The 288,358-nt window shown below is 43.8% G+C and overlaps 1 non-coding gene across 1 annotated transcript; it reads right to left on the bottom strand.

Moving 5' to 3' along the window:
• Positions 1 to 285,446: 285,446 nt before the first annotated feature.
• Trnat-ugu (transfer RNA threonine (anticodon UGU)) lies at positions 285,447 to 285,521 on the bottom strand. Its single transcript has one exon. It is a non-coding gene; the product is annotated as a tRNA-Thr (tRNA).
• Between the last annotated feature and the right edge of the window lie 2,837 nt (positions 285,522 to 288,358).

The following is a 288,358-nucleotide window of genomic DNA, read 5'->3' as shown; positions in this document are numbered from 1 at the left end:
TGATAAGTACGTAAATCTCAAATTAAGTGGTTAAATTTTAAAAAGAACAGACAGTTCTCGTGTTGCTCAATTGGGTTGTTGTGCTCAAACTGAAAGATCATTCACTTTAATGCCAAAAACTCAAAGCACCAACTATAGTGTTAAATTGTCAGGGAACCGGCAATTGTTGTGTTGTTCAATGTGCTTGTTAATTTTAAAGTGAAATTATCTTTACTCTTGTTAATTACGTAATAGCGATTAAGGAAAATTGCCCTATTAAACTGTGGTTCAAACTGGCTAGTGATGGAGCTTGAATAATCGCATTGTGCCATATATTTGGACTGCTCTGGGAAAAATTTCAAGGAGGGCTAGAGCCCGAAGTTTAAGTCGTTTACAGTCCGTATCTAAAAATTTGATCAAAAATGTTCAAATATGTGTTAAATCTTATGGGACTTAACTGCTAAGGTCATCAGTCCCTAAGCTTACACACTACTTAACCTAAATTACCCTAAGGACAAACACACACACCCATGCCCGAGGGAGGACTCGAACTTCCGCCGGAACCAGCTTAAAAATTTGTGTCGTAGTTTGTCTTGGTTCAGTACTGGTCATGCGTCTCGTGATTTTAAAAGGGTTGGATCCCAGGTTATTTTGGAAAACTTGCTAAATTTGAGATTTAAATTTTAGGTCGTTACAAATTGTCTTTAAACTTCCTATGCTTTGCTGAAGGGGATAGAGCCCATGTTTTGTAGCCCACATACTTTGCTCAGTTAAATAATAAATTTTTAACGGTTTACTGCATAGGGGTATGCAACCATTGCAGTGTATACTTATTATCTAGTCTCGAACACTAATGGCTGTTGCTTTTGTCTTAGCTTGAAGATAATACAGAGGGCGGCCCCTTCACAAATCTGAAGCTGCACCCACTGGCTTTAGGTCAATATCTCATAGCATTTCGTTATTTCTATTTTTTATCTGTGTGGCTAGTGCCTCGAAGTAATTAAAGAAATCTTGCTAGTTTTGTTAAGAACCATCTAAGTGACTTAGTGCCCCAATAAGTAATTTCAACTGTTTTTTTTTTTCAGTAAAGCAAATCATGATTTGGAATCATGATATGAGTAAGCCTATTGAATGTATGTTCCTTAAATGATGTTAATAAATGTTTTGTAAATCTATCGTCAGTGGTTTTCCACTCAAGGTTCACTGCATCCAAGCTATCCCACTCTAAAGATTTTAAAAGGGCCTTACCTTCGACAATTTCGACCCCATCTCACTCCCCTTCTTCCAACAACACCCATAATACTCATTAACAAGAAAAGAGGTTAGTTTGGTGCTACAACGGGCTCCTCACTTTTCGTTCAGAGCTACATGAAATCATGCAGCTGTAGAAAGTTTCCAGCTTCGTCCCGTCTGCTTTAGCGGAGAGGCAGCGTACGTTCGGAACCAGAGAGCAACTCGCTTGTCCGGAAAGCGCGCGTCCCACCGACCGAATACTCCTTTATTTTCCTTCCGCACCGCAGGGGGAATATATATAACGGATACTTTAGTCGTAAATTTTGTTGGCCGATGGGCGTTGTATAAAATAATGCTTTTGCCGGCGCTCTGCCACTTCATGCATCCCCTGCCGACGAGTCGGGCCTTTTTCATTCTTCCCGCCGGCGGTCAGACTGCAAGTTCGCACACAGCCGGCCGTAAATAACGAAGCCTGCGAGACGCGGAGGAAATACGGCGCCGGAGCTCCTCAAAAATCCCAGGGACGACGAGGAACAGCGGCGGCCGGCTGCCTGTCCCACGAAGACGCCGGAAGCAGCACGGTGTCTGCGAGGAGACAGTAGGATGTGGGGTGCTTTTCGGACGACAGAAAATGTAGTTTGAAAAGGTATCGTTCAAACGACGAGGCGAGTGCTCAGGAATAAGCGGGGTGGACAAATTAAAAGTAGCCTGAAAAATATTTCACGCACGCCTGTCTAAAAGTGCATGAATTACCTAGTGCAAAGCAATTGAGGGACTACTTTTTCGATTCCCCGTACTGTCTCTCACAGCGAAGCATCACTTTGAAATTTGGCTCAAAGGTGCAAAAATGTGGTGCCCTGCGACGTCACCCTCTGGCTCGGGGGCGTTTCAATCAGAAAGGTGTCGACACATGGGAAAAAAGGCTTCGAAGTTCATATGAGGTGACAAGTGGGTTAATGATGTCAACTCGGCACCACATTTCACCATAAATCTGTCCAGCGCCATCATGGTCGCCGCGCCCCATCTTACGCAAATATCAGCCCTTTTGACACTGTTGACACCAGACGACTCACCCCATCATTGAGGTTATCGTGGCTCAGAAACCTAACTGAACATGATCACACCCCTTTGGAGCGCAATGTGACGTCAATCTTTTGCTCTGTTGGACGGGATGGAACTACTAGGGCCTATTCCCAACCATTCGGCATAATTTGAACGCGATACGGAGCAGCAAAGGGTGTTTAGGCTGGTTTAGCCATCCTATTTCGCATCCTCCTACTACGCATCCTCGCGTGGCGTGATCATGGTGACACTGACACGTATGGGAATGAAACGGAAAAATATCGCTCTAAGACTTCCCACTTCAAAAACGCTTTCAGCGCCATCCGCCCGCATTTATTGAGCACCTTAGGAATTCTGTTGTAATGACACAATCTGCGATGAAGTTCTAGGCTCTTGTAGATAGGCAACCACTTGGACACCACTCCAATTCTGTATGCCTGGAAGCAAATTAACAAATGCAAGGCCAGCAGCATAGCATGTGTGCCTGCTGAATTGGACCAACAGCACAGGTTGTCTCCTCGCAGGTACTTTTTTAAAGGTGTTGCGCAAATGTGCGTGGGTGACATTGGGTGAGTTACCGACCTGGGAGGTCTTAGTAGAAACATTTGCCGCTTTATTCACGCATCTGTCAATGTCGCATCCCCTATTATCTCTTCACAGATGGAGCGAAATAGGAAGGCTGAAAAGCCGTAAGCACCCTTTCCTGTTTCGTAATCTAATTCAGATTTCGTTGAATGGTTTTGAACGGTCCACAGTGGTGCCACGCTGTTTAAAAGAGAAAAAGCTGGGGTCACATTCTACTCCAAACGGGTGCGATCACGTCCATTGGTGTTTCTGGTGAACCATGTCCTTAGAGAATGTTTGATTGTCTGACGGATGGCAGTAGGCCAAGAGAATGCTGAGAACGCTGACCTTTTGCTCATTGCAGAACAAACTGTCGTTTTCGACCGAGAAATCTGTGGGAATCCACACCACAAGGAAAAATGGCTCAAATGGCTCTGAGCACTATGGGACTTAACATCCATGGTCATCAGTCCCCTAGAACTTAGAACTACTTAAACCTAACTAACCTAAGGACATCACACAACACCCAGTCATCACGAGGCAGAGAAAATCCCTGACCCCGCCGGGAATCGAACCCGGAAACCCGGGCGTGGGAAGCGAGAACACTACCGCACGACCACGAGCTGCGAACCACAAGGAAAAGAATGATGCCATTGACACCGGCTATTCCATCCCCTGAGGCCATTTCGTGTCGATTCTCAGCGTTGTTGCGTCTAAAACTTTTTGTGGAAACCGCTTGATTTCAGCACTGCGTGTAGCGCTTCTGACTTCTAGCGTGCAGGCGTCAGAAGAAGAGATGACATGTGGGTAATAGGCAATGCGAAGATATTCCAGTCGTCTGACGCATCCATTGTGGAGTTATCCAGACTTTGCGTGGAAGTTGATGCCAACATGGCATCATTAACCCACCACACACAACACGTAGGTTCTGAGCACTGGTCTTTCTTTCACATCTTGCTGTCTGGTGCGCCACCGAGGCTAAGAGTGACGGCACAGGGTCCCACGCTATTGCACTACTACATGGGAACGTTGTAGGCAAATGTAGGGAAATTTCAAACTTTTGTATCACAAGCTGAGACGACTACCTAGCTTCTAAAAAGTATAGCCTTTAATTTTGTTGCGCAATGTGGTTCCCAGACCAGTGTTAAACTGCTCTGCAACACTTAAGGACGAGAAACAAACATCAAAAAAAGTTTTTCATCACCTCGGTTTCGAAAGTTCCGGAAGCCGTACAGAAAATTGGAATAGAGATCAACATAAACATCATTTCCATCCTTTTTATTGCTCATGAAAACCACACTCTGCATATTGTACCACCAAGCAGCGAGTCATTTAGAGGTGGTGGTCCAGATTGCTGTATACACCGGTACCCCTAATCCCCAGAAGCACATCCTTTTGTATTGATGCATGCATGTATTCGTCGTGGCTAGTATCCACAAATTCATCAAGGCACTGTCGGTCCAGATTGTCTCACTCCTCAATAGCGGTTCGACGTAGATCCCTCAGAGTGGTTGGCGGGTCACGTCGTCCATAATCAGCCCTTTTCAACCTAACCCAGGCATGTTCGTTTCAAGTCTGGAGAACATGAAACTTCCTGGCAGATTAAAACTGTGTGCCGGATCGAGACTCTAACTCGGGACCTTTGCCTTTCGCGGGAAAGTGCTCTACCAACTCAGCTACCCAAGCACGACTCACGCCTCGTCCTCACAGCTTTACTTCTGCCAGTACCTCGTCTCCTACCTTCCAAACTTTACAGAAGCTCTCCTGCTAACCTTGCTGTGAGGAGGGGGGAAGGGGGTGAGTCGTGCTTGGGTAGCTCAGTTGGTAGAGCACTTGCCCGCGAAAGGCAAAGGTCCCGAGTTCGAGTCTCGGTCCGGCACACCGTTTTTTTTTATTCTGCTAGGAAGTTTCACATCAGCGCACACTCCGCTGCAGAGTGAAAATCTCATTCTGGAGAACATGCTGGCCACTCTAGTCGTGTGATGTATTTATCCTGAAGGAAGTCATTCACAAGATATGCACGATGGGGGCGCGAATTGTCGTCTATGAAGACGAATGCCTCCCCAAAATGCTGCCGATATGGTTGCACTACCTGTCGGAGGATGCCATTCACGTATCGTCCATTCGTTACGGCGCCTTCCGTGACTACCACGTCGTTGGTCGGCCCCACATACAATATCCACAGTCAGCGTCTGTCTTCAGGAATTCTGGAAACAGGGGTGATGCAAAACTTTTTTTTCCTGTGTGTAGATAAAGTAATACAACATGTTAACTACTAAGTGGAAATGAATGAAACTGCGCAATCGTATTGTCAGAGGTCTCCCCGTCGCGCACAGAAAATTGGGTCGTCATGGCGTGAAGTTTGCTTGAATAAGGCGCAAAATATCGCTGACCCCACGACACCACTTGAAGGGACGGGAATTGTGTGTGAATCAACTAGCGGTTGCGGCACTTTTCCTACAGTTCTACGTAACACTGATTATACGTGACAGTCCGATTTCACATCGCTGCTTTGTTTTTACAATTATTTACCTACGTTTCTAAACATATTACTACTTGTACTTCCATCTTTCTCTTCAAGAAATGGCTTGCAGTCATTACATATCGGTTACATAATATTTGTAAATGGTTTTGTAAGTACACGATTACCTCATATTCCCAGTTTTCTCAGACTGCAAAATAAACTACGTGACGTAAAATTTGAAGCACCCAGACAGAAAGGAGGAAAACAAGGTGGGTTGAGAAAGTGTATGATGTTATTTGAAAACGAGTCAAACTGACAAAGAACTTTGCAATATGAGACCACTTGTTACTACGACGTTGCACTCCCCCTAGCTCACTGATCTCCTTTTTGTCGCCTGATGTGTGCTTGTGTTTTCGTGTAGCATTTGTAAACTTTTCGACTTCTACACATATAATTTCTGCATAATGCACTACAGCTTCAGTATCTGCGCAAGCGCGACAACGCCGCTACACTACGCTGATGGCGCAGGGACTTTACGAGCCAGCGATACCTCGATAATAACCAGGGAACAGCACCCCTTGAGAGGGAATTAAACTCGCCGTCCGAGCCAACTACAGGAAACATAGAGTCCGAAATCACGTAGCGACGTGCTCCGAAGTAAACTCAGCACACGGTTGGCGCGGCGGTTAAGGACTGAGCACTCGGGAACAGCACTCACAAAGGACAGATCCCCAGCCGTGGGATCGACTTTTTGAAACCATCTATACGGTGATGATGGTGATGCTGGTTAAGATCCCAGGTATCACCGTTTGCAGCCATTCACCCTGCTGGACCGTCGTTTGCGAGTAATCGACGAGAAAACAAATTCAGAATTTGCATTCAGTAATGTTTAATAAGTAGATTTGTGTGCGGTGGTTACGTGTTCAAATCGGCAGAGTACCGCCTTCACATCCGAAAGCTATTTGGAATATATTGTTAATTTTTCAGTTGCGGAATTTTATGGCAAGTAGAATTCTATATACAGTGGTCAAAAGATATATTGTATACTGCTTTCAACGGAGAAATAACACAGTAACCATTCGCAAATATTTTTTAACACACTGACCTAGGTTTCAACACCTCTAAGGATGTAATTTCTTAGACTTTCCCGGCGATTTGATGACATCTCGTGGCAATCGGGTTTTCTCCCGGATATCAGCGTCTTTCAAACACGATATTTCGACGTCATTACTTGACATCTTCATCAGGTGTTCCCTGAGAGTCTCAGGGAACACCTGATGAAGACGTCAAGTAATGATGTCGAAATATCGTGTTTGGAAGACGCTGATATCCGGGAGAAAACCCGGTTGCCACGAGATATCACCTCTAAGGATGTTCTTATCACAATGAAATTTTAACGACCGCAAAGTTACAGTGCGACCAAGCAGTAGTCAAAGTTACGAGCAGACATGCTCAAGAGAAACACTAAAAATTAAAAATATTCCCTCCTTTGGTACGCATACCTTGTGATGAACAACAACAGACTGTACCGTGCAAAACGCTGAGAGTTCAAAGCTTGGTAGGTGATTTGAAATAATTTTTCTTTTTAAATCTTTATTGAACTGTCTTTGATCATTATTTTTTCAGTTAATTAGTAAATATAATTTTATATTTCAATTAATTTGTTACGCCACTTTAATCATCATACCAACATCTTCGTTTGCCCTCTACTGAAGGTTGAGCAGATTTCTCGGACGCCCTGTGCAAACCTTCTCTGCGAGTCTGTGAAATAAGTGTCTCTACACACTAACTGAAGGACATTAGAAGTAAAACCGTTGAGCCGTTGAAAAATTGCTGTTTTGAAGAGCGTGCCGCAGCGCATGGTGTAAAGCAGTCGCCCTCCGTTTTTGGCGGTGGCGCCGCTGTGGCAATCGCAGCTTTGGTGTCTCCCTCTAGTGGGGAAAGGTTGCCTGGTCACGTGCATTTAAGGGGCGCTATGAACTCGGCGAGATCCCCCTCCCTGATGATGCCATCCTCTCCATCTACCCCTCCTATCAGCTTTGATCCTCCCTCTCCCATCCCTGCGGTTCCTTAGGGCACCCTCTCCCCTTCTCTGCCTCCTCCCTTCCTCTTCCCCCCCAGGCTTCCCCTATCCCTATACCCTCTTTCCTCCCCCTCCCATTTCCACTGCCACTGACATCTGCACTCTCCCCTCTCCCTCCTCCCCCACCTTTTCCTCTTTTGGTAGGTCCCCGGACTCGCACACGTCACGTGAACATTCGCGCGCCGGAGATCATCGCCATCGGTTCTGTGTGTGTGTGTCGTCATGTTAGTGCTTCAGTGTTTTCGCCGCCCACGCTCCATCGTTCGCATGTGTCATCTCAATTATCAGTGTTCGTGTACAGTGCTGACAGTTTCTTCTTTTTCTACACCTGTGAACAGCTTCGTGTTTTTTTGCTCATGTGTCTAGTGGTTTTTGTCCACTGTTATGTTTTGTGTTCCTACGTCTTCCTTGATTCTCTTTGTACTGTCTGTGGTCGAAGAGCGGCGTACTGTTGCTGTTGCCGGCCCACCTTGTTATGTAAGGTGTTAAAATATCAATAATGAAAAAAAAACCTCAGCGAGAGATGGTCTGTCAGTCTCGGGCAGTCTGGTCAGTTGGTCAGATGGTCAATCGGTCAGTCTGAGGGTTGGTGCAGTGAGGCGACAGAGTCAGTCAGAAAGCAGACACTCACATGTTAGTCTGTTGGCTGTAAGTCTCAGTCGCTGTTGGGTTGTGGACTAAATCGGATTCGTCGTTACTCCACAGTTGGACGGGTTGGCAGGCAGCAGCAGGCAGGTCCGCACGGTGCAGGTAAGCGCCGGGACCATGGTCGATGCAGATGGAAGGCCATTGGTTGATCGGTCGGCTGGTCGTCGAATGGCGACAAGTGGTCTGCTGAACATGGACACTAGTATCAGTCGGGAAGAGTTGGCAGCCAGCAACCGTCGGGTCCATATGGTGTTAGTATTCACTGGGACCGCTGTCGGCGAAAGTGGGCTGCTGTTGGTCATTTCCTCAGCTGGTCTTAGTCGACGATGTCTTTGATCCGCAGGATGAACACCGAGTCAGGTTGTGGTTGGACCTTGTTCGTTCGTTGGAACTGAGCAACGATGTAGTCTTCACAGCGCGAAGCCAGGCTGGGGCTTTTGGAGGCAGGCAGGCGCTGTTGCATGTGGAGGCGCTAGCTGTGAGAGCGACTCTTTGCTTTTCTTCGAAGCAGGATCCTCAAGTTGAGTAGTTAGTGACTTCTTTTAAAATCTCGACTGTTACGATTTGTTCGTTATTTGTGGATTGTTGTTTCCTCAGCAGTCCACACGTGTGATAATGAGTGGTGGGTGTTGCTGTCTAGAACCCACAGCCTTCTTCCGTAGTGATTTGACAGTTGTGACTTGTGTTTTCTGTATTCTTTTAAACTTCTCTTGAGTGGTGTTTGATGCCTTGATCTTGGTCAGGCCGAGTTAGAAAGTATAGGTATCTTGGTTTACTCGACATCGGCCGATATTCTCTGTTGTTTGTGTAGTTGGATCTGACAGTTGGAAATCGGTCGGATTGTTGGTCGGGGTCCTAATATGTCTGTCGTACGGAGCTGTCTCTGTCATGTTTGTCGGATTCGGTGTTAACGAATTTATTGCTTAAAGGTCAAATTCTTGAAATATGTTTTTATCTTGCCTATCATCTAGCGAGGTGGTATGTGTGTAATGTAGAGCCTGTTGTGCATTTTATGTAAGTCTGCATCTTATGGGTTTTATTTAAATACTCATTTTAGTGTATAAAGTGGCCACCCTTCCACCCTAAGAGTTCTTTAAAAACAAGTTGCACCTTCGGTAATAAATAATTTGAGGGTTGTACCATTTCCATTCATCTTACAGGGTGCATAGTTTACATGTTTGTCTGAGTTGTTAAAAATTTGTTGTTTAAAGTAATCTGGTGTGTTGCAGATTTGGACCAGTGTACTCTTTCAGAGGTTGTTGTGAGCGGTCATGACTACGGCCATGTTGAAAGGGAGCAGGCAAGCTTCTCAGCTCGAAGGCTCCTACTGTTAATATTGTTCTTTGCCTCTAAATAAAACTGTAACTTGATATTTCGAGGGTGCTTTTCTGCTTATAATTTTAAATCTGTTTTGAAAAGGCTTTTAGGAATAAAATTCACATTTGTTAAATTGTGACTTGATATTTCGAGTGTACTTTTCTGCTTATAATTTTAAATCTGTTTTGAAAAAGCTTTTAGAAATAAATTCACATTTGTTAAAAGTAATTTTCCAACAGTTACTTCCTGGCAACTACTTCCACGCTCACCTAGTGTCATTAAATGTGTCAATGTTCTTGATGAATCGCCAGTAAATAAAGTAAATTCTTTAAGAAAAGATTTTGAAAGTTTAAATTCACGGTTCAACCGTGGCCGAGGAAGTCATGGAGCTCTTCATCGGATATGATGCGAGATGCCAATAATCAAACACTGTGCGACTTGCAGGCAGGAGGACTCACACTATTAGCCTTTTGTACGCGGGCTGTGCTCCTCATTTCGCTGCTGCGGTGGTCTGCTCGCTGTTCATCCACGGGTTCCCGCCGGCCGGCCCACCCAGCAGGGCACGACGTTTCGGCCTCGCTCCAGATAGGCATCTACAGACGCCCGCCGTGACTTACGGCTCCGGCACGTGGTCTGATGAATATTCATTCCCCACCGGCTGGCCGCCTCACACCGATACATCACACAGGTGACGTCCGCCGGTCATGTCCGCCTGCGAGAGAATCGTGCCGAAGCTAACAGGCACCCGGTGAAGGTCAGACGCAAGCAATCCCCCAGGCAGCACTCTCGTCGAAAGAAGCTTGAGATGCAACGGCCCGTCAACATCGTGATTGTCAGTGACGGAACACCGTCCCAGCTTCACGTGGGCAGTTAGTGAATAAATTTTATATAAATGTTTACGATTTTTTGACAACTGCCCCTTAAGTGTTTGAAAGAGGGTTTATACACTGACGCAAAAACTACCCCAACAACAAAAAATAACGTGGACTAATGAAATTTCAGGAATACATTTGTCTAGATAACGTACTTAAATGAGTAACATTGCGTGATCACAGGTTAGTGCAAGCGCGAGATAAGTCATTGCAAATGTGAAATTCTGGTGCATTAATAACTGCTGTAACCGCCAGAACGTTGAATGCAGGCATGTAGACATGAATGCATTGTATTGTACATTCCCGGATGTCAGTTTGTGGGATGGAGTTCCACGCCTGTTGCACTTGCTCGGTCAATACAATGACAATTAATGCTATATGTGGATGACGCTGGAGTTGTCGTCCATATATGCTCGACTGGAGACAGATCTAGTGATTACGTAGGACATGCCAACGTGACGATATTCACTAGAGCACGTTGGGTTACAATAACGGTATGTGGGCGAGTGCCATCCTGTTGGAAAACACACCCTGGAATGCTGTTAATGGCAAGACAACAAGTCGAATCACCAGACTGACGTAAAAATATCCAGTCATGGTGTGTGGGATGACCACGAGAGGGCTCCTGAAGTTATGTGAAATCGCACTCCAAACTATAACTTCAGGTGTAGGTCCAGCTTGTCTAGCAGGCAACAGGTTGTTGGCAGGCAGCCCTCAACTGACCTCATTCTAACCAACGCGCGGCCACTACTAGCCCCCAGGTGAAACCAGCTTTCATCTGAAAACACAACAGATCTACAGCCTGCCCTCCAGCGAGTTCTCATATTAGACCACTGAAGTTGTAAGTGGTGTTGGTGTGGGGTCAGTGGAATGCATGATACTGGGCGTCTGGCTCGAAGCTGTTTTTGATGTAACCTATTTGTCACAGTTCGTTGTGTCACTGTGGTGCCAACTGCCACTCAGATTGCTTCTCCAGATGGAGTACAATGCGGCAGAGCTCCACACCGAACACGATGGTCGGCTTTCTCGGCAGTGCCACATGGCTGTCCGGAGCCCGGTCATCTTGCAGTCTCACTTTCTCCTGACCATCTCTGCCAACAATCACGTGTATATCCCTGCCAAGTCTTTCTGTAATATCGCAGAAGGAACATCCAGCTTCTCGTAGTCCTGCAACACGACCTCGTTCAGATTGAGTGAGGAGTTGATAATGGTGTCTTTGTTGCATTAAAGACATTCTTGATTAACATCAACTGACCACGTCCAAAGTCCGGGGTAACTAACGCTTATGACAGTTGCCCCGTGCTTTTAAAGCAAACCTTATGCGCATCCTCGTAATGACGTTGCTAGCGCCACTATTACGCGACGGGTGAGAAATGTGAATAGACATAATCTTTCAGATGTAGAAACACACCTACCAACTTTATGTTGCACAACTCCTTCTTGCTGTTGCGATATTCTTCCCCCCACTGTGTAGTTCCACTTTCAGACTATCTCTCTCCCTTTGCACTCGAAACGCACAGGGGAAAAACGAATCCTAAATCTTTCCGTGAATGTTCTGGTTTCTCCTAGTCTATCACGTTGGTAATATTTCGCTCTTTAGGGAAGTTAGAGAATCTGAAACGCAAAATGCAAAGGCACAATCTAGATGTAGTAGGGGTCAGTGAGGCGAAATGGAAAGAAGACGACTCTTAGCACTATGGGACTTTACAGCTGAGGTCATCAGTCTCATAGACATAGAACTACTTAAACCTAACTAACCTAGGGAAATCACACACATCCATGGCCGAGGCAGGTTTCGAACCTGAGACCATAGCAGCCGCGCGGTTCCGGTCTGAAGCGCCTATAACCGCTCGGCCACAACGTCTGGCTCAACAGTAGCACAAAATGGTATAACGGGAGTAGGGTTCGTTATGAAGAGGAAGATAGGGTAGAGAGTGTGTTACTGTGAACAGTTCAGTGATACAGTTGTTCTTATCAGAATCGACAGCAAATCAACACCGACAACGATTGTTCAGGTATACGTGTCGACATCCCAAGCTGAAGCTTAATAGATAGTGAAAGAATATGAGGACATTGAAAGGGTAATACAGTACGTAAAAAGAGATGAGAATCTAATAGTGACGGAGGATTGGAATGCAGTTGTAGGGGAAGGAGTAGAAGGAAAGGTTACAGGAGGATATGGGCTTGGGACAAGGAGTGAGAGAGGAGAAAGACTGAGTTCTGTAAAAAATTGCAGCTAGTAATAGCTAATGCTATGTTCAAGAATCACAAGAGAAGGAGATATACTTGCAAAAGGGCGGGTGATACTGGAAGATTTCAGTTAGATTACATCATGGTCATGCATAGTTTCCAAAATCAAACACTGGACTGTAAGGCGTAACCAGGAACAGATATAGACTCAGATCACAATATGGTACTGATGAAGAGTAGGCTGAAGTTCAAGAAATTGGTCAGGAAGAATCAATACGCAAAGAAGTGGGATATGGAAGTATTAAGGACTGACTAGATACGCTTGAAGTTATCTAAGGCTATAGATACAGCAATAAGAAAGGGCTCACTAGGCAGAATAGTTGAAGAAGAATGGACATCTCTGAAAAGGCAATCACAGAAGCTGGAACGAGAAACGTAGGGGCAAAGAAGGTAACGGCGAACAAACCATGATTAACAGAAGAAATACTTCAGTTGATCGATGAAAGAAGGAAGTACGAAAATGATCAGGAAAATTCAGGAATACAGAAATACAAGTCGCTAAGGACTGAAATAAATAGAAAGTGCAGGGGGAGCTAAGAAGAAATGGCTGCATGAAAAATGTGAAGAAATGAAAAAAGAAATGACTGTTGGAAAGACAGACTCGTCATACAGGAATGTCTAAACAGTCTTCAGTGAAATTAAAAGCAAGACTCGTAACATTAAGACAGCAACGGGAATGCAGCTGTTAAATTCAGAGGAGAGAGCGGGCATGTGGAAAGGGTACACTGAAGGCGTCTGCAAGAATGAAGATTTGGTTGATGTGATAGAAGAAGAAACGGGAGTCGATTTAGAAGTGCTAAGGGAAGCAGTATTATAATCAGAATTTAAGAGAGCTTTGGAGGTCCTAGGATGAAATTGGAGGACCTAAGATGGAATAAGGCAGAAAGGTAGATAACATTCCATCAGAATTTCTAAAATAATTGGGGGGAGTGGCAACAAAACGATTATTCACGTTAGTATACAGAAAGTATGAGTTTGGCGACATACCATCTGACTTTCGGAAAAACATTATCCACATAATTCCGAAAACTGCGAGAGCTGACAAGTGCGAGAACTATCGCACCATCACCTTACCAGCTCATGCATCCAACCTGCTGACAAGTTTAATACACAGAAGAAGGGAAAAGAAAATTGAGAAACTGTCGGACGACGATCAGTTTGGCTTTAGGAAAGACAAAGGCGTCAGGAGGCAATTCTGACGTTGCGGTTGCTAATGGAAGCAAGACTAAACGAAATCAAGACACGATCACAGGACTCGCCTACCTGGAAAGGGTTTTCGACAGTGTAAAATGCTGCAAGATGTTCGAAATTCTGAGAAAAATAGGGGTAAGGTATAGGGTGAGACGGGTGATATACAATATGTACAAGAGCCAAGAGCGAATAATAAGAGTGGACGACCAAGAACGAAGTGCTCGGATTAAAAGGGTGTAAGACAAGGACGTAGTTATCGGTGGCGCAGTGGTTAGCACACTGGACTCGCATTCGGGAGGACGACGGTTCAATCCCGTCTCCAATCATCCTGATTTAGGTTTTCCGTGATTTCCCTAAATCGTTTCAGGCAAATGCCGGGATGGTTCCTTTGAAAGGGCACGGCCGATTTCCTTCCCCACCCTTCCGTAACCCGAACTTGCGCTCCGTCTCTAATGACCTCGTTGTCGACGGGACGTTAAACAACACTAACCCTAACCTAACCGTAGTTATCGGCCCTACTGTTCAGTCTTAACAACGAAGAAGCAATGATGGAAATAGAAAAAAAATTCAGGAGTGGAATTAAAACTGAAAGTGAACGGATATTCGCTGATGACACTGCTATATTGAGTGAAAGTGAAGTACTGAATTGTGCGAACAGTCCAATGAGTACAGAATATGGAATGATATTAAATCAAAGAATGACGAAAGTCATGAAAAGTAGCAGAAATGAGAACAGCGAGAAAATTAACATCAGGATTGATGGTCATAAAGTAAATGAAGTTAAGGAATTCTACTACGTACGCAACAAAATAACCACTGAGAAACTTAGCAAGGACGACATCAAAAACAGAAGGCACTGGCCAAATAGACATTCTTGTCCAAGAGATGTCTACTAGCATCGAACATAGGCCTTAATTTGAGGAACTAATATTTCAGAATGTACATTTGGAGCACAGCGTTGTATGGTAGTGAAAAATGGTCTGTAGGAAAACCGGAACAGAAGAGAATCGAAGCATTTGAGATGTGGTGCTACAGACGAATGTTGAAAATTAGGTGGACTGATAAGGTAAGGAATGAGGAGGTTCTACGCAGAATCGGAGATGAAAGGAGTCGGCCCCTGTGGCGAGTGGACCTAGGCGCTTCAGTCCGGAGCCACGCGACTGCTACGGTCGCAGGTTCGAATCCTGCCTCGGGTTAGGTTTAAGCCATTCTAAGTTCTAGGGGACTGACGACCTCAGATGTTAAGTCTCATAGTGCTAGGAGCCATTTGAACCATTTAAGAGGAAAGGAATATGTGGAAAACGCCCACAAGGAGAAGGGACAGGATGATAGAACATTTCTTAGGACATCAGGGAATGCATAGAATACTAGAGGGAACTGTAGAGGGAAAAAGCTGTAGAGGAAGACAGATTGGAATACATCTGAACCGTGATTTATTTTCAAAGAATATTCTTAAGAATTTATTTTATTTACTAGCGATTCATCAAGAACATTAACACATTTAATCACACTATGTAAGCATGGAAGTAATTGCCAGGGAGTAACTGATGACATTATAACCAAATTACTTTTAACAAATGGGAATTTTATTCACTTTAATAGTTCCTAAAAGCATTTTTTAAAGAAACAGATTTAAAATTATAATTAGAAAGCACCCTCTAAATGTGAAAGTTACAATTTATTCACAGGCAGAAAGAAACTAGTTTTGACTGTATGACCTTTTGGGCATAGAACCCTGCCACTCCCTTTTGACACGGCCGTAGTTGCGACCGCTCACAACAGCCTCTGAAAGACTACACTGGTGCACATCTGCAACACACCAGATAAGTTTAAACTAACAATTTACAAAAGCACACAAACTATACACCCCCTCCCCCCCTCCATAGAAGGGATGGAAATGGTACAAAACACTAACAATTAAAATATTAACCTTGCCACCGAAGGTGCAACTTGATTTAACTTCTAAGAAAAGTCTTACGGTGAAAGGGTAGCAACTTTATATACTAAATTTATCATTTAAATAAAAGCCCATGAAATGCAATCTTATATAAAATTCTGCAAGGTTGGTCAAACAATAGTTAAGATGCTCTACAGTACACAGATACCGCCTCTCAAGATCATAGGCAATATTATCAAAGTTTCCAAAGATCAAAACATATTTCAGGTATTAGGCCGTTAAACTCCAAGCAATAAATTCGTTAACACACCAAATCCGACAAACATGACAGAGGCAGCTACTAAAGTACGGTAGATTGATAGGGAGATTACCGAACAACCCGAACCGCAGGTTGCTCTAAACCGCCCCTACTCCACAGCCGGCTGGAGTGGCCGTGCGGTTCTAGGCGCTACAGTCTGTAGCCGAGCGACCGCTATGGTCGCAGGTTCGAACCCTGCCTCGGGCATGGATGTGTGTGATGTCCTTAGGTTAGTTACGTTTAATTATATCTAAGTTCTAGGCGACTGATGACCTCACAAGTTAAGTCGCATAGTGCTCAGAGCCATTTGAACCTACTCCACAAGGGGAAAACGGACCACCCAATTTATAAACAACCACCTTCCCGTGGGTGGGAAAACAGAGAAGAATGATGGGACGACCCCAAAGCAAAACGGCTGGTGATCTCACCAAGAAAACAAGCAGAATTTAACAAGAGTAAATCAAACAAGATATCACCAATCACTTAACTTCTAATAAACCCCCAAATCGCTCTCACGAACCATCCGCTGCCAGCCGCTTCAACGGACGCAGGAAGGCGCGCCGATCTCCCGTCTCACGGCGTCGCAGCACGCACCGGCCAGACTGATGTGGGTTGACTCCTGTTGCTCTCGTGTCGACCGCGAAGTCACTACCCCTCTCTATACCCCGCTGCCCACTGGACTCACGTGACGGCCTCACATGCGCCGACGCTCAAGACAGACAAGTCATCTAGTGTCTCAGTGCGGGACCGACCAACAGATCGATCCAACCGCCAATGACCATTGCCTGAGCAAACTCGAGCAGACTGGCGGCCTAACGCGCAGACTCTGATGCAGGAACTAAGCCCCGACCGGGCGACCACTCGCTGAGTTCTCTTACTGGCGGAGTGGAAAGACTCTTATTTTGCCGGCCTTAAAGGTTGATCCGAACGGCAGGCATACCAGCACTCCGAACGACAGACAGAGACTAACTGCCTAACAAATGCGGACGAGAGACTAGCAAGCTGGGGACGAGAGTCAGACCCAGACTGACCGACCGGCGAGCTCATTTCGCCCCTTAAATGCACGTGAACAGGCAACCTTTCCCCTTTCCCACCAGAGGGAGACACCAGAGCTGTGATTGAGACAGCGGCGGCACTGCAACAAACGGAGGGCGACTGCTTCACACTACGCGCTGCGGCGCGCTCTTCAAAACAGCAATTTTTTTACCACGGCTCAACATCCAGCAAATAACTGAGGATGTGGGTTGCAAATGCATCTGTGAGAGGAAGAGGTCGGCACAGGGGAAGAATTCGTGGCGTTTGTCACCCCAACTCGCTGATGGTATTCGTTACAACCTCTCTCATATTTCGTGAAATTTTACCGTGTGCTCCATCAAGCTGGTCTGGTAATTATCCACAGAGGAGTAGAGCAGAAGAGGACGGACAAGTATAACGTAGGCAGTCTCAGTAATAGATTTGTTCTGCCAATGTAGGGCAAAGCTTCTTTCCCACAACGTTTTTTCTCCTATTTGTTTTTAACTGTAGTTTCTAGTTAATAACTTGAATCGACAACCTGCGAGTTTGTGTCATTTGTCGTGTAACAGGTATGAAACCGATGTCTATGCAGTAAGACACTTTTCACGTCTTGCATATATCTTGTTTAAGTGATATTGTAATGAGTTTTTTTCTTGTGATGACTTCGCTAAACGGTCAGCGACACCATTGTTTTCAATGTCAGGGATGCCCAGACTGTCTCGTAAATCGTTTACACAGATTAAGAACAGCGGAGGATCTACAACGCTTACTCGGGAACTGCAGATATAACTTTGCTGACACTAGATGACTTCCGTCATCTGCTACGACCTCCCTGACAGGAAACCAGCAATAAGCCGATATGCCATAGGTACAAAATGTGATTAGGAGCCGTCTGTCAGAAACTTTGTCAATAGCCATCTTGAAAAAAATCGCTCCAAGCAAATGCCGCCATGGTTCTTTCGAAAGGTTGGGCTGATTTTCTTCCCCATTCTTCAAAAAATCCTAATCTGTGTTCCGTCTCAGCTAAACCCCGATGTAGACAGGACGTAAGGCCCCAGTCTTCCTTTTTTCCTTCTTCCTTCTGAAAATCTAGAAGTATGAAACGATCTTGAAATATGAACCCGGTAGCACTTATTATTTCGTGTCAGTAAAGAACCAGTTGTCTTTCACAAGAACGACTTTTTCTGGATCGATACTGATAAGGGTCTATAATTCAGTGTGTTGTTTCTCTTTCCTTGGTGCTATATCGACGTGTGTATCTTTCCAGTCCTTAGGTGCAGATCTGTAGTAGATTACTGAAAGTTCATGGCTTACAGATGACGCGTTACTATAAAAAAACAATACAGCGCGTAACATTACCGACATGCAACTGCTATGCACACTTAATTTCACACTCACAAGCCCAGCAAAGAATCGGCTGTGTCAAACACTTTAAAGTTTAGTGTGGGACGACACGTGGAAAATTATTTCAGATGATTCATCTACAGAATCTTGTACAGAGGTAAAATGTTACTACCCTTGTAAATGGTCTCCACTATCTCCGCCTGTGGAGACAGTGATCTGCAACCAGCCTTACGGTGTGTTGCGGAAGGTTGTAAGGTGTGTGCTACATAATAGACTGAGCTAATTCAATGATCAGTTGATTTAAAGCCCTGAATTATTAAACTGTGCTGTAACATATGAACCCGCATGCATCAGAAAACAAATTCGTAACGCTATCTCACCACGAATATTTAATGGAATAATCAGAGAGACACAATCTTCCTTAATATATGAGCAATAGAAATGAATTTTGAATATCTAACTGTTCAAACATGATATAATAAGCAATTTTCCTCTCAAAAGCTATCCAAGAATTCTAAAGTATGTTTGCTTTTGGCTTATAGTCTCAAGAAGCGCAAATGAGGATGTTCACTCGTGTCTTTACTCACTGCATCTCAACTCGAAAGAATATTTAAATATATGCTTTCTTGAAGCATCAAGTTCAGAGCATAACTTCAAAACAAAACTCTTAGTATTGTACATAAAACGCCCCTGGCTGTCATACAGTATATTCCACCATATATGTTTCTAGTTTTGCAAATCATTAAACATTTTACTCAGATGGCAGCAATCCTACAATTAGCTGCCGACTCAGTACCTTCCTGAATCTGAAATCTAACTTTATGCTAAATTTGTGGTAAGATCTTATGGGACAAAACTGCTGAGGTCATCGGTCCCTAATCTTACGCGCTACTTAATCTAACTTCAACTAACTTACTGTAAGGACAACACAAACACCAAAGCCCGAGGGAGGACTCAACCCTCCGACTAGGGGATCTTCACGGACCGTGTCATAACTTTATGCTAAGAAACAGTATTTAACTACTAAGAGTTTGCAGTTTCAGAGTGTATTTAATTTAGTTAATTGTGCCATCTACCTCAGACTATTTACTCGACAAAGTCGTCTGCAACAAGGGTGCACAATAGGGCGGCAGAGTGCCTCCCAAATCAAATAGAATCGAAATTAACAGTATAAATGCCAGAGCAGAACAGACGACGGTCTAGAAATAGAACGACGAATGTCCATGCAAACTAAAGCACCTGGTAGTTTCAAAATCCACGAATGTTTGTCACTGTCTGATGCCCCTAACTGACCTCAAAACATACGAAGTGAGCTAGTGAAAACACAAAGAAAATGCTCAAACATTTTATTTCGGCTAACGAAAGCTGACTATAGCGAAAACATGTAAAGCACTGCAAACACAGCTCACGATTAAAAAGCAAAATCGTAAAATATGAAACTGCAAATGAACAAACACTTTTCAGGTACTACGTGAGAGCCATGCAGTTGTGGGCGGAGGAGTGGCTGGCTGCGAAGGACAATAACATGCAGCAGGTGAAGCCAACTATCTGGCCTTGACGTTGTTCGCACCAGTCATTCTGGCAGGATAACCCACCACCGAATTAGGCACAGTCCCCTAATACATAGCTTCGTACTCCGGCGAGAGTACTACTCAGTCTGTTACGCCTGTGGCGCTCAAATTACTGTACGCCACGTTTCAACTAGTGCATTTTATGCTGTGCTGAGAGGGCAGCAGCAAATTTAAGTAGAGATATGCACTTTATTTTAGCTGATTACGAGGCGAACATGATAAAGCTTTTAAAGTTTTTTATACTGTCTGCGATCCTGCCCAAACTGGAACTTTTAGTGTACTGCGGAATAACTGGCTGGCTTTTTATTCCACAGATCAGCTTTCGTCCACTGTTTTCCTACACTGCGCAGCATAATTAAATGTTCGCGTTTTGGAAACACCATAAAATTCCCAGTGGAGAATTTTTAAATTTGGCTCAAATGTAAGCAACGGTGAGTAAGCAAAGCGCCCTGTGAAGTTAGCCTCGGGCTCGGCGACGGCTCAAACAACAAGTTGTCAACACATGCGAAAAAAGAGGCCATAACACAGAAGTTCACGTGAGGTATACGGTGTGCTTATGACGTCATATTGCCACCAAATTGCAGCAAAATTCTGCCCGACACCACCGTGGGCTTCTCACTCAATGAGAACGTCGTCACATCCACTGTTACCTAAATTTCACCGCTTCTTTCGACGCTTTTGCAACGGAGGTCACAACCGCGATGCCCATTGTAGAATTGATACTGTTATCTTACGAGTGGCAGAGGAAATACATTTCAGACACACTGTCGTTCTGAGTCCACATGAAAAAGGATTAGCGGATGGCATGAAGAAGATCAACGTAGCTACCCCTTATTTTGGAGGGTTCATTTACGCACATTTTGCCCTCGAAAACGACAGTTTTCATAGCGATGTGCAACAGATCGAAATTGTGTCCACATTGAACTTTACCTGACCCTACTGGAGTGTAGGGCGACCGCTAATTTTGTTCTGGTATACAGGGAGTAATCACTAAGGTTTGTTCAAAACCATTCCACGAAATTTAAATGTGATACGAAGTAACAAAGGGCGTTTATGCATTTTCAGCCCTCCTGTTTCGCGCACTCCTGTTACGCGACCAGAGGAGTGTGCAATAGTGAATCGTTAGTGAATAAACAGAAAAGGTTTCCTCTGACACCCTTCTGCTCGGCAACACCCTCGACGTCACTCATCCACCTCTGTTCAGCAAGTTAAAAATGTATTTGTACAGAGCCAGTCGTCTCTTCGATGTCTACGCTCCTGCAGGCAGGCAACCACTGACACGTCGGTGGTATAGTGCCTGCTTGCAGGCGTGCTCTATCAGGGGGATGTCGAACGGATTACTTACCCAGAGGCACATAGTGGTGGAAGAGACGGCAGATTCTACATTCAACCCCCACCCTAACTCTCTCTTGACCACGCCACAGAAGGATGTGTGAAACTGGAGGGCTGAGAAGGATAAACACTTTTTGCTGCTTCATCCCATTCAGATTTCGTCGAACGATTTTGAACAGTCCCTAGTGGTATACGACAGCAAACATTACGATAGTGTTAAACTACAAAGGGTTCATATACCGTCCAATGGGTCTGCAACGCCATGATGTCCTTAGTGAAGAGCTGAATCGTGATGTCACACGGTCATACATGGTTAAGAATGTCGTTCTGTTATACGTCGGACGCAAACTGTCATTTACGACCACAAATTGAGGGTAAATGAACGCCCCAAGAGAAGGGGTAGTTTAATTGACGCCCTTTATGCTATCCCCTTAGGATTTTTCGTGTCAACTGTGGGAGCCGATATTTCTGTAATGTTCCCCTTGGCCGCTCATAAGAAAACAGTGCAACTTCAACGCTGGGTGTAGCGTATCTGATCTCCATCGCACACGCATGACGAATGGGGGTAAAATACAGGTATCGGGCAGTGTGACGATTTTCCCATCGTGTGACACGTTCATGGTGGCGTTGCGCAGAATTGTGACGAAATTTGGCGTCAGTGTAACATCATCAACCCGCCTTACAGCTTTCGTGAACTTCTGAATTGTGATATTCTTTTCGCATCTGTCGACTCCTCGCTGTTTGAAGCTTCGCCGATCCCGTGGGTGACGTCGCAGGGCGCCACGCTTGTGCATCATTAGAGAAGAATTAGGCTCACTTTTAACATATTTTTAAACTTCTACGTCGCAAAAGAAGACAATTACAGGGGTTTCAAAAGTTATTCTTTAATTGATCTCTGCAATATATTTCTAATGTAAGTTTCAGATCTACCATCATAAATGATTGTCGAAGTTTTGCGTGTGTGGGTGTGTGTGTTCGCGCGTGTGGCTATGTGTGTGCTCACAATGGTTTCAGGGCGTACCGCACTTTATTTGAAGTTAAGACTTTACTGATTTGCGACTTTAATACATACTATCCTCATAAAATTTTAATATTAATTCCAAAGACCATGCTATCTTTCGCCCACATCAACATATCATCATTATCACCACATGTCATGTAGCATTCTTCCTGGTATAGTCGCTAGTGGCGAGTGGGAAGAACGACTGACGTTAGACATTCGTATGACCTCTGATTGCATTCATAGTGATCTTTCCTCGAGACCTGTGTAGGAAGACATAATATTGAAACCTGATTGGTATGTAGTCAGAGAACGCACAGGATAAGGTGAACGGCGCTAACGGCCACAGGACAGAAATACCACTGGTGCACTTCATTGATAAGTAAGAGTCAGTTTAATAATTAATCTCAATATGGGAAGAGAGCTGCCATAAACAGTTACTGTGAGTTGCGCAATCGAACACACAACTTTATTTTTCTAAGAACCACTTATTTACACGTTGGCTTAAGGATCACAACTAAACAGTATGGCTCAAGGCATAGTTAAAGAAAAGATGGTCTCGTGGCTGAAGGCCTAAAACCACACAGCAAACACAAAACCTGCTGAAGGCCTGGCATAGAAATCAAAAGCAATTAAAAACAGAAGGTAAAAAGTTTTTCTTAAAAAACATGCAATGGAAACAATAATCGGCTGAAGGCCTTCACTACACGTCTGGAGGACAACTATAATTAAGGCACATTAATAAACAATTTTTAAGCAAGAAAATTTCCTTTTAAACTTACAACAGATCGGCCGTAGGCCACAAACAAATATGAAACAATGGCTGAAGGCCTGAACAACAAGTCAGATAAATAATTTAGAATAAACCCGTTGCTTCTTATTAAAATTTTTCCGTTAAAGAATACACATGGCTGAAAGCTTTATTAAGGGTTTCACGCAAATCCTCGGCTGCAGGCCACACATAACACATGGAACAACTAACGGCTTAGTGCCTGGATTACAAACAATTTCCGTTAGAACAGTTTCTAAGAATAACAATAAAATTTTTCTAAAACAATCAATGCTCAAAATTTTAACACTGCTGAAGGTCTTTATGTAAAATTTATAAACCTGAATTAATACACTCCAAAGGCCTCGCACAGTACTTCAACTAAAATGAAAATCATTATTCAAAACAAACAGAACAAGTGGTGCTCAGAAGTGTTGCAAGGGTCAGCCTGGGAAGGTAGCTCATGCATAAGGTGAGGTGAGATAGGCAGCCATGGGGTGAAGTTAGGTAACCGGATGGCAACCCAAACTAGGGACAACGCAAGTACCGACCAACAATTTAACCAATTCCCTTCCGTCCGACCAGCGGCACAACAATGGAGAATATCGGCCGAGGACGAGAATACAAACAGCACTATGCCTCCAGAAAGTGGCGTCTAAAAACAGCCAGGGGAAACAATAACCACTGTAAACAAAATAGAACCAAACAACTGAAAGGCTGTCGAACTACATGCCATGCTGGACAGCAACAACACGACGAGGAAAAGGCACACTGCCTACAAACAATACCAACGACCAGGGCAGGTAACTTGAGCGTTAACGGCCACAGGACAGAAAATACCGCTGGTGCACTTCATTGATAAGTAACAGTCAGTTTAATAATTAATCGCAATATGGGAAGAGAGCTGCAGGATTTCGCTGACTCCAACACATCATACAATGCTGCTAACCTTAACAGCCAAGGGGGCAACGAAACTGTCGCTCTCGCAGCTAGCGCCTGACGATCCAATAGGACATGCACACCGCCAGCGGCCCCGGCCTTGCCCCGCCCTGTGGAGACTTGCTTGCCACAGTAGTGGTCGAAACCGGTCACCGCAATAAATAAATTGTGATCAATACTGTTTCTGATAGCAAATATCTGTTACATATTGGTCACTGATCTGTCCCATAATGTATTAAAAAGTATTACTCTCGTTCTGCATTTTCTCACTTAATTCGGGAAACTTTTCTTTTAAGTGACTGAAGCCACACCTTTTTTATCCAGAGCTTTTACAAAGTTCTTGATAACGCCCAACTTGATATGAAGCGGAGGCAAATTGATTTTACTGGGCTCAACCAATGGAGTACTGTTCACATTTACGTTTCCAGGAACATATGACTTCCTTATAGGCCATTCCTTGGCTGTATGGTGGTTCTTGGAGTCACGGCTGTCCCGAAGGCACAAAAAGCAGTAGTATTTCGTGAATCCAATCTGCAAACCTGTAAGGAGTGCAACAACTTTTAAATCACAGCAAAGCTGCCATTCATGGTCCTTAAATTTGATTGCCTCTAGAAGCAAAGCCATGGTTTCATAAGTTTCTTTCATGTCTACTGCGTAAGCCAAAGGCACCGATGGAAATGCATTGCCATTATGCAGTAGTACGGCTTTCTAGCTGGTTTTACTGGAGTCAATAAATAGTCGCCACTCATGTGGATTATGTTATTCACCTAGCTGCATCATCATACCATTGACATCTATATATACACACATTTCTGCATATCGAAATATTGAGCGAAGGAAGCATCTCTTGATCTGAAACAGGAAATTTTTGTCCCTGGTGCTAGAAGGTTCCGTTGTTGGAGTCTCGACCTCAAGAGTTCAGCTTCCTGGTTCCAAAGTCTTATATCGCGAACCAAATCGCTTAATTCCTTTTGATTAAAGAGCTCAGGACAAGTGTCATGATGTTGAGGGAAGCACTCTTCTATATGTTCAATACCTTCTGATTCACTTGACATGGTATCTGGTTCCGTAGCTTCCAAGTAACAGACAGGGACAGGCTACACCTCTTCATAGGGCACAGGCAATTGCACTGAAGATACACTACTAGTCAAATGCAGGTGATAAACGGGTATTCATTGGACATATATATTATACTAGAACTGACATGTGATTACTTTTTCACGCAATTTTGGTGCATACATCCTGAGAAATCAGTACGCAGAACAACCACATATGGCTCTAATAACAGCCTTGATTGAGTCAAACAGAGCTTGGATGGCGTGTACAGGTACAGCTGCCCATGCAGCTTCAACACGATACCAGAGTTCATTAAGAGTAGTGACTGGCGTATTGGGACGAGCCAGTTGCTCGGCCACCAATGACCAAATTTTATCAATTTGTGAGAGATATGGAGAATGAGCTGGCCAGGGCAGCAGTCTAACACGTTCTGTATCCAGAAAGGCCCGTACAGGACCTGCAACATGCGGTCGTGCATTATCCAGCTGAAATGTATTGTTTCGCAGGGATCGAATGAAGGGTAGAGCCACGGGTCGTAACACATCTGAAATGAAACGTCCACTGTTCAAAGTGCCGTCAATGCGAACAAGAGTTGACTTAGACGTGTAACCAATGGCACTCCATACCATCACGTCGGGTGATACGCCAGTATGGCGATGACGAATACACGCTTCCAATTTCCCTTCACCGCGGTGTCGCCAAACACGGATATGACCCTCATGATGCTGTAAACAGAATCTGGATTCATCCGCAAAAATGACGTTTTGTCATTGGTTGAGTACAACATCGCAGGCGCGCCTGTCTGTGATGCAGCGTCAAGGGTAACCGCAGCCATGGTCTCCGAGCTGATAGTCCATGCTGCTGCAAACGTAGTCGAACTGTTCGTGCAGATGGTTGTCATTCAAACGTCCCCATCTGTTGACTCAGGGATCGAGACGTGGCTGCACGATTCGTTACAGCCATGCGGATAAGATGCCTGTCATTTCGACTGCTAGTGATACGAGGCCATTGGGATCCAGCACGGCGTTCCGTATTACCCTCCTGAACCCACCGATTCCATATTCTGCTAACAGTCATTGTATATCGACCAACGCGAGCAGCAATGTCACGATACGATAAACCGCAATCGCGATAGGCTACAATCCGACCTTTATCAAAGTCAAAAACGTGATGGTATGCATTTCTCCTCCTTACACGAGGCATGACAACGTTTCACCAGGCAGCGCCGGTCAACTGCTGTTTGTGTATGAGAAATCTGTTGGAAACTTTCCTCATATCAGCACGTTGTAGGTGTCGCCACAGGCGCCAACCTTGTGTGAATGCTCTGAAAAGCTATCATTTGCTTATGACAGCATCTTCTTCCTGTCGGTTAAATTTCACGTCTGTAGCACGTCATCTTTGTGGTGTAGCAATTTTAATGGCCAGTAGTGTAGATAAGATAAGAGAAGGAGACATACCACGTGATTAGTTCATGTATCTGATTTTAAATGTTACAACTAAGAAATACAAATCAAAATGAATAATACAAGCAACGAGACAATCATTACATCTAAGGAATACGCCATCTGGGGAGGCGAGGCTCGAAGTTTAAGTTCCGATGGTTTTCTCCCGCCTATGACACTGGTCATGCACGCAAACGTAGAACATAAGAGCACATATTCAAATGTAGAACTACATCCAGTTATAGTAACACAAACAGTGCAGTGTGTATGCCCTACATAAGCACTTAAGAGAAGTAATAAGTAGTACTAGTTTCTTAGACAGTAGAAAACAGGGTCAGTTATGATATATTTCATTTAGTAATAGCAACAAGAAGCATAATTTATATGTTGTATTTTGTTTAAACGGTAAAAAAATGCTGATCATCTCTTCCCTATCTTTCCATTATTTTCTTTTAAATTACAAACATTTATTATTTTAACACTGCCCTTCCTACAACTAACTTCATTTTGTTTTTAACTCATTACTCTTGTTTTATTGCTCAAAACAAATTTTGCTAGTAATGTGGAACAATGTATCATTACATGTAAAATTGTATTCTGTACTACCTGCTTTTTAAAATATCACCCAGCAGGTCTCATGCCATAAATGAAATAAAAACCTCTCAATGATATTCTGTACAATGAATGTGAAAAAAAAGTGCAGTGGTGGGACGCGAACCCGTAAAGAAAACGTAGCAGCCATGAACGCTAGCAGCTACATAATTCTTTTTCTTTCTTTACCCAACACTAGAGAAAAAATATTTTTCTCTTTCCAGCCGTTGTCTGAAACGAATTGATGTTCATTTTTAGTTCAAAATGGCTCAAATGGCTCTGAGCACTATGGGACTTAACTTCTGAGGTCATCAGTGCCCTATAACATAGAACTACTTAAACCTAACTAACCTAAGGACATCACACATCCATGCCCGAGGCAGGATTCGAACCTACGACCGTAGTGGTCGCTCGGTTCCACACTGAAGCGCCTAGAGCCTCTCGGCAACTCCGGCCGGCTTATTTTTAGTAATTAAAGAGAGAAACAAGACAATGGGGCAACAAAAATGAAAAAAGGCTGTGTAACAGTACTCCTGAAAAGGGGCCATAATAAGAGTACCGCAACAACCGGTTAACTCAACTGATATCTTGACGACGAAGTGCAAGGTTCAACATACTGGTGAATAAGTCGCGATAATGTGGCAGGTGCAAACGCCTCCAGTATGCAGTGACCATATATTTGGGGAAGGCAAGTGGGTCCCTATAGCCCTCTCCGTGTAAAATGTAATGAACAATGTCCCAGCAAACATGCAACTGTATTTGACTTTGCCCTCGGAATGTAGGAGGAGTCTGGACGTAATGGGATATCAGCCCTAAACACAGTCTCAACAGATCGAGATAGAAGCGCTAATTGTTTTTTAAGCCATTGCCAGTTTGCTTCGTGATGATGGCCGGTAAATATTTGTTGTAGCGTATCTATGGCTGAACAGCGACTGCGTTGCTCCGTGACACTAAGCCGAGTGTGAAATAAGCGCTCATTGGCGGATAACAGGTTGTGTACCACATGATACCATGACGATGCTACCACCATTGGTAGAACAGGAGTGCTAAGATGAAACCACACCGTCCTGTAAGATGTTTGCAACGATGCGTGTTCAACAAGCGTCTACACACTGTCCCTCTCCCACGCATTAACAAAATTGTGATAGTGAAATGCAGCCCTCAAACAACTGACAGCAATATAAAATTCACTGATATGTTTTAACTGGAAATTCCCTCGACCAACATCGACAGGCGGGTGAAGGCTGCCGGGCCGCAGGTAGCAAAATAACCGAGACGTGAATGCGTAGATTACGTGACAGATAGACAGCCAGGTGCGCCAGACAAATGTCACAGACGCTTTCCTTTGAATATCGGAAAGTACCAAACCCCAGAGAGAACGCGCACGGCTAGCGTAACCAACTCGAATAGTAATCGTAAAATGCGTTTCTTTCTTAAAAAAAAAAAGAATAGACAGCTGTTTCAGATTCCCAGCTATTGTCACGGGAAGGGCAATCGACTGATAGATGTAATATGCTTTGCACAAGACGTAGGTATCTAGGATCCGAACTTTCTGTAACAAGTTAAGGCAACGCCGCTCATATTCCAGAACTGCTCCTTTTATCTTTTCCTTAACCGACTTCCAATTGAGTGTAGCCATATGAAGTGGAGAACGAGCAATTACGACTCCCAAAGATTTATGTCTGTCGACCACCGGTCGCCCACGAAGTGACAGCATTGTCAGTCCCCCGTAATTTCATGAACGGACAGTTGCCTTCGTTGACACGGACCCCAGGTACGAGGCGAAAAGCATCCAACGTACCCTCGAGCAATGGAATCTCAACGCGACACCGGAGTAACACCACAGACACCACCCGCGTATGAGCGCACCGAGATCGTCTCGACCAAAAATGTCCATCCCCGTAAATAAGCAGCAATCCTCTGAACGAGGGGATCCAGCGACAGAACGGACAACGACTCCGACAGCGGACTCCCCTGAGGAAAACCCTGGGTATGACAGTTGTCCATCACAGGCACCGGACCTTGGATACCAGTAAACAAATTGTAGAAGATCCAGCGCATGTGAATAGTGAACATAACGGCTTCTAATACCTGCAATAGGAAGCCATGACTGACGCGACCGAACGCCTTGTCGAAAACCGAAAATGCCAGAGCACCAATAACAGAAGTCAAGCGGCCAGCGATATGACAGCACGACATTCGGCTACCGGGGACAGAATATTGTGACCAGGAATACAACTTCGATGGTCACCAACAACTTCCTCCAGCAGCGCAGATAACCGACCATTTACCGCCCTCGTCACAGTCTTATAATCAAAATTTAATAAGATAATCGGACGAGGCTTGTCAGGTGCTGCCTGACCAGAACTATTAGGAATTAACACAATTTTGCCAACTTTAAACGATTTGGGCACAAACGCCCTTCTCAACACTTCGCTCAAAAGCAACGTAAAATTGGTACACAGAAAATGCCAAAAAAAGCACTAGAAACTCCTTAGGCAGACCATCCAACCACGACGACTTACGATAAGGCTACCTGAGGATGTCATAGACATCGTTACAATTGAAGAGAGCTTCTAAAAACGCAGCATTATGAGCAGGTGTAAGTCTACCATTCAGAGCTCGAACAAAAACAAATCGGATGCCTTATTGACAGGAATGGGTACCTCATACAGCCCAACACAGAACTGTTGTACAGTATGTCCTTTCTGCCATCACAACATATCCGTCCCCTTATGTGAATGCAGGCTTTCCCAGTGTATACTGCTGTTGAAATCTTCTCGGGCTTCCATCTGTGTAGCCGCACAAAAAATCCGCGACGTTTCGATGAGTGTCATTCTCATCATCTTCTGGCGAAGTGTCTCTGCCTTGAGAGACGTGGCAAACGCACGACGACGACGAGTGTGATGTCGAATCAGATGATACAGAGACGTAAATTCATCCGCCACCACAGAACGTGATTTGGGTTACATCCTTAACCCTTCCATTTGACACTGTTTCAACCTTTACACGCCTGATATCTGCAATCCGTAGCGGATCCTGATAAGCATTTTCATAAAGGTCACGTAAGACATACACTCCTGGAAATGGAAAAAAGAACACATTGACACCGGTGTGTCAGACCCACCATACTTGCTCCGGACACTGCGAGAGGGCTGTACAAGCAATGATCACACGCACGGCACAGCGGACACACCAGGAACCGCGGTGTTGGCCATCGAATGGCGCTAGCTACGCAGCATTTGTGCACCGCCGCCGTCAGTGTCAGCCAGTTTGCCGTGGCATACGGAGCTCCATCGCAGTCTTTAACACTGGTAGCATGCCGCGACAGCGTGGACGTGAACCGTATGTGCAGTTGACGGACTTTGAGCGAGGGCGTATAGTGGGCATGCGGGAGGCCGGGTGGACGTACCGCCGAATTGCTCAACACGTGGGGCGTGAGGTCTCCACAGTACATCGATGTTGTCGCCAGTGGTCGGCGGAAGGTGCACGTGCCCGTCGACCTGGGACCGGACCGCAGCGACGCACGGATGCACGCCAAGACCGTAGGATCCTACGCAGTGCCGTAGGGGACCGCACCGCCACTTCCCAGCAAATTAGGGACACTGTTGCTCCTGGGGTATCGGCGAGGACCATTCGCAACCGTCTCCATGAAGCTGGGCTACGGTCCCGCACACCGTTAGGCCGTCTTCCGCTCACGCCCCAACATCGTGCAGCCCGCCTCCAGTGGTGTCGCGACAGGCGTGAATGGAGGGACGAATGGAGACGTGTCTTCAGCGATGAGAGTCGCTTCTGCCTTAGTGCCAATGATGGTCGTATGCGTGTTTGGCGCCGTGCAGGTGAGCGCCACAATCAGGACTGCATACGACCGAGGCACACAGGGCCAACACCCGGCATCATGGTGTGGGGAGCGATCTCCTACACTGGCCGTACACCACTGGTGATCGTCGAGGGGACACTGAATAGTGCACGGTACATCCAAACCGTCATCGAACCCATCGTTGTACCATTCCTAGACCGGCAAGGGAACTTGCTGTTCCAACAGGACAATGCACGTCCGCATGTATCCCGTGCCACCCAACGTGCTCTAGAAGGTGTAAGTCAACTACCCTGGCCAGCAAGATCTCCGGATCTGTCCCCCATTGAGCATGTTTGGGACTGGATGAAGCGTCGTCTCACGCGGTCTGCACGTCCAGCACGAACGCTGGTCCAACTGAGGCGCCAGGTGGAAATGGCATGGCAAGCCGTTCCACAGGACTACATCCAGCATCTCTACGATCGTCTCCATGGGAGAATAGCAGCCTGCATTGCTGCGAAAGGTGGATATACACTGTACTAGTGCCGACATTGTGCATGCTCTGTTGCCTGTGTCTATGTGCCTGTGGTTCTGTCAGTGTGATCATGTGATGTATCTGACCCCAGGAATGTGTCAATAAAGTTTCCCCTTCCTGGGACAATGAATTCACGGTGTTCTTATTTCAATTTCCTGGAGTGTAGTAGTAAAATTCTTGCGTCGTTCGGAATCTCTGCATTCAACGAATAGCGTATCACCGTTTGTCGTGGCCTCGTCTTTTCCAGTTGAAACGACACCTTTCCGGAGAATGGAGGTGTATCGCGCAGTTGAACGGGCGCCACCGCCCCACACTTCCCGGATAACTTCGTGGAGAAAGGGATCTTCCAAGAGCGCCACATTCAGCATCCAAGGCGATCGAAATAATTTCACGGACTGTCGCGTTTCAGACAGAACTCTTCGCACGAACCTCGAGCACAGGCCATTCAGACAGTTAGTAGAAGATATGGCCCAGTGAGACTGTCGCTTACAGTGTCGACCCAGAAATGGCAGCAAAACGTGCTTGATATTGCGGCCCCACAACAGTGTGACCACCAATCATGGCACATAATACAAGAGCCAATAGACAACAGAGGCTACGCTCTCACTCCACCGCAGTAACCTATTAAAATAAAGTTCCCTCTCCTTCTTCCTTAAGTGACCAATGAAATGGACTATCTTTTTAAAATTATTTTAAAATTAAATATAAGGGATACTGCACAGCTAGAACGCACCAGCAGAACCAGAAGGAGGCTGCTGCAACTGTGGCCGAAACTTTGGTTTTCTACAGCAGTAGTTTTATACAATATGACGCGGTGCCACACCCAGAAAACTTTTATGTCAACAGTGTGACGGTTTCCCTCGTCTCACACGTGGTCGTTACAGCTGGTCGAAATACAATCACGATCAAACGACGCCTCGTCAGTAAACTGTATGATTTGCAGGAAATTTGGTCGATCAATCCAGTACTGGAGCAACCGCTGACACAATCAGACCCTTGGTGGAAAATAAGTAACAAGCATTGCATGGACTCGTTGTGGACCATATTGTTGAAAATTTTGTTCGTGGTGTACTCAGCACACGCTAGTCTCCGCAGCGCCCAATACGACGAGTACTTGTAGTGGGGTCCGCTGCAACACATTCCAGCTCCTCCCCTTCAAAATTGGGTGTGCGAGAGGTCCTCATGTTGCCATCTCCTATGTTCCGTTTTTCCAATGAACCATTCCTCGACCGAGAGAAATAAACACTCGTCGTGACGAATGATGCCTGTTACGAAATCGTTCCCCATACAGCCTTTCAGCAGCGAGAGCATTGAAGCGTACTTCCTCATTACGCAAGGTGAATGTCAGTGAGTTCTGCGAAACTATATCGGTACTGAAACTTCCTGCAATAATAAAACAGTGTGCCGGACCAAGACTCGAACTCGGGACTTTGTCTTTCACGGGCAAGTGCTCTACCAACTGAGCTACGCAAGCACGACTCACTGCCCGTCCTCACAGCTGTAATTCCGTCAGTACCTCGTCTCCTACCTTCCAAACTTTACAGAAGCTCTCCTGCGATCCTTGCGGATCTAGCACTCCTCGAAGAAAGGATATTGCGGAGACATGGCTTAGCCACAGCCTGGGGGTGTTTCTAGAATGAAATTTTCACTCTACAGCGGAGTGTGCGCTGATATGAAACTTTCTGACAGATTAAAACTGTGTGCCGGACCGAGACTCCAACTTGGGACCTTTGCCTTTCGCGGGCAAGTGCTCTACCAACTGAGCTACCCAAGCACGACTCACGCCCCGTCCTCACATCTTTGATTCCGCCAGTAACTCGTCTCCTACCTTCCAAACTGCCCCAGCGTCTTGTACTATACGACTCTGAATAACACTGAGTAATGATTGGGTCTGTTGTTGATTCATGGCACGATCTGTCATGGGACAACGTAAGTACGCTACAAGCCATCTTATAGGCAAGTAAAGTAAACAAAACCTGCATCGTGGCTTCCCAGGAATCAGGCTCATCCTCGTTTCCTTGCAGGAAATAAAGAATTCACACATAAGTAAACAGCACCCAAGTTAGTTGGGGCAGCCGGGGTGGCCGTGCGGTTCTAAGCACTGCAGTCTGGAGCCGAGCGACCGCTACGGTCGCAGGTTCTAATCCTGCCTCGTTCATGGATGTGTGTGATGTTCTTAGGACAGTTAGGTTTAAGTAGTTCTAAGTTCTAGGCAACTGATGATCTCAGAAGTTAAGTCGCATAGTGCTCAGAGCCATTTGAACCATTTGAACCAGGTTAGTTGTAAATAAGCTGGAAATCAGTAGTGCTAGACAAAGTCGTAGAGAAGTTTACTTCCATATATCCTTAAGCTGGCTTCTCCGAAACCAGGTTCCCTTCGTCAAATTGTTCAATGAAGCGTTATGTCCTGGTACATTTTTGCGTGCTCTTACAGGAACACTCTCCCTGTGCTGTGACCACTGCCCAGCGCTGAATCCAATGCCGCCGACTGGCAATGCAGGCATGTCACGCGGTCAGGAAAGTACGTTAGTGGAGCAGACACGACGTGAGGATCATTCTAGCTACAATGTGGGCCGCAAATGGGGAAATACATAGTCGTAAGCGGCTGACACGTGTGGTCTAGCGGAGCAGTAGTACCGCCTCGAGGGCCGAGTGGAAAGGTTTTCAGTTATCTTGTTTGTGTCTTTGTGTGCGTCACATCGTCGTTCGGTTTGTAGTGTTACTTACTGTGTCTAGGTTGGTAACGGCATAGTCCGCTCATAATGTCCACCATGGTTTCCAAGTGTGTTCCAAGAAAATGTACAGTCAACTTAAGTCCCCACACATCCACGCGTCCCGAGCAGCCTGGGTCTTTGGAGATTCATGACTGGCTCGTTGATACAATTCATCTGATCAGATACTTACTGCCTACTTTGAATCTGAAACTTTCTCTTTCTCCTAAAGTTTTTGGGTCCACCACAAGTAGATAGGTTGCTTTTATGTGCCGGCCGGTGTGGCCGAGCGGTTCTAGGCGGTTCAGTCGCACGTTCGAATCCTGCCTCGGGCATGGATGTGTGTGACGTCCTTAGGTTAGTTTGGTTTAAGTAGTTCTAAGTTCTAGGGGACTGATGACCTCAGATGTTAAGTCCCACAGTGCGCAGAGCCATTTGAACTTTTTTTTTTATGTCATGGTTCTCAAGTTCCCTTTAACCATCGTCATGGCTCCATAGGTATGGTGCTTATTGCTAACTCGGAAATGGAATACATCAATGACCGAGTGTTCACTCTCCCGAAGGAAGCTGACGACAGTTTATTTAAGGAAACGTTGCGCCTTTATGATCATGGGAAGGCTACACGATGCGAATGCTGGTCCACTCAACACCTGTTGCAGTGTTATAGCGGAATCCGTTCAGTGGAGCTGGTAGTCAAACGTAACATTCCTCCACATCTAAAGGTCTGCGGTTACCGCATTCACATATCGTGTAGTGGGCAAGTGGGGACATGCTTTCTCTACAATCAAAGGGGCCACCTTAGATCTAATTCCTAGCGGCGAATATTTGTGTTGAAGTCCTCTTTTGAACAACGACGAAAACTGAGGGTTGGCTAATCTCGTTTCTACCGCTCACGGTGTTGGTGCCACGTCTTCCCCATATGTACTCAGAAGCTTTCTGCTTGTCACATTCTTTGGTTTATGTTCATGAATCGCCTACGGCACCGACTGTAGATGCAGTATTGCCTGATAATCGTTGTAAACAATGCGTCCAACGTCAGCATGCAGTGCCTCAGAAAAAGAAGAAACGAAGTTTTCAGAGGCTGGATAGCAAGCCCTCCACCCTCTCACTTGTCAATGGACTTAGCAGTGGGTCTTGACACACAACAATGGCATAATTCATTTGGTCAGCAGATCGAATTTCGTTTCTTGTTGTTAAGGGCCGGCCGCAGTGGCCGAGCGGTTCTAGGCGCTACAGTCTGGAACCGCGTGACCACTACGGTCCCAGGTTCGAATCCTGCCTCGGGCATGGATGTGTGTGATGTCCTTAGGTTAGTAAGGATTAAGTAGTTGTGAGTTCTAGGTGGCTGATGACCTCAGATGTTAAGTCCCATAGTGCTCAGAGCCATTTGACCCATTTTTTGTTGTTAAAGTATACAGGCTTATATGTTCCTTTCTTGTGTCAGCTTATCTGTGATTCCTGTGAGGGGTCCTATTCCTACAAGAAGTACAGTTTACTCGATTTTCTACCCTTAGGCTTTGCCCTGTGTTCAATGTGACTTCCGAAAATGTTCCACAGGGACTGCCTTGTTTTCTACGAAAGGCATTCCCATTGAAGGGATTGAAGTTCTTAATAATGATGGAAAAGGAGGACGTACTTTCCTTCACCAGCCGGCCGTTGTGGGCGAGCGGTTCTAGGCGCTTCAGTCTGGAACCGCGCTGCTGCTACGGTCGCATGTTCGAATCCTGCCTCGTGCATGGATGTGTGTGACGTCGTTAGGTTAGTTAGGTTTAAGTAGTTCTAAGTTCTAGGGGACTGATAATCTTATATGTTAAGTCCCTTAGTGCTTAGAGCCATTTGAACCATTTCCTTCACCTGACCTTGATTCTCCTTTATGCGCCGTCCGGTACCGGAGGCACTTTGGACCGTTTTTGATTTTATAGGCAAGAGGTCGTTTATTTGTTACGGAAAAGTCCGCAGAGTATTTTGATAGGTGGTGTTCTAAACTGTGTGTTACGTCCTATAGATCAGTTTCCCAATTTTAATTTCTGTCGGTAACTGAAAGATTAATTTGTTCCTTGAAACTGCAAGATGTTTGGCTCTGTAAATAGTCGAGTCGTGAAATTTACCTACTCTACTACTGCTCCTGTCAGTAGTGCTGACAGACTTCTACATCCACATCTACATCTACGTGATTACTCTGCTATTCACAATAAAGTGCCTGGCAGAGGGTTCAATGAACCACCTTCATGCTGTCTCTCTACCATTCGACTCTCGAACGGCATGCAGGAAAAACAAGCACTTAAATTTTTCTGTGCGAGCCCTGATTTCTCTTATTTTATCGTGATGATCATTTCTCCCTATGTAGGTGGATGCCAACAGAATGTTTTCGCAATCGGAGGAGAAAACTGGTGATTGAAATTTCATGAGAAGATCCCGTCGCAACGGGAAACGCATTTGTTTTAATGATTGCCACTCCAATTCACATATCATGTCTGTGACATTATCTCCCCTATATCGCGATAATACAAAACGAGCTGTCCTTCTTTGTACTCTTTCGATGTTATCCATCAGTCCCACCTGATGCGGATCCCACACCGCACAGCAGTACTCCTAGGACGGACAAGCGTAGTGTAAGCAGTCTCTTTAGTAGACATGTTGCACCTTCTAAGTGTTCTGCCAATGAATCACAGTCTTTGGTTTGCTCTACCCACAATATTATCTATGTGATTGTTCCAATTTAGGTTATTTGTGATTGTAATCCCTGACTATTTAGTTGAATTTACAGCCGTCAGATTTGTGTGACTTACCGCGTAATCGAAATTTAGCTGATTTCTTTTAGTATTCATGTGAATCACTTCACACTTTTTATTATTCAGGGTCAATTGCCACTTTGTCTGATTGGATGTATGACAGGATTTTGGCTGTGAATGTCATCCTCGCCGGCTTTACAGACCTCTGTGGAGTGACTTTAAGTCACACGCGGTGGAGAACGTAATCTCGGCTGTTTCTTGAGAGGATGTGCACCGCCTCATTTCAGTGTGACGGGCGCAACCACCTCAAAGCTGCATTTCCTCGTCACTGGATTGGAAGGGGAGTGCCTATTCCATGGTCTGCAAAGTTGCCTGAGCGGAATCCCCTGTATTATTTCCTATTGGGATTCCTGATGTCACCTGTGTATGAGACCCCAGTGAATGCTGAGATGGAAGTAGTTGCCAGAATTGTAGCTGCCCGTGATGTGATTCGAAACACACCAGGGGTATTTGCCAGGGTGCGCCATAATCTTGTAAGCCGGGGTCATGCTTCCATTGAGGTTCATTGTCTCAGTGATGGTATTCGCAGTTAACTGTAGCTAAAGTAAATATAAAAGTACACAGTAATGTGTGTCCTATTATCTCCTTAAGCTAGCTTCTCCGACACATTATGTTCCCTGTCTCAAATTGTTCAGTGGAGTACCGCCTACGTCGTGTTAAATTTCTGCACACTCTTACGCCTAGTCGGCGCACACGATTCAGTCTTTGTGAGTCGGGACCGCTGCAGCGGCGGAACGCCCACGGACCTGGAGCAGAGGTCTTTCCGCGCGTCCGTGTTTACACGCGCTGGCAGGCAGGCGCTCTAAACAGCTCTCTCCACTGAGCCGACATCGCCGGCGGCCGCTGTAAACCGAGCTCGCAGCAGAGAGAGACGCAGCCGTCGTGTCCGTCGCCGCCGCAACACGTCATGTGGTAGGCGGAACAAACAGCGCGCGATTTATTATTAACTGCCGAGCGCCTGCGGGCGGTCGCTGGGTGCGCCAGTTCTGTCTGTGTCTGCGGCATCCGGCCGTCGAAAAGATCACAGGTCTGTAGCTGCCAGTCCCGACAATCGATCGCATCCGCTTCCATCAGCGGCAGCGGCCGCAAGTCGATACGATACCTTCAGCGATCAAAATAGCGGGTCCGTACGGTCGCGGCAGACATAAGGAAAACAGCATCAGAACGGACAGGGACGAAAGTAGAATGAGGGGTAAAGTGTGGAAAGTATGTCCAGATCTGACACTTGCTGCCAGATTAAAACTGTGTGCCGGACCGAGACTCGAACTCGGGACCTTTGCCTTTCTCGGGCAAGTGCTCTACCATCTGAGCTACCCAAACTTCACAGAAGACCTCCTGCGATGGTAGAGCACTTGCCCGAGAAAGGCAAAGGTCCCGAGTTCGAGTCTCGGTCCGGCACACAGTTTTAATCTGCCAGGGTTTCATATCAAAAATGGCTCTGAGCACTATGGGACTCAACTGCTGTGGTCATCAGTCCCCTAGAACTTAGAACTACTTAAACCTAACTAACCTAAGGACATCACACACATCCATGCCCGAGACAGGATTCGAACCTGCGACCGTAGCAGTCGCACGGTTCCGGACTGCGCGTCTAGAACCGCAAGACCACCGCGGCCGGCAGGTTTCATATTGAAACGTCCCCTTAGAACATTTATACAGGACTGTGCTTAAACTGACGCACAATATTTTTTTTTTTTTTAGCGCAACGCAATCTGACTTTCAACACACAATATTTTGTTAGCGCAACGCAATCTGACTTTCAATAATCTCTAGAAGAGAATGGCCCTGACTAACATTAAACTATCTCTTTCACAAATCACTTACCTCACAAAAATCTTCGCTGCTCAAGCTACTGCAATACAGCGAGCGCCACTACTGCCAGCTAAATAAAAGATTCAAACTATGGAAGGCACTAACTACTGATAGGGATAGTTAGCAAATGAAAGATATTAATAGAGAACAAACAATGTATTTACCTTGATGTCATGACAAATTACAAAACTCCGCCATCTCTCTCCCCACATCCACCACTGCTGGCGGCTCACCTCCAACTGCCCAGCGCTACGCGCTGTTCACAGCCAGCTGCCTAACACTACAATGGTTGAGTATTACAACAATGCAAAGCAGCCACAGACTGCACACGGCACAGCCGGTGATTTTCATACTGAGGTGGCGTTATCAATAAAAAAACCTAAACAGCCTACTTACATAGCCCCCATGCTCCCCACAAAAAATTTTACAAATTTTGTTGGGCATTGGCCAATACATATTTGTTAAAATTTTTTTTCACAATTACAATAACAAAGAAATCAAATGCACACACTTATTGATACAATGTTGGTCAAAAGCTAAAATTTTCTCACAGTCCATAAAGACAGTCCTGATCATTCATCACATTGCAGTGTTTTTCTCAAAGTCTGAGCAGTAAAAGAAAATGCACACGGAAGTAGTGGATTTCCATGCAGTCTTGAAGAAGTATCGTTGTCCTTCCAACGGAAAGACAGTGCTGACTCTCGACATGCTGACAGGTAATGGGTCACAACAGAGCAAACCCACAGCGGAGTCAGTCGAAGTTTTGAAGACTAGTGGTAGGTAGGTCATCACAGAACAGACCCACTGCAGTCCTAGTAGAGATTACGGTATCGGTGGGCCGCCAGAGGCGCAGACCCACTGCAGTCCTTGTAGAAATAATGGTACTGGTGAGTCAGCAAAGACGCAGACCCACTGTAGTCCTTGTAGAGATGATGGTACTGGTGAGTCAGCAAAGACGCAGACCCACTGTAGTCCTGGTAGAGACGGCCAGCAGCCATCTGTTGCGACTGTGCAGGTGCACAATCACCATCGAAGAGTCTTGCGGATAATGTAGCAAGTCCATAACCACCACTTGTGCACTCACAAAGTTTTTGGAATTGTCCTCAGAACCAGCAATGCTGTTATCCAGTCCCTTGCTGAATTATTAACACACGTGCAAACACTAACAGTCCCTACTTGTCACATATTGTCCATATACTATGACCAACAGAAACGTGTGCAGTGAAATGTAACTTAGAAGTTACTTAATTTGATGAACTGGTGTCTATACAATTATAAATTTACAACATAAGAATACAATTACAAAGGTACAAAATACATCATTAAAGAACATAACAATACAAATAACAGTTGCGGTAATAGGGGCTTTACAAAAGAATAGAAATAAACATATACATCAGTGTTACAAAAATAATGACATAAGTACATACATAAAGATCAGAATAACTTTTGGAACATCAACATCACACATGAGCATTAAAACAGAACAGATAAATGTCTAAACATCTTTACAAAGTAAATAACATAGTATTTGAAAAATTATACAACATAAATCTTATTAGCTAAACACATAAAGACAGGAAAAACACAAATATAAAAGAGTACACAAACACATAGTGAGATAACACAAAAGGAAAGGACAGGGTTCGTTTTCAGTGTAACTTTTGGTACTGCAGTATGTGGGTCATAAAATAATTATTTAATAGATCTGTTGACAGAAAGTGTTCACATTAGCAAATGATTTATTATTTTTTTTTTAAAATAAAACCCATGCTGCAACACAGCTGGAAACTATATATCAAATGAAATAAGCAACTATGAAAGGCAAAGCATAAAAATATCATTCAATAGGCATGTGACATTTCATAAGTTAGAAATTCTCTCAACTCTCGTAAAAAGACGCTTGTCATAATCAGGTGTGCAGATGTAAAAATCTTTCTGTCATTTCATTAGGCATTTCTGTCGCCATATGGCATTTCTCTCAACTAGCACGACAATAGCCGTGAACTGTTGCGATGCTTTCTACAAAGGAGCGACAATAGCTCGGACAATGGCCTGCCCCCTTTTTTTTTCTTTTTTTTTTTTTTATTTTGACTTTCAACACACAATATTTTGTTAGCGCAACGCAATCTGACTTTCAATAATCTCTAGAAGAGAATGGCCCTGACTAACATTAAACTATCTCTTTCACAAATCACTTACCTCACAAAAATCTTCGCTGCTCAAGCTACTGCAATACAGCGAGCGCCACTACTGCCAGCTAAATAAAAGATTCAAACTATGGAAGGCACTAACTACTGATAGGGATAGTTAGCAAATGAAAGATATTAATAGAGAACAAACAATGTATTTACCTTGATATCATGACAAATTACAAAACTCCGCCATCTCTCTCCCCACATCCACCACTGCTGGCGGCTCACCTCCAACTGCCCAGCGCTACGCGCTGTTCACAGCCAGCTGCCTAACACTACAATGGTTGAGTATTACAACAATGCAAAGCAGCCACAGACTGCACACGGCACAGCCGGTGATTTTCATACTGAGGTGGCGTTATCAATAAAAAAACCTAAACAGCCTACTTACAATATCAGCGCAAACTCCGCTGCAGAGTGAAAATCTAATTCTGGAAACATCCCCTAGGCTGTGGCTAAGACATGTCTCCCCAATATCCTTTCTTCCAGGACTGCTAGTTCTGCAAGATTCGCAGGAGACCTTCTGTGAAGTATGAAATGTAGGAGACGGTGTACTGGCGGAAGTAAAGCTGTGAGGACGGGGAGTGAGTTGTGCTAGGGTAGCTCAAGTGGACGCCGGCACTGTAGCTCAGCGTGTTCAGTCAGAGGGTTAGCTACCCTCTGTAATACAAAAAAAAACTGAGTTAATCGATCAACTACGAACTTAAACGGAGGTCTTACGACGTCCGCCCCGAGCAGACGCAACGAACAAAAGCGAACAAAATGAGATTGAAAAAAAAAAAAAAAAGAAAAAACGTGGTACAGCACTTGTCCGCGAAGGCAAAGGTCCCGAGTTCGAGTGTCGGTCCGGCACACAGTTTTAATCTGCCTGGAAGTTTCATATCAGCGCACACTCCGCTACAGAGTGAAAATCTAACTCTGGATACGTCGAAATCTATGTGAAGCCTCATTCGGTAAATCGCAGACAGTGCTGCTGGTTCCACTGGGGGAGTGCACTTCTTATACTTCAATAATGGTTCAAATGGCTCCGAGCACTACGGGACTTAACATCTGAGGTCATCAGTCCCGTAGAACTTAGAACTACATAAACCTAACTAACCTAAGGACATCACACACATCCATGTCCGAGGCAGGATTCGAACCTGCGACCGTAGTGGTCGACCGGTTGCAGACTGTAGCGCCCAGAACCGCTCGGTCACCCCGGCCGGCGCGACCGTAGCAGTCGCACGGTTCCGGACTGAAGCGACTAGAACCGCTCGCCCACAGCGGTCGGCTTCTAATACTTATAGGACTTAGCAGAATAGGCAGGTACACCTCAAAGGTGTACTTTTGATATGTTTAACAGTTTGATTGCCTGTAACTTCATCAGAAGAGCAAAGTAAAAGTTGTGTGGTTTAGGTTATGTAGACACTGTATTCACTTCCTGCATGCGTGGAGCACAATACATTGGTTATTGTCGTTAAAAAAGTCTTCACTCTGCTAATGAGATAAAGATGATATTCTAGACACAGCATAAGTTTTTCATATGCAACGGAGAAAAATAACTTCGTTATCGTTAATGATGATGATGATGATGAGGTCCCGAGGAGCGTGGGGGACGACGTGGGAAACCCGCACCGCCGTACTAGGCAAGGTCCTTGCGGAGGTGGTTTGCCATTACCTTCTTCCGACCGTAATGAGGATGAATGATGATGACACAACACCCAGTCATCTTGAGGCAGGGAAAATGCCTGACCCCGCCGGGAATCGAAACCGGGACGCCGTGCATTTTCGTTAGACACTCTAAATAACAACATTTTCATTATTTTCTTTTGTTTCAATTCGATTGCTTGACTCCAAATTTTGATGAAAACCGTGTTAAATAGGAGGTACAAACTTCATAGACAATACAGCACACACATCAGCAGTTCTCATTGACCTGTCATTAGGAGACTAATGTTAGAGAAGAGAGTACCGCACCAACGTATGGGGAGTCCTCAGACACGTCTACGCTGGTTATCGGGGTTGAAATCAAACCACGATTCATGACTGAAGACAGTTCTACTCCATCCAATAAGATTCCACGCTAAAGACGTATCTGGAAAGGTTCAAATGGTTCAAATGGTTCTGAGCACTATGGGATTTAACTGCTGAGGTCATCAGGACCTTGAACTTAGAACTACTTAAACCTAACTAACCTAAGGACATCACACACATCCATGCCCGAGGCAGGATTCGAACCTGCGACCGCTGTGGTCGCGCGGTTCCAGACTGTAGCGCCTAGAACCGCTCGGCCACTCCGGCCGGCTATCTGGAAAGGCTCAAGACAGGAGTGGGATATCAACCTTACTGTCACCCACCATACAGCCCGACAACCTGGAGTGATAGCCTGGACAGGCATTTCTTTCTATAGCAGAACCCCTTTGGTTGTCATCCTCGGCAACGTTATAGCACAGCGGTATGTCGACGACAATTTACGCCCTGTTCTATCGCTCTTCACACCAAGACAACCTCCGCTTACATTTCAACAAGATAATGCCCGACCGCACGTGGTGAACGATTCTACGCTTATCTCCGTACTTTCCAATCCTATCTTGGCCAGAAAGGCCGTTGAATCTCTCTCCCAATGCGAACGTTTGAAGCATTGTGATCAGGGCTCTCCAACCATGTCGGGATTTTCACATCTAACGCGCCAGTTTGACAGAATTTGGCACATCCCTCAGGAGGACATCCAAAAACTACCAGTCATTCCAAGCCGAATGTGAGCTTGCATAGGCTTTCCTTGCGTGGTAGTGTTCGAGCTATTTGGACCAGACTCCTTAGCACCCGCTTTCTTTCAAATGGTTCAGATGGCTGTGAGCACTGTGGGACTTAACATCTGACGTCATCAGTCCCCTAAAACTTAGAACTACTTAAACCTAACTAACCTAAGGACATTACACACATCCATGCCCGAGGCATCATTCGAACCTGTGATCGTAGCGGTCGCGCGGTTCCAAACTGAAGCGCATAGAACCGCCACTTTCTTTGTGACGGATGGTAAAGGCTCGAGGCGTGGAGGTCAGTGTATGTAGGTTTCCTATACTTTTTTTTGTATATACACTGAAGCAGAGAGTGAAAACTTGTACCAAAGCCGGGAATAGAGCTCGGATCTCTTGCTTACTAGGCAGATGCATTAGCCACTAAGCCACTTTGGCACAGCGGTTCATGCTCCTGCTTGGATTACCCTGGCAAGCCTCCCTCCTCGATCCAAATTCTCACTTCTGCCCAGTTTACTTTAAATTCCCCCTTACACACGAAGAGAATTGCTGAGGCTCTCCATGTTCTGGAATAGCACCTCAGCACCTAGGTGCAGGTACTTATAAAAATGAAATGACACAATTTCAGAGACTTGGGCTCATACAGATATGATTTTGTGTATACAGACGGAAGCAGCGAGTGAAAATTTCTACCAATACCGGGAATCGAACCCGGGTCTCCTGCTCGCTAGGTAGGTGCGTTAGCCACTAAGTGACATTAGCATAGCAGTTCACACAACTGCACGGATTCGATTCCCGGCTTTGCCTCAAATTTTCCTTCATTGCTTCATTCTATATACATAAAATCATACCTACATGACACCAGTAAAGTCTCTGAAATTGTGTCATTTCATCTGTCTTCCTTGTACACTGTAACCCAGCGATCCGTCTTGTCTTCGTTTAACAGACACGTCGGACAAAGGTAATCGGCCCCCTTTTTCAAGCTCCATCATTAATTTTGTGTTATGATGATGGAGTTTAAATGTTCCAGGATCTCTTGAAGCTTTCCCGCTCCACATAGACATACTACAAACGTGTTGTTCTCATGCCTACAAAGATACGTGTGTTTGAACTTCGCGGATACCAGTGCCTTTGCTTGAAAGTGTTCCATGTGTAGGTTCACCACGACAGCCGACAACGGACTGACCATCGCCAAGTAATCGGTTTGTTCATAATATTATTCGTCGAAAAGGAGAAAAGTTGATTTCACAATGTGGCTAAAACGTTCAGTGAAACAATAGTCCTACCTTACTGCGATGGGTTCCAAGGAATCAGAAAGTGGAGAGGGAGACTACATCAAAACTGACCATAATTCTGTATCCCGGAGTCGCAGTTGACGAAGGCGACGTAAAAAGGCGAAGAAATTGCGAATATAGTTTTCGCACTTCCCCACATATTCGCTGAGAACGCGTTTCATGTATTGTGCCAGCTAGTACGCGAGTGCGCCAGTATTACTAACTACGTGCCTTAGAGGAATTCTTTCCTTGTGTACGTAGGAAGGCCACATAGTCGTGTTGGTACTGCTGCTCGTATTCTAAGACCCTTCATTATTTTGCTTTGCAAGCCAGACTCATTGAGAAGGGTCATCTTCTACCAGTTCATTTTTTCATAGAATCGTCATCTATTTGTCTGTATGCAACTTCATTCAAACCATGGAATATCTTCTTATTGTAGTCCACAAGTGACATTAATACGGTAGCGTTGCTGTTGTCAGCTGGCAGGAATACAGTTTCCCTGTTCTCCAGCAGATGTTTAGTGCTACTTGTCAACCCTTGGAGATCTTAGATACTAACGAGGAGAACACAGCAAGTACCATAGCCAGATTTTGCCAGACAGACAGAAGAGGGGCCAAAAGAAGTAAACAGCTGTCTCAGCCCATCCGTAGATACACGATCATTTCAAAAAAAAAAAAGGACAATCAAAGTTTTTGAGGTGCTTTCTATGACTTTTACTGCTCAATATCCTCAGCCGAAATGGCGGCTCAGTGGTTAATGTCACTGCTTCTTAATTTTCCGCCCTCGTTGAAAATCCAATTATTACTTTTATTTTTCTTTTTGATTTATATATCTGTGTCTGTAGAAGATTACTACACGCATGTTTTCCAATGTATATTGATAGAATGTTGTCCTTCTTCGTCTACAAATTTTATGTTGGGTGAATGAACTTAAAAAAGGAAAAGAATCAGAAAGTAATTGGAAATTGTTTTTGATGAAATGCTTGTAGTGTGATTCCTAATCAGTTACAAGCACCAGTTTTCGGAAAAGTGGTCCATTGTGCTTTTCTGTCGCGAAATTATTGCCAATGCGCTAAATATTCACAAGTGTTAAAGACGTTTCTTTTCCAAGTGAGATTCATACTAAGAAATGTCACTGTAGCAAACATGCCCTCACGCGATCGTCGTGATGTTCGCAATATCAGTGTTTAGAATGGTCTTACTATCGGTATCATCCAAGAGAATGCGCCAAAACTTCCTGAAGAATAAATGTATGAATGAAACACAAAAATTGGTGTGACAAGGAAACATCAGGGTATGAGAATTTAAAAAGATTGTAACCCATCAACATACAATACACACATATAATATACACTGAAGAGCCAAAGAAACTGGTACATCTCCCTAATATCTTGTAGGGCACCCGCGAGCCCGCAGAAGTGCCGCAACACGACGTGGGATGAACTCTAATTACGTCTGAAGTAGTGCTGGAGGGAACTGACGCCATGAATCCTGCAGGGCTGTCCATAACTCCATAAGAGATCGATGGAGTAGAAACCTCTTCTGAACAGCCCGTTCCAAGGCATCCCAGATATGCTCAATAACGGTCATCTATGGGGCGTTTGGGGGCCAGGTGAAGTGTTTAAACTCAGAAGAGTGTTCCTGGAGTCACTCTGTAGCAATTCTGGACTTGTGCAGTGTAGCATTGTCCTGCTGGAATTGCCCGTCGGAATGCACAATGGGCGTGAATGGATGCAAGTAATCAGACAGGATGTTTTGACGGATTCTTGATATTCACGGTACACTCGTGAAACGGTCGTATGGGAAAATCTCCACTTCATCGCTACCTCGGAGATAATGTGTCCCATCGCTCGTGCGCCGACTACGGTATAACACCACGTTCAGACTCACTTAAATATTGATAACTTGTCGTTGTTGCAGCAGTAACCGATCTAACAACTGCCCCAGACACTTGTTGTCTTATATAGACGTTGCCGACCGCAGCGCCGTATTCTGCATGTTTACACATCTCTGTATTTGAAAAAAAAATGGTTCAAATGGCTCTGAGCACTATGGGACTCAACTGCTGAGGTCATTAGTCCCCTCGAACTTAGAACTAGTTAAACCTAACTAACCTAAGGACATCACAAACATCCATGCCCGAGGCAGGATTCGAACCTGCGACCGTAGCGGTCTTGCGGTTCCAGACTACAGCGCCTTTAACCGCACGGCCACTTCGGCCGGCTCTGTATTTGAATACGCATGCCTATACTAGTTTCTTTGGCGCTTCAGTGTATAATAAATGTCTGACACTTATTGTGAAATCCAGTTGTAATTCTACAATTAACATAACGCACTTTTATTCCCGGATTTCATAAGAAACATTATTGTAGGAACCTTCTACGGACGTAATTAGATAAATGAAAACAATAAAAATAAAATGTAATAAATAAAAACATTCATAGAGTTTCTAACACGGGGAGCAAAAATACGAAACCACGATTTTAAGCACTGAGTTACCGTTTCATCTGATAACAGTGAGCGTTAGAAGGTGTACAAAGTACTTGGAAACTACCTTGACAATTTCGACCATTGTTTTCTCAGAAACCGTCGAGTATCTACGGATAAGCCAAGACACATATTCGCTTATTTTGACTACCCCTGAACTGAGCAATATTCCTTGGAGGTCGGGTGGACGGATACTTGCCGTGTTCTCCTCTTAGATGCTCAACAGTTTTTGCGGCTAACCTCTTCTGCTACTTCCGGTGGGAGAGAAGCTACGGTGATTTAATCTGCTATTGGTAGCATATCTGGAATCGGTGCGAACTTTAAGGCCTATAGCAACAATCTTCACAGTACGGCTTTCCGCATCTTGTCACGGCTTCATGTGCGAGCGACCGAATTTTGCATTTTAGAATGCAGATTTTTTTCAGCTGCAGGGATTCTGCTTGCAACCATGTTTTATTGTCAATTCATCCCAAAGAATCTGCAAAGAGTTTGCAGACGCGTAAAAATGTAGATGAAGAAGCACTTTCGAAGCGACATCTAGCAAGTGTCGAGGGTCACGAATTCTCTCCCATACTGGGGCCAGGCTTGCACGGTGCGAAATCCTAGTGAAGGTCAACGTATTGAGAAGTTGACCTTCATATTGACGGAGCTTATACAACTTGTGTACGATGTCGAAATCCTTCTTCCCATAGAATGAACTGATGTGTTCTTTCAGGTTTTCTCGGTGTGATAGATTAATGATGGGCATCTGGATGTTCAGACAAGTTGTTTGCGTTTTCTGCACAGTATTTCGACTATCGAACCAGCCGTCTTCTTCAGGGGCTGCGCATTTTTCTGTTATGTGTACTCGCTGTCTGACCCCAGGCAGATTGGAACTACTGTTGGTGTCACGCCACTACTTATAGCCGAGTTTGATTCCCGACATCCACTGCGCCCTATACATGTAATAGCAAAACTCACAGCACCTGAAGAAGATGCGAGGCTCAGTCCTCGAAATATTGTACAAAAAACAACCCGACGGAACAGGCGGAAGCTTACTATTAATTAATCATGCAGAGTAAAACCTGAGAGACCACAATAAAAATGTTGTCCGTATGACTTACTACGGAAATTTGCTCGACAGCTAGAGAAGCAACTAAGAAATATTATCATCAGGAGTGGCTTTAAAATAAATAATTCCTGAAACTGCAGCTTATACTCAAGATCGGTAACAAAGGTAATAAATTACGAAATTCAGGCGTCTGTAAAATACATTGCGATGATTGTAAGAAGTTTTGTATTGGACAGACAGGTAGAAATTTTTAATATTAGGTACAGAGAACATCCGCAGAGCAAGACAGCATTCCGACAACAGTTGACCGAACAAAAGCCTACGAAACCAACATAGTTTAAAAATTGTAACTTGTACACACTGCACAAACGGCCGCCTATTTAATCTTTTGGAATAAACAGAGATCGATAGGAATCAGAAATACCACCCACAAAGCTTCTATGCGAACACAAAAACCTGATAGCGAACGCGTATTTCTCACTATGTGACAGGCTGTAGTTGTTTTTGCATGTTTTAATATTCTCAGTCCACTTGTTTTCTTTCGCTGGCCCTGCATCACCCACGTTTTCCCTGAGAACTTTATGCCTATGTTTCTTCTCGTATTTCGAGATGCTGCTTTCAATTAATATAAGCATTTACCACACACGTCGCAACCACCTATTTCAAAATTAGCATTTATAATTTCAACTAACATTCCACTGTGAACCCATGTTTAATCTCTAGTCCTTTTACATTTACAGTAACTCATCCTATTTTGGTTCGTGTAGAACGTTACACATCGCATCTCAGGCTTTGCAACAGCCCACTCTAAATATCCTTTACGGTAAGCGACACCTAAGGGCCTAGCTCCATTAACTGTTTGTAATGCAGCAGTAAGGCTCTGAGCACTATGGGACTTAACAGCTATGGTCATCAGTCCCCCGCAGCAGTAAGCACAGTGCGCTAGCGACGACTTTAGATCACAAGTCATGCGTTTTTATTATAATCTTATCATGTCTGTATGTTGTGTAATGATCCCAGTCATGACTGTAAATCCTATTTGCCTCTTTATTTAGCTTCATGGAGACAAGTATGTTGTTTGTTGAGTTGTTCTCAGATAATATATATCAGGGCTTTTATACTGTTGTCAACATACACTCCTGGAAATTGAAATAAGAACACCGTGAATTCATTGTCCCAGGAAGGGGAAACTTTATTGACACATTCCTGGGGTCAGATACATCACATGATCACACTGACAGAACCACAGGCACATAGACACAGGCAACAGAGCATGCACAATGTCGGCACTAGTACAGTGTATATCCACCTTTCGCAGCAATGCAGGCTGCAATTCTCCCATGGAGACGATCGTAGAGATGCTGGATGTAGTCCTGTGGAACGGCTTGCCATGCCATTTCCACCTGGCGCCTCAGTCGGACCAGCGTTCGTGCTGGACGTACAGACCGCGTGAGACGACGCTTCATCCAGTCCCAAACATGCTCAATGGGGGACAGATCCGGAGATCTTGCTGGCCAGGGTAGTTGACTTACACCTTCTAGAGCACGTTGGGTGGCACGGGATACATGCGGACGTGCATTGTCCTGTTGGAACAGCAAGTTCCCTTGCCGGTCTAGGAATGGTAGAACGATGGGTTCGATGACGGTTTGGATGTACCGTGCACTATTCAGTGTCCCCTCGACGATCACCAGTGGTGTACGGCCAGTGTAGGAGATCGCTCCCCACACCATGATGCCGGGTGTTGGTGTTGGCCCTGTGTGCCTCGGGCGTATGCAGTCCTGATTGTGGCGCTCACCTGCACGGCGCCAAACACGCATACGACCATCATTGGCACCAAGGCAGAAGCGACTCTCATCGCTGAAGACGACACGTCTCCATTCGTCCCTCCATTCACGCCTGTCGCGACACCACTGGAGGCGGGCTGCATGATGTTGGGGCGTGAGCGGAAGACGGCCTAACGGTGTGCGGGACCGTAGCCCAGCTTCATGGAGACGGTTGCGAATGGTCCTCGCCGATACCCCAGGAGCAACAGTGTCCCTAATTTGCTGGGAAGTGGCGGTGCGGTCCCCTACGGCACTGCGTAGGATCCTACGGTCTTGGCGTGCATCCGTGCGTCGCTGCGGTCCGGTCCCAGGTCGATGGGCACGTGCACCTTCCGCCGACCACTGGCGACAACATCGATGTACTGTGGAGACCTCACGCCCCACGTGTTGAGCAATTCGGCGGTACGTCCACCCGGCCTCCCGCATGCCCACTATACGCCCTCGCTCAAAGTCCGTCAACTGCACATACGGTTCACGTCCACGCTGTCGCGGCATGCTACCAGTGTTAAAGACTGCGATGGAGCTCCGTATGCCACGGCAAACTGGCTGACACTGACGGCGGCGGTGCACAAATGCTGCGCAGCTAGCGCCATTCGACGGCCAACACCGCGGTTCCTGGTGTGTCCGCTGTGCCGTGCGTGTGATCATTGCTTGTACAGCCCTCTCGCAGTGTCCGGAGCAAGTATGGTGGGTCTGACACACCGGTGTCAATGTGTTCTTTTTTCCATTTCCAGGAGTGTATTACAATGCTCATAAATACACACCTTCTTTGTTAGATCAACCTGATGATGGTCGACACCGGTCGTTGACAAAACAAATATTTGCAATCGTAAAATGTGTCGAATTTAACATTTTGTAAGGAAAGCAACAAGTTAATGAAAAATCTTTCGTATCTTTCTTGCTTGTACTCGTTTATTTGCTTACTGAGAATCGACACTACTACTGCTAGTACTGGATGAGACCTCTTATAGCCCTGAAGTGATAGCTATGAAAAGAATCAACAGTTAATTTTCTCAAAGAAATCTCCCTGTGCCCTTGTCCAGCATCTCGCTGACTTACGCACCGACTAATTTACTTCTGCCTATTGGCTTCTGTTTCGGGTTCTTCGGCCGACGTTCATCTAATGATTTTTCTGACGTTTCGCCAGCACGAGTGGCTGGCATTGTCAAAGCTTCACCCTCCATTGCCGGTGGTGAACTGGAGGCGAGCTCGCGGCCGCAGACTATATGTACCTGGCGCGCCAACGTCCGAGGGCTTCTCCGCGGTCATTTCCGGTGCGGTTCTCCTCTTGCTACCTGCGACGGTCGTTCGCTGCAGTACGGGAAGCCAGGATCCGTTTACCTTAAGGCTTTCCTCTTTCTTGTTGAAACTGTTCGCGTGTTTTTGGATTTCTACAGCTTCTCTGAACAAGCGCGTGTGATAGTGCTTCTCTACAGCCAGAACTTCCGTGTCGGCGAATTCTATTACGTGGTCGGTCTCATTCAGTGCGTGCTCTGCCACGGCCGATTTCTCCACCTGCCCCAACCTGCAATGTCGCTTATGCTCTTTGATCCTGGTGTTAATGGATCGTCCAGTCATTCCGACATAAACTTTTCCGCATGTGCAAGGTATACGGTATATTCCCGACATTGCAAGTGGGTCTCTTTTCTCCTTCGCCGATCTAAGACACTCTTTGATCTTCCTTGTCGGTTTGAAAACCGTCTTTACGCCGTGTTTGCGCAATATACGGCCGATTCTGTCCGTCACTCTGGGAATGTATGGCAGAAAGGCCGTACCCGACATTTCTTTTTCTGGTACCTTACTTCGCCGAGTGTTTGGCTCTGTTACACTTCTAATGTAATTTGTGGAGTACCCATTGCTCCTCAGAACAGTTTCCAGGTGTTGCATTTCTCGTTCGAGGTGTTGAGGCTCACATATTCGTCCTGCTCTCGTTACGAGCGTACTAATCATGCCTCATTTCTGGCTCGGGTGGTGGTTTGACAGTTTGTGCAGGTATCGGTCCGTGTGTGTCGGTTTTCGATACACGCTGTGTCCCAGGTTTTCGCCGTCCCTTGTGACCAACACATCTAGAAATGGCAGTTTCTTATCCTTTTCTACTTCCATGGTAAATGTTATGTTGGCATGGAGGCTGTTCAAGTGTCTCAGGAATTCACCGAGCTGTTCTTCACCATGGCTCCACACCACGAAAGTATCATCGACGTACCTGTACCACACCTTAGGTTTGCAAGTCGCCGAGTCCAGTGCCTGTGCTTCGAATTGTTCCATGAAGAAGTTGGCCACCACTGGACTGAGAGGACAACCCATGGCGACGCCTTCCAGCTGTTCGTAGAAATCGCCATTCCACGTGAAATAGCTCGTGGTGAGGCATGCATGGAAGAGCTTTTTGATGTCTTGCGGGAACATGGAACTGATGTGCTCCAGGGCGTCGCTGAGTGGCACTTTCGTAAATAACGAAACAACATCAAAACTGACCAGGATGTCGTTTGGCGCAAGTTTCAGTTTCTTCAGCTTCTCAATGAAATGTCCTGAGTCCTTAATGTATGTGTCGGTCTTTCCCACGTGTGGCTGGAGCAGAGAGGCCAAGTGTTTGGCCAGTTTATACGTTGGTGAGCCAGGAGCGCTAACGATCGGTCTCAGTGGAACGTTGTTCTTATGGATCTTGGGTAATCCATACAGCCGAGGTGGTAGGGCTTCTGTGTTGCGCAGGTTTCTCTGTATGTCCGCCGGCAGAGAGGACGCCTTGATTAATCGATTCGTATTCCGAGTGATACGCTGCGTCGGATCTGCGCTTAGTTTTCGGTACGTCGTCGGATCTAATAGGTCTCGGATCTTTTGCTCATAATCTTCGGTCTTCATTACAACGGTCGCATTCCCCTTATCGGCAGGCAGTACCAATATACTCTTGTCGGCGTTGAGATTCTTAATGGCTTGTACCTCTTCTTTCTTCAGGTTGCAAGCTGTTGGTTTTGCTCGGCGCAGTATCCTGGCTGTTTCAGCGACGTACCGAAAACTAAGCGCAGATCCGACGCAGCGTATCACTCGGAATACGAATCGATTAATCAAGGCGTCCTCTCTGCCGGCGGACATACAGAGAAACCTGCGCAACACAGAAGCCCTACCACCTCGGCTGTATGGATTACCCAAGATCCATAAGAACAACGTTCCACTGAGACCGATCGTTAGCGCTCCTGGCTCACCAACGTATAAACTGGCCAAACACTTGGCCTCTCTGCTCCAGCCACACGTGGGAAAGACCGACACATACATTAAGGACTCAGGACATTTCATTGAGAAGCTGAAGAAACTGAAACTTGCGCCAAACGACATCCTGGTCAGTTTTGATGTTGTCTCGTTATTTACGAAAGTGCCACTCAGCGACGCCCTGGAGCACATCAGTTCCATGTTCCCGCAAGACATCAAAAAGCTCTTCCATGCATGCCTCACCACGAGCTATTTCACGTGGAATGGCGATTTCTACGAACAGCTGGAAGGCGTCGCCATGGGTAGTCCTCTCAGTCCAGTGGTGGCCAACTTCTTCATGGAACAATTCGAAGCACAGGCACTGGACTCGGCGACTTGCAAACCTAAGGTGTGGTACAGGTACGTCGATGATACTTTCGTGGTGTGGAGCCATGGTGAAGAACAGCTCGGTGAATTCCTGAGACACTTGAACAGCCTCCATGCCAACATAACATTTACCATGGAAGTAGAAAAGGATAAGAAACTGCCATTTCTAGATGTGTTGGTCACAAGGGACGGCGAAAACCTGGGACACAGCGTGTATCGAAAACCGACACACACGGACCGATACCTGCACAAACTGTCAAACCACCACCCGAGCCAGAAAAGAGGCATGATTAGTACGCTCGTAACGAGAGCAGGACGAATATGTGAGCCTCAACACCTCGAACGAGAAATGCAACACCTGGAAACTGTTCTGAGGAGCAATGGGTACTCCACAAATTACATTAGAAGTGTAACAGAGCCAAACACTCGGCGAAGTAAGGTACCAGAAAAAGAAATGTCGGGTACGGCCTTTCTGCCATACATTCCCAGAGTGACGGACAGAATCGGCCGTATATTGCGCAAACACGGCGTAAAGACGGTTTTCAAACCGACAAGGAAGATCAAAGAGTGTCTTAGATCGGCGAAGGAGAAAAGAGACCCACTTGCAATGTCGGGAATATACCGTATACCTTGCACATGCGGAAAAGTTTATGTCGGAATGACTGGACGATCCATTAACACCAGGATCAAAGAGCATAAGCGACATTGCAGGTTGGGGCAGGTGGAGAAATCGGCCGTGGCAGAGCACGCACTGAATGAGACCGACCACGTAATAGAATTCGCCGACACGGAAGTTCTGGCTGTAGAGAAGCACTATCACACGCGCTTGTTCAGAGAAGCTGTAGAAATCCAAAAACACGCGAACAGTTTCAACAAGAAAGAGGAAAGCCTTAAGGTAAACGGATCCTGGCTTCCCGTACTGCAGCGAACGACCGTCGCAGGTAGCAAGAGGAGAACCGCACCGGAAATGACCGCGGAGAAGCCCTCGGACGTTGGCGCGCCAGGTACATATAGTCTGCGGCCGCGAGCTCGCCTCCAGTTCACCACCGGCAATGGAGGGTGAAGCTTTGACAATGCCAGCCACTCGTGCTGGCGAAACGTCAGAAAAATCATTAGATGAACGTCGGCCGAAGAACCCGAAACAGAAGCCAATAGGCAGTTTGTCAACAAGTGGTCACGAAAGCCTTAACAATTTTGTAATTTACTTCTGTGTACCAGGTAGGTGCAATAGTACATACCGAGAGTTGAATTAATTACAAAAAAGACGAAATCGTGACCATGGAAAAAGGCAGTCTAATGATTACAGCACTATGAAGGGGGTATGAGTAAGCAAAACAATCTTCGGTGAAATTATAAGCACGGGTGGTAACACTAAGAGTGCAATAGGAAGTCTACTGTTAAACGCAGAGGAGAGAGTAGATAGATGTAAAGAGTACACTGAACGTATCTAGGTGGGGGAGGACTTGTCTGTAGATGTGATAGAAGAATAAATGAGGCCGATAGGGAAGAGGCAAGAGACCCTGTATTAGAATCGGAACTGAAAAGAGCTTTCGAAGACCCGACATCAAATAATGCAGAAAGGATGGATAACATTGCGTAGGAATACCTAAAATGAATAGGAAACACGGCAGCAAAACGAACATTCACGATGGTGCATAGAATGTATGAGACTGGCGATGTACCATCAGAGTTCCGGAGATTGCAACAACAGATAAGTGCGAGAATTATCACACAATCAGCTTAATAGCTCATGCATACAAGTTCGTGACAAGAATAATATACAGAAGAATGGGAAAGGAAAGTTGAGGATGTGTTAGGCCGTCCGCGCTTCAGTCAGGAACCAAGCGGCTGCTGCGGTCGCTGGTTCGAATCGCGCCTCGGGCATGGATGTGTGTGATGTCCTTAGGTTAGTTAGGTTTAAGTAGATCTATGGGACTGATGACCTCAGATGTTAAGTCCCATAGTGCTTAGAGATATTTAAACCATTTGAGGACCTGTTAGATGTTGATCAGTTTGGTTTTAGTACGGCCCCGGTAGCTGAGTGGTCAGCGTGACAGAATGTCAATCCTAAGGTCCTGGGTTCAATTCCCGGCTGGGTCGGAGATTTTCTCCGCTCAGGGACTGGGTGTTGTCTTGTCCTAATCATCATCATTTCATCCCCATCGACGCGCGGGTCGGCGAAGTGGCGTCAACTCGAAAGACCTGCACCAGGCGAACGGTCTACCCGACGGGATGCCCTAGCCACACGACATTTCATTTCATTTCAGTTTGGTTTTAGGGAAGATAAAAGACACTAGGGTGGCAATTCTGACGTTACTGTTGACAATGGAAGCAAAGTGATGGAAAATGAAGACAGTTCATAGGATTTGTGGACCCGAAAAAAGCGTTAGACAATGTAAACTGGTGCAAGATGTTCGAAATGCTGAGGAAAATTTGGGTAAGCTATAGGGATATAGATAATATATAAGATGTACAAGAACCAAGATGGAACAGTGGGAGTGGAAGAATAAGAACGGAGAGCTCGGATTAAAAAGAATGTTAGACAGGGATCTAGTCTTTCACCCCATCAGTTATGTCTCTAGATCGAAGAAGCAATGACTGAAATAAAAGTAAGTTTCAAGAATTGGATTAATAATTAGGGTGAAAGGATATCAGTGAAAAGATTCGCTGATGACATTGCCGTTCTCAGTGAAAGTTAAGAATTACAAGATATGCTGAACAGAATGAACAGTGTAATGAGTACAGAGTGAGAGTAAATCGAAGAAATACGAAAGTAATGAGAAGTAGCAGAAATGTGAGCAGTGAGAAACTCAACATCGGGTTTGGAAATCACGAAGTAGATGTAGTTTGAGCCGTGGTTGGCTCTTGTTATCCGTTGGATTAAACCTTGATTGCTGTTCTGAGTTTAGTTATCGCGATTATGCTGTTATATTCTCTCTCCGCGAGTGGCAGCAGCATTCTGTATCGATATTCGTCCTTATACTATCTTTGGCCTGGCGCTTATAGATTCCGGCTGTGCTGTGTGCGAGCAGTTGGTCGGTTGGCGTGGAGAGCGAGGAAATCTCCGCGGCGCGTAGTTTGGCGCGGTCGGAGTGTGTGGTGCTGTTCCCATTGCTACGAGATCCGTGGCTCACCGAATTTTGACTTAATCTCCCAGCAAGTCACGACTGTTCACATTGTGTCGTTTGGATTTCGCTGTCGTCTGTTGGGACATTCCCGCGAGAAACAACATGTGTTTTCGAGTTGGCAAATTTTAGCTACCCTGCGGTGGAGTTTAACTGTACCTGGCTGTTTTAAATTGAAGTGCACCAGCAGAATCTTCTGCCTTGTGGCCGTTAACGTTCCGGTTACCCGTCCTGACCGTTGACGTAAATTCAGGCAGTGTATTTTCCTCATCGTATTGTCGCTGTCCAACACGGTGTGTAGTTTGACAGCTCAATGTATAATTGGTTGTGGGCGCCAATACCTTCTACGTTGTTCCATTGAACTCCCTGTTGTGTGCTGGTCAGGTGGGTCCGTTGACTGTCTGTCGGTTGGGTTGTCGTCAGATCGAGAATGTTTGGGCCGACTGCCTGCCTCACCTAAGTGAGCGTTAATGTTTGAATTCCAGGCCGACCCTCGAAAACTTCGGAGCTCCGTTGGGTGTACTGCCTTTTCTTATTTGTCCTTGTTGTTTGTATTTGTATGGCTTCTAGCCGATTTTTTGATTAAGGTTGTTTTGCCCTTAAGGCGTAAGATTGTTTGGGCCTTCAGCCCAATTCAAGGAACTGTTTTAAGGTAAGGCCTTTGGACTTTTTAAAATTTTAATTTTGTTTCAGTCTTAAGTGGTGGGCCATCAGTCGATTTTTAAATTAAAGTTGTTTTGCTCTTAAGGTGTGGAATTGTTTGGGCCTTCGGCCTGATTGAAAGAACTGATTTAAGATAAGGCTTTCTGCTTTATAAATTTCTGATTTTGGTTTGAGTCTTAAGTTATTAGCTTTGAGCCGTAAAAGATTGTATGGCGCATTCAGCTGCTAATTAAGTTCCAAAAATTAATGCTGTGTCTTTGAACATTTTCTTGGCTCTTGTAATGTTCAGTCAAATAAATAAAGTTGTATGTTCGAGTGTAACTGACAGCCCCTTATTTTGGCCCCTTTCCACAGTTTAAACTACATTTCATGCGGGTTTAGCGGGGCGTCTCACAGTTAAGGAATTATGCTACCAGGGCAACAAAATAACCCATGATAGATGGAGGAAGGACGACGTCAGAAGCAGACTAGCACTGACAAAAAAGGCATTCCTGGCTAAGAGAAATCTGCTAGAATGAGACATAGCCCTTAATGTGGGGAAGAAAATTCTGAGAATGTACGTCTGAAGCACGACATTGTATGGCAGTGAACATGGACTGCCGGGGAAATCTAGAGCAGAAGAAAGTCGAAATATTTGAGAAGAATTTTGAAAGTTAGGTAGACTAGTAAGGTAAAAAATGAGGAAGTTATTCGGAAAATAGTCGAGGGGTGGAATATATGTAAAACACTGACAAGGAAAAGGGGCAGAATGATAGCACATCTGTTGGACGTCAAGGGATAACTTGCATGGTGCTTGATGGAGTTGCAGAGGGACGAGGAAGTTGGCACAGAAGAGAAATTTCTGGTTGGCCCCATCAAAGCAATCATAACTCTGATGATGACAGAAAAGGCAGCAACCACAATTTCATATCAGTCGTATTGAGATGAACGTGGAGTTTCCAATAAACAGAAAAAATCAGTAACGACAATTTAATATCAGAATATACTGAGATGAACATAACACAGTGGTGTTTCCAATCACAAGGTAAGCATGCACATGGGTGAAATTAAAGCCATATAAATGTGTAACCACGTGTTACCAAAATGAAAGTGTCACTAACTGTTACCTTGATTGTAATTGAGCCGTGGCGGCTCTTATCGCTGTTGTGGGTGATTACACTCAGCACATGAGGCCTACCTGGTCTTTGTTTAGCTGTGATTGTTCCTTCGCGTTTCCACATCATGGTCATGCACCAAATGTCGACTTAGGCAGCTTTCGAAGGTTATAAATGTTCCTGATGGATCTCTTATTCAACGACCAGTCCACGTTCGAAGTCACTTACGCCCTCCTGACCTACACATTCAACTATTACTGCTTCTCTACTGACAACTCAATGTCCCCTACGTCCGCTTATGTTTGCGTGACCGCCTATCGTGGCATCTATTGGTCAACTGTGCATTACAGACTCGTGTCCGGATCTATGCTATTAGACAGTGTATCATCGTCGTCGCCACATGGTCAGAATAGTATCCATATCGACTTCAATTTCTAAAGTGCATTATCAGATATACTACTGGCCATTAAAATTGCTACGCCAAGAAGAAATGCAGATGATAAACGGGTATTCATTGGACAAATATATTATCCTAGAACTGACATGTGATTACATTTCCACGCAAATTGGGTGCATAGATCCTGAGAAATCAGTACCCAGAACAACCACCTCTGGCCGTAATAACGGCCTTGATACGCCTGGGCATTGAGTCAAACACAGCTTGGATGGCGTGTACAGGTACAGCTGCCCATGCTGCTTGGACACGATACCACAGTTCATCAAGAGTAGTGACTGGAGTACTGTGACGAGGCAGTTGCTCAGCCACCATTGACCAGTCGTTTTCAGTTGGTGAGAGACCTGGAGATTGTGCTGTCCAGGGCAGCAGTCGAACATTTTCTGTATCCAGAAAGGCCCGTACAGGACCTGCAACATGCGGTAGTGCGTTATCCTGCTGAAAGGTAGGGTTTCGCAGAGATCGAATGAAGGGTAGAGCCACGGGTCGTAGCACATCTGAAATGTAACATCCACTGTTTAAAGTGCCATCAATGCGAACAGGAGGTGACCGAGACGTGTAACCAATGGCACCCCACACCATCACGCCGGGTGATACGCCAGTATGGCGATGACGAATACACGCTACCAATGTGCGTTCACCGCGATGTCGCCAACAACGGATGCGACCATCATTATGCTGTAAACAGAACCTGGATGCATCCGAAAAAATGAAGTTTTTTCATTCGTGCACCCAGGTTCGTCGTTCAGTACACCATCGCAGGTGCTACCGACTGTGATGCAGCGTCAAGGGTAACCGCAGCCGTGGTCACAGAGCTGATAGTCCATGCTGCTGCAAACGTCGTCGAACTGTTCGTGCAGATGGTTTTTGTCTTGCGAACGTCCCCATCTGTTGACTCAGGGGTCGAGACGTGGCTGCACGATCCGTTATAGCCATGCGGATATGATACCTGTCAAATCGACTGCTAGTGATACGAGGCCACTGGGATTCAGCACGGCGTTCCGTATTACCCTCCTGAGCCCACCGATTCCATATTCTGCTAACAGTCATTGGATCTCAACCAACGCAAGCAGCAATGTCGTGATACGATAAACTGCAATCGCGATAGGCTACAATCCGACCTTTACCAAAGTCGGAAACGTGATGGTACGCATTTCTCCTCCTTACACGAGGCATCACTATAACTTTTCACCAGGCAAAGCCGGTCAACTGCTGTTTGTGTATGAGAAATCTGTTGGAAACTTTCCTCATGTCAGCACGTTGTAGGTGTGGCCAGTGGGGCCAACCTTGTGTGAACGCTCTGAAAAGCTAATCAGTTGCATATCACAGCATCTTCTTCCTGTCGGTTAAATGTCGCGTCTGTAGCACGTCATCTTCGTGGTGTAGCAATTTTAATGGCCTGTATTGTACAAAGGTAATCCGCTTCCTAGGTGATAAACCACCAGTGAAGATTACAGAGCGACGCCACGCTTTCCTTCCGCAATATATCGAATTCTGCACTGCGCTGCACTGACTCCCGTCGTTCGACCGTAGAGCGGCAGAATGGTACGGCGCAGGGAAGGCGGCGGATGGAACCGTGACGCCCTCTGGCCGCTATCACACTGGCAGGTTGTTTTCAGGGTTTTGCGGGGCGGCTTTTAGCCCCTCAGACAAATCCAGCCGCTCTGCAGCGAAGCCAGCGGCCGCCGCGTCTCTTCTCCTTTTAACCTCGTCGTTTCTTCCTTTGCTCTCTCCAGCACAGGTAGTCATCCGCCCGCAGCCAGGAGAGCGTATGTGCATGTGTGTGTGACCCGCCGAGGGCTTTGCGAGAGTTTTCAAGAGCGTGTAGTCAGTCGGTGGAGGTAAGCCTCCGGGATGAGTGCAGCGGCTCGCTGTTAAGGCCGCGACCTGTGTGTGTGTGTGTGTGTGTGTGTGTGTGTGTGTGTACGTTGTGAAAGAGGGGGCGGAGGAAGGGCACGGAGACAGGACAGAGACCTGCGGAATCTCGCCACCGGGCTCTTGAGGAGATCCTCCAGAAATACCAGTTACACGTCCGGTCTGCTCCTTACCTGCTGCCTGCTGACCTTTGAGGCGGGCGCAGCCGCGGCGTAACTGTGCGAGATTCCGCTGTCCTACTGCGAGGTGAGCTCGCGCGCTGCTCGGACAGTAACCACCTGCCTTCCCCGCTGACTAAGCTCGTTGTCCGCGTCTTGGCAGCTGTTTTGTCTTGATTTATTGCTCGCCAGATGGCGAGGCCGTTGTCTCCTCTCGTTTTACGTACGGCACTCTGCTTCTCGGATTCTCCGAAACTCTTGGTTTACCTTCTTGTTGAGAAACCTTTGCTGGCCGTTGACATCCGTGAGGGTGGGGCCCTGGTGTTGTGAAATAGGAAAATTATTAAAAGAGAATGTTAAGTCGTAGTAAATAGGTAGAATAAGGCGAGGCCCTGAAATGTGGCAAGTCCACTTCAGAATTCAACCCTGTAAAGGCGGGGCCGTGCTCGAAACTAGTGCTTCCGAATCTTTTAAGTGAAAACTCTTAAACTTTCTTAAATAAACTAAATATTAGGGTGGGTCAAATGAAAACCTTAAATTTGTAAAAACAAATCGAATTGTCGCGCCGTTATCCTGTAAGTTGGTAAGCGTCCTACAAACAGAGTGCAGAATGGCCTGTAGGTGGCAGCATAGTACAGATGTACACATACCGTCGCAGTATCAGATGGCCGCCCCATTGCGACTTGCACCAAGAAAGAACGGCGTCATGTTATTCGATTTTTTTGCGTATTGAAGGTGTGAAACCTATTAAAATTCATCGACGAATGAATTTTCAGTACGGCGATGCATCTTTGCCACAGCAGCAAGTCTACGAATGGCGTAGGAAGTTCGCAAATGGCGTGACTTTAGTGGAAGATGCTCCTGATCCAGGTCAGGCACATCGAGTTGTCACTCCGTAGAACATTGGAGCAGTTGGAGCCATAGTGAAGGAAAACCGCCGAGTGACACTGAATGACATTGCAGCATGTTTACAGATTAGTCATGGGTCAGCACACCACATTCTGCATGACGTGCTCCAGTTTCTAAAAGTGTCTCCAAGATGAGTGCCACGGCGGGTGACTCCTGAAATGAAAGAACGACGTGTTGATGCTTGTGAAGAGCTTCTTCGGCACTTTGAACGAGAATGTGATGGCTTCCTTGCAAGAATCGTTACTGGGGACGAAACCTGGCTTCACTTCTACCAACCGGAAACGAAGAGAGTGAGCAAGGAATTGCGCCGTTACTCATCACCAAAACCAGAGGAGTTTCGAACAGAACCATCAGCAGGGAAGGTTATGCTGACTGTCTTTTAGGAAGGAAAAGGCGTCATTTTGGAGCATTACATGCCTAGAGGGACCAGTGTCACCAGTGCATCATACACAGATCTCCTAAAAAATCATCAGCGGCCTGCAATCAAATCAAAGCGATGTGGATTGCTGTCAGCAGGTGTCCTTTTGCAACATGACAATGCTAGGCCCCACACTGCCCGTACAACAGTTGCAACAATCACAGACCTGCATTTTGAGTGTCTTCCTCGTCCACCACACTCACCAAAACTTGCCCCAAGTGATTTCCATATGTTTTGACCACTCAAAGACGCAATAGGAGGAAAGAAGTTCAGTTCTCATGAAGAGGTACGTCATGTGGTGCATGAGTGGTTGCGCGGGCTACCAAAAGAATTTTTTTCTAAAGGGATTTATACACTTTGTAAGCGTTAGAAGACTTGCATTTAGCGTGGGGGAGATTATGTTGAAAAGTGATGCAGCTTTGTACCACTTCTGCACAATAAATAATATTTAAAAAATATTTAAGGTTTTCATTTGACTCACTCTCGTATTATTAACATGCTACTTCTTTAGTCTTCACGTCTACATACTTGCAGCCCTCTGTCTTTAGATGTCTCCGGATGTTAGCGTGTAACATAGCCATATGTGATGTAACTATGTCGGCGCATGAGAAAAGGCGTGCTGTAATCGATTTTCGCATTCAAAGCGTTCGTTCACACATGGAGCACCCTCACGTTCAGCATAACTGTGTCAGACCAGACACGAACTCTGCGCGACATCTGCAACAATCCGACACCTTGGCTTCGGTTTCATCGATCGCGCTCTACACGGTCCCGAATTAGCTCCATCCGGGTTTCGTCTGTTTACAAAACTTAGAGAACAATTTCGAGGACTTCATTTTGATAGTGATGAAGCGGTAAAATCAGAGGCGAGGTTGTGGTTCCATCAAAAATGTAAAGCGCCCTACAGTGACTGTATCAACAAACTGGTCTTTCGTAGGGTGAAACGTGTTCGTTGCCGGGATGACTATGTCGAGATATAAATATGTAGATATGGAGACTAAAGATCTAGAATGTTAACAGCGTTTCTTTTATTTAAAAAACCTTATGGGTTTTCACATAAAAAATTTGGAGGGATTACTTTTCAGCATGCTTGTCTAATTACTGTATTTATGCTATGACATACAGATGCGGGATAAAACAATGGGAACTCAACGGACACAATAAATTACCATGCCTGATACGGTGTAGGAAACCAGTTGGTATTTCAAGTAGCTTCCACTGCTCTCGGAATGGAAAAATACAAGTCCTGTATAATTTTCAAGCGAACGTTACACCACTCCTTCTGCAAAATATCGGCAAGTTCAGGGAGCAACGACTGAAGTGCATAGCCACCCTCACACTTCTCCCCAATGTAGACTACAAAAGTCCCATAATACTGAGATTAGATGAATGTGGTGCCCAGTACCAGTCTAGATATTGCAAGCTGTATGAACAGGCTCCCTTTCACCTCGGAAAACAGCACCACCATTGTGAAACAAACATGGTACCACAAAGCTGATGTGAGCAGCCAAAATGGCCACATAATCTTTGGTACAATGCGACCTTGCTGAGTAACTGTAGAACCCTTTGAATACCGCGATATGGTTGTCTATATCATCACGGGACCCCCGCCATGTTTTACTCTTGGGACATGGACAGAAGTTGGAAACAGTGTCCGAGAAGGTCATCCAACCAAATGACTTTCTTCTATGGCTCCACAGTTGAGATTTCATGGCCTCTGCACATATTTTCCTGTGTGGTTTTAGAATTCCACTTTACCCTGCAATTCTGTACTTATCGAGCTCCCTTCTCCTTGTTTTGGTACTGACACGTTTCGCGAATGCAACATTCGGTCCGGCAGTGGTATTTTCAGCGGTCATCCTTTTATTTTTCGTCACAATCCTCTTCAGCGACCGTCTGTCATGGCCAATCAGCACAAGCATTTTCGTCTGTGTTGTGGCAGAGTGGATGATGTTTTGCGGTATGAGTTTGAGATGGGCAAACTCGTTCATTCTTGGGAACTAGTAAACTGGTGATCGTTCTTTTTTGGGAACCATTCATTTTTACTCGTTCAACGTTCATTTGGGCATGGTATATGGTTCTTACAAAAATTGAAAATTAGTAGCGTAGGTAAAAAGATGGAAGCCGCCTAGAGGGGGTACTTGCCTCCCCCCTGGAGTACAGAGCTTTTATTCATTACAGAATTCTCATACACTTGTAGAAGTAATTTTCGTGATTCTGCAAAACCTCTCATTTTGCCAGCTCTAGCTTTATGTGGCTAATCGCAGTGAAATACGAGTAATATAAGGTGGCGCTCGAAAAACCGGTTCCGGGTACAGACTGCTCGCCAATTACGCACGATTTGTTGACCGCTCCTAGCAGAATAGAAAAACATGTAATAATTAGGCAGTAAAGATATAAAAAATAAGCTAATGAAAGAAACACCTTCGAATGAGGATTGGTGGGTGATAGTGAGCAGTCTAGAACTCGGGGCCGATTTTTCGTGCGCCACCCTGTACCACTGTAGAAGTTATCGTATTCTCTTTGCAGAATGTGACACCAGACAGTCGATTATGAAGCGCGGGCTCCATTCGCTTGTAAGAAGGTCTGCCTTCGTAACAATGAACATGCTGTTTTACCTTGGATAAAAAAAAGACGGAAAATGGTCACTCCTGTGCCCAGTGCCGACTTCCATTGCATGTGTAATAACAAAAAAAACTTGCCTTTTTATATCTTCTGCTGAATGAGATTTTCACTCTGCAGCGGAGTGTGCGCTGATATGAAACTTCCTGGCAGATTAAAACTGTGTGCCGGACCGAGACTCGAACTCGGGACCTTTGCTTTTCGCGGGCAAGTGCTCTACCATCTGAGCTACCCAAGCACGACTCACAGCAAGGTTCGCACGAGAGCTTCTGTAAAGTTTGGAAGGTAGGAGGCGAGGTACTGGCAGAAATAAAGCTGTGAGGACGGGGCGTGAGTCGTGCTTGGGTAGCTCAGATGGCTTCGGTCAGAGAGCCGGTTGGCCTCTGTAATAAAAAACTGAGTGGAAGGATCAGCCGCCGAACTTGAACGGGATGTCTTGCGACGTCCGCAACGACCAAACACAACGACCAATAACGAGCCAAATGAAAAAAAAGAAAAAAAATGGTTGAGCTCTTGCCCTGGAAAGACAAAGGTCCCGAGTTCGAGTCTCGGTCCGTAACACAGTTTTAATCTGCCAGGAAGTTTCATATCTTCTACTGTTTATCGAAATAGTGAACTGCACTGATGTTAACCTTGCCCTTCTGTTAACTGGAAAGATCTATGTATTACATACCACGTAATTTGATGTAATTTACGTAATTATAAAATACGTTTTAATTACCGGTCGTGGACGCTGAACGGGATACGAAAAGAACCAGAAGTCCAGAGTTCAAAAAAGGTTTGAAACAGACCTAGAATGGGCGTGCGCTGCGAACGAAACGAACATCAATTGGATACTGAACTAACTAGGAGCAGTCGGCAGTGGAAGTGCGGCGAATGGCCAAGCGAAGAACCCGAGTCCAGCCGAGGGAGACCGAGACCGTGACAGACGGAAACAGGACCGATGCTGGAACGAGACCGGCCGAATTGCGATTGCGGAAACGACACCGACCGTTCCCGTTCCCGGGTACTATAAGTAGAAAGCCGCGACCGAAGTGAACTATGAAAGATCGTTCCTTAGAATCTGTTACTCGGTCCTTTCGTTCATCTTGGTGAACCGTTCCTTTGGACCCGTTAGTACGCGAACGACCCATCTCCAGTATGAGTATTCGATACGATGTTGCTTGAGACACCAAACACTTCGACTGCCTCAATGACGAAAGCACGCGTCATTACTTCTTCGATATAGATATAACAGTGGGGACGAATGACTACAAACTATCTTCCCACGTTTAAATTCACATAGATCGAATTTAATGGCCTCTCAACAACTCGGAAAACTGTTCTGTCCACGACCAACATTTGCAACGTATTGATGAAGTTGCACGGTTGCCGTTTGTGGTCAGACAAGGTTTTTCCTTACAGAAAATGTTCATTAATGAAACACTGAAATTACAAAATTTGGCTTTTTCCGATAATTCTTGGTGGGTCTTTATCCCTTTCACTGTTCCAGACGTAAATATACGCTAATCGTTTCAGTGCAGTATTACCTAGTTTGTGTGCGGCCGTTTTCGCGTTACCGAATAAAATGACGCGACGTTACCGTCCGCTTACAGACGATGAGCTGCTGTGTATTCTAAACTAAAGTGACGACGAGGACATCATCATGCCCAATCCAGCTGATTATGGGTGGACAGATAATGACGACGACGAGCTGGCAGATAAATCTGTCACCATAAATATAAAAAATATTTGTGAACCATCAAACGTTGAAACAGTAAATGCAGATCCAGATTTTGATGTTATTGTCTGTTCTTTCTCCGATTCCGAAGAAGAGCCTCAGCGTATGTCTGAAAAATCTCCTAAGAGACACAAAACAGTTCATTTTAGATGGAAAGCTCTGATTAGGACCCTAAAGTGTATAATTTCGATAACAGTGGTTCCGGTTGCAAAATTGTGAATTTAGATGATTTAGGTACTATATAAGACTGCTTACAAGTTTTTTTTAGCCAGTAAATTTTGAGCTGCATAGCTGAGCAATGTAATTTATGTTATGAACACCTTTGCAATGATGCCAGTGAAAAATCAAGACTGCGATGTTGGAAAAACATGAACGGTGAGGAAGTTTACTGTTTCCTTGCTGTAAATTTTCTGATGGCTCAAGTGAGAAAAAATGAAATAAACAGTTATTGGACCAATGATCAGTTACTGCCTACTCCAATGTTTGCGCAAATCATGCCGAGAGATAGATATCTTCTGTTACTTACAATGTTACATTTTGCTGATAACAGTAAGGACCCTGGAGATGACAAAATCTGGAAATTACGTTGAATTGTGGATCACTTAAGAAAAGTATTTCCAGGTGCTTTCTATCCTTTTAAAAATTTGTGCATTGATGAAAGTTTAGCTTCCTTCAAAGGTCGTGTCTTCTTCAAGCAGTACATTCCTTCCAAACGCCACAGATTTGGTGTAAAATTTTTTGTGTTATGTGATTGGGAAACTGGTTATATTCTTGACTTTATTATTTATGTGGGTGCAGCAACAGACGTAGAAAAAGAAACTAACTTTGGTGTAAATGTTGGAATACCTGAAAGCATTGTTCTCACTTTACTTGAACGGTACCTTGGTAAAGGTCAGACGTTATATGTTGATAATTGGTACACTAACCCAACGTTATTATCTTATTTGCATGACAGAGTGACTAATGCCTCTGGAACTGTGAGAACAAACCGCAAAGGCATGCCTGCTTTATCAAAAAAACTTAAAAAAGGCGAGATCGAGTTTATGTCAACAGATAAACTTCTTGCTCTGAAGTGGCCGGACAAGCGGGAAGTGAGGATGCTTTCAACTCTTCATACAAGCGAAATTACAGCTACTGACAAAATTGATAGAACCACGAATGAACCAAAAACAAAACCAGCTTGCATCGTAAGCTACACTGAAAATATGGGAGCCGTTGACAGGAGCGACATGATGCTAAGGTCAGTAGAAGTGTACGAAAAACTGTAAAATGGTATAAAAAAGTATTTTTTCATTTGATAGATCTGTCTGTGCTCAATGAGCATGCATTATATAAAACGCAAACGGGACAAAATATTTCAGTATCTGATTTTCAACAGAAACTTATCAAGGAGATCCTAGAGATTCACCACCAACCGCAAACAGAGGGACGTCGTGGAAGGAGATCGGCTGATGGTGACAATTCCTCACGCCTAACCGAGCGCCACTTTATCCTAGGAACTTCAAAGAAGAAGGCCGCCCAGAGAAGGTGTATTGTATGTGCAAAACCATAAACGAAGTGACACAAGGTACATTTATGTAAACTGTAATGTGCCTTTATGTTTGAATTTTTGTTTCGAGAGATATCAGACTTTGAAGTATTACTAATGTAATATGTTTTCTATTGTTTTCTCCTAATGAAGTACCTTTTTTGAACAAAATAAAACTTTCTGAACAAAGATTAAAAAAAAGGAAACGATTTACACCGACAATACTGGATTTTGCCTCTCATTTTTATCTCAATAATAACGGTAGACTGCTACAGTCGCATATATACGCACCGGGTGAAAGTAACGCGCACAGGGCGGGAGCCGATGAGAGGAAATGCGCAGTGAGAGGGTTATATATCCAAGTGCGTGCCAAAGCTCCCTTGCAATAAAGCAGAGCCATTATTTGTACCTATTTCAGAACATTCACACAATGGTTAAACTATACATTCTCTCTGCCGAATTTGTTTGGTTTGGTTTTACTTTTTCCTGTTACATTAATACCTAAAATATATTAGCTTCATATTTTAACGTTTTGTAATTTCTGTCCTACACCCTTATTTAAAATGGCGTCGCACTCAAAACTGTGTTAAGTGGGCAGCTTGCATTCAAAGAGTACAGATGCTGTGTTAGTCAGTCTGCGCCCAGTAGTCATTGTGTAAGCTCCTGAGTCAGTCACAGTGCTCATACAGTCAGTTCACATGTCTAAATGTTTAGTTACGATTATCATTGTTAGGGTCACATGTATGTTTCGCGACCTCTTGTTTGCTTGTAAATGGCCACTTGTTAATTTTCGTTGCGGTACGTAGCGTCTGTATGACCTGCTGACTTGTATTTTAACATCCGAGTTACTACGTGAAATCGGCTCGTCTTGTATGTAAGGACCATAAGTGTGAATGAAATGAAAGGTAAACTAGGCAGTGTTGAGTAGAGTAATTCAATTAATGTTCAAAGCACCCAGTAATTACTCGAATGGTAGGAGTATCAGAAAATCTACGAGGCTGATGAGACATCCAAAACTGGTTGTCAAGTTTACAACCTACAAAGAACGAGCCCTGCTATATGTTTATAGCGCTTTAGCAAACTGTTGGAATACCCATCGTAAGGTTGCTGGATAGCCTCTCTGATACCACCTTCGATTAATAAGCGATAACCACAATCTCTTCTGGCTTACAACGGTCTTTTACTGTGCTAACTGCGCTAACTTACCACGCACCATAACGTGATGGCATATCCGTCACAGAAAGTAATAAGCGTTCGCTTGAAGAAGCGATTTCTAATATACATCTTTCATCGAAGATCTTTGAGAGTATTTTAATTCTGTCCTTGCAACCACAACAAAATGCGTGTTTCTGTCACCAAATGCGTTTTGTTTTACCGTTGTCTGTAATGAAAGACATTTGCAATATGACTAGCTTTCTCCAGCGAAGACACAATTAAAATACTCTCAATAATTGTAAAGCAACTATGGACAATATGGTCACAGAAGTGAAGAATTTATTGAAGATGAAGAACTGCGTTGCTGACATTGTAAGAACAAGTATAAGTAGAAGAGTTTGGCTTGAACATGACCCTAGCATGGACACTGGACGAACAATTAAAAAGGTATTTGAATGGAGACCAAGTGGTAGAATACAAAGAGGAAGGTCGGAAAAGCGATGGACAGAAGATGTAGAAGAAGACATAAAATCTCTCAGGGGATGGTGGAGAACTGTGCTGGAGAGGGCAGAATGGAGGAAACTTGTTGGAGGCGAAGACCCATGCAGTGCTGTAAAACCTCCTAGGAGGGGAAGAAGAAGAAGAAGAAAATGATTTACATTGTATTTAGATCACTACGAATGACGATTATCAGCAAAAGAAATATAAACACGTAAAATAGAAAATAAGTCTTTCCCTTACAACGGAGTGGCTGCTGTTTTCAAGCTACCTTGCAGGTTAAAACTCAACTCCTGACCGGGCCTTGAACCCCGAACCCTGGTTATCGTTGCCCATCCACTTACCAACATTTTTTTCAAAAAAGACTGAATTTATTCAAATACTGGGATTACAGTTTTTTACATAGACTTAAAATATAGTATTTAATAAGATTTTTAAATTTAAAAACTTTTATCTTTTCCCTCGTTGAAGATGTAGTTCATAAATGCACGTTAACGTTCTTGTCTTGTAAGATAGAAAAGGCTTGACTTCCAGATGCAGTTGCTTCTTGCTGCTGATATCGTTCATACTAGCTGATAGCAAACTCGCGAACTTAAATTTTATCCATTTCCACAGAGCGGTCATTTGGTAGCAGCCTATTGTTCTGCTTATGGCAATGTCACCAATTCTACAGTCTGTCAGTTCGAATGGCTAGCCGGTTTTATTACGTGGCGTCACAGAGTTCTCGGGATTAAAACGTTTATAAACATACACGATGCTAATCGCAGCATTGAATTTACGGCTGTCTCCAAATTCTACGACTCAGTTTTTTAGTGTAGATCTTCGTGTTTCCTCTGATTTGGCAGGATGTCCTTTTTCTATAGGTTTCTTTTTTCCTTGTTGTCGTGTACAATCTTCCGGTTGGAGTCTTCTTTAAAACACATGGTGCTGTGTGGAAGGCACGGATTAGATTTTAGGGTGTCCTACTGTCGCTTATACTTGCTATTGTGATACCCCACGCAGCCTCTAGTGAATGTGATCGATTTCCTCGAGATCTCTGTGCATTTATGAAATTTTTTACTAGAGGGGCTGAACATTTTGTCTCACAGTTTGTTAAATCTAGATCACCTTTGTCATGTTGTTTCGCCAGGAGATCCCTAGCTACCTGAAAACAATATACCTTTGGAAATTAAACAGTCTATGTGATTTTTTATTTTTGTGATATACTTTCTATCGATAGGAACGATTTGTGCAACATACAACATCTTGGATAGGGCTAGCTTATTTCCACATTCAGTCCTTTGAATGATGTTTAATTTTCTTTTACGTTTCGGTATCTGGGCACGTTTTACTTTTTTAGCATTCCTTTGAAACTGACGTCACATAATTCGTTTATCATTTGCTTACTTTCACAGTCGGTGAAGGGGTGATGTGGCATAGAATGTGCACTTCCATTTAGCCTCAAACGCTGTTATTCACCGTTGTTCACCGCCGTGTCTGCTCCGTCTTTATACATTAAGGGTCCATTCTTTCTGAGCTGTCCACATACGAGACATGACGTGGTCTCACAGGGGGGCTGCTGATATCACTCTCCCACATTCCAAAATTCAGACAAGCTCTCCTGCACTCCTTGTAGGACTAAGATTCAACGTTCAAGTAGCGCTCCGGCACGCAGCTTCAATCTATCAGTAGGTTCAGAAAAGCGCGCGAGATGCTACACAGCGAATGATTCATTTTGAAAGTAATCCCTTAGGCCGTGGCTCAGGAGAACGCATTCTCCCAGGAACACTAGTCCCGCAAGCTATGCAGGAGAGCTTCTGCGACTTCGCCACTCTTGATTACACTTACCGTTCTTATAGACGCACAACTGATACGATGAAAGAAAAGATCAGAATCAAGAAAAATAAGTGGCCAAATAATGTAGTACAATTGAAAGTGAAACAAAAGGAGAAATCAGAAAGGCAAAAAAAAATTTGGAACTAAATAAAGAAATGATATGCGAGCCACCCACGAACTGCAAGCAGAAAGTGAAAGTACATAGTGTCCCTGTTACTGTGCCAGAAAGTCGATCAAATCTTGAAGGCAACCACAGGTAGGAAGCAGTTCTAAGAAGAAACCAAGATCACGTTTTTAAAGGTCAACGGGAGAAGCCAAAAGCAAATTATGTCCTGGAGGTAAATCTTAAAGTCAGAGCACGGTTATACAGAAATGAATATACAGTGTGTTCAATTTATCTGAAGACACTGAAAGATTTCGAATACTACACATCAGATCCAAAAAACTTACGGTTAAAATTTGACCCCGCAACCTACCCCATGCGTGAGGGCAAGGAGCCAGGTTTGAAATCTGCGGAAAAAATATGAGAGTTTTGTCTGAAGCACTTTTTTTGTTTCGAGACACATGGCGCTGTAGTCGGAAAAATCAAAATGAATAGAAAATGCTGTGTTTCAAAATGCTATCCAATGACACTTTATTTAACCTCCTACCTCCGCAGCGCCAGGATGGCACAGGCAATTATTTCATAATTTCTAATGGGGAACCCCATTCTCAATGTTGTTTTCCTCCAACATAACCAAAAGAGGACTGCTAGACACACCACTGTGGTTGTGCAGCGAACTACGGCGAACAAGCAGTGCAGTGCTATTAAAAGTTATGAAATAACTGCCTGTCTTACCCTCCCGCCGTGGAGGTGCGGGGCTATTTCAAGTTTCATTGAGTAGCATTTTGAGGCATACGATTTTCTTCTGCCGGTTTTCATTTTCCCGATTACAGTTCCATCCTTCGGGTAATGAAAATAATGTCTCAGACAAAACTTATGTATTTTCCGTGTAGACTCAGAATCTCCAATAAAAAGGATTACAAAGTTCCCCCTTCGTCCCAACCCCCACACACAGTGTGGGGTGGGGTGGGGAGTTCAGTTAGATGTCATTGGATGTCTCCTTCCGAGGCGAACAAATTTTAATTACAATTTTCTTTGGATCTGATGTGTTGTTTTCGAGATGTTTCAATGTCTTCAGAGAATCTGAAGACCCTGTATCATGAATTCCAGTTAACCAAAAGCTGTAACTCCCACGACTGTTGGCACCTTAAAAAGTACTGTAAGGGAAACAAACCAATAAGTTCCTTCAGTGGAGAATATAATCTGAAAAACTGCCGTAAAAATAGCAAGCGAGCTCCAGTGTGCATGCCATGCGCGAAAAGGAAGAAATCATGCAGCCAACGAGGTAAAGGCTGTGCAACGTACCCAACGTTCTTGGACAGGAAAATTCAAAGAACGGAATACAGATTCTGACCCTTGGAGTTATCTGCTGATGAGCATCACAGGAAGCCGCAAACTAAATACAAAGGCAACTAATTTCAGGTCGACAGTCGAAGAAGATGAAACACTGTCCAGGAAGAAAATTATAAACTCTTGTCCACTGATAGAACAGATTAGAAAACTACCTGTTGTCTTTGTAAGAAACGGAAACCTTCGCCGGAAAAAAGTGAGATGCAGCAAGAGCCAAAAGATTCCCATCCAATGTGAAGGGTAGAACGAGAATACACATATCGACACAAGCCAGAAACGTGACTGTCCACGTAGACAAGGGCGTTGATGAGATACTAGACACCGAGAAAAATACAGAAAAGGAGTGGAGTTTCTAGAAGTGGATAAACAGAAAGTAAAACAAGAAAAGGACAGTATGTGAACCGTAAATTTACTTTCAAAATCTTTTCATAAATAATTAATTTATTTACTAGCGATTCATCAAGAACATTAACACATTTAATCACACTAGGTGAGCGTGGAAGTAGATGCCAGGAAGCAACTCATGGAAAATGAAATTACTTTTAACAAATGTGAATTTTATTCCTAAAAGCTTTTCTGAAAACAGATTTAAAATTATAAGCAGAAAGCACCCTCGAAATATCAAGTTACAATTTTATTTAGAGGCAGAAAGAACAATGTTAACAGTGTGAGCCTTCGGGCTGAGAAACTTGCCTGCTCCCTTTCAACACGGCCGTAGTCATGACCGCTCACAACAACCTCTGAAAGAGTACACTGGTGCAACACACCAGATTACTTTAAACTAAAAAAATTTTAACAACTCACACGTACACGTAAACTGTGCACCCCGTAAGAGGGATGGAAATGGTACAACACTCAAATTATTTGCCGCCGAAAGTGCAATTGTTTTAAAAGACCATTAAGGTGGAAGGGTGGCAACCTTATAACGTAAAACGACTATTTAAATAAAACTCATAAAATGCAGACTTACATAAAATGTACAACATGCTCTACATGACAAGAAGAATGGTGGGACGACCACAAAACAAAGTGGCTCGTGACCTCACCAAGAAAACAAGTAGAATTTAACAAGTAAATGAAACATCTCCAATCACTTCTAATAAACTGCGATTTCTGGCGAAGACCTAGCGCAGCACCCCCAACGCTCTCCCGAACCGTACGCTTCCAGTCGCTTCAACGGACGCAGGAAGGCACACCAATCTCCCATCTCACGGCGTCGCAGCTCGCCCCGGCCAGCCCGATGTCGTGGTTCCACTCCTGTTGCTCTCATGTCAACCGCGAAGCCACTACCTCTTTCTATACGGCGCTGCCCACTGGACTCAAGTAGGAACCTCACATGCGCCGACGCTCAAGGCGGACAAGTCATCTCGTGTCTCAGTGTGCGACCGACCAACCGACCGTTCCAACCGCCCATTACAGTTGCCCGAGCAACTCGAGCAGACTGGCGGCCTAACGCGCAGATTCAGATGCAGGAACTCAGCCCCGACCGGGCGACCAGTAGTTTCGTTCTGTTACTGGCGGAGTTGCAAGACTCTCACTTTCAGGCTTTAAAGTTTGATCCAAACGACATACATACTAGCACTCCGACGACAGACAGACACTGACTGCCGCACAAATGCAAACGAGACTGACCTAGCCTCACTCCGACTGACCCCTGCCGAGTTTTTTTTTTCTTTATTGTGATTTTAAAGCCTGTGGAACAGGTAGGCTGGCAGCAGCACAATACGCCGCTCTTCAGCCGAAGAGAGTACAATGATATAAACAGAGAAGATACATCACTTGGAAAAACGGCGGGAAAAAACAGTAGACACATGAACATAAAAAAACATGAAGCCGTTCACACTCGATGATAATCCACACTACGAATTGTTGACATGACGCACAAACACTGAAGAAGACGATGGCACTGGTGAACGATGGAGTGTGACGGTGAACACTGAACACTAAACATGACGGCACACACGAGACACTGATGGCGGTGATCTCCGGCGCGGGAATGTCCACTTAGCGTGTGCGTGTCTGGGGACCTGCCAAGAGGGGAACAGGGATGAGGTGGGGGAGAGGGGAGAAAAAGGATGCCAATGGCTGAGGAGATGGGTGCAGGAGGAGAGGGACAGGGGAGGGGAATCCCGGGGGAGGAGGGGGGAGAAATGGAGGAGGGAGGGACCCTGTCGAGCTGATGGCGCCCCTTAAATGCTCGTCAACAGGCAACCTTTCCGCTTTCCCACCAGAGGGAAATACCAAAGCTACGATTACCACAGCGGTGCCACCGCCAGAAACGGAGGGCGACTGCTTCACACAACGCGCTGCGGCGCACTCTTCAAAACAGGAATTTTTTACCACGGCTCAGTATGCCTACCTAAAGACGTGGGAGACTTCAAGAAGAACATATTTTCAAATTGGGAAAAGGGTGAAATCACTTTGCATGACAGGACGGGAAACCTCATAGTAAATGGACATGGGCGTTTGGCGTCGTTGGCCTGGAGGACCCTTACGGGGCGGGTCCGGCCAACTTGGTGCAGGTCTTATTACATTCGACGCCGGAGGGGGATGAAATGATGACGAAGACATCACAGCACCCAGTCCCTGAGCGGAGAAAACCCCGACCCAGCCAGGAATGCAACAGGGCCCATAGGAGGGCAATCCATCACACTGAACACTCAGCTATCGGGGCGGACAACGTCACAGTAACGGAGTGTGATAGCAGGCAACAGCTAACAGAGGAAACGAAAACAGGAAATTTTTTGGAAATGACGGTAAGGTCTTATGGGACCAAACTACTGAGGTCATCGGTCCCTAAGCTTACACACTACTTAATTTAACTTAAACTAACTAACAGACAACATACACACCCATGCCTGAGGGAGGACTCCAAACTCCGCTGGGAGGAGCACCACGGACTGTGACAAGGCGCCACAGACCGCTCGGCTACACCGCGCGCCGAAATGAAAATACACAGATCACAAGAGAAGCTACAGATGGCCGCAGGAATTACGGAGAGGATGTGAACAGTGATGGACGTGGCATGAGAAATGCAAGAAGATTATTTCCGGACATGCTACCTGTTTATGTAATGTGTGAAAACGCAAGGAGACTAGTTAAATTGGGGGATAGGCGTAGGTTAACCATAGCAACGAGACACTCTTTTAGGCATACAAATGCAAAAGCTGTACCATATCACGGAGGAAGCTGATAATATTCAGCTCAGTGTCAACAACTTGTCTACAAATACAGAGGAACTACAGTCTCCACTTTACGTCATCGTGAAGAGGATGCAGAGGACACTTGATACTGAACATCTATACAACTCGTTAGTGATGAAACATGGACAAATCACAAATAAGAATGGTCCAATAGCTGTGTGCTCGTTAGTTTCCCCTAACAATCACATACAATTAACTCGCACCCCAACGGCATTTGGACGAAGACACATGATTAAAATCGGCCAGACAAATGCGATGCGCAGTGCTATGGTAATGCAAGAACTCAAGAAAGTACTATAGGAGATTGACATACACATACTATGTATACAAGAGCCATTTTCCAGAAACAAGGCATTACTCACAAGCCAGCTGCAGAACAGACTACAATATTAGGTCATCATCAAATGACCGCCATTGTCATGCCAATTAAAGATATGGTTCAAATGGCTCTGAGCACTATGGGACTTAACAGCTATGGTCATCAGTCCCCTAGAACTTAGAACTACTTAAACCTAACTAACCTAAGGACATCACACAACACCCAGTCATCACGAGGCAGAGAAAATCCCTGACCCGGCCGGGAATCAAACCCGGGAACCCGGGCGTGGGAAGCGAGAACGCTACGGCACGACCACGAGTGCGGACAATTAAAGATATAAGAGAGAAAGAGGTACATCAACTGTTGACGAAGATGCTGTGACAATAGAAATAACGACTGCCTTAGGAAAACTTTATATAAATAATCAATATTTTCAGTAGATAGGAGATACAAACACATGTAGAAAGGTTGAAAACAGGAGTAATATTGGGTCGAATCGATAGACACGCTTTCGTAATGGACGCAAATCAACTTTATGGTATAGCTGAGTAATTGATGAAAGACAACTCTGCCTTCAGGACGCTATGCAAGAACTTGGCCTCCGTGTCATGAACAGGCCTCTCAGTCTGCCTACTATCCAAAATCGCGCAGGTGCTGCAAGAACTATAACCATCGCAAATTTGAAAGTCAGTGAGCAGATTGCAAACTGAAAGATTTGTGATGAACTTACAACAAGTGACCTTTATCTCATTTATTTCACAATTACAGACGAAGACAGTGACTCTGCAAAATCTCCCGTGTGTTTCTAAATCGTTGCCCTAACCCAGAAAGTTAATCAAAAGCCAGACACCCCTTTAAGACCTAAGCTGAAATGCTGTACACAAACGGATTAGTTAATGTGAGGAATTGTATGGCCTAGCTGTGGATCTACATCTACATCTACGTTTATACTCCGCAAGCCACCCAACGGTGTGTGGCAGAGGGCACTTTACGTGTCACTGTCATTACCTCCCTTTTCTGTTCCAGTCGCGTATGGTTCGCGGGAAGAACGACTGTCTGAAAGCCTCCGTACGCGCTCGAATCTCTCTAATTTTACATTCGTGACCTCCTCGGGAGGTATAAGTAGGGGGAAGCAATATATTCAATACCTCATCCAGAAACGCACCCTCTCGAAACCTGGCGAGCAAGCTACACCGCGATGCAGAGCGCCTCTCTTGCAGAGTCTGCCACTTGAGTTTGCTAAACATCTCCGTAACGCTATCACGGTTACCAAATAACCCTGTGACGAAACGCGCCGCTCTTCTTTGGATCTTCTCTACCTCCTCCGTCAACCCGATCTGGTACGGATCCCACACTGATGAGCAATACTCAAGTATAGGTCGAACGAGTGTTTTGTAAGTCACCTCCTTTGTTGATGGACTACATTTTCTAAGGACTCTCCCAATGAATCTCAAACTGGTACCCACCTTACCAACAATTAATTTTAAATGGTCATTGCACTTCAAATCGTTCCGCACGCATACTCCCAGATATTTTACAGAAGTAACTGCTACCAGTGTGTGTTCCGCTATCATACAATCATAAAATAAAGGATCCTTCTTTCTATGTATTCGCAATACATTACATTTGTCTATGTTAAGGGTCAGTTGCCACTCCCTGCACCAAGTGCCTATCCCCTGCAGATTTTCCTGCATTTTGCTACAATTTTCTAATGCTGCAACTTCTCTGTATACTACAGAATCATCCGCGAAAAGCCGCATGGAACTTCCGACACTATCTACTAGGTCATTTATATATATTGTGAAAATCAATGGTCCCATAACACTCCCCTGTGGCACGCCAGAGGATACTTTAACGTCTGTAGACGTCTCTCAATTGATAACAACATGCTGTGTTCTGTTTCGAAGTGCACTGACTTTCTTTACTGTTGTTAGAATCCTGAATCGTGTCGGTAGTTCTTCAAGTGATAACTATAACAGATGTAGGCACGTTTGCCCAGCACTAACTGAGGTTCAAATGGTTCAAATAGCTCTAGGCACTATGGGTCATCAGTTCCCAACACCTAGAACTACTTAAACCTAACTAACCTAAGGACATCGCGCACATCCATGTCCGAGGCAGGATTCGAACCTGCAACCGTAACGAACCGAGACAAAATTCTTTACTCATTTGTTCTTTGTTTGGTCAATGTTTTTGAGTAATATTGAATCTGTGGTAGGTATAAATACCTTAAAAATAAAACTAATTTTCAAAGCAGAGTGTCTCAGTGCCAACGGCCTTGCCGCAATGCTAACACCGGTTTCCGTCAGATCAGCAACGTTAAACCCTGTCGGTCTTGGCTAGCGCTTGGATGGGTCACCGCCCAGGTCTGCAGAGTGCTGTTGGCAAACGGGGTGCAATCAGCCATCGTGAGGCCAATTGAGCAACTACCAGACTGAGAAGTATCGACAGCGATCACGCAAAGTGACAACGGCCGGGAGAACGCTATGCTGACCACATGCCCCTCCGTATACGTATCCGGTTACGCATAATGGCCGAGGGTAACACGGCGGCCGGACGATATTTTTGGACATTAAAAGCGTGTCTCGGACGGTGTTTGCATCTCTGTTGTTGTTCTTCTGCGTCAGTAACTAATTTTCCAAGCCAGACTGCGTTTTCCGAACGTTCCGTATATGAAAGTTTGATGTATAAGTCAAGGCGAAATGTGTTCAAAATTTTGACTGAATTTTGTATTAGTTTTTACGAGCCGCGGTAGCCTTTCGTCTGTAATTAGCCTAACGTTTTTATCGTGTTCCCAAGTGGAGCAGTACGTAGGAGGTTGTGGTATATTCATAGATTTTAATAGCGTTTCCTGAAACTTTGTAATTGTGTTGGACATGCCACCACTCAGGTCATATACGAGGTGTGGCTAGAAAAAAACCGGACTAGTATTGGTGAAACAATAAAACGAATGCAATAAGGCTGAAAGTCGCGTGGCCTGTCACGTGACTCTCGCTCCGCCTACTGCTCGAGTTTCATCTGCCTCCTGCACTCAGTCTGCCCGTGGCGTCTGTTTTAAGTAGTTGACGTTTTGTCTGTGCGTCGGAAAATGTTGAGTGTACAGAAAGAACAGCGTGTTAACATCAAATTTTGTTTCAAACTAGGAAAATCTGCAAGTGAAACGTTTGTAATATTACAACAAGTGTACGGCGATGATTGTTTATCGCGAACACAAGTGTTTGAGTGGTTTAAACGATTTAAAGATGGCCGCGAAGACACCAGTGATGACACTCGCACTGCCAGACCATTGTCAGCAAAAACTGATGCAAACATTGAAAAAATCGGTAAACTTGTTCGACACTTTCCTTGTCAACTCCTGTTAACTCAGACACTGCTCTGATTGTTAAACGGCGATCTTGTCGAACAAGTTTACCGATTTTTTCAATGTTTGCATCAGTTTTTGCTCACAATGGTCTGCCAGTGCGAGTGTCATCACTGGTGTCTTCGCGGCCATCTTTAAATCGTTTAAACCACTCAAACACTTGTGTTCGCGATAAACAATCATCGCCGTACACTTGTTGTAATATTACAAACGTTTCACTTGCAGATTTTCCTAGTTTGAAACAAAATTTGATGTTAACACGCTGTTCTTTCTGTACACTCAACATTTTCCGACGCACAGACAAAACGTCAACTACTTAAAACAGACGCCACGGGCAGACTGAGTGCAGGAGGCAGATGAAACTCGAGCAATAGGCGGAGCGAGAGTCACGTGACAGGCCACGCGACTTTCACCCTTATTGCATTCGTTTTATTGTTTCACCAGTACTAGTCCGGTTTTTTTCTAGCCACACCTCGTACATCAGAAGTGCTGGGCGCTAGACACATTACGACAACTGAGGTCAGCATCGGTGTTCGTCCACACGTGGAAGACCGCGAGGAAGTACTCCCCCGTGTGAGCAGCGACTACAAAGCTCTCCCTTGATTCTCTTCTCTGGCTTGACTTCACGGGTTACTCCATTTAAAGCGGCGCGTTGTAGAGCTCGATGAGGCTCTGTTTGCCACGGCCGCCACAAGTGATGAGGAATTAACGTGAGCTGATATTAAAGGCCTCTGAACTATGGCCAGATCGTGTTTATGGCCCATCTAACACGGGGCTTCACAATCACCGTGTTACGTGAGCAAACAGTTGTAAGGTGCCAGGACATGGGCACTTACACGTTAGCTTACCAACATTAGTATTAATAATAAAGGGACTGGCAAGGGCATCAGATCATGACTCTATTGAATTATGATAAATATGAGGCACTCTCGAGCAGTACTCCCTGCATGTGTGCAGGATTGAGCCACTAACTTAAAGCGTTGGTGAAAACCGTCGGAAGTTTATAACTGTGGAATGTAAAGTCTGCAGATGGCCGTAGCTCGCCGGGCCGCTGTGGGCGGCAGGTAGCGATCACCGGAAACGCGGTACAATACGGAGCTTTGGGGGATAGCCCGGCATCCGGAGCCACCTGTGCTAGGTAACACGTGGCGAAGACGGGAATTTCGTTTGCCTAGGGGCGTTATGACCTACTCGATCATTGGGTAGATCTCAGTGGAGGGATTTCGGCGATGATAGAGCGTTCGACATTGGACGAAGCTGAGTATTCCTCCGCAGCGTTTTCGTACGCGTGGGAGACGAGAGAATTGTGGAGGCACTTCGCCTTCAGCCATCGAGCGGTACGGACTTGGAGACGGCGTCTTGGAAATCGTCTTCCAAGGGAGAAATACGGTCTGTATCGCAGCATTGCACCAACGTGTGTTCCGTGCAGAGATCTGCGGTTAGAGCTCTCTGTGTGCTCAGAAGCGAGATTTTCATCAACGCCTAACCACATCCAGCAACTTACCTAATATTCTCCAACTAGAAGTTATCCTTGCGAGGTGCCGAGTATTTATCAACGCAGCTGCCGGTAACAGGGGCGCGTAATTGCAAATTGTTAATGTGCCATTCTCAGGAGCGTGTGGGTGGACAAAGAGATTCACATTTTTTTGTAAATTTTGTCAGTTGTGAGGAATATCAAATTAAAATGCCAATATTACCATCGAATTATCGACTTCATTGTCGATAGCATTTGGCCTGTCCCAGTAAGCCTTACATGTACTCAAGTCATTGCACAGCCTGCCCAGACGGGAACGAAAGGTTTGCAGTCTTCTGTGTCAGCGACGGACTGATAAGCTTACACAGTGAGCACAGGTCAGCGAGCGACTAGGGCTGCACACCTTCCATTGTCAAAGGGAACAGGGTGGGGAGCCGTGTGGTAACTTCTGTAAACAAGGAATCTAGGCTGTTTTTGTACTCTCTGTCGCATTTCACATCAATTACTTCAACATTCTATGCAAATTGAAGGTGGAGGAAGGAGATAGTGATGTGGGTTGACAGGAGAGCCAACACCGGGTTACTAGAGGAGGCCGAAAGGCACGCATTTTAGCTCACTCAGGCTGGCGTGAGGTCTGGAACAGGACAAGGAAATTAGAATTTAGAAAAAACGGACGTAGCTGGTGGAATACTTAACTTTAGTCCATTAATGGTGAACGTCGGTCTTGACGATACATTATTACAGTATCAATAGTAACTGGTAATGGCGCCTTGCTAGGTCGTAGCAAATGACGTAGCTGAAGGCTATGCTATCGTCTCGGCAAATGAGAGCGTATTTTGTCAGCGCTAGCAAAGTCGGTTGTACAACTGGGGCGAGCGCTAGGAAGTCTCTCTAGACCTGTGGCGGCGCTCGGTCTGCAATCACTGATAGTGGCGACACGCGGGTCAGACGTATACTAACGGACCGCGGCCGATTTAAAGGCTACCACCTAGCAAGTGTGGTGTCTGGCGGTGACACCACAGATAGGAAAGGAAAGGGAGGGAACTATTCACGTCAAGTGTCTCAGGATTTAATACGGATTCATCGGTGACGAATAAAATTGTGTGTCAGACCAGGATTCGAACCTGGGATGTCCTGCATGCTAGGTAGTTGTGTTAACCACTGCGCCATCCGGACACAATGTTCACCGCAACTGAGCGGACCATTGTGACCCGTCTCTCATCCGAACCATATTCCTACCTAGCGCAACCTACCTGCTGTGCCCGTCTATGTCTTCAATCATCACCAGATTCCCACAGGAGTTTGAACGTACTTGTACGAGGGCAGTTCAATAAGTAATGCAACACATTTTTTTCTGAAACAGGGGTTGTTTTATTCAGCATTGAAATACACCAGGTTATTCCCCAATCTTTTAGCTACACAACACTATTTTTCAACGTAATCTCCATTCAATGCTACGGCTTTACGCCACCTTGAAATGAGGGCCTGTATGCCTGCGCGGTACCATTCCACTGGTCGATGTCGGAGCCAACGTCGTACTGCATCAATAACTTCTTCATCATCCGCGTAGTGCGTCCCACGGATTGCGTCCTTCATTGGGCCAAACATATGGAAATCCGACGGTGCGAGATCGGGGCTGTAGGGTGCATGAGGAAGAACAGTCCACTGAAGTTTTTTGAGCTCCTCTCAGGTGCGAAGACTTGTGTGAGGTCTTGCGTTGTCATGAAGAAGGAGAAGTTCGTTCTGATTTTTGTGCCTACAAACACGCTGAAGTCGTTTCTTCAATTTCTGAAGAGTAGCACAATACACTTCAGAGTTGATCGTTTGACCATGGGGAAAGACATCGAACAGAACAACCCCTTCAGCGTCCCAGAAGACTGTAACCATGACTTTACCGGCTGAGGGTATGGCTTTAAACTTTTTCTTGGTAGGGGAGTGGGTGTGGCGCCACTCCATTGATTGTCGTTTTGTTTCAGGTTCGAAGTGATGAACCCATGTTTCATCGCCTGTAACAATTTTTGACAAGAAATTGTCACCCTCAGCCACATGACGAGCAAGCAATTCCGCACAGATGGTTCTCCTTTGCTCTTTATGGTGTTCGGTTAGACAACGAGGGACCCAGCGGGAACAAACCTTTGAATATCCCAACTGGTGAACAATTGTGACAGCACTACCAACAGAGATGTCAAGTTGAGCACTGAGTTGTTTGATGGTGATCCGTCGATCATCTCGAACGAGTGTGTTCGCACGCTCCGCCATTGCAGGAGTCACAGCTGTGCACGGCCGGCCCGCACGCGGGAGATCAGACAGTCTTGCTTGACCTTGCGGCGATGATGACACACGCTTTTCCCAACGACTCACCGTGCTTTTGTCCACTGCCAGATCACCGTAGACATTCTGCAAGCGCCTAGGAATATCTGAGATGGCCTGGTTTTCCGCCAAAAGAAACTCGATCACTGCCCGTTGTTTGCAACGCACATCCGTTACAGACGCCATTTTAACGGCTCCGTACAGCGCTGCCACCTGTCGGAAGTCAATGAAACTATACGAGACGAAGCGGGAATGTTAGAAAATATTCCACAAGAAATTTCCGGTTTTTTCAACCAAAATTGGCCGAGAAAAAAATGTGTTGCATTACTTATTGAACTGCCCTCGTACATCTGCAGATGAAAGTGGTGGATTCACTGTCTGTCGACGTGAATCAGTTATGTGAATACATGGTGTCTGCTCTTTCGGATGTGTCTCAAAGAACAGACGCCACGCCTTCAAACAGGGTATTTCCGTACGAGCGTGTAAACATGTGAGATAGAGAATGGTCCACTGAACGATTTGAGGTAGGGAACCTGGGGTCCGAGAAGCCAGCTTAAGAAGGTATGGAAGTAAACTTGTCTAACGCTTTGTCTAGCATTACTGTTTTCCAACTTATTTGCAACTAACATGTGTGGAAGTTTACACATACTCTGCTGTTTACTTGCATGTATATTCTTTATTTCCTACAAGGAAAGAAAGAGGACGAACCTGGTTACCAGGAAGTCACGATGCAGGTTTTGTATACTTTACTTGTCCGTAAGGTGGCTCTGTTGTATCATATTTAAATTGTCACGTGACAAGGGGTGCTATGAATCAACGACAGACCCATTCATTGCTCAGTGCTATTCCGAAAGGTACAGTACAGCACGACGGAGCAGTACCGGTACAGTATTTTCTGGTCACTGAATTGAAAGCAGAGGTCCCTTTCCACGACCAGTGAGGTCAACTGACCTGAACCCCACTGATTATTTCCTACGAGGATGTCTCAAGTCACTTGTGTATGGGACCCCAGTGGATACGGAGATGCAATTAGTTGCCAGAATTGTAGCTGCCTGTGATGTGATTCGAAGCCCATCAGGGATATTTGCCGGCCGTTGTGGCCGAGCGGTTCTAGGCGCTTCGGTCTAGAACCGCGCGACCGCTACGGTCGCAGGTTCGAATCCTGCCTCGGGCATGGATGTGTGTGATGTCCTTAGGTTAGACAGGTTTAAGTAGTTCTAAGTTCTAGGGGACCGATGACCTCAGATGTTAAGTCCCATAGTGCTCAGAGCCATTTCAGCCAGGGACATTTGTCAGGTGCGTGAGAAACTTGTTTGTCGATGCCATGATTGCACTGATTTTGATGGCCGTCCGTTTCCGCACATTTTGTAACATGCAGTACAAATGGTACTTTCATTGTGTCAGTGATGATATTTGGAGTTAACTACTGTAAATAAATAAGTACACAATAATGCGACCTTATTCCTATTATCCTCTTACGGGGAGTAGGACATTAAACGGGCAGGCTTAGAGCAGGAGAGGCACCACATGACATTTTAATTTATATTGTCTATACTTTTACAAATAAAGCCATAAAGCTTTGTCAGCATGACCAGGAAGACTTCATAGTTCACGCTCATAGCAGTGGAAGTTCAAAAACATAACAAAATAATTTTTTACATGTCAAATTTCATCATTTTTTCGCTTACTGTGCGCTGTCTTTGTAGCTACAGGTACACTTCTCTTCACAAGTAAGAGAGATTGTTTGATGAATTTTGCACAGCTTACAAACCAAACTTACAGGTGAATGAAACTCTAGAATCTATTGATTAGCTTCAAAAATGGCTCTGAGCACTATGGGAGTTATCATCTGAGGTCATCAGTCCCCTAGCACTTAGAACTACTTAAACCTAACTAACCTAAGGACATCACACACATCCATGCCCGAGGCAGGATTCGAATCTGCGACCGTAGCGGTCGTGCGGCTCCAGACTGTAGCGCCTAGAATCGCTCCGCCACTACGGCCGGCCATGATTAGGAAAAACTCAAATTTTATAATTAATTATCTCAATTTTTACCACAATTTTTAATAGATTTGGAAAATTCTAGAGTTTCACACACCTGTAGATATAGTCTGTATGCTTTGCAAAATTCGTCGAAGAGTTTCTCTTTTTTTGAAGAAAAGTGTATCTTTAGTAATAAATGCAGCCAATAGTAAGTGTAAGAATGATGAAATTTCACATCTAAAAAAATTTTTTTTGCTTTTTTTTAAATTTCTTTATACTGAGAAGAATATTGAAACAATTACTTTATTAAAGTCAGTATACACTATTAAAACTAACTAACTGCTGCTGGTCAGCTGTGTAATGCCTTCATGATCTACCAGTGACAGTAAATGTGACTATTCTGCTGCTTCAGTTTCTAGAAAACTTACAGTGAAACTTGTATGCTGCGTACAAAGTTCGGAGCATTTTAGCTCCAACGTTTCCGTTATATGTTCATCTGAAGATAAGTTTTTAGTGCCATTGAACCAGTAGTGATCTGAAGATAAAAGACTAAATAGAGCTAAACCGGTGTATTACTACCCAAGACGGTACCCAAGGTTTTAGAGCCACTTGTAAGGTAATGGTTGAAAGTGATTTACAACTTTTACATGGTATGGGAGGAATGCTAAAGCAAATAAAAAGGAAATTAGTACTGTAAATATCGAACATTTATTGACAATGCTATACACATTTCTGTCTGCACGATAAGCTATCCAGTTCCAACCGATTTTAGTCAGACAAATGACAACCACTTTGTACGAAAAGTTTGAATACAGTTCTTGTGTTTGTGTGGGTGTAATAACGTGCACATTTATTACACTGCTCCCAGTAAAATCCCTTACACCCTGGCATTTAGCACCGCTGCCTCAGTTGTAAGGATAATGGTAGGTGACGTACTCGATCCAGCCTTAGATCTGGTGGAGATACACGTCCTGTAGGTGCCTTGGTCTTCTTAGTTTGTATCAGCTGTTCCAGTTCATTGCTTGACCTCCCACATTCTTTTGACGTTTGAACAAAGCGACACTAGAAGTGTGCAATCTCCATGTAAAATTCGGAAGGCTTCAGAGTTTCGTGCCCCCCTGGTCTCTGGTACTCTTTTATACAGCCAGGATTCCACTACTCTCATGTCTACCAGGTGACAAAACAAATTCGTGTACCATTTTCTACTTTTTGTAAGAATTTTGTATCTATCCATGATTCTGTGAAGAAGATGAACACCTCCCATGTGTTTACTGCGTAACTTTATTATTTGTGGACTAGGTGCTCACAGCTGCAAAATACTAACACGAATTGTTTACAGACGAATGGAAAAACTAATAGAAGCCAACATCGGAGAAGATCAGTTTGGATTCCGTAGAAACACTGGAACACGTGAGGCAATACTGACCTTACGACTTATCTTAGAAGAAAGATTAAGGAAAGGCAAACCTACGTTTCTAGCATTTTTAGACTTAGAGAAAGCTTTTGACAATGTTGACTGGAATACTCTCTTTCAAATTCTAAAGGTGGCAGGGGTAAAATATAGGGAGCGAAAGGCTATTTACAATTTGTACAGAAACCAGATGGCAGTTATAAGAGTCGAGGGACATGAAAGGGAAGCAGTGGTTGGGAAGGGAGTGAGACAGGGTTGTACCTCTCCCCGATGTTATTCAATCTGTATATTGAGCAAGCAGTAAAGGAAACAAAAGAAAAATTCGAAGTAGGTATTAAAATCCATGGAGAAGAAATAAAAAAATTGAGGTTCGCCGATGACATTGTAATTCTGTCAGAGACAGCAAAGGACTTGGAAGAGCAGTTGAATGGAATGGACAGTGTCTTGAAAGGAGGATATAAGATGAACATCAACAAAAGCAAAACGAGGATAATGGGATGTAGTCGAATTAAGTCGGGTGATGCTGATGGAATTAGATTAGGAAATGAGACACTTAAAGTAGTAAAGGAGTTTTGCTATTTGGGGAGCAAAATAACTGATGATGGTCGAAGTAGAGAGGATATAAAATGTAGACTGGCAATGGCAAGGAAAGCGTTTCTGAAGAAGAGAAATTTGTTAACATCGAGTATAGATTCAAGTGTCAGGAAGTCGTTTCTGAAAGTATTTGTATGGAGTGTAGCCATGTATGGAAGTGAAACATGGACGGTAAATAGTTTGGATAAGAAGAGAATAGAAGCTTTCGAAATGTGGTGCTACAGAAGAATGCTGAAGATTAGATGGGTAGATCACATAACTAATGAGGAGGTACTGAATAGGATTGGGGAGAAGAGGAGTTTGTGGCACAATTTGACCAGAAGACGGGATCGGTTGGTAGGACATGTTCTGAGGCATCAAGGGATCACCAGTTTAGTATTGGAGGGCAGCGTGGAGGGTAAAAATCGTAGAGGGAGACCAAGAGATGAATACACTAAGCAGATTCAGAAGGATGTAGGTTGCAGTAGGTACTGGGAGATGAAGAAGCTTGCACAGGATAGAGTAGCATGGAGAGCTGCATCAAACCAGTCTCAGGACTGAAGACCACAACAACAGGTGCTTTCGTTCTTGTTGTTTTGTCACACCTTCTCGTTGCATCTGTAGGTTGCTGTCCAGCAAGAGTACAAAGGAGCAACATACTCTTCTCCATCCACGTTTGATACGTAGATACCATCCACAATTGCGACAGGCTTACTGATGTACCTCATGCTTGTTTCTTCAACTGAACCTCTGCAGGACGCTTGCGGTCTGACTCTCTGTTCGCTGTTCAGAGTGGTGGTGGTTAGTGTTTAACGTCTCGTCGACAACGAGGTCATTAGAGACGGAACGCAAGCTCGGGTGAGGGAAGGATGGGGAAGGAAATCGGCCGTGCCCTTTCAAAGGAACCATCCCGGCATTTGCCTGAAGCGATTTAGGGAAATCACGGAAAACCTAAATCAGGATGGCCGGAGACGGGATTGAACCGTCGTCCTCCCGAATGCGAGTCCAGTGTGCTAACCACTGCGCCACCTCGCTCGGTCACTGTTCAGAGTCCCAGGTGAATAAATTCCTTGTTTACGTAACCAAACAAGCAGTGGCAGTAACGTATAATAATCGTCACAGTGTAATTTGTTGTTTATATTTGTGGGTAGTACACGAATGAGCCAAGCAACAAAATTTGCTCTTCGAGATCCAGGTCATCATCAGCCAGCGGCAGTGTTGATGCCTTCACGAAATAGTGAGATGGCCTCGTTCCTGGCCACTTTGAAAGTATTTTTGCAGAGGAATAACATTGCCAACTTCAGTCCTATAGTCAGGTACCATATCATCATGTTAGTCGCTATCACCAACAGATTCTGGAGTAATGTATGTCTCATTTTGCATGGAGTCATTAGAGAAACTATCAAGATCGTCTTCAGTCGTTAGTGGAATCTCTGATCGCTCCATAATCTGTCATTCGTGACTCTTTCGAGACTCCAAAAATGGTTCAAATGGCTCTGAGCACTATGGGACTCAACTGCTGTGGTCATAAGTCCCCTAGAACTTAGAACTACTTAAACCTAACTAACCTAAGGACAGCACACAACACCCAGCCATCACGAGGCAGAGAAAATCCCTGACCCCGCCGGGAATCGAACCCGGGAACCCGGGCGTGGGAAGCGAGAACGCTACCGCACGACCACGAGATGCGGGCATCGTTCGAGACTTTTTGGGCTAGAACCTGAAATGCAGTAGCTATTTGCTAGGAACAATAAAACACCTATCATTTCAGTTTCATGCAGAAGACAGCCAAATTAGATGTTCAGGTTACATCTACTTGCGTCTTTAAGACAGAAAAGTTGTTTTCCAACACGAAAATCGAAGCAGGAACCCGAAAAACATCCAACTTTTCGTCAAAATACACGTATAGCAGCTCACTGTCGAATTGGTGCAGTGAAGTGACGCCACCTATGGTCCCTTGGAAGCGTTACTAACAGATGTAGCGCAATGTACAACAAAAATTGCTGCAAAACGATTTTGTGAGAACACGTTGATCAGTATGAGATCCATAAAAAAGAATGAAGTCTGTGGCTGATCATCTACACGATGCACTAAAATGTTAAAGTTTCAGGAGTCTGCTCAGCTTAGTAGTTCGGATGTATACCTTACTCATGGTGTGGTACACCAAAGCAGTAATATGTAGCGCTATTAGATCTTCCCCCTTAGAGAGCCTGTATAGGGAGAGAGTGGCCAACCGGACGATACGGCGGCCATTTTTCTGTCAAACTGAGGGTGGGACTTTTGAATGGCCAGTAGTGGAGTAGTGCAGTACACTCACCGAATCAAAAGCACAAGACAATATGGCGAAATCATTCGTTTAATGCCTTTCTTTGCAGCTCTGATATAGTAGCCTATTACGTACAGCACAGAAAAATTTGATGCAGTGGCTGTAAAAATTATTGGTTACTTGCATTTATCTCCTTTAAAGTTGGTTTACTAGACATATTGCAATGAAAGTAACGTAAATATAAAAAATATAGTGTATAGCATTTGTTTTGCATCGGAAGTGCATAACGCTAAATATTTAACGTACCTATATTACGTCAGATGAATGTAAGTCGTAAGCAGTTGTTTACTTGTGACATGCAAAAGGTGTGGGACGTGTTAGTACTTCTTGTCACTTTTTGGATGTCACAAGTAAACAACTGCTTACGACTTTGCAGACAGTCTTTACTAGGCCTACATACTGTGGGGTAGAAGGGATACGGGAGTTTCCTTGTTATATTTGGTCGTTATTACAGTAGCCTACATTTAACATTACGAGAGGTATTCAGTATATATAAATATATATATATATATATATATATATATATATATATATATATATATATATATATATATATATATATACAGGGTGAGTCACCTAACATTACCGCTGGATATATTTCGTAAACCACATCAAATACTGACGAATCTATTCCACAGACCGAACGTGAGGAGAGGGGCTAGTGTAATTGGTTACTACAAACCATAAAAAAATGCACGGAAGTATGTTTATATGTTCAGATGTGCTAACAAAACTAACGGGGTTCCATTTAAAAAAACGTATGTTTGTGTTGAAAAACAAATATGTTGCAGCTGTTTGGGCCCCTGCAATGAAGTGAGGACAATGTTTCAAGCGTCAACTTTAGGTTACAATATCTCCTGATGTAATTAACATTTTACAATGAAACAAACGGCAATGATTACGTATTTGTTTATATGTTCAGATGTGCTAACAAAACTAACGGGGTTCCATTTAAAAAAACGTAGGTTTGTGTTAGTAAACATACTTCCGTGCATTTTTTTTATGGTTTGTAGTAACCAATTACACTAGCCCCTCTCCTCACGTTCGGTCTGTGGAATCGGTTCCTCAGTATTTGATGTGGTTTACGAAATATATCCAGCGGTAATGTTAGGTTACTCACCCTATATATATATATATATATATATATATATACTGAATACCTCTCGTAATGTTAAATGCAAGCTACTGTAATAACGACCAAATATAACAAGAAAACTACCATATCCCTTCTACCCCACAGTAAGTAGGCCTATTAAAAACTGTCTTCAAGAGTACCTACAATTATTTACTACGAATAATGTTTCAGCAACCACGACAACTGCAGAAAACGTGCTTAGAACTTCCCTGCGTCAACAGTCAGGCAATAATACTGAAAGCAAAATAATGCCTAGTGTTCTGATTCCGAACGAAATAAAGTTTGACGCTATAAAGTCGAATGAGCATGGCACAACAATTACAGGAACTTTCCGTTTCCAGCAAGGACAGTCAGAAATTGACTTCAGAAAAGCTTGTGATGCTACCAGTATGCACGAACTGTTAAAGAAATAAGAGCTTGAAAATGCAGTAAATTGTAATAGGACTACCTGTTTTGCGTGACTAAAAATATTGTAAAAAACTGACACCTTAAAATCAGACTTCATCACAAAACGCTTCATTATTTCAACTCGTATCTAAGATCGCAAACGCTGATTACGTACAAAAAACGATATACAACTAAATCGAACATGCATGCACAACACATAACAAGTCTCTCAATAATTCAAATACCTTTTAATCGTTTCCAAAAGTACTCTGAACTACAATTCAACTCCAAAGCACGGCGAACATAGGAAGCGCGAGAGACGTTTGGCAGAAAAATGGCGCCAAAGCTAATCAACCAATCACGGGCAACTTCACCTATGGCCACTCTCTCTGTATACAGGCTCTCTATTCCCCCTTGCCTCAGAGTAGTTTCAGAAGCTGACGTCGGTGACAGAACGAAGCACCCTTTACGAATAAAAACCAACGTCTAACCTACTTGGCTAGGAAATATGACTGTACTGGTTTTGATTTGTGTATTTAAAGTTAACGAAACTGCTTTGCTTTCTTCGATAGGTTTCATTTACATTTGACTTCTTGGCTAGGAAAAACGAATATATTGACAAAATGATCCTACGAGGGTTCCGTTTTATCTGACTGAGGTACGGATCATACATAAGCGACGATTTAGATTTCCGTTGCGAAGCACGGGCATGTGGTTAGTGTAAGAGTATTTTAGGAAGTACAGTTGTTATTGGATCTCATTACTTTAAAAAATACACCGGAGGAAAGAAAAAAGAAAGAAAAGAAATAGTTGGTTTAAGTTGCGTCAGGATAAACTATAAGACTTGACAGTACAAATGCGCCCGGCGCTGTTGCGGCTTCTAACAATACCACAACTTGCAACGTAGGTTAGAAATCAGATTAATAATGTGATTCTTGAGTTTCTCCCGGCGTATTTGATAATCAAAATATCCACGGGTGTACTGCCGGTCTACAGTGTCCAACGGGCACAATATTTCGGCGATCATACATGTCGCCATCATCAGGTGAACTGACGGACTGAGCTCCTGTGAATGTGCCGGCACGGAGATCCGTACACTATGGCTGCTCAGGTGGAACTGGGTTCGGTCGCGGCGGCGGCGGATTTAAATACCCTCCGCCCGCGGCGCGCTCACTCCGCCGTCCGCGCCCCGCGCCACGGTCGCGCGGTGGAACAGATTGCGACGGCGTCTGAGATGACGTCGGTGTGATCGCTCCGTCCGCCGTGGTCGTCACAACTATACATTTGCTCGATTTACTCTTGATTAACCCAATCGCTGGTTCCCAAGCCTTGCTAAGATTATAGCCACAGTCACGATTTATGAGGTCGTCATTGGTGCGAATTTCGATGGCCTCTCTAACAACGCTGTCCCAGTATCTCGACGTCTGTACCAGAATCCTCGTGCGTTCATACTCCATAGCGTGATTTTCCGACAAACAATGTTCAGCGATCGCCGACTTGCTCGGATACATCAGTCGAGTGTGCCTCTGGTGTTCACGGCATCGATCCTCGACGGTACGCATCGTCTGACCAATATACGACTTGCCACATTGACACGGAATCTGGTACACGCCGGCCTTCCTCAAACCGAGGTCATCTTTGGCGCTCCCCACCAGTGCACGAGTTTTATTCGGAGGACAAAACACCGTTCCGACCCGGTGTTTCTTCAAAATGCGGGCGATCTTTCCCGAGAGTGCGCCTGTATATGGGATAAACGCAGTGCCTACCTCCTCCCTTGTGATTTCATCCATATCCACAGGTTGTGCTGTAGTGGTTGGGCGGAGAGCACGTTGAATCTGCCACTCTGAGTACCCATTTTTTCGAAATACAGTTCTCAGATGTTCCAATTCCTGGGGTAGACTCTCTGCGTCAGAGATAGTGCGCGCCCTATGTACTAGAGTTTTAAGTACCCCATTCCTCTGTGAAGGGTGGTGGCAGCTGAGATACTGGGACAGCGTTGTTAGAGAGGCCATCGAAATTCGCACCAATGACGACCTCATAAATCGTGACTGTGGCTATAATCTTAGCAAGGCTTGGGAACCAGCGATTGGGTTAATCAAGAGTAAATCGAGCAAATGTATAGTTGTGACGACCACGGCGGACGGAGCGATCACACCGACGTCATCTCAGACGCCGTCGCAATCTGTTCCACCGCGCGACCGTGGCGCGGGGCGCGGACGGCGGAGTGAGCGCGCCGCGGGCGGAGGGTATTTAAATCCGCCGCCGCCGCGACCGAACCCAGTTCCACCTGAGCAGCCATAGTGTACGGATCTCCGTGCCGGCACGTTCACAGGAGCTCAGTCCGTCAGTTCACCTGATGATGGCGACATGTATGATCGCCGAAATATTGTGCCCGTTGGACACTGTAGACCGGCAGTACACCCGTGGATATTTTGATTATCAGATTAATAATGTTGCTCAGACAGCATATGTTCACTCTATCGGGCAACAACAACGTTATTGACCGTGGATGGTATCGTCAGAATGGAAATAATGAAGTCACTGTAAAAAAGTAATTAATTTTGGCACTTATCTTGTATGGATTCCCAAGTAGATTTCGTTATGGCTCATCTTGTTGATTCTAGGATAATTCCACTTTGACTGCTAGAAGGTCTAGATCTGTATTTTAGCAATATTTGAAGACCTAACAAATGCGTTTTTCAGGAAATTCTGAATGATTAAACAATCCCAGATCAGAACAATGGTATGGCAGAAATAATTTTTGGCATGGTGTTCACGATACACATTTTTATTAAACTTCTTGTAAATTCACATATACTTCTTCTTAATTGTCACATCATCAAGAAAACAGCAATCAAACACAAGAGTTGACTGTTCTTTTACAAAGCGAAATAACAACTTCTGCAAAGAGAAACAAAGACTGCTCTGTGCGCATTCGCGCCAAAACAGTTAAAAGCAAGTCAAAGATTATGACACTCTCACAGAAATGAATACACGCAAGAACCATATCACGTTAATATATCGATACATCGGAGTACCTATACATTAATAAAACCAAATGTGAATATTGTCACGCCGGCCGGAGTGGCCGGGCGGTTCTAGGCGTTTCAGTCTGGAACCGAGCAACCGCTACGGTCGCAGGTTCGAATCCTGCCTCGGGCATGGATGTGTGTGATGTCCTTAGGTTGGTTAGGTTTAAGTAGTTCTAAGTTCTAGGAGACTGATGACCTCAGATGTTAAGTCCTATAGTGCTCAGAGCCATTTGAACCAATATTGTCACAAAAATATGTCTCTTACTTCGCAGAAAAGTAGTACGATATTACTGGTATCGAGAACTGTGATCGGAGTACCGTAATAGTCACGTAAATAAAGAACCATTAGAGGCTACACGGCCAGCTGCGAACAGCTGTCACTTGCGTGAAGAGACATGTCGGTAAAGCTGAGGCGTGACGCGGTGGTGTAGGCTGATAGCGGCAATTACGCCGGGAAGGCTGGCCACCTCAATCTGCATCTCATTCCGGCGGCGGTGATGCACGGCTTCATAATTGTTTGTGTGAGCTGGCCGGGGCGCTCTATTAGTTTGGATCGTGGAGGAGGCCGTCCATCAGACTGGAGCAGCCAGCCCGCCTAACCGCCAAGCCGTTTTTGCTGGCTGGTTACTTTTTTTCCTCTCTCTCTCTCTCTCTCTCTGTGTGTGTGTAGGCCCCGCGCGGCGTAGGCCGGTAGTAGAGTTGCCCCGCCGGCCAGATTTATGGGCGACCGCTGCCGGGCAGAGCTGAGCTGGACTGCCGGCGTAAATTAGGCGCGATGGACTATCTGGAGAGCTGGAGCCGACCGTCGGCCCCTTGTCCGTCAATTAGCGGCCGTCACGTCGCGGCCGTCGTATCGCGCGAGGCCCATCTGGCCGCCAGAGGGCCGCGAGTCGTGATTCACCGCAAGTGTAGTCAGTCCACGACTGCCAAGTGACGCCCAGACAGCATCTCCAATTACGCGGCGTTCCGTGAGGTTATCAAGAACGGCTCTGTACAAACAAATGTCTTCAGGTAGAGTAGTGACATAAGCTGCCTTTCAGATATTAATTTCTTTTCCTTTTTTTTTTTTCACTGTCGTACTAGAGCCATCTTCAAAGCCATATTCAGTTACACAAGAGAAAGTATTTTTCAGAACGCATTAATCTCTAGAGTACGGTGTTTCGTATTACTTGATGTGATTGACGTTGCATTTACGCTACTGGCCATTAAAATTGCTACACCACGAAGATGACGTGCTACAGACGCGACATTTAACCGACAGGAAGAAGATGCTGTGATATGCAAATGATTAGCTTTCCAAAGCATTGACACAAGGTTGGCGCCGGTGGCGACACCTACAACGTGCTGACATGAGCAAAGTTTCCAACCAATTTCTCATACACAAACAGCAGTTGACCGGCGTTGCCTGGTAAAACGTTGTTGTGATGCCTCGTGTAAGGAGCGTACCGTCACGTATCCGACTTTGATAAAGGTCGGATTGTAGCCTATCAAGATTGCGGTTTGTCGTATCGCGACATTGCTGCTCGCGTTCGTCGAGATCCAACGACTGTTAGCAGAATATGGAATCGGTGGGTTCAGGGGGGTAATACGGCACGCCGTGCTGGATCCCAACGGCTTCGTATCACTAGCAGTTGAGACGACAGGCATCTTATTCGCATGGCTGTAACGGATGGTGCACTAACGTCTCGATCTCTGAGTCAACAGACGGGGACGTTTGCAAGATAACAACCATCCGCGCGAACAGTTCGAGGACGTTTGCAGCGAGATGGACTATCAGCTCGGAGACCATGGCTGCGGTTACCCTTGACGCCTCATCGCAGATAGGAGCGCCTGCGATGGTCTACTCAACGAGGAATCTGGGTGAACGAATGACAAAACGTCAATTTTCGGATGAATCCGGGTTATATTTACAGCATCATGATGGCCGCATCCGTGTTTGGCGACATCGCGGTGAACGCACATTGGAAGCGTGTATTCGTCATCGCCATACTGGCCTACCACCCGGCGTGATGGTATGGGGTGCCATTGGTTACACGTCTCGGTCACCTCTTGTTCCCATTTACGGCACTTTCAAGAGTAGACGTTACATTTCAGATGTGTTACCACCCGTGGCTCTACCCTTCATTCGATCCCAGGGAAACCCTACTTCAGCTGGATAATGCACGACCGCATGTTGCAGGTCCTGTACGGGCCTTTCTGGATACAGAAAATGTTCGACTGCTGCACTGGCCACCACATTCTGGAGATCTCTCAGCAACTGAAACGTCTGGTCAATGGTGACCGAGCAACTGGCTCGTCACAATAGTCTTGATGAACAGTGGCATCGTGTTGAAGCCGCATGGGCAGCTGTACCTGTACACGCCATCCAAGCTCTGTTTGACTCAATGCCCAGGCGTCTCAAGGCCGTTATTACGGCCAGAGATGGTTGTCCTGGGATCTGATTTCTCAGGATCTATGCACCCAAATTTCGGGAAAATGTAATCACATGTCAGTTCTAGTATAATACATTTGTCCAATGAATACCCGTTTATCATCCTCATTTCTTCTTGGTGTAGCAATTTTAATATCCAGTAGTGTATATACGTATCACCATACCACTTTTCTCGTTTCAGTATGTATTTCCATACGTGGCGTTGTATTCAAATTACATGGTTCCGGTGCCCTAATGTACTTTTATGTTTCCTGCAAAAACATCATGAAAATTCGGCTAGTAGTTTTCGAGATAAGCATTTTCAAGCAGTCGACATGACATTTTACCGTTTTGTTATATGTAAGTATACTGATGGTATGAAGTACAATGGTAATGGCAATTAAGCAAACCCTCCCCTGTCCCCCCATCCCCTCCACCCCTTCCCCCCCGCAACATTTCACAGTCCACGTTCACGGGACCCCTTCACATAGGCGGTAGTTCAGTTTAACCGGGTTCCAGCGAGTAACAAAGATCCTGCTTACTCATGCGTTCCTCAGCCTGCCCGGGCAGTGATACTGGCAGGTCGGTAGCAGAGACAATAGCACTGCGCGACCGACACAGTGGGACGGCGGAGACGTGCGCGCTCTGCCAGCTGCCGTCCCGGAGGACTCCCGGACGCGAAGCGGCGGCCCACGGCTGATGCGCCGCTCGCCCTTCCTGAGGAGAAGTCCGCCTGCGGTGACACGCCGTCGGCCGCGGGCCGCGGGATCGATGCCGCAGAGCGCCGTTTCCTGCCGCCGCCGCTGCTTTGTCATCGGGCCATCCGTCAGCGCCGCTTCTAATTAGCGGCTTCCCCGGGGCCATACGTCACCGTCAACGCACAAAAGGCCGCCCGCCGCAAATTCGCCTCCAGCGTGGCACGCGTAGGCGTTCCGGCCGCGGCCGGCGCCGCCGCTCCACGCCGCTAATCTCGTTGCTTGCTGCGAGGTGCCTCCAGGGGCGTGGCTGTCGCGCAGACGACGTGGCGACAAGTGAAACTCTTACAGCTACTCTCTCACAGACGATGACTTCCCTGAAGGTTCTCTGTTTAACGCCACGGACGCTTCCTTCCTCCTTCCCCGAAATCTGCCACAGCTGTCTTACAAACAGGTACTGACACTTTGTCTTTGGATCTAACAATGTACCAATTAACTACATGAGTACTTCGAAATTCAGTTAGTTAGTTAGTAAGTTAGTTACGTGTTTCATTGACCAATAGCACGGAAAAACCGTTATGATGTGGAACGTGTCAAATGCACAAGAAATGCGCACAGGAAACCAGTTTTTTTTACAATATAGTATATACCTAAATATTTATATTATCTATCCCATTCCCTTAAATGGCACAAAATGCATATATTATATCTCCAGATTTATTTACCCATATTCAAGAATCCGTCTATGGTATAGAAGAGTTGTTAAGGAGGTATGATTTCAATTCGTTTTTGAAACTATTACTGCCGTCTGTCAGACATTTTATTTCATCTGACAATTTATCAAAAAATTTCATAGCAGCATATTTTACCCCTTTCTGTGCCAGAGATAGGTTAAGTAAAGGATGGTGAAGGTCTTTCTTTTTTGTGGTATTGTAATCATGAATGTCGCTGTTGATTTTAAACTGGTCTATGTTGTTGAGAAAAAAATTCATTACTGAGTAAATGTACTGTGAAGCAGTTGTAAGAATTCCTAACCTTTTAAATAGATGCCTACAAGATGTACAGCTATGAACCCCACACATTATTCTAACTGCTTTCTTTTGAGCAGTGAATACCTTTTACATGAGTGTTGAGTTGCACCAGAATATTATTCTGTATGACATCAGAGAGTAGAAGTATGCAAAGTATGTTAGCTTACTAATTTCTACATCCTCAAAATTAGCAATTATTCTGATTGGAAAAGTTGCTGAATCTAGTCGCTTTAGGAGATCCAAAATATGAGTTTTCCAATTAAGATTCTCATCTATATGTACACCCAAAAACTTAGTATGTTCTACCCTGGCTACTGACTTCTTTTGATGAGTTATGTTTATTGAAGGAATTATACTTTTTGCAGCAGAAAATTAGATTTACTATGTTTTTTCAAAGTTTAAACCAACTAATAACTTTTCCAAAGACATTATTTGTATCATTTTCTATTGCACTTTCTTTTACTGGATTAATAGTTATGCTTGTATCATCAGCAAACAGTGTCAGTTCAGCATCTTGTTTCACATTAGAAGGGAGGTCATTCACATATATCAAGAACAGGAGGGGACCCATGATCGAACCCTGTGGAGCACCTAATGTAATTTCACCCCAGTTAGATGAAGTGGCAAACTCCTTTGAATCACATGAAGCATATAAAGAGATGTTTTGCTACTTGTTCTGTAGATATGACTTAAACCAACTATATGCTGTTCCATTTATACCATAGACTTGTAATTTATCTAACATAATGTCACGGTTCACACAATCAAACGCTTTGGATAAGTCACAGAATATTCCTATTGGTGACATTTTACTATTTAAAGACTCTATAATGTGGACAGTCAAATTGTATGTTGCTGTCTCAGTGGAACAGCATTTCTGAAATCCGAACTGTGATTTACTTAGTATCCCATTACTGTTGAGATGGCAAACCACTCTTGAGTACATTACTTTCTCAAAAATATTTGAGAATGCTGTAAGCAAGGATACTGGCCGGTAATTCAAACTTAAGTGTTTTGCAAAGGTATTATGTGAGCTGTGTTGGGCTCATGTTATGCGTTGGTTTAAACCTTGGTTCCTATTCTGTGTTTTGTTTCTCGCGGTTATTGCGATTATGCTGTTGTTCTCTCTCTCCGTGACAGCAGCAGCGGTGTGTATCGATATTCACACCTTGTAATATCTTTGCTCTGGTGCTTATACTTTCCGGCTGTCTGCGGTCAGTCGGTCGGTTGGCGTGGAGCAGAGAGGAAATCTCCTTGGGGCATAGTTAGGCCGAGCCTGCTGGCGGTCTCTAAGCAGTGTCGGAGTGTGTGGGGCTGTTCCCATTGCTACGAGGTCCGTGGCTCACCGACCCTGGACACGAATGTTGAGTTTGGATTTAATTTACCAGCAAGTCAAGACTGTTCACGTTGTGCCGTTTGGTTCTCGTTGTTGGCTGTTGCGGCATTCCTGCGAGCAACAACACGTGTGTTCGATTTGGGCCGCGCGGGATTAGCCGAGCGGTCTGAGGCGCTGCAGTCATGGACTTTGCGGTTGGTCCCGGCGGAGGTTCGAGTCCTCCATGGGGCATGGGTAAGTGTGTTTGTCCTTGGAATAATTTAGGTTAAGTAGTGTGTAAGCTTAGGGACTGATGACCTTAGCAGTTAAGTCCCATAAGATTTCACACACATTTGAACATATTTTTGTTCGAGTTGGCGAAGGCTTAGCCACCGTCCGGTGGAGTCTAACTGTATTTGGTTATGTGCAATTGAAGTGCACCAGCGCTATTTTCTGCCTTGTGGACGTAAACGCTCCGGTTACGTGCCCTGGCCGTTGACGTAAATTCAGCCAGTGGCTCAAAATGGTTCAAATGGCTCTGAGCACTATGGGACTCAACTGCTGAGGTCATTAGTCCCCTAGAACTTAGAACTAGTTAAACCTAACTAACCTAAGGACATCACAAACATCCATGCCCGAGGCAGGATTCGAACCTGCGACCGTAGCGGTCTTGCGGTTCCAGACTGCAGCGCCTTTAACCGCACGGCCACTTCGACCGGCTTCAGCCAGTGTAATTTCCTCACTGTGTTGTCGCTGTCCAGCACGGTATTTAGTTTGACAGCTTAATGTATGCTTGGTTGTGGGCGTCCATGCCTTCTACGTTTTGCATTGAACTCCCGGTTGTGTGCTGGTCGAGTGCAGTGCAAGTTACCTTGTCGGTGGGTCTGTTGACTGTCTGTTTGTTGGGTTGTCGTCGGATTCGGAATGGTTGGGCCGACTGCCTGTGTCACCTAAGCGAACGTAGTATTTCAAGTGATGGTCGACCCCTGAAACTTCTGAGCGCCATCACCTGCACTGCCTTTTCTTATTTTCTGTTGTGTGTATTTGTATGGCTGATAGCCTATGATTTTGAATTGAACTTGAATTGTTTTTAGTGGTGTTTTAAGTCATGGGCCTTCAGCTACTTTAAAATTAAAGTTCCTTGCTTGTCAAGTGTGAGATTGTTTGGGGCCTTCAGCCTAATTGTAGATAAGGCTTTCTCCCTTGTGTTTTTTTATTTAATTTTACCTTGAGTCTTAAATCATGAGCCGTCTTTAAATTAAATTTGTTGCTTTTCAAGTGTTAGATTTTTGGGCCTTCAGCCAGATTATAGAACTTACTTAACGTGAGGCCTTCTGCTTTCTACATATTCTCTTTGGTGTCTGAATTTTGAGTTAATGGCTTTTAGCCGTTTTTTTTTTTTTTAATGGAAGTGGTTGTACCCTTAAGGCATAAGATAAGTGTGGCGTATTCAGCCGATAACTAAGTTCAAGAACTTGTACTTTCCACAATTCCAACTACCTGTCCTGTCCTGCGGGTTTAGCAGGGCGTTTCACTATGGAACTACTCTGGCTACTTCTCCCCTGTACACCTAAATAATTGGTCCTTTCTCCCTACTTAGGTGGGCGTCACCAAAACATTTTGGCAACTGAAAGAGAAACTTGTGGATTGAAAGGTCGTGAAAAGATAACGCTGCAACGAAAAACGCCTTTGTTTTAATGATCGGAACTTCAACTTACGAATCATACTCGTGACACTCTCTCTCCTATCTTCTTCCTTTTTGCTGCGTTTCCCTCTACGAGTTAGCTCTTTTCCACCTTCATAGTTCTCTTCCGTTCCACTCTTAAGGTATTAGGTTTCTGTCTTCCATTGCTTTCTATCTATATTATCCACATCTTGGCGCTGCCCTTCCTGTCCTATCTCTGCCGGACGGCTCACTGTTTAAAATCGTCCTTGTCTACATATCATTGGCTTTACTTTACATGCTCATACGACAGAACTAAGCTATTCGCCAAAGCTTCTGTTCTGCAGCTCCAAAGGTTTTGTTCTGGAGCTCCAAAGTTTTTGTTCTGAGCATGTTATCTGCATTCGCCTATCTACCTGGACCACTGGACAAATTCAGCCTCTGGATGTTTTTCTTTCCGTGCCTATAAAACGTACTGTCGCACTATCTGCAGCTATACTATAAAGGATACCCAGGTTCACGATAAACCCCACAACAGACTTCCGCATTCTGTTAGATGCCATCACATTCCTTCAGTTCTCGTCGTCCCGCTATGCCAATATGATACTGCTCGCATTTTTAGCTGAATGTCATGCATGGTTTGTAGCTCCCAAGGAGTTCACCTTCCATCATGATGGTGCTGACCTTTGTGATTGGTATGTCACACCATTTTTCACTCGGTGTTCATGGAACAAGTTAATGTTATGTTTGAACATTTCTTGTATGTTGACAGTGTCCATTTTGTAAAGTAGATAGTTGACCTCTGCACCTCCTGGACCCTCATTTTCTGTCGCGCTCTTGATGATCGTGGTGAGATGGACATGGTGAGTCATTAGAATCTACTGTTTTCCCGTCAGAACAATACAACACGACCACATGAGCCTTACTAAAGACTGAACTTGCGACTTTGCAGTCAAGTGGTTATTTGTCAGAAAACTACACTCCTGGAAATGGAAAAAAGAACACATTGACACCGGTGTGTCAGACCCACCATACTTGCTCCGGACACTGCGAGAGGGCTGCACAAGCAATGATCACACGCACGGCACAGCGGACACACCAGGAACCGCGGTGTTGGCCGTCGAATGGCGTTAGCTGCGCAGCATTTGTGCACCGCCGCCGTCAGTGTCAGCCAGTTTGCCGTGGCATACGGAGCTCCATCGCAGTCTTTAACACTGGTAGCATGCCGCGACAGCGTGGACGTGACCCGTATGTGCAGTTGACGGACTTTGAGCGAGGGCGTATAGTGGGCATGCGGGAGGCCGGGTGGACGTACCGCCGAATTGCTCAACACGTGGGGCGTGAGGTCTCCACAGTACATCGATGTTGTCGCCAGTGGTTGGCGGAAGGTGCACGTGCCCGCCGACCTGGGACCGGACCACAGCGACGCACGGATGCACGCCAAGACCGTAGGATCCTACGCAGTGCCGTAGGGGACCGCACCGCCACTTCCCAGCAAATTAGGGACACTGTTGCTCCTGGGGTATTGGCGAGGACCATTCGCAACCGTCTCCATGAAGCTGGGCTACGGTCCCGCACACCGTTAGGCCGTCTTCCGCTCACGCCCCAACATCGTGCAGCCCGCCTCCAGTGGTGTCGCGACAGGCGTGAATGGAGGGACGAATGGAGACGTGTCGTCTTCAGCGATGAGAGTCGCTTCTGCCTTGGTGCCAATGATGGTCGTATGCGTGTTTGGCGCCGTGCAGGTGAGCGCCACAATCAGGACTGCATACGACCGAGGCACACAGGGCCAACACCTGGCATCATGGTGTGGGGAGCGATCTCCTACACTGGCCGTACACCACTGGTGATCGTCGAGGGGACACTGAATAGTGCACGGTACATCCAAACCGTCATCGAACCCATCGTTCTACCATTCATAGACCGGCAAGAGAACTTGCTGTTCCAACAGGACAATGCACGTCCGCATGTATCCCGTGCCACCCAACGTGCTCTAGAAGGTGTAAGTCAACTACCCTGGCCAGCAAGATCTCCGGATCTGTCCCCCATTGAGCATGTTTGGGACTGGATGAAGCGTCGTCTCACGCGGTCTGCACGTCCAGCACGAACGCTGGTCCAACTGAGGCGCCAGGTGGAAATGGCATGGCAAGCCGTTCCACAGGACTACATCCAGCATCTCTACGATCGTCTCCATGGGAGAATAGCAGCCTGCATTGCTGCGAAAGGTGGATATACACTGTACTAGTGCCGACATTGTGCATGCTCTGTTGCCTGTGTCTATGTGCCTGTGGTTCTGTCAGTGTGATCATGTAATGTATCTGACCCCAGGAATGTGTATGTATCTGACCCCAGGAATGTGTCAATAAAGTTTCCCCTTCCTGGGACAATGAATTCACGGTGTTCTTATTTCAATTTCCAGGAGTGTAGTTAAAGGTCAGTTTAATTTAACTTCAAATTCACTGAGACGATTATTGAGCGCTTTCCTGTCAACCAAATCTGCAACACAAATGAGGTGATAATAACCCACCTGACTCATCAAAAGTTCCTGTTTATGCAACATTCTGACAGGGCCGCCATGTCCAACATTACACTCTCTAATTGCATTTGTCTATTTCTGACAGTCGTCTACGTCATGTTTGCGATGGCATGGTCACACCTGTAAAAACTGAATTACAATAGCCCTACCAATGACAGTCTGCAAGCAGGCGTAACATGTGAGTTAACTCCCCAAGCTGTGACAATATTCCACTCTAACTTGAACAGGACCCTACGGAAAGAAGAACAAATGCGTACTGCTAACACATTTATTTTAATAACAGCTCTCAAAGAAACGAAGTAACCAAGTACAGACATAGTTTACTAATTAACTAATGGCTGTACCATTTTACAGGACTGATGACCACCTACATTTCTCTCCAAACCAACCAACTAACCAAACTACTTATTAATCTAAGTCTGAAACTGGTGAAACGATTATGGCGTGACTCGGAATCATGTCCCCAGTTATGTGACAGAAAAACTAAGTGGTTAATAATGATTAGCATCGAAGTTAGAAAGCGTCCATCCCGAGTGGCACTGACAGTAAAAGACTCTATGATCAAACAAATGGAACTGGACACATTTTGTGGTAAATATTTCCTATCTGCTGAGCTGAAAGGGTACAGTACTGCCCAACATTGAAAATAGGTACAACATACTTCATTATTTTTGTCAGAACAACACATTTTCTTTTGTAAAATAACTCAATTTCAATTAATACAGCGAAGCCGGATACCAGTGTGGGAAAGAATGACAATTTATATATTTATCACATGTGCACTCCCACAAAGTAAATCCCTACATCCAGTTTGGTGAGATCTGTGAAATGAATGAATGTATGGTCGTCTGCTAACCGCAGATAGTGAATGTGAATATATGATCATCTTTGAGACGATCCTTTGGCCACCTTTGGTGGGACCAAAGAGATGAAATTTACCTGAGCTTTGAGCGCCTGAAATGTGGCTGACCAATACGGTAGCAAGGTGCTCCCCCACTTCGACAGAGGTGTGAGAGGACCTCGAGAACGGCCATGTTTCAGCACTCTGCCGCTGGATCTTGTGCTGTTAAGACCTTTTTTAGTTGTGCTCCGTAATGACAAAAGAGTGGAGACATGGTATGCATGTGGAATATTTAAGAGTAGTTTGAAATAATAATTTCTCTATTTCAGGAACTTTTGTGGGGAGAGTTAAGTGTCAGGCAGGTAATATTAATGGGATTGTAGTAATCTAAACCACGTGTAGCAGTAAGTCGAAATACTTCCGTGTGCTTAAGTTAAGCTGAATTACTAGCGTGTGTACAATAAGTTGAAATATTTAAGAAATAGCATGTGTACCGTAAGTTGAAATATCTAAGAAATGGCATGTCCAGGACTTGAAATTAGAGACCAGTACTTCCACGTGGTGAGTACTGTATGAGTCTCAAACTGTGTATGAGACAAAAGATAAAGAGAAGTACTCGTCCATGGTATCAGTTGAGGACTCGCGTGTGTGATGAATACGTTCTTAATATTACTTTGCGTGATATGATTCCGTGTGACGCTAGATTCAAACTCTGAGAGAGAAGCAAGGTGAGTCGGCCGTCTATCCAGCAACGCCACTTGGCTTGCATTGCACAGGAAGACGTGCATATATCTCCAGAGTTCATAGTAGGAAAGTAGAATTACGAAGTGGGGCAGTGTCGTGTGAAACTGGGATAAATATTAATTGAAGTGGGAAAGCTGAAAATGATAGTGTTGTGACTATTTAGTGTTTTGTATTTCATATTGTAGTGTGATGTATGTCATGTAATTTGGGTATGTGTGGTCTGCATGGGAGAGTAGCAAGGTAGTTTCAAAAGATTAGTGGGTTATGCTTGTTCCTTCTGTACCGCTCGATCTGGAGGAAAGTTTCGTGATGATGATTGTGAGAGTCGAAGTGTGAGATATAATAAAAGATCCACCATCCTATCCAGAAAGTGCACTGTAGCGTTAAATAATTACAAGGCCATAATATAGAGATTCACCAATGTAAAGCCATGCCCACTGGGCGGAATTTCTCATGTGTTATTGTTGTAGGTTATAGAATTTGTGTGTTTAGGTTAGAGAATTTATCGGAATAAATAAGATAGTGAAAAGAAAAAGATTGGTGGACTTTTCCTTCGAATTGTATGTTGTCATAATGTCCCGATTTTATAATGTGTGCGCCATTCATATTCAGTGCGGTGGCCACGTGTTGACAAAAGCCGTTAAATAAAAGACAAAAAGAAAATGTGGTATTGCCAGTGCGTAGTGTACAGTCAGAGTTCTGTAAATCACTGATAGTCAGATATGCGTTTCCGTTGCATATTAATCATATAGGAGGATAACTTGTAACTTAAGTGTGAGTACTAGAGTTCATGTTACTCGATAAATAAGAATGAATCCACTCGCATGGCAGACCACTCATCTTGCAGGCCTGACTGCTTGATGCCTCAGTATGAGCAAAGCATGTGGGTGCCTCTCATAATTTCGACCCTGCCAGGATATTTTGCTGTTAGGGTTTGCTGTTAAGATTTTTTTATTTTTGATGGAATATATTGTGATAGCGCTAAGAAGTATAATTTTTTCTGTTTGCAATTTATTTCTGGATTGGTGGGGATCTTTTATTTTTTTATGTAATTAATTGCTATATCGTCCAAGGCTGGAAGATCGTTGTGTAATTTTTTTTGCGTAATGTCCGTAGTAACTAGGTCGCAGTCGAAAAGTGTAGTCACAATGTAGAGTAGCGATTCTGGGGTGAATGTATCAGTGCAGCAGGAAGTAGGTGTTGACCATGGGCTAATGAGCGGTAACGGCAAACACTCGGAAGGGGCTGAATTGTTCAGTGGACCACTGCTAGGTGATCCTTTGAGCGGTGGGCTTTGTCCACAATCGGGGGTTTTTCCCGACGACGCGGGCGAGCCGGGACTAGGTCAGGTATGCAGTGAATGTGCAGCTATCCTTAAATAGGGAGAATAAGGAAAGATATGAAGCAACTAAGGAAAGACTGGAGGCAATGGATAAGGGAAATAAAGAGGCAATGAGGAAGCTACACACAGTTATCGATGAGCGTCTGTCCGCAGTTAATAGTCACTTAGATGAGGGGGAGAAGAATCTGGGTGCGATGAAGCAAGTATGTGATGCCGTGAAAGAAAAAGCCAATAATTTGGAGGTACGAATAAGTGCAATAGAGAGTGATATTACAGAACGTAGGGACGTGTTGCCAGATGAGCGAATCAAAGAGATAGTGGAGGACTTACTTGCAGATAAACAAGGGGCATTAGACAGCGTGGAAGCTCAAGTCACCCGGCAGGAAGTGGCGCTAAATAAACACAGGGATGAAGTTGCGGAGGTAGTGGTCAGAATGAATACGATTAGCGCAGATGTAGAAAAGACCAGTATGAGAGGCGAAACAGGCTCTGACAGTACGCAGCGAGAGGTTTATGCCGACCAGGAGGAGATACAATCATTATTACAGTTTAAAGAGGCACAATTAGAAACAAATAGGAAACATACGGAAGAACTTGCACAGTTGCAATTAGCGTGCAGAAGTGAAGGTGATACACCACCAGGTAGACTGCAGAGGGAGAGTGAGATAAATTCAAAAAACGAAAATAGGCAGAAAGAGGAAGACGAACTCAGAGAGTTAGAAGAACGGTTGTGTCGGATAAAACAGGTGGCAAACCCAACTGGGTATAGTCCAAGGTCGGAAAACATAAATGCGGAAGAAGAATGTAGGAGGCACTTCGTGTCGGTACAAATGTACACTTGTTTTCCGGATCCTGATAATTACCAACATCTGTGGCTGTCGCAATTTCAAGATTCATTACCTTCATCGTGGGGACTGCTCCTCAAAATGAAGTTTGTGTGTAACCATTTGAGGGACGAGGCTAGAGCGAAAATGCAGGAAGTTATTAAAGACTGTAGTAGCTACAAGATATTTTGTGACAAGTTTTTAAATGAATTCTGGTCGAAAAGTAAGTAGGAGCAGGTTAAGCAAAGCATATTGATGATGCCAAATTGTAACGAAGGTGGTATAAGAGATCCAGTGTCGTGCTATCAGGAAATGCTGAGACGAAATAGGTATTTGGATGTGCCATACGAGACTGGGGAGCTCATTAGGATCTGTATAACGAAGTTGCCAGTGAGATTGCGCAGAGATATAGTGATAGCAGGCAGAGGCTTAGACGATTCTGCGTCATTTCAGCACTTGTTACAGGAACTGAGTAATGAGAGCAACATTGTGAACGGCGACACGACTCATAGGTCAGACAGAGTTGAGGATAGGTACGGCAGAAACTATCATAATGACAGGAGGGCATGGAATCCTGGCATTTCTTTCTTGTCGTAATAGATTGATGGATAGGAGAAACTAATCCAACATATCAGCCCTTAGCATCTTGCCTTAAAACACATGCAGCTGGCACTGAAAATTGTCTATGTAGCAGACATACTCTACTGATATGTAGGAATGCAAATACCATACTTCAGAGAATAAAACACCAGTAATGGCATCTGTTAGGCTGGTCTCTCAGAGCAAAATTTGCAGATTTTTATTTCGAACAGTAAAGTAAAAGGACTATTTCCTCAAAGAAACCAGTTGCTAAAATGTTATGTAATAATGCCAATGAGTCCAGTATAATTAGTGCGGTTTCACTATTGCAGGTACTTAACACGTAATGTAAAAAGTCAAAATTGTGATCGAAGTTTTTAAATTAGATGCCATCTGATCTATAGTATGTCATTGTCGTGGTGACAGTTATAATGAAGTGCTGTGTATGGTTGTTCGGAATCGGGTGTTAGGGAAAGAGTTCACTAGCACCTAAGTTTCTAGCACTTGGGCTGCCCATTTCTCCCAGCTTGTATATTCTCTGCACACATTTAATTTTCATGTAAGCTTAGATTCCTAACTAGCAAATTCTTTATTGTGTATAGTGGACCATTCAGAGTGAGGCGGATTGTCCATGAAAATGCTGTACTGATTGAGACGATCAAGGGAAAACAATCTCGTGGGCTTCATCACATTTCTAACATCAAATTATGGAAAAGTGAAGGATAGATCGAAAGTAAGCAAGTTATGGTAGATAGTCAGTGTATTTATTTGTGGTGTGTAACGTTGTGCAGGGGCAAATCGAACATAAGAATTTTCAGGCGGGATGTCAGGAAGTATGACGGAATAGACTGGTCGAATGAGTCATGAACAGGAGTCGACAGAGTGGTGTATGTACATATTTTTTGTCATGTGAATAAGGCTCAAGCAGAAACGACGTGATGATTAATGAGAGGATAAAGATGGTAGATAGAGAAGCGACGTGATAAATAGTAGTGGATAAAGGTGATATTTAAGGAGAGAAGCGACGTGAAGCAGTGTGATTAATAAAGAGAGATTCGACGTGATGAAACAGTGGTAAATAAAGGTGAGTAGAATTAATAATGTGGAGATGTCTTAGATGTATGTTACAGAGAAGCCTGTGTATGCTGCAATAGAGATTGATGGCAATGGCGAAGGAAGACCAGGAAATGATGGAGTAATGGACAGACGGAGAGCCGAAATTCGAATGAAGAGATGAGGACAACTGCACAATGTGAAAGGACATAAAGGGAGTATGAGATCCAGATGGTGAACGTTGTGGAATACTGATGTAGAATGTAATATAAGTGTAATTTTTTGTTGTTGTTGAAGCCTGGTACCAGTATAACTAATCAAAACGGTACCAAGAATGTGTACAGTTATTTTGCAGGATGAATAATTTGTATATTTTTTGTTCTTAGATTAAATGTCGCAATTCTAAGTTGATATTTAGCAGGTTGAATAATCGGTAAAGTGAATGCAGAGGTAAGCCGATGGAGAGAGGTGCCAGAGTGAAAGGACGAATTCGGAGACTGGAAAGCTATCTCTGAAACAGCTTCATGTGTTATGTGGTTGAGTATAAGGGAGCAAAGGTATGGTATGTTGTCGTGAGTGTGGTGGTGTTAAGGTTAGCTGACTTCTAGACCTATTCTGTTAGTGTATTAATGGATTGAATGAGAAGGAAAATGTGATGTCTGGTGAGTGAGAGTCGTAGAGTAGTGTGATCAATGCGCACACTCCTGTAAAGGGGATGCTACTGATCCATAACTAAAAAACTATTGTGTTTTATTGTTTGATTGGGATGAACCTCGATGGCAGGTCAGGATCTGACATGTGGATGGTACATACGTGTCCTAGAAATGTTGTTATATATGATAAAAAGGTAAAATATATAAAGAGATACTAATTTCAGTCTGTCACAAGCACAAAGGTGCATTGTATATTGTAGATTTAGAGTCACCAGTTTCTAAAATGTTTATTGTGTTAGGATGTTAGAGTAGTCTACTATTTCATATTGTAATTATGAGCTGTATAGATTGTGTCTTATTCTTTTTTCTTTAACACTTTCATGTTTTGTATGAAGGACGACAGGTACAATCAATAGCACAAGTGTGGGCTGTATATAGAAAAGAGATAAATGTTGATGTTGTATGTGTAGAAAACAAGGGTGTATAATTTTGTTTTTTAGAACAAAGATTCTTTTATTACCAATGCATCTAATAGATCATACATGTAATCAGTGAGTATTTAAATACTGTAAGAATATCCTTTTGTCTGTAATGTTGCGAGATGCACGGAAGGGTCTGACTGATTGGGTGTCGTAGCGCTGAGGGACTACACCGAACCCGCCCATACCACATAAGCCAAGCAGACGTCGGCAACAGAGCCGGTGTGCTCCCCACTCCACTGCCGGTCGGGGTACACTCCACGCGCCCGCTACAGCAGGTCAACGGCCTGGGGCGACACGCACGTACCACTGGCCATTCATAAGTTCTGCCACCCTTACGACTGGGGAAAGTATCCCGCAGAGGCAACAGCGGGTGGTTTCTGCTGCTCAACGGGTCACGCGGTGGCGCCACGGCAGAATGAAAGACGCGGCGCAGAGTCCGGCGGGCATTTGTTACCAGCAACTATTAACTAATACTGGACTGTGGAGCTGTGAAACAAGATGACTGCTCGTTACGTCTCCATAAGGTGGAAAGTGAAGGACTGGTGTTTCCACGTTGTGAGTGGTGGAAAAGATTTTGTCTTTAGCAGACAGGACGATCGTTTTGTTTTGTCTTGACCACTGAATGGTGGGATCCATAAACTTTTGGCAGTGACTGGTTAAGTGTGCTTTGTGAATTGCATGTGGGACGCTTGGTATTCTTGAAGAGGACAGTTGCCGTTTGGTGACTAATTATTGTATGAACGCAAGAAACTAGAGTGGGACATTGACATTTGCGTCTGTAGTAGGAGACATTTCTTGAATTGGTGCGGGAATAAGTGCTGTTTGTTGGAACTTACGACTTTTAATTAAACCATGAACTGAAAGGACAGAACCGTGGGTAATAGTAGTTGTAGGGCCATTTCTGGACGACCAGATTCATGTGGATGGTACGCTGAGAGTGACTATGACATTTGTGTTTAATGTGAGATACAGTTTACTGTTCAGTGCGTGTTGAAAATGCCGATTTGAGTGACTTAAAGACTTTCGTCCGGGTAACCATGGGAGAGCTTTGACACCGAGACAGTGTTTCTAGGAAACCTGTCAGCAACTTTTTTGACCCCAAGAAAATCACAGAATGAAATGATGAAATGAATCCGTGTGACTCGCAAGATAGGGAATAATGTATTTGTACTTGTAATTGTGTAAATTTTTTTTATATGTTTCATTCCTGAAGGGACAGCAAGTGTAATTGTATTTCATTAAGATTTGTGTTTAGAATAGTTAGTGTTCTTTTTGTTTTTTCTGGGTTATCAAGTTCACGTAGCATGTTTATTAGAATTGGTACAATGATGCTTTAATTATTAGCCAGTGGCGTAATACTAACGTAGCGGCTCTTGTAACATTGATCAGTAAGGTTGTCACAGGGGACAAGGGTTTGCATTGCACAACAAATATCGGAATTAACTGATGCATTTTGATGTCATGGACAGTAATGATCTTGTTGGTGTGTTGACTGAAGCCACTTATTTTATTATCACAGTGGTGATATTTCACATTAAAGTGTAACGAAGGCTAGTCGAAATGCAAGTTCTTGTCGTCTAAATGTGTGACAACAGAGAAATGAGCAGTAGAATAAGATACGAGAGCTACTGGTGGATTCAAGCACTTATTGCTAACTATTTATTGCGTGTATTAATCGAAGTTGATGGACTGACTAGCTCAGCAGCAGCTATTTGTACGGGTGGACAAGGATAAGGTTAAACTCACAGTCGAGTAGTGGTGGCAATTGCTTAAGTGATGATAGTTAACGAGGTATGACATGATGTCTTAGGTTGACTATATTACGTAACCAGTATGTAACTTGTGGTATATTTCATTGCTTTTCTTCTCAGTTTTATTTCTCTGTAGGTTTGATGTATATTTTAGAGTACGGATATGGAGCCTGACTTCTACGTGTAACTAGTGTACGCAATTTTTTTCTTTTGTTGATTTTGTTTTGTATATAGACATTGCCATGTAAAGATTATTGCAACACAATTTATGAATGTCAGATTAGTTGCTCTGTGTTTGGACGGTGAGCTATTTAAAATTTCATGAGTACAATTAGTATTTTTATTTGTTTTAAAATTATTGAAGTTTGGATTACTCCTAAAAATAACGGAGATCCCGGTAACTAAGCCAATTTTCATCTCACCATTATTTTTTATTTGTATGATGTGATGTTTTATTTGTCATTTGGATTGTTGTAAATATGTATGTGTACATTACTCCGGATTGTGGAGAGTACAATAATGCAACAACTGTGTCAATAATTTGGTAAGGTAACAGCATTTGGTCGTCTATTTGAGGTCACCAGGGGCTAAGGTCTCCTCCTGGTTATTTTGATGACTTGCTACGTTTGTTCTAATACAGTTTTCTTAAAAAAATGTTCGGAAGTACCCTCGAATTGCAAGGATAGTACCGTGCCATTTTTTTTCTGCATGGGTAGCTGGTGGTGAAAGGGTACAGTACCACCCGACATTGAAAATAGGTACAACATACTTCATTATTTTTGTCAGAACAACACATTTTTTTGTAAAATAACTCAATTTCAATTAATACAGCGAAGCCGGATACCAGTGTGGGAAAGAATGATAATTTATTTATTTAATTGATCACATGTGCACTCCCACAAAGTAAATCCCTACATCCAGTTTGGTGAGATCTGTGAAATGAATGAATGTATGGTCGTCTGCTAACCGCAGATAGTGAATGTGAATATATGATCATCTTTGAGACGATCCTTTGGCCACCTTTGGTGGGACCAAAGAGATGAAATTTACCTGAGCTTCGAGCACCTGAAATGTGGCTGACCAATACAGTAGCAAGGTGCTCCCCCACTTCGACAGAGGTGTGAGAGGACCTCGAGAACGGCCATGTTTCAGGACTCTGCCGCTGGATCTTGTGCTGTTAAGACCTTTTTTAGATGTGCTCCGTAATGACAAAAGAGTGGAGACATGGTATGCATGTAGAATATTTAAGAGTAGTTTAAAATAATAATTTCTCTATTTCAGGAACTTTTGTGGGGAGAGTTAAGTGTCAGGCAGGTAATATTAATGGGATTGTAGTAATCTTCGGAGGTGACCAACGGTCACAATGAAACCACGTGTAGCAATAAGTCGAAATACTTCCGTGTGCTTAAGTTAAGCTGAATTACTAGCGTGTGTACAATAAGTTGAAATATTTAAGAAATAGCGTGTGTACTGTAAGTTGAAATATTTAAGAAATGGCGTGTGCTGTACTTGAAATTAGAGACCAGTACTTCCACGTGGTGAGTACTGTGTGAGTCTCAAACTGTGTATGAGACAAAAGATAAAGAGAAGTACTCGTCCATGGTATCAGTTGAGGACTCGCGTGTGTGATGAATACGTTCTTAATATTACTTTGCGTGATATGATTCCGTGTGACGCTAGATTCAAACTCTGAGAGAGAAGCAAGGTGAGTCGGCCGTCTATCCAGCAACGCCACTTGGCTTGCATTGCACAGGAAGACGTGCATATATCTCCAGAGTTCATAGTAGGAAAGTAGAATTACGAAGTGGGGCAGTGTCGTGTGAAACTGGGATAAATATTAATTGAAGTGGGAAAGCTGAAAATGATAGTGTTGTGACTATTTAGTGTTTTGTATTTCATATTGTAGTGTGATGTATGTCATGTAATTTGGGTATGTGTGGTTTGCATGGGAGAGTAGCAAGGTAGTTTCAAAAGATTAGTGGGTTATGCTTGTTCCTTCTGTACCGCTCGATCTGGAGGAAAGTTTCGTGATGATGATTGTGAGAGTCGAAGTGTGAGATATAATAAAAGATCCACTATCCTATCCAGAAAGTGCACTGTAGCGTTAAATAATTACGAGACCATAATATAGAGATTCACCAATGTAAAGCCATGCCCACTGGGCGGAATTTCTCATGTGTTATTGTTGTAGGTTATAGAATTTGTGTGTTTAGGTTAGAGAATTTATCGGAATAAATAAGATAGTGAAAAGAAAAAGATTGGTGGACTTTTCCTTCGAATTGTATGTTGTCATAATGTCCCGAATTTATAATGTGTGCGCCATTCATATTCAGTGCGGTGGCCACGTGTTGACAAAAGCCGTTAAATAAAAGACAAAAAGAAAATGTGGTATTGCCAGTGCGTAGTGTACAGTCAGAGTTCTGTAAATCACTGATAGTCAGATATGCGTTTCCGTTGCGTATTAATCATATAGGAGGATAACTTGTAACTTAAGTGTGAGTACTAGAGTTCATGTTACTCGATAAATAAGAATGAATCCACTCGCATGGCAGACCACTCATCTTGCAGGCCTGACTGCTTGATGCCTCAGTATGAGCAAGGCATGTGGGTGCCTCTCAGAGCCATGGTGCATGTTTCACGAAAATCAGGGCTGTGCAGTTCTGCATTGATTGTCTGCTCACTGCTGCCACGAGTCATGCAGATTAAGTGCGTTGTGTAGCTGAAAATTCTAACTACAAGAAACAACGTCTGCAAGCTCCTAGTGTTGAAGCTACTTTCGTGCAGTGCCAGTCACGTAACATGAATTCTTCTTGCTCATAAGCCAGGAGCAGAGACTTGACTCAAGTGTGTGCTCATAAAGAAGCACTTCGTAACGCCCCAGTCTCCACCAAAAAGCACAGGTTCGTATCTGTGCTCACAGTCAGACGAATGATACCATTCCTAGTAGTGGCAAAATCAGCACATTTGAGTCAAATAGTGAGATTCTTCACTAACGCCTTGCCAGCAATGTATCGAAATGCCGTTCAACGAGGCATGTCCTACCGACACCCATCCGAGAGTCCCCATAATCAATGTCTAGCCATGTGGGTCCCCCTGATACCAGCCGGCGTGTCTCCATCACAAACAGCCCAGTTTATAACAAACCTCACCTCGTTAGCATGAACTCCCCTTGCAGCCAATCACCACCCCCATTAAAAATGAAATACCTCCCATTCTGCACATCAAGAAACTCTCAGACAACTGCCTTCATCTGATACTCAGTTTGGCAGAAATTTCTATATTAGATTGTGATCCTTCCTCTGTTTACAATGCAATCAGTCATATAGGTTTCTATGTCTTTTAAGGAGAATGCTCCATAATGTCTGGCATGGTATCTTTTGTGACCAATAGTCCACATCTGTGGTAGGCATTCCACGTGCATTCCCCATGCTAAAAAAAAAGTAGGTCATGCTACTTATAACAAGTTATCTATATGATCTTATGCCTTCATCATCATCTCATTGCCACCTACTTACCAACCACAGGTCAGTAGTAGAGCAATATATGATCTAGTACATTTTGTTGCACACATACAGGGGAAAACTTGATTCATTTATGACGTTCCGCCTTTTACCTATTGCTCTGGGAGTTGATTTATGAAACCCTGGGGCTAATCTGCCATTCTGAGAAAATCCCACCCCTCCCCACCTCCTCCCCACCACATTGGGAAATCCACTCCCTGAAATAAGCTCACCTTCGATATAAAATTATTGACTAATTAATTAAATCAGAAAATTAATTAACCCCTGGGAAATATCACAACCCTCCACTCCTACCCCTACCCCCATCCCCTCCCCATCTGGAAACTGATTGGGAAAGGACTCAAAAAATGGTTCAAAAGGCTCTTAGCACTATGGGACTTAACTTCTGAGGTCATCCGTCTCCTAGAACTTAGAACTACTTAAACCTAACTAACCTAAGGACATCACATACATCCATGCCTGAGGCAGTCGCGCGGGAAAGGACTCAGTCTGTGTTGGAGAGGAAGTATTTCTCGACAGAAAATACAAATCAATGTCTGTTACACGGCAAAGGATATACTGTTTATTTATGAGTATTTTATGTGGTCAGAGAAGCTCATTATTCTCTCCTGTTTTGGAAGATGCAGGTCTTGTAAAATACACCCAAAAGACAATTGAAAGAGAAACAGCCATCGGTCACTATATTTTTAACAAATTAACATGGTTTCAACACTGCTAGGAGTGTCAGGTGATTATAGGGTTATAAATACAAAATCAAATAGGGGTAATGCAGGAGTAGGTTTAATAATGAATAAAAAAATAGGAGTGCGGGTTAGCTACTACAAACAGCATAGTGAACGCATTATTGTGGCCAAGATAGACACAAAGCCCATGCCTACTACAGTAGTACAAGTTTATATGCCAACTAGCTCTGCAGATGATGAAGAAATTGATGAAATGTATGACGAGATAAAAGAAATTATTCAGGTAGTGAAGGGAGACGAAAATTTAATAGTCATGGGTGACTGGAATTCGTCAGTGGGAAAAGGGAGAGAAGGAAACATAGTAGGTGAATATGGATTGGGGGGAAGAAATGAAAGAGGAAGCCGCCTTGTAGAATTTTGCACAGAGCATAACTTAATCACAGCTAACACTTGGTTCAAGAATCATAAAAGAAGGTTGTATACCTGGAAGAATCCTGGAGATACTAATAGGTATCAGATAGATTATATAATGGTAAGACAGAGATTTAGGAACCAGGTTTTAAATTGTAAGACATTTTCAGGGGCAGATGTGGATTCTGACCACAATCTATTGGTTATGAACTGCAGATTGAAACTGAAGAAACTGCAAAAAGGTGGGAATTTAAGGAGATGGGACCTGGATAAACTGAAAGAACCAGAGGTTGTAGAGAGTTTCAGGGAGAGCATAAGGGAACAATTGACAGGAATGGGGGAAAGAAATACAGTAGAAGAAGAATGGGTAGCTCTGAGGGATGAAGTAGTGAAGGCAGCAGAGGATCAAGTAGGTAAAAAGACGAGGGCTAATAGAAATCCTTGGGTAACAGAAGAAATATTGAATTTAATTGATGAAAGGAGAAAATATAAAAATGCAGTAAATGAAGCAGGCAAAAGGGAATACAAACGTCTCAAAAATGAGATCGACAGAAAGTGTAAAATGGCTAAGCAGGGAATGCTAGAGGACAAATGTAAGGATGTAGAGGCTTGTCTCACTAGGGGTAAGATAGATACTGCCTACAGGGAAATTAAAGAGACCTTTGGAGAGAAGAGAACCACTTGTATGAATATCAAGAGCTCAGATGGCAACCCAGTTCTAAGCAAAGAAGGGAAGGCAGAAAGGTGGAAGGAGTATATAGAGAGTTTATACAAGGGCGATGTACTTGAGGACAGTATTATGGAAATGAAAGAGGATGTAGATGAAGATGAAATGGGAGATAAGATACTGCGTGAAGAGTTTGACAGAGCACTGAAAGACCTGAGCCGAAACAAGGCCCCGGGAGTGGACAACATTCCATTAGAACTACTGATGGCCTTGGGAGAGCCAGTGATGACAAAACTCTACCATCTGGTGAGCAAGATGTATGAGACAGGCGAAATACCCACAGACTTCAAGAAGAATATAATAATTCCAATCCCAAAGAAAGCAGGTGTTGACAGATGTGAAAATTACCGAACTATCAGTTTAATAAGTCACAGCTGCAAAATACTAACGCGAATTCTTTTCAGACGAATGGAAAAACTGGTAGAAGCGGACCTCGGGGAAGATCAGTTTGGATTCCGTAGAAATGTTGGAACACGTGAGGCAATACTAACCTTACGACTTATCTTAGAAGAAAGATTAAGAAAAGGCAAACCTACGTTTCTAGCATTTGTAGACTTAGAGAAAGCTTTTGACAATGTTAACTGGAATACTCTCTTTCAAGTTCTGAAGGTGGCGGGGGTAAAATACAGGGAGCGAAAGGCTATTTACAATTTGTACAGAAACCAGATGGCAGTTATAAGAGTCGAGGGGCATGAAAGGGAAGCAGTAGTTGGGAAAGGAGTGAGACAGGGTTGTAGCCTCTCTCCGATGTTATTCAATCTGTATATTGAGCAAGCAGTAAAGGAAACAAAATAAAAATTCGGAGTAGGTATTAAAATTCATGGAGAAGAAGTAAAAACTTTGAGGTTCGCCGATGACATTGTAATTCTGTCAGAGACAGCAAAGGACTTGGAAGAGCAGTTGAACGGAATGGACAGTGTCTTGAAAGGAGGATATAAGATGAACATCAACAAAAGCAAAACGAGGATAATGGAATGTAGTCAAATTAAATCGGGTGATGCTGAGGGGATTAGATTAGGAAATGAGACACTTAAAGTAGTAAATGAGTTTTGCTATTTAGGGAGTAAAATAACTGATGATGGTCGAAGTAGAGAGGATATAAAATGTAGACTGGCAATGGCAAGGAAATCGTTTCTGAAGAAGAGAAATTTGATAACATCGAGTATAGATTTAAGTGTCAGGAAGTCGTTTCTGAAAGTATTTGTATGGAGTGTAGCCATGTATGGAAGTGAAACATGGACGATAACCAGTTTGGACAAGAAGAGAATAGAAGCTTTCGAAATGAGGTGCTACAGAAGAATGCTGAAGATAAGGTGGGTAGATCACGTAACTAATGAGGAGGTATTGAATAGGATTGGGGAGAAGAGAAGTTTGTGGCACAACTTGACTGGAAGAAGGGATCGGTTGGTAGGACATGTTTTGAGGCATCAAGGGATCACAAATTTAGCATTGGAGGGCAGCGTGGAGGGTAAAAATCGTAGAGGGAGACCAAGAGATCAATACACTAAGCAGATTCAGAAGGATGTAGGTTGCAGTAGGTACTGGGAGATGAAGAAGCTTGCACAGGATAGAGTAGCGTGGAGAGCTGCATCAAACCAGTCTCAGGACTGAAGACCACAACAACAACAACAACAACAGGAGTGTCTTCTTCAGAATTTAAAACAAAGAATGATCTATATTCTATAACATGTTGACCACACATAATTACACTGTAAAAAATTTTTTCGATCTCCTCTTTGCACTGGTCCCAGGGCAGATATGCTAACTGCTTCGTTTATCCTCATATGTGCCATACCATACCAAATGTACTGGACTGCCAACAACCCTCTGAACCCCAAGTGCTGGACTGGGAGGTACTGGTCGCAGACTATTTTGCGATACTGGATGTCAGCTTCCTTTAAAATTTTATACCAAACTCGCTTCTTGTTTTGCTCCCAGATGTGCACCTTCTCTACCATGTCAGTGGAAGCAGCTGCTCTATGTGCTCACCCTGCTGTGCAAACAATACTGACTGAGTTACTTCACATTACACCAGCAAAGGAATTTGGGAGCGGTAACCTCCCACTCCTCATCCCTCCAGTTCCCTCCTCCCCATTACACCTCAGTTCTTTGATACTGATACCTGGAAAATTCCTCTTGACACATACTCTCTCTCTCTCTCTCTCTCTCTCTCTCTCTGTCTGTCTCTCTCTCTCTCTTTCTCACTCAGGTGGCTACTTCCTGCCCAGTAAGCAACTATTGTTTGCCACACTAACCACTTGTTGTCCTGAACAATGTAGTGGACACCTGGTAAATCCCCAGTTGTGGATATCTTGAAAATATTCGTTCCTTGTATAAGACTGACTAACTTATTAATTAATTAAATCGATACCCTTTCTGTGCAGACAGGATTTGACCCTGTTAAATTGTAAGACATTTCCAGGGGCAGATGTGGACTCTGACCACAATCTATTAGTTACGACCCGTAGATTAAAACTGAAGAAACTGCAAAAAGGTGGGAATTTAAGGAGATGGGACCTGGATAAACTGAAAGAACCAGAGGTTGTACAGAGTTTCAGGGAGAGCATAAGGGAACAATTGACAGGAATGGGGGAAAGAAATACAGTAGAAGAAGAATGGGTAGCTTTGAGGGATGAAGTAGTGAAGGCAGCAGAGGATCAAATAGGTAAAAAGACAAGGGCTAGTAGAAATCCTTGGGTAACAGAAGAAATATTGAATTTAATTGATGAAAGGAGAAAATATAAAAATGCAGCAAATGAAGCAGGCAAAAAGGAATACAAACGTCTCAAAAATGAGATCGACAGGAAGTGCAAAATGGCTAAGCAGGGATGCCTAGAGGACAAATGTAAGGATGTACAGGCTTTTCTCACTAGGGGTAAGATAGATACTGCCTACAGGAAAATTAAAGAGACCTTTGGAGATAAGAGAACCACTCGTATGAATATCATGAGCTCAGATGGAAACCCAGATCTAAGCAAAGAAGGGAAAGCAGAAAGGTGGAAGGAGTATATAGAGGGTCTATACAAGGGCGATGTACTTGAGGACAATATTATGGAAATGGAAGAGGATGTAGATGAAGAAGAAATGGGAGATACGATACTGCGTGAAGAGTTTGACAGAGCACTGAAAGACCTGAGTCGAAACAAGGCCCCCGGAGTAGACAACATTCCATTGGAACTACTGACGGCCTTGGGAGAGCCAGTCCTGACAAAACTCTACCATCTGGTGAGCAAGATGTATGAAACAGGTGAAATACCCTCAGACTTCAAGAAGAATATAATAATTCCAATCCCAAAGAAAGCAGGTGCTGACAGATGTGAAAATTACCGGACAATCAGTTTAATAAGCCACAGCTGCAAAATACTAACACGAATTCTTTACAGACGAATGGAAAAACTAGTAGAAGCCGGCCTCGGGGAAGATCAGTTTGGATTCTGTAGAAATACTAGAACACGTGAGGCAATACTGACCTTACGACTTACCTTAGAAGAAAAATTAAGGAAAGGCAAACCTACGTTTTTAGCATTTGTAGACTTAGAGAAAGCTTTTGACAATGTTGACTGGAATACTCTCTTTCAAATTCTAAAGGTGGCAGGGGTAAAATACAGGGAGCGAAAGGCTATTTACAATTTGTACAGAAACCAGATGGCAGTTATAAGAGTCGAGGGACATGAAAGGGAAGCAGCGGTTGGGAAGGGAGTAAGACAGGGTTGTAGCCCCTCCCCGATGTTATTCAATCTGTATATTGAGCAAGCAGTAAAGGAAACAAAAGAAAAATTCGGAGTAGGTATTAAAATCCATGGAGAAGAAATAAAAACTTTGAGGTTCGCCGATGACATTGTAATTCTGTCAGAGACAGCAAAGGACTTGGAAGAGCAGTTGAACGGAATGGATGGTGTCTTGAAGGGAGGATATAAGATGAACATCAACAAAAGTAAAACGAGGATAATGGAATGTAGTCGAATTAAGTCGGGTGATGTTGAGGGTATTAGATTAGGAAATGAGACACTTAAAGTAGTAAAGGAGTTTTGCTATTTGGGGAGCAAAATAACCGATGATGGTCGAAGTAGAGAGGATATAAAATGTAGACTGGGAATGGCAAGGAAAGCGTTTCTGAAGAAGAGAAATTTGTTAACAGCGAGTATAGATTTAAGTGTCAGGAAGTCATTTCTGAAAGTATTTGTATGGAGTGTAGCCATGTATGGAAGTGAAACATGGACGGTAAATAGTTTGGACAAGAAGAGAATAGAAGCTTTCGAAATGTGGTGCTGCAGAAGAATGCTGAAGATTAGGTGGGTAGATCACATAACTAATGAGGAAGTACTGAATAGGATTGGGGAGAAGAGAAGTTTGTGGCACAACTTGACCAGAAGACGGGATCGGTTGGTAGGACATGTTCTGAGGCATCAAGGGATCAACAAATTTAGTATTGGAGGGCATCGTGGAGGGTAAAAATCGTAGGGGGAGACCAAGAGATGAATACACTAAGCAGATTCAGAAGGATGTAGGTTGCAGTAGGTACTGGGAGATGAAGAAGCTTGCACAGGATAGAGTAGCATGGAGAGCTGCATCAAACCAGTCTCAGGACTGAAGACCACAACAACAACAACAATGGCCCAGTTTCCAAACCCCACAGAATTTTTTTTTCCTTTGCCTCCTATTGGTGGATACTGACACATTTAGGTCATTTGGTAGAAAGTTGAATACCTCCTAGATAGCTGAGAATTTTATGTTTCAACTCAATTGCATGTCATGACGATTTGCAGAGGGGTTGGACTGATGTGTTCCTCACAGTACCACTATCAGAAACAATAAATTGATCAACTGAAAATTTGATGTTGCGATTGGATTTTCGAAGCACTATATAATCGCTAAGTTGGCACTTGACACTACGCCATAATGACGAAGGAGGTGGAAACGGTCTGCTGCATAACAGGATCATGGCGAATCTATCACACGTCCTCTACTAAGTATAATACTTCGACAATAATTGAATGCTGGTGGCACCAACCAATATTGAGCGAAAATTCTGGAATTGATGGACAGATGGAAATGCTTATTTGCTTTTCTTGCAAATGGTACCAGTTGGGTTGGGTTGGGTTATTTGGGGAAGGAGACCAGACAGCGAGGTCATCGGTCTCATCGGATTAGGGAAGGATGGGGAAGGAAGTCGGACGTGCCCTTTGAAAGTAACCATCCCAGCATTTTCCTGGAGCGATTTAGGGAAATCACGGAAAACCTAAATCAGGATAGCCGGACGAGGGATTGAACCGTTGTCCTCCGGAATGCGAGTCCAGTGTCGGTAATGGTACCATAGGAAGAGAAACATAGTCGTCTTATAAGCGACCAGCTATTAAAATGACGATGGCAATTATTACACTGGTGTCACCCTGAACAAAAAGTGGTCTTGTTTCTACAACCATACACAAGAGTCAGTAACGATATCAACGTTAAGAATTATATACATGCTTCGTAAATCGAGGTATGGTATTGCTTCTAACTGAAGTGGACTTCCACACAATACCATAACACTTAATATAGAGTGATCGCTGGGGTGTGTGTTAACTGAGCGAAAGAGCTGGTGCACGTTACCAGTGGTATAAGCTAGTAAAAAAAGCACCTTTCTCGTTGAATTTAGAAAGTGATTTAGCCAAGGCTTGTAGTATTAAAACGATATTTGAAACCGCCTCATGCCGCTACTAGACGTTTCTCACGTTATTAAACAGTACTTGGAATGCATTTTATCTTGATGCCCTGAACACAGTGTAACAGAGGTTCTGCAATATATCCACAGGTTTATAGGCCAGGGAGAATGCTGGCACCAAACGAAGCTTTCCCCTGCAACAAGAGGGAGTAGAAAAGACAATATGAGAAGTTACGGTGGTGTTTCATACTGGGGAAATTAGGAAGACTTCATATAATATGGGAACTGGAAGCGGGACAAGGATTTTGCTAATTCAGTGTGCTATGCTTCCAAGCAGTATACAGGTACTGAAGTCCAAAGGAGATCTGCGTCTCTCAGGGTGCATTCATGTATGTTTCCCCCAAGCCCTCTCTCTCCTAGTAATTTTGGAGAAAAACTACTAACTATGGTTCAAATGGCTCTGAGCACTATGGGACTTAACTTCTGAGGTCATCAGCCCCCTAGAACTTTGAACTACTTTAACCTAACTAACCTAAGGACATCACACACATCCATGCCCGAGGCAGGATTCGAACCTGCGACCGTAGCAGTCACGCGGTTCCGGACTGAAGCGCCTAGAACCACTCGGCCACCGCGGCCGGCTACTAACTATAAAAACTTCGCTAACGTCATCCTGTAGAGAACTCCATAAGATATTACTGCATTCCTCACTTCCGATATTTCGAAAGCAAATACCGTATGCATACTTGTCAGATTCTTTAGCTTTCATACCACGTTCAGACTTCTGACATTGCACGCCCCATCTCGTAGAACGTTATTCTTCCGTTGGTTATTCCGTCTCTTTCTCATGGTCACCTACCGCTTTCCAGTCCCCTCCCAGAGATCCACATAGGGGACTATTCAGAAATGTTTAGCCGATGGAGAGATCATCATGATACATTTTCAGTTACATGCCACACGTTCTGCGGATACACATCACGTGTCGTTAACACTGTGGTTTCCATTACCTTCTGCATCCTTATGCCATTGATCATTGCTAATTCTTCTGCCTTTAAGGGCAGGTTCCGAGCCCAAGGGCAAGAGAGTGCCCTTGACTAGTGTCCGCTCCTCTGCCCACTTTGACAAGCCCGTCGGCAGAATAAGAGTGACTTCTTTTGCCGGAAGTCTTCGGACGCTAAACTGATGATTTTTAGGCAAAACCTGAATGGTGGCGGGATTCGAACCCGGAGTGATTTATGCGATGTATTGTCTTGTGAATTAATATTTGATCATCAGCAAAGAGCCGTGTGTGTGTGTGTGTTCTGATATTAATCTGACATTTAAATTGTAAGACTTCGTGGTCTCCTGACCTTCATTGCTTACATATTCCGCCCTCACATTCATATTCCGCACATCAAGACGCTTCATTCGAACCCAAACATACAATGTTGTATCAATTCATGTAAACGATATGCAAATAACTAATAAATCGCAAGTGCGCACCATGGTTGAAATACTCGAGGCTGGCGTACACACATACATTCCAGACACGACGGTCACAAAAGCTTTTAGTTCGAGAGAGGTAACCGCACGCCAGGAGGCCAATCCCAACCCATCTACGTCGGTCGGTGGCCACCCATGGAGCGGACAGCGTTCGCCCGAGAGAAAGGAGGAACGACCCCTTGTTCGGCCTAAAAGCAAATTCCGCTACATTGTGTGGGAGTGGCCAGCCTACGCATTCTTTACACATAGCACGCAGTTTCAGAGATTTTCACAAGGAGACAGCAAATGTCAAATGCTGATACTACAGATTTCTGGATTGGTCGCCTTAAACGAAACGTCATTCTCCCGTTTTAGAAGAGCAATGCTGATTGACAGACGATATTTCTGACGCCTTGAGCTGAAGGAGTAATGGAAGAGACCGAAAGATATACCCCTTCACGTCTGGCGTGGAGTGGCGCCGTTCCGTTGTCGCACTTGGAGCGAGGAACAATTCTCTCCTCAGTACTTCACTGGGAGAGCACCTCTGTCGAGAGTGAATCGAAGTGCGACTCAACATAGAGTCCTTGCGATTAAGCATTGTTCACTCAGAATGGTTCAAATGGCTCTGAGCACTATGGGACTCAACTTCTGTGGTTATCAGTCCCCTAGAACTTAGAACTACTTAAACCTAACTAACCTAAGGACATCACACACATCCATGCCTGAGGCAGCCCCATATACTGCACAGGATGCTTCGGCTATACTGCAGAAGTTTCGCTCGGAAGACTTTACACACCTTCAATACTGTGGCAGGCCACGTATTGACAAAGTTTCTTTAACTCAGCTGCAGAAGTTTTGCTGGGAAGACCTTACACTGTCTCCACACTGTGGGCGGGATCACGCATTGCCAAGATTGTTTAGACGACACTGTACAAGTTTCGCTAGGAAGTCCTTATAGACCCTCCACACAGTTTCAATGTGTCTCCACACGATATCCATGTTTTAAAAGGTCTGAAAAAAGACACTCGTGGCAGCTGATTTACTTCGGACGAAGAGGCGCACGCCTGTGTACAGCCATGATAGACAACTGCAAATACTTTTCCTTGAAGTTACAAAACGCTGATGCCAAGGCTGCAGTCCTTGTACCTCAGCCAGATAGTTCTTGCATTCCCTCCAATGATGTCTGTGTTACCGCCTGTGAGCAGGTGGTGCCACTTTGGCATCACCACTGATCCTCCCTTCATGGGAACAAGCTCCGGACCTTGGACGACCTCCTCTCGGCCCTTTCGCCCTTGTTTGCGTATTGGACATTGCCTTTTTAGCCATCGACAGCTGTTAAGTAGTGCTGCCCCACTAATTTGGGCACACTGCACTATTAACAGTCCATCGTTTCCTGACGGAATGCCCCTTTTTTAACCGCTTACGTTCCCGTGTGAGTTATCGGCCGTTTTAGTGAACGACAAGCGTACTGTCAACAGCATTTTACTTTTTATCCGTCGTAGCATTGTGGCTAAGTCCATTTAAGTTTTAGTTCTTGACATCTGTTTCTCTATGCGATATTTTATAGACCTTTTTTGCGCCCTAAAACAAAAACAAAACAAAACAGCCCGTTGAACCGTGGATTTATTTTCAAAGAATATTCTTAAAAATTTATTTTTTTTTACTAGCGATTCATCAAGAACATTAACACATTTAATCACACTATGTGTGATTAAATGTGTGAGTAACTGATGAGATCATAATCAAATTGCTACAAAAAATGGGAATTCTATTCCTAAAACATTTTTTTTAAAGAAACAGATTTTAATTTATAATCAGAACGAACCCTCTAAATGTCAAGTTACAATTTACTCAGAGGCAGAAAGAACAAATTTTTGACTATATGAGCTTTCGGGCTGAGAACCTTGCCGCTCCCTTTCGACATGCCCGTAGTCACGACCGCTCACAACAACCTCTGAAAGGCTACACGGGTGCAAATCTGCACCACACCAGATTACCATAAAAGTAAAGTTTTAATAATTCACACAAGCACACAAACTATGCACACCATAGGATGGATGGAAATGGTACAAAACACTAAAGTTGAGAGATTAACTTTTCACCGAAGGTGCAACTTGATTTTAACTTCTAAGAAAAGTCTTACGGTGGAAGGGTGGTAACTTTATATACTAAAATGACCATTTAAATAAAAGCCCGTGAAATGCAATCTTATAAAAATTTTAAAAGGTTGGCCAAACAAGTTAACATGCTCTACAGTACACAGATACCGCATTTGAAGATGATAGGCAAGATCAAAATATATTTCAGGAATTAGGCCGTTACACTTCAAGCAATAAATTCGTTAACACGCCGAATCCGACAAACATGACAGAGGCAGCTCCGACCGACAGACAGAGACTAACTGCCTAACAAATGCGGATGAAAGACAGACGAGCAAGCTAGGGACGAGAGACTGACCAAGAAGACAAGTGGAATTTAACAAATCACACAACATATCACCAATCACTTGACTTTTAATAAACTGCGGTTTTTCGAGAAGACCTGGCGCAGCACCCCCAAATCGCTCTCAGGAACCGCCCGCTGCCAGCCGCTTCAACATACGCAGGACAGGAAGGCGCGCCGATATCCCGTCTTTCCTACTCCGCAACTTCCGACCGACTGCCTGCTGCTCCGTCCGCGACTGCTGCTGGTGCGTCTCCCACTCACTTCTAGACACACGGCGGCGGAAATACTGGCTCGGACCCAACCATGCAGAGGAAACACGCCCACTGGCAAAACGACATCCCTGCACCAGGAAAGGACCGAGCCAAGCTCCACAAGATGGTAACTGAAGGGGCCCAGGAGCGCTCTGAGAACCAGTTGCACTACGATATCGAAGCTCACACCGGCCAGACTGAAGTCGTGGGTTGACTCCTGTTGCTCTCGTGTCGGCCGCGAAGCCACTACCCCCCGCTATACGGCGCGGCCCACTGGACTCACGTGGCGACCTCACATGCGCCGACGCTCAAGGCTGACAAGTCATCTTGTGTCTCAGTGCACGACTGACCAACCGATCGATCCAATCGCCAATGACCATTGCCTGAGCAACTAGAGCAGAGTGGCGGCCTAACGCGCAGACTCAGAAGCAGGAACTAAGCCCCGCTGAGTTGTCTTACTAGTGGAGTCGAAAGACTATCATTTTGCCGTCCTTAAAGGCTGATCCGAACGACCGACATACTAGCACTCCGAACGACGGACAGACTCTAACTGCCTAACAAATGCGGACGAGAGACACGCCCAGACTGACTCCGCTCAGACTAATCAACTGGCGAGCTCATAGTGGCCCTTAAATGCACATGAACAGGCAACCTTTCCCCTTTCCCACCAGAGGGAGACACCAAAGCCGCGATTGCCATAGCGGCTCCGCCGTCCGAAACGGAGGGCGACTGCTTCACACTACGCGCTACGGCGCGCTCCTCAGAACAGCAATTTTTACCACGGCTAACCCGTCTTATCTCATATAGGATAAATTTACTAACAACCACCGCGATTGCATTTGAAATAACGAAGAGCTGCCTGACTTTTCTTCCATCTGCTTTTCATTTGGCTCTCCCCTATATTTCCCACTTTGTGCCTGCTGTCTGTCCACTATATGTATATTCACCCACTCACCCAACCGTTGCATATGAATTGTCTACGGGAGTATAGTTAACTACATACTTGGGACGAGTACAGCGGAAATATCCCTGTACGCAAAACAGTTAACAGCTACACGGAAAACGCTCACACAAATGTTCAGAAGATGGAACTTTATGTAAAATTAACACGTAAAAGATGTTGTGTGTGCAGATGAGTCAGACAAAATTTCATTTCTTATGGGTTTCATTCCATCCATTGTTATCTACTGTAGTGTATTCGACGTTGTAACTCACACAAATACTAATGACAGTAGATACTCTGAAATATGTTGTTTATATCATCATCATCTTGCATCGTTGAGATGGAACGCTTTTATTGGTTCAAATGGCTCTGAGCACTATGGGACTTAACATCTGTGGTCATCAGTCCCCTAGAACTTAGAACTACTTAAACCTAACTAACCTAAGGACATCACACACATCCATGCCCGAGGCAGGATTCGAACCTGCGACCGAAACGCTTTTATTTATTTATTTATTTTAGCAAGGATACTTAAAACAACAGCTGGTATTCAATATATTAAATTACAGAACTGGCAGTTCTGGTAACCGATACTGGCGAAATGGAAATGCAGCTATTCGTTTAGTTAATTTCCACGCCAAAGCCACAGCTGCATTTCAGACGTAAATAATTATCTTAATGGTTTGCGGACCACCGCAGGCGCTATTTAATTGCGTAGCAAGTGAGAGCAATTACGGTTATTGGCGCACGACCGGCTTTATTTATTTACTTATAACGTTGCCTCAACTTTCTGTTGTAGAAATGAATTCGCCGACCGCTTTTCACCGTGTACATGCATAAACGAGGGAAAACGCTCACTGTTTCTTTTGTTGTTGACTGGTGTAAGAAGTTAGTGTTGCGAAATAGTCTTCTGCCATATTCTAGGTAACTGTTCCTTTCCCTTCTGGGATAATTATATTTATTTTTTACCGTGTACTTTCACATGTGTTTGCTGACGCTCCTTCACGACAGTCAGGGTGAAGTCTTTAAACATTTCTATGCGGATGTGCACATTGTGACATGTTGTCATATGTTGGTGACAATTGTCTGCAAAATCAGGTGCAGCCGCGTCTCCGAGACAGGCAGTAGACATCATCAAATTTACAGGAAGTTATAAAGCCCATTAACTAACCTTAGCAGTGTGGTAGTAAGTAAAACTGTTGACGGCTAGCCTGGATAGAAAGAATCCAAAGTTAATTACAAAGTAACCTTGGAAGTGACATAGTAAAACTGTTCAGTACTAACTTGGGTGGAATGAATGCGAACTAGTAGCGTTCGGCTGTGGACACCAAACAATTCGTTGGAAACACTCCTTCGCTGCATTCTGAGAAAATTCTAGAATGCAACATAATAAATTGAAATGTGGCATTAATGAGTGAGGAAAGTAGGTTTCTTGAATCAAACACGACTATTACCATTAAATAAACGCAATTTTTTAACCAAAAGTTAGACATACGAGAGCGACACATACGTTTTATGAGACAGCGGTCAAGAACAAACGAGAGAGACAGAGAGCAGGAGCGCAGATCCTGCTTTTATACAGTCAAAACAAATTCCGGCGACAGCCTTCAACTTGCTTTAGAGAGCGTCCTTTATTGAGTTTAGATATATAAACATTTCTCTGGAACATTCTTTACTGAACAGTAATTAATACTTTTTACATAAATTATGACCTTTTCTGCTTACTTTACAGATTTATTCACGCAGACAAAATTTATTCTTAATTTCTTTTGGCATTAGTTAAACGTTTGGGGTATATTCTATTAATTATTCAAAAAAGCAACATTTCATCATGTATCAGTAATGAGCTTAAAAATTTGAATCCTTCAGACAGTATTCTGAATTAACTCATATTTAATCTGATTTCAGTCAAATATTGTAACTGGCTCATGTTTAATTCGATAATAAGTTAAAAATTAAATCTGAAAGTCCTTCAGACAATATTTTGAACGAATGTAGGTTGATAGTTATACTGAGTAAACTCACGTTTATACAGTGTAATCAGTCATAAGCAGTAGGGGTAAGATATTTTTGTACAGTTTGTACTGGGAATATTTAGGCGTGTGCGGCTGAATGGCGTGCACAGGAGACCAGAAGAAAAGACGAGAAGTGTGACTGAACGGTGACGAGTCGAAAGCGGGCGCAGAGGAGTGTTGCTACAGCGGCCAATGACTGATGAGAGTTTGGCATGTGCAAGAGAGAAAGAGGAGGCATTTACGCACAGCAATCCTGGCTCTGGTGGTCCCATAAGACGGGCAGCAACCTGCCGAAGCGATAGCGCTTGAAAGACAGGTGTGCAGCGCTGGACGTGAAACGGGCCAGGAGGAGGGAAGGAAGGGGTTCGCTATAGGGGAAGACATGCGCCTTGCTGAACATTTGGAACACTATTTATGTCACTTACTGTCCTCCAAAACAAGGTTAAGAACTTCCTGCCATTTTTCAAGACGTCAGTGCCACGACGCGAGATCTACACTCTCCTGCAGTGTCTCTTGTCGCCAAACAGCGGCAAAAGACGCTTAAAAATATTTCCCCTTGGTGAGGAAGCCATCTCGAAATGACAGATAAGAGATAATTAAATTTAGCGCTTGACGAACAACATCAGAAGACAAATCAAGGTTGCATGTGACAAGGTATTAAAAGACACAAGAATGAATGAGATTCAAGAACAGTGGCGGCTCATAGGTCTAGATTCTGGGTTTCACAAATTTTTAAATTCAGATAAGAGAATGCAAAATTAATAGCATCTGCTGTACAACAGTTACGCTTATCAAGAAATGTATACAACTTTAACCGCTGTCAAAAATAATGGTAATAATATGCATAACCTGTCTGAGAAAAGGAACAATTGTTTGTGTAATTTTGTTGTTTTGTACATAATTAAGTACAGTTTATGGCAAGAACGAAATAATGTTTAAGCTTCCCCTAGTGTACGTTTTGCATCTTTGTATAAGTAGTAGTTTTCGTCCTTTTTTATTTTTTCGGAAAAATGTAAGAGATTCCTGATTCATGTATTAGTTAATGAATTAACTCCGAGGCTCAAAATCAGGCATTCCTACGATGTACCCATACAACAACTTACGCTTATACACTTATATGTTAAATATTCGCTTGCAGTCACACTTATTTGATTTCTCACATTCTCAACAACGGATCTGGTTTAGACGACCTTATTTCCTTTGGAGCTAACTTTTGCATGTAATGCACTTAATACGGGTTCAACAGAGTTCAAGTTGGCACTGCACGGGAAAGTCGGTTTCTGCGCAGTAAACAACGAACTCCAAATTAAAAATTTAAATTATTAAATTCAAACGGTAGTATCTACCAACAAGGTCACCTAGCTGGAATTCAAATAAGGCTCTGAGAGCCATATGGGCCAAGTGCATACCGTCTTCGACGCCCCATATTTAACTGAATATCTGAGAAACCAGTCAGACAGCTTTCCGTGAATGTTCAGAATACCTCGTATGTGGGCCTGTATACAGATAAACCTGACCCACAATATAATCAACGGATGTCACAAGTGTGAATAATGGCTGCAGTCTCACAATCGGCAATGGTGTGCTTCATGGTTCTCAATGCCTCTAATGGATTACTGTATGATAAAACCCAAAACTTATTGTACTACATCTCATTCAGAGTCCAACAAAATAGGTATTCTTTTATTAGAGTAACTATAACATATACTGATGTCAAAACTACTTTTACTGTATAGTCAGTGTGCTGGCGTATCTGTGGTGTGTGCTACAGCATAGTGGGACTTATGCCAAGTGAACGTGGAAGAAAGTCTACTGCAGTGTGCTACCACCTGGTGGCACTGACATCAATTTGTAGATGAGTGATAATGGTTAGCAGTGCATGCTGTGAACCATGCACATCGTTTATTAAATCAGTACGTATTTGCCCCATAAGAGAACTATATCATGGCAGTTGTGCATGCACAGAGGTTCCTTAAAACATGGACTGTGTTCGCATATCCTGGCGCCAGCACACAAGGCAGCAAAGACGTTGGAAGAAGATCGATAGAGGCCAACAACAGACTCACAGGAAACGCGCCGCCAACGCACTCTCGGCCGCCAGTATTTAGATCACCGCCACGGACTGGAGGGCCAGTTAGCTCGAATCCATCATACACAGAGTGAGTTTCAGTCTGTCACCAGTCGCAGCCCAGTGGGAGCCGCAGCAGCAATTGGCTCCACTGGTAGCTCAGAATCAGGCAGTAACGATCGGAATAGTGTACATAGCAGACTTGTACTTCACCAGCAGTGAGGCTAACGTGGACTAGAGCGGAAGAACTTGTACCACAACGACTATCTAGAGTTAAGTAATTCTCTGTTCTTATGGATACAGAACCCAGTTCGCTACGGTCGCAGGTTCGAATCCTGCCTCGGGCATGGATGTTTGTGATGTCCTTAGGTTAGTTAGGTTTAACTAGTTCTAAGTTCTAGGGGACTAATGACCTCAGAAGTTTAGTCCCATAGTGCTCAGAGCCATTTGAACCATTTGAACAGAACCCAGTTAATATACGTGTGCAGTTTGTGTTATAGAAAAAGGATACTGGCTCCTTGTTCCCTCGGTATAAGCCTACAGAGACAGCAAGATGACACAAAAAATTGGCGACCAGAATAATTCAGTGCAGAAGATTTTACTTGATTCCCTTTATGTTTCAGATTGCAGGGGTTACCGTATTCAAGTGTTTGCTAATTTTTCGTTGTGTTCTTGCTTGTATTTCAGAAGCGGTGCCGCAGAACTAATCAAATTCCTGTTTTCAGAGGATTTGTTTGCTTTTTGCTGTAACGTATTTGTGTAAACCATGGTTACCCCGCCCTCTCCACACCCTGCCCCCACCCCTCAGCCGTGGACGGCCATTGTGATGGATCCAACACAAGCTTTTACAGTTTCAGAACCATCAAATTGCTGCTTTGCTGCCGACGGTACAACAACTACTGGCTGCACAAAACGCATCGGGCGCACAACACCATCCGCCCGGCTGACAAGCCAAACAAGTGCTCCAGAACAGCATACCACTGTTCTGGCAATTTAACGACAGAGAAGACGAATAGCTCAAATACCTGGCACAGTTTCAAGCACATTGTGCAGTTCATCGGGTGCAAGGTATTGTGAAGCTCCAATACTTTTGTTTTGCTCAGGTTATTATAAAAGCTATTCCCAACTGCGTCTCCCGACGAACTCAGTTATCGCGTAGTAATCACTGCATTAACTCAGTATTACGACCAGCATGTTCAAGTAGCTGCATCCAGATAGCAGTTTCTTTGCTGGCAGAAACAGGCGGAACAGACGTACTGTCAATGGTACACTGAACTAATGCGCAAGACTAGGAAGTTGTGATGTTACAAAATAAAAGTGATGTTGTTATTCAATCGAAAGTTGGAAATTGAGATTTAGCTTACTGTTTTATCAATCACAATTGGCGTAAGAATTATGGATTGACCATTGTCATAAAATATTGCATCATGAGATGTGAATAGTTTTTTTACTTGCTGTTTCGCGTGGCTTGAGGCAGTCACAACTAGCGTGCTATTGATTAAGAAATTGCGTTATCGTCTTTCTAATTACTTCATGATCGTAGATACGATTATACCCGGTTGTGAAGTTATTGTTATGACAAAACAATTTCCTAAGGGACCGGAAAGTTCTTAAGGGCGCAAAAACAACTGTAACAACACACAAAAGGGAAATTCAATATTAAAGCTGATGCAAGAAGACGATAAAACAGTTTTCTTTTTATCAATGTAACACGCACATTGGACTGCTGATCTTGGTGTCTGTAGTAATAGCAAAATGCATAATGAAAATGAAAATAATACTGAGGAGATAATAGGAATGAGCACTGCTAAATGATTCAGTATTCCCAGAACAAATATTTATTATAAGTAAAACATATATCGTACCTTAAGCTTAGTACTACAATGACGGTAGATTTTTATGTCCGTATCATGTCCATTGAGCGCTCTTTTATATAGCCATTGTCTTCTTTGAGTCGCTCGTGCGTCGTCACAGTAAGTTATAACAGTTCTTTACACTTCACTCAAACTTAGACATAACACGTTTTTATACATTCAGTAAAAATTAGATCAGACTACCACAAATCTGCGTCCGTCTTACTTGAGAAAAACAGTACAAGTCTCTAGCGCTCATGGCTTCATTTGTTCTCCAGCGAACAATATAGTGAAGGATCGCATATCTATCCGTATTTTTGTTTATATTGCCGCCCAAAGACGACGAATTACATTATTTAGAAAATTCCACCGTCGCCATGCGACGTCTCATTATACATTAATCATTATTTATAAACAAGTATTTGCCTTCTGGCTGAAAGTATTAACTACTCGTATTTGTTGTTTTAATGATGTCAAAAATAGCGAATGTCACAAAGTGTAAATTGTTGCAACTTTTACAGTGACTAAATGATTAGATGTGCTACTACTTTCAATGCCCCAGATAGTAGAATACGGGAACAGATCCTAATGTACTCTGATCCATCACTTCCTCAAGTGTTCCATATGATTCGGGTACTACAGCAGCCGCTAAGGCCCCGATTTGTCGGGTCGAATAGCCCCTTCCTCGCCACCGCTCCAGGTAGCCACAACAACGAGAGCGTACACAGCCGCCTGGACAGTCACCATGTGGACAGGTAAACAGACGTGTAAACTTAGCGAAGTCTTATTCTAGATCTTTTACTTTCCATAAAAGACAGGACTGCCCATCGCGTAACGCAACGTCTTACACGAGTAGACAAAACGGCCATGTCCAAGCAGTTTGTTGGCAACGGCACAAAAACCTCAGTTTAGCCCGCACCCAGAGAAAGCAGGCTCGTGCACATGCAGGGAACGCTGTGCTTTCCAAACCTACAGCAGGTTCTGGCAAAAGTAAGATGAGGTTGTGCCTCCTTCTCTCCCTAGTGCTGTGCAGCGATGGTGTAACAAACGGTTTGTCTCATTACGAGTTGCTGGCCATCGTGTGAACTTTCAGTTAGACACAGGTGCCTCACTAACTTTGCTGAATCGTGCCATGTACAAACAGTTAGGCTCCCAATGCCTTTCTAAATCTAGCAAGCACTTCACTGCTTACGACAGACAGGAAATACCAGTGCTTTGACTGTGTAGTTTGCCCGCCACTTACAAATCTCACAATAATACAGTGAATTTTACTGTTTAAATTAAGAGACAGTGAGAATATTTTTGGTTTAGATGTCTTTGATTTGTTTGGCCTTAGCATCCACGACGAAGTACTTTCCATATTGGATTGTGATCCAAAAGACAGCGTCTTTGTTTAAAGAATTTCCTGAACTATTTTCAGAAGGAATGGGAAAAGGAAATATCTTCGTAGCACATGTCACATTGAAAGACAATGCATGGCCTGATTTTTTTCCGGGCCCACCCCGTTCAAATTCCTGTAAGAGACAATGTGAATTGAAACAATTTCAAGACAACGGTGTAATTGCTCCCATTTATGCTAGTTATTGGTCAAGTCCTCTCGATTTTTTGCCTAAGCCTTTTCGCCCCATTCGCATTTGGATGTTGACTTCAAGTGTACAGCTAACCTACAGACAGTAGTTGACACTTATCCATTACTTAACTCTGAGGAACTCATTGACAGGCTTGGTGCAGGTTTTCCGTTATGCCTACTTGCAAATTCCATTGGACGAAGTATCACGGAAAGTGTTTGTTGTAAATAAACACGTAGGACTGTTCAAATATTAGCGTTTACCCTTCAGCAGTGCTTCTCCACCCACCATTTTTCAATGTTACTTGCAACATCTGACTGCCAAAGTGCCATTTTGTTCAAAATACCTTGGCAGTATTGTCGTGTAAGGTCGTACACCACAAGAACACATTGTCAATTTGCGTACTCGTTTTCGATTGTTGTCAGGTGCAGGACGCAAGTGTCGTCTCGAAAAGTGTGACTTTTTTAAAACTGAACTACAATACTTGGGTCATGTGATAAACAGTCAGGTGTACATTCCCTCCAATCTCATTTGCTTGCAATCCGTGGCCTGCCTGTTCCTCGCAATGTGTCTGAACTGCAGTCAGTACTTGGCAAGATAACATATTACAGGCGGTTCATTCCGAATGCTGCTCAAATCGCGGCTCCATTGCATCGCTTGTGTCACAAAAATGTACCTTGTGCAGTGAAAGAGTAAAGTCCACAGACACGTGGGTCTGCACAAACTGTGAAACCATTTGTGTTCGTACTTGTTCACTTACCATGTAAAGTTCTTAAAAATTATTTTGGTTACTTCGTTAAACTCCTTTGTTCATGATGTGTTCTATGTGCAGTGTCTGAATAAGAATGTGTTTAAATTGTTTTGGTTGGCTAAGGGGAGTAGGGCGTCAAACGGGACGACTTGGAGCATTAGAAGCACCACAGGACATTTTATTTTCCACTGTCTCTACTTTTACAAATAAATTCATAAAACTTTCTCAGCATGATCAGGAATGATTCAGGAATGACACTAACAGCAGTCGATGTTCAAAGACATAGCAAAATAAACTTTTATTATATGTTAAATTTCAAAATTTCTTCACCTACTATTGGCTGCATTTGTTGCTGTAGGTATATTCTTCTTCGTAAGTAATAGAGATTACTGGATTATTTTTGCACATCATACAAGTCATACTCAAAGGTGCATGAATATCTAGATTTTATTTAACTTATCAAAAAATGAATGAGCTGTTATAGTTTAAACTTCGTGTTTAGAAAGAACTCAAATTTTATAGTTAATTACCTCAATTTCTACCACAGTTTTTAATAGATTCTAGAGTTTTGCATTAAGAAGTTTGTGTTTAATAAGCATACCAAGTTTGAAAGTAATTGGATTTTTAGTTTGGATGTTACATGTACCTAAGCACAGATATTTGCGTTTTGCGGAAAATGGCCGTTAAAGTTTCTGCTTGTATTTGGCATTCTTTCAGAACTGTCCAGCACCTTTTCACATTCATATGATTCAATCTTCTTGATTTTATCACCTCCGAAAAAGATTTGTTTTGAGGAAAATGGCAGTTAAAATTTCTGCTTGTATTTGGCATTCTTCTAGAACTGTCCAGCAACTTTTCACATTCCTATGATTGAGTCTTCTTAATTTTATCACCTTAAAAAAAAATTACTTGCTTTCATTACGTGCTGTCTGTCTCTCGCTCACAAAGCTTCAATGCAGTTCACTCCGCGCTTAGTTCTCATTTTCTCTAAAACATATTTCCTGCTCTGCACACCATCGTTAAAACATGAAACTGCCTCGTAAACACCAACTTAAAGTGAATTTCTTCCCACAAGAATGGGTTTTGGCAATATTTCCCATACACATTGGCTTAAACTTTCATCTGGGTTTTGGGTACCGCCATGAAGACATTTCTTCAAAAAATATATCGATATCAATATTGCTTTGTTTCACGTATGACAATCTCTGGCGCAAACATAAACGTTCTAAATCTACAGTGCGAAATACACTTACATATGATAGAAGAATGCTGCGCAGAGGGGTGTGGCGCTGCAACTTCGTACACTTAAGACCAAACAACGTGCCTTATAATCTCTCAAATGTATATGTTTAATACACCAAACTATTAAGGAAACTGTGAGATGCAAAATAGGCATATATTTGAAAATCGATTTTATAAAAATTTTTGACATCCTACCCCCTTAAGGTAATAACAAACATGATAACTGTCCATTATAATCATTTTAGAGTTATTTTAAAATAAAAGTAAATGCAGACCACCTGGAATTCTCAATACTTGTTTACATAGAGTGGGTGATTATGCTTGCTTTGAGAATTTGCTTTTACTTTTCGATTATATACTCTAATTACGATGCAGATGATTATTAACTTCAACTTCTGAACATTGACTCACTTAAAGGTTGATCATTCTTTTTTTCTTATTAAATTTCTCAATAATAATCATTAATTTTAGGTTTGCGTACGTTGAGTCTTAGAAGGTTGTCAGGCCTGCTGGTGCATTGAAATCATAGCACCAATTTTAAACAGAGAAACAAAAGTAAGTTTTTTCATATCCTTCCAATAAATATCATGTTGGACGGCAATATACACTAAGTGTGCTATTTAAAGTAATATGTTGTGTGTGACTGTGGTAGCGATTCAAATTGAGTTGCATCAGCGCACTCGAGGGTAGGTTGGACACTACCTTTGCTAAACTGACAGTCTAGACTGATCTGTTATAACTTTGTTTCTGTTCTGGTCATTTTTTGAGGCTAGCGTTATAACTGCTGAGACACAGAATCAAGAGTTGTCCATTCGGAGGTGCCGACAAAGGTACAAATAAATGGTTATAGGGGTATAAGTAGAAGGTTAGGTTATTAGAGCACTCGGTGTCCAAGAAATGAGTGTGGAAATAAACTGACAGAACATAGGATAGGTTTAAGCTCACGAAGTTATGTTCTGCGAAGTGTTTTCTGCTGAATTATACAGCACCACAACTGTTTCACTACTATAGAGAATTAGTCGATAAGGGATAGTTAATTTAAGAAGTAAAGATTGTACTGCAATACATGAATAATTTTGACAGTTCATATTTCATTTAATTAGTATGGAATCGCATTTTTAGGTGGCATTGGTCGATACTGGGTGGCCTCATACTAACATTTCTGTAGAAGAGCCGCTTTGAATGTGATCTCGCGTCGGTTTTGGCAGCAAGGCGAACGTGATCGACACAGAAGGAGGGCTGCAGGGAGGGTGTCTGAAAAGAGAACGGCCGTTGTTTACGGCCTAAAGCCACAACCCCCTCGTGAGGCCGGAGGAAACGGATTTCTCGCCACGGACCGGTGGTCGGTAAGGACGTGTGGGCGAGATGATGCTGAAGGGATAAGATCGTAGTAATGTTTCGGCTTAAAGTCAAGCGCCGGCACGCCAGTCGGAAACGTTAGAGCAGAGAGCGTTGTAAAGAAGACGTCAGCCACGCTGACCGTCCCCTTTCCAGGACGACAACGCGACGGCAGCGATCTCTAGGCGAAGAGGACATAAGCGCCGCGCCGGCTGGTCGCGGCTCACTTCTTCCACAGCAGCATCGAGATTAAGCACATCAAGACCAGTGACTTAGGAATTTTTTATACTGAAGAACATTATTTTGTCTGTCGCCCTTTGCTTGCGACACATCTGTTTAACACGAAGTGAAGTGTTTTTGTAATAAAATTCATTAATACGATTTCCTCGAATTGTTATCTAGCGATCCGAGAAAGCAGGTTTCCTAGACACCCCTTATTTTCCGAGTAGGCAGGATTCAACAGATAACATCTTACAAGCGACCAGCCACTTCTAGTACCGTACGAGGAATGCATGTGGAATTCTTGCTGCGAGATGAGGGCTACCGGTCGCCGAAGTTCTCACGCCAGACGGTAAGGCGTATTCACACCAAAAGACACAGAAATGTATCTGGTAGTCTGCATTGTAGATGAAGGTAGGTTCAGAATTTGTTCTAGACGTTTCTAACAACTATGAGCTGAAGGCGGTTGGCTGACAGTTTCATGCAGCTTAGAGTGGGAGGTATTCCCTTTCGAATCGGGGCCGATGTTCGGCCGCAAAGAGAGTTGACGACAACAGGGCGAGGTTTGCTCTGAACTTGGCTGTTCGTGATGGAGACATTCAGGCAGTTGTCACTAGGACTAGACAGTGATTTTGGAGACTCTGGCAAGCGTCGGTAGGACACACTTCGCTAGACAGCGTATTGACACACTACTGGTAAGACGTCAAAATGGTTCAAATAGTTCTGACAAGGGAACCTCCCCATCGCACCCCCCTCAGATTTAGTTATAAGTTGGCACAGTGGATACGCCTTGAAAAACTGAATACAGATCAATCGAGAAAAAAGGAAGAAGTTGTGTGGAACTATCAAAAAAATAAGCAAAATATACAAACTGAGTAGTCCATGCGCAAGGTAGGCAACATCAAGGATAATGTGAGCTCAGGAGCGCCGTGGTCCTGTGGTTAGCGTGAGCAGCTGCGGAACGAGAGGTCCTTGGTTCAAGTCATCCCTCGAGTGAAAAGTTAACTTTCGTTACTTTCGCGAAGTTATGATCTGTCCGTTCTTTCATTGACGTCTCTGTTTACTGTAACAAGTTTAGTGTCTGCGTTTTGCGACCGCACAGCAAAACCGTGCTATAAGTAGACGAAAGGACGTGCCTCTCCAATGGGAACCGAAAACATTTGATCGCAAGTTCATAGGTCAACCGACTCCTCCACAGGAAAACACGTCTGATATATTCTATACGACACTGGTGACGGCATGTGCGTCAAATGACAGAAATATGTTGTCGACCCACCTAACTTGTGCACTTGATTCTTCTACCTCGCCCGATTTAGGTTTTCCTGTGGATGTGATAATCACTCCCAAAAAAAGTGATGAAAACATAAGAGTTTGTCACATAAACTACAAAAAATGACTGCAACAGTTTCACAGTCGCACAGTTTTCCCTGTGCTCTGTCAAAACATATGTTTTTAACGTTTTCAAATTTTTCCGTGTGTAGACCGTCAAATCCTGCATATGTCCAAGGAAATCTGAACATGTCCTGGAATTTTTGAGTGCGAAGTTGATTATGTGTGAGTGCCTGAACTTTGATAATTGTCTGAAAATAAAAAAATTAAAATTTTTGCCCGAAGGAAGACTTGAACCAAGGACCTCTCGTTCCGCAGCTGCTCACGCTAACCACGGAACCACGGCGCTTATGAGATCTGTTTATGCTTAAAACTGCTTATGTTGCACATGGACTACTCAGTTTGTGTATTTTGCTTATTTTTTCATAGTTCCACACAACTTCTTCCTGTTTTCTCGATTGATCTGTGTTCAGTTTTTCAGGGTCTATCCACCGTGGCAATTTATAACTAAATCTGAGGGGGGTGCGATGGGGAGGTTCCCTTGTGAGCACTATGGGACTTAAGTTCTGAGGTCATCAGTCCACTAGAACTTAGAACTACTCAAACCACACACATCGCACACATCCATGCCCGAGGCAGGATTCGAACCTGCGACCGTAGCGGTGGCGCGGTTCCAGACTGTAGCATCTACAACCGCTCGGCCACCCCGGCCGGAGCAAGGCGTCAGTGAATTGTTTTATCATTAGATTCGAAAGTGCAAGTGCTGGGTTCACCTGTAGGAGCGGCATCATTCTTTTCTGTGTATGCAGAGATACAATCCTGTGCCTCATGGTCGAGACTGAGGCATTACGAAGTATTTCTTTACGGTCGCTCACTTAAGTCTCCTGGCTTACGACCAACCAGAATCCTTGATTCGTGAGTAATTGGACGGAAGTAGTTTCGACCGTAAGCGTTTGGGAATGCCGTTTCAGCACCTCTGTGTAGTTGGAATTTTCAGCTACGCAACGAGCGCCATCCGCACGGCCGCTGGCAGCAGGGAGCAGATCACCGCTGCAGAATTGCTCCTCACAGCACTGAATTTGGTGAGATACGCACCACGGCTCGGCAGGTAGGGAATATTTAACAGTAAATGTGATAAGTTCCATTTGTTTGATCGCAGTCCCTTCTCTCAGAGCCAGTCGGGGTGGAGGCTTTCTTAACTACGATGCTGATCAGTATCAACCACTTCGTGGACATTTTGCAGTCTCAAATTTAAATTAATGTCCAGGAGTCAACGTTCTGTGTCTATACTTGTTCAGTTTGTTTCTTTGAGAATTGTTTTTATAATAAATATACTATTAGTCGCAGTTGTTCTACTTCTCCTAGGAATAGATTCCAAGTACCGATCCAGATCAAGTTAGAGTTGAGTATTGCCGGAGCGTGGATAATTAACCATCACGTTACGCCTGGCTACAGGTTGTCAGTGACACGTACGTTGACCGGTTGATTTTTGGGAGGGGACAAACAGCGAGATTATCGGTCCCATCGGATTAGGGAAGGTTAGAGAAGGCAATCGGCCGTACCCTTTCAAAGCAACCTTCCCGGTATTTTCATGAAGCAGTTGTAGGGAAATAATGGGAAACCTAAGTCAGGATGGCCGGACGCGTGTTTGAACCGTCGTCCTTCCGAATGTGAGTCCAGTGTTGTAGCCACTGTTTAGAGAAAACGCTGCATAGCAAGATAAGAAGGATAGAAACATGAAATTTTACTAACAAGGGAACCTCCCCATCGCACACCCCTCAGATTTAGTTATAAGTTGGCACAGTGGATAGGCCTTGAAAAACTGAACACAGATCAATTGAGAAAACAGGAAGAAGTTGTGTGGAACTATCAAAAAAGAAGCAAAATATACAAACTGAGTAGTCCATGTGCAGGATAGGCAACATCAAGGTTATTATGAGCTGAGGAGCGCCGTGGTCCCGTGGTTAGCGTGAGCAGCTGCGGAACGAGAGGTCCCTGGTTCAAGTCTTCCCTCAAGTGAAAATTTTAATTTCTTTATTTTCGCAAAGTTATGATCTGTCCGTTCATTCATTGACGTCTCTGTTCACCGTAATAAGTTTAGTGTCTGTGTTTTGTGACCGCACCGCAAAACCGTGCGATTAGTAGACGAAAGGACGTGCCTCTCCAATGGGAACCGAAAACATTTGATCGCAAGGTCATAGGTCAACCGATTCCTCCACAGGAAAACACGTCTGATATATTCTATCCGACACATGACAGGAATATGTTTCGACCCACCTAACTTGTACGCTTGGCGAATGGGTAAAAAGATTCGTCTACCGTTCCCGATTTAGGTTTTCTTGTGCATGTGATGATCACTCCCAAAAAAGTGATGAAAACATAAGAGTTTGTCACATAAACTGCAAAAAATGAATGCAACAGTTTCACAATCGCGCAGTTTTCCCTGTGCTCTGTCAACATATGTTTTTAACGTTTTCAAATATTTCCGTGTGTAGACCGTCAAATCCTGCATATGTCCAAGCAAATCTGAACATGTCCTGGAATTTTGGAGAGCGAAAAATTGTGTGAAAATAAAGAATTAAACTTTTCACTCGAGGGTAGATTTGAACCAAGGACCTGTCGTTTCACCATTGCTCACGCTAACCACGGGACCACGGCGCTCCGCAGCTCACAATAACCTTGATGTTGCCTATCCTGCACATGGACTACTCAGTTTTTATATTTTGCTTTCTTTTTCATAGTTCCATACAACTTCTTCCTGTTTTCTACATTGATCTGTGTTCAGTTTTTCAAGGCCTATCCACTGTGCCAACTTATAACTAAATCTGAGGGGTGTGCGATGGGGAGGTTCCCTTGTAAGTAATGGCTGCCCATGTTTTAATATACGGAAGGTAATCTTGGTTGTTAACTAAAACAGATACCACAAGAATACAGTCAGCTTGAGGGAAGCTTAGAAGTGTAACCTCAGTGATCAAATACAAAGCGATATTGTAAGAGAAGAACTTACACGTATAGGCTACTGCGTTATTTGAAAAAAAAAAATAGAGCATTGATGCATAAAATGGAAACAGCATTTTAATAAAGTGAGGGAAGACAGATTAGCTGAATAAGTAACGCATTATAAAGCGACAGGGAAAAGTGATACGACATGGTAGGGAAGCAGATAGCTTCAGTGAATATGGAATGCGCTGTAAATATAGTTCATGAACTGAAGAAGACGAATGCGAATGATGTTCATACGTTGTCTCTCAAAAATCCTGAAAGCACCTGTATGAGCCCACTTATGACATTGCGTCCCCTCCAGCCTAGATGAACGCACTGTTTCGGTTGAGAAGGGCGCCATAAACCTACTGTATCCTCTCATTCGTCAGCTGTAGGAAGCTGGCCCAGAACTGGAGCAAGTGGTCTTTGCCATTCTAGACACTTGCACTTGGGAGGTGTTGGCATCCGAGCTTGTCCCATCATGTTCCATCCGGGACAAATCTAGCGATATTGCTGGCCGCGGGAGAACCTTAAAATGACGGATAGAAATTATAAAGACACGTGTCATGTGTCGCCGAGTACTGTCCTATTCAAAAGTCGCAGTGTCGCATGGGAGGTAACACATGAGGACGCAATACGTCCGTGACGTACCGTTGCGCCACCAGAGTTCCGTCAATCACTACGATCCGTGACCACAAGTTATAGCCAGTAGCACCCATACCATGACGCCAGAGTAACACCTCTGTGTCTCTTAAAAATACTGGTAGAAATAGGCCTCTCCTCAGGTTCTCGAAACACTCGCCGACCATGGCCATTTGGGGTTTCGTCGGTAAACCCATACCGACACCATTCATCATCCGTCCATGCTTTCTGATCATGTCCCTACACCAAATTTATTCATTTGTGATGTCAATACAACCAATCCATGGGACGGAAATTTCCTAGTATCCAGCCAATAGTATGGGATGACACAGAGAATTGGAAACGTGAGCTTGGTACGCAATACAGCGACTGTCTCTTTTGGTGGTCAGACATGGTCACCGGAAATCTGCCGCCGTCTACACTCGCCCTTACGTTCCCACACAGTTCAACGTCGCACCACTGTCACATCCAAATGCCGCACAATTCTTTATATTGTACGATTCTGGCAGCTGGCGAGACGGAGACACACAATGAGGAGCGTTAAAAACTGTGTCCGGTGTTGACAAAGACGCTCACACGAATATGTGAGGTCTGCATGTTCTTCACAGCGATCTCTCAACATCTGACGCTGTTCACACCCCATACAGGATGTCTCAAACCTTTTCGGTCGAACTGAAACACGTGATAGTGGATCCACAATCGATTATATAGGCATAGGGACACAACAGTCGCAAATGAACATTTATTGTGTTATAGACATACATAGCACACAACACGAATGAACAATGTAGCTTACAGCAATTGTTCAAAGCCGGCCGAAGTGGCCGTGCGGTTAAAGGCGCTGCAGTCTGGAACCGCAAGACCGCTACGGTCGCAGGTTCGAATCCTGCCTCGGGCATGGATGTTTGTGATGTCCTTAGGTTAGTTAGGTTTAACTGGTTCTAAGTTCTAGGGGACTAATGACCTCAGAAGTTGAGTCCCATAGTGCTCAGAGCCATTTGAGCCAATTGTTCAAAGCGACGATAGCCAGTCTCACTGCATGTACTGCAACGGCGCATGCAATTCTGTTCCACTCTGGCAAAGATGCCAGATGTCTGTTGTACACTGGGACAGGTAGCAGGTAATAACAGCGTACACCCCTGACCAAGAAACATACTGTCCACACATGAGCTCTTAGATTATGTGTCATATAACGACCGCAAGCATCGCACTGGTGCATTAACCTGTGCCACACGCACACCAATGTCCCTGGTGTCAGTTGTCCATTGCATCAGTCAGCTTGCGATATGTCTGGTGAGGTGTGTTAGGGTGTGTTACTGAGTACAGTGGATGAGATGTAGTTAAAGAGGAAACGTTACTCGTCACGAGAGTTGGGAGACATGCCTTTAAAGTGCGGTGCAGCACGATTTAGTGCCCATAAAGCAGCACAAAAGTACACAGAATGCTTTCTCAATAGGCGTCAGCCAAACTGGAAGAAGTTTGTGGATATCAACATACGAGAGCGGGGTTGTGCATGCGACAAAGACCCGGCCAACGTCCCCGCCGAGACATGTTCGAACATCAGACTTTGAGGAGATGGTGTGGGATCGTGTAGCGTTGTGTACTTAGTTCCGAGTAGTCACCGCGTACACAACTTTCCCACTAGAGTGGGCCCCGCTAAGCACAATAGCGAAGGCGCAGCGCTCGTCCGTCTCCGCACTACGAGATGGCGCTGTCTTAGAGACGGACCAAATTCTGCTTCCGCCGATCCGCGTATTAATATGTAATGCAGCCAATGAGATTGCTGCTAACGTAGAACCCTTTCTCCTCTCGGATCACACTCGCGCAGTGATACCTGAACGCGCGAGGTATTATAACGAGTGTACAGACCTCCGATTAGTCAGTCTGCATCAGTCTGCATTAGTCTGCAGTCAAGTTTCAGTCTGCGCCTAATAAGATTATCATATTCCTGTACATAGCCATGAAGAGAACTGTATAGACACTTTGTCAAGTATCAGAGATATGTGAGAATAAGATTAACATACCAAGACCAAAGGAACTTCAGATTGTCAATTGTAAACAGCATCCAGAATCAAGTTACGTAATGTCTATCCTTTTTATTATTTTAATAAATGTGTGTGAAAAGTAATCAATTCTGTTTAAAGTTGGTCACCGCCAATCTGCTACTGTAAGCGTACAAGTGGCATTTCTATCATCTGAACTAACGGCAGAAGATAAACACGCCACGATAAGACCACGAGACATATTGCTGACACTCGCCTACTTCGTTAGAGCGAAAAGTCAAATAATCTGATGGTGTGTGTACCGAAGGTCTTACAGTACGCACACCACATGTAGCAATAAGCAACTGTCAACATACACACGCTTCGAAGGATAAGGTGTGGGGAGTCTGGTGGAACAGCTATTACACCGCTATCATATGCATCACGTAATAGCACTGGAACCTTACTACATGTGATTATCCACCACAGTGCTATAGTCCGAACTTTGTACAGTTTGTATTATTCACGGACGAGGCCTCTTTCACATGTGATGGCGTTGTCAAGAGTTGCAACAGCCATGTCTGGAGTGAGGGCAATCCGCACCGCACCCACATCGGTGGCTGCCTACAACGATTCTCTGTCAACGTATGGGCAGGCATTGTCCAACGTTACCTAATAGGACCATAACTGCTGCCTCCCCATTTGATTAGACCATGTTACCTGGTGCTCCTACGAGATGTGCTGCCACAGTTCTTGGAGACATTAACGCTTGTTGCCCATGAAAGGATGTGTTCCAACACGACAGTCTACCAGCACAGTTCGATGTTAATATCTGCGATCGTTGGATTTGGTGGGGAAGACCTGTACCGTAATCAGCGTGATTGCTGTATCTCATACCTCAGGACTGTTTCTTCTTGAGTTACAACGAGTAGTGCATGAAATTCCTGTAGAAAGAGATGAAGACCTACCTGCTAGCATCCATGTAGCCTGTTTCCTGGTCCAACAGGCTCCAAGGATCTTTGGGAGAGGGGAGAACTTCATGCACCATTACCATGCACATAATGAGACTGGTAATCGTGAGTTTGAACTGTCAGTATTAACTACGTTGTTGTTATATGGTGTTCGCTCTGTGTGTCCATAACACAATAAATATACATTTCCGAAAATTGGTTCCCTAATTCAATACAGTTGGTTGTGGACCCACTATCACCAATTACAATTTGATCCAAAAGGTCTGAGACACCATTTAACTACACTCCTGGAAATTGAAATAAGAACACCGTGAATTCATTGTCCCAGGAAGGGGAAACTTTATTGACACATTCCTGGGGTCAGATATATCACATGATCACACTGACAGAACCACAGGCACATAGACACAGGCAACAGAACATGCACAATGTCGGCACTAGTACAGTGTATATCCACCTTTCGCAGCAATGCAGGCTGCTATTCTCCCATGGAGACGATCGTAGAGATGCTGGATGTAGTCCTGTGGAACGGCTTGCCATGCCATTTCCACCTGGCGCCTCAGTTGGACCAGCGTTCGTGCTGGACGTGCAGACCGCGTGAGACGACGCTTCATCCAGTCCCAAACATGCTCAATGGGGGACAGATCCGGAGATCTTGCTGGCCAGGGTAGTTGACTTACATCTTCTAGAGCACGTTGGGTGGCACGGGATACATGCGGACGTGCATTGTCCTGTTGGAACAGCAAGTTCCCTTGCCGGTCTAGGAATGGTAGAACGATGGGTTCGATGACGGTTTGGATGTACCGTGCACTATTCAGTGTCCCCTCGACGATCACCAGTGGTGTACGGCCAGTGTAGGAGATCGCTCCCCACACCATGATGCCGGGTGTTGGCCCTGTGTGCTTCGGTCGTATGCAGTCCTGATTGTGGCGCTCACCTGCACGGCGCCAAACACGCATACGACCATCATTGGCACCAAGGCAGAAGCGACTCTCATCGCTGAAGACGACACGTCTCCATTCGTCCCTCCATTCACGCCTGTCGCGACACCACTGGAGGCGGGCTGCACGATGTTGGGGCGTGAGCGGAAGACGGCCTAACGGTGTGCGGGACCGTAGCCCAGCTTCATGGAGACGGTTGCGAATGGTCCTCGCCGATACCCCAGGAGCAACAGTGTCCCTAATTTGCTGGGAAGTGGCGGTGCGGTCCCCTACGGCACTGCGTAGGATCCTACGGTCTTGGCGTGCATCCGTGCGTCGCTGCGGTCCGGTCCCAGGTCGACGGGCACGTGCACCTTCCGCCGACCACTGGCGACAACATCGATGTACTGTGGAGACCTCACGCCCCACGTGTTGAGCAATTCGGCGGTACGTCCACCCGGCCTCCCGCATGCCCACTATACGCCCTCGCTCAAAGTCCGTCAACTGCACATACGGTTCACGTCCATGCTGTCGCGGCATGCTACCAGTGTTAAAGACTGCGATGGAGCTCCGTATGCCACGGCAAACTGGCTGACAGTGACGGCGGCGGTGCACAAATGCTGCGCAGCTAGCGCCATTCGACGGCCAACACCGCGGGTCCTGGAATGTCCGCTGTACCGTGCGTGTGATCATTGCTTGTACAGCCCTCTCGCAGTGTCCGGAGCAAGTATGGTGGGTCTGACACACCGGTGTCAATGTGTTCTTTTTTCCATTTCCAGGAGTGTACATAATGATTTGGCGGACAGGGTGGGCAGAACTCTGCGGTTGTTCGGTGATGATTTTATAGTGTATGGCAAGGTGTCGAAGTTGGATGAGTGCAGGAGGATACAAGATGACTTAGACAAAATTTCTACTTGGTATGATGAATGGCACCTAACTATAAATAAATAAAAATGTAATATGTGGAATGAAAATAGCCACCAGTTGTGGAAGGTAGTACTCAAAAGCTCTTGCCCTAAGTTTCAGTCCATATAAATGGGCCATCTTCAGAAGTGTTATTACTTACAAATATTGGCCCATGTTACGCCCTTGACCAATGGGCCACATTGCTATGTTTTGCACGTGGCCATTCAGCTCGCGTTTATGTTAACAGGTGGACGTATTTTTATTTCATATAGTGAAACCCATACTGTATGTATGTTGTGTTAAAAAAATCGTAATTTCTTGAACGTTGCGTTTATGTATATAGGTATTTCTAGGTAATAAAATTTCTGAGGAAGTCCCGTTTATATGGGGTTGGACCTAGGTCAAGAGCTTTTGACTACTACCATCCACAACTGGTGGCTGTTTTTATTACATATATCACATTTGCACAGTTACTGTTGCAGCCGTGCTCAAGATCGTAGAAAAATTTAAGTTAGTGTGGATGAGTAGGAAAAGTAAACCCGTAATGTTCGGATACAGCATTAGTAGTGCCCTGTTGACACAGTCACGTCATTTAAATAACTACCTTCGAGTAACGAAGCAAAGGGATATGAAATGCAACGAGCATGCGAGGGCTGCGGTAGGAAAGTTGGTTTATTGGGAGATTCTAGAAAAGTGTGGTTTACCTGCAAAGGAGACGTCATATACGACGCTAGTGCGACCTATTCTTAAGTACTGCTCGCGTGTTTGGCATCCGTACCAGGTCGTATTAAAGGAAGACATCGAAGCAATTCAGAGGCAGCCTGCCAGACCTGTTACTGTCAGGTTCGAACAACACGCAAGTGTTGACTGAGATGCTTCTGGAACTCAAGCCGATCGGGGAAGCCGCGCATCCTGAGGCGCCTTGCTACGGTTCGCGCGGCTTCCTCCGACTGAGTTTCGAATCCACTCTCGGGCATGGGTGTGTGTGTTGTCCTTAGCGTAAGTTAGTTTACGTTAGAGTAAGTAGTGTGTAAGACTACGAACACATGACTACAGCAGTTTGGTTCCATAGGAACTTACAACAAATTTCCAAATTTCGGGAACCGAAATGGGATCCCTGGACATTCCTATCAAGGAACATTATTGGGAATATTTAGATAACCGGCATTCGAAGCTGACTGCAGAACGATTTCGTTGTCTCAAATACATTATTGCGTGTAAGGACCACGAAGGTAAGATGCGAGAAATGAGGGCCCATACAGAGACATTCAGACAGTCGTTCTTCGCTCGTTCTATTGGCGAGTGGAACAGGAAAGGAAATGACTGGCAGTGGCATAGCGTACCCTGCACCACGCGCCATAAGATACGCTACAGGACCTAATAACAACACGAAACACTAATGTATTCAGGCGGCCGTTCTGCCCGTCACATATAAATGCAATTCATCTTTCACATAGCTATGGTTGTTGTGTATGTGTACGGTACATTGACGCGGGACCATGTCTCTGGGTGTTTCACTGTGCTTCACTTTTTTGTCGCAGTTAGGCTATGTTTGTTGTTTGTTGTTGTCTTCAGTCCTGAGACTGGTTTCATGCGGCTCTCCATGCTACCCTATCCTGTGCAAGCTTCTTCATGTCCCAGTACTAACGGCAATCTACATCCTCCTCAATCTGCTTAGTGTATCTATCTGTTGGTCTCCCTCTACGATTTTTGCCCTCCACGCTGCCCTCCAATGCCACATTTGTGATCCTCTGATGCCTCAGAACATGTCCTACCAACCGGTCCCATCTTCTTGTCAAATTGTGCCACAAACTCCTCTTCTGCCCAATTCTATTCAATACCTCCTCATTAGTTATGTGATCTACTTATCTAATCTTCAGCATTCTTCTGTAGCACCACATTTCGAAAGCTTCTATTCTCTTTTTGTCCAAACTATTTATCGTCCATGTTTCACTTCCATACTTGGCTACACTCCATACAAATACTTTCAGAAACGACTCCCTGACACTTAAATGTATACTCGATGTTAACAAATTTCTCTTCTTCATAACGCTTTCCTTGCCATTACCAGTCTACATTTTATATCCTCTCTACTTCGACCATCATTAGTTATTTTGCTCCCCAAAGAGCAGAACTCATATACTACTTTAAGCATCTCATATCCTAATCTAATTCCCTCAGCATCACCTGACTTAATTCGACTACATTCCATCATCCTCGTTTTGCTTTTGTTGATTTTCATCTTATATCCTCCTTTCATTCCGTTCAGCTGCTCTTCCAAGTCCTTTGCTGTCTCTGACAGATTTACAATGTCACTGGCGAACCTTAAAGTATTTACTTCTTCTCCACGGATTTTAATACCTACTCCGAATTTTTCTTTTGTTTCCTTTACTGCTTGCTCAATATACAGACTGAATAACATCGGGGAGAGGCTACAACCCTGTCTCACTCCCTTCCGAACCACTGCTTCCCTTTCATGTCCCTCGACTCTTATAACTGCCATCTGATTTCTGTACAAATTGCAAACAGCCTTTCGCTCCCTGTATTTTACCACTGCCACCTTTAGAATTTGAAAGAGAGTATTCCAGTCAACATTGTCAAAAGCTTTCTGTAAGTCTACAAATGCTAGAAACGTTGGTGTGCCTTTCCTTACTCTTTCTTCTAAGATAAGTCGTAGGGTCAGTATTGCCTCATGTGTTCCAACATTTCTGCGGCATCCAAACTGATCTTCCCCGAGGTCGGCTTCTACCAGTTTATCCAGTCGTCTGTAAAGAATTCGTGTTAGTATTTTTCAGCTGTGACTTATTAAACTGATAGTTCGGTAGTTTTCACATCTGTCAACACCTGCTTTCTTTGGGTTGCGGGTTGTTTGGGGGAAGAGACCGAACAGCGAGGTCATCGGTCTCATCGGATTAGGGGAGGACGGGGAAGGAAGTCTGCCGTGCCCTTTCAAAGGAACCATCCCGGCATTTGCCTGGAGCGATTTAGGGAAAGCTTTCTTTGGGATTGCAGTTATTATATTCTTCTTGAAGTCTGACGGTATATCGCCTGTCTCATACATCTTGCTCACCAGATGGTAGAGTTTTGTCGGGACTGGCTCTCCCAAGGCCGTCAGTAGTTCTAATGGAATGTTCTCTACTCCGGGGGCCTTGTTTCGACTCAGGTCTTTCATTGCTCTGTCAAACTGTTCACGCAGTATCGTATCTCCCATTTCATCTTCAACTACATCCTCTTCCATTTCCATAATATTGTCCTCAAGTACATCGCCCTTGTATAGACCGTCTATATACTCCTTCCACCTTTCTGCTTTCCCTTCCTTGCTTAGAACTGGGTTTCCATCTGAGCTCTTGATATTCATACAAGTCGTTCTCTTATCTCCAAAGGTCTCTTTAATTTTCCTGTAGGCAGTATGCATCTTGCCCCTAGTGAGATAAGCCTGTACATCCTCACATTTGTCCTCTAGCCATCCCTGCTCAGCCATTTTGCACTTCCTGTCGATCTCATTTTTGAGACGTTTGTATTCCTTTTTACCTGCTTCATTTACTGCATTTTTATATTTTCTCCTTTCATCAATTAAATTTAATATTTCTTCTGTTACCCAAGGATTTCCACTAGCCCTCGTCTTTTTACCTAGGCTAACATAAAGCAAAAAATACTGAGTTAGGTTTGTTTTTAACAAGAGCACGTCGTTGTGATTTCGATTATTACATCACAGTTCAGACTCTGCAAAAGGTGGGATTGCAGAGGTGGTGGCAGTGGTAGGAGGATTAGCGTGGGTGGGTGGATGTTGGAGGCGGGGGAGAACTCTGCGGAAATGGGAAAGGAGGGCTGCTCGGAAGACCAAGGTAGCGCGTATGTGTGTGTGTGTGTGTGTGTGTGTGTGTGTGTAGAGCTATGGCCGGCTTTGGATGTACGACGCGACGCCAGGCGTCCCCGTTCGGCCAGCGTCGGCGCTGCAGCTGGAGCCAGGAAATGGAATTCCAGCGACTTGCCGATGCGATCAGGCGGCAGCCTCCGGCGCCGGAAGGCGGCTGCGACGCTGGGTGGCGTTGTGGGTGGCGAGGTGGGCCGGGGGGGGGGGGGGGTTGATCTGAGGGACGCGGGGCGCGGCGTGGCAGTGCCGCGGCGGCGCCAGTATGGACACACTTGTTTTCCCGAGTCACCCGTTCTGGAGAGTTTTCTGCTGTGATTGGACTATCTTGTGCTAATAGTGCCATCTCAGTGTTTATAGCGTCACAGCCAAAATTAAAGTCATTTCCTCTCTATTTTATTCAGATCAGTGATATGGTCATGAAAGCGCCATGTACACACGAAGTGAAATAACGATAAATGTATAAAGTCGTCGTCTGTGGAAGGCCAATGGTCATTATAAACATGCCATTGCTGTGAAAACAAAGAGAATAATGATTCTAATGTATGATGTATTATATAAAGACGACGCATTGGCGAAATCGGCCATTGCTACCTTGCCTCGCTATTAGATTGCCTCAGTTTTCGTTTTGCTGTAGAGATTGTTAATTTATGTGTGTTGTCGCATATTAAAGTGTATGTCAGGGTTTAAAATAGTAGATGTGGATGAGTTAACTATATCGTGATTACTTCATTTACCATTACCTTTCCATTTTATTAAAGATAAACTTTTATAACAATGAAAACAAAGGTGAAGTACACTACTGGCCATTAAAATTCCTACAGCAAGAAGAAATGCAGATGATAAACGGGTATTCATTGGACAAATATATTATATTAGAACTGACGTCTTACTACATTTTCACGCAATTTGGGTGCATAGATCCTGAGAAATCAGTACCTAGGACAACCACCTATGGCCGTAATAACGGCCTTGATACGCCTGGGCATTGAGTCAAACAGAGCTTGGATGCCGTCTACAGGTACAGCTGCCCATACATATTCAACACGATACCACAGTTCATCAAGAGTAGTGACTGGCGTATTGTGACGAGCAAATTGCTGGGCCACCATTGACTACACGTTTTCAGTTGGTGAGAGATCTGGAGAATGTGCTGGCCAGGGCAGCAGTCGAACATTTTCTGTATCCAGAAAGGCCCGTACAGGACCTGCAACATGCCGTCGATCATTATGCTGCTGAAATGTAGGGTTTCGCAGGGATCGAATGAACGGTAGAGCCACGGGTCGTAACACATCTGAAATGTAACGTCCACTGTTCAAAATGCCGTCAGTGCGGACAAGAGGTGACCGAGACGTGTAGCCAATGGCACCCTATACCATCACGCCGGGCGATACGCCAGTATGGCGATGACGAATACACGCTTTCAATGTGCATTCACCGTGATATCGCCAAACACGGATGCGACCATCGTCATTCTGTAAACTGAACCTGGATTCATCCGAAAAAATGATGTTTTGCCATTCGTGCACCCAGGTTCGTCGTTGAGTACACCATCGCGGGCGCTCCTGCCTGTGATGCAGCATTAAGTGTAGCCGCAATGATTGTCTCCGAGCTGATGGTCCATGCTGTTGCAGACGTCGTCGAACTGTTCGTGCAAACGGTTGTTGTCTTGCAAACGTCCCCATCTGTTGATTCAGGAATCGAGACGTGGCTGCACGATACGTTACAACCATGCGTATAAGATGCTTGTCATCTCGACTGCTAGTGATACGAGGTCGTTGGGATCCAGCACGGCGTTCCGTACTACCCTCCTGAACCTAACGATTCCATATTCTGCTAACAGTGATTGGATCTCGACCAACGCGAGCAGCAATGTCGTGATACGATAAACTGCAATCGCAATAGACTACAATCCGACCTTTATCAAAGTCGGAAACGTGATGGTACGCATTTCTCCTCCTTACACGAGGCATCACGGTAACATTTCACCAGGCAATGCTGGTCAACTGCTGGTTGTGTATGAGAAATCGGTTGGAAACTTTCCTCATGTGAGCACGTAGTAGGTGTCGCCACCGACCCCAACCTTGTGTGAATGCTCTGAAAAACTAATCATTTGCATATCACAGCATCTTCTTTCTGTCGGTTAAATTTCGCGTCTGTAACACGTCATCTTCGTGGTGTAGGAATTTTAATGACCAGTAGTGTATTTAAATACGGAAACTTCTCATTTGGTAAAGGAATCAGTTCGACAATATAATTTTTCAATCTTTAATTGCAACAGAACCTGCAGTCACTTTCCTTCCGCCCTTTCGTCATGAGTCCGTTTGTCTTTTCGAACTTCAAGTTTCACAGAGTTAAAGTCAATAATACCTTGAGCTGTTGCTATATTGAAAATAACTGTAAAGAAAAGTCTTGAGATTTTCGGCAAGTTTAGATTTCTATAAGAAGCAGAATTCAATAATTAAGTCAAGTATAAATTTTGGCGCCAGTTACTACGTTTGTCGTTGCCACAGCATAAGTGGACAGCACGAAATATTTTATGTGCCGATTGATAACTGAATTTATTAAATTACAAATAAAGAAAGAAAGTAAAACCCCAATTTCCGTGTAGTGACGGTAAAGTTTCTAATAAACCAACATCATCTTAATACCTTTGCGTACCGAAAGTAACTGACAAAAGGTGAAAATACAATGTGTAATGGATATGAGTGCGCATATAGAAATATCTGTACTTACACCCATTACACTCTGTATTTTCTCCTTTCATCAATTAAATATATCAGTTGCTTATTTCTCCACTTATAACTATTACATCCTGTATTTCCTCCTTTCATTAGTTACTTGTCCATTGCACCCTATAATGGATAAGTCAATTACTTGGTGACTGAGGACGGTGTAATGAGCAATATTACATCAGTATTTGCCTCAGATACAGACTAAAACTTATAGTGAATACAAGTATTATGTTTTTGGGTTGGTTAGTATCTCATAGTACATGTGGCAAGATCTAGCCATTAATGTTTATTTTATCCTGGGCAGCAGGTTAAGTATTAAAGTGTGGACTGACAGGCATAGTCGATTTAGTGCTTCAGTATGACGAAGCCCAAAACATCACGTCGTAACGTTTCTGATGTGTTTGTGGGAAGACTGTTTGACAAAGAGAAAAAACAGCCAACCCGGTAACGTGTGTAGATAGTAAGCTTCCACAAATAAAAATATCTTTATTTATACCCTTTACAATCTGTATAAAAAATGTAGCAAATGGAGCAGGCGAGAGGGAATGAAGGTATCTAAACAATGAGACTGGTAGAAACTGCAAAATGACCAAACAGAAACTGCTAGATTGGCAAATGCAAGATTGTAGAAGACAGACGCCGCCTACAAGAATATGAAGGAGACCTTTGGACAAAAGAGGGGCAGCTGTATGTATCTCAACAGCTCTGATAGCAAGCCAATAGTAAGTAAAGAATGGAAAGCTGGAAGGTGGAAGGAATCTAGAGAACTGCTATATGGCGGAAATCAACTTGAAAGCAATATTGTCAAAAAGGAGGAAGAAGTTAAGAGTTCCATAGAAATATAGATAGAGCGCGTGCAATATTACATGGCCAGTAGCTGTGCAGAAGGCGCGATGGGCTGAGGAAAAACGATAGTGGTAGCGGTCTCTGTTGCGGGCAGGGCAGCGCCGTGGGAGGGGCGTTGTTCTATAACCGAAGCCTTCGCATGAACACCTAGCGCGCAGAACTTGTAAGTTAATAGTTAGCGAGTCTGCAAAGCACCATTATTAACAGACTACGCCAGTACCACAAACAATTCGACAAGGCAACCGCTTATTGTTAAGACTACAATGGATACAGGATTACACTGAAATTGGGTCGATTTACATTCGCCTGCCTTGTACACCAGTTTTTCTTTCTCTTGTTGCCATGCTAAAACTAGCTTCACTTCCCAAACCAAAACGGTGTTTACACAGTTTCACGTCACTAACATGCTAATGCAGCTGCAATTGCAACAAAATCCTGAAACTGTCTACTACTAATGAAACAATTGAGGACAAGTGAAGATCAATAACTCATGCTTGGTATAAACCGAAAGTGTGATTTCTTCATTTATGGTCTTACAAAATCACTTGGTATAAACCGAAAGTGTGATTTCTTCATTTATGGTCTTACAAAATCCGTACTATTTCTCATTTCATGATAGTCCTTGGCAGAATCATTTTAATTTACTGAAAATGTTCTCGTTACTCGTATATTGTTGTAGAAAAGAACGTTATGCATGTTAGCTGCGTGCCAAAATACTCTCCGCTTTCCACAAAATCTGAGGTGGGTGCGATGGGAGTTTCCCCTGTGAGAACGATAATGCGTTTCTGCGCACTGGTCAAGTAATCATGTGCGAGCTCTACACGCGCAACAATACTGGTACGATTTAGAAGACACACTGAAGAAAGGCAACCCTACCATTATAGGATTTGCGTACTTATAATAAGCTTTTGAATTTGTTTAATGGAATACACTCTTTGAAGTTCTGAAGGTAGCACAAATGAAATACAATGAAAGACAGGGTATTTACAACTTGTGCAGACCCAGACTGCAGTTGTAACAGATAACTGTTACAATATGGAAACAGAGGTTCAGATGGGAGTGAGACAAGATATTCGCTGATGTTATTCAATATGTACATGTATCAAACAGTAACGGAATCCAAGGAGAAATGGGAGAGGGAATTAAATTTCAATGAGAAGAAACGAAAGCTTCCAGGTTTGCCTACGACACTGTAATTCCGTCGCCGACATCAAAAGTTCCTGGAAGAGCAGTTGACTGGAATTGGATCGTGTCTCGAAGAGACGTTACAGATGAACATCTGCGAAAGTAGTGTAAGGGTAATGTAACTTACTGGATTTAAAATTATGTGATGATGAAGGAATTATATTATGAGATGAAACATTAAACGCAGGGGCTGCCTAGATCTTAAGCTTTTGCTTTTCACTACGTTAGCTATATTAGAGAAAAATATTCTGTGAACGTTTCTAGCAGGAAGGGGCCGCCTACAGTTTACTGCTGCACTTTATACAAAGTGAGCTAAAATAGAGTAAAATATTTTATAAATGTTACTTACAGAATATTTTAATTAACGGATTGTGAGTTTTCAATCGTAGGTCGAACTCACGTTGGTAGTTGATGCAGAAACCAGTATTCATGTGACATAATAAAATACGACTATAAAGAAATATGTTCAGTCAAAAGTTATTCCGTCGGTTAGTACAGTCAGAGAAAGACATACCACAAAATGCAGAAACCAAATGGACTGAAGAAAGAAAACTAGCCCACGGAGAGAGAATGACACCAACATGAAAGATCAGAAAATCTAATCTAAACGCAGTGCGTGAGCCAACGAAATCCATACCCAAATTATAATAAAAAATAATAATATGACACAAGCGTCTCTGAAGTATATACAGCTTCCTACTATATGTATCTAAAACAAAGACCATGAAGCCCAAAAGTAGGCAAAGCAGCCGACAGATTTGAGTTCATGGGTGCACATGGGTGGAATACTAGAAAAGAGCAATCAGACCACAAAGGAAACTTCTGACAAAACAGAAATCTCGTACGACTTGGAACCCGTACCAAATTTAACTAATAAGAGATGCTGAACATATGCAAAGAAGTGTACTGCTTAAGAAAAAGGCCATTACGGAATAATTTGCGTCTGTCTTCAGCGTTTGCAAGATCAATTCTTTCAGCATCTCCAATGGCTCAAACAGACCTTTGACCATTCATGCTGCCCCTTTTTTTGGTACACGTTCAATATCCCTTGTTAGTCCTATTTGGTACAGATTGCACATACTCGAGAAATATTCCTGAGTGGGTCGTACGAGTTTGTCGTAGACGGTAATCCTTAGTGGAGTGAGTGTTCATTTCTGGCATCCCATTCATGCACTGAAGTCAACCGCCTGCTTCACCTACCTCGGAGTCTACGTGGCTGTTCCATTTCATATTTCTTCCAACTGTTATAGCCAGGTATTTGCATGAGTTGACCGATTCCAGTTGTGACTCACTGATATTGTAGCCATAGGACACAACTTTTTTCGTTTTTTACAGCAAACGATTTTGCACCCTGAACTTCAAAACCATGTTGTCAATCTTTGCACCACTTTAAAATATTAAAATATTTGTGCAACTTGTTTCAGAGGTTGTAGGTAACTGCGTCATTTGTGACATATCTGAGGTTACTATTAATAGTTAATACGAAACATGAGCAGCGTAAGTCCCCCCAGACACTTCTCTGTGGCATAGATAACATGCTGCGTTGTTCCTCCCCCCCCCCCCCCCCCCCCCTCTCCCCAAAAACTTTTGAATGCAGTCACAAACTGCTCTTCATATTCCATACTACCGGACTTTCGATAATAATCGTATGTGTGGTACTGAGTCAAACGCTTTTCGAAAGTCAAATATGTACTGGCAGCTGCAAGGCTGCCTTGATCCATGGCTCTCAGTAAGTCATTTGAGAAAAGTCCGAGTTGTATTTAACATCATAGATGTTACCCGTAGTATATCTGTTCTGGTTGGCATGGATGAGGTCATTTTGTTCAGATACCGCATTATATTTGAAATCAAAATATCTTCTAAGATTTTACAACAGTTTTGTATTGAGAATACTGTACAGTAGTTGCGTGCTTCATTCTACTGCCCCCCTTGTGAACGGGTTTGACGTGTGCTTACTTCGAACTACAGGTCACGGTTTCTTGTTCGAGAGAACTACAATAGATTATGGTTAAAAGAGGGGCTAACTGAGCCGCATATTAGGTACAGAACGGCAAAGAAATTCCATGAGCCCTTTTAGCTGCCACGCACCATAAAACGCTTGCGGAGTACAGATGTAGATGAAGAAGTAGGTAGCATTCTCCGTCGCAGCCGGACCGCATTATACCGGATTCCGATCATTCTTGGTTCGACAACGACGTAATCCATACTTCTACTTTCCTCTCTTTCCTGCTGACGGGTGAATTTTCGCCGTCTGACACCGTTTCGCGAGAGAAATCGTGACGCAGATATCTGATGGAGCGCCAGGGAGACGCCATTGAGCGGCGCGGGCAGGGCGGCGGAGAGTGCCGGGAATGACTGTGGGGGGCGGGGGGGCGGCGGTAGGTAACTGATGTGGCGCGTGCGCCGCCTCCCAAGCACGGCGCCGGCCGCCGGCCGACTTCCTGCGGGGGGCGGGGGGCGGCGTCGCGTCGCCTGATTAATGCCGCCTCCAGCGCACGCTCCGCCGCCGCTTATCTCGCAGCTACCTGCCGGAGCCGGCGACGCTCCCACCAGATTCGCATTCCTTGATATACGTCTCCTGACTCACGAACGATAGTTCCTTCCTACTTACTCGGAAAGTTAATTGTGCGGTGAAAGTCACGCGACGCGCAAGTAGATACTTTTCGTGTGTGCCTATTCGCAGATTATCCGTTGTTGTCCATTACTTATTTATCTGTGCTCTGTGTGGCCCCAATCCATTTCGACAACCCTGTGCGTCGGAGATTCGAGTCCTCCCTCGGGCATGGGTGGGTGTGTTGTACATAGCGTAAGTTTGTTTAAGTCAGATTAAGTAGTGTGTAGACTTAGAGACCGAAGCCCTCAGCAGTTTGGTCCCACAAGACCCTACCACCACCCCCGTGGCGTGGAGTTGCAAGGCCCTCTTGTGTGTCTTAAACCCCAGATAGCCAGCTGTAAACCGCTCGCAGTAGGTATTTCAGACAGCAGCGTCTGTCTCTCAGAACAAGAACTAATAAGTTGCAGGGAATGTAACTCAGACTCTACCGTAGAAGGCACCTAACTATGTTGCTACTCACAGGGGTGAGCCATGTTCTCTCCCTTCGAGTCCTCTTTCGAGTTCCTGGAGAGGCCTTTCACGCTTGAAAAAAATGGTTCAAATGGCTCTGAGCGCTATGGGACTCAACTTCTGAGGTCATTAGTCCCCTAGAACTTAGAACTAGTTAAACCTAACTAACCTAAGGACATCACACACATCCATGCCCGAGGCAGGATTCGAACCTGCGACCGTAGCGGTCTTGCGGTTCCAGACTGCAGCGCCTAGAACCGCACGACCACTTCGGCCGGCCTTCACGCTTGAGTTCCGCCAAGTGGCGCTTCTGCTCTTGGCGTGCTTGCTATTTCTGGCTTGCGAACAGTTGGTGGATTAATCGACTGTGTATCTTTCTACAGCTATTCGCGTATTGGTTATGTGACCCGTTCTTGCTGACTTCCTTGCATCGCCGATTCGTGACTTTGGTGGATAAACCTTGTGGCAGTGGTTCTGTGGTGTTGCTCGACCTCCATTCTTCTGAGTTGGCTTACTGTATTGCTAGCGGCTTACTGTCTAATTTTGTCGATGTCTCATTAATGTGTACTTCTTATTTTTAAGAGGTTTTTGAGCACAGCCTAGCTTTCAGGATGTGCTGTGGAAGGGCTTGCTCATCTTAAGCATTTGTTTAACTATGTCATTAGTGTAAAATGTTTTTCTAGACACGTTTAAAGGGTTATCTTTTTAAACTCTGTATTTATTGTGGTCATTACCTGGTTTTTAACGAAGTATATTATTGAACTATGTTTTGGATGTCCTAGTGCACACCAGCTATGCACGTTTGTACACGTGTTAATAAAGTTACTGTACTAGTGTTATTTAAGGTAAGCTCGGCGGTACGGACTTTTTGTCCACATTGATGTCCTTCCTGTTTTCTGTTCAAGCATTCTTAGTGAAGTTCAGTACATTCAAACACATCTCATGTAAATTTAATAAGGCCATTTTAGCTCTTACTGAATTGTTCGTTTTTTTCTCCCTATAGAAGCTCTGGTAATTTGACGCTACTAAGGGTTTGAGCGATCAAGACACTTTTACAAGATTTGTCGACTTGGAAAAAGCGTTCGACAATGTAAAATGATACTTCGAAACTCTAAAAAAAATAGAGGTAAGCTATAGGGAGAGACGGGTAATATACAATACGTGCAAGAGTCAAGAGGGAATAATAAGAGTGGATGATCAAGAACGAAATGCTCGCATTAAAAAGGGTGTACGACAGAAATGTAGTCTTTCGCCCCTACAGTTCAATCTGTACATCGAAAAAGAAATGATGGAAATAAAAGAACGGTTCAGGAGTGGCATTAAAATTCAATATGAATGGATATCAATGATACGATTCGCTGGTGACATTGTTATCCTGAGTGAAAGAGAAGAAGAATTACATGATCTTGGGAACGGGATTAACAGTCTAATGAGTACAACTATGGGTTGAAAGTAAATCGAAGAAAGACGAAAGTAATGGGAAGTAGCAGACGTAAGAACAGCGAGAATCTTAACATCAGAATTCATGGTCACGAAGTAGTTAACGAATTCTCCTACCTAGGCGGATGGAGCAAGGAAGATATCAGAAGCAGACTAGCACTAGAAAAAAGGGCATTCCTGGCCAAGAGAAACCTACTAGCGTTAAACATAGAACTTAATTTTGGAGAGAAATTTCTGAAAATGTACAGTTTGGAGCACAGTATTGTATAGTAGTGAAACGTGGAGCCGGCCGAAGTGGCCGTGCGGTTAAAGGCGCTGCAGTCTGGAACCGCAGGACCGCTACGGTCGCAGGTTCGAATCCTGCCTCGGGCATGGATGTATGTGAAGTCCTTAGGTTGGTTAGGTTTAACTAGTTCTAAGTTCTAGGGGACTAATGACCTCAGCAGTTGAGTCCCATAGTGCTCAGAGCCATTTTTGAAACGTGGACGAAGGGAAAACTGGAATAGAAGAGAATTTTAGTTATGGTGCAACAGAAGAATGTTCAAAATTAGGTGGACTGATATGGTAAGGAATGAGGAGGTCCTGAGCAAAATCGGAGAGGAAAGAAATAGGTGGAAAACACTGACAAGGAGAAGGGACAGGTTGACAGGACATTTGTTAAGACATCAGAGACATCAGGGAATTATTACCATAGTATCAGAGGTAGCTGTAGAGCGCTAAAATTATAGAGGAAGACAGATTGGAGTATATCCAGCAAATAATTGAGGATGGAGGTTGCAAGTGCTACTCTGAGATGAAAAGTTTGGCACAGGAGACGAATTCGTGGCAAGCCGCATCAAGCCAGTCAGATGACTGATTACTCAAACAACGTTGGAGAAAAATAATCAGTGGACTTTCATTAGGTTTTCTGGATTTAGTGATTTCACTTATGTACCTTTGACATATATATTTATTTTTCAGGCGGAACTCATTGTGAGTTCCTGTCACTTGTGGCGATGCTAGCCGTTATGTTCTTGTGCACCAGGGACGAGCGACCGTGAAGTACAATTTGCACTGACTCGCTGCGGCATGGCTCCAGCGAGTGTTACATTCGCCACTGTGGCGGTTTGATTCCAGCCTCCCTTCCGGTGTCTTGGCCCAGTGTTCCGCTTAGATATCTAAGTTGAGTTTCAGTTTCTTGTGTTGTAGCCTAAATTTGTATCCATAATTTTTTTTGCGAGTGGGTGGATGGGGAGGGGGGGGTGCGATCTTTATTTGGGCGGGGAATACCTTTCCTTCTCCAAACAATTCTGTTTCTGCATCAAAGCAAGTTTGGGTTTTCAGGGAGAATATTTTATGCCCATGTTTTTGAAAGGTTCTTATTTCACCTACATAGTAATTGTTTTTCTATAGTCGCAAATGTTAGCCTGGTTACTTACTGCAATTGATTGTGCTCCCTTGTCAGATTTTTCATTTTCAGGGTAAACTAAATTATACACTCAAGTTCTTGTAGTTGTCAGTAATTGCTCTTTCGACCTTATACAAATTGGGGTTGAATACTTATTTGTATCCGTTCTGGACCTGTTCTTTTATTGTTAACGATAGTTTTAAGGGCGTTTTACCCATAGCTTGTAAAACCAGTGAGCACTTTTACTACTGTTAAACAAGAACTCTCCCTAAATCTATTTGCTACTCCTATCCTCCTGTTGCTCTGGACGTTCTACTTGTGTAGCTGTATTGCCTTGTAACAAGTTTCATTCATTATGTTTACTGATCGTTTCAAGGTTCCTTCTTTGCCTTAAAGCAAGCTTACAGATATATGTATAAGTTGTCGTATCAGATTGTTAATATTCTAGTAATTGATAGTAAATGCAGTTATTGTTGAAGGAATGGAAAATATCCAAATTGAGTCAATCTCTCTCACACTTACCTGGTATCCGTCTGGTTTAGCATCCCAGAGCTTTCAAAGGGGATCTAAATTAATAAGGAGAGCAAGCAAGGTGGACAGGAGTTTCAAGATGATTCAGAACAGGTTAAAGTTGAACAGTGGAATATACAAGGCGACAATTACTGAACTATATGAAATAAAATCGTCATAATTTCTGAACGGTTTGCGTTAGACGTTCGCACTGCACGTTGGCTGTGGGGCATGATGGGAATCAGTATGCGCTGTATGGTCTGGTTCAGCGACGAAGCCCACTTTCATTGATGTGTCGGCAGAAGTGCCAACACCGTGTTGTTTGAGGAAGCCGAAATGCACGCTATAAGCTCACGCAGGATGGAGTGAGGTCTGAAACAGGATACTTAATGAATGCTATAAAGAAAAGTACGTAGCTTCTGGAATACTTAACTTTAATCCATAATTGGTGAACATTGGTCTTGTTACTGTACATGCTTCATTAGATACATAGCAAAGGAGAAATGGCGCCTTGCTAGGTCGTAGCAGTTGACTTAGCTGAAGGCTATGCTAACTATCGTCTCGGCAAATGAGAGCGTAATTCTCAGTGAACCTTTCCTAGCAACGTCGGCTGTACAACTGGGGCGAGTGCTAGTAAGTCTCTCTAGACCTGCCGTGTGCCGGCCGCGGTGGTCTCGCGGTTCTAGGCGCGCAGTCCGGAACCGTGCGCCTGCTACGGTCGCAGGTTCGAATCCTGCCTCGGGCATGGATGTGTGTGATGTCCTTCGGTTAGTTAGGTTTAAGTAGTTCTAAGTTCTAGGGGACTAATGACCACAGCAGTTGAGTCCCATAGTGCTCAGAGCCATTTGAACCATTTGAACCAACCTGCCGTGTGGTGGCGCTCGGTCTGCAATTACTGACAGTGGCGACACGCGGGTCCGACGTATACTAATGGACCGCGGCCGATTTAAAGCTACCACCTAGCAAGTGTGGTGTCTGGCGATGACACCACATTCATTTGTATCTTTTCGACATTAACCAAAATTGCCGCATTTGGGGGATTGAGAAACCGCATTTCGCGATCGATAAGTGTGTTCACCCTCAACGGGTGACTGTGTGGTGTGCTATGTCAAGTCCCGGAAAAATTGGTGAGATATTCCTTGATGGCACAGTGACTAACGAAAGGTACCTGAAGGTTTTGGAAGACGATTTCATGGCCATTATCCAAAGTGACCCTGCGACAAGATGTGGTTCATGCAAGACGGAGCTCGGATCCATAGAAGTTGGAGAGTGTTTGATGTCCTGGAGGAGCACTTTGGGAAGCGCATTCTGTCTCTGGGGTACCCGGAGGTCACTGACTTGGCCCACGATTTGCCACCATATTCTCCGGATCTGAACACATGTGGCTTCTTTTTGTGGGGTTATATTAAAGAAAAGGAGTACTCCAATAACCCCAAAACCATTGCTGAGCTGAAAATACCCATGCAGGAGTTCATCGACAGCATCGGTGTTCCGATGCTTCAGCGGATCATGCCGAATTGCTCTATTCGTCTGCCCCACGTCATCGCCAATGATGGCAGGCATATCGAACATTTCATAACCTAAATCTGAATATCTTTCGTGATGTTTACAACTAGAATGAAGGTTGTGCATGGCGTAGTTTGTAACTAATTTACGTTTTCTTCATACAGATCAATAACTGTCACCCTGTATTTTACTATCACTAATAAACTTGTAGCCGGAGGCATCCTTCACTGACTAAATAATACAACTTGTGTACACAGCAGTTGATAAGTGGACGAATCAACTTATACGCAATCTGATAAGAAGCACTCACACACCTTTATGTAATGTGGGAGTGGCCAATAGGTGTCACGAGATACGGACCCACTAGCATAAAAGGAGGAGAGGAGTTTTGTCAGCAGAAAAGCAGTAACAGCAGAGTGGGTCAGTCAGGAGAAATGGAAAGCGGAGTAGCATTGCATGTCGCCTGACTAAAAAATCTATCAGTGACCTTTTATGCACTTCTAAAGCTCCTGACATTGTTGGTGATGTGATTGTGAAGTGGAAACACGAAGGAACAGCCATAGTTACAATAAGACCAGTCGTTCTCGTGTACTGGCGGCCAGGAGCCAGACAGCATTGCGGAAGTGAGTATAAAAAATTGCGTGAAATGAGAGAAAGGGATCACTCTTTGTAAGGTGTCTATAATTTCGCACCTTACAAGAACTCATCCACATACTTTGCCGTGATCTACGAACACAATTAGCTATCATGTGATAGGTTGTACATCGTATATATGAATATATAAAGGAGACTGACATTGTCACGTACATCTTGTAAATAGTTGTTAAAGCTTATTGCATGAAAGGTGACGGAGTGTATTTACTATAAAAATCGCGTAATGAATGATTGCCTGTACTAGTAGAGGCTGGAACGGCAGTGGAGATGTAACGGCAGGCAGAACACAAGCTCTGGGTGGAAGACCTGAACAGAAAGTAGCTAGACAGATGTCGTGGCACCTGAGCTCTGGAGCACAGTAGCGGGACGGCCGGTCGCTATTGTAGTAGGGGCCGGAAGGATAACGATACTTCCGAACGCTGAAAATCTTGGACGCACGTGAGAGGAACGAAGAACCGGCAGCTCGGAAACCACGCAAGCTCGGCTATTTCCAAGGATTTTTACTCAGAAGCGTACCTTTGTACGAGTATAGGTTTCTCTTCGCAAACTTTCCGCGCTGGACGACAGAAGACTGAAATTTGGTTGGTCGGCGTTCGGAAGAATCTGTACAGAGGGAGAATATTCCGTGGTTTCGGGAATATGATACGTTTTCGGAATTACGATGGTGGGGAGCCAAGCCTTTCTGGGAAGCCAGTGCTGGAGAGACGAGGTCTTCCGTTGCGAGCGCCCGTGTGTGACGGTCGTTCGATATTAGCTTTGCTGGTACAGACGGTCTTGATGTCTTTGCTCTCAGGAGAGTTTATAGTTAGAACAGTCAGGCACTGTACTGTTGCGAACCTATACGATTATGGACTGCACCTCCGGGTTGGAAGTCGTCGTTGAGTGCGCAACGTTCAGTAATTGAGAGCACTTCCTCTGCCTATATTTACGTTGAGATGTTACCTGAACTCCGTCCTTGTAGCTCGGAGTTCGCGTTTATCGTCTGTAGAACACAGAGAGGAGAAGACAGTATTAGAATATATTAGTCAGAGGACCGCCTTCTGCCGTCCTAGTGTTTGAAAGAGTTTATTTGTGGCTGGAGTTCTTCCATCGTCGCAGACGAGTACGAGAACCATCATTTCGAGGTACTGGACGCAGCACATACGGTGATGCTTCAAATTGCTTCTGCTTATTAGGGCTATAAAAGCTAAACAGCTGTATTCACGTTAGTTTATTTCCACTGAGGTTCCACACCATCGGAAATCATCTTTGAATGTAGTGTCTTCTAGTGTTTGGTACGTAGATGATGTCAATCATTTCACGTCATTGATAATTGACAGCGCAGTCACAATAAGGGGCAGAGTTGGGCAATTGATTAGTAATTTTACTTAGGAAATGTAATCATTGTAATCTAAAGGATTTTTTTTAAATCTACAATAAATATATAAGCAGGAATAACTTTTAGTAGGATTACTTGCTTTCATTATTCATTTATGTTAGATGGTAATTTATAGAATTAAGATGGGTCAAATGGCTCTCAGCACTGTGGGTCTTTACATCTGAGGTCATCAGTCCTCTAGACTTAGAACTACTAAAACCTAACTAACCAAAGGACATCCCACACATCCATGACTGATGCAGGATTCGAACCTGCGACCGTAGCCGTTTCCGGACTGAAGTGCCTAGAACCGCTCGGCCACAACGGCCGACTTATAGAATTAAGAGATCCTAAGATCTGCTTCAGGGGGTAGTCAAACAGGGCAAAATCTTCATTTAGCGTTTATTATTTTCCGTTGCGCACATTCGTTTTACACCCGCTAGGAGTAGCATTTTGGGTCGTTAATTCCACAGCAGCACCGACATTACGCCCAGCACAATGACTGTCGATAGGGAGTTAAAAAGAATGCATACAATGGTTGAGGAGCTTCTCACAAGTCCTACTTGTTTGTAGTCGGTGCTACGCGATGAAACGGTACAAACAGCGATGCTACTGGAGAATGAATGGCTGTAAACGAGTGATTTCGAGTGGGGTATCACGCCACACACTGTGCTATCACGTGTAGTGCCGACAGCACGTACCGTGGTAGCGTGCAGGCATGGGGATGCTTTTCGAGGTTACACTGCAGTACGCTTGTTGAGGAAGATGGATATTAACGCATTGTACAGCAATGTGCACTGCATTCGGTAGCGTAACAGTTCAGAGATGATCGTTTTATCAGCATGACAAAGCACCCCGTCGTAAAGCAGCATCTGCATGGCAGTGGTTTGTGGACAGTAACATTTCCCAAATACGCCGTGAATCCCGGTCTGAACCCGGTGGAACATTTTTGGAATGTCTTATAACGTCGATTTCGCTCCAGACATCACTACCAGCTCTGGCCTCAGTTCGTCACGAAGAACTGCCATTCCTCCATAGGCATTCACACTTCTCATTGACAGTACCCCACGTAGAGTTCAGGCCTTCAGTGTTTGCACACACCGCACATAAATGTCTACTAATATGTGTCTGGATTCTTTCGATGAGATGGCGTCCACTGACTTTAGGTGAAGGATCTGGTTGGGGATCGATGTTCCTGATAAAGGTGAGCATAAAAGCATCTGTTAACTTGGAAAGTGGGAAGACGGTATCTGGGTGTACATGAAAGAAAAACCTTTAATATTTAAATGAACTGAGTTGTCAGATCTGCATCTGATAGATGAATAAATATTAAATTAATAGCTTGGCCAATTCATCTGTTGCACAATGGATACTAGTAGGACGTAAAAATGGAAGTTTGTAGAAGAATATGTAAGTATGTGCCCTGGTAAAAATATCACTTTTACTCCAGAACAAGTGAACAAACTAATAAACTAAACAAATAACTGAACATGCTTACATATTCTCTCACAAACCTCCATTTTTACGTCCTACTGGTACCCATTGTGCAATAGATGAATCGGCCAAGCTCTAAATTTAATACTTATTCATCAAATATTGATGGCAAACGCACGGTCCGTTGGCTTGAGTGCACGAAGCAAGTCAATAACAATTCATCATTCACCGTAAAAGTAAACTCGTAATAATTGCATCAAAGACGAAATTTTGAAACTAATTAGGAAGTCCCACGCCGAGACATTTCTCACAATCCGTGAACACATGGTCGTCACAAACAAAAATTTCGCATAAAGTGAGCGGTAATATTCAGAATAACTAAACAAATTGGTCAGGATACTCTACTATCAGACACTATCTGCGAACTTAACGTTCTTAGTCCCGTACATAACTCGCATTGAGACAACAGAGACACGTTGAAAGGTCTCTGTTGGATTACTTTCATGTTAATTTCTTAAATATGTTGTCATTTACGGCATAAATTCCTCTTAGAAATTTACTATGGTGTTTCTGACTATCTGGGAGGAGACTGAGCAGTGAAACGTGTTACTTTTACACATAAACAAGAATGATCTGTCACACTGCTACACTTTAAAACACAGTTTATATGTAATTCATATCACACAGTCTCATACGGAACCTACATCCGCTTTCTTTTATATACTGTATATGATAAGATACTGTCATCCCCCTTTCCTTCTGTGTGAAAGAATGAATGAGCAAATGTATTTCTAGTTGCATGCTGGATCGTAGCAGACAAGCCTGTCTGCTAGAGAACAGTAGGACCAACATCGGAACAGGTAGCTACGCTTTCTAAAAGCAAAGAGGTTTCTATCCTTAGTATGGTCCTGTCCGTGCCTTGTCATGTTGGTATAGGAAGCTGCCCCTCTGGCCACTTCTATTTGTATTTGTGAGCCACCCGTCAGGAAGGGACAACGGCAGTCTGTCCGCGGCGAGCGTCTGAAGTGGTAAGATCTCCGGCTAAACGTGTGTCTGCTAAGTACGTAGGACAATGGATTTCTTAAGTTCAGCCTAACTGAAAATTTAATCACCTTTATTTCAGGCTTAGCTCTAAAATATCTAATGTTATCTTAAATTGCAACGCAGTGTAATTCGAGTGTGAAGTTCAGGATATATTCCGGTAGTTGCTTTGTCACTACTTTGTGAGTAAAGTGGAACCACGTGTTGATCAGTAACTCTAATTAAGTTCATCAATCTTAAATGCGAATGTGCGTGAGATAATAATGTCTCGTCTTGACAATATTTTTCAATATAGCAACTTTTCTTTATGTTCAACCCACGTGGGGTGTGTAACACCATGGCTCTAATACTCTACTGATCTATTTTTGTCTCTGTTTCATTTAATGTTTCATCATTGAGCTTCTGTAAATGTATTTGTTTGAATCGATAACATAAAATTGTATACTCCTTTCTTTGTACAAAATTTGATGTCATGTTTTGATTGTATGCTGTGTAGCATAACTGTCATTTATATTCTTTGTCCCATTTGGAGGGAACAAAACTTAATATATATAATTGTTATTTTGTGTGAATAATTTTTTGTAGACATGTTAATATGTGCAAATATTCTGTTTTATTTAATGTGTTTGTTTGCTGTTATGTAAACTGCTGACCTTCACTTAGGGCTCTTAGTTATTCTGTATGTAAAAGGTGTAGGGGTTCCCCTCAGGAACGGAACAGCGTAGCGCGCGCAAAATGTGGTTGGCCTAGGTGGAAAAGGTGGAACTGATAGTCAGTCGGGGACGAGCTACCGATAGGATATGAGCTACCAAACTGTGCACTGTTTGGCAAAGTGTGCATATTGTGATGATTCTGAGAGAGGCTTTGCTTGCTTCTTTCTAAGGCCTCGGATGGATGGATAAACAGCTGGGCTATTCTGGAATTTGTAACTATCTTCGCCACCAAGAAATGACAGAGTCCAGCAATTCTGCCTGCAATTCCACCTACCAACATGCTGTGGCCACCACATTGCGCAATCATTGCAACATATCACTATAATGATGTACAGTGAAGGATCAGCGTAATGGATGTGTTATTGTGCTGAAATATAAGGTAATTCATATCTGAACTTATGTATCTACCTTGACTTTTCTCCTCATCATAACACCTATCAGGGTCCTTTCCATTTGAACTAAAGTGATTACCGAGTATCCTTACTGAAAGTACGTTAAAACTCAGTTTGCTATTTAATGCCTATTGGACAAAGTAAAGTTAATGTGGCGATATAGTGCAGTTAAAGTAAATATTATTTGATAAAAATAACTTTCCTATTAAAACTGCTATTTAAAGCGCTGTTGCTAACTTCAATATTAAAAGTTCTTAAGACTGAGGCTTATAAGGCAAATAATCACATTATTGTCTGTAATAAATCCTAAAAAGGTGAGTCAGTTTCTTGCAATTTGGTCATTATTGTGTTTCGCTGTAGTAAAAGTGAGAAAGCTGCAGTTGCTATGTGTTTGTGTATCTTGTATATTAGAAGTGCAAGTTAATAGTAATATTATAAAGACCATTCACTTTATGTAAGCCTGAAAGTAATAGGGTGTTTCGGTATATCTTATAATTTAGCAGATAGTTTGTGCTGCTCCAGTTGTTAGCTTCAATCTTAAAACATATGTGTGTCAGGGTTCATTCCACTCGCGTGTGGCCATGTCTAGGTTGTGTTTGTCCGTTATTGTTACTTATACCTACTTTCTTAATCGAGAATGTTAATCTATCTCTTGCCTAGTTAGGCTGGCGGCCGTTTTCTTTATCCGTTGAACAGTGCATATAGGCAAAATTCTGTTGGGTACTGTTCAAATATATACGTAATTCTGACTTTCATTTCCGATAAGCCACTTCCGTTAGGTACAACACGGTCAATTTAACAAAATTCCTCTCAGAGGGTAACACAGCTCTGTTGATTTGTACTACAATTGCTTTTACAAAATAGTTTTATGTCACAATCTGTTCCTGGCATTGAGGTTATGGTGCAGTAATAACAGCAGAGAGGAGTGTTATACGTGGCTTTTCCGTGACAGGACTATTTTGTTCTGTTGGGGATATACTACGTAATAAACCAAACTTGGTACTTCATAGTATAAGCTACGTAAATACGCTGTTGTAGTGTTATACGTGGCGCCACGTGACAGGACGTTGTTCAGCTTGCACCTAAAGCCGGAAAAAATTATAAGTAGTTAGAATTTTACAAACATTAAGTGAACATAAAACGTCCAGCGGCACGAACCTGTAACTTATTTGGCAGAACTGGTAGTGAAAGTTCAGCTTAAATTGAAAATAAAACGTATCAATACTTAATTGCAACTAAAATGGACAGGAAATTAGAAATAAATCTAGACACGCGAGAACAGAAAGCAATCGAGAGCAGTTCGGGGAGCACACCAACAGATGGCATTACTCGCGAGTTAAGTTACGTACGCTACCATGCCGATGTCAATAAACAGATAGAAGCTATGAATGTCGCTCGTACTATGCAAGGCAATATGAGCGATGTTGTGGAAGACAGTGGCTATGTTAATGAATCGCGGGATATGTTCGAATCACCAGAAACTGAGAGGGGTGTAGAATCTGAACACGAAAATGCAGTTGAAACCAAAAGTGAAAAGACACCAGGCGTGACCGATTTGTTAAAAATGTTGTCTGCACAAATTACAGCACTGGGGCAACAATATGTAGAACAAAGACAGCTAATCGCAGCACGGGGACAACAATTGACAGCTCACTATAACGATATTTCTACACAATTGGCAGCACAAAGTAAACAAATCGAAATGCAATGCAACAGAATTATCGAAAAAATTGATATGTCATTCAATGATGATCTCTCAATGTCAGAATCGTGTGAAAAGGTATTATTAAAAAATGAAAGTGAGCCAGAAAATACGAGTGAAAAGGAGGATATTTGTACTGTTAATGATGTGTATGAGGTCAATGACGTAGATGTGGGGGAGGTTATGATGAAATATGCTACGCAAAAGACGTGTGCACAACTAATAATAGGTGAAAGGGATGTAAAGGAGGACGTTAGTAAACATGACATTATAAACAGTGCAGGTGAAATTATTGTTGATGGAAAGGTGTTTTGTGGCTCTGTTGCAGAAGGGTCTGGTAGGGATTTCGCACGATTATCTGAAACTGATAGTAAAGGAATCAGTGAAACGAAGGTTATTAATGAATATGACGAGCATACTATGTACGAAACTAAGGCTGAGATCGTTCAAAGTAATTCAACAGAAGCACTTGAGTGTCTAAACGGTGTGCATTGTGTAGAAAATGAGTCGAAAAACGAAGTGGCTGAGGCATCTAGTGATAATCTGCTCCACTGTCTAAAAGTTGCTTTCCTGCTCGAATCTGATGACGAAAATGAAATCAGTGATAGTTCAGGTGATGAAAGGTATATGAATACAGATAAGAATGAATATACTAACTTTCCCTGTTGTTCAAAAGTAGCGTACTTAAGTGAATCTGAGGGTGAGGAAGAGAGTAGTGATTACTCCAGTAATGATGAATTATCAGGTATAAACGGAAGTGAATATACATTTACTGAAAGAGGGTATGAGAAAATTAGGGACATTTTTTCAAAGCAGGATACAGAAAGTGAAAATGGGCCAAAACCGAAGGAATTATTCAGTAATGTAACACAGGGGCATAATTTGCAGGAACCTCCAGATGATACTATACTGGGGCAAGCCTTAACAAATGTTTTGAATGAGTGTAAATTACAGGAACAAAAAGAACCACCTGATGAAATGATAGCAGAGCAGGAGATGTTGTACCTTGCTAAAGACTTTGAAATTCCAAGACCTAAAAAGCCACCTGATGAAACAAAACGTTGGCAAGATCTGGATAGGTTAGTGAAAGATGTAGAAAATAGGAGGCCTAAAAAGCCACCAGATTTAAGTTCAAATGGCTCTGAGCACTATGGGACTCAACTGCTGAGGTCATAAGTCCCCTAGAACTTAGAACTACTTAAACCTAACTAACCTAAGGACAACACACACATCCATGCCCGAGGCAGGATTCGAACCTGCGACCGTAGCGGTCGCGCGGTTCCAGACTGTAGCGCCAGAACCGCTCGGCCACCAGCGGCCGGCAGATTTAAGTCACTGTTTTTGAACCATAAAAGACTGCCTTGTTAATAAAGAGACTGGGGGCAGGATGTATGTATATATTTTGTTAATATAATGCATGACCTTAGTATTATTATTGTATCTGAGTGTTACCTGAAAGTTAATTATTGTTTTGTTGACCTTGAGGCCTGGGGCAGGTTGTCTATTTACTGTAGCGCACTGGTTGTCTTTGCTTAGGAAATGTTTATTTTCAATTGAATACTTATTGTTGCCAGCCTAATTATGAGATAGGGGCATGTAGTGTAGCAAACCTGAGAACTTTGTGAATAATGATGCTTATGGTTACTTTATGAAAGTGCAATGAACTCCACAAGGTAGTAATTTATTTCTAATATACTTAAAAATCAGAAAGGGCTTATGTTTGCAGTATGTGGTTTACTTAAGGAGACATGTCCTCAGATGAGGGTTGTTGAACCCTCAGGGGACAATGCACTCTTTGCATTGTCAGGTGCATGACGAGCACCAGGGACCCAAGTCGTTGCCAGTACTATTTCCGTTTCTTTTCGTGCTGCCAACCTTCCTCTTCTTCATTCAGAACTTTTTCTATCTTCTTTTCTTCTTCTCTATCAGAATAAACTGAAAAGTGTAGAAGTAATGTAACATACCGTGTATTGTTTGAGGAGAAGCAAATGATTGGGTAAACTAGAAAATGACCAAGAATAATGAAAGTATAGTGGATATTGTGAAGAGTAAATGTAATGGAAAATAATTGGAAAGAGAAATATGGAGGTGAAAAGGTAAGAATACTGACAATAAATTAAATGAATACTGTAATATGGTTAATGTAAATGTTTTCTGAAAATAGGGGATTATTATGATGTTGAAAAAGTATGTGTGTTTCAAAACTGAGGAGAGAAACCTGATTAATATGTGTAAAGTAGATATGAGATATATGTGTCCAGTGCCACAAAGGGTTGGCAGAAATCACTTGCAATAGGATATGAAATTATTGTCCTGATCTTGATGTATGTAATGACCTAACTGTGTGTGGAAAAGCAATGGTAAAGGAGTAGTAAGAAATTCTTAATCCTGACTTGACCCCAAGTATGACATTTAATTGTTTCTTGACTAATGTATATGTTTCCTGATGTTGTCATTTGAAAAGAAATGGTTTTGTTGCCAGTGTCTAATTACTGTTTCAAAGTTGCAGATTTTGTGTTTTATACCATTAATGCAATTGGTAACAAAGATGTGACATAATGATGGAAAACTTGGAGATGATGACAATAAACTGCTCAAAAATATGCTGTTGGGCAGAAAAACAAGACAAAACAACCAAAAATGCTGTGGTCCTGAAGTTGAGGGCTACCATATATGCTATGTGAGCAGTAGCCAAAGGACTTGCCATTGTGGGGCAAGGAGCTGATAAGTGGTCATGAACTGCCAAACCTAGAGGATGGGGCAGTCTGTCAATTTAAAAATGTGTATTTTAGTGTTCTTAATGTAAATTGTGTTTTTGTGTCTAAATGTTTACATACAAAGACTGCCAAACCAATAATAGACAGATGAGTAATATGAACTGCTTATGTTTAGGCAGGCAGTGAAGTAAGTTAGGTTTATTGGTCAATGTGTTATGAACTGACTATTCTTTCTGAAGTCAGTGAAAATTTATTATAGAATATATATGGATTCTTATTCAAATGGATGTAGATGTTTTGATGCTAGGGTTTTTGGAATAACTTAAAGTTTTGGACTGTCTGTTTTAAAATACAGCAGTGATGATTAAAGATAGGTTCTGGATAGGTTAATGTGTTTATGTGCAACAAACATCTTGGACTGCTATTAATGAAGAGCAGCTTTAAAGTTAATTGTATTGAGAAAACCTTGAAAAGTTACTTTTGTATTTAAAGAGTCAGTTGGAAAAAGTTCTCATAGTTGTTTTGTGTAAATATTGGTACATATACGGATGCAGACTGAAATTTTTAATATTTCATGAATTGCTGAATCTTGTAAAATGCACTGTGATTACTTGTATGTTTGGGTGTATGTGAATATTTACATTCCTTTGAAAATATTGGAAGTCAAATTTGTGTTTTGTTAAGTTAAAATGTTCTGTGCTATTATATTTGTGTTTACTTCTTTTATTTTATTTGAAGGCTATACTTTTCTCCTAATATGCAGATTTATTTTGTGTATTGTTTGTCTATTATTTGAGCTGTATGTGTGTGAAATGAACATGCTTAAAGGTATCTTGTGTAAAGATGCAAAATTAATTTCCTTAAACCAGTCTGTGGGTGAAAATTACTGTAAATGCTTTACTTTGAAAATGTTTTTGGAAGAAGTATATGAATCTCCTTAGAGTATATAATGTATATTTGTAATATGTGTATTTTTTTTCTCCCAACTGAAGTTGGATGGTATAATTTTTTTTTCTGTAACCAACACCACTTAGGTGTTATAGATGTTACCTTGAAGTATCCCTTACAGGAAACTTCAACGAAACATGGGGCATATGTAACACCATGGCTCTAATGCTCTACTGATCTATTTTTGTCTCTGTTTCATTTAATGTTTCATCATTGAGCTTCTGTAAATGTATTTGTTTGAATCGATAACATAAAATTGTATACTCCTTTCTTTGTACAAAATTTGATGTCATGTTTTGATTGTATGCTGTGTAGCATAACTGTCATTTATATTCTTTGTCCCATTTGGAGGGAACAAAACTTAATATATATAATTGTTATTTTGTGTGAATAATTTTTTGTAGACATGTTAATATGTGCAAATATTCTGTTTTATTTAATGTGTTTGTTTGCTGTTATGTAAACTGCTGACCTTCACTTAGGGCTCTTAGTTATTCTGTATGTAAAAGGTGTAGGGGTTCCCCTCAGGAACGGAACAGCGTAGCGCGCGCAAAATGTGGTTGGCCTAGGTGGAAAAGGTGGAACTGATAGTCAGTCGGGGACGAGCTACCGATAGGATATGAGCTACCAAACTGTGCACTGTTTGGCAAAGTGTGCATATTGTGATGATTCTGAGAGTGGCTTTGCTTGCTTCTTTCTAAGGCCTCGGATGGATGGATAAACAGCTGGGCTATTCTGGAATTTGTAACTATCTTCGCCACCAAGAAATGACAGAGTCCAGCAATTCTGCCTGCAATTCCACCTACCAACATGCTGTGGCCACCACATTGCGCAATCATTGCAACATATCACTATAATGATGTACAGTGAAGGATCAGCGTAATGGATGTGTTATTGTGCTGAAATATAAGGTAATTCATATCTGAACTTATGTATCTACCTTGACTTTTCTCCTCATCATAACACCTATCAGGGTCCTTTCCATTTGAACTAAAGTGATTACCGAGTATCCTTACTGAAAGTACGTTAAAACTCAGTTTGCTATTTAATGCCTATTGGACAAAGTAAAGTTAATGTGGCGATATAGTGCAGTTAAAGTAAATATTATTTGATAAAAATAACTTTCCTATTAAAACTGCTATTTAAAGCGCTGTTGCTAACTTCAATATTAAAAGTTCTTAAGACTGAGGCTTATAAGGCAAATAATCACATTATTGTCTGTAATAAATCCTAAAAAGGTGAGTCAGTTTCTTGCAATTTGGTCATTATTGTGTTTCGCTGTAGTAAAAGTGAGAAAGCTGCAGTTGCTATGTGTTTGTGTATCTTGTATATTAGAAGCGCAAGTTAATAGTAATATTATAAAGACCATTCACTTTATGTAAGCCTGAAAGTAATAGGGTGTTTCGGTATATCTTATAATTTAGCAGATAGTTTGTGCTGCTCCAGTTGTTAGCTTCAATCTTAAAACATATGTGTGTCAGGGTTCATTGCACTCGCGTGTGGCCATGTCTAGGTTGTGTTTGTCCGTTATTGTTACTTATACCTACTTTCTTAATCGAGAATGTTAATCTATCTCTTGCCTAGTTAGGCTGGCGGCCGTTTTCTTTATCCGTTGAACAGTGCATATAGGCATAATTCTGTTGGGTACTGTTCAAATATATACGTAATTCTGACTTTCATTTCCGATAAGCCGCTTCCGTTAGGTACAACACGGTCAATTTAACAAAATTCCTCTCAGAGGGTAACACAGCTCTGTTGATTTGTACTACAATTGCTTTTACAAAATAGTTTTATGTCACAATCTGTTTCTGGCATTGAGGTTATGGTGCAGTAATAACAGCAGAGAGGAGTGTTATACGTGGCTTTTCCGTGACAGGACTATTTTGTTCTGTTGGGGATATACTACGTAATAAACCAAACTTGGTACTTCATAGTATAAGCTACGTAAATACGCTGTTGTAGTGTTATAGGTGTACTTTGTGAGACCAGTACCACGTGCTTTTACAATTGTTTGACCCATCAGGTTAATAGTAAGACGATAGTAACCAGTTCGAGGTTTTTCTTTTGTAAATTGCGTTTCGATCTAATTTATTTTAACTATCAAAATTATGGTGGAGTTACACTCTTTGTGTAAACCAAGTTGACCACGTGAAGCATGTGGTGTAAGCATCAAAGTAGCCCTCAGCTATTTTTTTCGGGAAGATTTCACAGAGAGTTTGTATGAATTTAGTATACCAGTATTTGGTAATTACATGACGGACAGGATTGCGCTACGAACGTAACTTCTTTGGGTGAAAATTGAATCGGTTGGTTGTGGTTAATTTCCTCTTGGATATGTTACAACGTTCTTCGTGTGTTATTTTATGATTGCAGTGTTGTATGTAGTCTCCCAATCTTGGATCCCTATTTGATGTGTTCCGTAAGATTACAAACTCACATTTTCACAGTCCTAAATAAGGCACCAGCTTAGTTATGACTCAAGTTTAATATGCTGAAATTTCAGTGATCAGTGTTAAAATCAATTTCCAAATATAAACTGATTTATTTCTTTTTATTTAAATTCTCTTTTTATATGTTGTTGTATGACTATTAAAAGATTATAATTAATGTTAGTCTGGTTGGGAATTTGGTAAGCTAGACTGGATACCTGGTGAAACAGTTGCGCAGTAACGCAAGGTTAACTTCCCCAGACAGCTCACAGCTTTAACCCGCTTTTATTCTCTATCAGCACCGCTTACACCTCAAATTAATGCAACAACGTTATAACGTGCAAACTAGATTACGAACTGAAATCCAAATTAACGAAGTTTCAGAAATCTGTTCAGTTATATTATACTCGTGGGATCACCAACGAACTACATCAGACTGGACTCAGAAGAGACCGCTCCAACAGCAATGAACAATGAAAGCCAGACGTTAATTATGACTGGCGCTGAAATCTTCAAGAACAAGATATTGAATTAACTTTGGATAGGCACACTCACAGTTAATCGGTGTCACCGTTCTCGCGTCTTGCAGAACCCTGCCGAGCGAACTCTTTTGGAACCGACGCGTTCCGGTCCCCCGGAAGTGCTCAGAGATTTCCCTATTGTATGGGGGCCAACCTGTATAATAGCTTCGTCCGAGGCGAACAGAAACCTCTTCGCTATTCGCTACGTGCTTTATGGGACTGGCTATTCTGCCACAGTAGCAAACTGCTTATACTCCCACACATCTACAGATCGAAATTTATCTTGCAAACTCTCGTTCAAGCTTTTCATTCATTAGGTGAGAGGAGGAAAGGACGAATATATTGATATATTGCACATAAATGTATTGACTATGCGTGTGGGGCTCCGATAATTAAGAAAAATTTTAGGTAAATGTAAAGTGAAATAAAAATAATGAACATTGTGGTCACTGGAGACACACTCAGCTGCTCGGTCACTTTATTATGTAGTTGACAATTTGCGCCCGGGGTTGAGGTGCCAGAGGTGGGGACATTAAGTTAAAGCAAAATCGTGAAGAGGCTCACGTAGAGACCCTTCATAGTAGGATACAAGATGATTTAGCCAAAATGTCTATTTGATACGATGAATGACAGATTGTTGCAAATGTAGAGAAAAGTAAGTTAATACAGTTGAGGAGGAAAGACAATCCTGTGAAGAAGGAATACAGCAGTGAAGTTGCTTAAATTTCTAGGCGTTACGCTACAAAACTATAGGAAGTGGACGGAACACGTGAGGACGGTAGTAGGGAAGACAAATGATCGACTTCTGTTAAGTGGGACAAATTTAGGAAACTGTCGTTCATCTGTAAAGCACGTTGTGCCCAGAACGCTAGTGCGGGAACGCTAGTATGGCCCATTGCTGAGTACTGCACGAGTGAATGGGGTCCTCAACAGGTTGGATTAAAGGAAGATGTAGAGTCCGGCGGTCGGCAGGAAAGAACTAACAGTCAATTTGAACATAATAGATTATAACTAAAGAGAAACACCTTCCTGGCATACACTAATTTTTAAACGCAAGAACCACAAGAAAACCCCAAAACTCTTGTGGTGGCAAACCAGATAAGGAAACAAGACCATGAAAGACAATACAGACCAAAATCTACTCTACCAATTACAAAATACAACGTGCTTCCACAATGTTACAGAGAGTGTTTACGTTGCTATGGCCGGCGTAAGTACTGGCCGGAGCTGTTTCTAGCGGTAGGTAAACACTGCCGTTCTGATTTTTATTCCTTTTATTGCATTCGGATTCCTCCCCTCCCCGGTAACTTTTTAAAACACTGTAAAATGGCGGAAAGTTGTGGAAGTTAAAGTATAAGAACACAGGGTTGACTATGCAAATGAAGACACACAGTAAGTAGACAGGCACAATTAAAAAATGCGGCGACATTCTGGTTTCTGTTCGCAAGAGGTAAAAAACACACCTAGCGACAGTATGGTGTCTGTTCACAACACCAAAAAGGGACGCACAACACTTCCACTCACTGCTCTATAGAGGAGAAACTACAGCAGATGGGGGGGGGGGGGGTTAAGGGGACCCGAACCGATGTGGGGAAAGAAGGGGGTTGGAGAGGAAATGAAAAAAGGGGGGAGCCGATGGAGGGAGAGGACACAGAAAAGGGGGACAGGGTGGACGTGGGAAGGAGTGGGGAAAGCGGAGGGGGGGAAAGCAAAAGGCCTCAGGGGAGAGAATGGAGTCATAGAGAGAGTAGGAAGGTAAAAAGCAGGATGGAAGGAGGAGGAGAGGAAGCCCAGGGAAAGGAGGGAGGGAGGAGGAGGTGAGGATAGGAGGGAAAAATAAAGTGGGCATCATCCGAGAGGGGGGGGGGGAGATGGAGATGGGAAGGGAGATGGAGGGTGTAGAGGTGGAGGGTATGGGGAACAACAGTGAAGGCATGGCACTGTGGGGGGTGGGGGGGTTTGTAAGGAGAGGAACAACCAGGGGATGGGTGGGGGGGGGGGAACAAGTTAGCAAGAGGTGTAGGGGACACAGAAAAGGAGCAGATGGGGGAAAGGAATCAGGTCATAGAAGATCTGCGTGGGGGATGGGAGGTGTATATGGAAGGCGAGGCAGGGTGCATGGCGCTCGAGGATCTGGAGGGACTTATAGAATTTGGGGGGGGGGGGGTCAGATATCCAGGTGAGACTGGCGTAACAGAGGATGGGATGGATTAAGGATTTGTAGGTATGGAGGATGGTAGAGGGGTTCAACCCCATGTCTGGCCAGGGAGGAGTTTAAGGCGGTTGTGGGCTTTGCATTAGATAGAGCTGAGACGAGGTATCCAGCTGAGAGATGGTCCAAGCTACGTTAGGGTGGGGGAGAGGCACGCAGGACAGACGCAGATGGTAAGAGAAAAATCAAGGAGCCGAAAGGAGTGAGTGGTACGATTGCCTGGGTCTTGGAAGGATTGATTTTGAGGAGCCATTGGTTTCACCATGTGACAAAAAGGTCAAGGTGATTCTGGAGAAGGTGTTGGGGCTGTTGAAGGGTAGGAGCGAGGGCAAGGCAGTGTCATCGGCATAGTGCACGACGTGGACTGGAAGGGAGGGGGGAGGGGCTGGGCATATATGCTGTGTAAAGGAGGTAGAGGAGAGGGGAGACGACAGAGCCCTGGGTCACACCTGCGGTGGGGTGGAAGGTTGGGGAATCGGTGTTATGGATTGTAACGTAGGAGAGGCCGTGGGAGACGAAGGAGGCAAGCAGACGGACATAGTTGATAGGTAGGGCGTTTAAACAGAAGACCAGGATGCCATACGCGGTCGTAGGTCTTTTAGAGGTCTAGGGAGACAAAAATGGCGGAGCGATGGAAGCTGGAGGGAAAGGCTGTCCAGGGCTGCTTATAAAGCTGTGTCGGTGGAGTGCTACATGAGTCCTATGAGTTCCGATTGGTGGAACAGTCACATGCTCTCTGGCGAAGTAGTTCCATGTTTATTTGGAAAGCCTGTTATTTTTTATATCAGCTGGCAATGTTTCTCCTCGCACTCCTGCAAGGAGGTCGGCAACTCTTCTTGCGTGTCAGTTTTGCAGGCCCTCTAAATAAGAGTCCACCATGACAGAACACATAGAAACTGATGTGGCTGACGCCGGCCGGAGTGGCCGAGCGGCTCTAGGCGCTACAGTCTGGAACCGCGCGACCGCTACGGTCGCAGGTTCGAATCCTGCCTCGGGCATGGATGTGTGTGATGTCCTTAGGTTAGTTAGGTTTAAGTAGTTCTAAGTTCTAGGGGACTGGTGACCTCAGAAGTTAAGTCCCACAATGCTCAGAGCCATTTTTGATGTGGCTTACCAACACAAGGATAGCGTACCAATAGGGATAAGAAAGAAGGCATGAAGGCCGCCAATCATCCATTTATTGCACCATTACACACCCACATCATAATATATGAGACAATTGGCATACTCAAATCCATTATGACAAACAATATGTATCACGAAGGGCACACACAATGGAGTTTAAGAAATTACAATGGCACATCAGCTCCGCTATGACAAACAGTGTGCATAATGAAGGCCTCACAATTTTACCAATGTAAGAAATAAAAATAATACTAGCATAAAATTAACTAAAATACCTTGAAGGATACATTTATTAGAAGATCACGACGGGGCCGCAAGGGAGGAGGCAACACAATACCTAACTCAGGTGCACCAAAACAAACAACGGACACCAGGCCGCGCCAACAACCGACACGTAAGGCACGCAACTACCCTCTCCGTTGCGGTTCCTCGCGTTCCACCCAAGTAATAGCTACCTGAAACATTTTAATACTTGGAACAGTACACCAGTGATCAGCAAATTTAAAAAAAAAACAATGACATGATATAAAAATACAATAATTTAAGAAAATCACATCATATGACTAAGAGCTTTAGGTCTTTCGGTAATTAACAGATTACGAAACAGGTAAAGGGGCATGTGCCACTAGTAAATCTTCCGTAATTACGCTACTAAATTTCTCAGTGCCCAAGTTGCAATTAACGCAACAAGAATTAAATCATTTAAGTGGTAATGTTACTTTAAAATAATAATAAACTCATTTCATACAGCAGAGGACCAAGAATGGCCCGATCAGTTCTCCGCAGTGAAGCAGTTCACACAAATGGTACTCCACGGCTCCGAGCACACAGCCCCATACAAAATGCAACACAACCACAGCAACCCGGCGTACTACCGGAAACACCAGGCAGTAAACCAAAATCGTACTAAGCCAAAACAAGGACCGCCTTTTAAAATAACGAGACCTAGCCCGGGCCCGACAACAGACCAAATGCCATACGAAACCTCAGCCAACTTAATACCAAAAAAACTATTTATGAACAATATGCAAAACACAAGATCTCTCAGTCCAAAGGCTTCCGTTTAGTCGCGAAGGTGGCTCCGCCCCCGCCTGCTGAGGTGCCAAGCGTCGTACGGAGTGCCGAATCAAGCGTAACTTTCGTTAACGGAAAGCGGAAGCACCACAAGACAAAATAAACTCCAATCTAACTGCGCAAGGCAAACTCTAAGGAGTGCCACTCGAAAACTATGCTCTTGAAGATCAAACATAAAGCACCCAGACTAGCGTGCCGCTGAACGATGCACTTCCATCACCAGCGTCTAGTAGAGTACGGAGAGCAGCGAAGCCCATCGATATACATCCATGGGACGCAAAACGAGGATAGTAATCCCAGCGAAGGAGATACAAGAGGACGAAATGACATCCCGCCGCACATAGAAGGTATTTCAAACTCAGGCTCGACAAACTACAACAGGCGAGATTTTGCTCCCCTTGTGAATCAAGTTAAACGGCACACCACGCCGCTGTCTACACTATTAACCGTAAAATCACGGTCCGGTCTTCCCATCGGGCCCCACTCGGTGTCCAAACAAAGCCCCAGCCGAGCCGAACTGTCTCCACGCCAAGGCGGCCACCTCTTCCCTCCTCACACGCCTCCAGCTAAGCTGCGGCCAGCGATCACACACGGATACAACCGCCCAACGACAATGCGCCGTCTGAGTGAAAACTCAGCACTAAGATCGATACGGACTTGGAAATAAGCGAGCACCGTAACAGAAACTATTCAGAGGCGTGCTGCTGCTGGTTGGTTGTATCAACATACAGGGCTATTACAAATAATTGAAGCGATTTCATATATTCACTGTAGCTCCATTCATTGACATATGGTCACGACACACTGCAGATACGTAGGAAAACTCATAAAGTTTTGTTCGGCTGAAGCCGCACTTCAGGTTTCTTCCGCCAGAGCGCTCGAGAGCGCAGTGAGACAAAATGGCGACAGGAGCCGAGAAAGCGTATGTCGTGCTTGAAATGCACTCACATCAGTCAGTCATAACAGTGCATCGACACTTCAGGACGAAGATCAACAAAGATCAACCAACTGCTAACTCCATTCGGCGATGGTATGCGCAATTTAAAGCTTCTGGATGCCTCTGTAAGGGGAAATCAACGGGTCGGCCTGCAGTGAGCGAAGAAACGGTTGAACGCGTAGCCCGCGGAAGTCGACGAATAAAGCAAGCAGGGAGCTAAACGTACCACAGCCGACGGTTTGGAAAATCTTACGGAAAAGGCTAAAGCAGAAGCCTTACAGTTTACAATTGCTACAAGCCCTGACAGCCGATGACAAAGTCAAACGCTTTGAATTTTCGGCGCTGTTGCAACAGCTCATGGAAGAGGATGCGTTCAGTGCGAAACTTGTTTTCAGTGATGAAGAAACATTTTTTCTTAATGGTGAAGCGAACAGACACAATGCGCGAAATTCGCAATTCACCAAAAGTTATCGTGTTTAATGCAATCTCACGGTTTAAAGTATACCGCCCCTTTTTCTTCTGCGAAAAAAACGTTACAGGACACGTGTATCTGGACATGCTGGAAAATTGGCTCATGCCACAACTGGAGACCGACAGCGCCGGCTTCATCTTTCAACAGGATGGTGCTCCACCGCACTTCCATCATGATGTTCGGCATTTCTTAAACAGGAGATTGGAAAACCGATGGATCGGTCGTGGTGGAGATCATGATCAGCAATTCATGTCATGGCCTCCACGCTCTCCCGACTTAACCCCATGCGATTTCTTTCTGTGGGGTTATGTGAAAGATTCAGTGTTTAACCCTCCTCCACCAAGAAACGTGCCAGAACTTCGAGCTCACATCAACGATGCTTTCGAACTCATTGATGGGGACATGCTGCGCCGAGTGTGGGAGGAACTCGATTATCGGCTTGATGTCCGCCGAATCACTGAAGGGGCACATATCGAACATTTGTGAATGCCTAAAAAAACTTTTTGAGTTTTTGTATGTGTGTGCAAAGCATTGTGAAAATATCTCAAATAATAAAGTTATTGTAGAGCTGTGAAATCGCTTCAATCATTTGTAATAACCCTGTATATTTCGGAGTTGTTTGCATAGGGCTTTATTGACAACTGCGGTCAATGGCTTCGTGGGGCATTCGAAGCCTACCAGCAGCTCTTACGAACTGAAATCCGGACTCATCTGGCCAGACCCCGTTTTTTCAGTCGTCTATGGTCCAACCAATATGGGCATGAGCCCAAGAGAGGCGCTGCAGAAAACGTACTGTTAGCAAAGTTACTCTCGTTACTCCTCCGCTGCCATAGCCCATTAACTCGAACTTCCGCCGCACTGTCCTAACGGATACCTTCGACATACGTCCTGCATTAATTTCTGCCGCAATTGCAGGCAGTGTTGCTTGTCTGTTAGCACTGACAACTCAAAGCAAACCCCGCAGCTTTTGGTCGTTAAGTAAAGGCGGTCGGCTTCTGCGTTGTCCGTGGTGAGAGATAATGTCTGGAATTAGATATTCTGGCTAAACTGCTAATACTGTCGGTCTCGGTATACTGAATTTCCTAATTACTTCCGCAATGGAATGTCCCATGTGTCTAGCTCCAACTACCATTCCGTGTCCAAAGTCTGCCAATTCCCGTCATGCATCCGTAATCAATTCTGAAATCTTTTCCCATGAAACACCTACAGGGTGTTTCAAAAATGACCGGTATATTTGAAACGGCAATAAAAACTAAACGAGCAGCGATAGAAATACACCGTTTGTTGCAATATGCTCGGGACAACAGTACATTTTCAGGCGGACAAACTTTCGAAATTACAGTAGTTACAATTTTCAACAACAGATGGCGCTGCAAGTGATGTGAAAGATATAGAAGACAACGCAGTCTGTGGGTGCGCCATTCTGTACGTCGTCTTTCTGCTGTAAGCGTGTGCTGTTCACAACGTGCAAGTGTGCTGTAGACAACATGGTTTATTCCTTAGAACAGAGGATTTTTCTGGTGTTGGAATTCCACCGCCTAGAACACAGTGTTGTTGCAACAAGACGAAGTTTTCAACGGAGGTTTAATGTAACCAAAGGACCGAAAAGCGATACAATAAAGGATATGTTTGAAAAATTTCAACGGACTGGGAACGTGACGGATGAACGTGCTGGAAAGGCAGGGCGACCGCGTACGGCAACCACAGAGGGCAACGCGCAGCTAGTGCAGCAGGTGATCCAACAGCGGCCTCGGGTTTCCGTTCGCCGTGTTGCAGCTGCGGTCCAAATGACGCCAACGTCCACGTATCATCTCATGCGCCAGAGTTTACACCTCTATCCATACAAAATTCAAACGCGGCAACCCCTCAGCGCCGCTACCATTGCTGCACGAGAGACATTCGCTAACGACGGTGATATGCATTCATGTGGGCAGCATTTGGTTTACTGACGAAGCTTATTTTTACATGGACGGCTTCGTCAATAAACAGAACTGGCGCATATGGGGAACCGAAAAGCCCCATGTTGCAGTTCCATCGTCCCTACATCCTCAAAAAGTACTGGTCTGGGCCGCCATGTCTTCCGAAGGAATCATTGGCCCATTTTTCAGATCCGAAACGATTACTGCATCACGCTATCTGGACATTCTTCGTGAATTTGTGGCGGTACAAACTGCCTTAGACGACACTGCGAACACCTCGTGGTTTATGCAAGATGGTGCCCGGCCACATCGCACGGCCGACGTCTTTAATTTCCTGAATGAATATTTCGATGATCGTGTGATTGCTTTGGGCTATCCGAAACATACAGGAGGCGGCGTGGATTGGCCTCCCTATTCGCCAGACATGAACCCCTGTGACTTCTTTCTGTGGGGACACTTGAAAGAGCAGGTGTACCGCCAGAATACAGAAACAATTGAACAGCTGAAGCAGTACATCTCATCTGCATGTGAATCCATTCCGCCAGACACGTTGTCAAAGGTTTCGGGTAATTTCATTCAGAGACTACGCCATATTATTGCTACGCATGGTGGATATGTGGAAAATATCGTACTATAGAGTTTCCCAGACCGCAGCGCCATCTGTTGTTGAAAATTGTAACTACTGTAATTTCGAAAGTTTGTCTACCTGAAAATGTACTGTTGTCCCAAGCATATTGCAACAAACGGTGTATTTCTATCGCTGCTCGTTTAGTTTTTATAGCCGTTTCAAATATACCGGTCATTTTTGAAACACCCTGTAAGTGCAAATGACAGTTCCCACAATGTACAGTCCTTTTGTGCCTTGTATACGAGCTACTATCGTCTAGAACACATGAAGTGAATGTATAGTCAGGTTGAAAAACGTATAAATGCAAATAGTGAGCAATTTTAAATAAGAGCTTTCTTGTTACACAGGTACATTTTCCATCTTTCATGTGTTCGCTTTATTACGTGTCTACTAAATACGAGCAACTGTTTCCATCATTTCTGATCCCACTGATCGGTCCGGCCGTTGTGGCCGAGCGGGTCTATGCGCTTCAGTCCGTAACCGCGCTGCTGCTACGGTCACAGGTTCGAATCCCGCCTCGGGAATGGGTATGTATGATGTCCTTAGATTAGTTGGGTTTAAGTAGTTCTAAGTGTAGGGGACTGTTGACCTCAGTTATAGTGCTTAGAGCCATTTGAACCATTTGAACCACTGATCGACATCCATGCCGCGCTGAGGCATGTGCTAAGGTAGTTTTCTCTGCCAACGCTCCTTGAGCGGGTGCGGCCTCGGCGAATGAGGAATGAGGGCGCTCAGACGCTAGACATAGTCTGTAAGTTTTGAAGGAGGTAAAAGCGTCCTTGTTCATTATATACTGTTTGTGGCTGTGCTACAGTGTAGGTATATTTGCCATCTGGTATTATACAGTTGCAATTGAAAGTATTCTGAAAGAGAGATATGCATAAAAGGAACAATGCGTTTCTGTCAGTGAAGTGGTGTAAAAGATTATAAAGGTGCACGTAGTCATCTACTCCGGAACAGAAGGTAACATTCTTGTACAAAAAAAAAAAAAATGGTTCAAATTGCTCTGAGCACAATGGAACTTAACATCTGAGGTCATCAGTCCCCTAGAACTTAGAACTACTTAAACCTAACTAACCTAATGACACGACGCACATCCATGCCCGAGGCAGGATTCGAACCTGCGACCGTAGCAGTCGCGGGTTTCCCGACTGAAGCGCTTAGAACCGCACAGCCACCGCGGCCGGCTAGTTTTGTACAACTAAATGTTTGACGAGCCATATTGGACTGTCGTGATTTCGCGGCACTGATGTTGAATGCATAATGTGTGGCACTATTGGTTGCTACGAAATGGGACAGATTACATTCTTTTTATGAGCTGTGTTTGATTCACTGTCGGATTCATTCATAAGTCTTCTGTTTCGCATCTTATATGCTTCTCCTGATGTACGTTACGGAGCTGCCTTTGTGCGACTGCGCAGTGGGCACCATATATAACATTAACCTTAACCTCTTCATCCTGTGTAATATCTTTGTATTCTTGAGGTCAAATAATAATCACAAATCTCTCTGCCCTCTCGTATCCGACCGAAGTGGCCGTGCGGTTAAAGGCGCTGCAGTCTGGAACCGCAAGACCGCTACGGTCGCAGGTTCGAATCCTGCCTAGGGCATGGATCTTTGTGATGTCCTTAGGTTAGTTAGGTTTAACTAGTTCTAAGTTCTAGGGGACTAATGACCTCAGCAGTTGAGTCCCATAGTGCTCAGAGCCATCTCGTATCCGACCGGCGTGCCGGTGTTTGACTTTACGACGTAATATACTTAATGGCATAACGGTATTTTTCGGATATTTCTGCAGACCCGCTGCTATCTCCCTTACTCTTCTCTCAGTAGAAACTGATACGTCACCGATTACACCGGTCACGACAACGTGCTACAGTGTCATGCGGTGATCGCAACTTACCTATGGCTGTGTCGCTTGATGCAGCAACGCAATACGCGTAGAATCACTACTGTGGATTTTTATTTCAGTGAAAGTACTGCTAGAGATGGAAGGGGTATAAAATATTTACCTGTGAATGCCGTTCCGTCTCATAAAAATTTACATTCGGAAGTAGAGCGGTCGCCTGTCTACACGACTTCTGTGCAGTTCACACTAAAGAGCCGTGCGGAGGTTTCTTCAAACTACCTTCAGGCTGTTTGTCTACCGTTTTACTCTCCTAAGAGCGCGTGGGAAAAATGAGCTCTTAAATCTTACTGTATAAGCACTGATTTCTCTTATTTTATTACGATTATCATTTCTCCTTATGTTGCTCGAAGACAGTAAAGCGCTTTCGCATTCAGAAGAGAAAGTTTGAGATTTCATGAATATGGAAATCTGTTCAACGTTACTTTGGTTAGTAACTTACATCTTACATAGATCATTTGAACCATACTTTTGTCGTAACGATGTGGGACGAGTCAGTTTACAGGAAATGTTTAAATAGTTAGTCCTACTATCAAAGAACACTTTTTTTTTTTCAAATTAAACTCCACAGTTTCAGAGACCGTTTCAAGTGTCAAAGTTTCTGAGGTGACAAACGAAAATTTATACCAAGGGCAGGATTCGAACACTGGTCTCCTGGTCATTGGCATATGCACTAACCACTACGCTATATTGGCTTCGAAGAACTGCATGGCCTACCCAAACACGTAACACTCTTCAATCCAAATTCCCATTTACATCTGCGTCCACTTTGGTATTCCCCCTAAACTTGAACAGCAATTCAGACGCTCTCCAACTGTACTGGAATAGCACCTCAGTGTCAAAACGAAACTGGATATCTTGCCTTATTCTCAGGCACAGGTGCTTTAATCAAATGAAGCAATATGGTTCCAGAGACCTTCGTAAGTTTCAAATATCGATGATGTATATATGCAGATGCGATGAATGAAATCCTGTACTAAAGTCGAGAATGAGGTGTTAGGTGCGCTACGGTAGTCCGTGTGGTTGTACAAATCCACTGAATCAGGGTGACGTAGTGGTTAGTACATTTCCTTGTAAGCAGGAGACATGGATTCAAGTCCCACACTTGCTGCAAATTTTCTTTCGTAGCTTCAGTCTTCATATGTGCATTATTTTTTAGTCTTATTCATGCCACTACACTTTTTTGTCCACTATGCTTTTTAAATAGAAATGACGTCAGTGTCTTCTGGAAGCTCTGCATATGAACTTTTTCTGACCCTGCTTTAATGATGTGTAATAAAGGTCATTTTTTCCCCCTAATGTTTCAGAATTGCACAGCACTTCTCTTCCCAAACTGTGATCGATAGCTTATAAGAAATTTCATTACTGAATAAATGTATTATGACTCTGCAGCAGAAATGCCTAACTCTTGGAAGAGGCACCTACATGACGACATTCTTGCTGTTTGCTTTTGTGCAATTAATACTTACTTTATAAGTGGTGAGTTACCCTAGAAAATTGTTCCATAAGACATTATTGAGTGGAAACATGCAAAATATGTCACGTAGCGAAGAACAACAGTAGCTCAACTTAGTTGTTTAAGAAGCTCACTACAACGCTTCTTCCATTTCAAGTTTTCATTGATATGTTCTCCCAAAATTTAAATTTTGCATGTCTTCTCAAAATTTAGGGAGGGTCCATTTTCTGAAAGCTACTTCATAATTCTTTGAAGAACACCAACAACATCTTGCGGTGCTTTGTGTGTAACGGAATTTATTATAACACTAATATTGTCTGCATAAAGTGCCGATTCTGCTTGTTGAATGTTATGTGAAAGATTAACATATTCTGTAGAAGGAATGGACCCAAAATTGAGCCTTTCGGGACTCCCTTTGTGATTTTTCCTCACTCTTCACATTTTTTCTACCCTTTCAACAATATTTAAATAACACAGAACAGCTTTTTATATTGTGTTTGCTAAGCATGAGACAAAGCAATTGGGCGTAAGGCAATCGATCCCATGGAACTCTAGTTTTTCTGATAGTAGAATTTGATCTACACAATCAAACGCTTTGGAAAGATCACAAAAATCACCAATTGATGATAATGTACATTATTAATGCATTTAATATTTGTAAGTGGTGTATAAATAGCATTCTCTGTCGAGAAACCCTACTGGAATCCAACATGTGGGTAAACTGTTTCTGTCTAAATGTGAGATTACTATTGAATTGCTCTTTGGGACTGACACTTGGGCGAAACACTTGGAGGCGTGGAGTTCCTACGTCTCGGTTAGAACACAAGTGTAATCTCACATTTCACCTAACTCGCTCAACGTCGCAAACCATTCGTTGCACAAAGATGGAAATGGTGTCAGTGTCTTCTGGAAGTTTTGCGTATGTTTTCATTTTTGTTTTATTTGAGGCAGCGGTTTTTAATACCGTCTGCGGGACTCTCTCAGGAGGTCGTCCGTCTTTCTCAGATAACATGAACTCTGATTGTCCTTGAAACTGTTGACTGAACGGAAACTATCTTCCTCGACAGTACTGCTGTTGGAAGCATCTGCATTTACTATGTAAAAAATTTATACAATTTTTTAAAAATATTTCTTTTCCTTTTTAACGTGTGTCGACATTCCAGCAAGATTTAGTTTTTTCCCTCGCTATTCATACAAGCTTATCATTTCTGAGCGTAGTTACGGAATTCGTGCTACTCTCCAGTTATATCATCATTTACTGCTTGTCTAGCGGCTCCCCCGAGTTAGATACATAATTGATTTAAACACCACCAAATTGTAAAACAAAAACATTACTACTTGTCTGGCAGACAGCAGTTTGCTGTCCTTATTTCCCGCAACTTAACCAGACAGAGTGGGTTCTGGCCAGGACAGATGAGCACGTAGACATCTGAAGAGAACTCTTTTCAAATAATAGAGTTAAACTGAATCCACATGAATATAGTCTCTGATGCGGAATACGTTTGGTCTCACCCGAGTCCTACTGCGAGGTAATTAGCCAGTCAAGGTAGTGATGGAAAGCTGTCATCTTGGTGTCAGAAAGAAGCCCGAAAAATCAGGAGAGAGAGGATAGCGTTTACGTCATAGCTATCTGAAAACCGGAGTCAGAGATAGATTACAGCATCTGTCAGACGCATCAGCAACTACCAGCAACCGACACATGATTTCTCTCCCTCGCTACCTATTAGCTCTTCAAAGCGATGCTTAGTGGGTTGTTGGTCGACAAAATTTAAATGAGAAAAAATTTATGAATAACAATAAAAGTTCGTAATACCCACAGCCCAGCTAGGAAACTTGCACACGAGTAATAACCGAGTAAATAAATTTTTTCCTTCATATCTGGACATTGTAATTAGTACAGCTGTTAGCTTCCCTCTAAAGTGAAATATGACTGGTGTGGTCCCACCCAGGTAGATAAAAGGAACAGCTTGACTCGCACTTTGTCCTTTGTACCTGTCTTAGGCTCACTTGCACCTCATGTCGCCATTTTTTTTATTTTTCCTTCATCGTGAGTACACTATTTAGGTGTAAGAATTACACTATTTAGCATGCACACACATAATATACAGCCATCAACAATGACAAGAAGCAAATGTTTTAAAACACACATGAGAACTAAGAACAAACGAATATTAAATGATTAGTATCTCCAACTTCCGAAGTACTACAGTCGAAAGTCTCTGAATATCTGAACTGTGTGCAATAGATATGGCAAAGGAAGCTGCCGTAATTTAATTTCATCCAAGTGACTGTACAGATAGATCTGCCGTCTGACAAACCAAGCGAGGTATGTAGTGTTGAGTCCAAACATAATAATTTTCTTTATTTACGTTTTACGGTGGTCTTTCCAGTTAGCGCTGGGACTTGATTTCAGTTTTGCTTGATGTATGAAGTCGATGAAAGGTACCTGGGTGTCAACATACGCTACAGATATAGAATCCTCGTAGGCCAACTGGCAAATCATATAAAGATATCCACGTCATTTGTCAATATGATCTATGAAATGGGAACTCTTACCAATGAGTCTGTAGTAAACAATTAGACTAAATATGGTAAAAAAGCTAATTTACCACGCGAAAGTAATATACTATGAATTTTATTCATCTCCTTTTTCTTTATTTTGAGATTTTGACGGCCAATGCACCTCCATTTCCCTTATCCTAAGGAACTCCAGTATCGCACAGCTTATTTTAGGAAGGAATAGAAACAAACAGATGAATAGTCGGAGAAAAAATATCAAACATTTTGGGAGGTGCCTGTTGTTATTGTGATGTTGAGTGGTTTGATGCAGCTCTCCATGCTGCTATAACATGTGCTACCCTCTACATCTTTGCATAACTACTGCAGCCTATATCCCTTTCAACAATCTTATTGTACTCGTCTCGTGGTCTCTCTGCACAATTCTTACCCCTCTCCCTCCCCCCCCCCCCCAAACCATTCTAGCTCCCTTCCATTACGTAACTGACGATTTCCACATGCCTCAGGATGTGTCTTATCAAGCGATCCCTTCTTTTATTCAAATTCTGCCACAAAATTCTTCTTTCAACAATTACTTTCAGTAACCCATCATTACTTATTCGCTATATCCATCTAACTTTACTCGTTCTCTTTAGCACCACATTTCAAAAGCTTGTATTCTCTTCTGGTTTGAACTACTTAACTATCATTGTCACCTACGAACTGAGTCCGAAAGAGACTTCTTTTCATCTAAACTTGCATTCAATGTCAACAAATATCTTTTTCTAAAACACTTTTCTCACTCCTGCCAGTCCGCATTTAATGTTCTCTCTGCTTCAGCCAGCGTTAGTCATTTTCTTACCGAAACGGTAAAAGTCGTCTACAATGTTTAATATCTCATTTTCGTATCTAATTCCCTCAGAATCATATCATTTAATTCGACGACATTACTATTATTGATATTCATTTTATAATATCTTTTCAACATATTATCCATTCCGTTCAACTACCTTCCGCGGCAGAACCGCAATGCCATCGGTAAAATTCGAAGTTATATTTCTTCCCTCTAACCTTTAATTCAGTCTTCATACCTCTCCCCGGTTTCCTTTATACCTTGTTTAATGTATAGATTGAATAACGTCGGGGACAGACTACAACCCTGTCTCACTAGATTCTCAACCATTTAATCCCTTTCACGTCCTTCGACTTAAGTAACTGGAGCCTGTTTTTATGTACAAGTTGTGGACAACCTTACTTGCTTGTATTTTAATTATGACACTTCCTATATTTCAAAGAATATTGCCCGATAAACACTGTTAAAAGCTTTCTCCCATTTAGAAGCGCTGTTAATGTATGTTACAGTTCTTCAGTATATTTTATAAGATAAGTCGGAGAGTAAATATAGTGTCTTGCGTTACAACAATTTTCCGAAACCGAGACTGGACTTTCCCGATGTCGGCATCTAAAAGTCTCTGCACGCTTCCGGAAATAATTCGTCTCGGTATTTGGCAGCCACTACTTATTAAAGTCGCAGTATTCACATCTCCAGAATCGTGGTGAACGCATTTTGGAAGCGTGTATTCGTCATCGCCATACTGGCGTATCACCCGGCGTTATGGTATGGGGTGCCACTGGTTATACGTCTCGGTCACCTCTTGTTCGCACTGACGGCACTTTGAACAGTGGACGTTACATTTCAGATGTGTTACGACCCGTGGCTCTACCCTTCATTCGATCCCTGCGAAACCCTACATTTCTGCACGATAATGCACGACCGCATGTTGCAGGTCCTGTACGAGCCTCTCTGGATACAGAAAATGTTCGACTGCTGCCATGGCCAGCACATTCTGCAGATCTCTCACCGAATGAAAACGTCTGGTCAATGGTGGCCGAGCAACTGGCTCGTTACAATACAACAGTCACTTCTCTTGATGAACTGTGGTATCGTGTTGAAGCTGCATGGGCAGCTGTACCTGTACACGCCATCCAAGCTCTGTTTGAATCAATGCCCAGGCTTATCAAGGCCGTTATTACGGCCAGAGGTGGTTGTTCTGGGTACTGATTTCTCAGGATCTATGCACCCAAATTGCGTGAAAATGTAATCACATGTCAGTTCTGGTATAATATATATTGTGCAATGAATACCCGTTTATCATCTGCATTTACTCCTGGTGTAGCAATTTTAATGGCCAGTAGTGTATTGGTAAGAGTTCGGCGATTCCAACAGTGACTCTGATGTTATAGAATACCAGGTTTTTTTAGTTTTGTAATTTGAAAATTTACATTTCTTAACATTTAGAGCAAGTTTCCAGTCTCTGCACCACGTTGAAATCTTATCAAGATATGACAGAATCTTTATGCAAACTTCTTTCAGAAAGTACTTCTTTATAGATGACTGCATCATCTGCAAAAAGCCTGATTATACTACTTATATTGTCTGCAAGGTCATTAATACACAATTTGAAGATCAAGGTTCCCAACACACTTCCCTGGGGCACACTCGAAGTTATTTCTACATTCGATGATGACTCTCCATCCAAGATAACATGTTGAGTCCTCCCTACCAAAACGTCTTCAATCATGTCACAAATTTCACTTGATACACCAGGGACCTAGTTTCCATCGTACTTTTGACAGTAATCGTAGGGGCTGCACTGAGGCAGATGCTTTTCGAATTTCAAGAAATACTCCATCTACCTGGTAGCGTTGATGATGACGATGTTTTGCATTGAGTGCTCAACTAAGTGGTTATCACCGCCCGTACGAAGTCCAAAAGTTTACTCAGTCCAATCTCGCCACTTTTATGAATGATGATGAAACGATGAGGAAAAGATAAACACCCAGTCATCTCGAGGCAGGTGAAAATTCCCTGACCCCGCCAGGAATCGAACCCGAGACCTTTTTCTATTTCCTTTTGTCCTATACTATTCGTTGAATTTGTTCAAGGCGGACGTCCGGTGACACCCGTTGATCCGTTCGCTCAGGTTCTTTTTTTTTTTTTTTTTTTTTTTTGCCAAGGGTAGCTAACCCTCTGCCCTCGTGCTCGGGAAGCGAGAGCGCGAACGCGATACCACGAGCTGCGCACAGGTTGCCTTGATCCAAAGCTTTCAGTATCTGAAGAGTGCGAGTTGGGTTTCATGTTATCGATGTTTTCGAAATCCATGTTGGTTGGCACTGAGAAGGCCATTCTGTCCAACACATTCTAAACAACACAGGCACAGCGCTATCTTAGAGTAGTTTCATCACGGTTGGTTTTCTGAAGGATCTCAATGATTCTGGGGGTGTGTCGCTTTATCTTAAAGTGGAGTAGTTTCATCACGGTTGGTTTTCTGAAGGATCTCAATAATTCTGAGGGTGTGTCGTTTACACCAGGGACCTAGTTTCCATTTAGGCCTTTCAGGGACGTGTCAAATTCATCTGGCGGCATCATACCACCCACATAACTTTCACTTGCTTCCTCTTACTAAGCGATAGCATGCATGAGTGACCTCGGTGTGCTGGAAGGCCTGCGCCTCCCGGAGAGCGATCGCGCTGTGTAGTAGGTGCAGTGACGTGTGGTGTCGCGGCGCGGCCCAGGTGCGGGCCATCCGTCCAGACCCGCGGGCTGTTTATCCACGAGGCCGCGCCGCGAGGCTCGGCAAGTGGCCGCTCCATCTTGTGGAGTTACGGCGCCATTAAACAGACGCGCAGAGCGCATGCGTGACGCCGGCCGGGTCAGCGTCTTAACGGCGGCGCGTGTTTATGGAAATCTGAATGCTCACCCCTTTTTATCTGCAGCTGCATCGGCGGGCTCCGAGATTTAAATTATGCCGGCTACCGTATTTTCTGTAAGGCTATTAATGGAAATAAGCGGGTGAGGTGCTCCGTCGGGAGAGATTTAGCGCGAGCCGCGTCGCGGCCCTCAGAGCCAGGAGCTGAAGCGGCTTGCGGGTCCTTATAACGAGCCAAAGTCTGCGATTACGCGCGGAACGCGTCTTCGGGAAGTTTTTCCGCACTATCACGGCGATGCCCTACGGCCCACTGATAACGGAATAACTTCTCGCGGCATCTCGTTCGTATCGCTTTAGTGCCGTCGCCGTTTCAAAACGTGAGGGGTACTTTACTTTGCTACTGCCCTTAATACAGAAGGGCCACAAGGCGCGGCCGACTAGTTTATGCGTAACTTCCGTACACGGAAGACCACGAAACACTGGTTAACATTACCCATTTCCTTAGGTAAGCCTGTAGTGCAGGGTAACGGATTTCAACGGCGTTACTTAACTCGTATACGGTATTAGAGACATATTCAAATGGTTCAAATGGCTCTGAGCACTATGGGACTCAACTGCTGTGGTCATTAGTCCCCTAGAACTTAGAGCTACTTAAACCTAACTAACCTAAGGACATCACACACATCCATGCCCGAGGCAGGATTCGAACCTGCGACCGTAGCAGTCGCACGGTTCCGGACTGCGCGCCTAGAACCTCGAGACCACCGCGGCCGGCAGAGACATATTCGACGATGCCCTTTGGCTACACTGACTAAAGGATTCTTCTAAAAAAATACCAAATTAAGATAACCTGAAGATGTCTAAATAAGGCGAAACGCGTCGTTTGAAAAATAAAAAACTAAAATTGCAACCAAGACTGTTTTCAACCAATACGGTGTCAGAGAAGCCGAGAAGGAAACTCTTCAGCATTTCAGACGAAGAGTGTCAAGACATTCTGCACGACACAGGACTTGAGGACTGCAAAGCAAAAGCAAATGTGCTGAACTCTGCTCACAAATATTCCCTTACAAAGGAAAATCCGAGAGTATTGTTCCAGTTGAACTACAACGCCATTTCAGAAGTGAATGAAATACGTGATAGGCTTTGAGAAACCGCTGAAATCCTTAAAACTGAACAAAGCTAGAGGGCTCGATGGAATCCCTATTGTATTCTATAGTGACCTGCAGTTGAGTGATCTGAGTGAACCTTTCTCTTAACCATGATCCTCTGTAGGTTCTTAGAATAAAAGAATAAAAAAATAGAAAATATGTCAGTGGCTGGAAGCTGGCAGAAACAACACAAAAAACTACCACCATGTCACTCACATCTAGTCCGCTACCGGTAGCTGGGTGGTCAGCAGGGCAGACTGTCAATTGTAAGGGCCCGGGTTCGATTTCCTGGTGGGTCGGAGATTTTCTCCGCTCAGGGACTGGGTGTTGTGTTGCCCTAATCATCATCACTTCATCCCCATCCACGCGCAAGTCGCCAAAGTTGCGTCAAATCTAAAGACTTGCACCCGGCGAACGGTATACCCGACGGGAGGCCCTAGTCACACGACATTTACATTCATTTTACTGACATCTATGTGTTGTAGAACCTTAGAATATCTACATCTACATATACATGGATACTCTGCGAATCGCATTTAACCCTTAACTCGCGAGGTGACTTTTCTGTAACGTATGCCACGAGGTGGGGTCTCTGGGACTCCTATATTTAAGGCGAAAACCATATGAAATTTTAAATTTATTCTATATACCAATCATTGTTACAATTATTTAAGTGTTGTTTAAGTGCTACTTGTTTATTTTATTGCAACAAACGAAGACTGCAGCATTTTACTATTTATAATGTGTAATAGCTTTCAAAAATTTCATATATGTAAAATTATTGTACCTCCTAGATCTAAGTTCTCTGACAACAGTGTGGCTCAAAACAGTTCTAGCTGTCATCATTTTTTAATTTGTAATAGCTTTGAGTAATTTCATATATATAACAACATTGTACTTCCTAGATCTAAGTTTTCCGTCAAAAATGTGAATCCAAAAATTTCATAATGTGTGTCAAGAAACATCGCAGTCTAAAATAGCTTTTTAAATTTCTGTACATGCAGTTCCTGTGGCTAAGTTCTTTGACCAGAACCTACGAGTTTCTGTGTGAGCAACATCTTTACATCTGCTACATCTAAGTTCTTTGACCACAGCCCACATGCTTGTATGTAAACATAGTGTATTTCACGAGTGAACATCATAATAGTGTAATATGGAGCTATACCTGATATATGGACGTGAAAATGACCATAAGTGTGTAACTAAGTGGCAAAACTATCATCACAGCATAACTGTAATAATGGTGCTTCATCGTTTTGTAAGTACAGATATATTTTCGTCAAATGCTGCCCTACCACTTACAATTGTCCCACTTGTATTTGTGTAGTCACCAGCAAATAAAAATACAGTGATCTCCAACAGTACAAACATGTAAATGAATGTATAAACACCTGAAGATGGGCGCAAGCCCGAAACCTGTCGTGTGATGAATAAACAACCTTTTATTGTGACTGGTAGCGGATATTTTTCTACAATCCCATAAAGGTACAGTCACGGAGTTCGACGGCATCTACTATGGATAAAATTCATTTTACTATTTATCACACAAAAGCACATAATTTTGTGTGGTTCTTTTGAATAGTAGCCGTAAATAGACTGTTAGAGTTCCGAATTTTACAAATAAATTTAAATTCCAGGACTTAACATTGCGCATAAAAATTACACGCGATAGGTAGAGAAAGAAAGTCTGTCAAATTGACATTCAGTGCTGGGAACCAAATTTTTTCTATCACCGCTCACAGCACATTCGATTTTAGCAGACACTTTAAGTATTCCATCGTCCGCCCTCGGTAGCTGAGTGGTCAGCGCCACGGACTGTCAATCCTAAGCGCCCGCGTTCGATTCCCGGCTGGGTCGGTGATTTTCTCCGCTCAGGGACTGGGTGTTGTGTTGTTCTGATCATCATCATTTCATCCCCATCGACGCGCAAGTCGCCGAAGTGCCGTCACATCGAAAGACTTGCACCAGGCGAGCAGTCACACGACATTATCTTTTATTAAGTATTTCATTGAACAAACAGACAGATCCCTATCACTTTTCTGAAGTTTTCGCTCTGAGTGATACTCCTGCTCGATAGCAGAATTGTGATCACTGGCTAATGTAAAACCGTTGTCTTTTCCGTTTATTTCTTCATCCGTATCAGTGACACTCTCCTCCATAGACCGACTAACAATTTCATCAATCTCGGGAAAGTTAAAACTGACACATTCGTGGGAACACATTTTGAACTATAGGGTACAGCACTGAAGAAAACAGGTACGTAGTTTACGAGGCGCGGTCTAGGAGACTGCAACACCTATCAGTAACATGTGTCAACAATAAACACAGAGGCGATAACGCAACCGACAGCAAAACATCGCAGGCTTGGCAATTTAAGGAGTGTACGGGGAGTATAGAATCATTCCACCGCAACTGGCCTTGGCGAGCTAGTTCGAAAATTTTCACGCGGTGTGAGAGATCACACCTCGTGAATTAAGAGTTAAGTGCCTGCCAGAAGGTCCATAGAACCACCTTCATAATAATTCTCTATTATACCAATCTCGTTGCGCGAGTAGAAAAAACGAAAACCTATATCATTCCGTGCGAGCTCCGATTTCCTTTATTCTATTATGATCATTTCTCCCTATGTAGATCGGTGCCAACAAAATATTTTCGCATTCCGAGGACAAGGTGATTAAAATTTCGTGAGAAGATTTCGCCGCAACGAAAAACACCTTTGTTTTAATTATGTTCGTCCCAAATCCTGTTTTATTTCAATGACATTCTCTCCCCTATTTCGCGATAATACAAAACGTCCTGGCCTTCTTTGAACTCTCTCAGTGTACTCCGTCAGTCCTACCTGGTAAGGATCCACACCGTACAGTAGTACTCTACAAGAGGACGGACAAGTGTAGTGTAGGCAGATCCTTTAGTAGATCTGTTACATTTCCAAAGTGTCTTGCCAATAAAACGCAGTCTTCCCCACAACATTTTCTATGCGTTCCTTCCAATTTAAGGGGCTCCGGAACGCCCTATACTCGCAATGTTAAAATAACGCTTATAAATTACATCTTTCCTCACAAAGTATTTGAGGTAGGAAGTTGAACTTTTTACAGATTATTTATTGGAATATGGGCTACAACTTAACACAGGGATTTTACAAAATTTTAGTTCAGTTATTAAAGATGATTTTTTTTCAATTGCAATGAAAATTCACAACATTTTTTTGCAATTTTTTATTTATATATTCAAAAATATACAGTTTTTTGGAAAAAGGCTGTGTTAAATTATGCAGAAGGTACTGTGTAACATTTACTGAAAGTTTGAAACAAATATGTTTGGAAGATCCTTAGAAAACATGTAATTAGTATGAGAAAATAAAAGTTTTGGGAATCGAGCGACAAAGATTGGATTAACTTTTTAGTGCATTCCAGGTCCATACGATGGATTATCTTCATCCTCTGCAAACTCCTCCTCCAGCTTCCTCTTGTTCCTCCTCCTGTTTACTCTTGCTTGTATTTCTAGACTCTTTACAGCCCTGTCTGCAGCCCGAAGGCGTTCCTTGTCTAAAGCAAGCATCGCTCGTACCATGTTAGAACCTATCTTCATTCCCATATTTCTAAATACCTTTGGCTTTCCAACATTTCTCCTTTTCTTAAAAGCCTTCAGAGGATTTCTAATAACTTTACTTTTACTCATTATTATACTTCAACAAAACAGAGACTCAAGAAACAGAATTAATTACGAATATTTTCGAGATAACGACAGAGTAAATAAACATGAAACAATCGACAATCACACCAGCGATATATATTGAACCATCACAGGTTAGCCACAACACATACTTTATCTCACATCACTAAAATGTACCCGATGAACACGAACGTTAATAATAACACCATTTGACAGCAGTTTAACAGCGCCACAGTGGGTCACGCCCATGTAGAACACATTTAAAAAAAAAATTTAAAAATAGTTGTACTCTTCGGAATTCAATAAATTATATATCTATTAAAAGGTAATAGTCTGCAGATTCAGAAAGCAAAAAAGTAAAAATTGAACTTTTCATGATTTTGAGCCTTTCCGGAGCCCCTTAAGTTGTTCGTAATAGTAATTCTTAGTTTTCTGGTTGAATTTACGGGCTCTAGATTTGACTGATTTATCGTGTAATTAAGTTTAAGGATGCCTTTTAGCACTCATGTGGATGACATCACACTTTTCGTTATTTAGGATCAATTGTCAATTTTTGCACCACAAATATATTTTTTCTAAAACGTTTTGCAATTTTATTTTGATTTTCTGATCAATTTACTAGTCGATAAATGACAACTCATCTGCAAACAATATAAGACGGCTGCTCAGACAGTCTCTCAAATCGTTCATTTAGACGTGGAACAGCAACGGGCCTCTAACACTGCCAGAAATCACTTCTGTTATACTCGATGACTTTCCGTCAACTACTGCGAACTGTGAGCTATTTTGAGCTGAAAAGCAATGAGGTACAATGAGGTATTTCGAGTAGAAATGGCCTCCTCCATGCCACCCATCACAGATTCCGAAAACAAGACTTGCGCTTTTCTCACATGACACGCTGAAAAAAAAAAAAAAAAAGACGAAGGCAGCTAAATTAAAGGGCAATTTCTCGACTTTCAAAAAACACGTAACATTTGGGACTTGATTTAAACGTTCAGAAATTAAAACATGTCCATTCCACAAAATGCTAAAACGTAATATCCTGTGACAACAGCATCAGTTATTGACAGATGCAATGAGTGAATGGATACAAATATCTAGAACAAGCAAACACCGTCCGCACAGGTGTTCATGGCCCAAAGGTACCGACCAGTCTCCGTGTCATCCTCAGACCTTAGGCGTCACCGGAAGCGGATACGGAGGGGCATCTGGCCAGCACACCGCACACCCGGACATTGTCAGTTTTCGTGACCGGAGTCGAGTCTTACTTCTCAGTCAAGTAGCTTCTCAATTGGCCTCACAAGGGCTGAGTGCACGCCGACTGCCTACAGCACTTGGCAGACCCGAACGGCGACCCATCAAAGTGTTAGCCCAATATAAATACCTGGTTGAAGCTGTTTGCAGGGACATGATATTTTACAATCACATACGTTCAGTCTTTGATAAGGTAGGTGGCAGACTTTGGTTCATTTGTAGGATACGAGGCACATGTAATTTCTACAACTTAGCTAACAAGGGATATCGAAAGTGAACAAAGAAGGACAGCAGAATTAGTGACATGTTTGTTTTACCCATGGCAGACTGTCATGGAGATGCTGAAGGAAACTGAACAGACAGATGCTTGAAGATAGGTGGAAACTATCCTGTAAAAGCTCACTTACAAAGTTTCTAGACGAAAAATATTGCGAAAGGATGTGCTTCAACATTAAGATAGATAATGTGCTCGTTCCAAAGAAAGAAAAGCTTAAAACAACTCTTCAGTAGGACGGACAGAATAGCTTACGCAACGGGTAGAAAACAATCGCAAATATAATTAAATAATCGAATTAAGGACCATAAAAATAACTGAAAGGTGTCAACAGTTGCACAGGTGAGAATAGCGACGTGGTAAGCATCAGAAATGGAGGAAGGTACACTGGTATAAGCAAAACTACTAGTATTATAATTTGCTGGCTGGAAAACCGTGGTTGACATATAAAGGTTATTTACTTTTCGTTTCATCCCCATCTGCGGGAGAGATGTTTGTATTGTGTCTGAAAATGTTCTAATCACATGGGGATGAAACAAGAACCGTGCACTCTCCTCTCGGAAGGAAACGTCAGCCGTGTAAGCCTTCTTTATAATATTGGTGGTGAAAATGTTTGCCGACATAGGCAGTTGGGTCACACGAGACAGGCGAAATTATGGAGCCAACATCAACAGACGATAACAGACGATGAATGATCTTTGCAACAAAAGAACTGCACAGCTACTAATTGTTGATATTGTTTGGAGGAAGAATTGCCAAAAACTGTTGGTTCGTACGCCATATTCTGCCAATAATGTGAAACGTGAAACTCGGGGATATTGGAGGGGATGATATTGGAGGATTCTGAAACGATGCACTGAGGAATGACGTTAAAATGTGCAGGTATGAAACGAAGACGTACCAGAAGGAAGGCGACGACAGATTGTACCTGCTGAGGACATTTGCCAAGTGGTGGAACGGGTCAGGGAATGTAATTATACTAAATAATACAGGAGATTCCAATTCAGGAGCCAATTCAGCATTGGAAGGATTACACATTGTGTTAGTAAATCGAGTACGTCAAATTCTCACTGTTGGATCGGGGGTTAGAGGAATAACTATCTGTAACTATGGGCCTCAGTTTAGAGACGCTATTTCCATGGAGGACCAACGAGTAAGAAAAAACTATGAAGTTTAAATTGCACCGCTCTCTTATATCTCGGGAGGAAGGAGCACTGGTTAATTAAGCATGACTGAAAGTCTACCAAATCGCTGTAGTTCTGCGTGGCAGGAAAGTACTGAATCATCGTAATGGGAGAGTTTGGTGGAGCCCGTCATCCGCCCGATGGCTCCGTATGGATCATAAATTTTGGCAACGAAACCAAAACATGAGCAGACGCTGACTAGAATAGAACTGAACTCCTTTTGCTGGGGCCGGCCGCGGTGGTCTCGTGGTTCTAGGCGCGCAGTCCGGAACCGTGCGACTGCTACGGTCGCAGGTTCGAATCCTGCCTCGGGCATGGCTGTGTGTGATGTCCATAGGTTAGTTAGGTTTTAGTAGTTCTAAGTTCTAGGGGACTGATGACCACAGCAGTTGAGTCCCATAGTGCTCAGAGCCATTTGAACCATTTGAATCTTTTGCTGGTCGTTAGGTCTTTCAAAGGTCAAATATATGAAAATTGAACATGTAAGTAAAGAAATTAAACGAAAAGTACTGTATGTGGTTTGTAAATATCGCCAGCAAAGGATTGAGTTCTATACTAAATACCTCCATTACGTTTCAAGAGGGAGTTGATCGCTTAGAATTCCAGAAGCGAAGGTTAAGACAAAGCCAAAGAGAATATGCAAGCGATCTGCCTGAAGGAGTAGAGTGTGCTACAGAGACATTTGAGACCGAAAGTAACCAATCAGGCGGACTCCACATCATGAGAGGAACTTAATATAGAGCAACATGAAGAAAGAGAAACAGAAGTACATGAGGAGGAGCAGGAAATAAGAAAATGTTCAAATGCGTGTGAATTCCTCTGGGACCAAACTGCTGAGGTCATCGGTCCCTACACACTACTTAAACTAACTTATGCTAAGAACAACATAGACACCCATGCCCGAGGGAGGACTCGAACCTCCTGTGGGAGCGGACGCGCAGTCCGTGACATTGCACCTCAAACCTCGCGGCCACTCCGTGCGGCAAGAAATAAGACAAACAATATACACCAAAAAGTAAAATTGAAAGTAGAACCGGAGTAGTGTTAATAATCATTCTAGGTACAGAAGAATAAGCATAACTCAGGATTACTTCATGGCTTAATATGTACTTAGTCAGACTTAAGGAGGGCAAGAAAGTTAGAAACATTAAAAGTCACGGAGATCAAAAACAGAAACAGACGAGTAATCAATAATAAATGTGAAATATAAAAAAGAATAATAAAAACAGAAAATCGGGAAAGAGAGTGTTAATAGTACCAAGCCAGAGTTTCATTCTGCCTTATCACATCTGCTTATTAGCAACGAACAAAACTGCTCAGAATGTGACCGCTGAATTCACGATCTGAATGGCCGACAGACAGATCACCAGGAAAAACATTTACGGTTTTCGTTGTGTGTAAGAATCGCCTCATGCGAATGTTGGACTACTGCCTCATGCTTTTTCTGTCTGAACTTACGCTTCATCTCTAATGACTTCGCCTAAGACAGGGTAATCTGTCTTCGTTTTCTTTAAATTATCTACTTCGAAGAGACTGTGAAAAGTTTAAACGATGTTCCCAAGTGGGTGGCTTTGAAATGAACTTACACCAGTCCGCTTCCTGCCAAGACTGTGCCTAATGCTTCTTCGAATTCACCGCTTGACTGTATCGACAGTGTCAGTATAGAGACAGAGATTAGTGATCATGACGTCACCACAGGGACGATGGTTACTAAATTCAGCAAATCCATCAAGAATGCTTGCTGAGGTCTATGTTGGGCAGAGCATATAAGCAGTTATAACACTCTGCTTGGACTATGAATGGCCAGCATTTATTTATTTATCAACATGATTGACGTAGAGAAATTGTGGACATAATACAAGTTGATTTCAAATCACGCTTTGGAGCAATATATGCCGAGTAAGTGCATTTTGAACGGAAAATAACAAAATTCATAAAAGGCGGAAATGTCGACCGGCAAAAGTTAGCTCATATTCGTGCGTCTATAAAATGATCGACGTGCGAGGCATTCAACAACTTCCCAGAGCATAATTAAAATCACCAAACAGGTCGAAAGCTTTTGTTCAGTCACTCGTCTACCAGTGTGGTGTGACACTGGACGACAGAAGTAGGCACTATTTAGTTTTAAATTTCGCATCCAACAAATCGTTCACTCAGGACAATACTACAGGCGACAAAAATATGAGTAAAATCGTTTGACCATTCCACATACTCTCGTATGGAAGACAAATAAATAGGCATCCCTGGCACCGAAAAGCAGCTGAAGGAATTGAAAACAAGTACACTCCTGGAAATTGAAATAAGAACACCGTGAATTCATTGTCCCAGGAAGCGGAAACTTTATTGACACATTCCTGGGGTCAGATACATCACATGATCACACTGACAGAACCACAGGCACATAGACACAGGCAACAGAGCATGCACAATGTCGGCACTAGTACAGTGTATATCCACCTTTCGCAGCAATGCAGGCTGCTATTCTCCCATGGAGACGATCGTAGAGATGCTGGATGTAGTCCTGTGGTACGGCTTGCCATGCCATTTCCACCTGGCGCCTCAGTTGGACCAGCGTTCGTGCTGGACGTGCAGACCGCGTGAGACGACGCTTCATCCAGTCCCAAACATGCTCAATGGGGGACAGATCCGGAGATCTTGCTGGCCAGGGTAGTTGACTTACACCTTCTAGAGCACGTTGGGTGGCACGGGATACATGCGGACGTGCATTGTCCTGTTGGAACAGCAAGTTCCCTTGCCGGTCTAGGAATGGTAGAACGATGGGTTCGATGACGGTTTGGATGTACCGTGCACTATTCAGTGTCCCCTCGACGATCACCAGTGGTGTACGGCCAGTGTAGGAGATCGCTCCCCACACCATGATGCCGGGTGTTGGCCCTGTGTGCCTCGGTCGTATGCAGTCCTGATTGTGGCGCTCACCTGCACGGCGCCAAACACGCATACGACCATCATTGGCACCAAGGCAGAAGCGACTCTCATCGCTGAAGACGACACGTCTCCATTCGTCCCTCCATTCACGCCTGTCGCGACACCGCTGGAGTCGGGCTGCACGATGTTGGGGCGTGAGCGGAAGACGGCCTAACGGTGTGCGGGACCGTAGCCCAGCTTCATGGAGACGGTTGAGAATGGTCCTCGCCGATACCCCAGGAGCAACAGTGTCCCTAATTTGCTGGGAAGTGGCGGTGCGTTCCCCTACGGCACTGCGTAGGATCCTACGGTCTTGGCGTGCATCCGTGCGTCGCTGCGGTCCGGTCCCAGGTCGACGGGCACGTGCACCTTCCGCCGACCACTGGCGACAACATCGATGTACTGTGGAGACCTCACGCCCCACGTGTTGAGCAATTCGGCGGTACGTCCACCCGGCCTCCCGCATGCCCACTATACGCCCTCGCTCAAAGTCCGTCAACTGCACATACGGTTCACGTCCACGCTGTCGCGGCAAGCTACCAGTGTTAAAGGCTGCGATGGAGCTCCGTATGCCACGGCAAACTGGCTGACACTGACGGCGGCGGTGCACAAATGCTGCGCAGCTAGCGCCATTCGACGGCCAACACCGCGGTTCCTGGTGTGTCCGCTGTGCCGTGCGTGTGATCATTGCTTGTACAGCCCTCTCGCAGTGTCCGGAGCAAGTATGGTGGGTCTGACACACCGGTGTCAGTGTGTTCTTTTTTCCATTTCCAGGAGTGTATGTCACGAAATCCGAATGGAATCCCAATGCGGTTTTACAGAGAGTACTCTTCGGCACTGGTACCTTTCTTTTCTTGTATTTACCGAGAATCTCTTCCCCAGCGCAGAGTCCAAACGACTGTTAAAAATACGCTGGTGACTGCTATTTGCTTGAGTAAAAGAATAGATCCCAGAAATAAGGTACCAATATCTTTAACATCGGCTTGCTGCTAAGTACGAATGTAATAAATTTCCTTCAGACAAAAGCTTCTGCCCGCAAATGAGTACAGATACATAAAATACTGCTCGTGTGAAACTCGGCTTGCCTTCTTCTCGCACGAAATCGTGCGAACAATCTATGAAAGACAAGAATCAGATTCGTTATTCCTAGATTTCCGGCAATGGTTTGACTAAGTACCCCAGTACAGACTGTTTACGAATGTCGGGACATATGTAATAGGTGTCTAGAAACATGTGGCTCCAAGACCTCTTAATAGAACTCAGAATGTTGTCCTGGACGGCGGGTGTTCATCACACACAAGGTTAACGTTAGAAGAGCCCCACGGAAATTAATAGGACGGATGATGTTCTCGATATACTGTACGTAAATGACATGACGGATAAGGTTGGCAGCAATCTGCGACTGTTTGCTTATAACGCTGTAGTGGAGTAGAAATTTGATATCGTTGAGTGACTGTGAGAGGTTAGAGGATTACTGAGACATAATATCTGTTTGTCATGACGAACAGCAGCTTTCCCTAAATGTAGAAAATTGTCAGCTAATACAAACAAGTGGGAGAAATCATCCTGTTCGAACACAGAGTTAGTGGTGTGCTTTTTGACACAGTCGCGTCAGTTAAATATCTAGACGTAACGTTGCAAAGTGATGTGAAATGTAATGAGCACATGAGGTCGATAGCAGGGAAGGTGAATGGTCGACTTCGGTTTATTGGGAAAGTATTACGAAAGAATAAATCGTCTATAAAGGAGACGGCGTATAGCACACTAGTACGACCCATTCATGACTACTGTTCGTGTGTTTGGAATTCGTATCAGGTTAGATTAAGAAAATATATCGAAGCAGCTCAGAGGCGTACTGCTAGAGCTGTTGCCGGTAGGTTCGATTTGCACACAAATATTGCAGAGATATTTGAAACAATGAAATTAGAATCCCTGGAGGGAAGACGGCATTCTTTTCGCCAAACATTTAGAGAACCAGCATTCGCAGCTGACTGCAGAAAAATTATGTTTCTAGCAACGTATATTCCACGTAAGGACCGCGACGACAGGATAACATAAATTAGGGATCTTTCGGAGGTATATAGACAGATGGTTTTCTTTTGCTTCATTTGCGAGTGCAACACGAGACGAATGGCTAGCACTGATAGAAGAAACCCTTTGCCCTGCACCGTATGGTAGTTTGTGGAGTGAGTATGTGGATGTACAACAAGCAACATTGCCTTCACAATCGCAGTGGAGTAGATTAGGCATGATGACAGACTGCGGGGGAAGGGATTAACGCATCTCCACTTAAGAAAGACTCGACTACAGATTGAATGAAATACCGACACATTTAAGAACAATAAATCTCACACGATTGAACATGGCGTAAAGTATTGAAGTAGATGACAAATGATACTATATAGTTGTTACTATAGCGGGAGGCATTCTCTGCCGATCAAGAAAAGCCACCTACAGAAGTAATGGGACACAAAATGAAGAAATAAAACACGCAACAGAGCGAGCGATGGAGATACTGTCTGATGAGAGGGCTTGGCAGAAGAACGTGGTTGATTACCTTGGAGGGAAAATTTCTTTATTTCCGTCAATGGTCACAAACTTGTTAGATCCTTAGACTACCGGGTTTGGTCAGCAATGACCATCTTCAGATCCTGGGACTGATTGCTGCTTCAGTTTACAGAGCATTTTGACTGTGTTGCAAGCCAGAGACGGTACTAGCTTCACAAGCTGGATCACTGTTCTGTACGCGACCATGTTACAGCTTGTGAAACAAGTGCCATGTCTGGCTTACGACAGAGTAAAAAAGCTCTGTATACTTTAGCACAAAATCAGTACCGAGATCTGAAGATGATCGCTGCTGAACTAAACCGCTAGTCTAAGGAACTAAGAGGTTTCTGATCATACACGGAAATAAACTTATTCTACCCGTTCTGTATCACTGCACTGTTCGCAGTAATGTCGCAGCTTGTGAAACCTTAGAGGCTGTCTAGACACATCTTTAGTCCTGGTGTGATTGTAATTATGGATGATCTGATTTACCCAACTAGCGGGGAGAAAGGTCATTAAATGTTTCTCCGATCAAGCAGCAATCGCTGTCGACTGTCTGGTGCCTTAAGCACGCACTTTAACACTATCAACATATTGCCTGAACCCGGTGGGACCCTGTTTTCTGGAGACTGACTGTACCAACCACCAAAAACACATCCTGACGACAGAAAAGCTCGCGTTCCGATTGCAAGAACCCCCAATCGTACTAAACTTTCAGAAATGTCTCAGTTCATCTGATGAGTCCGTAGATGGTGATATAAGGAACGTACAGTATAATTGGTCGCGCTTTCCCACACAGGTTTTGCGATAATTAAGCCAGTCCGTCCTGGAACTGACTTAATGAGCCGAAGTGTAGGAATTCTTCCTACCTGTAATGTGGAGCTGCTCTCGTAGTTCTACGTCCACTTGCAGATACGTAGCAGCGCCGTCGAACTCTGAATGTGTAATACCGCTGCCTATGTTTTACGTAGTGAAGCGGGAAGAAGCTTTTTGTACAAATAATGTTTGCACGGGATGCCATTATGGTGCGCTTATTTAAGAAACACCATAAAATGAACATGTTCAAACTGATTATAAGCTGAAACTTACTGGCAGATTAAAATTGTGTGCCAGACCGGGACTCGAACTCGGGACCTTTGCCTTTCGCGGGCAAGTGCTCTACCATCTGAGCTACCCAAGCATGACTCAGGTCCCGTCCTCACAGCATCAATTCTGCCAGTACCTCGACTCCTACCTTCCAAACTTCAAACTCTTCGCAGAAGAGCTTCTGTGAAAGGCAAAGGTCCCGAATTCGAGTCTCGTTCCGGCACACAGTTTTAATCTGCCAGGAAGTTTCATATCAGCGCACACTCCGCTGCAGAGTGAATACCGCATTCTGATTATAAGCTAACTGTTAACGGTACGATAGCATGGCCTACCGCATGTCTAAATCGACAACCAACCTATCGACGACTGCCGACTATGGCAGTCTGTAACTTAAGCGTACAATCGGTATAGTTCCTATAAGACCGTACATTTTCGGTTATGACAAAGTTATTCGTTTATTTATTAATATCAATGTTTTTGGCATTGTAAAATTACTGAAAGATAGTATTTATGACCTGCAGACTCCTCCTAATGTCTGAGCGTCAAATGGCGACTTTTGTTAGCAAATATTTATAAATAATAATTACTTGAATAGCGCCAAAATGAATGTACTTTTTCCCTACGTATCTCTCTGCTGAGGTCACGAGCGATTTCTGCATCGGCACCTCATCCCACTGGCTCTGAAGGCGCGGGGTGGCCAACCGCCTCTGCTAGCCAGTGTGGGAGTCTACCGGTCGCTCTTTATTCTATGTGTACCACAGGGCTGACACATTCACTTCACGTATGTGAAATGGCAAAACTGGAAATAAAGTAAAATGCGCTCTTATCTGCAAATAATAGGTACCCTACACAATGAGGCAGGTCTGTTAAAACATCAGGTTTCGAATAACCGATGGCTCAGAGGATACTACTTTTCCAGACGCCGACTTCTTCCAAAGGCCAAAAACGCTTCCCTGGCTCCTCTCTGATGTATTCTAATGCCCGGAGGACTGTGCAGACATAGTACAGAGGATTCCCTTACAATGGAAGATTCCATCTCGATGAAAATCACTAACCAGTGAATTAGACACAATTATTACCAGAAAAAAATTATGGATAGTGCCGCAATACCGGGGTATCATTACTGTTTGGTCTCCCTCGTCCTCTCTCGCAACACGCATAAAACCATGCAGCAGATTAAACTCATATTTAGTTATTTCAGTTAGAACTATCAATGCTAGCACCAAAGGCTTTCTAATCTCTAATTAACCTAATTATAGCGATAATAGTTGGCGACCCCTGGAGAGTGTGTATCACGAGATTGTAAAGGAAATTCAAAAGTCATATCGAGCATAACAGTGGAAGATGGTCTACATCTACATCTACATTTATACTCCGCAAACCACCCAACGGTGTTTGGCGGAGGGCACTTTACCTGCCACTGTCATTACCTCCCTTTACTGCTCCAGTCGCGTATGGTTCGCGGGAAGAACGACTGCCAGGAAAGCCTCCGTGCGCGCTCGAATCTCTCTAATTTTACATTCGTGATCTTCTCGAGAGGTAGAAGTAGGGGGAAGCAATATCTTCGATACCTCATCCAGAATCGCACCCTCTCAGACTTCAATCAAAAGCAGACTGCAAATAATTACTGAATTAAGTGAGCAGCTTATCTGTGTAAGAAGAGGTTATTGCACAAATGATGTTATTGCTGTCTGCAACAGTATATGGGAACCAATACCACCAATGACAAATTTTGATGACAGCATGAAGCACCGGGCCTTTGCACTGTTCTTATCTAGATGGTGTATTGTAAAACAGAACGCGCGCGTCTTTGCCTGTGTGTGTGTGTGTGTGTGTGTGTGTGTGTGTATGAGTGCGGGGGAGGGGGGTGGCGGGTTGTTTAGAATGAATGACGAAGGAATTTGTGGTGCATCGAAAGTGCTATCCCCAACTCCTTCTCGGACAAGAAAACTAACTATCCTCAGTGAGGATAGACACTTGTTGCAGAAGGTACAACCCCTACATTGCTCCTCTCCAATGTAGCACTTGCTTAACCTGCACACTGCAACCTCCTTTAAAACCAACCAAGTTAAAACGTGCGAATTGTACGTACTGTTCGCATATGGCTCGATTGCTGCACTCCTTACTTGTGAAATGGCAGAAATTGGAAGAGTTAGTTTCTTAAATCTTTGTGTCTGACCACAGCCACTAGCAGTAATACTAATAGCAATAAAGTAATGATAATAATATAGTTACGGTCGCGTCGTGCCCTCAGTTAATTCATTTACCTGTTTCGAAGTGAGTAATGAAGCAATTTCTGGACTATTGGAAGGACTATCTACAACTTCGAGAAGGTATTTGAGATATTTAGTATTTGTTACGTATATGTCTCACTTCTATCGTCAACAATGTACAGAACAAAGCACAACATATGTGTGTAGTGGGTGGACTATGTGAGGAACTGAGAAAAAGTAATTATTGATAACTTATGTAATCAGTATTAGAGTCTGAAAAATTGTGATAATAGTAACGATCTTTTGAAAATAATTTAGTTTCGTGACTGAAACAGAATCGAATCATTTAGTTTTTACCCCTCAGCTTGAGAACCAATGGTAATAATATTTTGAAATGTAAGTTACGATAGCCCGCATCTCGTGGTCGTGCGGTAGCGTTCTCGCTTCCCACGCCCGGGTTCCCGGGTTCGATTCCCGGCGGGGTCAGGGGTTTTCACTGCCTCGTGATGGCTGGGTGTTGTGTGCTGTCCTTAGGTTAGTTAGGTTTAAGTAGTTCTAAGTTCTAGGGGACTGATGACCATAGATGTTAAGTCCCATAGTGCTCAGAGCCATTTTTAAGTTACGATAAGAAAATAATATCCTTATTTATCTTTATCTATCATGTTTCCAACATCAGGCATTTCGGTACCTGCCACATTAGCCTAATTGCCGATTTGTGGTAGCAAGAAGACTTCGGGGTACATATAGTTTCTGTACATATAGTTCTGTTCATATAGTTTCGTAAATGATATATCTCAGGAGCATATTTTACCTTCTTAAATTTTTGTTTTATTACTCCACTATTTTACATCAGCAAAATTGCAAACTATACTCAACAATTTTTGTAAAACCTATTCTAGGGTTCTAATGTATTCGACAACTGTTAACTTGGATATGACGTTTTATTTCTCAACCTACGCTACTAAGATCTTTTTATTACAACACATTTTCCCGTTGACATGAAAATAGTACTTCCTAACGAAACCGGACGTCAATGCAACGCCATTCACTATCAGCAGCTCATGTTGGTAAAGATTAACAAGTAATGTGGGCCATGCAGAAAAATGTATTCTCTTCCTGAACATTGGGTGAGCCCAGACGGTTACTCTGAAGCGATCTAGGGACCAGCACACGTCTGGAGTGCTCGTTGCTATCTCCTTACTATCTAGCATGGTACGGGCTTTTGTTGAAGTTTCGAGAACATACCTTCACCGAGGAGTCAAGCAGTATATTGCTCCCTCGTACGTATATCTCGCGAAGAGACCGTGAGGATAAAATCAGAGAGATTAGAGCCCACACAGAGGCATACCGACAATCCTTCTTTCCACGAACAATACGAGACTGGAATAGAAGGGAGAACCGATAGAGGTACTCAAGGTACCCTCCGCCACACACCGTCAGGTGGTTTGCGGAGTATGGATGTAGATGTAGAGCATGGTATGTCAGTCTTAAAGCACTATAGGTGCAGGGAAACATTCTGATAATCCAGCACGTGTGATTATATGCAATACCATTAAGTTTGTGTTAGAAGAGGCAAACAAGGAAGAAAAAATCTCACTAAAAACTGTGATTGAGAGGGCTCGAGGAACCACTTACTATTCCAGTCGCACTATAAAGAGAATAAAGAATGGGGGCGAAAGCATAGCGGTAAGTAATTACAACGGCTTCCATTCTCGCTGAAGATTGCTTATAAGCAGGAGAAAAGAAATATTTTTAAATTATATTACCAAACGCTTGTAAGGGAAATAACATATAAAATGTTTGTAACTCCTGTTGTGTATTTTTCATTGGTGGCATCGCAAAAGAAGGTTGTTTTATGCGACTTGCTTCTGGAAGCACGTGGACGGACTTGTTAGTTTTGCTTGATCCTTTCTTTCTGCGGCTGTTAATTTCTTGGTTCTCTGGTGAGAAACTATCGACTCTGAGTTTTTACACTCTACGAAAAAAAGAACTCTTCTCTGACCTGGAGTCTCACTGACTGGAGTAGAATAGTCTTCACTTATGAGTCCCACTTCGATCTGAGCCCCAATGACCAGCGCAGACGTGTGTGCAGACACCTCGGACGGCGGTTTGTTAGAAACCCGACTGTCGCCCGCCCAATATATGGCTCGACAACAATATGTGATGGTCTCGGGTGCATTTCATCTAGTCGCAGGAGCCCTTTGGTTGTCATCCGTGGCACCCTTACAGCAAGGTAGTAGGTTGGTATTCTACACTCCAAATTTTTGCCTTCATGGCGTGCCATCCTGGGATTACATTTATGCAAGATAGTGCCCGGCCACAAACGGCGAGAGTTTCTATAGCTTGTCTTGGTGCTTGCAAAACCCTAGCTTGGCCAAAAAGTTCGCTGGATCTCTCCCCAAATGAGAACATTTGGGGCATTATGGGTAGGGCCCTCTAACCACCTAGTTATTTTGACGATATAACGCGCCAGTGGGGCAGAACTTGGCACGATACCCCTCAGGAGGAAATCCAACACGTGTGTCAATCAGTGCCAAGCCGAATAACTGCTTACAAGAAGGGCACAGATGGATCAAGACGTTATTGACTTGCTCAGTTTGTGTAACTCTTTCTCTTGAATAAATCATCCATTTTTTCTGAAATTGTAATCTATTGTTCGTCCATACAGGTACATCACAGCTACCGATTTCCATTTCATTCGGATAATTCCTTAATGGGGCATGTATATCTTGTCTTAGAGTGTATTTGTCGAATTACGGGTCGCACTGACTTAATCTGTTAATATGACTGTTTGCAGACTCACAAGCTGTAACTTACAAGTTACGTGTGAAATGCGTTTCTTTGTAGGCTTCAGCTGTCGAATTTCACCTTCCCTACAGTCCTGTGGCCATCCACCATTACTGTGGTACAGAGGTCCACGGGAAAGAGAGGCCGTAGCGAGTACATCACACACTGCAGGTCTCACTTGAGTGTCAGCAGCCGTCTCTGGCGATGAGAAAGCAGCTGTTTCAGACGGGTTTAATAATTCTTGACTGTGTTTCGAAACGCATTTAAGTTCTCGATAGCACACAACAAAATTAAGACCTTTTCAATTAAATACTGATTTCCTGTGGGCCCTGAACGGAGATGTGCGTTCCCGGAGTGTTTTGGCGGACAAGCCCGCCAGTATGACGTCACAAGTTCCTTGCAGGAGCCCATAGATCTCGTTAGCCCAGTGTTGTGCCCTCCTCTAACGCCCCATCTGCGCATATACCGACTAACTTATTTAGTGCACAGTGTAACATGAAGCCGGCCGGGGTGAACGAGCGTTTCAAGGCGCTACAGTCTGGAACCGCGCGACCGCTACGGTCGCAGGTTCGAATCCTGCCTCGGCCATGGATGTGTGTGATGTCCTTAGGTTAGTTAGGTTTAAGTAATTCTAAGTTCTAGTGGACTGATGACCTCAGAAGTTAAGTCCCATACTGCTCAGAGCCATTTTTTGTAACATGAATTTCTTCAAGCACTACACAGTGTAAACGTGGAGTTGCCACCGAATAGAATTATACAGCGTTATTCATATCTGGGGCTTGAAAAGATGATGTGCGAAAACATACAGAAAATAGACATAGAGCACCTCTGTAAATTTCTAACTCATATTACGACTGCTCAATATGGGTAATTTCTGTGATGCTGCTGACGGTAATACGTGTGCGTAATTCATAGAAGATGCCTAGGTAGGAGCAATGATAGCAGCCCACTTTGGATATCTGTTCATTGTGTTCCCTGTCTGAAAGTGCGAACTAATTCAGTTCGACAATACAGAACTAATGATTTGGCTACATGTTCTACCACTGTGTCCTCTTATCTGTGTTCTGCAGCTTCGCCTCGGCGAGTATTACGATTTTAATCTTGGAGAACTGCGCTATCCGCTGATGTGTGTCGTTTTCCTGTACGTCTTGTAGCTTTTGCGCAGTCGCCTTTTGAAAGTCCGGATGTACTTATGAACAGCTGTGTACATTTGTTTGCTTACATCGTACGAGGAAAGCTCTATTATAACTATATCACACGGCAAGAACAATGGTAACCCCATAAAGAATTCAGTTTTGTATGTATTCCACATCATCCAGAATTTTTCATGGTAAACTGATGTTATTTTTCTTGTACATAATAATAACTCATATAAATAGTACTCGTCTTTGGAAGCTGAAGAATTTTACCCAAACACGTTTCACATAATTGTTTTAAGCGTCGCCAGTAGTTTACGAATTAAATAATAGAAACAGTTCTTTGCAAAACTACAAATATTTTGTTTTGAAATAGTTGATCAAAGAATTAATTATTTTATTTACGTTGTAAATCAGAGCTGGTACCTAAAAGATTTAGCTGAAAAAGTACAAGTATTAAATATTCTTGTCTACAACATAAGCAGCAGTAAGGTAGCAAGGGGAGCATAATGGCTAGAGATGGCGAATTAAGTCATGGCATCATTCCGAGAAGATGCACTCCAAATCCCTTTTGTGCCATCATTTCTAGCTTCGTAATTTCCCTGTTTCACTTCCGTCACCGAAGACACTCGAAGCAACAGCAGATGAAAACATAAACTCAGCTGAACACTTTGTTACAATGTGTAATATGGCGTTAGCATCTCTCCACACCACGCAAGTGCGAAAATATGAAAACTCTTCCCCTTCGACTCGAAACAGATTGTTTTACACACGATTCATCAATTTAATTTACATTAAATGTGACACAGACAGCGAAAAGGAACGTCTTGTCAAAAATTTTGGGTCTTAAGATAGTACTGCAGGTTTTGAGCATTAAATTCTGCACAGTTTGTAAGAAACAAGATTTATATCCCTAAATTTGAACATTAATGATGGAGAATAGGTGTTCTGAGATCGTGCGTTTTAAAGTTTCACATTATTGGCATTGTTTGATTTGACATATTTGAGTAACATATTATTCATATGTATTTACTTTAAAATGTCATTTGTGTAACGGTGCGCATTTTTTAACTTAACATTACTCGTCGAGTAGTTTATCCCTTACTGTACAAAAATTGAAAACCAAATAAATTGGCCCAAAATTGAGAAAAATTATCGAACTGTGCATAGCTTTCCCTTATTTTTTTTTGTTTTTTTTTTTTTTTTTGCAGAATATTGATAATTTTACTCTGCATTGGGGCATATTTTAAAAAAATTTTGATTTTGAAGCCATTAATGTGCCCAAAACCAGCTAAAATTTTGAAATCACGAAATCACAAAAATATATTAATGAGATCCTATATTTTATTTTCTACTTCTAAAATACTTGTGTCTAAAGGGATTCAAGATATTTCGTGAAAAGCGTTTTCATCATTCATTATTTTATTATGGAATATCTGGCCGGCCAGGTTCTTCCACAGTATTCTCAGTGCCACTTGAGGTTCTGATTCAGGATTGCTTGCACTGTCTTTAGTACGAGGGCTTACTGGAAAGTAACGCCTCCGAGTTATGTATGTGAAAACTCTTAAAGCTGTTTGAATGAAGCGAATGTTATTAATATTCTACATCTTCATTCTTCATGTCGCTCCGACATCTACAACAATCTGACGCCATGGGTTCACTGTCATCGATCGTGGTCCAAACTGTCGCGACTTGATCCCGTCCGATTTTCATCTGTTTCCAAACCTGAAGAATGTCTTCGAGGACTTCGCTTTGAGTGTAATGAAGCGGACCAAGCACAGGTGAGGCTGTGGCAGCGTCTACAAAGTCGAACTTTATACAGTGTCGGGGATAAGAAACTGGTCTCTCGTTGTAATATCTTTGTTTGTCGCAGAGGAGACTACGTCAAGAAATAAATCTGTAGACATGAAGAACAAAGATCTATAATGTTTCATTTAAAATTTTTTTTAATGGTTTCACATTAAAAAAGTGGTGGTCTTACTTTGTAGCACGGCCTTGTATTATTACTATTATTAGTGCTACTAATAGTAGCAGAAGTAGTTTTAACAGTATTGCTGTTATTATTGACATTACTTACCCGTAGGCACTATTATTCCAATTGACTTTAGACACAAGCAAATCATCAAACAATGTCTTCACGTGTTTCATAACTGTTATTATCATATATAATATTATAATTATTATTACTATTAAAATAAACGCTGACGCAAATAGTACTTGTTTGAGAAAAAAAATGATGTCCGATGCAAGAGAGGGCCTGAAGGCCTTAATCTGGTTCAGTAGACAAAATGTGGTCAAAAAGCTTTAGTTGTACATCTAATGACCACACTAGTCACAAATGTCATTTGCCTTAGAGAGCGCAGATGTAACTGTTAACTACAGAAGCGAATGTATTCGAAAGCTGGCAAGGAACCGCTGCGAAGCGCATTCCAACATTCACCCATCCGCAATCCAGCCAAAGCTCAAATTTAGGACTGAAATAATGAAATAGTACACTGAAGCTACGGTACACCGTGGCCTTGCAGCAGTCTATTGCACGTTTCAGAGTTTGGAAGTGAAGGTAACTGGTGATCTGATAAGGCTATGATGAACAATACTAGGGAGATCAGAGAGCAGCGCCATTGTAGTCGCATACAATAGCTCAGTCCGTGTCAATAATACGAGCTCGCATTGTTCCAAAATTGCAATCTGATCGTTGCTCTGCGTCACAACGACCCACACATTACACTGTGCGTGCGGTAGCGTTCTCGCTTCCCACGCCCGGGTTCCCGGGTTCGATTCCCGGCGGGGTCGGGGATTTTCTCTGCCTCGTGATGACTGGGTGTTGTGTGCTGTCCTTAGGTTCGTTAGGTTTAGGTAGTTCTAAGTTCTGGGGGACTGATGACCATGGATGTTAAGTCCCATAGTGCTCAGAGCCATTACACTGTGCACAGCGTAGACAGAATAAAGGCCAATTTCGTGACACCATTTTCGAACGTTTCAGTTGCTTTTTGATACCAGTTTTTTTTTTCAATGGTTATTAAATAAGGTAAGTGGGCTGGCAGAAGCAAACTGAGCTGATGACATGTTTGATTACATTAACGTGTACAGAAGTCTGACCCATACGAGGAGCATTCATGTTATAATACCTCAGACTTTTTTCTCACAATCACACGGAAACGTGTAAATTGTGTCAGTTTTCGATGAAATCTCCATGCAGCTGCACACGGTTTTCGTAACATCGTCGCCGTGATTCCATGGCTTCTGTAGGAGCCAGGTTTGTCCGATGGAAAATCGCTGTTACAATAGCGGTACTACTAGTGGATGTTCGACCGCTGAGAGTTCTTTCATCGCTGAAAACAGCCAAAAGTCGCTATGAGCCAGGTCAGGGATCATGAGAAGTCACTTGAACGCTGTTATGACAAAGAAACTGCAGCGTCGCCGTCGCCTGATGAGCTGATGCGTTGTCTTGGTGAAACAGCACAAGCGCAGCGTTTTCTGGCCGTTTTCCATACAGCACTGGGAGGAGCGTGTAGCGTGTCCCTCAGAACGTCTTGCTAGGATGCACCTCTCATCATAGTGCTCTTTGGAACGCAGTGAGTAAGGATTACGCCATCGCTGTCCCAGATTATGGACATCTCCATTTTATCAACAACGGAGCTTAAACGAAATTTTTTTGGCAGCGAATCGTGTGAGCCTCCATCAAATTGACGGACGCTTAGCTTCAGAACTAGAAACGCATCCATGTCTCATCCACTGTCACAATCGATAAAATCGCGCATAAACGTTGCCTTGCAACATGCCACGCGCGCAGGCTTGTGGTCGTCCGTCAGTATTCGTGGCATTCACCTGGAGGACACTTTTCGCTTTTTCAGGTCCTTACACGTCACTGTGCACACAGATCCCGTGGAAATGCCAACACTGGAGGCGATGTGTTACACACACCTTTGGCGATCATCCACAAAAACTCTCTCCACTCGCTCGATCATATCATGAGACCGACTCGTGCGAGGCCAGGGTCAGCTCGGTTTGTTCTCACACGACTTTCTGACAGCTCTGAACTGTTGGGCCCATGAACGTACATTAGGCACATATACATCCATCACCAAACGTCTCACTCAATTGCCGAAGAATTACAGTCTGCGTCGCGCTTAGCAAATGGAGAAATCAAGTATTTACTCATTATTCTTGTAATAAAAACGGGGCCAATCTGAGTGTCAGAAACACGTCCTCACTCTCACCGCTGCTACTGGAGTTGTGTATGTCAAACAGTGCTTCTCTCTACCACGCATTCACAAGTGCATGCGTATTTTGAAACAAACCATACTTTTCTATCCGTTTCCAGTCCTGATAAAGAGAATCAATGGTGTTATAACTTGAATATACCTTGTACAATTATTCCCCTGTTGTCAAAAAGAACTACCGCACGATATTATACTTTTTTGTAGGCTCCACCGCTTTATTCTGACTTCTGCGACGTGCTCGTGATACGGTACTGTGATACAGCAATTGCAGTATGTACCAGCGATATACACTGTGCAACATGATTAAAGGATCACCTTTGCGAAACGCAGCAGCTGCCACACATTGCGACATAGAGGTATGAAATTTCGCTAAAACGTGCCCACAATATTTCTCTGGAATGGTGCGAAAGCATGGAGCCCTGTGACGTCACCCTCCGGCTCGGCGAAGCCTTAAGGGGACATTGTACGTGAAATTCGTTGACATTTGACATTTTCTGCTTTCTACTCCATAGTGTACTTTGGACTTTGCTGAACATTTTGATATAAAATACATTACAATCAGGCATATGTGAGTCCTTCAAATAATATTTTGAATGTTGACGTGTGATTGTAAAATTTCGAGGCTACGCATATACTACCGCAGTTGAGCACTCATATCTTGGGAACTACAAAGTCTAGAAGGCTTTGAATTGCTTTGTTGTGCCTTACTACGTCTCAGAATTTTGCATTTCGAGTAAACCTAAAAACCAAGCTGCGTAACACCAAAGTGTCTGATAGCAAGACAGTAAAATGTGCCGGAAGACTAACGGACAAAGCAATTGATGAATTACAGGAATATTATGGGAAGGCCATTAGAGATAACTGTGACAAATTAGGCAAGATGAAAACAGCTGTCTGGAGCACTTTCTTTCATCGAACATCAACCGATGAAAAGCCCTGTCATGCTTTCTACATCTACATCTACATCCATACTCCGCAAGCCACCTGACGGTGTGTGGCGGAGGGTACCTTGAGTACCTCTATCGGTTCTCCCTTCCATTCCAGTCTCGTATTGTCCGTGGAAAGAAGGATTGTCGGTATGCCTCTGTGTGGGCTGTAATCTCTCTGATTTTATCCTCATGGTCTCTTCGCGAGATATACGTAGGAGGGAGTAATATACTGCTTGACTCTTCGGTGAAGGTATGTTCTCGAAACTTTAACAAAAGCCCGTACCGAGCTACTGAGCGTCTCTCCTGCAGAGTCTTCCACTGGAGTTTATCTATCATCTCCGTAACGCTTTCGCGATTACTAAATGATCCTGTAACGAAGCGCGCTGCTCTCTGTTGGATCTTCTCTATCTCTTCTATCAACCCTATCTGGTACGGATCCCACACTGCTGAGCAGTATTCAAGCAGTGGGCGAACAAGCGTACTGTAAACTATTTCCTTTGTTTTCGGATTGCATTTCCTTAGGATTCTTCCAATGAATCTCAGTCTGGCATCTGCTTTACCGACGATCAACTTTATATGATCATTCCATTTTAAATCACTCCTAATGCGTACTCCCAGATAATTAATGGAATTAACTGCTTCCAGTTGCTGACCTGCTATTTTGTAGCTAAATGATAAAGGATCTATCTTTCTATGTATTCGCAGCACATTACACTTGTCTACATTGAGATTCAATTGCCATTCCCTGCACCATGCGTCAATTCGCTGCAGATCCTCCTGCATTTCAGTACAATTTTCCATTGTTACAACCTCTCGATACACCACAGCATCATCTGAAAAAAGCCTCAGTGAACTTCCGATGTCATCCACCAGGTCATTTATGTATATTGTGAATAGCAACGGTCCTATGACACTCCCCTGCGGCACACCTGAAATCACTCTTACTTCGGAAGACTTCTCTCCATTGAGAATGACATGCTGCGTTCTGTTATCTAGGAACTCCTCAATCCAATCACACAATTGGTCTGATAGTCCATATGCTCTTACTTTGTTCATTAAACGACTGTGGGGAACTGTATCGAACGCCTTGCGGAAGTCAAGAAACACGGCATCTACCTGTGAACCCGTGTCTATGGCCCTCTGAGTCTCGTGGACGAATAGCGCGAGCTGGGTTTCACATGACCGTCTTTTTCGAAACCCATGCTGATTCCTACAGAGTAGATTTCTAGTCTCCAGAAAAGTCATTATACTCGAACACAATACGTGTTCCAAAATTCTACAACTGATCGACGTTAGAGATATAGGTCTATAGTTCTGCACATCTGTTCGACGTCCCTTCTTGAAAACGGGGATGACCTGTGCCCTTTTCCAATCCTTTGGAACGCTACGCTCTTCTAGAGACCTACGGTACACCGCTGCAAGAAGGGGGGCAAGTTCCTTCGAGTACTCTGTGTAAAATCGAACTGGTATCCCATCAGGTCCAGAGGCCTTTCCTCTTTGTCCACCTCCACCAAACACTAGGTGTAAATATAGACAAGCTGAATTTCCTGGCACCCTGCCTGAATTTACACATAAATATTCTCTTCCTTTGGCAGTAATGGAGGCAATCAAAGCTATTCACAGAGATTTGGCAAATACTGAGCTACTAAAGAAGTTCAAATGGCTCTGAGCACTATGTTACTTAACATATGAGGTCATCAGTCCCCTAGAACTTAGAACTAATTAAACTTAACTAACCTCAGGACATCAAACACATCCATGCCCGAGGCAGGATTCGAACCTGCGACCGTAGCAGTTGCGCGGTTCCAGACTGAAGCGCCTAGAACTGCTCGGCCACACCGGCCGGCACTAAAGAAGTATTTACGTGGGAGGAACCAGAATGTGAATCAGTCATTCAATAATGTTGTGTGGTGCCGTGGGCCTAAAAATTTATTTGTTGGCCTTAAGACTCTAAAGTTAGCAGTGTCTGATGCTGTAATAACTTTTAATGGTGGGAACTGCGAAAGGCTTAAGGTTCTGGAGAAGTCAGGGGTAAGATTTTGACAGAACACAACTAAAGGACTGTAGGAACTGAATGAGCTTCGTGTACGTGAAGCACAGTTATCTGCTCAGCAAATGATAAAAGAAGCAAGACAGAAAAGGAGGAGGCAAGCACTGGGCTGTAGTGATACTGAAGAAGACACAGACTATGGGTCAGGACAATTGTAGTGCATAAGACGCTGAAATGCAAGTCTATATAAGAATTTGTAATAAAAAAATTTTAAACCTCAATAGCTCTGAACTACGTTTTTTGCAATAAATGACCCGTTTTCCAAAAATCGTACCGATGGTAGAGACATGAAATTTTTACAGCATGCCAAGTGTGAGATTCAACACATATGGAACTAGAATAATGAAAATATCCTGAGTTGTTTTGTTTTGATGTTTAATTATTTACAAAATTCTGTAAAAATTGAGTATTTGAAAAGAAAGATAACATACCCCACAATACAATTTTAATAATAATTCTAATTCGCTGTATCTAGAAAGATGCATTAAATAATTATGGAAAATTGTAAGTTGGTGTCTTAAAAAGTTTCCAAGATAATGGGTAACAAAATTCGAAAATTTAACATTGGCGGCATAGGACAATCAATGTTCCCTTGAACAGCGAGGTGTCGTCACATGCGAAAAATAGGACGGAACTCAGAAGTTCATGTGACGAGTAATTTGGGTTAACGATGTCACATTGGCACTAAGTTTCATCACAATTCTGCTCAGCACCGCCCGGGACGTGTCACTCTGTGGAATGGTCGTCACACCCCACCTTACCCTCATTTCACTGCTTCTTTTGACACCTCTGCGATGGACATCAGAACAGTAGCACCAGCGTTGAAATGACGCGAGTTCCTTATGGATGACCGAGGAAAACATTTCAGACACACTGAGATCAGAATCGACGTGAAAAGGCCTGAGGAGGTGGCATAAATGGCGCCAATGAAGTAGATGGCAAAAACCGGCTGCTTAGAACCGGTACCGGTATTTTAGTTCTGAGTAAGCGGTAATTTTCGGAGTTTGATTAAGTTATAAAATTTTCTTTATTTATTTATAATAACGAATAAAAACGTGTATCAATGTGCCATGGCAGCGGTGTAAGCTTTTCAGTTTGTAAATTGAGATTTTTTTCTTTTTAGAGGTAACGTTTATTCATAAAAAGAAGATTACACCGAGAGTAACAAATGAAAAACTTTATAATTAATCCGTAGTTCACAATGAAACTAGAAGATACTGGTCTGCTACCTGTGACTATGTAATATTCCTTTATCTGGCGCTTGTACTCTTTGGAAACATACAACATGACATGAAAAAAAAGAGATGTCCAATCTGCTTTTACCCTTGATTGACTATTAGTAATGCTCAAACAGTAGCTGATTTTCGAGCAAATTTTAAAAATATTAGGGCAATAGGAGAGTATGGGTGATTTTTTCTAGTAATCAAGACCTCATTACATTTCGAGAAAAGCAGCGAATGGTCGACCGACTAAGTCTTCTGTTAATTACCTAGTATTTGATTTGAATATTGATTTTACACATTTTGGAAGTGTAATGCAGTAGTTTAATGGAACCTTAGAATTATTCAGTGTTTGTTCGACGCCTGCGTTTGTTACTGGGAATGACTGTAACAAAAAACAGAAAATTGGTTATTTCCAAATGTGTTAATTCGAGCGGTTTTTATGGTCAGGTTAAACTGGAAGTGAAAAATACCGATATGACCGAAAACCGGTAGTTCTAGCGATTATCGCCGTCCCTACAATGTAACTGCCCCTTTCCTTGGGGCGTTGATACCCGCTCATTTCCTGGAGGAAAACAACAGATTGCAGTGTGACAAGCAACGGGATGACTGTATTGACAAGCTCCGGCACTGGTGACACACCCTCCACGATTTAACGTTCTTTAAGTACATGGTGAGTTAGCAACCACACTGAACGTTTTCGCATTTCCTTAGAGTACAGTGCGCCCACAGTTTTTGCTCTGGTGGACAGGGTGCCGGATTAGAACATCGTAACTGATTAAATTTTGAAGAAAAATCATCATCAATAGCGACTGAATACCTCCGTTATAAGAAACCACCCTCGTTCTACCAACAGCTTTGTCAAATAGGGCGGAGGAACCGACAGCGGTTCAGGGCACACTCTTGCCCGTAGGGTGAAAAACTGTTCCCAAAAGCGGAAGAATCAGTAATGATCAACGGCATGACGATGCAGAAGGCAATGGAAACCACTGCATTAAAGACACGTGATTTGTATCCACACGGTATGTGGCCTGTAACTGAAAAAGTGTCATCATGACCTCTCCATTGGCGGAAGATTCCGGACTAGTCCCCTGTTCAGATCTCTGGGAGGGGACTGTCAAAGGGGAGGTGAACATAAAAAAAAATATCGAATAATCAACGAAAGGCTAACGATGGACGATGTACGATCAGTTGAAAGAAGGAAGCAGAGAAAAGTTCAAGGCAATTCAGAAATATGGAAATACAAGTCACTTAGAAATGAAATAAATAGGAAGTGCAGGAAAGCTAAGGAGAAGTGGCTGCATGGAAAAGTGAAGAAATCGAAAAAGAATTGATGTTGAAAGGACTGACGCAGCATATGGAAAAGTCAAAACATCCTCTGCTGAACTAAAAAGTAAGCGAGATTTCATTAAGACTGCAACAAGAATGGCACTGTTAAATACGAAGGAGAGAGTAGATACCTATAGGCGGAAAAAGTTTATTGAAAGCCTCTATGAGTGGGAACACTTGTCTGATGGCGAGATGCAAAAAGAAACTGGAGTCGACAGAGACGAGATAGGTATCCTGTATTAGAATCAGAATTTAAAAGATCTTTGGACGACTTAAGATCAAATAAAACAAGAAAGGATTGATAACATTCCATCGGAATCTCTAAAATCATTGGAGGAAGTGGCAACAAAACGACTGTTCATCTTGGTATGTAGAATGTATGAGACTGGCGATATACCATCAGACTTTTGGAAAAACATCACTCACACAGTTAAGCAGATAGGGAGAGCCGACAACTGCGAGAATTATCCCACAATCAGCTTAACAACTCAAACATCCAACTTGCTGACAACAATGATGTACAGAAGAATGGAAAAGAAATATGAGAATCTGTTAGATGACGATAAGTTTGGCTTTAGGAAAGGTAAAGACACCGGAGAGACACTTCTGACAACGGGGTTGATAATGAAATCAAGAAAAATTAAAGCACGTTTATAGGATTCGAAATTCTGAAGAAAAAAGAGTAAGCTATAGGGAAAGACGGGTAATATATAGCATGTACAAGAGCCAAGAGGGATCAATAAGAGTGCAACACCAAGAACGAAGTGCTTGGATTAAAATGGATGTATATTTCGACCGTACTGTTCAGTGTGTACATCGAAGAAGCAATGACGGAAATAAAAGTAAGGTTCAAGAGTGGAATTAAAATTCTGGGTGAAAGGATGTAATGACAAGATTCGCTGATGATATAGCTGTCCCCAGTGAAAGTGAAGAAGGATTTCAAGATTTTCTGAGTGGAATGAAGAATCCAGTGAGTACAGATTACGGACTGAGAGAAAATCGAAGAAATACGAAAGCAATGAGAACTAGCAAAAATGAGAACAGAGAGAAACTTCAGTATTGGTGATAACGAAATGGATGAAGTTGCGTAATTCTGCTACCTAGGCGGCAATAGGACTCAGACGAACCATGCAGGATACGTTTGGAGCACAGCATTGTATGGTAGTGAAACGTGGACTGTGCGAAAACAGGAACAGAAGAGAGTCGAAGCATTTGACATGTTATTTTTGAAAACATCGCTAGAGACAGTTGGTGATCAAAATATAATATCTGAAATTAATTATGAAACAGTCGCAAATGTACATTTATTTGTAATGAAAGACTTTTTGTGATCTAGTCTGTTCTATAATTAATTTCATTTGAGACGTGATGCTACATACGAATGTCGAAAATTAAGTGGACTGATAAGGTAACGAATGAGGAAGTTCTCGACAGGACCTCAGAGGAGGGGAGAAAATGGAAAAATGCTCAGAAGAAGAGAGGATGAGATAGCAGGACACCTGTTAAGACATCAGAGAGGGTAAAAAGGGTAGAGGAATACAGAGACCGGAATACATGCAGCAAATAACTGACGACATAGGTTGCGATTGCTATTCTGATATGAAAGATTGGCATGGGAGAGAAATTCACAGTGAGTTGCATCTACCCCGTCAGAAGACTAATGAGTAAATAAAAGAATGATAACGCAGGAAGGAAGCCCCAGTGATTTTTGAAAAGCATTCTACGAAATATAATTGCTATCTGAAGCAGTACAGGGTACTTAGGCTTTTTGAGGCCTGCTGTTTCAAAACCTCCTGTGGCAAGATCGTGGAGGGGGTGACATTGACACATGTATGAATAAAATAGCAAAGCCTGCCTCGCAGAGCCCACAGTTCAGCGATACCCACGATTCCACCTGCCCATCTAACTTTGAAAATCTACCCGCGCATAGACAAACTGTGATGAAAGTCCTATGCACCTGCAGGCAGGCAACCCCTTGACATCTAATTGCTCATGTGTACGAGGACACACAGGAGTAGCAGCATAGCCTGCCAGCAGACGCCTAGGACTCTCGTCACAGTTTGTCTCTTTACCCACCAATTGGAGTAGGGTGTTCCAATTATCTTGGCTCCTATTTACATCGTAAGGTTACCCGCAATCGCTCGTACCTATTGTTGCCATGAGAACTCTCCTGTTAGATATCTTCTAACAGAGATAACTATTACATTTTTTTAGCTGAATGTTCCATACAAAACGACATTTATCAAGTGAATTTATTCCTCATTATTACCAGTGCATGGCCATTAGATGAAACATGTATACTGCTCAATTTTAAAGTACGTCAATATGCAATGGTGACAAATAGTTTAGCATTACTGTCATAATATTTCACCCACCAGTACTTTGACACAATCGTAGTATGTGAACATCTAAGGAGAATTTCATTCCCGTTTCACCAGACAAAATGGGATTCACCTTCTGTGACTTTTTCACTTCTGCGAGGTAGATGTAAAACACTCGAGTACTGACAATTCTTCAGAATCTTTCTACAAGCAGTCTTGAGCACTCGCTAAATAAGCTGTTGCCCTTCTGTCTAATAGTTCTTGGTTCGTGTATTTTACAAGACAGTGAGTGACAGTGTTCGGAAAGAATAGTTTCCAGAAATCCAGAACCGTTTCCAAAAATATTATTTCAGTCTTTACACCTGGAACTGTGTGACAATATTCTGACAAGCAGTTTTTGCTGGAGGAACTTCATCCCTGAACCATTTTGTTGTCAATCACTTTCCTGATACGTATCACAGCTTGTAGAAGTTGGGGCTACTACAGAAGCAGTTGCAGGACCACTGTCAGACTGCTCTGTTACCATGTCTTCTCTTCATGCTCGGTGAATCGCTAACTGAACACAAGCCGTCTGTATGGATACTGAAGTTTAGTTGTTCCTTCGGTCACACCTAGAAGCAATTCGTCTGACAAGACTACTTAATTATAAAATTTTATATACACTCCTGGAAATGGAAAAAAGAACACATTGACACCGGTGTGTCAGACCCACCATACTTGCTCCGGACACTGCGAGAGGGCTGTACAAGCAATGATCACACGCACGGCACAGCGGACACACCAGGAACCGCGGTGTTGGCCGTCGAATGGCGCTAGCTGCGCAGCATTTGTGCACCGCCGCCGTCAGTGTCAGCCAGTTTGCCGTGGCATACGGAGCTCCATCGCAGTCTTTAACACTGGTAGCATGCCGCGACAGCGTGGACGTGAACCGTATGTGCAGTTGACGGACTTTGAGCGAGGGCGTATAGTGGGCATGCGGGAGGCCGGGTGGACGTACCGCCGAATTGCTTAACACGTGGGGCGTGAGGTCTCCACAGTTCATCGATGTTGTCGCCAGTGGTCGGCGGAAGGTGCACGTGCCCGTCTACCTGGGACCGGACCGCAGTGACGCACGGATGCACGCCAAGACCGTAGGATCCTACACAGTGCCGTAGGGGACCGCACCGCCACTTCCCAGCAAATTAGGGACACTGTTGCTCCTGGGGTATCGGCGAGGACCATTCGCAACCGTCTCCATGAAGCTGGGCTACGGTCCCGCACACCGTTAGGCCGTCTTCCGCTCACGCCCCAATATCGTGCAGCCCGCCTCCAGTGGTGTCGCGACAGGCGTGAATGGAGGGACCAATGGAGACGTGTCGTCTTCAGCGATGAGCGTCGCTTCTGCCTTGGTGCCAATGATGGTCGTATGCGTGTTTGGCGCCGTGCAGGTGAGCGCCACAATCAGGACTGCATACGACCGAGGCACACAGGGCCAACACCCGGCATCATGGTGTGGGGAGCGATCTCCTACACTGGCCGTACACCACTGGTGATCGTCGAGGGGACACTGAATAGTGCACGGTACATCCAAACCGTCATCGAACCCATCGTTCTACCATTCCTAGACCGGCAAGGGAACTTGCTGTTCCAACAGGACAATGCACGTCCGCATGTATCCCGTGCCACCCAACGTGCTCTAGAAGGTGTAAGTCAACTACCCTGGCCAGCAAGATCTCCGGATCTGTCCCCCATTGAGCATGTTTGGGACTGGATGAAGCGCCGTCTCACGCGGTCTGCACGTCCAGCACGAACGCTGGTCCAACTGAGGCGCAGGTGGAAATGGCATGTCAAGCCGTTCCACAGGACTACATCCAGCATCTCTACGATCGTCTCCATGGGAGAATAGCAGCCTGCATTGCTGCGAAAGGTGGATATACACTGTACTAGTGCCGACATTGTGCATGCTCTGTTGCCTGTGTCTATATGCCTGTGGTTCTGTCAGTGTGATCATGTGATGTATCTGACCCCAGGAATGTGTCAATAAAGTTTCCCCTTCCTGGGACAATGAATTCATGGTGTTCTTATTTCAATTTCCAGGAGTGTATTTTCGCATCTGACAGAGCATGTTGTGTACTTGGTGAACGCAACTGTTTCATTCAGTTCATAAAACCCAATAAGTATATCAACTTTGCATATAAAAAAGGAATGTATGCAGAATGAGTGAAGGAGAAAAAATTAACTCAGTTTCATTTTACTAGCACAAAGAAACAGGCTAAGAAAGAAGCAAGGTGAGGTTTCAGGAATATAGAAGACATTGTTATGTACTAAATCCTCTGTGAGAAAAAATCTAACAAAGCACACTGCTTCAAACAAAACAATAACTAGCAACCTTCAATTGTGATTTTACCGACGACAGATGCGCCAGCTGCAGGCAGAGATATTAAAGGAAACATTGCTAGAACAACACTTCTATATCTATATTGCAAAATTTACCTAAAATCATGAATGTTAAATTTTTTTCTGCAGCACATAGATCATGAGTTAATATTGTTCCTACTATCCTGATAACTCTTCCAGAATTGATGTTCAGGTACAGGTGCAATGCAGTGGTTCATAACTACTTTATATATAATAATTGGCATAATTGTTTCAATAGCTCAGATATAAAGTTAGTGACTTCGTCAGTTATTACAGTCTCTGGTGTTCCAAGTTTCAATTAGCTCTGGTTGACTACATCCTGCGCCATTTCCAGCTATTGATTTTGTATAGCCATCATGATCAAGTAATGAGAGAAATTATCATTTATTGTTAACACCTATGGATTCCCTGCTGGCGTTTGTGTGAAGGGGCCATTGACGTCCACTCCAGTCATTTGGAATGGTCAGTCCATCTCACATAATCTTTCGCTGATGACTCATATCGGCTCCTTGAGTGAAAGTTATGCAGTTCCATATGTAACATCTATTTTCTGGAGTGATGTGCTCTGTAGTGGGTCATACAATGTGTTCTGCTAATATGGAACCTGAGAATGACTCAGTATTTTGTTTTTCAAGCTTTCTGGTGCAACTGTGCATGGACTTCACATCGTTTGCTTCTACACCACTACATCGTTAGAGATGAAGTGCATTTGCCTTACAAACTGCTGACATATAAGGTCAGGGGCCTGCAACCTGTGCCAGTCCTGTGAGCTCACTCACATGTGTTCTACAGTGTATCCATCTGCAATCTCGCGAAATTTCCTTGGATGGTGTACGACCTCAAAATAAAATTCGCTTAGCCCTAAATCCCAGGAGGTTACAGTACAGATTTTATCTTCTATCCCAGAAGTCATTTTAGCGCCGAATGATTTGCTATGACCTTAAACCATTGCCCATACAGTTAACTACAGAAATAAGTGATGTCAAAAATTAGTACGAGCATACCATTTTCGGTAGGTGAATAGTTTTTTCCCGCCTTATTGTTCTGTCTAGAAGTGTATGCTACTGGGTATTATTCCCTGTCTATTTCTTTTCTTTAAACACGTCATCAAGTCACCCAACAATATAAACTGATTTTGATGATCAGGAGCTGCAAGGACGCGACCAGTGGTTAATAATTCGTAAGTCACTCAGTTGGTGCTTCGCAGTCCAGTGAAACTTTATTCCCTTCTTTAACAAAGGAGTAAGCAGTCTTGTATATTTTTAGAATTTCTATAAAAATTAGCGACCAAGAGATATGATTATAACTCTTACTGGGCTTCGAGTTGGAAAATACTTTACGGCTTGCACCAGTTGTTGTCACTTCATACATAGTCATGCCTAATAATGTGGCCTAAATAGTAAAAGAAATGGTCCTTTTCTAAATTGTCATTAGCGTTGCACTTAAGTGTTCAAAAACCTTTTGTAGATGTACCACTTTCTCCTGGATGTTCTTGGAGAAAAAAATGATATTGTCCCAATAGACCACGGATTGATTTGCTTTCACTCCCAGTAGCTCCCCTCTAACAAGCGCTGGAAAATCACCGGTACATATTTGAAACCGAAAGGCATGCGTCGATGATTGGAATGGCCAAGCAGAACCAAAAAATCTGATTTTGATCGATCTTCTGATGCTACTTCTAATTGGTGGTACCTGCTTCACTAAACCATGGTAATTAAATAACGCCATTGCCCCAGACTTTCTAAGGTATCTGTAGTGTTAAGCACAGGTACATGTAAGTTGTTGTTTGCTGATTAAAATACCTATAATCACAGCAGAGCCACTGTAATGTCCACCATGCAATATGTGTCAGTTGTTCTCTAGTTTAAATACTTATAATCGCAGCGGCATCTGCGAGCCTTCTTATCATTTCAGGATTTCTTTGGTACAAAGACAACTGCTGCTGACCAGAGACAAGCCCATATTATATTCCATCAAACAACTTTTCATCAAAACTCCTTCATCACTGGTTGTAGATGATGGGGCACCCAAAGGCGGTTTGTTCCCAGTGGGAATTCTGTGCTACATTAATGATGTAGCAGGCAATGGTCCAGGTGAGTTAAATAATTCCGTGTACTCTTCCAATAATTCCAATAATCTCTCCATGTCTAAAGTACCTTATCCATCCATAGGTGATATCTTTTCCCCTTAGTGTGGTTAAACGGAACAGTCCTGCCCTCATGTATGATACATTGAAATCCCTATTCAACTCATCTTTCTCTTCCACTTCTGAGCTTTTCATAGCCTCTGCTCTTCTATATCGAAATTGTCTACATAAATGGGCACAACCCAGCTTCTATCAATTTACTGCACAAAACACAAGCCTCCCCGTGCCCTATCCAGTCCTTCATTCTCTGGTAAGGGCTCTACTACACACAAAGTGTTAATCGGCAGATCAGTCCCTACATTAATCCAGTTCAGCTTTCCTGTCATTTTCAGTATTCTGTCCCATGAGTCAAATCTTAGAGACCTTGTATGTAGTTTAATTAATTGCCTTTCTTGATGTCTCGGGTGTTCCTTGGTGCAGTTTAGTTCTTTCAATAGCGAAACCAAGACGAAACGACGTCCCATCGAGATATACTACGTACTCTTGTAGTTCGAGTTCGTCGTGATGTTTAACTAGGAAGTACAATACAAGAATCACATCGTAGCTTAGTACCTCTGCAAAGTTGCCATATACGACTTGGAAATTCAGCAATTCCCAACTCAGCACGTGAACATTATTGCCACTCGCACCACTTAACCTACAATTTTGATGGGTTTAAATCCAGATACACTCAGGCTCGTCAGGAATACTTGCGATCCTTATCCAACAAAAAATTACGTAGTGTTCCCTTTACACAGCTGGATACAGATATGTTTGACACTGATTTTGGACAGGTGTGTCCTGCGATCAAACTTACTGGAAGCGTTGTGCAGTCCTCATTACAGCCCCTCTCCCGCTTAACAGAGCTGAGCGATAGTTACCCTGATTTAATCTTCCTCGCGACTGTCGATATTTCTGAGTGGAGTGCCCGACAAGTTTGAGCATTTGTGCCTGCCTATAAAACCACTGAAGGTGTCCTAGAGAGCCATAGTGATAACGTATGACTTCTGTGTTAAAAGATAACTCGCTTTCCGTCGGCGTAGACCATTTCAGACAAAGCTACCGCAATTGCTGCTGCTTGATCCAAGGTTTCCGAAGTCCAATGCGCACTTTCCATGACATCTCAGCCAGTGGAACCCTTCAAAATAAATAAAGCGCCCCTTTCTCCTGGAGAACAGCGTTATTGGCATGGTCGACATTCGTCAGTTCATATGTATTAACGTTCATTTCTTTGATATGGTCTACAAAATTTTCTACCGATTTCGCCTGTTTTTGAACTACATCGTTGAGTTGTTCACAATAATACAGGGCTATTACAAATGATTGAAGCGATTTCACAAATTCACTGTAGCTCCATTCATTGACATATGGTAACGACACACTGCAGATACGTAGAAAAACTCATAAAGTTTTGTTCAGCTGAAGCCGCACTTCAGGTTTCTGCCGCCAGAGCGCTCGAGAGCGCAGTGAGACAAAATGGCGACAGGAGCCGAGAAAGCGTATGTCGTGCTTGCAATGCACTCACATCAGTCAGTCATAACAGTGCAACGACACTTCAGGACGAAGTTCAACAGAGATCCACCAACTGCTAACTCCATTCGGCTATGGTATGCGCAGTTTAAAGCTTCTGGATGCCTCTGTATGGGGAAATCAACGGGTCGGCCTGCATTTAGCGAAGAAACAGTTGAACGCGTGCGGGCAAGTTTCACGCGTAGCCCTCGGAAGTCGACGAATAAAGCAAGCAGGGAGCTAAACGTACCACAGCCGACGGTTTGGAAAATCTTACGAAAAAGGCTAAAGCAGAAGCCTTGCCGTTTACAATTGCTACAAGCCCTGACACCCGATGACAAAGTCAAACGCTTTGAATTTTCGGCGCGGTTGCAACAGCTCATGGAAGAGGATGCGTTCAGTGCGAAACTTGTTTTCAGTGATGAAGCAACATTTTTTCCTAATGGTGAAGTGAACAGACACAATGTGCGAATCTGGGCGGTAGAGGATTCTCACGCATTCGTGCAGCAAATTCGCCATTCACCAAAAGTTAACGTGTTTTGTGCAATCTCACGGTTTAAAGTTTACAGCCCCTTTTTGTTCTGTGAAAAAAACGTTACAGGACACGTGTATCTGGACATGCTGGAAAATTGGCTCATGCCACAACTGGAGATCGACAGCGCCGACTTCATCTTTCAACAGGATGGTGCTCCACCGCTCTTTCATCATGTTCGGCATTTCTTAAACAGGAGATTGGAAAACCGATGGATCGGTCGTGATGGAGATCATGATCAGCAATTCATGTCATGGCCTCCACGCTCTCCCGACTTAACCCCATGCGATTTCTTTCTGTGGGGTTATGTGAAAGATTCAGTGTTTAAACCTCCTCTACCAAGAAACGTGCCAGAACGCTTTCGAACTCATTGATGGGGACATGCTGCGCCGAGTGTGGGAGGAACTTCATTATCGGCTTGATGTCTGCCGAATCCCTAAAGGGGCACATATCGAACATTTGTGAATGCCTAAAAAAACTTTTTGAGTTTTTGTATATGTGTGCAAAGCATTGTGAAAATATCTCAAATAATAAAGTTATTCTAGAGCTGTGAAATCGCTTCAATCATTTGTAATAACCCTGTACTTAGCAGCATTTTTTCTTCTGTAACGATCTACTAGCTTTTTCTGACATTCCGCAAAAGACTGGGTAGTCCACATCTTCCCATTACACGTTATTTAATTATCTTCTGTCATTCCCTACACATAACAACTGCTCGCTACTCAAGTTCCCTAACTTAGCGTCTGTTTGTAAACTACCAAAAAAATTCTTCACCAAATGTACTCAAAAATGTGCACTGAGGCATCACCAACTTCAGTGGTAATGGAGACACCTTAAAAGTTGATCGGTCTTTTCTTTCACCCTTTTATCGATCTATACCGATCAGCCAGAATATTATGACCGCCTACCTACTATCGATATAGACCCATCCAGGCGATAGCAGTTTCACCTGGCGAGGAGTCACTTCTAGTCAGACACATGCACTATGCACGTAGTATCAGTGAGGATACTGTCCATGTGTAGAATGGCGAAGGCGCACGATCTATCTGAGTTTGACCGAGGGAAGATTGTGATGGCCCAGGAAGGCACAGAGTTGGAAGACTGGTAAAACAGGACAGGTGGCGAACTGTGGTGGAACTAACATCAGACTTAAATGCTCGGCAGAATACAAGTGTGTCTGGAAACACAATGCACCGAACACACCAGCGATGGGCCTCCACAACCAACGACCCATACTTGTACCAACATTGACATCGAGACACTGGTAACTACAACTGAAGTAGGCACGTGACCATTGGCACTGGACGTTGGCGCAGTGGCAGAATGTTGCATGGTCTGATAAATCCCCATACCCCCTTCATCGTGCCGATGGGAGGGCGCGAATACGTCTCCCTCCAGGAGAACAGCTCCTTGACACCTGTGCTGCTGGTGAGAGACAAGCTGGCGGCAGCTGCATTACACTATGGAGAACATTCACGTCGGCATTCATGGTTCTAGTGCGGCCAAGGTGTATCATGCACTGGTTGCAGACCTCGTAAACGCCTTTGTGGCGATCAGGTTTCCGGACATTTTTCAACAAGATAATGCGCTATGTCAGAAGGTCGGAAGTGAGAAACACGGTGGCGAGCTCCAGTTGAGGTGACGGCCCCCCAGCTTGCCAGAACTGAACTTGATCGAAAACATCTGGGATGTGACTGAACGTAGCATCAGAGTTCATCGCTCCCCTCCTCGGAATTTACAGGAATTAGATGACTTGTGTGTGCAGGTGTGGTAGCAGCTCCTTCCAGCGACCTACTAACAAGGGAACCTCCCCATCGCACCCCCCTCAGATTTAGTTATGTTGGCCCAGTGGATAGGCCTTGAAAAACTGTACACAGATCAATCGAGAAAACAGGAAGAAGTTGTGTGGAACTATAAAAAAATAAGCAAAATATACAAACTGAGTAGTCCACAAGCAAGATATGTAACGTCAAGGACATTATGACCTCACGAGCGCCGTAGTCCCGTGGTTAGCGTGAGGAGCTGGGGAACGAAAGGTCCCGGGTTCAAGTCTTCCCTCGAGTAAAAAACTTACTTCTTTTATTTTCGCAAAGTTATGATCTGTCCGTTCGTTCATTGACGTCTCTGTTCACTGTAATAAGTTTAGTGTCTGTGTTTTGCGACCGCAACGCAAAACCGTGCGACTAGTAGACGAAAGGACGTGCCTCACCAATGGGAACCGAAAACATCTGATCGCAAGGTCATAGGTCAACCGAATCCTCCACAGGAAAACACGTCTGATATATTCTATACGACACTGGTGATGGCATGTGCGTCACATGACAGGAATATGTTGTTGACCCACCTAACTTGTACACTTGGCGAATGGGTAAAACAATTCTTCTACCTTGCCCGATTTAGATTTTCTTGTGGATGTAATAATCACTCCCAAAAAAGTGATGAAAACGTAAGAGTTTGTCACATAAACTGCAACAAATGAATGCAACAATTTCACAGTCGCACAATTTTACCTGTGCTTTGTCAAAACATATGTTTTTCATACAACGTCCCCATACTACGGCGCAGTTACCTCGCATCGGACAAACAGATAATTGTGTGAAAATAAAAAATTAAACTTTTCACCCGAGGGGAGACTTGAACCTAGGACCTCTCGTTCAACAGCTCCTCACGCTAACCACGAGGCCACGATGCTCTGGGTTTCGGTTTCCCCTAGATGTTGCCTATGTTGGGCATGCACTACTCAGTTTGTATATTTTGCTTATTTTTTTCATAGTTCCACGCAACTTCTTCCTGTTTCCTCGATTGATCTGTGTTCAGTTTTTCAAGGCCTATCCACTGTGCCAACTTATACCTAAATCTGAGGGGAGTGCGATGGGTAGGTTCCCTTGTAAGACCTCATTGCTTCCATGACACGATGTGTCACCGCATGTCAGAGGTGGACATACCGGCTGTTAGTAAAGCCTCACCATCATCTCAAACTTTAGCTGCCTCATCCGGCAAATGCTGTATTGTATCCTGGCTTGTTACTTTTCTACATTTCCGCTTACTATTACAACCACAGGCGTACAATAAACCTAAGCGGAAAAGAGAGGAAGGGAAAAGATTACAAACTGACGAAACTGAAAGTCAGCATTTTACTTGGAGGCTTGAGCTTATTGGCACTGTTGCTGCATCCTCTTCGTTTCTGCCTTTCGTTGGTCCATCGTAACAGCCTTCAGAAATTGTTTGGACACGAAGTGTAACATGTTATCGCTTTGGGATGATGTGGACACCGGGTTCTGTGCTGAAGATGGGGGGAGATGCCGGCGATGCACGCAGCCAGTCTGTTGCCGAGACTCCTTAAAACAATCATGCATGCAATGTGGATCACTGCATTTGCAGCGGGCAATCAGGACAGCATCATAATTACAGGGACGACTGGCAACTGTTGTACGTCGTAGTAAGGCCAAGCTGTGCTGATGACGACGGGTTGGACCGGTGTGCCAAAATATTGCAGCTCAGTGCTGAGTGTTTCTGTGTCGCCTGGAAACCTCTGGAGCGGAGGCTGGGAGGCTGGGATGCGGCAGCTACCATGCAGCAGGCAGGGACACCGTGGAAGGCTTCTGACATCCCAGGTAGTTGGCACGCGGTGGCAGCGTCTGTTGAATAGTGAGCTGGCTGTGACTGAGACCTGATGTTGGCTCTGGGCTATTTTCCATGCCGCTAGAAGTTGAGGACTCAACAGAATTAATGTTCTGCCCATTTACTGACTGCAAGCGTAGTTGATTCTTGACTGTGGTTATTAGTGCAGGACGCAGGTTTCCTAATTGTGCAAACGAAACTTTTTCGCCATCTGAAATGTAGGGAAACAATATGCACAAGTAATTCTGTAGTGTCGCATTGAACTGTCAGCGTAAATACGAAAGGAACGTGATCACCCGCTTTCTAGGGACTTAATTACACCGTTATTGATGCCTTTGTCTCCTACTGACAGATAAGTAAGAGGCATCAGATTGCCCGTCGTTTTTTTCGTTACCGTTCTTCCGCTATACATGTGGTTGTTTAGCGTGTGCTTCATATTTTGGGTGGAAGGGCACAATATACTTTCAAATCGCGTCCAGCGCCGCGTATTTTCGCTTAAAACAGTTTTCTAAATTTTGAGTACTTATGTTGCAAGATTATTTCTATTTACCTCTTGCTGTTTCTGTTCTCGTCGAGAGAGAAGATTTTCCAGGTTACCTAAGGTTTATCACAGTATAATGACCTAAGATAGCACAGTCTTTTTTACTCGCGACAATTTCCCAGTGATTTCCATCAAAATCGCTTTCCGTGAAAAAGAATGAACGGTGATATCTTCTTGCTGCTTGCAGTGTAACATCGTCATTATGTTCTCATATTTACGACTGAAAATCAATTAGACATTACCTAAAATATTTTCAGTAACGTGCTTCGTAATATGAATTCTCTTCCTAAATCTCTCGTTTCTCCTTATACGATACACCATGTCGAACTCTGTGGTTGGATTTAGTGCTGGGCTTAGGTCTTCTTCGTTCGTTTATTGTGCTGAATCTGAGAGCACATGGATAATCTGAGTTTCAGTAGTGCCGGAGTAAAGAGCTCTCTCAACCATTTACAAAATATAGGAACCGTGAAAGATCAAGAACGTTTGCAGCTTACTCCCACTTGCAAAGAAATAGTGAGCAATTTCAATGACAACAAATAATTTCCGTAAGTTTTAATGAATGAATCCGAAAAATATGCCATCAAATATTAGGTGGTTTCTGACGTAAGTGGAACTCAAATAATGCGTGCCTTGTGCCAGGTACGTCTGGGGACTGGTTAGATACACTGAATTGAATCTGTAATTATCGATGTTAAAAAAGTAGAGGTCTGATACTGTGAAAGTATAAATAATATGAATGAAAGACTGTGTAGCAGATACTGAATTTTATTTATCGCAACTGTAAGTGTTCATGTCCTATAACGAAAGGTAGAACCTACGCTTCTAAGGAAATTTCCGATATCATTTCCACACACGTTTTTCGCCAAACGCTTTACGGGCCGTACATTCTCAGTGCAGTAGCAGCGTTTCTGGAACACACCAATGTGAGTAACGTGTGTCCGAAAAAAAAAAAGAAAAAAAAGAATCCACCGCTGCTGCCGGCTGATGACATTAAACTTTTACAAGCAACAGAATTTTTTAAACGTCAGCGTACAAAGAGACCGAGGCAACAAAAATAAAAAAAATAAAAACGAAAACCAAAAACAAGAGTCTAAAAAATAGGCTGGCTGTAAGCTTGGGAGAAAGCAGGTGGAACAAAGAGCACCCCAGGGGGAATTTGAGCGTTCACCAGACCTTAACGAACTCGCTCGCCCTTTTTACACTACCGAATAAAAATTGAAGTCTTTTTTCGAAAGTGAATTATGCTTTCGACGAGGCGACGTACGTTTGTGCTGAATCCCACAGGTTACAGTGCCTGATCCGTAAGGACCGTCCAGTTCTGCAGTTGTCTGATGTGGGCTCGAGGTACGTAAGAATAAAATGAGAACTATTTAAGGGAAGGCTCCCGCTGCCAGATTATGTTTCCGTAAAATACTTCTGGTTATGTGATACCGTCATAGTATGGTAAAACGACCTATGTTTCGGCCAGTATTATTGACAACTTTCGTAATAATAAAATGTAATTAAAGAGGTACAGAGTGATCCAGTTGCTCCTACCGATGTCGTTTTACGCAATCCGCAATGTTATAACTGCCCTTCAAAAACCATGCACGAGATTTTCATATTCTCTCTCTCGCCACGCGCAAACTATTAGTACTACCGAAAATATGAATGGGACCTTTTTGTAGGAATTTTAGTGTAACTAAATTCTCTACTGAGATGTGTTTCTGCTGGAGGCCACGGTTTTAGAGTTATGCAAGAAAAACGTACAGAAGTGAACTTCAAACGTATCCCTACTTTCACCCTCTTCTCCCACAGACAACAATTCTAGTACGTTGTTGACGCCACTCCCTCCAACCACTGTACAAAAATTTGCGACTGCACGCATTATTTACTAAATTCGATATGTTCTGGTCTTTATTGACTGGTGTTATTCCGCCACCGGCTTACTCGAGCACTTACAAATTATAAAACGGACGTGGTATAAATGCTGTCTAACAGTTTCGTGAATTTTATTAGCATGATGTAAGCAATTACATCGTTATATTAGTCAGGGTTTCTAATCACGAAACTACTGTGCTTGTAAGGGCTATGTTTGGAAAAAGTTGTCAGTATAATGAGTCTTAGCGTTATGATTACAAAAGTCGTTTTTCTTTCATTACCCTCAAGGGCACGTTTAAATTAATAATGTTAACGAAATAGTGGACTATGCTGGTGGCTTAATAGCAAAGTCAACGGAGACCAAAAAAGTCGAGTATCGAAATTAGCTTGTGTAACCGTAAATCTTTGTACAGTGGTAGGAGGGAGTACCACAAACAATATAATAGAAATTCTGAGTGGAAGGGATGAGCGTGTAGGTTCAGGTACATTTGAAGATCGCTTTCATACTTTTTTTTTTATTTAGTAACTCTAAAGTCGTGGCCTCCAGCGGAAACGCATCCCAGTATAAAATTTAACTACTTTTCAATTGACGGCTGGTGTGGCCGATCGGTTCTAGGCGCTTCAGTCTGGAACCGCGCGACCGCTACGGCCGCAGGTTCGAATCCTGCCTCTGGCATGGATGTGTGTGATTTCCTTAGGTTAGTTAGGTTTAAATAGTTTTAAGTTCTAGGGGACTGATTGTTATATCCTAGCCAGTAATGCCAACCGAGCCCGCTGCCAAAAAGGTTGGCAGCATCAAAGTCCGGACGCCGTCCGCATAAGCAGCGCCAGCGATACAGGAAATCGCCGCAAGTCTGCGCGCGACACCGCTGGCTTCTGGCTTCTTAAGCGCTGGAGTCGCGAGCGCTAGGACAGTTCTGTATTCGCCGCTCAGTTGTAGACTCGCCACCGAATTGTGTACCTGCTAGTCAGTTGTGTGTTCATCGCAGCAGAGTTGTTGTTTGTCGTCAGCCGACGCTGACCTAGCCGCTCCGACTCGAACTAGACAGATTACTGTAGACCATGTTCACCACTGTGTTCTGTATCGTCGTTAATAAAGATAAGTACCGACTTTCATTTAATCCGAGTGTTTGGGTTTTCATCTTTCTGTTCACTGTTCCAGCGGACCGGTCGGCTCGCTATTAAAAGTGTGGCGGTGACTTCGTAGGCCGTTTCTACAGCGAAGTGTTGTCGCTACGAACACCGTCACAAAACTGATGACCTAAGATATTAAGTCCCATAGTGCTCAGAGCCATTTGAACCATCTGAACATTTCAATTTCTACGAAAAGGTCCTGTTCGTGTTTTCTGTAGGACTAACAGTTTGCGCATGGCAAGCGAGAGAACGTGAAGATCTCGCACGTGGTTTTGGGAGCCACATAAACATTCCGGGCTGCATAAAACGACTTCCGTAGAGGCAATTCAGTAACCTTGTATACGTTATTGGTTCTACATCCCTCCAGTTGAAAATGTCTATGCTTCCGGGTATAATTTGTTTCGACTGGATGACAGGATGAGTGCGGGGAAAGGTCAAGAACATTTTGTGTCATTTCTTCCTGGTTATCCTTGGCGAATTATGTGCAAGCCGCCCACCTGGGAGAGTCCTGAACGCGATGTTTCACAAACAAACAAAGCAGAACAACTTGGTGATTCATATACTAACCAAAATGAACTTAAGCGGTGCACTTCAATATCTTCAGGAAGCAATTGAAGCGTGCTTCGTGGGCCTTTTTGAAGATGCAAACCTTTGTGCAGTACATACAAAGCCTGTGATCATGATGCCTAGAGATACTTAGTTTGCTAGTTGCGTCAGTGGTGAACATGCTCGAATGGGAAATGATCTTGTAGAAGTGTCTCGTTCCAACCCACGCACTGAGCACAACCAGCTACTTTTGACTCTGCTAACTTTGAAAAGCAATTTTTTTAACACCACCAATTTTAAAGACATTTTATTGTCCATCTCATTTAAAGGCCTAGAGAATGTAGTAACACATTTTGCACTTGAAGGAGCCATTGTAATTTTTGTCCACTAATGATGAATTGTTAAATTGCTAATGTGCATATAAATTCTCTAAAATACCAGTAAAGCACCGAGGATCAGTGATACCGACAGGGTGCAGGCTGAACTTTGCAAAATTCGAATCGCTAACATGAATAACAAACGCTGTGATAGTGTCATGAACGAAGCTATTGCAACAAATGACAGTGTCGATATCATCCAGCAGCGACAACCAGGAAAAATCACCCGTCAGCCGTACAGGCCGCTGGTAATAGGCTGATAATCAGGCTATTTGTTTTAACAACAGAGAAATAGTAGACTTCCGGAGATAAACATGACGGGAGTAGACCTATACTGAGCTACGATTGCTGACATGTCTACAGAAATTAGATTGAACGCTCCATCGACACGCATTTAGGGTTTCGACAAAAATTTTAAACATCAAAAAACAGTACACATTACTATACATAATACAGTGTAGAGCAACAACTGGCGTTCAAAAAAGTCCCCGGTCGTCTCGAGTTCTGCATGGTGTTCTAAGGGAATCTTACACCATTTGTAAGCAATATGCAACAAATATGTATAACGTAGCTACAGCCTATATAGCCTACGTTCATATGTGAAATTGGACTCGATAAGCAACCGGAGCTACCTCTAAACGGAATCTAACTTGCATAACACTGCGTGCGTGTTGTATGAGGGTCAGTTTCACTATCATTTAAGCTGTCAACTGGTCGTTACATGGGAATCTTAAAATTAACATTTCGATAAGCTATCTGCCTGCCTATTTGAATTTGAATTTACAAGTGATACAGAATCTGACTTGTGCAACGGAATTTACTGAACTAGATTACGTGACATGTTGTGGTGTGTCGGTGTCTCTGTTCTGGCACCACGTTTTGTACTCACCTCTTTAGATGGCTGCCTTTGTCCATGTGGTTTGCAGCAATGCGCAGCAGCGGCGGATAAAGCTTATTGTTACTATGAATGGATTTAATAAAAAGGAGTCTGCTTGGGTGCAGTTAACTACTAAATAACTTTTGGAAAAGGAGCTCATTAATTAAGCCTATTTAAAATTTCAGAATCATCATGAACAAGTATCAGTAATGACAATGACAAATGACATATGTGTCAATAATGGCTGACTGTCACATCAACAAATTATTTCAATTTCAAAATTGCATTAACATTTAGTAACCACAGCATATTATTTAGGTGTGGAGAATAATTATTATTATTTGGAGGATAGGGGCTTCTTTCACTGACAAGCAAACCATGGGATTAATACATACTCGGACTAACAATCACGAGCCTATCGCTGCAATTGCTTTTGCGCTATGCTTGCCAATTTTACCTTGAATTCCTTCTTCATGCGTAGTTAAGCCATCTAAACCTCTCCTGGCTACGTAAATGAAATCAGACCTTGAGTGTGGTAAGACCTGCCATCACCGGCATGGGGGCAGCGTGACACGTCTTCTGTCTCCGGGCTCTCGGCCGACACCACTACTTCCACTCTCGCAGACAGACCTCGTGTCACAACAATGCTTAGAATCGCGCTCCCACGTTTCGTCCTCAGATTGTTACTATCGATATCTGAGTGCTTCCACAGTTCAAAGTATAGCGTTAAGTTAGATATATTGTTTTATTAATGGAGGGTTCTGACTATTTCCTTACACTTTCTTCCAGCAAAAAACTAGCAGATTCAAGTAATAATGATAAGGTGGATGGCGATCAAACACCTTTCTCTCCAAAGTAGACCACAAGGGCTCAATAATATTGAGATCTGATGACTGCGTTGCCTTGGGGAGGTGAGACACCTCATCTTCGTGTTCACAAAACCAATCCTGGACGGTGATCTGTTTGAACAGGGACCCTGACGTCTTAGAGCAAAGTATCATCGGGGAACGAACACAGTAGCCTGATGTGGACCTCATCAGCCAAAATTGGTCTCATACTCCTTGGCAGTAATACGACCTAGCAGAATAACTATGAGACCCCTTGGAATATACCTCAATATGGCTCCCCAAATCATCACCGAACATCCACCCTGTTTCCCTCTTGGGACATAAATTCGGCCAGACGTTCGAAACAGTCTGAAACAAGACTCATTCGACAAAATGTCTTTCTTCCATTGATCCACAGTCCATGTTCTCTTCCGCACTACGTTTTCCTGTCATGATGAATGGATTTTAAATTCCGACTGGTCCTTCAGTTCCCTGCATCTCGAGCTTCCTTCGTGTTGTTTCGATGCTGAAAGGTTTCGTGAGCGGGAAATTCATTTCTGCACCTGTCGTCCTCTCATATTTCGTGGCAATCTTCTTCAATGACCGTCGATCACTCAATAAACACTTTTATCCGAGTTAGCGGATGACGTTTCTCCGCTTTCCCTATATGCGCCATAAATTTTCGATACCGTACCTCTTGAATTACTAATCTTGGAACATTATTCTTGCTTGCGGACGCACCCACCGTACGAATACCAACAATTTGCCCAGGTTCGTATTCACTTGGCTCCGACGTAATGCACTCACAACTAAACAGAACGCTATTCTGACCATGACTGAGACTTGCAAAGTATTCAGGACATTGCACAGGTAAGGCTCGTGGTCAAATATAGCAGCACAACCGCCGGGCTTGGCCAGCATCTGCATTACGTTCAAGCATGCCAGGTGTTTCCCTATTTTTTTCCAATCCCTTTACTGCGGAACAGAAGCGATATGTACTGTTTCCTTAGCAGACTTTACAAGCAGTTCAAATTCAAATGGCTCTGAGCACTATGGGACTTCACATCTGAGGTCATCAGTCCCTAGAACTTAGAACTACTTAAACCTAACTAAGCTAAGGACAGTCCGTAGCTCGTGGTCGTGCGGTAGCGTTCTCGCTTCCCGCGCCCGGGTTCGATTCCCGGCGGGGTCAGGGATTTTCTCTGCCACGTGATGACTGGGTGTTGTGTGTTGTCCTTAGGTTAGTTAGGTTTAAGTAGTTCTAAGTTCTAGGGGACTGATGACCATAGATGTTAAGTTCCATAGTGCTCAGAGCCTAAGGACATCACACACATCCATGCCCGAGGCAGGATTCGAACCTGCGACCGTAGCTGTCACGCGGTTCCAGACTGAACCGCCTAGAACCTCTCGGCCACGCAGGCCGGCCTATACTAGCAGTGCCACAACATCGAGACACGTGCGGTAATCCCACACGATTTAAACGAGCCCGTGATTCAGTTGGTTGCCACGAGTGATGTTTCTGATTTTCTCAGTTTGAATGATTAATTGTGTGCTTTCGGAAGTTCAACCTAGTTGCTGATTAGATTTTTGTGCACGATATTTCGACGATGGACCCAGACGTGTTCTTCAATTGGCCTACAATAGTTATATTGGTAATGTACTTGCTTCCTCGACTTCAAACAGACTGTTCAGCATTGATGGTGTCACACCAATATTTATAGCCGAAGTAGAGCGTCAAGACTGGGCCCTCCAACTGGTGTGCCGCTTTCTACGTTGTTTTCATGGTCGGTTTCTTCATTTACGTTAATAGTAATTCGCAAATATAACAAATTTGTCGTAATCGGCCTTCTAATGTTCACTAATTTTTTTTTTTCAGACCAGTTGTCTGATAGAGATACTGGCTTTTACTCCTTGTAATATAACGTCTGTCACTGTTTCGAGTTCTTAATTATACGGCTGTATTAGTGAGAAGTTCGTTTTCGTTTTTGTTCTTGTATTCTGTAATTTACTATCGCTGAAAGCAGCAGAAGCGAAATTCGTTTACGTTGATTGTATCTGGAGGATAGTAATTACGAATATGTTAGAAAAAAAAAGACTCTACTCTCTAATGTTTGCTACTCATAACTGTATGAAATACCTGGACTCAAAAATACACTCCTGGAAATGGAAAAAAGAACACATTGACACCGGTGTGTCAGACCCACCATACTTGCTCCGGACACTGCGTGAGGGCTGTACAAGCAATGATCACACGCACGGCACAGCGGACACACCAGGAACCGCGGTGTTGGCCGTCGAATGGCGCTAGCTGCGCAGCATTTGTGCACCGCCGCCGTCAGTGTCAGCCAGTTTGCCGTGGCATACGGAGCTCCATCGCAGTCTTTAACACTGGTAGCATGCCGCGACAGCGTGGACGTGAACCGTATGTGCACTTGACGGACTTTGAGCGAGGGCGTATAGTGGGGATGCGGGAGGCCGGGTGGACGTACCGCCGAATTGCTCAACACGTGGGGCGTGAGGTCTCCACAGTACATCGATGTTGTCGCCAGTGGTCGCCGGAAGGTGCACGTGCCCGTCGACCTGGGACCGGACCGCAGCGACGCACGGATGCACGCCAAGACCGTAGGATCCTACGCAGTGCCGTAGGGGACCGCACCGCCACTTCCCAGCAAATTAGGGACACTGTTGCTCCTGGGGTATCGGCGAGGACCATTCGCAACCGTCTCCATGAAGCTGGGCTACGGTCCCGCACACCGTTAGGCCGTCTTCCGCTCACGCCCCAACATCGTGCAGCCCGCCTCCAGTGGTATCGCGACAGGCGTGAATGGAGGGACGAATGGAGACGTGTCGTCTTCAGCGATGAGAGTCGCTTCTGCCTTGGTGCCAATGATGGTCGTATGCGTGTTTGGCGCCGTGCAGGTGAGCGCCACAATCAGGACTGCATACGACCGAGGCACACAGGGCCAACACCCGGCATCATGGTGTGGGGAGCGATCTCCTACACTGGCCGTACACCACTGGTGATCGTCGAGGGGACACTGAATAGTGCACGGTACATCCAAACCGTCATCGAACCCATCGTTCTACCATTCCTAGACCGGCAAGGGAACTTGCTGCTCCAACAGGACAATGCACGTCCGCATGTATCCCGTGCCACCCAACGTGCTCTAGAAGGTGTAAGTCAACTACCCTGGCCAGCAAGATCTCCGGATCTGTCCCCTATTGAGCATGTTTGGGACTGGATGAAGCGTCGTCTCACGCGGTCTGCACGTCCAGCACGAACGCTGGTCCAACTGAGGCGCCAGGTGGAAATGGCATGGCAAGCCGTTCCACAGGACTACATCCAGCATCTCTACGATCGTCTCTATGGGAGAATAGCAGCCTGCATTGCTGCGAAAGGTGGATATACACTGTACTAGTGCCGACATTGTGCATGCTCTGTTGCCTGTGTCTATGTGCCTGTGGTTCTGTCAGTGTGATCATGTGATGTATCTGACCCCAGGAATGTGTCAATAATGTTTCCCCTTCCTGGGACAATGAATTCACGGTGTTCTTACTTCAATTTCCAGGAGTGTAGTTGTTGATAAAGCACAGTAACATGGAGTACTTATCAAACTGGCAAATTATCCCCATAGAGCAGTCCACTGCTGATTGATAGCAATTGCCGACATTAGCGGCAAGTAGTTATTTCATTCCTTTTTTGCGTCTGCGCAGCAATGAACAAATTAAGCCCAAGTTCAAACGAATATTGAACAAGTTTCAGCCTGAATTTTATACCAGTTTTCAAACGTGGAACCCTGGGTAACACAGTCTGATTTGTAAAGTATAGGCAGCGACGTTGTATAATTACCTACGGACAAGAATATTGCTTTCTGTACAACTTTCCTCATTAGTACAGACTGAATATAACCTATAACTGGTGCCAGGAAGGAAGATCAAATGTGTAACGAATCTTGCCTTATAGGCATGATGCCTTCAGGACAAATTTGCTTGCAATTTTTTACAGATCTCACTTCCAAATTTAGCTCTGGTGCACCAAACTGCTACTCCAACCGGCACCACATGAACTACGTCAGAGCCTGCCTACTTGACTGCTGAAAAGTCTTACGAAAGATACTTTGTTGTTGTGGTCTTCAGTCCTGAGACTGGTTTGATGCAGCTCTCCATGCAATTCTATCCTGTGCAAGCTTCTTCATCTCCCAGTACCTACTGCAACCTACATCCTTCTGAATCTGCTTAGTGTATTCATCTCTTGGTCTCCCCCTACGATTTTTACCCTCCACGCTGTTCTCCAATACTAAATTGGTGATCCCTTGATGCCTCAGAACATGTCCTACCAACCGATCCCTTCTTCTGGTCAAGTTGTGCCACAACCTCCTCTTCTCCCCAATCCTATTCAGTTCCTCCTCATTAGTTATGTGATCTACCCATCTAATCTTCAGCATTCTTCTGTAGCACCACATTTCGAAAGCTTCTATTCTCTTCTTGTCCAAACTATTTACCGTCCATGTTTCACTTCCATACATGGCTACACTCCATACAAATACTTTCAGAAATGACTTCCTGACACCTAAATCTATACTCGATGTTAACAAATTTCTCTTCTTCAGAAACGCTTTCCTTGCCATTGCCAGTCTACATTTTATATCCTCTCTACTTCGACCATCATCAGTTATTTTGCTCCCCAAATAGCAAAACTCCTTTACTACTTTAAGTGTCTCATTTCCTAATCTAATACCATCAACATCACCCGACTTCATTCGACTACATTCCATTATCCTCGTTTTACTTTTGTTGATGTTCATCTTATATCCTCCCTTCAAGACACCACCCATTCCGTTCAACTGCTCTTCCAAGTCCTTTGCAGTCTCTGACAGAATTACAATGTCATCGGCAAACCTCAAAGTTTTTATTTCTTCTCCATGGATTTTAATACCTACTCCGAATTTTTCTTTTGATTCCTTTACTGCTTGCTCAATATACAGATTGAATAACATCGGGGAGAGGCTACATCCCTGTCTTACTCCCTTCCCAACCACTGCTTCCCTTTAATGTCCCTCGACTCTTATAACTGCCATCTGGTTTCTGTACAAATTGTAAATACCCTTTCGCTCCCTGTATTTTACCCCTGCCACCTTTAGAATTTGAAAGAGAGTATTCCAGTCAACATTGTCAAAAGCTTTCTCTAAGTCTACAAATGCTAGAAACGTAGGTTTGCCTTTCCTTAATCTTTCTTCTAAGATAAGTCGTAAGGTCAGTATTGCCTCACGTGTTCCAGTATTTCTATTGAATCCAAACTGATCTTCCCCGAGGTCGGCTTCTACTAGTTTTTCCATTTGTCTGTAAAGAATTCGCGTTAGTATTTTGCAGCCGTGGCTTATTAAACTGATAGTTCGGTAATTTTCACATCTGTCAATACCTGCTTTCTTTGGGATTGGAATTATTATATTCTTCTTGAAGTCTGAGGGTATTTCGCCTGTCTCATACATCTTGCTCACCAGATGGTAGAGTTTTGTCAGGACTGGCTCTCCCAAGGCCGCCAGTAGTTCCAATGGAATGTTGTCTACTCCGGGGGCCTTGTTTCGATTCAGGTCTTTCAGTGCTCTGTCAAACTCTTCACGCAGTATTGTATCTCCCATTTCATCTTCATCTACATCCTCTTCCATTTCCATAATATCGTCCTCAAGTACATCGCCCTTGTATAGACCCTCTATATACTCCTTCCACCTTTCTGCTTTCCCTTCTTTGCTTAGAACTGGGTTTCCATCTGAGCTCTTGATGTTCATACAAGTGGTTCTCTTTTCTCCAAAGGTCTCTTTAATTTTCCTGTAGGCAGTATCTATCTTACCCCTAGTGAGACAAGCCTCTACATCCTTACATTTGTCCTCTAGTCATGCCTGCTTAGCCATTTTGCACTTCCTGTCGATCGCATTTTTGAGACGTTTGTATTCCTTTTTGCCTGCTTCATTTACTGCATTTTTATATTTTCTCCTTTCATCAATTAAATTCAATATTTCTTCTGTTACCCAAGGATTTCTACTAGCCCTCGTCTTTTTACCTACTTGATCCTCTGCTGCCTTCGCTACTTCATTCCTCAAAGCTACCCATTCTTCTTCTACTGTATTTCTTTCCCCCATTCCTGTCAATTGTTCCCTTATGCTCTCCCTGAAACTCTGTACAACCTCTGGTTCTTTCAGTTTATCCAGGTCCCATCTCCTTAAATTCCCACCTTTTTGCAGTTTCTTCAGTTTCAATCTGCAGTTCATAACCAATAGATTGTGGTCAGAATCCACATCTGCCCCTGGAAATGTCTTACAATTTAAAACCTGGTTCCTAAATCTCTGTCTTACCATTATATAATCTATCTGATACCTTTTAGTATGTCCAGGATTCTTCCAGGTATACAACCTTCTTTTATGATTCTTGAACCAAGTGTTAGCTATGATTAAGTTATGCTCTGTGCAAAATTCTACAAGGCGGCTTCCTCTTTCATTTCTTCCCCCCAATCCATATTCGCCTACTATGTTTCCTTCTCTCCCTTTTCCTACTGACGAATTCCAGTCACCCATGACTATTAAATTTTCGTCTCCCTTCACTACCTGAATAATTTCTTTTATCTCGTCATACATTTCATCAATTTCTTCATCATCTGCAGAGCTAGTTGGCATATAAACTTGTACTACTGTAGTAGGTGTGGGCTTCGTATCTATCTTGGCCACAATAATGCGTTCACTGTGCTGTTTGTAGTAGCTTACCCTCATTCCTATTTTCCTATTCATTATTAAACCTACTCCTGCATTACCCCTATTTGACTTTGTGTTGATAACCCTGTAGTCACCTGACCAGAAGTCTTGTTCCTCCTGCCACCGGACTTCACTAATTCCCACTATATCTAACTTTAACCTATCCATTTCCCTTTTCAAATTTTCTAACCTACCTGCCCGATTAAGGAACCTGACATTCCACGCTCCGATCTGTAGAACGCCAGTTTTCTTTCTCCTGATAACGACATCCTCTTGAGTAGTCCCCGCCCGGAGATCCGAATGGGGGACTATTTTACCTCCGGAATATACTACTCGTGCTAAATGTAAATCGAATACGTGATTTTGACGCATAACAAACCGCACAGGAAGACACTGTGATACATATATGGACGAAAAATCTGAGACGAAAAATGTTTTAATGTTGGAAATAGTACTACAGAAATAGTAGTCATTTGTGGAACATTTAGGTCCTCGGTACAATTAAAGCAGATGTTCACAAAACCACACTAAGTACTTATATGGATATGGTGTCTGTTCTTTCGGACATGTTCGAAAGAACAGACACCATATCCATATAAGTATATAGCTCTGGCAATACCGGCCATGACCTTCTTCTTCTGTGCGGATGCACACATATTCCACGAACTCTTGCGGGACTTGATGAGAATGTCTTCCACGAGTAATGAGTGTGTTGGGGTGGGACACTACGAATGTAGTGTGTGAACATACAAAGTGGGAATGTGGGTCACGCGGGGGGCGTGCGTGAGATAGTCCCTGCAGTCGCACTGGCCTCTGTTCCCTCGGTGTCTCAGATGGATAGAGCGTCTGCCATGTAAGCAGGAGATCCCGGGTTCGAGTCCCGGTCGGGACACACATTTTCACGTGTCCCCGTTGATATATATTAACGCCCGTCAGCAGCTGAAGGTATTAATATAATTCTAACCACACTATGATCCGACGAAATCCGTAATCAAAGCTGCAAAATGTTTCCTATACTGTTCGCGAGAGAGGGAGGTATATACGTATATTACAACCCATCGAAACGAGGATAATGGAATGTAGTCGAATTAAGTCGGGTGATGTTGAGGGTATTAGATTAGGAAATGAGACACTTAAAGTAGTAAAGGAGTTTTGTTATTTGGGGAGCAAAATAACTGATGATGGTCAAGTAGAAAGGATATAAAATGTAGACTGGCAATGGCTAGGAAAGCGTTTCTGAAGAAGAGAAATTTGTTAACATCGAGTATAGATTTAAGTGTCAGGAAGTCTTTTCTGAAAGTATTTGTATGGAGTGTAGCCATGTATGGAAGTGAAACATGGACGATAAATAGTTTGGACAAGAAGAGAATAGAAGCTTTCGAAATGTGGTGCTACAGAAGAATGCTGAAGATTAGATGGGTAGATCACATAACTAATGAGGAGGTACTGAACAGGATTGGGGAGAAGAGGAGTTTGTGGCACAACTTGACCAGAAGAAGGGATCAGTTGGTAGGACATGTTCTGAGGCATCAAGGGATCACCAATTTAGTATTGGAGGGCAGCGTGGAGGGTAAAAATTGTAGGGGGAGACCAAGAGATGCATACACTAATCAGATTCAGAAGGATGTAGGTTGCAGTAGGTACTGGGAGATGAAGAAGCTTGCACAGGATAGAGTAGCATGGAGAGCTGCGTCAAACCAGTCTCAGGACTGAAGACCACAACAACAACAACAAGAACCCATTTGCCGCGCGGGATTAGCCGAGCGGTCTAGGGCTCTGCAGTCACGGCGGAGGTTCCAGTCCTCCCTCGGGCATAGGAGTGTGTTTGTCCTTAGGATAATTTAGGTTAAGTCGTGTGTAAGCTTAGGGACTGATGACCTTAGCAGTTAAGTCCCATAAGATTTCACACACATTTGAACTTTTTTTTGTTTTGATCAACCCATTTCTGTTGACACATGGGGAAGTTATGTCTCGATTCTAATGGTGCAGAGAGTAGTAACAAAGTCCCGTAGGAAACTGCCAAATGTGCATTGCGATAAGATACTTTGAATAAACATCATTTGAAAATAAGCTTAAAACACGATAACCGAGAACGACTGGAGCCTGCAACAAGCAGCAGTTTTACGCAGTTGTACTGAACAGCATGCTGAAGCTCCGAGACACCACTATCTTCCTTCAGAACGTCTAAACTACACTAAACCAGGACTGAGAAACAACGGTGTAACCTCCTGGTTCGGAGCATGCCGGTCCAGACTGAATTTTGGTGGCGTGGCCACTCATCGGCTACAGCTTCTTAACCGATCAAACTAAAGGGCAGGAAGTGGTACAGGCATCATTGAATCTGGCCTATTAACTCGCAAGGCGTGCTATGCCATGTAAAAACATGAGTCACGCTAGGAGTGCGTGCACGGAATCATGAAAGAGATCGGACCTCATGACTCTGAGCTGTTTCAAAGTACCAGGTGTTTATAAATAAACATTCCCTATTTAACACGTTATAACACGGAAACTAACGACCGTACGAGGGCCAAACTTGGCAGCAGTAATATCAAGGACAAGGGGAAGAGAAATAATGCAGAATCAATTCAGCTGAAACACTTTTAATGTGCTGCTATGGTGTATCACAACATTACATACCTGTACCATTGCTGCTACAAAAGGGACTCAATATGGCGCCCATAGTGTCCAGAAGAGTCTGAAAGGGTAGGTGTGCATTCTGCGCAGCAGAACGGAGCATGTGCGTAGGTATGCTGGCTACCTCTTCGCGTAGCCCCATAACCAGAAATCGCAGGATCACTTGGTCGTGCAAGCCAAACATTTGGAACCATCGGCTGATAATTCTATCGTTTCCAAATGCGTTTCGGAGAAGTAGGTGAACTCCACGAGCGATGTGGGCCCCAAATTGTATGAAAACTGTTGGGTTCAATGCGTCTCTCTCCTGAAGGGCGGGCCCGCATCTCGTGGTCGTGCGGTAGCGTTCTCGCTTCCCACGCCCGGGTTCCCGGGTTCGATTCCCGGAGGGGTCAGGGATTTTCTCTGCCTTGTGATGGCTGGGTGTTGTGTGCTGTCCTTAGGTTAGTTCGGTTTAAGTAGTTCTAAGTTCTAGGGGACTTATGACCACAGCAGTTGAGTCCCATAGTGCTCAGAGCCATTTGAACCATTTGAACCATCCTGAAGGGCGGGTATAACATGCTGGCGAAGCATATCGCAGTAATGCTGGCCAGTCGCACTTCATGTCTTTGGTCCTCGAGCGCCAGTCTGTTCAAAAAGCAATGGGCCAATGATGGACGTAGCCGTGAAGACTACCATACGGGGACACGTTCACCATACAGAGGAACTTCATTCACAGTGACAGGAGGTGAAGATCCCCACATTCGACAATTCTGTGTGTTCACCTCATCCGTCAGAGAAAAATGGGCTTCGTCTTTCCGTAGGATGGTCCAGGGCCAACCCTCGTCAACTGCGAGAAAGTGGAGAGCGAAGTCAACACGTTGTCGTGCGTCCTGTGGTGCACGTTGCCGTACGATATGGATTTTGTAAGGATACCATTTGAGAATATTTCGAAGCACCTTCTGTACAGTGGACCAAGGGATGTTCAGCTGACGATTGGGAATTGCGCGCACTGTCGTCTGCACAGCAACAGCCATTTCATCAACCACCTGTGGTGCAGCCAGTCGTCGGCCCCTTCCCGGAGCGACGCCCAGTTCTTCAGTTGATTGGAACTTCTTCATCACGCTCCTCACAGCAGGTGGAGAAAGAGGACCCTTCCGTAATCCTTTCAGCCCGCGATGTTCTCGAAGTGAAGTTGCAGCATTATACACTCCTGGAAATTGAAATAAGAACACCGTGAATTCATTGTCCCAGGAAGGGGAAACTTTATTGACACATTCCTGGGGTCAGATACATCACATTATCACACTGACAGAACCACAGGCACATAGACACAGGCAACAGAGCATGCACAATGTCGGCACTAGTACAGTGTATCCACCTTTCGCAGCAATGCAGGCTGCTATTCTCCCATAGAGACGATCGTAGAGATGCTGGATGTAGTCCTGTGGAACGGCTTGCCATGCCATTTCCACCTGGCGCCTCAGTTGGACCAGCGTTCGTGCCCGACGTGCAGACCGCGTGAGACGACGCTTCATCCAGTCCCAAACATGCTCAATTGGGGACAGATCCGGAGATCTTGCTGGCCAGGGTAGTTGACTTACACCTTCTAGAGCACATTGGGTGGCACGGGATACATGCGGACGTGCATTGTCCTGTTGGAACAGCAAGTTCCCTTGCCGGTCTAGGAATGGTAGAACGATGGGTTCGATGACGGTTTGTATGTACCGTGCACTATTCAGTGTCCCCTCGACAATCACCAGTGGTGTACGGCCAGTGTAGGAGATCGCTCCCCACACCATGATGCCAGGTGTTGGCCCTGTGTGCCTCGGTCGTATGCAGTCCTGATTGTGGCGCTCACCTGCACGGCGCCAAACACGCATACGACCATCATTGGCACCAAGGCAGAAGCGACTCTCATCGCTGAAGACGACACGTCTCCATTCGTCCCTCCATTCACGCCTGTCGCGACACCACTGGAGGCGGGTTGCACGATGTTGGGGCGTGAGCGGAAGACGGCCTAACGGTGTGCGGGACCGTAGCCCAGCTTCATGGAGACGGTTGCGAATGGTCCTCGCCGATACCCCAGGAGCAACAGTGTCCCTAATTTGCTGGGAAGTGGCGGTGCGGTCCCCTATAGCACTGCGTAGGATCCTACGGTCTTGGCGTGCATCCGTTCGTCGCTGCGGTCCGGTCCCAGGTCGACGGGCACGTGCACTTTCCGCCGGCCACTGGCGACAACATCGATGTACTGTGGAGACCTCACGCCCCACGTGTTGAGCAATTCGGCGGTACGTCCACCCGGCCTCCCGCATGCCCACTATACGCCCTCGCTCAAAGTCCGTCAACTGCACATACGGTTCACGTCCACGCGTCGCTGCATGCTACCAGTGTTAAAGACTGCGATGGAGCTCCGTATGCCACGGCAAACTGGCTGACACTGACGGCGGCGGTGCACAAATGCTGCGCAGCTAGCGCCATTCGACGGCCAACACCGCGGTTCCTGGTGTGTCCGCTGTGCCGTGCGTGTGATCATTGCTTGTACAGCCCTCTCGCAGTGTCCGGAGCAAGTATGGTGGGTCTGACACACCGGTGTCAATGTGTTCTTTTTTCCGTTTCCAGGAGTGTAATTTCACCAATAACGCCCTGCTCCTTTTGTCCAAGCTCATGTTGACACGTCAACAAGTGCACTGCGAGCGGTCAGGTGTGTGAGACTATGAATCACGATGACTGATCACGGCACCTGTGACCATATTTGGAACTGGACGATGGCGCTGTGCCGCATGGAAATCATGCACCCTGTACTGTGGTCGTTAATGCTATCAGGTTTGGTACTTGCACGATGATTGGTTTCCGTGTTATAACGTGTTAAATAGGGAAAGTTTGTTATAACCACCCGGTATTTGTACAAACTTTGATGGAGACTTAGGCTAGGTTCAGATGTAACCCTTGTCGAAGCGAGGCAAGGTGCGATCGAATTTTAAGGCAGTTTAGACGAAGTGCATTGGAGCGTGCTGGTTGGTGCAGTTACTCTTCGTAATCTGATTCGATTTCAGACATCTTGCAAGCGTATATTCAGTGGTGGAGCTGCACCGTTGATTTAACACTGAAAAATCGACTATATCTGGGACAGTTCATCAAGTATGACGTATTTAAAAGACACTGTGATAATAGCATTAGAAAACGGATTGAAACTTGTCGAACATTTGAACAGTACGCAATGCTGAGTGCAAAATCCTGAACGCTGTGTGTCCTTTTTCTTTCTCTAGTGTTTTTGGCACTACATAACTTTGGATGCTTCATGTAGGTAGACATTAGTACTTACGGAAAAGACAGAGACTCTGAAATTCCGTTCTATATGAAAAAAAACCAGGCAAGTGCGAGAAGAACTCAAGCTCTGTGGGCTCCGTACGAACTTAATTATATATATAGACAGTTCATGTATAGGTTGCGGTGAGTGAGGCTGGGAGTATCAAATATGTGACATAAATGGCCGTTAGCTTTTAACCGCATTTACTTAGAAGCATGTTTTACGCTTCCAAGAAACCGAAGACCTCAGCATCTGAGATAAATTTCAACATGATACTGCAACCCGTTCTTGAGAAAAAGAGGCTCACAGACAGCCATATCTTTTTATTGCACTGACTTAGAAGCTCAAAGTTTTTACACCGCCAAGAGACCGTATACCTCAGTATGTGACATAAATTTCAACTTGTTATCTCTAACCGTTCCTGAAAAGAAAAAGGGTCGTAACAGACGGATCCCATAAGGGTTCCTTTTTTACCGACTGAGGCACGGGCCCATAAAGATCATTGAAAAAGTCTTTGCGTATACAGCCACATAGAACTTTAACGGAAGACCACGATATGGAACTCCTTTTTTTTATTACAGGTGACGTAGCATTTGGGCTTGCAGAAAAGTGAATGAGAGCCTTTGGAGGAAAGTAGCCGTTTTTGAAAGTTGTCTGTTTAAAAAGTATTTAAATGACTATGTATGTGCACTATTAATTCCGTTATTAATGTTAGCTTGTCTGCTAGATGTTAAATTTTCGGCTTTCTAATTTGAATGATGCCCATTCCAGACCTAAAGATGTTAGAGCCTGCCGGTGAAAAATTCAGCTGCGAGAATGCATGGAGAAATATAACTGCGAGAATACTAAGAAAATGGCGGCCTGTCTGAAAGCTATGATTATCAGGAAATCTGACTATGAAGTTTGCTGAAAAACTTATTACTTTGAAACTAAAACTTGTCCCTGTGAAATTTAATTAAAGAATGACTCTATTGTCTTAAGTATCTGGCTCTTCTGGGTCGCACTGGACAATGCCTTGCAAACTACTTTAGTAGTTACAGCGCGTCCCGATACCAGAGTTGCAAGCTCTAAGTACTGAGATACACAAAGGTGCAATGTGTTCTCTAAAAACATTACCACCATTCTTCATTAACAATTTTTGATAACGGTTTGAAATAAACTGAAAATTAATTGTCTCTTGGGATGTGGACAGTGACTGATTTAAATGAACTCAATAGCAATCTCATATCATTTGACTTAATAACGCTTAAAGAAACTTAAATAATAGTTAAGCCTTCTTTGAAATCACGTAACTATGAACCAAGAATTACGATAATTAAACTTTACATGTAGAATCTTTCTTTAAACAAAATGCTAAAATCTAATTCTTAAATCCATCTCCCCCACAATGATCGAATATGTAATCCATTCTTCACAAAGAATATAATCCTACCAACGTAAAAACATATTATTTTTCCCTCCGCAATAAATCTTAGATTAATCCGTAATACAGTCTCAAAAATCTCCACTGTTTGCTACTTTCTGCTACTAGACCAAAACCAGACTGTTCACATCTAACAGCAGAGCTCTACTGCGTTTCTTCTCCCTTCCTCCCCTCGCGATCGACATATAAATCAGGCGCCCATTTTCACACAGCAAAGATCTCTTCTAACTCACAGCCGTGCTGCGCAGTTTCTCTGCCAAGGCAGTGCGACGATGTCCAAGCAGTTCAAACCTTACGAACGGGATTCCAGACACCCAAAACAAGAAAAATTCCTACGAAAATTTGGCACGCGCCTTCCAGTTTATGAAAAAGGGTTCTTAAATATCGGCTAACTTTAGAAAGTAGGTATGTTGAGTGTACTTTAGGTACAGCTTGTGATAAGTGGAGAACACTACATCAACTTGGTTGAAATGAGAGATGAATTTAAACACGAAGGCACGTTGTAAGAAAACCTTGCAACTATAAATGCTACACAGAACGGGTGACCCACTTCACCACCGGGTAGAACTATTTTGTTAAGGAAGGTACACTAGAACCTGCAGATTGTACACTATGTACGGAAGTGTATTTGTATATTGGGACACTTCCCTCACAGAACATCCAAACCATTCTTTCCAAACTCCCCATTTCAAAATATTATTTGCATGCAATTCCGACGTTATGCAGGGTACTACGTACATCGGTACGGATATTCTGACCGTTGGCACCTGAATATCTACTCAATCCAGTGTGTTATTTGGTTTTCCCCTGTGTGTAACAACTTCCCGCAAACACCTCACATAATTCAGGTTATCTTCCATTCGGAAAGTGAGTGCACTCAGCGACTGTTATGTGACATAAATTATGGAGTGCAGCAATCAGTCGTCATTTATTGATTTTATTACGCAAATCCAGATTTCGGCTACTGCATTGAGAATGGGTAGCTACTAGCCGAAATCTGGATTTGCGTCATAAAATCTAAAAAAGGACGACTGATGGCTGCACTCTATAATTTATAAAATTCACATAATTCACTACCTGATGTTTTCCAAACGGTGGCAACTGTACCACGGAGTACGCTTGTCATTCACTATACGCTATCCGTTTTGCGTCCTTGCTTCCACACATCAATACCTGAACTGCTACCTAGTGGAAAATAAACGTTAGTGGTTTATTTGTGCCTTGTGTACTTGGAGGTACTGACCAACCTAAGAACATACAGCTCATAAGAGGTGCAATAATTAGACTGCAAATGAAATTAATACTGATGTAAGTTTTTCAGTAAACTGTCATCCGTCATCAATAAAAATATCTGTACTTACTATCCCAACGTCCTCCGTTTCATAACAGTGGTCTCTGTGTACTTCATCTATTAGTAGTTCGATGTCTTTACTCTCCTGTTCGGTTTCACTCAATTTCCTCAACATCCAGAAGAGAAAAATAATAGCAATACGTAGAAAATACATCTGGACACGACAAAAACGCGCGGTCAGTGAACAACACGTAACCACTATTTATTTTTTGGACCTTGTGTCAATGCGCGTTCCTTCCTTTTTACAGTAGTTCTTTCAGTGAAAGATGCATTAACGTGACTCAACATGCACAAACGTAAGGCCGTATGATCGGTTCTTAGTCGAATGATCAAACGCAAGATTTGTAAACACGAGCCAGAATTCCGTCATCTGAAGGCAGTCTTAAACCGAGTGGTCGCACTGAGAGAGACAATGAGAAAGAAGTTCCAGAAACTGTATTGTCAGGAGAATTAAGCTGTATGGAAGTAAAATGTGGACCATCACCAGAACAGGCTCTGCTAACTGTGTACTACGCCTTCGACATCGCTGGCAACTGGTTCTACATAACGCTGGTGACTAGTTTGAAGGACAGAAACGGGTGTAAACATGTAACTCTTTCTCAGAATGAGATTTTCACTCTGCAGAGGAGTGTGCTCTGATATGAAACTTCCTGCCAGAATAAAACTGTGTGCCGGACCGAGACGCGAACTTCGGACCTTTGCCTTTCGCGGACAAGTGCTCTACCATCTGAGCTACCCAAGCACGACTCACGCCCCGTCCTCACAGTTTTACGTCTGCCAGTCTGGTAGAGCACTTGCCCGCGAAAGGCAAAGGTCCTGAGTTCGAGTCTCGGTCCGGCACACAGTTTTAATTTGTCAGGAAGTTTCATGTAACTCTTTTGATTGCCACTATTTAAGCTCCAAACCTCGAATATTTTTATCCTTTATTACATTTGCTGTCCAGTCCTCTCAGACCACTTTCAACCAGATGTACCCTGCTAAGCATCATACACTTCAAATCTTTTTGGTCAGTAGGTCATCGGTTATTCTCATGGTGTTACTGTTAAGTCTCAGTCCTCAAATCGGTGTCACACCTGAAAACAGACGAAGACTCTGAGTGAACTCTGTGTTGTTCTACGAACCTAAACTTCAGTTTGTTCCTTCCGTGACTCAGAGGTCTCTCAGATGTTTTTGTTCCTTCTTCTGCAGCCAGGTACAGGTTCTCTAGTCCAAGCTACTGGTCTCTGTACTATGTACTCTGACGCAGTACTTATGATTATCGACATAATATAATGTCACAATGTGGCGTTACTCAATAGTTTCTTTTTTCTTTGTCTACTCAACACAGCGTAGTCTCTGCAGTGTTTGAGAGCTATTACGCCCTCGTTCGTGCGTAGATTGCCTGTCGTACTCACCCTGAGGTACCGGAACCTGCGTACATTCTCCGCAACTTGACGTTCAATCCTCTAGTTGGTTTCCGCATTCATCAGCATAGTCGCATATCCTGCTAGTTCAGCTGTCACCAAGATTTTCAGTGCCGTTTTAGTACGAATTGTACTAATTCCACACCTCCAATAGCCATGGTTATGTTGACACGGATGTAATGTCTGACTAGTTCATCGACAGCAAAATTGTAGGTGACTACATATCTCCTTGACGAGCTGTTTTCGGTATTTCAATGCTTTCCGACACTGAGCTTTGGCATCCGATGCTAGCAGTTGCGTCTCCCGGTATCTCCATACGTCCGTCACTATCTCGAGTGAAACAGCGTCCATTCTCCTAGAACTGCCATAAGCAATATAATTTAGGATTAACGAATAAAACGAGGGTCATAGATCTGGAACCGAGACTGAAAACGAAAAAAGGGGAAACAAGTATAAATATTGGGCCTGAGTGATGAGTGCACTGATTTTGCTATAGGGGAGAGTGGGAGAGTGGTGCACGTAGAGCAGTGATTCCCAACCTTCTGAAAGCAGTACCCCTGAGTGCAGTCAGATATTACTCGCTCCCCCCCCCCCCCCCCCCCCCCCCCGCGGCACCCTAATATTATTAAGATTAGCGCCTCATTCAACTTTACAACGAAAAGGAATTTTCTTTGAATACTTTCATTCTTAAGATGAAGAAAGGTTTAGTTTTATGGATATTTCATTAAATCCCATTGACTGAGATATTTGGTACTGCTTATTTATAATTGTCTCCACCACTCGACTCCCTACGGACACTTGCTTCACTCACACCCTGCACCGTCGTTCAAAATCAACCAAGTTAAAACTGGAATACTAAACTTGGGCTCTTGGTAAATCACTTTACTGCTGGACTTCTTGCTTCTAAGGAAATAGGAATTGGAAGACTTTAGGTTGCGAATTCTTTGGGTCTGACCACTGCTATTGACTAATAATAATAATAATACATGTTGGGTTGTCGGGTGTTCTGCCGGATATCAGCGTCGTACTTGCACGATATTTCGGTCACGTAGCTCGTAACCTTCATCAGGTGCGACCTGAGTCTCAGGTCGCACCTGATGAAGGTTACGAGCTACGTGACCGAAATATCGTGCAAGTACGACGCTGATATCCGGCAGAACACCCGACAACCCAAGATGTCATTAGATCGCCGGGAAAGCCTGAAGAGTTACAATAATAATACAGCTGAGGTCTTAAAACTGCTTAGTAGCTGTAACTTAGTTACCGTGGTGTTGTGCTGTCAGTTAGTTAGTTTTTTGTTGCGGAGTGAATAATGAAGAAATTTATGGTCTGCTGCTGGAACTCGGAGACGGCATTTTCATGAGACATTTAAGCATATATGATGTATATGTCTTTTTTTACGTGTTTTTCTGTATAGTGCAATGAACGAAGTTTGTGTGTAGTGGGTGGACTTTCTGAGGAAGATGGTGTTCAAACAGTCGCTTCAGTAACAGTAACCTCCTCAGATTGTGTCACACATTAAAGCTAGTATCTGAAAAACATTTGTAATTGTCGGTAGAATACGCAATCAGATAATACAATCCAACGAAATAGTGATAATAATAATGCAATAAAAACAATTTATTTAAGTGATCGAAACACAATTGTGTCCTATTGTTTTTATCTCTCAAAACATTACATTTTACCCCTCAGGCGGTAATTCTCATTGCGTTGGGAACCACTGACCTACAGGACAGTATACCAAGGAATAGCTGATGCTGTTTTGTCGGTACTTCGACCTAACGACTGATTTTCGAATCAGGTGAAGGAATGAGCCCTATAATAGCTTCAATTTCAAAATATATTTAACTTGTACCAGATTTTTGATAATACTTCTGCTTAATGTGATTGCACCTGTTGATGATTGGTTTGCAGTTGGGTAATAATGTGATAGTACTGACAAGCTTTTCTCAATTGCAAGGCTTCTAAAATTCCAATAATATGTTTGTTCATAGGCACATTACCAAGTTGTACATTGGAACATGGTTTCACGCTTGGAAAAAAACCTTAATTTTCCGGAGAAATATTTGTTATTTGAGGAAAACGACATTAGAAATCAATGCCATCATTTAAAAATGGAAGAAGGAAGTATGTTAAATTTCTGTCATAGAGCTGGCTTGAGGCGGAAGTCCGAAACGTGTCCAATGGGACAACACTCTACCCTACTGCTCAGAGTCGTGAATGACGAATATTAAACACCATAGCAAAATACAGGGATGAGAAATGAGATTTCAGAGATCTGTGAAAGGCTACAGGAGTCGGCATAGACTTAAAATGAAGATGTGCCTACAAAACTGAATATTTTTACAGCATCAGAGAGCATCAAAGAAAATAAGGAAAGATCATTTTCTCACTGTGACAGAATACGTGTTATCATACAGACGCACACTGAGGTGGCAAAAGTCATAGAACGTCTCCTCGTATCGTGTCGGACCTCCTTTTATCTGGCGTAGTGCACGAACTCGACGGGTCATGGACATAACAAGTCATTGGAAGTCCACTGCAGAAATATCGAGTCATGCTGCCTCTATAGAAGTCCATGATTGCGAAAGTGTTGCTGATGCGGATTTTGTGCAGAGATTGACCTCTTCGACTACGTCCCATAAATATTCGATGGGATTCATGTCTTCACAAAATGTTCTTCAAACCAGTCGCCAACAAGTGTGGCCTGATAACATGGCGCATTGTCATCCATAAAATCCCATCGCGGTTTGCGAGCAGGAAGTCCATGAATGGCTGCAAACGGTCTCGAAGCAGAACAATTTCTAGTCAATGATCGGTTCAGTTTGACCAGAGGACCCAACCCATTCCATGTAAACACAACTCACACCATTATGGGGGCATCACCAGCTTGCACAGTGCCTTGTTGACAACCTGGGGCCAACGACTTCGTGGGGTCTGCGCCACCCTCGAATCTTACCATCTGTTCTTACTAAAACCGGGTCTCATCTTACCAGGGCGCGGTTCTTCAGTCGTCTAGGGTGCATCCGATATGGTCACAAGCTCAGGAGAGGTACTGCAGCCGATGTCGTGCTGTTAGCGAAGGAACTCGCGTAGGTCGTCTGCTGCCGTAGCCCATCAACGCCAAATTTCGCCGCACTGTCCTAACGGATAAGTTTGTCATAGGTCGCACGTTGATGTCTTAGGCTACTTCAAGTAGTTTTCAAATAACTTCCGGGAATTCAGCCAGGTAAAACTTTCAGCGACCTCCGATATTTCGGCGGGAGAACACCCCGCCATTTTCAAGGCAAACTGCAACGGACAGGCGGCGTACATGCAAATTTAATAACTCGGTTCTCCGACAGAAGCAGGAAAGATAACACACACACACACACACACACTGAACACTAGTGCCACCAAAGATGACCAAAGTCAGAGCTATCGATAGTGAGACTATGAATTCGCAGGTGAGGCAGCATTGACTCTGTTCCTCTGTTTTTTGACAAAAAAAAAAAAAAAACGGAGGAACAGAGTCAATGCTGCCTCACCTGCGAATTCATAGTCTCACTATCGATAGCTCTGACTTTGGTCATCTTTGGTGGCACTAGTGTTCAGTGTGTGTGTGTGTGTGTGTTATCTTTCCTGCTTCTGTCGGAGAACCGAGGTATTAAATTTGCATGTACGCCGCCTGTCCGTTGCAGTTTGCCTTGAAAATGGCGGGGTGTTCTCCCGCCGAAATATCGGCGGTCGCTGAAAGTGTTACATGGCTGAATTCCCGGAAGTTATTTGAAAGTTGTATACGCCAGGAGAAACTCAGGTCTCATATTTCAAGTAGTGTTGCTTGTGCGTTATCACTGACAACTCTAAGCAAACGCCGCTACCTCTCGGTCGTTAAGGGTGAGATGTAATGCCTGAAACCTGGTATTCTCTGCACACTCTTGACACTGTGGATCACATAATACTCAATTCCATGATGATTTTCGGAAAGGAATGTCCCATGCGAATTTATCATTCCGCGGTCAGAACCTCTAAATGCGGCCATAAACACACAGGACACCTTTTCATACGACCCATCTCAGTACAAATGACAGGTAGGCCAATGCACTGCCCTTTTATACCTAGTGTACGCTATACTACCGCAATCTGTACACAGGGTCGTCTATTGATCGTGACCGGACCAAATATCTCACAAAACAAGCGTCAAACGAAAAAACTACAAATAACGAAACTTGTCTAGCTTCAAGGGGGAAACCAGATGGCGCTATGGTTGGCACGATAGATGACGCTGCCATAGGTCAAACGGATATCAACTCAGGTTTTTTTTAAATAGGCACCCCATTTTTATTACATATTCATGTAGTACGTAAAGAAATATGAATGTTTTAGTTGGACCACTTTTTTCGCTTTGTGATAGATGGCGCTGTAATAGTCACAAACATATGGCTCACAATTTTAGACGAACAGTAAATTAAAATACAGAACGTAGGTACGATTGAACATTTTATTTCGGTTGTTCCTATGTGATACATGTACCTTTGTGAACTTAACATTTCTGAGAACGCTTGCTGTTACAGCGTGATTACCTGTAAATACCACATTAATGCAATAAATGCTCAGAATGATGTCCGTCAACCTCAATGCATTTGGCAATACGTGTAACGACATTCCTCTCAACAGCGAATAGTTCGCCTTCCGTAATGTTCGCACATGCATTGACAATGCGCTGACGCATGTTGTCAGGCGTTGTCGGTGGATCACGATAGGAAATATCCTTCAACTTTCCCCACAGAAAGAAATCCGAGGACGTCAGATCCAGTGAACGTGCGGGCCATGGTTTGGTGCATCGAGGACCAGTCCACCTGTCATGAAATATGCTATTCAATACCGCTATGCAAGCTATGTGCCGGACATCCATCATGTTGGCAGTACATCGCCATTCTGTCATGCAGTGAAACATCTTGGCCGGCCGAAGTGGCCGTGCGGTTAAAGGCGCTGCAGTCTGGAACCGCAAGACCGCTACGGTCGCAGGTTCGAATCCTGCCTCGGGCATGGATGTTTGTGATGTCCTTAGGTTAGTTAGGTTTAACTAGTTCTAAGTTCTAGGGGACTAATGACCTCAGCAGTTGAGTCCCATAGTGCTCAGAGCCATTTTTGAAACATCTTGTTGTAACATCGGTATAACATTACATAGGAAATCAGCATACATTGCAGCATTTAGAGTGCCATCGATAAAATGGAGGCCAATTATTCTTCCTCCCATAATACCGCATCATACGTTAACCCGCCAAGATCGCTGATGTTCCACTTGTCGCAGCCATCGTGGATTTTCCGTTGCCCAATAGTGCATTTTATGCCAGTTTACGTTACCGCTGTTGGTGAATGACTCCTCGTCGTGCAAAAACTCTGTCATCGTTCCGTTATTTCTCTTGTGCCCAGTGGCAGGACTGTGCACGACGTTCAAAGTCGTCGCCATGTAATTCCTGGTGCATAGAAATATGGTACGGGTGCAATCGATGTTGATGTAGCATTCTCAACGCCGACGTTTTTGAGATTCACGATTCTCGCGCAATTTGTCTGCTACTGATGTGCGGATTAGCCACGACAGCAGCTAAACCACCTACTTTGGCATCATCATTTGTTGCACGTCGTGGTTGACGTTTCACATGGCAGAACCCTTCCTGTTTCCTTAAATAACGTAACTATCCGGCGAACGGTCCGGACACTTGGATGATGTCGTCCAGGATACCGAGCAGCATACATAGCACATGCCCGTTGGGCATTTTGATCACAATAGCCATACATCAACACTATATCGACCTTTTCCGCAATTGGTAAACGGTCCATTTTAACAAGGGTAATGTATCACGAAGCAAATACTGTCCGCACTGGCGGAATGTTACGTGATACCACGTACTTATACGTTTGTGACTATTAGAGCGCCATCTATCACAAAGCGAAAAAAGTGGTCCAACTAAAACATTCTTATTTCTTTACATACTAGACGAATATAGCGCCATCTGGATTCCCCCTTAGCTAGACGAGTTTCGTTCTTTGTAGTTTTCACGTTTGACGCTTATTTCGTGAGATATTTGGCCCGGTCACTATCAATAGACCTCCCCAAATGTGCATATCGCCATCCCATGACTTTTATCACGCCAGTGTATCTGTAAAAATGAAATGGGAAAACCAAGGAAATATTGGCAAGCGATTTCTCTGTGACTGGGACAGGCGACCGCCTACTCCTTGAGGGAAGATGAATAACGTAGGAAGAATAAAAAAAGTCTCGAAGAATTTCTAAGAGGTACGAGCTCACTACACTCCTTGGCTGTACACCTCTCAGTGGACCCGTTTCGAAAATGAAGAAGTCGCCCGGTAGCAAATAGCTACCGGCAGATCTTCTTTCAGATAAACGACTGCGAGGACCCGACTCCTGCAGACGGTTGCCAACCAGATCCGTTGGCGCGATAGCCGGTCTGCGAATGGGTTTTGGTAAGAACAGAGTCCGGAAGGGTTTTCACAAACCACTGCGCGAAAAGTAGGGAGTGCTTTATTAAGATAGACGGAGCAGCTGCGCAGTTGCGTCCACGATCGCATTAGCATCCTGCCGGCGTTTGCTGAAAGGATTGTGAGCGGTTAGAGTCGGAGCCGTTCCTTTATCTCTTAAACAGAAAATTACACACGGGGGGAGTGGGAAGGGATGGACGGCGCGGTGAGGGAGGGGGGGGGGGGGGGGCTCTCTGCTTCCTTCTTAGCGGACAGACCCAGCGACCTACACCCCGCTCTTTCTCGGTATGACATCTCAACCGTACTAATTTAATACCCCTCGGTTGCGAGATAAGCGTAATTGTGTACACACACTCAGAATCAAAAGGGAGGCTGGGGGTTTCGGTTTGGGGTGGAGTGTGGTGGTACCGTGCCTGCTGCGTGCTATCTGATGAAACGGGGGACAGACGTGCTATCTGTAATATTTTATTGTCACAGAATCGGCGTGCGCGCGAGCGGAAAATGGAAAGTGAGGTAAATAGCGCGGAATAATGAGGCAGATAGGAGGCAAGGAGGGCGAGTGCTGAGGGGGTGGCCTCTCTTACTTAAGAGGGCATTTGTGATACGGGAGTTCCGAGAGCTCTCCACTCAAAGGATGACGTCTTCAACACAATGGCCACCCTCTCTCCTTTTCTTTACTTTTCCCTTCTGCTCATCTTTTTTTCTCTCACAGTAAAATTTTCGTCGGTGGCAACGGTATAACAGACTCAATAATGAAGCCAACTCTTGTCTTAAATACGAAAAAAGAAAACACTACAGGTTTTATGAAAGTTTACATCGCTCAGTGCGCTTCTGAGTAAGTAGCGGTTGATTAACAACGGCATATTACATTTCTTTTCTCGTACTCTGATTGATAAAACATGGATGTCATCATTTATTGATGTTGTGAACAGATATATCTCTTGAATCAGTTGGTTAATACGCTACACTTTCGTAGTATCGACGATAAATTACCCTTACAATATCACATTCAATATTTATTGCAGTTCATTTAGCCTGATCTTCATTCCCTAAGTAAAATTCTGGAATTAAGTACGAGTTCTGAAAGATATTGTCATGACGATTGCATTATTCCCTCTGTGTTAACAGCTCCAGATTTCGTCATACTTAAGACTGTTTGACACTATTCGAAAGGACACTCGTACTTAAAATGTCACCGCCGGGATGTCAGCTATTGTATCAAGCGCTACACCTAATGGCTTAAATTCCAGACAGTCAGCAATAAAATTTGCTGTAGAACGTCTTGATGAAGTATTTGACATACACCCTAACTCGGATCGAATATCGATCCAAGATGCAACACCCGGAGTAAAAATCGACACAACACCCTCAGTAAACGGGCAGGTGTCGAATTACCTCGATGTATGTAATAGGCACCAAGTAGAATCCATACTAACCGTGGAGAATGCTAGAACTTTTTTTTCGAACGGAAAAATTGATCTATCTATCTTACAGACACAACCGAAGCTACAGCACATCGTCCAGGAGTGTACATTACCGTCATATCCAGGAATTGACATACTGGTACTGTCCCGAGGCACCAAATGTAATGTTGTGTTTCTACGTTAAACTACTGTACATTAAGATTAGGATTTTATTAATTATCTATTTCTCATTAGACCCATTCTTTTATGTATGAAACGTAATGCACCTACAATAACAGTAATTTTTAATTATGTTTTTACAGCTACTTGTTTTTGCCAATCACCTGACTTGCTCTTATTTTCATACTTTCTGTTTACACTAAGACTATAATCTGCACGAATTGTTTAATTAGCTGACATTGACTTACAAGGCACTTTAAATGTCTATAAATTAAAACTACATTACTGTGGATTTTCTGTGGCTTTAATTTATTTCGTGAACCGATGTTAGCCTTATAAGGCCATCATCAGATTTTAACGGAGTCCTGTTGTCAAAGAGCGTACTATGTTGATAAACAACAATAAACACCATGTTACACGTCGACAGTGATTACAGTGAACAGAAGAGAGGATATGTGGTGGTCTTCAGTCCGACGAATTGAATTTATGCAGCTCTCCACGCTACTCTACCCGCGCAGGCCTCTTCGTCTCCGAATAACTACTGCAACCTACATTGTTCTGAATCTGCTTACTGTATTCATCTCATGGTCTCCCTCTATAATTTTTTTCCGCACACTTTACTCCAATAAAAAAATTGGTGGTCTCTTGATGTCTCAGAATGTGTCCTGTTCACCGATTATTTCTTTTAGTCATGTTATGCAACAAATATTTTTTTCAGTTGCTGAAAATTCTTCCGGGTTGAACGGCCGTGGTCCATAGAACTCTTCTATTCCTGATGTTTCGTCCAAAGCTACGTTGGACATCTTCGTAGGTGCTCCTGCCGTCTCGGTAAGACTCAGCACAACCAGGAGCACCTCCGAAGATGTCCAACGTAGCTTTGGACAAAACGTCAGGGATAGAAGAGTTCCATAGACCATGGCCATACAACCCGGAAGAATTCTCGACAGCTGAAACATCCGGTCGTGAAAGCCTTCATTACATAAATATTTTTTTCGCCAATTCCATTCAGCACTTCCTCATTAGTTACGCAATCCATCCATCTAATCTTTCTGTTCGCTTCTTGTCTTAACTATTTATCATCCGCATTACGAGGCAACGAGAGAAATATCTTCAGAAATGACTTCCTTATAATTACATTTATATTGGGCGACAGCAAAGTTCTCAAATTCAGAAACGCTTTTCTTGTCATTGCCAGTCTACATTTTATATCTACTTCAACCGTCATCAGTTACTTTACCGCCAAAATAGTAAAACTCACCTGCTACTTTAGTGAGTCATCCCGCCAAACTTATTCCCTCAGCATTGCGTAATTTAATTTAACTATATTTAATTATCCGTAGCCGGCCGAAGTGGCCGTGCGGTTAAAGGCGCTGCAGTCTGGAACCGCAAGACCACTACGGTCGCAGGTTCGAATCCTGCCTCGGGCATGGATGTTTGTGATGTCCTTAGGTTAGTTAGGTTTAACTAGTTCTAAGTTCTAGGGGACTATTGACCTCAGCAGTTGAGTCCCATAGTGCTCAGAGCCATTTAATTATCCTTGTTTGCCTTTGCCTCCTTTCAAGACGCTGTATACTCCGTTCAACTGCTTTTCCAAGTCCATTACATTGTCATCAGCAACCTCAAGCTTTTAACTTCTTCTCCTTGAACTTTAATTCCCTTCACAGACTTCTTGGTTTCCATTACTGCTTACTAAACGTGCAGTTGAATAAGATCGGCGAAAGACTACAACTGTGTCTCGCTCACTTCTCAACCACTGCTTCCCTTTCATGTTCTTCGACTCTTGTAACTACCGTTCGGTTTCTGTACAAGTTTCATATACCGTTTCGCTCCTGATTTTAGCCTTGCTAGCACCAGAATTTCAAAGAGTGTGTTCTAGTCAACATTATCATATGGTTTCTCTGAATCTACTACTGTTATAAACGTAGGTTTATCTCTTTTTAGGCTATCTTCTGAGATAAGTAGTACAGTCAGTACTGCCACGTGTGTTCCTATGTCTCTCCAGAACTCAAACTGATCCTCCACGAGGCAGTTTTCTATCAGTTCTGTAAGTAATTTGTGTCAGTAAAGTAAGTTAACCAACACAATAAAATAAAATTGCTCTGTTTCTGCGTTAGCTTCCACATGTAATACTTCAAACTTTTCTTCAGAATTCTTGTGTTGTATTAATTTTATTTCATGGTGTTTGTTAATCAAATTAGGTGTTTTATCATTCATTCATCCTCTATTCTGTTCGGTGTTATTCTTTCCTATTACTATCTTCCTCCCTTCTGCCTCATTTTTCCGTAAACAAATTTAACACGATCTCACACACGTCACTCACACACACATACGCACATTATTTTCGAGGTTTAGTGTCAAGTTTTTATGGTTTGTTTCCTATATATATGTATTTACTGTTTAATACTGTATGTGTTTTGAGCCGTGCTCACTCCCAACTATGCGTTTTGGTGAACTTCGCTTTCTATCTGTGTTAGGTTCCCCGCCCTTGTTGCGATTACGTCGTGGTTCTTCTTCCTTCTACGTGTGGCAGCACCGATGTGTATCGATATTTGCACCGTGTACCATCTTTGGTTTTGTGCATGCAGTTTCCGGATAGGACGTCTGAAGTGAGTCGGTCGGTTGCTGCGGACCAGAGAAGTTATCTCCGTGCGGTGCAGTCGGCTGGGTCTGCTGGCAGTCCCTGTGCAGTGACAGAGCGTGTGTGGAGCTGTCCGATCACTACGATCTTTATGGTTCACCGACCCAAGTTGAGTAGTTGTTTCAAATACTCAAGCCACGTCCATTCATGTTGTGTGGTTCGTTTCGGTGGTTCGCTGTTGGGGAGGTTTTCCTGTGAGCAACACCGAGTGTTTCTATTGCTGATATTTAGCCACTATTCGGTGCAGTTAACTATATTGATTGACTACAATTCGAGTGCACCAGAGGAATTTTCTGCCTTGTGGCCGTTAGTGTTCTGGTTACCTGTCCTGGCCACTGACGTAAATTCAAGCAGTGTCCTTTCCTCACCTGTTGTCGCTGTCCAACATGGTGTGCAGTTTTGACAGTTAATACATATTTCATTGTGGATAACCAAGTTCGTAACCTTTTGTGCTTCAGTTCTCATGTACTGATTAGTGGCAAGCAAGTCGTTGTGTCGGTCGGTCCGTAGCTTTCCCCTGGTAGGGTTCCGACGGATCAAGTGTAGTGGGCTCACCACCTCTCTCACCTAAGTGAACGATGCGACACCGACCTCCCTGGAGGCTTCTGAGTGCCGTTTTCTTTATTGTCCTTCTCACCAGTGTTTAATTGTCTGCTTATAATCTATCATAGCCAATGATTTAAAAATTCTTGTTGTTTTACTAGACTTATTTTTGAATTTTGGAAAATCAATTGTGGGCCTTAAGCCGCTTAAAACCTTATTCTTGAAATTGCCCTTGAACCAAAAACACTGTGGCCTCCTGCCTTAAAGATCATGCTAATATATTTTCAAATTTTCAAATTTAATTGTGGCCCTCAACCGCTTGTATTGCACCTTGCAAATGTTTGTTTTATCGACTTTTGCCTTCAGGCTTTCCAGCCTTGCTGTGATAGAATATGTATTTTAATTATTTTATTGCCATTTTAACTGCATTTTGATTGACTTTTAAGATTTCCTGTTTGGGTGCTCTGAGCCGTGAAATAATTGCCTGTTTGAAACTCGTAGTTCTTAAGGTTCGGCTATGTGCCGTTTTTGTTTAAAGGTGTTATTAAATTATAATAAATTACAATTTTGTGTGAACCTGACCGACACCTTATTTGCCCCTTTCCACAATCCTTATCACCTGTTCTGCCCTGCGGGTTTAGGGGGCGTCGCATATTTGTACCTTGTCCTCAGTTTGTAGTTAACAAGGAATAGGTTCAGAGATAAACTACGTGATCAAAAGTATCCGGACACCTGGCTGAACATGACTTACAAGTTCGTGGCGCCCTCCATCGGTAATCTTGGAAGGTTTCTTGAGGAATGGAAGCCCATTGTTCACAGAGTGCTGCACTGAGGAGAGATATCGATATTGGTCGGCGAGGCCTGGGACGAAGACGGCGTTCCAGAACATCCCAGACGTGTTCTATAGGATTCAGGTCAGGACTCAGTGTAGGCCACACCATTACAGGGGTGTTATTGTCGTTTACCCACTCCGCCACAGATCGTGCACTATGAACAGGTGCTTGATCCTTTTGAAAGATGCAATCGCCATTCCCGAATTGTTCTTCAACAGTGGGAAGCAAGAAGGTGCTTCAAAGATTAATGTACTCCTGTGCTGTGATAGTGCCACGCAGAACAACAAGGGTGCAAGACCCTCTCCATGAAAAACAATACCACACCATAACACCACCGCCCCCGAATTTCACTGCTGGCACTACAAACGCTGACAGATGACGTTCACCTGGCATTTGCCATAACCACACCCTTCCATCGTATCGCCACATGGTGTACCATAATTTGTCGCTCCACACAACGTTTTCCCACTGTTCAATCGTCCAATGTTTACGCTCCTTACACCAAGCGAGGCGTCGTTTGGCATTTAACAGCGCATGTGTGGCTTATGAGCAGCCGCTCGACCATAAAATCCAAATTTTCTCACCTCTCGTCTAACTGTCATAGTACTTGCAGTGGATTCTGATGCAGTTTGGAATTCCTGTGTGCTGGTCTGGATAGATATCTGTTTATTACACATTACGAACCTCTTCAACTGTCGGCGGTCTCTGTCAGTGAACAGGCGAGGTCAGTCTGTACGCTTTTGTGGTGTACGAGTCCCTTCACGTTTCCACTTCAGTATCTTATCGGAGAAAGTAAACCTACGGATGTTTAGGAGTGTGGAAATCTCGCGCACAGATGTACGACACAAGTGACACCGAATCACCTAAAAAAGGTTCGAAGTCCGTGAGTTCCGCGGAGCTCCCCATTCTGCTCTCTCACGATGTCTAATGACTACTGAGGTCGCTGATATGGAGTACCCGGCAGTAGTTGGCAACACAATATACCTAATATCAAAAACCTAGGCCGTGCGGTTCTAGGCACTTCAGTCGGGAACCGCGTGACCGCTACGGTCGCAGGTTCGAATCCTGCCTCGGGCATGGATGTGTGTGATGTTCTTAGGTTAGTTAGGTTTAAGTAGTTCTAAGTTCTAGGGGACTGATGACCTCAGATGTTAAGTCCCATAGTGCTCAGAGCCATTTGAACCATCAAAAACCTATGTTTTGGGGTGGCCGGATACTTTTGATCACGTAGTGTACATAAATGACACCACCGATTTGCTGAGCAGCGATCTCCGACTGCTTGTCGCTAACGTTGTATGGAAAAGTATCGTTGTTGAGTGGCTGTAGGATGATGCAGGATCACTTGGACGGATTTTACTGATATATTTGGTGCGATGAACTGTTTCGTGTTTTAAATTTAGAAATACGTAAGTTAATGCATGAGTTGGATAAACAACTCTGCAATGTCAGAATTCAGTGTTGTGGTGTGTTGTTTGACAGTCACGTCGATTAAATACCTTGGCTTAACGTTGCAAAGCGATATGGAATGGAAAGAGCACGTAATGTCAGTGTTAATGGGAAGTGAATGGTCGACTTCGGTTCATGGGAAGATTTTTAGGAAAGTGTAATTCATCTATAATGGAGGCCGCGTATAGATCAATAATGGGACTCATCTTTGAGTGTTCCTGTAGTGTTTAATCCCCACCAGGCCGAATTGAAGGAAGACATGACCCAGTTCATAGGCGTGAGGCTGGACTTGGTACCGGGCTGTTACATCAACATGCGAGTGTTATGGAAATGCCTCGTGAACTCAAACCTCAAATCCGAATCACTCGAGGGTAGGCGGTGTTTTCATTTTTATTTATTTTTTATTTTTTTTCCTCGAGGAACGCTGCTGAGAAAATGTAAAGAACCGGCATTTGAAGATGTCTGCAGAATGATTCTGCTGCAGGCAACGTATATTCCGCGTAGCGACCACAAAGACTAAATAAGAGACATTGTCGGTCGTATGGAGGCATTACAGAGTTGTTTTATCCTCGCTCTATTTTCGATTGGAACAGGGTAAGAAGTAACTAGTGGTGGCACAAAAGACTAATCCACCGGTCATGAAATATGCTATTCAGTACCGCTGCAACCGCACTCGAGCTATGTGTCGGACATCCATCATGTTGGAAGTACACTGCCATTCTCTCATGCAGTGAAACATCTTGTAGTAACATCGGTATAACATTACGTAGGAAATCAGCATACATTGCACCATTTAGATTGCCATCGATAAAATGGGGGCCAATTATCGTTCCTCCCATAATGCCGCACCATACATTAACCCGCCAACGTCGCTGATGTTCCACTTGTCGCAGCCATCGTGGATTTTCCGTTGAACAATAGTCCATATTATGCCGATTTACGTTACCGCTATTGGCGAATGACGCTTCGTCGCTAAATATAACGCGTGAAAAAAAAAAATCTGTCATCGTCCCGTAATTTCTCTTGTTCCCAGTGGCAGAACTGTACACGACGTTCAAAGTCGTCGCCATGCAATTCCTGGTGCATAGAAATATGGTACGGGTGCAATCGATGTTGATGTAGCATTCTCAACATCGACGTTTTTGAGATTCCCTATTCTCGCGCAGTTTGTCTGTTACTGATGTGCGAATTAGCCCCGACAGCAGCTAAAACACATACTTTTTTGTTTGTTTTCTTTATTGTGATTTTAATACCAGTATAACAGGTAGGCTGGCAGCAGTACAATACGCCGCTCTTCAGCCAAAGATAGTACAATGATAAAACAGAGAAGACACATGGGTTGGAAAAAACGGCGGGAAAAAACAGTAGACACACGGACATAAAAAACATAAAGCCGTTCACACTCGATGACAATCGACACTACAAACTGTTGACACGAAGCACAGCCAGCCGCGGCGGTCTAGCGGTTCTAGGCGCTCAGTCCGGAACCGCGCGACTGCTACGGTCGCAGGTTCGAATCCTGTCTCGGGCATGGATGTGTGTGATGTCCTTAGGTTAGTTAGGTTTAAGTAGTTCTAAGTTCTAGGGGACTGATGACCACAGATGTTTAGTCCCATAGTGCTCAGAGCCATTTGAACCATTTGAACACGAAGCACAAACACTGAAGATGTCGATGGCACTGGTGAACGATGGAGTGTGACGGTGAACACTGAACACTAAACACGACGGCACACACGAGACTCTGATGGCGATGATCTTCGGCGCGCGAATGTCCACTTAGCGTGTGCGAGTCCAGGGACCTGCCAAGAAGGGGGAAGAAGGATGAGGTGGGGGAGAGGGGAGAACAAGGAGGCCAATGGCTGAGGAGATGGAGGGAGGAGGAGAGGGACAGGGGAGGGGAAGCCCGGGGGAGGAGCGGGGAGAAATGGAGCAGGGAGGGAAGAGGGAGAGAAGGGTGGGAGGGTGCCCAAAGGAGCAAACACAGGAAGAGGGAGGGAGGATCAAAGTTGGTAGGAGGGGTAGATGGAGGGAGGAGGGAATCATCAGGTAGAGGGAGCTGGCGGAAGCCACCTTGGGAGAGGGTAAGGAGGGTGGAGAGATGGAGACCGGGTGGGACATGGGAATACAGGCGTGGCAGCGGGCGGGAGCGGGAGAGGATGGGCGAGACAAGCGGGTGAGGAGGATCGCCTTTGCGGGAGGTGTACAGGACCCGTTATCTTCCAAGAAAAAGGAGGAGGTGGGGGAATGGAATGAGATTCTACAGGATCCGTGTGGGGGAGGGGACACTGATACGATAGGCGAGGCGGAGAACATGGCGTTCAAGGATTTGAAGGGATTTATAAAAGGTAGGGGGGGCGGAGATCCAGGCCAGATGGACGTAACAAAGGATAGGGCGGATGAGGGATTTATAGGTGTGGAGTATGGTGGAGGGGTCCAGACCCCACGTACGGCTGGAAAGTAGCTTGAGGAGACGGAGTCGGGAGCAGGCCTTGGCTTGGATTGTCCAGAGATGGGGGTTAAGGAGAGTCGACAGTCGAGGGTGACGCCAAGGTTCAAATGGTTCAAATGGCTCTGAGCACTATGGGACTCAACTGCTGTGGTCATAAGTCCCCTAGAACATAGAACTACTGAAACCTAACGAACCTAAGGACATCACACACATCCATGCCCGAGGCAGGATTCGAACCTGCGACTGTAGTGGTCGTACGGTTCCAGACTGTAGCGCCTTTAACTGCTCGGCCACTCCGGCCGGCGACGCCAAGGTACTTAAGGGTGGGGGTGAGGGCGATAGGATGGCCATAGATGGTGAGATAGAAATCAAGGAGGCGGAAGGAAGGGATGGTTTTGCTTACAATGATCGCCTGGGTTTTGGAGGGATTGACCTCGAGCAACCACTGGTCGCACCAAGAGGTGAACCGGTCAAGATGGGATTGGAGGAGGTGTTGGGAGCGCTGCAGGGTGGGGCAAGGGCAAGGAAGGCAGTGTCATCGGCAAACTGGAGAAGGTGGGCGGGAGGTGACGGCGGCGGCATGTCCGCAGTATATATAAGGTACAGAAGGGGAGAGAGGACGGAGCCTTGGGGCACACCGGCGGAGGGAAAAAAGGTGTAGGAATCCGTGTTTTGGATGGTGACGTAGGAAGGACGGTGGGAGAGAAAGGAGCCGACTAGGCGGACGTAGTTAATGGGAAGAGCGAAGGTTTGGAGCTTGAAGAGGAGACCGGAATGCCATACGCGGTCATAAGCACGTTCGAGGCCCAGGAAGAGGAAGATTGCGGAGCGACGGGAATTAAGCTGTTTGGAAAGGAGATGAGTGAGGTGAAGGAGAAGGTTGTCGGAAGAGAAGGACGGCCGAAAGCCGCACTGGGTAACGGGAAGGAGTCGGTGCTGGCGGAGATGCTGGTGGATGCGGCGGGTGAGGATAGATTCCAGGAACTTGCTGAAGACCGAGGTAAGGCTGATGGGACGGTAGGAGGAGACGGCGGACGGCGATTTGCCAGGTTTAAGGAACATCAGGATACGGGAGGTTTTCCACAGGTCGGAGTAGTAACTGGTGGACAGGACTACATTATAGAGCCTGGCCAGAGTGGAGAGGAAAGAGACAGGAGCTTCACGAAGGAGACGGTAGGTGACACGATCGTGACCCGGAGCGGTGTTGCGTTTCGTGCGGAGTGTAGCAATGAGATCCTATGTAGCAATAGGGGCATTGAGTTCCGTGTGTGCAATGTTGTCCAAGTACTGGAAACCAGGGGCGAGGGGAGGGACAGAGGTGTCAGTTCGATCGCGGACAGCTGGGAAGAGGGAGTAATCGAACTGGGGATCATCGGGGATGGAAAAGACATCGGAGAGGTAAGAGGCAAAGTGATTGGCCTTTCTAAGGGTGTCAGGGAAGCGGTGATCATCATGGAGAATAAAACACATACTTTGGCATCATCATTTGTTGCTGGTCGTGGTTGACGTTTCACATGTGGCTGAACACCTCCTGTTTCCTTAAATAACGTAACTATCCGGCGAACGGTCCGGACACTTGGATGATGTCGTCCAGGATACCGAGCAGCATACATAGCACACGCCCGTACTACAAGAATATTTAATAAAAAATGGAGGTTCCTGTTTGAAAAAATGCAGTTGATATTCGTTTGACCTATGGTAGCGCCATCTAGCGGGGCAACGATAGTGTCATCTGGTTTCCCCTTTCTAGCTAGACGAGTTTCGTCCTTTGTAGTGTTTTCGTTTGATGCTTATTTCGTGAGATATTTGGCCCGGTCACTATCAATCGACCACCCTGTATTTATTTCTTCTGTGCTACTATCTCTGTTGGCAGTAAATTTCGGAGCCAGTATTCGCATATGCCGCTAAATGCTTCTAAAAAACTGTATCACAGCACAACATATAGTCCAGGAGAGATGACGCCATAAACACTGAAATGCGTGGAAAAATGCGACATGAGGTTTCAATACTTGTATTCTTTAGTACTAAGACACACCCACAGTCGAGTTCCCTGACAGCTGGCAGTGATTTTGACAGCTTTGAAATGCGAAGCGCGGTCGGCTATAGATGAAAACAATAGCCGGCTATAAAACGTTGAAGAGGCGTTGCCATAGAAACGTTTGCGAAGCCGCGTTGTAGACACGATAAGCAGCTGCACCCAGCGTACAGAAACCGTCCGGGATTATCTCACACCGAGTCTGCTTCGTATGAGGTAAGAATAGACGAAATGAAGATGTTCACCCTTGTCACATGTCAAACATATTTCTTTATTGTACAGATACTGTACTATACAAATTCTGTTTAGACGTTAGCATACGAACGTTTAAGGTGACATTTCGTGAATTTCGATTTATCAGAAACAGTATTGCCGAGGGACACCAATGACAGCAAGATCTAAGCAATGGCTTCATGAATGACAGACGACAAAAAAATCATACCTTACAACAGCCTAAAACCAAGATACTTCAGTATTTCCCTTGGTCTAGCAGCTTGGTTTACTGCTGTATGCGAATTTTGGCTACACTACAGGTTCAGTGACAGCATTTATAGAACTGCGGTACTCCTAGAAGCAAATAATCGTAAGACTTACAGAACTAGACGTCTGCTCATAACTTAACAGCTCTCCGCGTCTACCAGACGGCCTTTTTCACAATATTAAACGTGTTTTCACGAATGCCAGGTACTGAAATATGAAACTGGAATTTGACTGCAATAATTACACGTCTGTTGTTTGAAATTGATAAACAATATTTTATTCAAAATAATCTACATTGCTGCTTACACATTTCTCCCACCTCTCCGGCAGGCTATGAATGCCACGTCAAAAAGAGGTTCTTCTTTTGAAGCGAATCAGTCAGCGAGCCATTTTCGTGCATTTGCATACAAATTGAAGCGTTGTTCAGCGAGAGAGTTTACCAGTGTTGCAAACAGATGATAATCGAACGGAGCAAAGTCTGGAGAATAAGCCGCATGCCCTAGTATTTCCCAGCTGAACACCATGATCGTTAGCTGTGTGTGATAAAACGTTATCATTGAGCAATATGACTTTGTGTTGCCTTTTTCCATATTCCTCTAGTTTTTCACTTAATGTTCGATTTAAATCGATCATTTGCTGTTGGCACTGATCAGTGTTAACGCTTTCACCAGGTTTTAGCAGCTCATGACACCCTTCTGATCCCACCAAACACAGAGCATTGTCTTCTTTCCAAAGCGATTTAGTCTTGCAGTGGATGTCGATGGTCTGCCTGGATTCACCCATGACTTACGATGCTTAGGATTCTACAAATATACCCATTTTTCATCACCTGTCACTATTCGATGGAGAAACGACTTTCTTCAGTACCTGGCGAGCAACATTTCACAAGTGGTGGCTCAAATGGCTCTGAGCACTATGGGACTCAACTGCTGAGGTCATTAGTCCCCTAGAACTTAGAACTAGTTAAACCTAACTAACCTAAGGACATCACAAACATCCATGCCCGAGGCAGGATTCGAACCTGCGACCGTAGCGGTCTTGCGGTTCCAGACTGCAGCGCCTTTAACCGCACGGCCACTTCGGCCGGCTCACAAGTGGTCTTTCGCTTTGCTTGGTCTCATCAATTCACTTCATTCAACTGCAGCTGGTCGTTACAACCATTCATCTACTGTAATGTTAATGCGGGGTATGTTTTACCATTGCCAACATATGTCTGTACTTCCGTAGGATGTATAGCTTTGGTATGTTACTTTGACACCGTAAAAGGTTTTGGACCCATCTATGAAGATGTCTATTAGTTATATGGGAATATTCAATTACCTAATTAATATTTCATTATTATTTAGGGTAACTGCGTAAATGGTTAATATTTGGCGTATTGAACACCTTGAATATGCACACAGATGGTCAACCGATATTCGTTATGCACGTTCTGGAGTTAAGAACGGTTTCAACACTTGATTTAATAATTAGTGGATAATAACTTCATTGGTCAGTAGCATGTACGTTTAGTAACAGGAATAATGATCTCCAGAATATAGGTGCTACCACATAATCCTTCAATATGACCGATTGCGGTCAATACCATGTATATACGACAGCAGTGATGCGTTCACCTAGTTATACACAACTTTTTATTAACTTAATTAATGGCAGTCATATCAATATAAGTATCACGAGAAGGTACGTTTAAACCTGTCCTAGGAGCGTTTCTCGCCAAATCACATAATTTAACTGTTGTGACTTGGCAAGACAGCCAAGCCACTAGGAGGTAGCCGAAAGGCACGCGTTAAGCTCACGCACGCTAGTGTGAGGTCTGGAACAGGTCAAGGTCTTATAGTAGCAAAAATAGTACGTAGCTTCTGGAATACTTAACTTTAATCCATAATTGGGGAACATCGGTCTGACGGTACATGCATCACAAGATAAATAGCAATTGATAATGGCGCCTTGCTAGGTCGTAGCAAATGACGTAGCTGAAGGCTATGCTAACTATTGTCTCGGCAAATGAGAGCGTAATTTGTCAGTGAACCATCTCTAGCAAAGTCGGCTGTACAACTGGGACGAGTGCTAGGACGTCTTTCTAGACCTGCCGTGTGGCGGCGCTCGGTCTGCAATTACTGATATTGGCGACACGCGGGTCCGACGTATACTAGCGGACCGCGGCCGATTTAAAGGCTACCACCTAGCAAGTGTGGTGTCTGGTGGTGACACCACATTAACCATTTCCCGTCATCCTCCCATAATTTAGACTAGTTCTTCATGTACATATTAACCTATGTCGGTCAATCATTTTAAGTGTGTTGACTGGAGCGATGTTCGCCAAGCCACACTTTAGCTTTGAGCATAATTGATCTATGTCGGTCAATAGTTTTTAAGTGTGTTGACTGGAACGACGTTCGCCAAGTCACACTTTGGCTTTAAGCATATTTCCGCTGTCATTCCCTAAGTTCAATGACAGTGGTCACCAGGCCAGAATTATGATGGCAGTGGCTCTGAGCACTATGGGACTTAACATCTATGGTCATCAGTCCCCTAGAACTTAGAACTACTTAAACCTAACTAACCTAAGGACAGCACACAACACCCAGCCATCACGAGGCAGAGAAAATCCCTGACCCCGCCGGGAATCGAACCCGGGAACCCGGGCTTGGGAAGCGAGAACGCTACCGCACGACCACGAGATGCGGGCTATGATGGCAGTGGTGCACATACAGTTTTTACAGTATGTGTGCGGATCACCTCCGAGGAGGCAAACTGAGTACCCCATTGCCGCCACATTTCCTCTACTTTAGTGTTTTCCGCAACTCATAACCGTAAATTCGTCAAGAAGCTCAATCAAGCACGTGCATTAGTTTTTGACTTGATTCTAGACCATTTCACGTCAAATATACTAATCTGGAATAATGACCATCTATTTTATATGGCCCGCAATGCCGGATGTTACATATTAGATATAGAATTGTTCTTAGTTCAATCATGACCATTTGTGTGCTAAGTCAATAAGATGTTCATGCGTTGTAACCATAGCTAAGCAAGTGCTTAACAATTACGTTTTAAAAACTTCTAGGCCTAGTCGATGTTGGCTTCATATTATTATTCCCACTCCTAAGTTCTTCTTAGGTGATGAAACCTCGTGCTTAAGCACAAAAATTTTCCTAGATAGGCCATACCTTGTAAGCACATGTCTTCTTCATATCATGACCAATGAATACTTCATAAATGTTAAGACAGTCGATCTAATTACGTTATGCACAGGTTAACATATACGCCCTTTTCCTCAGCTGTACCTCTCTTTTAATTCACTTTACTGGTAAATTCCAGGTCAGGAGTTAGGTTCGCGTCTTGTCCCAACAAGTACCCATCACACAGTTTATGCGCAGGCGCAAGGTATTGTGTCCGCCTAGGCGGGCCACATGACGCTACGGTCAGTTCCAGTACAGCACTCGTGGCTGCCGCATCGCGGTCGCGAAGTGGGGCCGAGGCAGTTCCCGATACGTTTTATAGTCTGACGATAATTTATGGAATGATAATTAAATGGACACCCTAGCTGCAAGCAGGCGTTGATACACTTCATTGGGGACATGTTGAAAATGTGTGCCCCGACCGGGACTCGAACCCGGGATCTCCTGCTCACATGGCAGACGCTCTATCCATCTGAGCCACCGCGGGCACAGAGGATAGTGCGTCTGCAGGGACTTATCCCTTGCACGCTCCCCGTGAGATCCACATTCCCAACATGTCCACAACACTACATTCGTAGTGCGCCTAATAGATGTTTGCCCATCCCGGGTTCGAGTCCCGGTCGGGGCACACATTTTCAACATGTCCCCAATGAAGTGTATCAACGCCTGCTTGCAGCTAGGGAGTCCATTTAATTATCATTTGATTTCTAGCAAAGCTGCATGGTCATTGACGGTAACTGTTCTTTCGGGAACAGATACTACCGTCATATATAGTTAAAAAAATATGGGTTTCCGGCCTTTGACCTTCTTGTGCGAACGCACACTCTATGCCCGAACTCGTACGGGACTTGGTAGATTCATCTGCCACGAGTAATGAGTATGATGGGCAAACATCTATTAGGCGCACTACGAATGTAGTGTTGTGGACATGTTGGGAATGTGGATCTCACGGGGAGCGTGCAAGGGATAAGTCCCTGCAGACGCACTATCCTCTGTGCCCGCGGTGGCTCAGATGGATAGAGCGTCTGCCATGTAAGCAGGAGATCCTGGGTTCGAGTCCCGGTCGGGGCACACATTTTCTACATGTCCCCAATGAAGTGTATCAACGCCTGCTTGCAGCTAGGGTGTCCATTTAATTATCATTTGATTTCTAGCAAAGCTGCATGCTCATTGACGGTAACTGTTCTTTCGGGAACAGATACTACCGTCATATATAGTTAAAAGAAAAAAAAAAAAAAGATTATTTATGGATTTGTAGTTTTAGCTTGACGATGTCCAGTATGGAACGACGGTAGTTACTGTTATTCTGAAGAAGGTTGGGTTATCCCGACTGAAACCTAGGTAAATTCTAGGCAAACTGTGCAACTGAGGCTGTTAATTATTAAAAAATTAAATAATTTATAAACATAAAAAATACCTTACAGTGAAAATTACACAGTCTTTAATGAGAAATCTAAACTTCCATGGTATGTATTTCTTATTCAACAATGATTCTAAATTCATACTCTTCTCATTCTAAATCACTAATCAAATCCTTCTCCTCTATTTGATAATATTGAAGTACAAATCATTTTTACTTAAAAACAAATGCACTTAACTTTACGTTTACATTGCCACGAGTTCCCTGCTCGGCGTCTGTCTCACTGTACTGATAAAACTCCCGCGCTCGTCGCTGACCATGAACGATGACACAGTTACTCTGACAGAAGACCGTGAGCGAATAATAAGCGATTCAAAACTGTCGCTTAGCCTCTGAGACATCCGTAATACGTATCGAAAATGGACTATTTAATGGAAACGGTACTAAGACATATACTTAGAGGATTCGCGGCCTCACCTTCATTTGTGGCAAACACTCGCCGCTCTGTTGTAAAGGCTGGCACACTGGCCGTGGAGCGATTCAGTGACAACCTGTTGTGACTGGCCCTGATTTATGGAGCCGACTGGTCGGCAGGGGGAGGGGGCGGGGGAACAGGAACTGGGGAGCGGGCGTCAGCTGGCGGCCCGCGCCAGCTGCTGGAAGCTCTGGAACGCGCGGCTGGAGGCTGCTCTGCCCTGCTCCGCTGACACAGACAGCGAAACGCGCTCCACCCCGGGCACGTCGGCGCTGCTCGCCTGAATTAATGACCGCCTCCGACAGCAGCGTTGAAGCGCGGCCGTTCAAGGACGGTTTCCGCCGACTGCAGTGCCACTCTGTGTGCCGAAACTTGAAAGCCTATGTAGGGTTTCGAGTGAAGGAAGCATCTCATGCGTTAAATAGCAACGAAGCTGGAATGTCAAATCACGTGCGTTTACACGTATACATGAGCCCAAATGAGGGAAGTGCTACCCTCGCCAGCAACGCAAATACAAGTCCCCTATTCACATCGGTATCGGCAAGTGTTATAACAGCACCCACAGTCGCAGTTATTAAATATTTTTAAACAGTTCCAACTCGTCCTTTATGACAGTGCTGAGGTGGGAGGTTGGAACCTGACCTTAATTTTCGCCTGCTGAAGTCGGACCTCGTAATACAGTGAGTGCAAACGTCAAAGAAGGAATGGCTAGAGGACACATACAAGGCTAGAGGAGCATGCATGAGTATGGGAAAGACATATGCAGCGTGCCTTTGCTTGTGGTTTCATACGCGAACGTTAAACCAACTAGAGAAACCAGAAACTCCTTAAAGGAAGCCATGTGGGACCGACGAAATAGCCGGTTGCAAAGTTCTGGTAAGGACCCATTATTGCGTGGTATAACGCATTCATCTTGTCCTGAGATACGGGTGAAAACCACAGTGTCAACGTAGGCGGAGAAGAAGGACCTCAGCTCGGTCAATCTAGCTGAAGTTGCGACCTTTAAAAGGGAAAACTGGTCTTTCAAGTCTAGAAAGACAACCAATTTAACGCAAGAACACGCTGCCAGAAAATCGCCTGAACCTCCAGGTTGCCGGTGGATGTGGTGTAAGCCAAATTACGATTATATGTGTTGTGCATGACAACCACTACTAATCCTCTCACCTGAACCAAGTGCAAGGATTATCAGCAGCAGGTTTCCCTTTATGGGAAGGATATTGTCAGTGGTTCTGTACCAGAGCCTCATAATTATGGGGTTTCTATCATCAGTCCTCTTTACCGACAACGCAGCCTTTAGCAGAACTGCCATTATCAATGTGCATAGTTATTATGCGTGAGCTGCATGCAATCCTATGGGAATGGTTGAGGCGTCCCATCAGCATCCATTCTAATGAATTCGTGTCAGTATTTTCCAACTGTGACTTATTAAACTGATAGTTCGGTAATTTTCACACCTGTCGACACCTGATTTCTTCTGGATTGGAAGTATT

This window comes from Schistocerca nitens, chromosome 1 (genome assembly GCF_023898315.1).
Source record: "Schistocerca nitens isolate TAMUIC-IGC-003100 chromosome 1, iqSchNite1.1, whole genome shotgun sequence".
Taxonomy (NCBI): Eukaryota; Metazoa; Arthropoda; class Insecta; order Orthoptera; family Acrididae; genus Schistocerca; species Schistocerca nitens.
Note: the sequence above shows the minus strand (reverse complement) of the source record. Positions and strands in the feature narration are given on the sequence as shown.